This window comes from Podarcis gaigeae (genome assembly GCF_964106915.1).
Source record: "Podarcis gaigeae genome assembly, chromosome: 6".
Taxonomy (NCBI): domain Eukaryota; kingdom Metazoa; phylum Chordata; class Lepidosauria; order Squamata; family Lacertidae; genus Podarcis; species Podarcis gaigeae.
In genome coordinates, this window is record NC_139682.1 from 41,392,465 (window position 1) to 41,680,822 (window position 288,358).

At 42.3% G+C, this 288,358-nt stretch overlaps 1 protein-coding gene and 3 long non-coding RNA genes across 38 annotated transcripts; 3 read left to right on the forward strand and 1 right to left on the reverse strand.

The window, feature by feature from the left end:
* Positions 1–17,137: 17,137 nt before the first annotated feature.
* Positions 17,138–198,424, reverse strand: NFASC (neurofascin). Of its 33 annotated transcripts, none has more exons than XM_083745938.1 (33): positions 177,835–178,004; positions 141,751–141,818; positions 121,324–121,511; positions 115,825–115,842; positions 112,392–112,497; positions 111,608–111,807; positions 110,319–110,441; positions 109,171–109,341; positions 102,129–102,179; positions 93,378–93,489; positions 92,077–92,261; positions 84,815–84,946; positions 83,956–84,099; positions 83,418–83,529; positions 82,986–83,152; positions 80,965–81,112; positions 79,529–79,653; positions 76,976–77,011; positions 76,012–76,113; positions 75,649–75,846; positions 74,268–74,338; positions 73,228–73,456; positions 68,315–68,430; positions 66,052–66,256; positions 63,566–63,688; positions 62,665–62,838; positions 59,000–59,065; positions 43,542–43,766; positions 40,962–41,150; positions 39,049–39,189; positions 30,114–30,245; positions 27,002–27,071; positions 17,138–18,910 (listed from the first exon to the last, which is right to left on the reverse strand). In XM_083745938.1, the coding sequence occupies exons 3-33, from the start codon at positions 121,415–121,417 to the stop codon at positions 18,679–18,681; spliced, it is 4,197 nt and encodes a 1,398-aa protein (XP_083602064.1). In that variant the 5' UTR covers positions 121,418–121,511; positions 141,751–141,818; positions 177,835–178,004; the 3' UTR covers positions 17,138–18,678. The 33 variants fall into 33 exon arrangements, 30 of the variants coding, with proteins under 30 accessions (XP_083602064.1, XP_083602052.1, XP_083602065.1 ...); XM_083745920.1 differs by lacking the exons at positions 59,000–59,065; positions 102,129–102,179 and adding exons at positions 26,052–26,111; positions 55,719–55,733 and having other exon boundaries at positions 18,843–18,910; XM_083745926.1 differs by lacking the exons at positions 59,000–59,065; positions 102,129–102,179; positions 177,835–178,004 and adding exons at positions 55,719–55,733; positions 197,678–198,424.
* LOC310847738 lies at positions 171,968–175,582 on the forward strand. Of its 2 annotated transcripts, XR_014565982.1 has the most exons (4): positions 171,968–172,974; positions 173,452–173,917; positions 174,627–174,732; positions 175,338–175,582. It is a non-coding gene; the product is annotated as an uncharacterized lncRNA (long non-coding RNA). The 2 variants fall into 2 exon arrangements; XR_014565983.1 differs by lacking the exon at positions 171,968–172,974 and having other exon boundaries at positions 173,297–173,917.
* A 5,859-nt stretch (positions 198,425–204,283) lies between the features above and the next one.
* On the forward strand, positions 204,284–208,915 carry LOC310847823. 2 transcript variants are annotated; one of them, XR_014566039.1, is made up of 4 exons: positions 204,284–204,408; positions 204,595–205,085; positions 206,565–206,734; positions 207,951–208,915. It is a non-coding gene; the product is annotated as an uncharacterized lncRNA (long non-coding RNA). The 2 variants fall into 2 exon arrangements; XR_014566040.1 differs by lacking the exon at positions 206,565–206,734.
* A 36,463-nt stretch (positions 208,916–245,378) lies between these two features.
* Positions 245,379–249,570, forward strand: LOC310847824. The gene is made up of 3 exons (XR_014566041.1): positions 245,379–247,588; positions 248,719–248,885; positions 249,207–249,570. It is a non-coding gene; the product is annotated as an uncharacterized lncRNA (long non-coding RNA).
* Positions 249,571–288,358: the final 38,788 nt, after the last annotated feature.

A 288,358-nucleotide genomic window follows, 5' to 3' on the forward strand; every position in this document is an offset into this window, starting at 1 on the left:
CTGTAGCTATCTGTCTCAAGGTGGGCGATCCCACTGGGGATTGTCTCCCTGCTAACTTTATTGAGGACCCTGTTAACATGGCCCAGATAACCACATTCAGTGCTTAATACGGAACCCAGAATTCATGCTCAGAAATCTGTGCTTCCCAAAATAACAGGCTAGTTCTTTCTGAGATTGGGAAGTGTGATGGAGCATGTGCAGAGGGCAGCATTTCCTCACTGCTGCTGAGTCAGTCTGCTCAGCCCAGTCTGCTGCCATGCAGCTGCAGGGAAGAGAGTTCTTTCTAATAGGCAGCCAGATGTGCAAATGTGATTTGCCATGGCATGTAGTGAGCCTTGTGTATGGAGTATGTCCTATATGAACACTAAAACATTAGTTCTCAAACTACATAGTGAGGTAAAAAGAGCCTGGCCCCCTTGCCTTTAATGGCAGCCGTTTGGCTGATTCTTTTCAAAGGTATGGGGTGCTGGATGATTCGGTTAAAATCTGAGGGGAGGGGGAACTGAGGGGGGACAATGCAAAATAGGCATCAAATACAGAAATGGCGTGGAGGAAGAGAAATATGTTTATTGAACCCCAAAAGTTTCAAGTATCTTCTTTAGAGGCACTTTTTGGTGCAACCAACTGGATGCTTTAGGCTCCAGCTTTGTTAAAAAAGGTTATTGAGACCCAAGAGACAAACTGGTTGCACCTATAGTGTCCCTAAATAAGATATTCGATAAACATTAAATATGTTTAATAAAGTTTAATAAATGGGGTTTTCTGTGCATCTGGAGGCTCCCCCCCACTCTCACCCCCCAACATTTGGAGAAGTCAGAGATAAGGTTGCATAAATGCACTGTCTGGTAAACCAATGTATTTTGAAGCCTACAGTAGTGAGGTATCAGGCAATGCAACAGAGTAAATTCTTAATTTGCATTGCTTTGTGAGGCACAAACTGCAGTTCTATACACTTCTGTGTTTGCTGTGATGGAGGAAATTGCCACACAGATCTTCTTCCTTCTTTGTTCTTTTCTTGGTTTCTTTTTGCTCTGCTGTATGTGTTGTGCTGGGACCAGTCCTGACATTTGGACAGGGCTGACAAATTTATATATTACTTCCCACTACAAAAAATCCCAAAGCAATTTACAAGCAGAGTAAAAATGCAATTATTAAAAAAAATGTGTAAGCATGTTAAAAACATCATAAAATCTTCATCAGCGTGTTGAAAGCTACTTAAGCATGTTAAATGTTACACTTATTTCAACTTGCATTAAAATGCATAAGTGTTTGTTAAAGAGATTTCTCATCCCATAAACATTTTGTGCAGGACAGAAGACCTTTCCGTGAAGCAGCAATAAGCAAGCAGTTGCTTGGGGCTGTAGAATCAAGAGGAGTGAGGCAGAGGGGAGGGAGAGAGGGAGAGAGGGAGAGAGAGAGAGAGAGAGAGAGAGAGAGAGAGAGAGAGAGAGTTTAAATCTTACAAATGAGCTCCTGAAAAAGTGGGGGCAGTCATGTAGACTTTTTCTGAAATATGATCAAGTGAGGGTTGCGTGAGGCCGGTGCCACTAGTAGTGCACATAGTAGCAAGGAAATGTTGTTTCTTGTTGCCCTAGAGATCTGGTCTTTAGAGAATACTTGTCAACTCCCAGTAGACAGATGAACTGCAAGTGTTTTTTATGGCCAGCTTTCGAGTGATTCATATTGCTGTAATAATATCTCAAATATTAATGGGTTTACTTCCTATTATTCTGCAGAGGGAGATGCTGTATTGTCCTGCTGGAAGGAAAAGTAAGAAATAACTATATAGACACACACACACACACACACACACAGAGAGAGAGAGAGAGAGAGAGAGAGAGAGAGAGAAGGGGCTGCTGCCCCTGCTCGCTCTGCCCGTGAACCACGCTTACCCGCCAATCCCTTGCCAACCCTCTTTCACCACACCTGCCTAACCCCTCATCCCTTTACACCTGACCAAAGCCCCTGCCTTTACACCACACCCATTTCCTTGCCTATTCCCTCACAGCTTGCCCCAACCCCTTTTAAAGGAGGGTGGGAGGCACGTCAGAAAGTGGGCTGGCAAACTGCTCCCTGAAACACCTCTCCCCTTCTGAGAAAACTCACTCCAGCAGCATTTAATAGTGAGGGGCTGCCGTTTCAGAGTGACTTGGCAAAGTGCTTCCCTTTCCACCCCCTGTTAAACAGCTTACCTGGGCTGCCTGTCACCTGCATTGCTTGCTGGCTTTTCTGCCCACATGTCCTTTTGTTGTCACACTGGAGTTGGTGTGGCCACCTGCTGGTGACCACCTGAACTACAACATGACTTCAGCCTTACATTTTTCTGTCTATAGGAAGAAGTGCATGTATGTATTATGGTGTGCATGTATGTACATGTCTGTCTGTCTATCTATCTATCTATCTATCTATCTATCTATCTATCTATCTATCTATTTATCTATCTATCTATCTATCCATCCATCTATCTATCTATCTATCTATCTAGCTATACATGGACAGATACATGTCTACACAGAAGCAAGTCTCATTGTTTCCAGTGGCGTTTACTTCCAGGAAATTATGTATAGAATAGCAGTCTTCCAGTATAATTCTATGATTATCTAATCAGAAAGATGTCCCATTGAATTCCTTAGGGCTTACTCCCAGGTAAGTGGGTATATATATTTGCAGCCTTACATTGCAGTCCAAACTTAGTAGATCCCAGATTGACTAAGCCTCTCCCTGCCCCAGAATTCTTGGCATGTGGAATGGGGAGCTCTGCACAGGTGAGTGATGTTGAAGCCTAGCAGGGCTGGGCCAGGGGCAGTGCATCCCATTTCACTGCCTGAGGAGAACTGGGAAGGTATTACACCCCTGTCCCCAAAGCCTGAAAGCTCACTTACCTGGATTGTGTGGCAGCACCCCTGAAGATGCTGCTTCTTTGGGTTCTGCTGCCTGAGGCAGCTGCTTCAGCTTGTCTCATGGGTGGGCCAGATGTAGCCAGCTAAGTTTGGCTTCAACAAGCCTTTTTTCAGGCCACAGCTACAGTTCAGGTTTACTCTTGTCTGTTTTACAAATGTCTGTTTTGCATGCTCTTTCTAATGCTATTGTATTTGGTCTTTGTGTTGGGTCTTCAGTCAGTGGGATCGTTGTCTGATCACATTGAGTCTTCCGTCAGGATGCATTGCAGGGGATCAGACCCTTGGGTCTCTTTCAACTTCTATTATTCTATGTTTCACTTCCTTTATTGCAATCTTTCCAGATCTTCAGCTCACCCATTGGTTTTCTAGATCACGACAGAAAATTAAGTAGCTGCCATCTTGTTGACTGGGCCAAATCTGTGGAGTTATTTAGGGGTGGCGGCAATAGTGGGGAAATCAGCAAACTTTCTCGAAATGGGAGGAGCCCAAAATTCCCAAATGTTGGATTGGCAGGAGTTCTGCCCATGTACATTTTCGTGACATTGCAAGATGGGAAAGAGAAAAGTTTTCTGTATTCAGTTTCCAGTGCAGTAATAATGTGCCTGTGCTCTGCTTTTACATGTTATCAAAGTGCTCCAGACACTATAGGAAGGATACAGGTGCTGCAGACGGACAGTGTGATGTAGTGGTTAAAGGGCTGGACTAGATCTGGGGAGACCCTGGTTCAAGCCACTATGAATCTCATCTTCTGCCTGTTGTTGTCCCTCAAAGCACAACCCATTTTGCAAGGTTGTTGAAAGGGTAAAAGTGGTGGTGAAAAACTATGAGTTCTGTGGTGGAATGCAGGGATATGGATGTAAATAAATAAATAGATGCATGCATGGAAAGTGACTTGGCATGCCTTGGATCACAAAAAGTGTATTATTGGAAAACTTCCTTCTTTGCTGTTTTCATTGTGAACAGTTACTATAGGGGTTCTCCAAGGAACGTGCTGTTGGTTTCCTTTACATCTGAGACATCTGGAGATAGTAAATCAGCACATGCAATTTGTGTGGCTCCTCTTCCTGTAGGATCCTTTAGCTAGGGACAGCTGCAGGTGCCTTCTGTCCTGAGTTGTCGTATAACCTTGCTCTGGCAATTTCTCCATTCACTCTCCTGTGCTAATACAGTAATTCTGTTGCAGCAAATGGTATAGAAAGCAGTGAAATCTAATGCTGCTCCCAGAAGGATTCACCCTCCCTCTCTCTCTCCCTCTCCTCACACCATCTCTTGGAATGCTGCTCTCAGGATGATCTAGGAGAAGATGGATAGACCCATGTGTTTCTGTCAGGTGCCTCCTGCCAGACAGCTAATCAGACAGATGGAAACTTCAGGTAGCTTTCTCTGACCTGTGAGGACTGACCTGCAGCACAGAGTGGGAAGAAGGCGGCTTGAGAAGAGACCTCTCACCTTCCATTCCATCTGGCAGACCCCACCCTTTCACCATTGTCAGTTTCTTAATAACGTAATTGATCAATGGGCATGGGACTGTCGGCTTTGTAATGGCTGGCCATTTCAGAGGAGTAATTAATGCACTTGCATGACCCTGTATCAATGGCAGACACTTCAAAAGTACACAGTCCTTTTGCTTTGAGAGATTGTATTACATGAGAATGCCCCTGTGATGTCAGGGTTCACCTCCTATGTAGGATGGCAATGATAAATAGAGAAGTTTCTTCCATAGCTCATTTCCTATCCACCTGTTTCTTTATCGACTAGTCACTGAGATCAGTGGTACAGTTAGGTAATCTTAGACTGGACTAACAGCACAGAGTCAATGATCTTATGGAGACCCATTTCCTGTTTCATCAATAAAGGTTATTACTTCCTTCAAGAAGCTGTAAGACCTAAGTTATCCCTGTTTGGGGACTCTCCCACTCATTGTGTGCCCTGGAAATCTGCCCTGAAGTCTGGCTTTGACAGCACCACTGACTGTGTTATCTACTGACTCCTATATAAGCACACACACTACATTCATTTAAACACAAAGCTGCCTCTTTTCTTAAGTACCTGTCTCTTCTCTTTAGTGGCTTTCTCCCCCCCCCCCAATTTTTTGTCCATTCCCTTTAAAAAACAAACAAACATATTTCAATTCAGTCTGTCCATGTATAACTCTTGTTTACATTATGTGGTCACACAGCTTAGAATTATCCTGGACAGAATTAATCTGGAAGCGGGTGGTGCTGTGGTCTAAACCGCTGAGCCTCTTGGGCTTGCTGATCAGAAGGTTGACGGTTCGAATCTGCGCAACAGTGGTGAGCTCCTGTTGCTCTCTCCCAGCTTCTGCCAACCTAGAAATTCGAAAGCATGCCAATGCAAGTAGATAAATAGGTACTGCTGTGGTGGGAAGGTAAATGGTGTTTCTGTGCACTCTGGCTTCCATCACAGTGTCCTGTTGTGCCAGAAGTGGTTTAGTCATTCTGGCCACATGACTCGGAAAGCTGTCTGCGGACAAACGCTGGCTCCCTCAGCCTGTAGAGAGATGAGCGCCACACCCCATAGTCACCTTTGACTGGTCTTAACCGTCCAGGGGTCCTTTACCTGCAAAACATCCCCCTTCCTTGTGTGCAATAATTGGATATGCCCCCATCAAATATGAAAGGTGTTCTGAGTAAAGTATACTGCTGCTTTAAATTTAAGAACAACACATATAGCCCAATCTTATACATGTTTACTCAGAAACAAATCCTGCTGAGTTCCCCAGTAAGCATGCAGACAATTGCAGGTTTCGTTTTAGTGTATTGTGTGAGACACAAAGGGAGCAAGCAGGGGATGGATGGACATTCAGCTGAATATCTCTTGAGAATCTGACTGGTGAACGAAGGATGGTGGTAAATTGCCTGCTTACTTCTTTTGTGCCAGAAAGAGCAATCTGAAGGAGAATTGGAATCAATCCAAACTCCCACCGGAGTAGGCTGAGGTCAGAGGAGAACGTGGAAGGTTATTTTGCCTTAAAGAGTGGCTCAAGCTAATGCCCGCGAACATCTCTGCCGGCATCGATCATGAAGACGAGGCCAGTTCCATTCCCTGTTCAGTTGCCTCTACTAATAAATGTCTTCGGCTTCCTCCATAAAAGTTTCACACAGTGTTTGTGTGAGAGAAAGATTAGAGACCCAGCAGAGCAAATGCCCAGAAGTAATTTCTCTAGAACCAGAACAGACTCCATCCTTCCCCCTCCCCCTCATAATGGCTTGTCTGTGTACAAGAAAAACCTTGTCTGTTTTATTGGTATCTTTTAATTCCCTTCATTGCAGCTCCTTATGTTTCTGTCTGGCTGATTTGTGTTTATAGTAAGGTGGCTTCCCATGCATCACAAAAAAGAGGATGAAAGGTGACAAAAGAGGAGACAGATTGGCAAAGATTGATGTACATATATTGATGTGTATGGGGTGTTAGGGGAGGGGTAGTACCTGCCAGGCTTCTTCTGGGGTAATCTGTCCACCTTTGGTCCCCACCCTGCACTCAGCTCTCACCTGCGGCTCCTAGAAGCTGTCAGCATGTGACCATAGCCACACCCTGGGAAACAGCTTTAACTGGTCAGCTAAACCAGGTGAGAGTAGTCGATGTGTCTCAAACCCTCTGTGCATTAAGGACTTCCCCTTGCCTGTGAAGTCAGGCTCTGGTAGATGAGGCCAACAGATGAGGCCAACAGTGGGTCCAATGGTCAAGAAGGTGGTTTCTGCATGTGTTGTAGAGGGAAGTGAGGGGCAGATGGGGTTCATCAACCTGGGAAGGGAGCCATGTAAGAAAAGAAATACTCTGATCCCAGATCTCTGATGCCTTGCAGTTATTTGTCAAAAAGGCTTCAGGAGTAAACCCTGAGTTAAAGTCCATACCCGATGCCTTTGAGAGAAGAAAGGTCTAAGGAGTAAACCCTTCACAAATCCAGAGTGGAGCCTTTAAACAGTTGAATGGCGCCTTGTACACTTCCTTCTGACAACTCCTGGAGCCAAGCTGCTGCCAAACGTATTGCTCTGCTTTCCTTTGGACCACATCAACGAAGCCCATTGTCTTGTTGTCTGGGCAGCTGAGGACCTCCATACACACTGCCCAGGCTTGTGCCCTGGAGAGGTCACTTCGGTGCTGCTAACATAGCGAAAACAATGTGGGAGGCAGCAGTTATGAGTTGCTGGTCTCTGCAGCCATGGCAGGTGCTGTGATTCTCCAGTGGTTTGATTTCCCCCTTGGAGGTGCACTCCAGTGTATCTTGAGACAGACAGATGCCAAGTATGTATGTATGTATGTATGTATGTATGTATGTATGTATGTATGTATCAATCATCTATCTATATATCTCTCTATGTATCTATCTCTCTATCTATATCTATCTATCATCTATCTATCTATATCATCTGAAATATGTAATTAGTGGGGGAAACTGTGTGACCAGGTGATGTGCATTTTCTCAGTCTACTGTCCAGGTTCTAGCAGTTGATGGGCAACATCAAGACTCCTGTTCTTCCTTCATATGGGTCTTTGGGTGGCATTCAATGGAGCACCACAGGTTCCCATCCCATCCCATCCCATCCCATCCCATTCTAATCCATAGCCAAACTGCTATCTGGCACTTCCTGTGCATTTCCGCAGGGCAGCATCTTGGTGTAAAGAGATGGTGCCTGGAAGACCAGTAGGATGGAGACTAAAGGAGGCTGAATGTGCTTGTGGTTCAGGGTGGAGTTTGATGGGCAGATAGAGTGAACAAAGGAACCTTTTGAGCCAAATAGAAAGGAACTTGTCTGCTTATGCTAGCACTTCAATCTGATATTTTACTCCTCCCTGGAGAGCCTGAGGAGGCAGCTAAAACGCCATATCAAGCCCTGAGACCTGACAAGCTTGTTGAAAGAATCCTAGGCTGCTGGGATTTGTAAAAGAAACCAATTCCTTCCCAGAGCCTTGTTTTGCCTGGGCATCGCTGGAGCTGAACGGGGTGTGGGAGACTCTGATATCTTCATCCGATTAGTCAGATCTGAAGCAATTACAACTTCATTAGCTAAATAGGCTCTTCTGTTTCCCACCCTCACCACTTCAAGGCTTTGCCCTTGGGATCCTGCTGTTAAGAGCTGCACAGAGGAAGGCTAGAGTAGGAGGAGGAGGAGAGCTGCATGGTGCTGGCCAAGATAAGGGGAGAAGAAGCATTGCATACAGCTCATTTGTCAGGCCTGAAATGGAGAAGGGAGATCTGGGTTGAAAAGGAGCTATAAGAGACATCAATTTAACATGCTTTGATATTTCTCTTGCTTTCAGAGACTCATAGTATATGGAGGGACCTTCAAGATCATAAAACACTCCAGGGGCCAGCCTTAGGTAAAAAATGAGGGGACAAACTCAGGGGACAGAGGGTGGGAGGCAGTGGTGGCAGGCCATGAAGTGAAGAGTTTAAGCAATGAAAAAGGACAATATTATAAACAGTTTAAAACAAACTACAGTCATAAGAATAGGATGGGTCCATCTATCTGTCTCTCTGATGTGTCAAAGGGCAGAGTAAAGAGATACATCTTCAGGATTCATCATGCAAGTTGAGAGTTCCTTCTTCCATGTAATGAATTAGATTTGCACACATTTGCATAAGGGTAAAAACAGTACTGAAGCAAGAAGTGTACTCTTTGTTTTTATATGACACAAAAGTTTCATAGCAAAAATCATTCTAGAAGATCATTCTACATGTGTGAGGGAAGGCAAGATGCTTCTTTGAAAAGGTCACCTACAATTTTTATATTGTACTTGCATAGAGCTTTGAAGTTTTCAAAGTGCATCAGATGCATTATCTATTTGTAATCTTTACAAGCAACCCTGCAAGGTAAGTCAGGTTTCTTATGCTTCATTTTGCAGGGGCAGGGGCAGTGGCGGCGGCTTTCTTAAGGCCATACAGTTAGTTCACAGCAGAGGTGAGATTTGAGCTAGGGACCTCCAGATTCATTGTTTATCCTCTTAGCCACCACACCAGCTCTCATAAGCATTTGCATCAATAATATTTTTTCTATAGAATTAGGAATGGACACAGGTGGGGAGCCCCAGGCAGTCAATTAGTATAAGTCGCTCACAAATCACCAGAGAAAACTAAGGGTGGAATTCAGTGGGGTATGTGTGTGAGAAATGCAGTAGGACTTTCATCCCACAGACCTCCCCCAAACCTGTTCTGGGTTTTCCCCAACCCCCCAGAGTAGATATAGGGGGCTTGAGCAATGGAGACGGGATAAAAGTCCTGTTGCATGAACAGACCTCATTCCATGAATGCCAACTACTTAGCTGAATTCTGCCCACACATTGGGAATCTCCATTATCCAGTAGCATATCAATTTGAGACCTCTCCAGGGGTATCTAGGTGGTCAGTTAGAACAAGATTCTGGACTAGATGGGCCACTGGCTTAATTTAGTGGGGATCTTTGTATGTTCTTGTTAGACCCTCACTATATTCATAGTCAGAGATATAAAATAGTAGAAAATGAATCTGTATTCCTTGGTGTGATGGACACTGAGCAGTGTAATATTTTGGAATGAGAATTCTGGGATGGACAAAGTCCTTCTTTGTCTGAAGTCATGACCCAGTGTTCATTTGCCAAGCAGAGCTCAGCTCTTAGGTACAATGGGGCTGTTATCTAAGTGGATCCATGGGATGAGAAACCAAGGAGCAGGCAGAAGCTCACAGGAGCAATCAATATAAGGTCTATTTCGCAGGCTTTTACTTAGATTGTGCTATTCCTGAAATAGAGAGCAGCTGGGATCTAACTGGATTGCCTTGGGGAGTGAAATGATATTTAACTATTATGGTAACGCGACACCCCTTGAGTGGGTTGTCATCAGCATGGATTGAATGGGGACTGGGGAGGGAGACTGTGCCTTCGGAGTGCAGATGAGAACTCCTGCCTTTTTGAAAGCATTTTGCATTCTGAGTTCTTGACAGAAAAGGCCCTCCATTCTCCCCATCTTCTAATCATCCATTGCAAGCGATCTTTTTCACATCATTGAGCAGTTCTTCAAATGAAAAGGAAGCTGTGCAGCTACTGAACAGAGAGCAGCACTTGGGTGTGTGTGTAGGAAGAAACACCCATAACCATTTAACAGAGCACCAGGGTCTTCCAATCTCTGAGCTGCTCCATCTGTTAATATAATTTTCCATAAGGCAAGATTTCACTCAGACCTTCTCCGGCTCCTGTACATTTATTGACAGCTGGCTTTGCTCTTTCCTAAATGGACGCTTGCTTATGCATCACCTATATGATTTCCCCTTGCAGTCGTTTGTCAGGTAGCATATGCCATTTCGAAATGGCAGAAGGGCAGAGAGATGACCGAAGCAGTACAGATCGTTAGCTGCACCTCGGGAAGACAGCCTTTGAAAACCACTCTTGCAATGTTTTCAAGCATCAGGGTAGCTTTTGACTTTTTGTTTATCTCCCTTCTATCAAAAGGTGGTTTCACTCCATACTACCCCAGGGTGGCCAAGTGTCCTACTTTACAAGGCATTTAAAGGCAGTGCTCTAGTTGAAGGACTATCCAGTCCAAGTCCTGTTTAAAGTGAAAGAAGCATAAGAAGCAGTCTTGAAGTTGCCCATTGACACTTAACATCTGGAAAACAAACTGAGCAGGCACAAAGATCACCTGAGCACAGCTTTCCCAACAATGGTGAGCTGTACTGTATTTCTATTTAAGTTAGAGTTATCATTTTTTTAAATTTGTGCCTAAGCATAAAAATTAATGTATACAATTTTTATGCAACTATGTCCTCTTTTTTCCCTTTCCCTTTTGACTCTGTGTAAGTGGCCACACTATACCACCCAACGATGATGTGAGTTTCCTGGTTTGTGTACTTGCCACAGGAAACTGTAGCCCATCAGGACCTCCTTTTAGCATTCACCCATAATAATTGCTTGTTTGTAAGTGATGAATCTTACATTTTAGCGTGCACAATATCAGGCAATTTCTGATATGCCAACTTACCTTGAAGGGTTTTTGTAGGGATGTTCTGAGATAATGGGGATGAAGTATCTTGAACATTCCACGAATTATAAAAGTATATATATCATCACCATTAATATTACTAGCCAACTGACATCAAATATAAAGTTAACTTTAATTTCTTCCAACCTGGTGTTGATTTTGCCAACTGGGCTTAGTAAACCAGATGCTAAAAATAAATGCCGTATAACTTTTCAGAGCATTTCCATTAGAAGCCACAAAACACTACATATGGCAGAACTGTTTGATGCAGATGCATACATAGTTACAAGAAAGCTAATATTGAAAGTGTTCTGTTTTATCACTCACATTTGATTTAATAACTTTTTGGCTTCGAGCACTGCAGAAAACAGAAGAAAAAATAGTGAGCAAAACATACCAACATTTATGCCAGCACTGCTTTTTTTTTTTGCATGTGAAAGTCAGCCATTTTGCATGTGAAATTTGCTAAGAAAGCATTTGCCCGTGAAACCATCTCTGCCAGCTATTTATTTAGTCTTTGCTGCTCCTTTTCAAAAAGAAACGTCTTTGGCTATTTTCAGCAATGATAGCTACAGCCTGATCCTCAAGAGCCCTGTGTTCAGTGATATGAGCAAGGAACTGATCTATCTAACCATTTCAGATTCCAGCTACCAACCTAGCTGCGGGGCCATTCTTCCTCTCTTGCGTAGGAGACAAATGAATGTCGTACTTGGCATCTCTTCTGAACAATATTTTTATTATGTTTAGTGTTCTCTATACAAAAAGAAAATCAGTTTTCTTTACAGTGATTCAAAAACATTTCTGAATATTTTGGCCTTTTTCAAATCGCTCATGCAGTCCATATATTAAACATGTCTCCGTAGTCTGTAAAGCTACTCACTGTAAGTCATTCTTTACAGTCTCAGATATGCATTCATCTATTGGAAAGCAAATTAACACAGAATGTCCTTTTTTTATTTGTTTAAAAAGAAGGCAAATAATTACATAGAATGTATTGGAGCAATGGGGAGGACTTTAAAGAACAGGGTGTGTGTGTGAGTGTGGATATTTACAAATTAAAAACAAACAAAACAAACAGAAAGCAGTACAATAATTTGTTGGTGGTGTTTGAAACCTCCATAGTGCAAAGGGTGGTCTCTCCGCTTTCATCGGTTCAACACGAGGGGGTGGGGGCCCAAGACTGCCTTCTGACATCACGATCATACCATGAAATTTGCTTGAAAGGGACAGATCAAGAGAGAGGCACTCCTGGGTTACATGGAGAGCCACATGACATTCTGGATTTCTTACTATCAGAAAAGTCTTCTTCTTATTTAAGATGAGCTGCAATGCGTAAAAGAAAATGGATTTCACATTTTATTACTATCATTATTATTATTATTGCTTAGCTGAAGACTTTTGACGCTAGCATAGAATTAAGCCTGGTGCAAGGCATGCTTCCTTTATAGGTCAAAGTCAATATTCCACATTTCACATTCTCTACATTCCGGGAAGTGAAAGTAAGGTTTGTTTTCTTTCCTGCAGCTGCTATAGCTGAGATGAGGGGAAAGGCCGCAATAGGTCCTTATGAGTCAGGTGAAACACGTAAACAAGAAGCTGAGCCCTAATGGAAATCAATGACTGGCACTCTCCTCGGATATTCCTGACAGGTAACAGGGTTGTATCTTGTTTAGACACATGAATCCAGGTCATTATAGGCAGATCGATGGCAGGGGTCAGGACTCTGTTATGCTAGTTGACCTGTGGGTCACTTCTACAGGGTGGTAATTGAGTGGAAAGACAATGTCAGGATTGTCCAAGATCATGTTTCCTTTGCTGTAATTGTAGCATCACCAGCACACAAGGCAGAATATGTGTCTCCCCTACTCTAATGTTCCACAGAAGGTGAAGGTGTTCATTTAACTGCCAAACTGCCACACACAAAATAAGCTATGGAGATTGCCTCCTCTTTGAACTTGCTGGCTCAACTTAGCAACAGTGAAGGCAGGCAACAACATCTGGAACTGCCTGCAATTTCCCCAAAACATGAAGGATCTGCATAACAGACAAATGGGTCAGATCTTTATTTGTAAAGTTAAAAATGGAAATAAACCTATTATAGTTTTCAACAAAAGACATGAATGGTATAATGGGTTACTGAGTGGCATAGCTGATGTGGTTACATGAGCCAACATCTCAATAACCTCTGGAGTCAGGAACAGGAAACTGTTCAAAATGTCAGATGTTACTACACCTGCCTGGTATGCAGGATGAGCATAGGGGAACAGGTTCCATATCTGCTGTGATAAGTTTGCAGTGTGCTCTTTCACTAATCCTTACGATTGGAATAAGGATGGGGAATCTGTGATCATCCAGATGTTGGGCTCCAACTCCCATCGGCCCCAAGCAGTGTGCCCAATGGTGAGGGATGATGGAACTTGCTGTGGTCCATCATCTGAAGGGCCACAGGTTCCCTATCCCTGTATCTCAGCAGCCTTCGCAGTCGAGAAGACTATAGATGATGTTTCAACAATGGCTGCCTACTTCTCCGACTGTGTTGCTTGCACCACACTCAATTCTTAAAGTGGAACACGTCAGTGAAGATTTGTTCAGATTGTTAGTCTCTTGGATGGGGCTAAGAGGACTGCTAAAGGCAATTCCACAGGAAAATGCTTGTCTCCTAGCATAATGAATATTAAGTTGCAGAATTGGACCTGCTATCAGGTGTAAGACAGGAGGAAGAGCAGAATTCAAATTAGATAGATGGATCTCTCTCTCTCTTTAATTCACTCTCTCTTTAGCCTATGCAATCAGGTCTTCTTGAGGCAGTCAACTATCAAACTGGCCCCAAAGTCAGTGAGCACCCTATAGTATTTGAAACCTTGTGTCTTGCCCCTAGCTTAACAAAGCTTGCCACATCCCTCTCAAATATTTTATCCCATCCAAGTGCTAAGTAGGTCCAACACCCATTAGCTTCCAAGATCAAATGGCATCAGGTGTGTTCACAGTGGCATGGAAGTATGCCTCTGAAAACTTAACTAAAAGTAGTATCTACAACACAATATGCATTGTGCCTGGTTTCATAGCTGCATTTAACAATAGTCTTAGATGTTATTTTATTGTAAACGCATTGCTGTTGATGGAAGCGACCTCAAATACTGTGCATGAGACAGAGATATAAACCTTTTCAATAAAATACAATAAAGTCTACTTATGGCTGTCTGTTCTATAGCAGTGGTTAAAGAAGCCGTCAACGCATGCCACATTTTGTCCATTGTTTGGTTTCCCTCAATACTCAGCAACGGTAAGAGCCTTTCCAGCTGATCTCTTTTCATTTTGCATAAAAGCATTTGCTGCTCATTCAGACTCCCAGATGTTGTTGTTTTCAAGGTAGAACTCTGTATAGGAATGTTGCATATTCTCAGCACTCAAAACTGTATTTTAAAACTGGGAAATACAATCTTTCTCCTGGGTAGCATGCAATGTGCAATTCTTAGTGTTGTGTGGAATGTGGCTAGTCAGGACTGGCAGCTTGGCCTCACAACCATGGGAGCCTGGAACCATGGGTGCCATGTAGTGTGCATGGCCCTGGCACCTAAATTTGTGGGTGTCCAGTACCTTCATGGGGAATTTTGTGGGTGTCCAAGCACCCAGGACCCCAGGAAGTTGGCACCTATGTGGATAGTGGAAGCATCTACTGGGTAGAGGGAGACATTAGTGGGGACAGCCATCTCCTCACACTCACCAATTTGTGACATTTTCAAATTATGTCATTCTTCCAATGCTCTGGAGTCCTTTGGAAGCACAGGAATGTCCCCATAGTCCAAGGAGTGGGGAAACTTTGGCCCTCCAGATGCTCCCCAACTACAACTCCCATCAACCCTAACAAGCATGGCTCATTGCCAGGGGTTATGGGAGTTGTAGTTCAGCAGCATCTGACAGGCCCAAGGTTCTCTACGTCTGCAGTAGCCCCTTAAAGAAGGGCATACAGCAGCTGATGTCCCCCTCTGTAGTAATGCCCCAGCAGTTTGTGCTGTTTTCTTCTTTGAATGCAGTGTGCTCTTGCATTAGAGCCCATAGATTCCAAAGTTAAGAAAAAGCAGTGAGCACACACGTAACTCTCCCTTGCAGCTGAGGTCCCCTTCCCCATCCATTACTAGAGGATGGGGTAGCGTACTACTCATACTGGACTGGGGATAGGTTGAGTACCTTGCTGCAGGAAAAGTCCAGGCTTCTAATAATTCGGAAAGGCTTCCTTAGCTTGTCTAAACCCATCTCAATACGCATCCTTAAATGGCTCCAGGGCAGGGGTGAGCAATTTGCTCTCTACTGGGAAAACCATACCCACATTTATACAAGGGCGCCCACAGAGAATACAACAAGGAATGAGTTACTGGCAGTTCAATGACTTTTCAGGGAAGGAACCTATTTAGTTGATTCATTCCTTATGAGAGAATTCAAGCCTGATAAAGAAACATCTCACCAAGTGTTCTTGGCTTTTATTTCTGTTACGTTTATATAGGGCTTTAATAATAAGATATGTAGCTTCCGAACTCATCTCTCATCTCTTAAGCACAAATCCATTCCTGAGGTAAGTATACTGACTATAATGGCAAATGCTAACAATATTTTGTCAACTGTAAGTTAGACTTATTCTTCCTGCTGCAGTTAAAGGAAAGCAAATGGCCTGGTACTGGAGCAGGTTTTGCAAATAGCATTGCATGCAGAACCCTGTCAGATCTGGTTGCAGAACTGCCTTCTAAAAGAACACAGAGCCATTTAATGTTTTTGTTAAAATTCAATCTTTCCTCAGCTTTCATCAAACTCCTGCAAGGCATCTCTACATCCACTAAAAGTTAGCCCACCCGCTTAGCCACAATATTTTTCAAACAGATGGTATGAGGGAGGCTTGGGAGGAAAAAACACATGTGCACAGAATAGGATTGCAGGCACTGCTGGCTACGTACGATAGACTAAATTTGGTTGTTTTTAAAAGGTCTCATATAAAGCTGGCTACATATGCCTGGTTTTATCTTGTGACTTGTAGATAGGCCAAAGTTAGCCAGGTCCATCTATATAGGAATGCTGCCTTAGGTTTAGGGACAGTATACATAATGCTAGAAATTTGTAGTTTGTGGGCTGGATTGGAAAACATATGTGTAGCATTTTGGGAGGTGCCACTTTCAGTGGTGCCACTGTGCAAACAGTTCAAATGCATGCAAAGTGCATTTAGTTGTGTTGCAGTATGTTCTCAGTGGTAGTGCGTGTTTTCTTGCGAAAGGTCCCAAGTTGCGTCCCTGGCACCACCAGAGAGGGTGAACCTGTGGTTACCCATCCATTTGGTGCCATCTCCCATCCAACTCCAGCTAGCATGGCCAATGGTCAGGGGTGACAGGAGTTGTAGTCTGGCAACATCTAGAGACCACAGGCTCCCTATCTCAATGTTAGAATTAGGGGATCCTTTTAATTTGATCAAATTGAAGGGAAAAAATTGACAAATCCACCAGGGGAGTAATTAAGCATGCAAAACTATAGGGCCAGGAGATACATTTACTGTACCATTAACAGATTGTAGCCTGTTTAAGGAGTGGTTTGGACCAGTAACCCCAAGCCACAACCTTGCGTTGCCTGGCTTGACTCACAGCACAAGCTTCCCTGGGTTAGTGACAGTTTTCTTGCATTTGAGATTTCATTTAGCTGATTTCTTCTTAAGTCTCGACATCTCCCAGCCTCTTACTGAATACATTAAACCCCATTTCTGCATTTTATGCCCATAGGCGTAGCCATGATTTTTGTTTGGTGGGGGGAAGAACCGAGTTATCTGTGGCACAATTGGTCAGTTAAGTATTTTTATTTATTTACTTTTTGGAGAGGGGGCGGCTAGCTGCCCCTCTGCAGCTATGCCCATGTCTATGCCCATTCATTAGAAACACCCTTGTTAGCAAAGCTACCTTTCAGGCAAGCCAGTTTGAAAGTTCAACCATGTCACAACTATTTCCATTTCAGAATGATGCTGAAACATCTATTGAAGTTTTCCCTAAATGTTATTTTACAGCTGCGAAACTGTCGGAGACAGATCTCTCTCTTTAAATACTTTTGACTGTGAAAGTGCAGGGAGTGAAGAGAATACATACTGCATTCCATAAATACTGTATATTACGGGGCGGGTGGGCGGGGGACCTCTACCTTCTACGATGACCCATGCCTTCTCAACTGACCAAGCTGAAGCTTCCTTATTTGTACTGCATCAACAGATTACAGACCATCACACCAGGGGCTTAATCTACGGGTAAATATTCATAGTTTATTAAGCTTCAGGGAAAGCATGAAGCTGTTTAAGGCATATATGGAAGAACAGTGTCACAACAGAATCTGTATCTGAGGAAAACAGGTTTGCTGCGTGTTAGCAAGTTAGCTTGAGTGCCTTTGATGTGTAACTAACAAGATAGGGTGAGCTCCATGCTGCTGCTTATTTAGGTACTGGAAAAAGCCTCTTTTAGGCTAATTGAGGCCCCTGCATGTGTCAGAGTGGCTTTTACCTTGAAAGCCAAAAAAAATGTAACCCTGACTGATATGCAAATGATAGGAACAATGGAAAGATGAATCAGGGTGGATTCTGAGTGCCTTTGTACTTTTGCATCAAACATATAGGGAATGGAAATCCCTGAACTTTTCACAGAAGAGGCTGGCAGGTTTAATGCCAGGCTAGTTTATTCTTAGTAGGTACCATTCTTTTTTGGTTAGCGGTAGGAAAGCATAGACTGGTTGCTCTTCCCTGGTCACCCTTCCTCCCTTTCCTGCTACATGCAGATTCACGGAGTGGCTATTAGCACCACGTGTGAGCATAGGGAGGAATGACTACTTTCAGCAAGAATGGTCAACAACCCCCACCCCCAATAATTTATCCAGGAAAACAATAACCCAATTATGTTTTCCTACCCTGGATTAGCAGAAAGATGCAACTGTTTCCATTAAACTCTTTCTTTGGAGAAAGATGCTAAATAGCATGGGCAGAGGGATGAAAACCTTGCCTCGGCGGTACCTGCATCAGAACCAATACTTGTATAGCACTAACTGAGATCACAGACAGTTTGGGTCAATGCAACAAGTACCCCCCCACATGCGTATAGCTTCCACACTGAAGCCCAATATAGTACCGTTTCTTCTTATAGGAAGGAATATCCTACACCTTGCTCAGTGAGGATTATTAAGCCAGAGCCTGGCTGCAATGATCTCCGACAGAAATAAATTGCCATCAAGGTTCCTGTTTATAAAACAGCCTCGTTTTTAACCAGTAGCCGATTCTGCAATGTGGTTTCATGCTGCTTTTACCGGGGGATTATACTCTCATCTCCACCCCTCTCACTCCAGATTTCCCCCATGTTTGGGCATTTCTTTTTCTGAGAATAACTTTGAAGCCTTTTAAAAAACACAACAACCAAAAGAAAAATAAAATAATAATCAGCTGTGTACATTATTAATGAAAGGAGTTGCATTATCTCACAAATTAGACATAGGGGGTATAGAGGGGTGTTTATTTCAGTTCGAGTTCTGAAGCCTGGGGTGTAGAATCTGTGCATCCTGCTCTTCTACTGGTCTCTTGTGGGTCAGCTCAGATTTCAGCTGCAATAAGATTGCTTCGGCAGCCGGTGCATCTATGCCATTTGCTTTGTTTGCGAAAGAGATGATGGCCCTGGTGACCACCTGGTCGGGTTTTTGTTTGCTCTCTGTGGTCCTACCCTAGTTGCTTTCTGTTGATGGTGACTTTGCAGACCCACACGGGCTATAAGTCTTCTTGCTGCTGCTGCTGTTTCAGTGTATTGCGTTATGCCAAGGAATAGATAGCATTAACTGGTGATGTGGCTTCTGAACTCTCATTGCCTTCTGTCTCCTCTTTGTCCTTCTTGACTGTGTACTGGCCAATAAAGGAGCCATCCTCATTGAACTGCCCTTCGCCTCCTTCGCCATAGTCCACCAAGCTGTCATCACTTTCTTGTTGCTTTATCGTGCCATCTAAAGAGGTTTGACTGCCCTGCAGCGGCTTGTTGTCTTCATCACTAGCATCAAAAGGAAAAGAAGTGCCATCAGTAGTGGGAAGGAATGGCTTTAAAGGGACAGGATCACTGTAAACATATGAAACTGGTTTCGTCCAGGCGGTTGTACTTCAGAAGGCAAGCACAGTGCAGGAAGATCTGGGAAACACGGCTCCAAGCAGCTTTTTGCAAATTACCAATGAAATCTTTCCCAGTGCAAAGCTATTCAGGTGCAAAGGATAGTATTTTCCCGATAACCTAAATAAATCAGGAGGGAGTCTCTTCTTCAAAGGACTGTGATGGTGGAAGCCTAACCACAACTACAAAGTGAATAAACCATGTAGGAACTCTGAGCTTTCCAGTTGTATTAAGCCACAGTCCCATCAAATTCTAGTTTCTTGTATTAAAAAATAAAGTTTTCTGGTACACTAAAAGGTTAACAAATTTGTTATGGCATAAGCTTTCAAGGACAGTAGTCCACTTAAATCAGTTGCATGAAGTATTATCCTGAGTTTCAGGCATGCGTTGTATATAACACACACATGGTGGGGGGAGGGGGACTGTGAACAGTAAGAGAAGGAAACAAAATGCAGAAAAGTACAGGTGGTGATAATTATGTATTTAACAGTAATTATCACAAAATATGATTGAGTTGGTAACACACCCATCCTGTCACCGATAAGCTAAATAACACATGTGTGATGAAAAATCCATTGTACCCATTTAATCCACAAATTATAGCACTGAACTCCTGATTTATTGTGATTCAGTGGTTTTTATGGTTAGTTATAGAATGTTCTAGGGTCCCAATCACAATGGACTTTTAAGAATTACACTACATATTAATTGGCTTACCAATGACAGCATGGCAGGATATCAACTCAACTGGTTTTTGTGAGGCTGCTGTTAAGTAAATAATATTTACGTCTGGGTTTTTTCTGCATTTCATTTCCTTCTGATCTCACTGTGTATATCCCCACCCCACTCCATGTGTATCTTAGATTAAGACTTTGTGCATCTGATGAAGTGGGCTGTATTCCATGAAATTTACACTGTAATAAATATGTTAATGTTTAAGGTACCACAAATTTCTTCAAAGAGACTCTAGGCTGGCAAGAGTTGTGTTGAGGACCAGGCATGTAGAAGGCAGACGAGTGGCTCTAATTCAATCCAAATTGGACGTAATATATTTAAGTGCCATTTTGGCTATTTTTAATTTACTCTTAACTATGCAGCTTTTGAAAATGATGCAGAGACACTTTTAAAAATGGCACTTCTACACTTAGCGGGGGAGTTCCATGCTCTTTTTGTAAGGGGAATTTCTGACCTGCAAATATGCATATTTTATTACATTACAGAAAGTCCCACAAATAGTACTAGTTTCTGCTTTTGCAGTCTTGTTGTTGGCCCCAGGATGTTGGGGACTCAAGAACAACCTTCTGCAGAATTCATGAGGCTGGCTTAACAATACTGGAGCTTTTTAAAAAAAGGCTCAGGTAACTTCATAGAGAAAACGGTCCTATCATTGGTTGCTAGCCATAATAAACCTTGTATGTTTAGAGGCAGAACCTCTCTACCTGATGCAGAAAAAGAATCAGGGGACATTTATCTCCATTATGGCCTACTTGCATGCTTGCCAGGGAGGCGTGTGGCTAGTCAGTGTTAAACAAAATATTGTGCTGGAGCCGTTGGGACATTTTAAAAGGGATGTTTGTATACCCACATGTGCAGGAATTAATGTATTGGGCTCTGCCAAGAACAAAAGATTAAACTGCCAGGAACAGGAGACTCTGCAGATCAATGGGGGACTGTTTTAGGGATCTGACATCTTCATCATCTGCCAACCTCAGTCCAGCTGTACCTCCTTCTGCCCCTTCCCCTTGATGGAAAGAGTCTGGACTCTGGATCTTGTCATAAGTGCCAATAGTAAAGACAGCTATGTATATCCCCATATATACCTATTGTAACTGTACCATCATGTACATTTCAACTGCAGATTGTTTTGGGAGCCAATCCTGACTTAAAAGAAGGGTGCATAATAAATAAACAAATACCCAATTCATTGTCATATCTATGAGGCTCAACTTTTTAACCTAACACAGAAAGAGATCATTTAAGGTTTTGTGTTTTGCCATAAGAATCATCTGGTTTTGCCATAAGAATTATCTGGTTAGATAAAACATGTAGCCCACCATTCTGCCAGACAGTGGCCACTACAAGCATAAATAACAGAACAAGTGGTGTCATCATTCCTCCTGATCTTGCAAAACTGTCTAACAGAAGGTAGCCTCTGATAGCTCTCTAGGGCAGGCATAGGCAAACTCGGCCCTCCAGATGTTTTGGGACTACAACTCCCATCAATATAAGGCAATATAAGGAGGCAAAAAACAAGAATGAGAGACCCAGGGCTTTTCATCTAAAATCTTCATTTTTCAAATCAAAAGAGTATGCAGATAAAATATATCCTGCATCATAATGTCCCCTTTGAGTTGTCCTCCCCCACCCCCACTCCCTTCCCAATATACCAGGCCAATGAAGTTTCTAAGATATTCCCGGCTGGTTTTGACCTTCTAAAGGCTACAGTCCAGAGAACTATACAGCTAATTCTGTGGGCCCAGTGGGGCTTTTGAGTTCCTTCCTCGCTCCCCTCTCTTTAAAGAGCACTCCCTCACACAACAAGCCAAGTGGCTTCGCAGAGGGCTGCTGCTGAAAGGCAAAATGTCAAAAAAATCTCTTGTGCCTTATTTAACCTAGCTCTCTGAATTGTAGGCCAAAGAAGACTGTTAACTTGGTTGCCTTGTTAGTGTGTTAGATATATACAACTTTTAACACACAAACAACAGTTTACTTATTTGGTTAAATGGAAATATTGCAGCTTATTTAAAGTATTAAGGGAAGCCTGACTCAGGCTGGTTCAGGAGCATCATGGTCAAGAGTTGCATATGTCAGAATGAATATTTTCTGTGAACAAGATTTCTAGGGAATGTTCACTCTGAACTGATGCAAGGCCTCTGGTAGCTGCTGACTTTTTCTTCACCATGTTTCCATTGTTTTACTGCCCAACATGTGAAATCAGGCATTATCTTGCTTTTCAAACCTCAGAGGCACATAATGCAAGTAGCTTACCTGAGAATATGGGGGCTACTCAAATCTGCAGCCCAGAAGACCCCTTTTCTTGTGACTAATCTCCCTTTGAGTGCTGAACTAACCAATGGCTGTCATTGCCACAGCTGAATTAGTCACAGAAAAAGGAATGAAGCTTAGGCCACGCAAATTCAATTGGTTGTGTGTCGGCTCCAAATACGCAGGCAGAATGCAACTCATTGGACACACGGTGCCCGAAATTTCAAGGGAAGGAATAGTAAGTGAAACTTTAATGGTGTTAGATGAAGGTTGGTGGTGGAGAGGCAGGGAAAGGTGGTAGAGAATAAGGTGTGTTTCAGTGATGGAACTGCTGAAAGAAAAAGCTGTGTGCCAGACTTTGGGGCAGTCCACAGTCCTACCTTTCAAGAGACCTTCATGGTCCATGTAGAAAGACAAGGTGAAAAGGAGAAGAAAGAATGGGAATAAAACAGAGAGAGAAGCAGAAAGAGCCTGATCAGAGAGCAAAATGATGAAGTATGCATTTCAGGGGGAAGTGCTGGGGAGAAAAATCCACCTATCCCCCCACCCCCCAAAGGAGCTAGTTACTTTATTGTTGTGCATACAAAATAAATTAAAAATAAATAAATAAACCTGTTGTGCATCCACACCAAAATATGTATCTAATGGATTCCAAAAGCAAGTAATTTGCAAATAAATGAGATGTGCCCTCAAATCTGAGGCAGGGAGGGAGGGAGCACTAGTAGGGCAGAAGATACAACCCCACATGGCTTAATTAAATGTCGTCCTGAAAGGCAGCTGAGCAGCCACTAGCCTGTGGTCTGTCATGCTGTTCCAATGACGTAATGTGCTACAAGCCCCTCTCAGAAAAGGCTGCCTTCAGGAAAGAAAGGAGCATGGTATTCGCTTGACCTTGGTGGAAATCAGGCAGCTCTGCATATGAAGGGAGGGGGTGCTTCTAAGTTACATTTCTACTGTGCGGAGATTGTACCGGATGAGCAGATGGCAAGTGTCTTTTGGGAGGCAGGTATATATTGTGGTTTCAAAATGAGTGGACTGGAGGGGAAGGCACTCTTATTCCATATATTACAAAGGACACACAAGAGATTTGCCTATGCGTAGGGGTGGGGGTGGGGAATGAGTGAAACAGGAAAGAAACGCATTATGAAATGCATCTGCTCCTTTCTTGGTGGCTGTGTGCAATGACCTCTGGGGCCCTGGAAGAATACGGAATTGATTAAGGCTCTATCAAGATAGGAATTCTGACTGTCATGTAGTAGACACTGCCGATGTCAGAAAACTGGCCTAATATAGACCCACTTCCAAGTATCATGAAATTGCTATCTGGGTTCACATGAACCCACTTGCCAGCAGTCTGGGCTGTATGCAAGTGCTCCTAGTTTTTAACAGGCATTTGCCAATTCCTTGTACTCGCTATTGCTATATTTTACACAGGGACCTTTAGTTGGGGATGCATTGAAATCACCACTGCAACTGCAAATGCTTGACTGAGTAGAAAGCCCAGTAACGTTACCTGAAAATATATGGGGAGCAGGAAGGAGCAGCTTGGATGGGACCAGCAGGTCTGAAGTTTTAAAATTCTAGTTCTGATTTGCTTCTCTCTCTCTCTCAACCAAATCAGTTGGCCTAGTAAGGCATGGTTACTGGAACAGAATGCTATTTAAGGACATGGGCTTCCAAACATCTTAGCTCACAAGGAGACCATTATTCTGGCAGCAAAGTAGAAAGAAGTGACAGTATCTCTTTAATTACAGGCTGCTGTGATTGGAATGCAGCGTGCACAGGGCACTAAGGATGTGAAGGGCATGATGAAAGCATATTAGACATGCATCTATGAAGGTAGGAAGAGAACCAATAAAGAAAGCATGTCAGCACATATCCTGTCCACCTTTCAAGCGCTAATAGTAACTTTTCCCCTGGACTGCTCGATTCCTTGTGAATTTTAAGCAGCTAACCACTTTGCTTCTGACTCCTTATGGGAGGTGTCATTTTCTAACACCCTGCATTAACACTCTGGTTAATTGTAAAAAGAAGAAGAAGAAAAATCTGTGATTTTTATCTAGGGGGGAAGGGGACGACAGTTGTTAAAGCATTGTGCCTTCAAAGTGCCCAGCTTGCACATCATGAGTAATCACAGTTAATGGCTTACTGTGAATGCAAATATCACTCCTCTCCTCTAGAGGAGGGATGGGGAATTGGATCCAGACTGCCGGCCAGCTCTTTATTTTCCCCACTCTCCATGGACAAGGTTTAACAGGTAGATGAGGTCATGCAGTGCGTGCTGCATAGAAGCCTCTACTGTCAGCTGATGGAACTTCAAAGTACCATGCATGACTCTCTGTAAGCACTAACGACCAGCTGATTGTAAGGGCTTCAAAGTGTCACACACAGCGTCACAAATGTTGGGGCTTATTATGAGCCTCACTAGGCACTATGTACAGGGTTTTTCAGGTCCTGCTGACTGGGAGTATCGACAAAGCTGTTTTTGGCCCAGCAATGTCTTTACCTGCTCCACACCTGGTGCCATTTATGACTTCTGGTGAAGGGCAGCGAGGTATGGCTTGGTCAAAACAACCTTGCAGGTAAAATGAGGTTTCCCACCGCTGCTCTTGACAGTGGGAGCAACAAGCGACGATCTCTGTCTCAGCATTATGCCTGACTGGGAACTGTAGTTTGCTATGCTGAAACAAAACATGGTTGGTAAGACAAATCTTGGCTCAACACCCTGGTTTGTTTGGAAACAAACCACAATCCCTACTTCAGACATAACCTTAATACCTGGGTATTAAGGTTTGTTACGCCTGCTGGCTACAAGGGACGAGTGAAACGAAAGCCTTCTGTGCATTTGATGGTTTAATGGATTACTGTGGTGTGCAAATTCTGCCAATGTGTGTGCATGAGGAGCTTAATATCAAAGCTATGGCATGTAACACAGTGACTGCTTCTGCAGTTATAAAATCTAAGTTTTTGATGGGTTACTTCATTCATTCGTACTGTGCTGTTTTCTCCTGTCGCCATATTATTATTGTATTTGTCTCTTTATTTTCAATTTGTGTGTTAAGAAATTTTCTTTCAGATTTATGCAGAATTCTAGACTAAACTTTTATTCTCACAATGGTTTTCTTGGACAAGAATTGGTGATTCTCAAATTCTCCTGATATGCTTCATCAACACACTTTCATTTATTCAATAAAGTAAGTAATGCCTGATAGGATAGTCAATTAACTAGTGTTAATCATAGTTTTTCTTCTAGGTTCATTAGCTTGGAGAGTTCATAATCATCAATATAGTTTGGAATAATAAACTCACTAAGAGAACTTTAGAATAGAGGGCATGGGTTGGAAACCAACCCACTACTTACATGAACAAGACAGTGCTTAAAGTTTCATGGGGTGACAAATTGGAGTGTATCCTCTAAATGTCTAGTTATGTTTGCAAATGATCAGCCTTCAAATAATCCCTCCATTTTAGATTTGCTTATATGGTTTTATGCTGCAAGATGTATGCATGGTACTTCTTTCAAAGTTCTGCAGGGAACCGTTTAAGCAGCTTGTTATTCATGACACCAGTTCTTGCTCTTCATCATTTCAAATCAAGCCCTTTTGTATTTCTTTCAAATAATTCTGGAAACTCTGGAGGATTTCGTGGGAGCTCAGTTCAAAATTAATTATATCTGAGCAGAGGGTCTTACCATTAGGGAGGGTGAACCAGCCACCTCAGGCAGTAAATTTGGGGTGTCATGAAAGGGCAACAAAGTGTTCATTATTTAGTTTGTTATTATTGTATCTTTACTGCCAGGAAGCAGGGAGAATTGCTTGTGGGGTTTTCAGGTGCCAAAATAACTTGACTGGCCTCACGAACTATACACCTTGACTTGATGGTGGTATACCATTTGCTGTTCTGCCTCAGGCAGCAAAAGGTGTTGGGCTGGCTGAATCTGAGTAAATCATCCTGTTTGCTTAAAAGCACTAAGCAAGCAGAGATGTACAAAGAGCACGTTGGCTCTAAGTCACATAGATTAACAAAATGCTAGCAGTGTTACCTGTTTCAGTGCCTTGGAAGCAAGGGGGAAACAAATGTAAAACTTGAACGCAGGACCCATCTGTAAACAGCCAAAGAAAACACCTTGCTTTGGGAAGCTGAGATAAAAAGTGGCTGATGTCCTTAAAAGGTTGCCTTTGAGTTTCATAGAGGGGTGATTGTAGTGGCACATGGCCCCCACTACAACAGTCAAGAGAGGTGGGTTTGCTAGGTTATACAGAGACGATCAACAAAATGAGATTGTCTGAGATCCTATAGAAAAGGATGGAATATGGAGCCCATCACAGGCTTTTGGAGAAAATGTGTTTATTTTTCTCTGGATACAATCTGAGCAAGGTTTTCTGGGCAGTGAACGCACGAGCGTGAGGAGGGTAAGTTGCTGAAAAACCCTGAAGATGCCTCTCTGAATAATCTGGTGTGTGAGAGAGACCAAACACATTGCTTCCATCTCTCCCATAGCATCTAGCTTTCTATCTGCTGTGGTGATGCTAATGAGCATTCCATTATCTTTCTTGATCCATCATGTAGTGCAAATTTCCTGGGACTGTACCATTTCAGACTACACATGAAGCACTGCACATCTGAATGCCCCGTCCCCACTATCTGCACATACAATACTAGCACAAACATAAGCTAGGACCTCTGTTCCTCATGTGCTAAGTTTCCAGAGAAATTTTGATGTGAGTAAAAAACCATCTCTTATCTGCAGCCTGAAATGGTACAGATATAGGAATAGTATACCATGCAAGTTATCTGCATATGGAGATCAACACCTTTTTCTTTTGCAGAGATCTTTGAGACATAATGGGAGAACAAAGGGTGGTAGAAAATGCACATTTATGGGAATGTGATATCTTGATGACTATTGAACTGACAAAGTTGCTCTTTGTAATAGGTGGGGTAGAGAGCCGAAAACAAATGCCTGTCACACATGCCAAGCAGGAAACATACCTGTAATCAAACGACCCATTATCTACCTTCTGGTCGTCAGGGTCCAGGGGTACATCTTTATTTTCTCGCACTGTGAATAAATATTCAAATAAGCACACATTTTACTTTCATGTATTCAAGGCTGCGGTCCTAAACACACTTACGGGACTTGCTTCTGACTTGAGTGGGGACGGGTGAGCAATCCACCAAACTCTGATTCCAAAGGAGACTCTCACATTTTGATCTGGGCAAATCATGATTTCAGAATGAGGGCTGTGGGCCTGCTTCTGCTCTTTTGAAAGAGTTTCCTGATCTTTAAATTTGTAAAAATGGTTAATCCAGCCACCCTTGGCCGGAGCAGCTAGTGCTTTGAATGCAATAGAATGCAAGTCCCTCTGGGAGCGATGGGATTTGATGAAGCTCCATCATTCTCATGAAGAAATGTATGGGAAAAAACACTGCTGCCCCCCAAATTCACATGGACCCTTCACCTCTCTCAAACATTTTTTTTAATACCTTGCTGTTTGTGCATGGATATTTCATGTTTTTCTTTTTAAAAATATACACTGAAATGGGATGGGGGGACTTAAGTCTCATCCCCATGTAGAATTGGTTCAGATGTTTATGTGTCCATCCATTCCTAGGTCTGAGAAAACCTGTTTAGGATTGTGCTGCTAGCCTCCCAGCTTCTGCTGTCTTGTAGGTGGTCAGGAATTTAGACTGAAAATGGATGAGAAGCATCTGAAGAAATAACTGACATTGAGGTGGTTTTGCTGTTGGCAAATGTATGTGCAAAGTCATTTTTGATCACTTCCATGCTTTTAATCTCCAAAATATAATACACATAAATCCCAGGCTGAGCAAGATTCTGATTCAAGTTCTCTTTCAAATCTTGTCTCCTGCCATTGAAGTAATCATTATTATTTCCTGCATCACAAATGCCTGGCTCAAAACTGTCACGCTAGTTGCATGCTGAACAGAGCGCAACAAATAAATTGATGTTACTATATTGTGAATAGTAAGGGTAGCATTTCCTGTGCATATGGCGTTTAGAATTGTTGGGAAATTGTCCCATGAGCTTAAAGCAAGACAAAATACAAGCTCATGTGCCTTATTTTTAGAACTGCTGCTCTAGTATTATTTGGATGCAGTCCTGAAAAAGCCGACATTTGCCGACTACTATCATGCAGTGTGATATCCGGTAAATAATAAAACAGAAGAAAATAGTAGTAAAAGATTATGGCTTGGAAGTGTTTCCTAAACCACAGCTATTGTAACGTACAAAGAATATTTCTTGGACTCTTAATATGACCATACTCATCTTAACTGCATACCCTTGGGGCTAACTGAATACCCTTAACTGTGTTTTATAGAGATATTTAGCGCTCTGCTATCTTACTTTGAAACAAGGATCTCTAGACAGACCAAGCCAGGTATACTATTTAGCAACAAGTGTGCACATGTGCATGTGCGCACACACACACAAACATACACTGGTTTGCCCTTAATTGACTAGAATGTGGGATTGCTCCCTAAATACAGTGGCCGGATACACCAGACAACTTGGATTACAAGCCAACATGGCAAGCGTTTCAGTTCCATATGAGAACCTTCCTATTTATGCCAAGGCATTTTGGATTGTGTGGATGGCTTTTGGAACTGTATTCTATTTTTGCTTTTAGCTTCTTGAGTTTTTGTTCTCTCCTCTTGCATTTTGTCAAACTTATTTGTAGGTTTTAAATTGTATTTATACGTTGTGTGAATGAATTCTATTCACACTTTCGTACAGCACTTTGGAATCTTTTTGATCTACAGTGGTTAAGACATCTTTGGAATAAATTAAAAGCAACCAGTTTACTTCTTCCCAATATCACATAGACACTTTCTACTGGTGAATGTATTCTTAAATTACCACACTTCCTTTATGCTTGAAGAGACCCGTGAAAAAGTAAATAATTTTTGCAAGGGACAGTGGGACAAGTGAAAGAAACACAAGTACATCTATCAGCTGAAAAATGTGAGTACATTTCAAATACCTCTTCCAGCAAATAAAAAAAGGGGGGGGGGAGGGACTTATATCCTGTTATGTGATTGCCTCTCACCTCCAGATACAGCATAGTCAAAATCTGTATGGTACTTCTCTCCCCCTCCCCACTATGTTTAATAGTTCAGGTGGGATGGGGGTCAGGGATCAGTGCAATTGTGATATAGAAAACCGTACAGGAAGAAAAGATTAAGAACTCCCTGTCCTAATGCAGCTCCCTAATAAAAAACCCTCTTGCATATCTGCTCATAAATAATATGGTTTTTCTCTTTCCTTTAAGGAAACTGGTCATGGATGCCCCATGTTATGTCTCTTTTGGACCTTGGCATAATATACAAACAGCATGCCATGTATTTTAGGTAGGGCATTATTTCCCTTTGGACTAAGGAAACAGGTAATTGTTTCTGTATAACTGGCTTGTCATTCTTGTCATGCACTGCAGCTTGATGTTAGAAGCTGCCTGCCACAATCTTTGTGTGTACTTAAGGGTCTAGCAGAAAACCTTCTTGCACACAAGACCTTATCAGATCTTGGGAGAGAACAGAGTAGTCATCACACAACCATAGTATGCAGTCCAAGCAGGTTCTGAGAGAGGTGTTTTACCCCTAAGCCCTTCCTCCTCCTTTGAAAAAAAAAAGGTATCAATGCAATCCCCTCTAGAGAAAGTCCTTTTGCAAATGCAGAATGAGTAAAGACCCTTATCGTACGTGGGGTCAAATCCCAACAAAAGTCATGGGATGAGGCTTCACCTCCTACCTAGCTGGAAGTCCTCTTGCATTGCTTTTAATGAGATAAATTATTTTCAGTGCCACAGCTGCTAAAAAATGGTAGGACTAAATCCATCCACTGGGAAGCCTATGATCAGTGCTATTTTTCTAGAAAAAGAGGTGCTGGAATTCGCCATGAACATCTCCCTTGTTTTCTTATAATGGCAATGGCACCCACGTGAGAGATGCCAGAACTGACTTCCAGTGAGTTCTGGCTGAAAAAAGCCCTGGATGATTATGATCAGACCATCTATCTAGATTTGGGAATGAATACTTCAAACCCAACAACAATGCTACACCAGTTGATAGCTATTTCTCTTACCTGGATATTTCCCTCCTCTGCTTCTCTTAATGAAGCAAACTATCAGCAAAATAAGGACCAGGAGAGCGATGGCACACATCAGTCCAATAAACCAGCCCTGAGTTGCAATGTCCCCTTGGTTCTTGTTATAGGCTAGTAGGAGAAGTTGAAAGAAAAAACGTTAAGAAGAAATAGAATTGATACACATAGTGCTGAAAAATGAAAATAGCAAGCAAAAGCTATTAGATGCTTCCTGTCCCACCCATTCCCAAGCTTCACATTTGAGGACTGGAGTCTCTCAATGCCGGTCTTCCCAAATTGGCCTGGTTTGGAAGCCACATGAAACCACAGTTAAAATGGAATTATGGTTGATGTAAAAGAGCAGTATGCTAGTACATGCTGCTCTAAAGTGCCTGTTGGGACCGGGGAGGAAGCAAATCAAAGGGTGGTTATGTATATTATATGTGAACCAGCAGTTGTGATTTGTTTCTCTCCAAACCAAGCATGGAAGCTAAGGTTTGTTCTTTGCTTAATAATAATAATATTTATACCCACCCATCTGGCTGGGTTTCCCCAGCCACTCTGGGTGGCTCCCAACAGAGGACTAAAAACAGAATAAAACTTCAAACACTAAAAACTTCCCTGAACTTCAGATATTTTCTAAAAGTCAGGTAGTTATTTCCTTGACATCTGATGGGACATCTGATGGGAGGGTGTTCCACAGGGCGGGCGCCACTACCGAGAAGGCCCTCTGCCTGGTTCTGCTCATGGGCTGCATTCACATTGCAGTTTATTCTGTTTCCCTGTTTTTCTAACCGTTTATTTCCACATCACATTTGAGCTTTTACAACACCTAAAAGCTACTTCCAGAAATACACTAGAATATAGTGCAAGTTTAGTGCTTATTTTCATGTTATTTGCAAATGGATTTTTTTTGTAAACAAACAACATAGAAATGAGTGCTAAAGTTGTGCTATATTCTGATATATTTGTGGAAGTGGCTTTTATGTAACGTGAAAGCTCAAATATAATGTGGAAATGATCAGTTAGGGAGATACTGAGAAAATGGAATAAACTGTCATGTGACTGCAGCCATGGTTTCTTTGGGGGAAACAAACCATAAGCACTGGTTCACATAGAAGACAATGGCAGCCTCTGGTTTGTTTCCTCCTTGACACACCAAAGGAAGGAGCAAGGGGAAGAGTACAATAGGGATTTTTGAGCAGTATGCTCCAGCACACTGCTCATTCGCATAAAGCATTTGTTTAATTTTAACTATGGTTTAACATGTACAAACCAGGTCATTATCTGTGTGGGGATTTTTCAGATTTGAGACATCATATCGGGCCTTTCTATTTTTCCAAATGCATCACAACTCAAGTTCTAACAGTGACAATTCAGATCCAAGGATAGCAGTGAAGGCAAAGGAAAACACAGGTGGGTACAGCAGACTTGCGTAGAGAAATAAATATATGGTATTGCCTAACAAAGGAGGGTTATATAAAATGGGTGGGGGAAGCAGAAGAAGCTGGGTAACAGATTTGATTCATGGTAATGGGAAATATTGTAGGTGGTACCTCAAAAGAGGATGCAAAGTTCTCCAAGGAGCAACCAAGGATTCATATTTATCTGGTACCTAGCTAGAACAAACAAGTACAAAAGGCTTCCTAACACATTATTCAATGTCCTGAAAACCACAGAGAACATGAGAGACTGAGGCCTGCCCAGGCTTGTCCCAGCTTGTGTACAATGCATTAAGTAATGGTTTATAGCATGATGTGTTTTTGCAAAACATCACAAAGTTTTCCCAGGGAAAGTGGCAGGACTAAAAAAAAACAAAAAACAAAAAAAAGCCCACACAAAACCCTCTCAGAGCCCTGATTAGAAAGCATGGGACAAATGGAAGAAATCATGGGATGAGCCCTAAGTCAGGCTCATTAATTTCAATGCGTTTACTCTGAGTAAGACTTAGTTGAATACCACCCAAAGCTTGAAGCTTATGTGACTTACCAACTATGGTGGTAGTATATTTCTTCTACCGGTAAATTATTTTGCGAAAAAGGAAAACATACACATCTAACTGACCTAATTATTATAATATTGCACACAACCCATTACTCTGTTGGATTTTAAATAAATGTTATTAGTGACATATGACAAGTGAAACAGTGTCAAGTCTTAAATGAGCAGCAATTCAATGAAGTCAATTCTTAGCTTATATAGCACTTTATTTTCTTGGGCCAAGTTCATCCTGGATCACTAAAACATAGACATTTGAGAGTACCTAACGTAAAAACTTGTGCATTTCAAACTTCGCAAAAAAGCAGAGCTCATCAAGACTGTATGCACACTTCATTATAGGAATGATTCACTCAGAGAAACTGTGAAAGGGTTTAATGGTTGGCTTCATGACTTTAAAATCAATGGTAATTTTTCCTCCTTGTGAATCAAACTGGAATTGCGCTATTAAACCATAACCTAATGGCTTTATCAGAACGCCAGTAGGAAGTAACATGTATAAGCAGCTTTCAAGTTATTGACAATAAATTAAAAATATCCTGAATAGCACTAATGGAAGATTATCACAGCCACGCAGAGTTGAAGCTCTGCCAACAGTATAATGAAGATACACTCTATATTCGTAGCCAACAGACCTTTCTTAGACTCTCTCTGGGTCTTCTCACATTAAGTGCTCAATTCCGCAATACTTACTTACAACAAAAGTTTGATCACAGGAGGACATGCAAATGTATTAGAGGACACCCTCTCTTTTAATTCCACCCAAATAAGTGAATATATGTTATTTTGGTTCCCCAGCCACCCTAAAATCAGGTTGTCTTCAAAGCTGGGAATGGATTATAAAAAATGTGCATTTGGCGTCAGGATCTTTGGGGCAGAGGCCCAAACTCACACGATACCAGGGCCCATGAACATTTAGGCCCCAGAGCCATCTTTCTTACATATAAGTAGGTAAAAATGTTGCCATGCTGTAGTTTGCTTGGCCACAGATAGGGAGCACTGCAAAAAAAATGATGATGAGAGGCAGTGGATGGGAAGTCCAGGCAAGTCATAGAAGGGCAGTCAGAGCAGACTGCAGCCTTGCACCTCCCCCTCCACTGACTCCTCTGCTTGCCAGCCTCTGGGACCTTGCCCCTAGGATCCAGATCCCCAAGCCAGCTAGCCCTGTGCTAGCTACCTTCTTCCTCCCTGGCCAGCCTCAAAATCCACTGCTGTTTCCACCACCGTTTAGCATCAAGAGCAACGCAGGGGTGAGGAAGGCGCCCAGAAGTGCCAGCTAGCCTTGAGATCCAGAGCAATGGCATTGAAGTGGAAAGGAACAAGGCAGACACCCAGAAGTGGTAGCTGCCTGTCCTTGGAATCCATGGAAAGTGGAAGGTCTAAGCTGCCCCACCTTGGCCCTTTCATCCTCTGAAAGAAAAACAAACATGTCCAACTACTCTCCCTAACAAAGTCAGTACTTCTCAATTTGCCTCCCTCAGTGCAGCCTCTAGGACCTCTGTAGTCATCTTCCAGCATCTTTCGTCTGTCATGATCTGAACAATCGCCAGTGTTCCAGCTCCCTTAGAAAATCTTAAGGGCTTTTTTGCTTTTTACCTCCATTTCTTCAAGTGTCTCTCACAGCAGCTTTTTAATTACACTACTTTCCAGCTTGAGTTACACACAATGATTTTACTTCCCTCCCAACCTCTAGGCACCGGAAGAAAGGTAAACAGCGTTTCTGTGTGCTGCTCTGGCTCTCCAGAAGCGGCTTAGTCATGCTGGCCACATGACCCGGAAGCTGTCTGCGGACAAACGCCGGCTCCCATGGCCTATAGAGTGAGATGAGCGCCACAACCCCAGAGTCGGACACGACTGGACCTAATGGTCAGGGGTCCCTTTACCTTTACCTTTACCAACCTCTTAGCCCATCATTAGAAGTGTACTGTAGACTCCTGCTTAAAGTTTCTGGGTTTTCCCCTTAACTGTCATGTTCCAAGGCTGAACCTTTGATCGTCCTGTGCCAAACTTCCAGAACATTCCCTAGTACTTTTAACCTTTTTGTGAGTTTTTGAGCTTCTAAAGCAAAAGCTATTGTTGGACAAGTTTTAACAGGAAACGCAAACTCAAAATGTTTGAAAGGCCTATTCTCAGGGGCAAATACTGATTTCCTGTTACGTTCATATCATTTGAGGAATCTACCAATACATCATTATGATGTTTTTTCAAAAGGTATGAGCAATTTTAATTGACTCAAAAGTGCCAGGTGCCCCATTGGCCTTTGTGCTTTGACATTCTCCCTGTTCACTACTGGCAGCTGATTTACCATGCATCCCCTTTTCCTGTTAAAAGCACTACTGTGGGAAAAAAGTCCACTTTGAAGCTATTCTAATGGAAGGAGCAAGACACTAATTGCATGGACTTCAGAACTGCATTAGGCTAAATGAAACTACAGGGTTGACAAAGAGGGAATAGAATTATACTGGAGGCTTTTGGAACAAATGGTGATTCAATTAACGATGCTAACATATAAAAGCTTTCAATAGAATAGAAGGAAGATAGGAAAGGCAAATATCAGATCGCACGATATACAGAATGAAAGGGGGAAAAGTATAATATACAAGTATACTTTTGATACAATAATGATAAAAAAATCCTCCAACATATTCACAGAACCCTGTCCAAATCAAATAGGCAATGTCAAAATGATACAATGGCACACATCAAATGTAGTTGTTCTGTCCTCCTTAAACTTACATTTCATTTGCAAACAGCCTGATCCCGTTTTGCAAAGCCAAAATGCTTTCACCTGATCTCTTATAGCCATTGGCATGAGGCAACAGTTTCTAAACTTGATGTAGCCTTGCTTTGGCTATGTACAGGAGGAATAATAATCTTCCCATGCTTTTAGGGGGAAGTGTGACAGAGACCAAAAGAGGATGCCATAGGACAGAGCAGGGAATCTTTCTTTAGCTCAGTGGGCCAGATCCTTATCGGGACCAGTCTCGCGGGCCAAATTTGACAGGTGGGTGATACCATCTGCCAATTAAATGACATAAATATGATGTCACATGATTGACAGGTGGGTGCGGCCATGCACCTGTAAAAATCCCTACGGCAGTTTTGCAACTCTCCATCTACTCCCCATTTAAACCCCTAATTCCGGACGTTAGGGTGAGCATGGGGAGCTTTGCAAAGGCTTTAAAGCAACCCCTGTGTTCCTGCTTGAGTGTCAAAAAAATAGAAGACAGGCCTAAATGTACATTCCCAATATTGAATGTAATTTCACTGTACTTAAGGTGGTGTCAGGTGAATGTGACTTAGGCCCCAAAGTCCTTGTCAGATAACAGGAATCCACACCTACTTTGCAGTTGGCTGCAATTTTTATGGATTGGCCTTGTTGGCCTCCTTCTGGGCCCCACCTGTAGAGCAACATCAGTGATGAATTGCATTTTGCATATAATGGGTTGTCAAGACCTATTATAAGTGTCACACCCTTATGACATTTTACATGTATACTTACTGTATTTTTAACAGGGCAGTGGAAGTTAATATTATTTTTCCATCCAGGTATATTTGTGTAACATTAAATATCACTCACTGCACGGCAAAGTATTGTTCAAATTAACCAAAACTGAGCAAAAGAAATAATGTAGTAAAACTGCAGCTGTGGGGCTACTTGGCTAGTACAATTTCTACTTAGAAAAATAAGCTGCTGTCTCCAGAAGAGTGACTTTCAAAATAACCTAAAGAAAAAGGACAGCGCTTTCGTCTCACAGGTATTAATGAGGGAACATGATAGTAAGCTCTGATCTATCACATCAGAAGCAGCCAGCCTGGAAGAGAAAAGGAATGAAAATACAAGAGGCACTAAAAGAAAGCAAGGGAGGTCACTAAAATAGTGTAGCTTTGGCAGTCACCTGGGATGCATTAGAGGAAAAAAGCATAGAATTTGGAAATCTTCCATTACTGTATCTTGAGATACAGAAAAAGTACTCTTCTAAAGCACAAAATACATATGGAACACACATAAACATACAACAAAAAGCAAATCTATCAGCACTGATCCAATTTACCCAATTACGGCAAGGAGCAAGAACTGTGTTATTCCCATGTATTTTTTTGGGTTGATGTAGCTAGGAGGTTTGCCAAGCCAAAATAAACTAAAATATTTAGCCCAATATATGTTGCATTTTGGATTCTTATTTGTAAACCACAACACATTATGTGTAAATCAGGCTTCATCTGAAGCACCGCTCTCAATATCCAGTTTCCTGGGAAAAACACCACCAAATTTCAGTGAGATAGCACCACTAATGAACTATGTTAGGGTTACATTTTCAACATATCCATCCTCAGCTGGGAGGCATTTCATCTGCAACACAGAAGATGATCTCACTCTCTACACACATACGTAACTATGTACAAACTGATACTGGATTGCAAAAAAAATAAAGTTCCCCAAGATCAAATAGATGGTTCTCTCTGGTTCAGTCCATTAGCAGGAAGGATGTACTCCTCCAGTTGCTGGACTGCTAAAACTGTATGCCATCTGAGCAAATATTTTCAAATGCAGCAAAGGAACTGTTGCTCAAGCATTTATGTAAAAGCTACTAGTCGTCATGATGGCTATACAGAAGCTGCATATCCAGGGGCACCATGCCTCAGTGTACCAGTTTCTGGAGATCAACAGTTGGAGAAGGCTATTGCCTTCATGTCCTGCTTGTGAGCTTTCCAGTAGCATCTGGCTGAACACCTGGGAAGCAGGATGAGAACCTCTCCACTCACACCAGGGCAACTGTGAAGGTCAGCAGTGTTACAAAAGTTAATTGTTTCTGACGGAACAACCAAGTTGTTGAGGGGCTGGGGCAGGCAGGCAGAAATTGCTTGGGGGATGTATATGAACTGTGGGCCACTGGTTAGTTACCCGTGGTAGATTTAAAAATATGGCATTTTTCATTTGTTTTCACACATGTTCAGACTAGGTTAGCAATTTCTTTCCACCATTTGTCTATATGCCACCATAAACTTTATCATTTTAGAGTTAAAAGAGAAACCTTGCTTAAATTGTGTGGACATTTTGCTTATAGCTTTTGACACATTGCTTAAAGCTTTCTACTGAATGACCCTCCGATTCTTTCCACTCAGCATACATTTCAGCTATTTCTCACATGGAAACCACTTTTCTAATTACCTGCATTGACAAAAGGAGCTTTTATTATGGACACAGGAGGAAACCTGGGATATGATTATGTTTGATTAAGCTTCACTATGACTGAAGCTGATTATTTGACAGCTACCTAAAATTCTGAAACCAGAGGTCAGAAATGTGAATGCATAAACTAATATCTACTGAAGTCTGACTGGTTCCATGCTGCAGCCCTATAGCACTACCAGGCAGTACTGTAAATAGATCTAAAAGGAGGTTCCACACAGTATTTAATATTGTGTTATACCATCCAGGAATGTCTTTTACCATGGTCAATATCCATTATGTTTATTCACAGGCAAGTCCTGTTCAGCAAAGGCTCTTTTCAATGATAATTAAAAGCTTCCTGCTTAGGGTTGTAGCCATTTTATTGCTTCATATTCAGTGGTGCTGAAGGATTAGTGAATTGCCCCTTAATTTCCTCATCTGTAAGCTTCCTTTCATTTTTAAAAATAGTGAAATAGAAAAAAGGAAGCTTCGGGTAAAGATGAAGTAGCCCTGAAAGATGTCAATAGAAATTGTCTACATTAGACTGGCTGGCAATGCAATTGTGTTTTTATTGCCACTCCCCCAACTGAAAAAACCCTTTGGAAACAGAAAAAAGTTACTGAAATACATTGACCTAGAATCATAGAATCATAGAATAGAATCATAGAATCATAGAGTTGGAAGAGAACACAAGGGCCATCGAGTCCAACCCCCTGCCAAGCAGGAAACACCATCAGAACACTCCTGACATATGGTTGTCAAGCCTCTGCTTAAAGACCTCCAAAGAAGGAGACTCCACCACACTCCTTGGCAGCAAATTCCACTGTTGAACAGCTCTTACTGTCAGGAAGTTCTTCCTAATGTTTAGGTGGAATCTTCTTTCTTGTAGTTTGGATCCATTGCTCTGTGTCCGCTTCTCTGGAGCAGCAGAAAACAACCTTTCTCCCTCCTCTATGTGACATCCTTTTATATATTTGAACATGGCTATCATATCACCCCTTAACCTCCTCTTCTCCAGGCTAAACATGCCTAGCTCCCTTATCCTAATGATGTTCATTTGAATTCTTCATAAAACAGAGTGGCAACATAGAAGCAACCTATACAAGGCACTTTTGAGAAACACAAATAGGATATAAGGCAATATTCTGTAAAGGTAAATTGCTCCAATTCTCAGATTGTGACTTCATTTGAAATTATGAGTATGCCACATAGCTCTGCGGATGTCTTGCAGACAAATCCACCACATTATAATATCTAAAATCTTTTTCATGAATACCCAGACATAAAGCCAATCAGAAATTCACATGTGCTCATGCAACAGCTGGCAGCATGATAATGAGCAGTGCACACGCACACAAAGGGAAACATGAATGCGCAGACAGCAACACGTAGCCTATAGCATATTCCTTAACAATAGTGTTTATTATTAAGTCTAGATGGAAAACCATGGGTCTCTGCCCTTTTTATAGATATCTTCCAAAACCAAGCTTGTTTCATTAAAAGAAAAGTTATGCCAATATTTTTTCCTTTGTTTGTTTTAGCAGAACACAGTCTAAAGAACCTCATTAAGAGAGAATACATTTCACTTTGGTACTTGTATAATAAGGGCAGAGTGCACATCGTCAGTGAAGAGATGGATGACATTTTCTCCATGCATGGCATAATTCCTCCATCTGAAGCAGCAGCACGCAAAGGCAGTAAGGCTTGGAATGGAACGTGCCTCCAAAATGCAGCACATTGCGGGGCTGAACCCCATCTCACCTGGACTTGTCTGAAAGGTTACGTTCGAGCTGATAGTATCATTCCCTTTGAGAAAAACCCGCACTATGTACTTCTCCCCAGGAGTCAGGTCAACCAGCTCCAGAAAGCCTTTAGCAGGGGAAGATTTCACTGTTTTGTTACCTGAGAAACAGAAACTTCATATCAAAGGCAGCTAGCAGGAAATGCAGATTACTCTGTAGGCAAACATCTCTAATGCCAGGTCCAGCTACTGACTCGACACATGTCCCTGCCGATGACACCACTGACTAACACAGAGTGAACACCCAGAGTTTTTGGCACCATCAGTTCAAAGTTGAAGGGCTCGTTTACAGAAGCTCACTCCACTTGTATGTAGGAGAATTATATTTTCCAGACACCATTTAATCTAACGGAGCACCTGCTTTGGCATCGTAAGGCAGCCAGCAACCAGATGGAAGCTTATCACATTACTGGTTCAGCGATTTTGCATAAAACTAGAAGTGTGGGGGGGGACAACCAGAAAAAGAGGGAAGACTTTGTACAGCCATCTCTGGGAAATTCTTACTTGGAACAGAAAGCGACTGGCATAGGCTTTTTGCAACTCGCAAGTGCCAGATGTGCCGAATCAGTAATAACAGCAACTCTTTCTCTGGCAGCATGCTTCTGATGCACTAGAACTGCCTTTTCTGAATTAACCTCAACACATTTTGCAAAATATGTAGAAAAAGTCACTTCTAAACTCTTATTAAGAGCATGCACACAACGTCAAATTATATTAAAGGTACACTGCTAAAAGCATTCAAACATAAAGTGAATAAAAAAGAACCCTGTTTGCAAACTCCAATGTAGATACCCTATGAAACTGCAAGTATTCCAATACTTCAGGAGTTTTGGAAGTGCTTGGATGCTGTGTTAACTTAACCTTAGCAAATCATTAGGCATGGAAGTCCCTAATCGGCAATGTTACAGACGTGTATGAATCTACAAATATACTTTTGCTAGCAATGGCTAGGTTAATGAGAGCACCAGGCCTGAGAATTGAAATCACTGGAGTCCTTTAAAGAAAATCTAAGCAGCTGGTTTTGACAAACCTAATTTATCAAAGTACTACAAAACTGGAAGCATGAAAAGCTTCCCAAAGAAAAGAAGATTCCCTTTCCCACTCTGTGACAATGCAGCAGCCAGCTGAGGAATACACAGGAATCCTCCAAATATCCACACAATGGGTCTTACATTGACTGCTTACTATTTAATCATGCTAGATGCAAATTCCTAAAGGGCCAGTTCTTGATTACTTAATTTAAAAATCTAAACACAATACTGTATTGATAATTTTATGGAACCAACACCTAGAACAGGACTTGGCCCAGCAAACTAAAACCAAGGAAAGCAGGTTTAGGGCACATATATAACTTGCCCCCAAAGTTATAAGGTTGACAGTCAATGTTTAATTCTTTGACCAGCACATAACCACTTAAAAACTGCAGGTAGCATGCCAGCAGGAAGTAGAGTGAGGTATGAATGGCTTGAAAACAAAATTTATGTAGATAACTAATTATAAATCTCCAACTAAAACAAAATGTGAGCATTACTATTAACCCCCAAATTATTTGCTATAGAGGGGATCTATAGATTTTTGTATCTATTTCTGCTTCATTCTACGGCACTTACAGCCATCACAGATTCACTTAGGGCAGTGTTTTTTAAAAACAGGTCCTTTTTAGGATGTGTTATTCTGAATCCTCCACTGAAAGGAGTCGGCAGTTATTGTGTTTAAGAGAACAGCAACATAAAACACAGTGTCAATATAATCTGCAGGACAAGTTAAATGGCATGCCTTTGGTCCCCCCCCCCAAAAAAAAATCCTCCATGCACAAATTAAGCAGTACGATTAGTTACACTATAATGAACATTGCATGAAAGGTCCATTAAACCTCTGAGAGATGACAGAATCTCTGGTGACATTAAGGACCCTGCAGAATTCTCGAGCTCCCAATGCTTACTGTTGATATACTCAACCACAAACTCAGTTTCAGGATCAAATGTGTGGTTCCAGGTGATGTTTGCCCAGTTACTGTTAGGTGAAGCTTTTACATCCCAGATAGGCTGCTTTGCACCACCAGCTGGCGAACAGGTTAGAACAGAGGTTAGTAAACTGGATTATGAACAGAGAGATGCATTCTAACTGCATGCCCAGATTTAAATGAATTGTTTTCCTTAGAAGGAAATGCAGAACATCCTCCTCCTCCCCACCCCCCCAGGTATAGCACACAACAGACTGTGGATGCTTCAACATTACCTCACATAACACAAACAAAAAACATTGCAAAGCCATTTCAATTCATACGTCACTTTAGTAATGAAAAGAACTTTTTTGGGGGGTATATCTAAATATATCCTTTGCAACAGCAAGGTTTGCATATAAATTACATATTAAAATGTACACCTGGATATATGCCCATGCTAATACTCTCTTCAGCCATAGCCATTTTCTGGTGCAGCCTTGAACAACCTGGTGCCCCCTAGATGTTTTGAACTACTACCAAAGGTGATGGGAGTTGTAGTCCAAAACATCTAGAGGGCACCAGGTTGGTGAAGGTTGTCGTTGCACCAGCAAATTGAGAGGTACAGCATTTTCAAAATGGCCAACGATAGAGACATCAATCTTTCTGCCAAATTATCTTGGAAGAAAGATAATGGCCCTAGATGGACGTCATGTGTCCATACATCTATAAGAGAACAAATCACCTTAGGAATTTTAGTACCACAAACTAATGAGCCACTTGCCTGTCAAAAGCAACACTCTACAGGGCAGGGTCAACTCAGCTGCCTAATTCTTACGGTGCAGAAGGTTACGTTCCCAGCACTTATGCCAATTCCTACTTTGCAGGATTATAGAAATCCCACATAGCAGCTCCTGATGGTCTATGTAACTAGACAGGCAGAGATTTGTTAATGATGATCTGTTTCAACATTGCACCAAACCAAGGTGAAATTCATTGCCAATTCTCACTGTTTTAAAATTGAGAAAATACTGGAAAGCAAAATATTCTTGTCACTATTCTGGATAGTGGGTAACAGAATTAGCTGTTTTTAGGTCAAGTTAGTTTGTTTGTGACAACATCAGTTTAACTAGCTTCAATCCATTAGTTTAGAAACTGTGACTACTGCATTAGGCTTCAAGTCTATACATACTTACCTGGGAGTAAGTCCCACTGAATTCAGTTGGAGTAAGTCCCATTGAACTCAGTGGGACTTACTTCTGAATAGACACGCAGAGAATTGTTCTATTAGTTATTATAACATGATAAAGTGAAACCAATTCAATATATCTTTGACATGAGAGCACATTCTTCAACAATACAGCTACTTTATGACTTAGAAAATGACAGTTTCCTCCTCAGCTATACTTTTACATCTTTACAAAAAGCTATTTCTAACAATAACAGTTCAGTTTTAAAAATGTCTATAATTTCATATCTTGATCCATCAATTACCACTGCATGCTCATTCATGCAACATTTAGTTTTGAGCCACAGCTGAGAAATCCTTGCATCAATAAATTGCAAGCCAGGCACCAAGTTCATATGCCTGTGCTTAGAATATACATGAGCATTCCCATTGACTCCAATGAGACTCCATGCATGCAAGAAATTTGAAGCTGGGCTTAATCAGAACTACTTGAGTTTGCTTTAACTTCTCTTCAGGAGTATAAATTTACTGCAAACCATGAGATACTACATGATTGTGGTTTTTTTTTTTTTTTTAAAGTGGCTAAGCAAAATGAGGCATTGTGCCCCAGTGGTCAGTCAAAGACCTTTTTCTGGATGTGTTCCTATTTCAGATTGAGGTATTTATATGCAGTAGATGTGGACTTGGTTAAATATCTGTTCCAGTAAGTTTGACACATGTTGCATTTTTCATACAGGGCAACCAAATATTTGCATAGTGAACGTTTGGATGTGCACATCATTTGTTGGTAGGGACCTAGCATGATCTCTCTGCAGCAACTCTAAGAAGCAGTTCTCTTATGTAAAGATTTTTTTTAACACTGAAAAGCATCATATGGTATTTGCCAAGTCCCATAATGAAACAGATGAATTAATTAATGCAACCACTGCTTTTACTACATTGTAGGGATGACAGCCAATTTAGCCCACTATATTTTGTTATAGTGTATTTGCTGTAGCTGCTTATCCTAGCCTACAGAAAGCAAGGAAAACTCTTGTGTTATACATGTGCATAAACAAAGCTGACCTGTCTCTCTGAAGAGCAAATTAATCTAAAGTAACTTTATCACGACAACATACTGAGACCTTGAATGCACAACCCAGGGATTACTTTTCATTTGCTGCTAATCTTTTATCACAGCACTGAGTAACTCTACGTGTTGGATGGTTTTCAAAGCAACCATACCTTGATGTTAAGCCTGAATTACAGGCTTAAAAAACCCCTGACAAGATCCAGGTATGGATTGGACGACTAATAGAAAAGGAAAGATGAAAACACAGTACCAGAATCCTCTACTGGGATACCTATTGTGCTAGCAATAATTGTGGTGATGGCTGCTTCTGTGGTGGTTGGAGCTTCTGTGGTGGTTGGAGCTTCGGTAGTGGTTGGAGCTTCTGTGGTCGTGGTTGTGGTAGTAGCTTCTGTGGTGGTTGTGATAGTAGTAGCTTCTGTGGTGGTTGTGGTGGCCACAATGGTAGTAGGGCTGATGGTTGTTGGAGAGATTACAACTGGGAGAAGGAAGTGTAAAAACTACATTTTGAAAAGTATTTAGATTTTCCACTTCTTTGGCTTTGTCATTCCCTGAAGCTAGGCGCGCATGCAAGATATGGCAAAGTGGATCAAGTCACACACACACACAAACAAACAAACAAACAAACAAACAAACAAACACAAAACATACAATTGAGGGGCAAAAAGAACGAAGCCATCTGCAAAGAGGACAACAAAGCCTGAGTTTCACTTTCTTTCCTCGGCACACTTTTGACTAACAACAGTTAATGCAATTCAGCTGCAGAGTGGGCAGGTGTGGGAGAGTCCTGGAATCCGTCAAATAAAGGCGCATGCAAAACCTTCTGTAGGCAAGTGCACTGTAAACATATGGGCAAAGCAGCAGAAAGTGGGAGGCATTGGCTTAAAACAAATAGTTGCCCACAAACATGCTATTTGTTTTTAGGTTCCATTCACTGACTTGGTTGTGAGAGCATTAGGGCACTCCAGCCCCTGCGGACAGCAAATATAGGCTTAACTGGATTGAAAAGCAAGAAAATGCATACATATCTCTGTGAGAGAACATGAGAATGGGCCTGACTCCTCAAAATGAAGCAACTTGTATGATACAGCAAGTAAAGTTTTCCTCCCTCGACACTGAAATAGGAAACTTCAAGAAACAATGCAGAACAAGAAACTGTAATTCAGCCTTTTAACGTTAAGACATGTGGAAACCACAAACAATGAACTTAACTTCTAAGTGGTTTTCACCATTCTAAAGCTACTATGTTTAAAACATAGCTATTTTAAGACTCAGTAGGTTGCCAAATAATACATCTAAAGAAAATACATAATACAGTTTCACGTGTGAATGCACTTATAATGTGATCCTGTATATATCTGGGCCTTACTCCCAGGTAAACTGATCACAGCTTTAGCTCATGAACATGTGTTTGCTTTTCAAACATATGTAAGAATTAAATATAAATAGCCTTTATGTATGCCCCTGAATATTTCTGATATTTCCTATGGTGGCTTCCTGCTTCTGGAATACTCTCCCCAGGGAGTTCACCTGGAACCTTCGTTACCTATCTTTAGTGGCCAGGCAAAAACGTTCCTATTCACCCAAGTCTTTGGCTAATTAAACAATCTATGGCCTTTTAAAGTGTGTATGGGGTAGTTATTCTTTTTGTATGTATTTTCGTTTTTTTTATTGTGAACCACCCTGTGATCTTTGGATGAAGGACGGTATAGAAATTTTATAAATAAGAGCAATAAGAGTAAGAACTCTTATACAGGTGGGACTTAGCTCAGGGTTAAAATACTAAAGGGACGCGGGTGGCACTGTGGGTTAAACCACAGTGCCTAGGGCTTGCCAATCAGAAGGTCGGCAGTTTGAATCCCTGCGACGGGGTGAGCTCCCGTTGCTCGGTCCCTGTTCCTGCCAACCTAGCAGTTTGAAAGCACGAAGTGCAAGTAGATAAATAGGTACCGCTCCGGTATGATGGCATTTCCGTGCACTGCTCTGGTTCGCCAGAAGCGGGTTAGTCATGCTGGTCACATGACCCGGAAGCTCCCTCGGCCAATAAAGCGAGCTGAGCACCGCAACCCCAGAGTCGTCCGCGACTGGACCTAATGGTCAGTGGTCCCTTTACCTTTACTTAAAATACTAAAGTAGCGAAGGGAAGAAGATTGTCCCATTTCTGCCAAATCAAAAGGTTTTCCATATTCTTCAAAATCACTAGGTTTTGATAATTTTTTGGCAGGAAGCATATTGTGCTAAATGGGGCATTGGCAAGGTAAATCCTATTCTCTTAAAAATGACAGAATTTGGCCTTAAGCAGGCAAGTCACCTTTAAACAGACAATTAGATTTTAAAACTCTTAGCAAAATAGAATGATCCAATTTGTTGTGGACCAGGCAGAGCAAAAATTAAATTAACACTGCACACCCTGAACTGTAGCAAAGGCATTTCTCAGTTGACAGCTTTCTGACAATAGAATTTTGTGCAGATCATACATTTTCCCTACTTTTAAGCTCTGAAGCAACATGAAATACTTATCACAGATTCTCACACCTTGCAAATTTCAAATTATTTATTTTAAATGAGGTTGGACTTCAAATTGAAGCCCATTCCCACACTCCAATCCCCATATTGTGTCAGTTAAAAAACCCAACAACCCTAGTTTTTGTAGAATCACACACACATGCTGTAAAATATATATACCATAATTGTAATGTTAGTCTGTAGATAAGGAACAGTTTTAAGCTGATCTGCTTACTACAGCATCAGTGCTGTATACTTGCTCTGTCTGTTTAAGATTTTTGGCAGAGCAAGCTGAAAATGGAATTTAAGGCATTTTTAGTCTTCCCTGAATTCTCCCGGGGGGTCAGGACCTGAATCCCAAAAAGGATATGAATAGGAAGAGAAATAGTGCTTTTGGTTAATAACATTGTAAATGGACTCTTTGTTAGTGAATTCTAGATGAAATAAGATGGTCTGGGTTAAGACCAGAGGTCAGGCTACATTATGAAAATGGACCTTCCTAACTGCAGAAAGTCTTACTAGCCATTTTGGCTTTGTTATATTGCTCTCTCTGCAAAATGTCTCTGAAAACTCTTGGCTGGTTTGCTGTAATACAGATTGCTTCTGAAATTTAAACACATGGTAGAAAGTAGCTCAGCTACTGGGTACTGCTCTACCTATAAAACCTGCTGCACACTCTGATGGCTTTTGTTTGTTTTTGTAAAAATTAATATCAGAATATTTAATGCTGGAACTTTAAATATGGCCCACTTAGTGATCTAATCCTACAGAATACTAGGTTTTGTCACTCTCATAATGTGGAAAGATTACAGCTGCAAGCTTCAATCAACTAACCCAGGGATGTGAAATCAGCTAAAGCTTTAATGACAAACTAAAAATCTGCACAATTAATCAGCTGGGCCAACAAGAAACAGACATCTCACATGGGAAGTCGTGAATGCTTCAATAATGTGCAACATACCAGTTCTCTCCTCCCTTCACTAATTTGGACTAAACAGAATTTGTCCCCCCCCCCCCCATTCTCATTCCAGTTTCTATCTGGGAGGCAAACTATAGCTTCCAAGGAACAAACCGCTAACAGTGCTCAATTGAAATCAGTGGGCAGGATTCACCTAACCAACCCCATCAGCAGAAGCCCTGTGTAAGGGCTTCCACTTGCACAATGGGGCTTCCTTCCCCCTTCCAAGGTTCCCCCCCCAAAAAAAAAAAATTGGTTGGGGTTTTTACCTCAGAAGAAGCCCCAGAATAGTGCCTCGGGGGAGAAGACCAGGCAGGGGGAAGAGGGAGCCCGACTGCACATTGAATTCCACTCAGTATGTCTTTTAAACCTAGATCTTGCATAAAACTGATAGGCCGTGAACTTAAGGTTTTCCCCTAAGCCGTTTTGTTTCTGATGACTTGCTGCAATTGGGAAAATTCCATATTCTCAATTTCCTGTTTTTAAAAAATGAATGCCAAACTGGTGGGCTTTTAATTCTAAACGATGTAACGTAGCTTTCATTTGTTATACTTCCAAACTCTCCACACATGACTGAAAGTGTCCTTTTCCTTCACCCCAAGTCTGACTTCCCAGTCACAAGAAGCCAAGCAAGGCTTTAAATCTTGAGGATTTCATTGTTGTTAACAGTCTTGCCATCCCTCAAAGTTCACTATATATAATGAGTTGGCTTAAGTGCCCCTTTTATCATCTAGCTTTCGACCTCCTCTGGGTCCATGAGGGTCAGACACTTGATATTCTCCAACAGAGCGAGGGTTGGAGAATTACTCCAGCATTAAAACGAAAACACACGTTCTCATGAATTTCTATAACAAATGAGGTTTGGAGTGAAAGATTAATTAAATACACTTGAGATAATCACAAAAGCTGTCTGGACTACAAATGGCTCCCCTGCTGCAGAAGAACCAAGATATGCCCCCCCCCCCAAGCACTTGCAGGTTCACTGAGGTGGACACACATATGTTTTTTTGTCTTTGAAGGAGCTTGAACAAAAGATGCATGACACCAAAAGAGAACCAGTACATAAAATCAGAGACCAATGAAAATCATCACACTATACAGGTAATCTTCCTGCTGCTTTTGTCCAACAACATAATAGGTGTAAAAGAAATGAAGACACCAAGCAGCCAACAATACTATCTATATTGCAGGATCTTCATGATAAACTAAGTGTTCAATTCAACATCACAGCAGATGCCACAGCGATAGCATTTCATACCTTCATGCAAAAGCACAGCAAATGAAATAAAGTCACTTTAAAGTGTGTAAGATTTGTCAAACAACACTGAAGAAAAACCCAGAGAAAGTGCATTATATAACCAAGGAACTCAAGCTTAGGAAAACTAGCATGTATACTTTATAGAATATGACAGAGGGGAAGTGGAAGAGTCTGAGTTCTCTTAGGGCCTTTCTGCACTTACCATTATAGTGGTAGAGTTGTTAGGTTTGGGGCACTTTTTGGCTACACAACATTGGCATTATTCAGCTAGTATTCTGGAATAATGTACTAAAGAAGCTGCCTTTTCTTGTGCTGCCAAATAAATAAATAAATAAATAAATAAATAAATAAATAAATAAACACACACTGACTCAGGAAAGATCCAAAATGGATCTTTGTGTGACAAGCATCCTCCTATTTTCTGTGTGGAGGGTTGGTGGATGTTGTTTGGGAGGAATCTGTTTCCCAACACTTCCATCTGATGGGTGCAAGCAGCTCAGAGGAGAGCTTTGGCCAATGCAGAGTCCAAGTCAAAGTACTGTCCTGTCAGCAATCATTAGCTGCATGCAAAATTTCATTGCAGCAACTAGGTTTGCAGTAGCTCAGGCAAACACATAATTCCTCTTCTAGTCTCCTAGACAACCACAAAATTACAATTCTGGAATACTAGGCATTAAATACGCTGCCCTGAAAAAGAAATCCAGGAAAGGGCTACCCATGCCTAGAATGCCAACATTTTCTGGCTGAAGGAACACGAGGGTGTGACTACAGCCATAGCACAATTCTCACTTCGGTGCAACCTTTACTTTTTTGTGGAGAAAAGCAGCAGCCCTTAATCTTTATTAGGAATTAATTTGTTACTGAACTCCCTTCCTGAAGCTTCTGATTTCACTCACCATTTCAAACTGCATTCAGCTTTTCACCTGGCATGTTTCCTTAGATGTAAAAAAGTTATTTCCTGCAATTCCTAGAACTTTCTGTGGCCTAAGGTGCCATTATATATTGTTCACCGGAGCTAGTCTTCTTTAACTGGGTCTCCAACAGCAGTCACACAAAGTACTTAGTACAAAAAGCAGGTCCACCAAAATGATTATCTTGGGGCAGCACAATTGCATTGTATAGCATAACTACGGCAACCATTGCTGAATGTTTATTTTAAAAGAGGGTGGGGAATCAAGCCCTGCTGTCATAAAGATAAAGCTGCAAAAAAAATGTCCAATCTTTGGGCTTCATGTCTGGATGGATATGAAGTTAGATTAACAGATGCTGGCAGGTTCCCTGCTGTGGCAATAGGAAGAGAAAGAACTAAACTGGCCAGATGGAGGAAGATGGAAGCAAAGTGTAGCACTGGAGAGTGGTTGTGTGGATTTAGTCCTAATCCTAATAAAGGTATTCCTTCATTTGCTTCTGAATATTAAACACATGACAGAAAGAAGCTCAGCTGCTGGGTACTGAAGGGCGAAGGAGGGGACTGTCTTCTCATTTGAAATCCAACCCTTTAATGAGAGTGCACTGCGGGCTTAAAGATAAAGGGAGCCTTTGATCAGAAGCAGAGCCTTGCTGCATATGAGGAGTGACAAAGACATACTGTGAAGGGCAATGGACACTTGGGCAGCCATCTAAGGGAGTTGTGCAAGCACACAGTGTGTGGTGCTGGAAGCAGCATCTGAGCCATAACCCTCCTTGTGTCACAATGAGGACTTCAGGACTTTGAAGCCCTGTCCCTCTTCTAACGCACTTGGGTAACGTTACTGTTATCAGCCCACATGGGAGATGGAAACCTTGAAAACATACTAAAAGGAAAAATCTGATTTTAAGATAGATCCCACTAAGGTTACTATTTTGGCAGCAGAATGCTGCATAAAAGACAATGGCCATTCAGCCACGTTAAGGTCCCAACAGATAGTCATGGCCAAGGTATTTCAGCTGTTTTTTAAGGACATCAAATGTGGGTTTGGTTTTGAAGGTGCTGTCAGCTGAAACCGCTGGCTTGCTTGCCTTTGACTATCAAAACCTGACGTTTAATACATCCATCTGTCATTTGCTTAAACCTGCATTTTTAGCTGTATGGTAAAACTGTGTCAATGCTGGAATAACATTGAATTTCTGTCCATCAATCCTATTAAGGGTCCATAAATTGGCCTTGCTGAACCTGGTGGCCATCAGATTTATATATATGTTTACTACAATTCCCATCAGGTGCTGTCAGTACAGCATCAGGTTTAGGAAGGGTGTCATGGAGCAAGTTTGCTATCCAGTGCTCTAACCACTATTGGGCACAATTTACCCTTCAGCAAGGATTAACTTCGGAAAGGAGTGACAATTATTTGCTGGAACCGTGCACTTCCCTTGATGCGAGTGATGCAGATAAAACAAGTGCACTAGAGGCAGGCTTTTCTTACACAATTTATAGAACAGCATGTCTGGGCTTATTTCCTTGGTATGTTCCGTGAGACTGTGTTTAATTGCTATGGTGTAAGAGTCAGTGAAAGCAGGCTAAAACACACAGATGTGCAGCTTTCTAGCTGATTAGCTAAAAGTAAATGAAACCAAGAGACCCTCACTAAGTAATGATTTTCCCCAGAGTAAAGGGCTCCACTTATGTTCATAGTCTCAACCTCTATACCCAGATACAAATGCTGCCTGCTTTCATTAGCAGAGACGAGAACGCAGAATTTGAGGCTCTGCCTAATTAAATTGAGTGTATTATTACTGAGCCTGCTTCGACAAATATGCAGGCTGAATGGGGAAGGTGGGGAATCTGCATGCAGAAAGAGATACATATCTATATTTCACAGATATATATTGCATTCTTACTGATCACCGAAACTTCAATTTGATGCGAAGGAGGACAATGCTCATGTACCTAGAATAGCTGGAATGAAGAAGGAATTTTAACAGGTACAGGTCGTTAGGGAGGGGTAAGAAAAGCTGTAGCTGATGAGCCTCTTCAATACAAGTTATTTAATACAGGAGGCCTGACCTTTATATGTAGTCATTCTATCTGTGATGGATAAGAGGAAGGGAAAATCAAGACAACACGCTGAGGCTTAAAAGCTGCAGAAATGCAAGGAGCAAAGTCTGAGAGCAAGGTTGTTCTAGATAATTGGAGGATGACCTCTATTTGCCAGAACAGCAAGCAATAGGTACACAGAGCACAATTTCCTATGGTAGTGAGATAACCACATATATTCCTTATTTAAACCAATACACATGGTAATCAGTATGTTAATAACTTCTAATTCAGCAGGTTTTGTTTTGTTTTGTTGTCCAGTCCCCTTAACATTTTTTCTAAAATTAAATGTAGCACTTTAAAGGCTCAAGGTAGAAATGTTTCCCTACTAGCTGCTGAACATTTCCAGTTTTCAATGTTGAACAGGCATCCATTCATTTACTTTTATCCTACTAAACTGAAATAACTGCTAGAAAGGCATGGAACTCAGTTGAAATTCCTCCATCACTAATAGTGTAATCTCTATGTAAGTCTACTCAGAAGGGAGTTCAATGACACATGCTCCCTGGCAAATGTGTATAGTGCTGCATCTTTAAAAGTACACTTCTAGAGCCCTAGTACTGCCATGCACAAAGGAAACAACTAGACACACACATACTATTATTTAATTATTCAAAGAAGATTCTAATGGGCTGTTAACAAGAACTGCCTTCCCAGAGTGTGTGTATAGCACTTGTAGGCTTGGGAAGGCTGGATGAATATTTTATAAACACTGATGGGGAGCCAAACCTATTTCCAGGAGAGTTTTCCCTTGCTTTGGCAATGTGAGGAAATTGAAAGAGAAATAACCCATTAATTTGCTCCAAGTCTAACGACTGCAAAACAAACAAACAAATAAATAAATAAATATGCAGACATGTAGTCATTCAGTAAGTGATATAAGTGCCAAATTGAATGAACCACAAATGTGAGGACTGAAATATGGTTCTGCTGAAACGCTAATCATCTTAGGCTTGTAACAATATAGCACTAAGTAAGCATCCCTTCAGCGTAAGGATTTATGCTTGCGCAACAGGACTTTCTACCCCTCTGTACCTTCTCCAAATATGCTCCAGAGAGTGGGGGAACCAGTAGGAAAGATTTAGGAGCCATGCATGGAGAGGTGAGAGAAAGTCCTGTTGTTTGTGTAAATCCTTGTGCTGGCTGGATGGTTACTTAGCATGACATTGCATACAAGCCATTATCCTCATGTCAATCTCTACCCTTGATTTTGAAGCATTTATCTCCCATTTCTTAATATGGGGAAAGACTAGCAAATTCTTTATTTTCTACCACTTGACATCCAGTCTTTTTCTTCCTGACAAATAAATTTGTCAAGAGCTTGCTTTATAAACTTGGTGGAGTTTATAAAGGAACAGCCCAAATAACGTGCTACCCAGTCCTATTCCACAGAAACCAGTGGCTGATGCTTCTTAGGCAGAGAACCAAAAATTCTAAAACTTATTCTTTCAAGAGTCAGATCTTTCTGAGATTTTAGTTGTAACTTCTTACATATTAGCAAAACTGCCTCTCTGTAGCAGAAGAGCCAGAATCAATCACTTATGGACTAGTTGTACTGCATAACAAAAAACAAATTGATCCAGATTTATCCTGAAACTACAATCCTTTAAATCAGGGTTGCAGGAGAGCAAGGCAGACAATTCTAATAAGCCACTTTCTTTCATCAGAGCACACTGCTGGATTCCTAAGTGTACGTGAGGAACGTCAAATCCTTCCCTGTCCCTAATGTAAACCTTAGGTCTAGCTTATACAGTGGATAATATCACATCATAAAGAAAACATGGAACTAAGAGCCTTTTGCTCATAGTGCACATGTCAACATTCATAGGATCTTGGCAACCACACATGCATTTACTCTGTAGGAGCTGCAAAACACCACTCATAAGAGCTAATAATTTTAATGTATGCCGTGCTAGACTGGCATCCTTTTAAAACAAATTGGACAGGCCCTTTTTATGTAGGCCATGCAACTGTTTTCACACTGTGGTCCAGCAACCCCTGAAGTTTCAGTTCATCTAAATGTACAGCTTTGTTCTATTCAGTTTGTACATCAGTTCAAAATATGCTAGACTAAAGGGCAACTGTCAGCTTTAGAGTCTGAGTAAAAGGCTTTTTTTGTTTTGACATTGCACAGAATATTGCTCTGGTTCTATCAATTTTATGTCTCCAAAATTGTCAGACTTGGGTTTCTTGACACTTTCCAGTTTTGACTGTTAATATTACTAGATCTTATGATTCTAGTCTGAATTCCGCTACACAGTAGTTCTTCTGGAAAGCATAACAAAAACCTTACACTTCCCTTTCCAAGGTGGGATGTATCTGACTTCAAGCAGTAAAAATCTGTCTGCTATTTGCACAAACAAAACATGGGTCAGGGTGAAGCCAAAGCTGGCCTATATAATGCTACATTCATATATGCTCAAATAGAGCCTAGATTAGATTCAAGTATTATTGGTGCTGTTCAGCAATGAGTTTGGTTAACATCAGAGGTCCACAAATACAGTAATCACAGTTTACTAGCGGCAAATTTGAGGAGGGTTGTAGCTCACTTATTGAACATCTACCTTGCATTCAGAAGGTCCCTGGTTCAATACAAGATCTTTCCAGGTAGGGCTTTGGAAAATCCTTGCCTCAAACCCTGGAGAGCCATTGCCAATCAGTGCAGGCAGTACTGAGCTAGATGGACCAATGGTCTGACTCAGTATAAGGCAACTTCCTATGTTATCATTGGTTGCCAAGCTCCAGGACCAACTCAGCAATAGAGGCAAATGAGTCAACTCCATGGAGTTCAAGATCTCAAGAGTGCCAGCCTCAGCCATGTCTGAGAGAAAGAGACAGAGAGAAAGAGACAGACAGAGAGAGGTGCTGCCCATGTTTTAAAATGAGGTTCACAGTTGCAGCTTGCAGCTGGATTACATCCCCTGTATTTCAAGGTTCTTCTGAGCTCTATCAACTTTACAGGGCTTGATTATAATTATAATAGGGAGGAGTAATGAATGGAAAATTGTATTCTGATCCAAAAATGTATATTGATCCAATTTAAAAGCATGATCTGATACACATTTACTCACAAGGAAGCCCTGCCAAACCCAAACCAAAATGTGTGGGCACTTGGTTATCCTAGAGCAGAAATATAATTTTGGTTCTTTAATGATCAAAAGTAGATCAATCTGCTACCCTTTATATCGCTGGGAATAAAAATACAGTTAAAAAGGTAGGAGGGAGGATCTATACATAAGGAAAGTAAGTTTGCAAAGTAATATCAATTAAATAGTTACAACAAAATATGGCAGGGGAAAGTATCAGCAGGAAATACAGCCCAAACGCTACTAAAATATTCAAGTCCAATGCAAACAAAGACTTTAGATGGGGCAAGAAGGCTAGAGAGTGAATTATTTCTCTCTCATCCTGTGAATGTAGCAGCTTCTGTAAGCTCAACGGGAGGGTGAAGCCTTTTCTTGCCCAGGATTCAACTAATCCCAGAATACCAAGGGCACCAAAATGCATTCTCATTTCCCAGAGTTCTGTATTTGTGACTCCTGCCAACTGAGATTTCCCAAGCCAAAAGGGGACTGTTTTTATTATTGCGGTGAACAAACTTTGAGTGCTGGGGACACAAGGGTTCAGGGACACTCTTTGGTTCTCCACAAGCTGGGCTACAGAAAGCTCCTGGCACCTGCAATCTGATCAGCAGACAGTCTCTGGCATCTGCTGTCAAAAGAAATTTGGTGCTACCCTTTTGCCTATCAGCCAGACAACCCCGGAAAAGAAATGGGGGGGGGGTATTGCTTTGTGTCTGACTAACAGTCTCAGGAGAACAAAACAATTCCCACCTCCAGTTGTGACTAAAGGCAAATGTGGACCTTTCTGTGATGCAACTGAAAAATGGATGCTGTTCCAGAGAGACACATTTCCAAAACTAGGGCACTTTTAGACAATTTTTTATAGTGGAAAACAATAGCTGCTCTCAGGTTACATGTTCGGGTGCTATGATGAACACAACTTTGAAATGCAACCTGGTGAGGATCTTTTCTTCTTTTTAAAAACGCCTCTTCCCCATTATAGACTGTTGTTAACACTAGGATCTAGAGTAGGGAGAGGCAACCTGATGTCTTTTTTCCCTGGAAAAGCACCCTGGTCCACTCATGGAGCAACTCTCCTACGGATGGCTCAACTTCTGGTTGGTCACTGTAAGAACAGGATGCTGGACTAGATGGGTCCTTGGCCTGATCCAGCAAGCTTTTCTTATGCTCTTAACACATGTAGCTTGAGGGAATGGGGCAAGCAGAGGATGGGGCCTCTGGCCTGCATGTATGCAGAAGATTGAGCCTTTCATTCATCAGACAGCCTTCAGTTCTCCCCTTTGTGCATAAACACATGCAACTTCTCTGTATCTCAGTGTTGTTAAGTGGTAGCAACAGCAAAAAAATAAAAAATGCGGAAGCCTATCATGCATACATGCGCAGCAGCAGCAGCAGCAATAGCAGCTCAAACATTATGGTCAACCCTTTCAATGGACCCATTCCCTACATCAGAAAGAGGAGGCTATCTGCCAATGCATCTGTCTATACGTTTTCTACCCCATTGAAAGGGTTAACTTGGTGCATGCTTAAATAATGCCAGCGCTCCCAAGAGACAAGCCTTCAGCTCACACTGCCCCATCATGCCTGTGTAGTCTGCCAGCTTGGTACAGTACCTGAGGTTGGAAGAACTTCAGAGTGTGCAGCGCCAAACACAGGGAAGGGGAACATGAGGAAAGAAGGGAAAGAGAGAACACAGGAATATATAAAACCACAGCACAAACATGGTACATAAACATGGCAGGCTGAGGCTGTAATAAAGAGAAGGTGTGTTAGTCCTCCATATTCCACGGCTACCCCCAGCCAATCTTTACCATAAATGAACATCCAAACCAACACAGGGAGACACAGCTGATTTGCTTTCCTTCACTGTATCTTCATTTCTTGGGGCAAAAGTTCCGCAGTTTGTGGTTTTAAATTCAACCAAATGGGTCTTTCGCATCCTGTCAGCTTCCATTTGAGTCCCCTAAATGTCAGGACAAATTCTATTCTACTGCAACTTGGCTGCAAGCTCATTATCGATTCTTAGACACTTATGATGGATGAGACAATAGGCAATGCAAATAACCACAGGAATACTGTATTTCATTCGCATCCCCTGGCTCAAATAATGTCTGCGAGAAATGGAAGCTGTGGCTTGGATCTTTATTTCCATTTATAAATGCCTCCCCTGCATCGGTAGGAGAAAAGAAAATTGGCAAGGCTTCCTCTAGGCAACATGCTTTTGTGCAATTCCAAATGCTTAGCTGCGTATTGCGGAGTGTCTGATGGGCTTAAACGTTCTGCCTACGGAGACTGCTCAACATTCATTAATAATCTGAGTGGTACACATCTCCGCTTTTATTTGAAGATCCTGCAAAACCTCACTCATGAGATTCCACTGAGGGACAATTCCCTTGACCCACAAGATCACTACAGTATTTATAAAATCTTTGTTGCCACATACACTGAGGCAGTCTTGCATTACCGACACCACATGCAGAAGTCAATGGAGTTTGGGGTTTCGCACACTGCTTTGAACACTCACAAAGCAACAATATTCACAGTATGAAGAATCTTCTGCATCTGGTGGCAGTTGCACACAGTCACTTTAACACATGACAGCTATGGGTAGAATTCAGCATGAAAATGAAAGAGGACCTTGGCTACTAGAATGCTACCAGGAGGATGTTCTTCTTTTGCTTTTTTAAGCATAAGGCCATAGTTCACCATCTTTGTTGTTCAAACTGTTCAGTAAGTTCCATTAAATGTTGCAGGGCCTACAGAGCTCTGGCTCTCTGTGGCAAAGCAACTATTCTTGGGTATCTTGGAAAGATAAGCAAAGGTTTGGGAGAAAGAAAGAGTAGTTTTGAGTATATCAGACCTTTTCAGAATATCTTTATTTTATATGAATGTGTGTGTGTGTAGTTGTTTTAATGCAAAAGGCTGGGAGACACTGGACTCGATTACTGTGATGCAAACAGCATCGGCAATAGAGTAATTGCCTCAATTCAGACATAACAGCAATTCATGGTTTGTCATTATGAGAATTAGCCAAGTGTTAGGCTTGCTTGTTCCTCCTTCCCCTTCCTTTCTCCACTGAACACAAGGGGAGCAGATTTGAAGCTTTTACTTCAAATTTGTGCTAAACCATACATTTTCATTTCATCTAAATGTGGCAAGCTATGGTTTATGGAACCCATAATTTACAATAAAACTAGGCTCTCAAATGAGAATCTAGCTGTGGTTTGGTATCCCAACTTGATTGTAAACAACGGTTTGCATGCAACAGTTTGCCACATTCTGTTGAAATGACAAACCATGGTTTGCTGCAAATCAGAAGGAAAAATTTCTAATTCACCGCTCCCCAGATTTCTTCTACAGAAATTGTTACAAGAAAGCCTTTTTAGACTGCTATGATTGCTCTTGGGCTAATTCAAATTACCAGCAACATAAGAAATGCATAGATTCTATACAACAAATCCAGGAAAAATGTGTCTAGAAATAAGATTCTGAACCATTATTTAAATTCTCCACTCTTCCTCAAAGCAGTTTGCAAATTCTAAGAAAAATCCAAATTTAGTGTGGGAAGCACCTTCAGAGTTCAAAAGTTGCAGTGCATTCACTAGCTATTGTCAACCAGAACATTATCCCCTCCCCCCCTTAATACAGTATGGGAAGAAATATCTGATAACATTATCAGCAAGTGCTATATATAACATACCCGGAACTTGCCCACTTATAGAAATATGGGAAGCGATTCATTTTTAAAATGTGTATTCAGGGAAATACTTTTCCCACATATTGCCATTCAGGAGATAAAAAGCAACAGCTCATTAAGTAATGTGAGAGACTGAGCTGAATTTGAGGGTCTTTCTGGAAACGTTACAGAATATTAAGAGTCAGCTTTGTTTTGCACTCACTTCCCAGAGGGCTACTGAACTTTCACTTAGCTTGACGGATATTTCACAAAGAGTATTTTATCCTATTACAAGTCTGCAAGTTGTGGCATTTTCCTACGGAGGGTCGTTTGTTGATTACAGCAGTGATGAGAAAGGCTGTGCATCTCTAGCTCATTTCTTGGAGTTTTCAGGAGACTATTGGATGCATCTGTTTTATAAGTTTCTCTATCAATAAGAAGTATTTAAGCTTGATTAATAGTATATCAAGTTGCAGAGAAGTTCTTATGTTGTTCAAGCTGATCGCCTTACAGAAGAATGGATTATTATTACGAAAGCTAACAAAGGATATAAAATTTCAATTAAAAGTATTCACATTCTGTCTTCTTTCTTTCAAATGAATGCAACTGCTTAATTTTGTAACAAAGCACATTCCCATAACTCTCCAACAGTTGGGAGATTTTGTTGGTCTTCATTCCCTGGCATATTCAACCGTAAAGACTGTTACCATATACGAAACCTTTTCTCTAGAAAGCACTATTTCCTTAGCATAAATGAAAAGAAATAATTGTAGAATATATTGTAGATTATCCTCTAAAAACTTCTACATTATAGTCTTAATTGTACATTAATATCTCATTGCAAAAATACTTGTCTTCTGGGCAGTGCAGTTCTGTCCTGGGGAGGCAGGGAAGAGACTGCACAGCAGAGCAACTGTTGTATCCACAGCCCTGTCAGCATCTGCCTGAAGTCACTCAATGAGTTTTATTGCCAAGCCCTTATTGAAGTCAACAACTGGCAGCCTTGTCCAATACCCCTAAGAACTTTTGCTAGTCTTAATAAAAACTCTCTCTCTTTCTCTTTTCGCTTCCCTCAGAATGGATGGGTATTTTGATCAAGCAGCATCAATGGTTGAACAAAATGGTCCCCTCACCGCATTTATTCTGTAAGCAGTGCAACAGGAGAGGTGGTGTCTTCTGGACAGAGGGTCATGAAGGGCAGAAAAATAAGGGACTTACCCGAGGTAGCAAACAAAGCTCTTCCCAGCAGGCTGCTGGCAGCCATTTTCTTCTGCCAGAATCTATCTGGGAACGACAGTAGGTGATGACAAAGTGTCATTCCCACGAGACTTCTGGGATGAAAATGGCGACTGCTATACCAAAGTACTGCATTATCACGTAAGGTTGTTTTCATATGGGTTCTAGGATAAGAAAAGGTGATCTTCCAACCAGAAACCACTGGAAAAATTCTGTTCTACTGCTGTGAAACTGCCAAGGAAAAGCGGGCAAGCAAAGGGAAATGCCAGGGTGCTAGGGGTGTGCCTACCGACCCCAAGTGGCCTGGGTGTTTCCTAAAAGGCTAGAAAAGGTCAGGAAGGACATAAAACCTGCAAGGCTTCTTTTAGGGGCAAGGAACCTAGTTTGGGAGTGGGGTTAGTCTGGAACCTGGCTAGAAGCTAGCAGAGATAATGTGGGGTGCTGGTGGAGTCATAAGGGTTCTTTCCCCCTCTTGAGCTGTTGTTTTAAGCTAGCATCAGTCCAGCCTGCTCGCCCAAAAGCCAGTTCTTCTCTACTTGTTTAGTGCAAATCTGGTATACCCTAACCTGAAAAACATGTCAAGTTTCAAAAAAGGGAGAAAATTATACTTAATGGACCTGTGAGTGGGCAGATACATAGCGAGCCAATCAACACAATATACAAGAAGCTGGATGCTAATGTCAGTAAAATAAAAACTTGAGAGCTGCTTAAAATCTGAAATTATTATGGCAAGCAAGGTAGTGGTGGTGAAAATGATTGCCTATCAAGCAATTGTTTTCCTGATTTACAGTCTAGCTCTTATTGCATTGAAAGAATGGCAATCTATTACAAATAAGTACATTTAAAGGTAAAAATAAACCTCAAGTAAGTAAAGCAATCTACTTTGCAAAAGACCCAGCAGTGCCAGACACAAACAGTTACTGGCATGTTAGTCAACTTTGAAACCTGTTAATATTGGATAAAATTGTGTCACAAACATATATTTGAGAATCAGAAAGAGAGAGAGAGATGGAGACAGAGAGAATGAATTACTATTATTGCCTAAAAACATGAATGGGTTAAAAAATGATGATTAATTTTAAAATATAAAAACTTATATTATTATTATTTATTAAATTGGTATACCACCCCATACACAAAGGTATTTAGTTGAAAAATAACTAAATTATAAATACTAAGTTTCTCATAATCATCTAGTTGACATTAAGTAATGAGGCTATAGGCATGCTTGTCCACCCTTGAATTTATCAACTAGCCTGGTTGCTCTAGGCAACAAGGAATTCCATGCAGGCAAGTGAGTGGGATGGCTAATGGTGGAAGAACTACTGTACATCTCCTTTGCCAAACCCAAGGAGCCTATTGAGGTTTTCTCTCTTTTTTTTTTTTGCAAACTCATAATTTGGGGTGGTTTAGTTACAGTGGTGTGTTAACTCTACAGTCAATCTCTATCCGCATGTCTTCTACCCGATAAAGATGGCTTTTATATGTAAATGAAAAACCAAGCTGATCGTTTCTCACTAATGAAGATTTACACTCCACCTACCAAACATAGGCATTTTATCTTCACCAGATGAAAATAAACTGCTCTAGTCTGCACAGTAACAATGAGTCCTGCTTTGATCTATCAGCCATAAGCACTTCATTTTTGTTTGCTACTCTCCCCTCCCGTTGCCACGAAAGGGTGTGGCTGGGCCAAGTGAAGAAGAAGGAGCAATACTGGAAAGAAGAATTGAAGTCCACATTGTACGGGTGTGAAGGTTCCTACATTTCTATCCTTAGGATACAGCCATAAACACAGTTACTTGGAGAAAGCCCCTTTGAAGTCAAGGCTACTTGCTTCTAAGTAAACATGCAGGCTTGTGCTGTTAACCTTGCAAATCGTCATCTGCATAGATTCAGAAAGAATCTATACGGAAATATTTTAAAGAGATTCTTTCTATTGGTAAAGAAAAACATGGAAAATGCATATTGTTTGACTATGGGAGGCAAGGCCTGGTTGCAAAACTGAAACAATAGTATAATTAATACTCTGTTTCAGACACGGGGAAGTTCTTGTTCTACAAACATTGTTGGACTTCAGCTCTCATCAGCCCCAGCTGATATGGCCAATGGTCAGGGATGATGGGCACTGGAGTCTAACATCCAGAGGGGTACATTTCCCCTATTCTTGCTTTAACTAGTTGTAAATGAACATGGTCTACTGGTCAGATCTGCATCACACTTTAGGAAATATGAGATGAAATATAAATGGGAAACTTAATTCAATGACAGCCTTTTTCTTGCTTATTTAAATAATTTGAATCACCTTGGTTTAAACCAGTCGACCCTGTCTAAAATTAGCAAATGTATGCCAAGAGTGATGCTTAGCCATTGGTACCTTCAAACAACCTGCTGGATAAAGGTATCTTTTAGGCCCAAATGATGCAACCAACTATTTTGAAAAACAATGCAGGATATATATGTTACCCCTGAACTGCTTTTCTGCAGCACACTCATTATTTAAAAATAATACAACTAAATCCATCATTCTTGAATATAAATACTGAATTTAACACCAATAAAACACAATGGAAACGTTAATACATAAGACAGCACTGCTATTTAAAAATGTGGCTGGGTAAAAAGGAAACACATTCAAATCATTTGAATACATTTGATGAACAACAAAGGTTATTAAAAGCTCATTCTTCCAGTATTTGCACTGAAAAAGTACTTAATAGAAGCTTAAAGGAAAGCTGACTATAGAATAAAATCGAGAGGTTTTGCATAAAAGCTGCTTTGCAATTTCTGTTATCAGCTGTTCCTTTGAAACACACAATCCTTTTAAAATATCTTTTATAGTAGGGAAATCTGTATTCTCACATAGCAGGAGAAATAATTTATGGTAAATCATTTCACAAAGGAGAAGCAGTGGGAAATGACGTGGAATCTTTTATCAATGTTATCTTGCACCTTCTGAAAAAGAGAGTATGCCTACAGTGCAGGGACAGGCTAGGGTCTGGGGGAAGAAATGAAGACTTGAAATGTTTCACATGAGGCAGAGATGCAAAGGACAGGCAGCATGAGGCACTTGTACTTATTTATTTCATAAAATTTATACTTGACTTGATTGTTAAAAACTCCAGGTGGTTGTACGTCCTGTCACCCCCAGCATCAATGTCACTCCAAAAGCTGTTGTGTGGACATTCTAAATCATGTGACTAACGTCATGTGGAGATGTCTTCTGAATCCAGTGGAAAGCCCACATTTCTCAGATCTTCCCCTGATGTGTCGTCAGTACTGGCAGGGGAAGCAACAACTGGAGTGGAGCCAATGGGTGCTCTCCTACTCCACACAATGTTAATCGCACAATTTAGAACTCCCACACAGAGCTACATGGAACTTCACAAGTAGTTTTGATAAGGATTTTATATGGCAATGGGACATGATTAAGAGAGCTACTTTTGTGGGACAGGAAGGGGGCATATTTAAGAGGATGCAAATGATTCTTTCTCAATTTGCAGCAGGCCAAGACCTCACACATCAAAGGCTGATTTTTATATAGGCGTGTGTGGATTCTGAAATACTCGTGAATGCTGCTCCTATGTCCAGCTTGGCAGGGCACACCTCTCTCACCCCAGTTACACTGGCATCATGTTCTCACTTACCTTCATTCAGTGGAAGTGGTGACTCCCCCGTGGCAGGCTCACCTTCCCCAATCTGTGTCCTGCCACGCAGGTTGAATCTATAGCGTGATATGGGGTCCGTCCTCTGGAGTATAAACTTTGTCTGATTAGGAGAGAAGTTTTCCACCATTGTTCTGCCACTTTTGGATCCATTAACTGGAGAGAGAGGCAGGCTGTGTAGGCTTCAGTCTTATTTTGAGAAACATGCTATACTATGCATCTCACCACTTCTCAGTCTAGGATTACACCTGACAAAAGCACTGGCTGTGTTTAAAATGGGGCATGTTCATTTTAGAGGACTTTTAAGCAAAAACGGCTGGGGAATGTTATGCATTCAAGAAGGAAGAACTTTAATTAAGCTAATTAAACTTTTAGCTGCCATGTAGGCCAAAGATAAAACACCATGTTAGTTTTGCAGGGGCTTTCAAGTCAGGGATTTGTTATGGTGGAGAGCTTTTGCACTAATTATTTGAGCAAAAATTACATTGTTCATGCATTTCCTTAACAGTTTGGGGCAGGGGATTTTAGGAAGTTAGATGCATGCTTGTTCAAATTCTATCAAGGGGTGGGAAGGAGGTACATTTTCAGGTGCCACTGGCCATATTCTTGGAAATATCTTCTTATGTAAATATCATTTAACTAAAGAATCAAAATGATCAGTAAGAAAATTTGTCACATGTGTCTGGAAATTAGCCTGTTAGTGATTCCTATGAAATCCTCCTGCACTAAGATATGCAATTCAATTCCAAAGTAATTCTAATTCCTGAATTCCTGATTTCCCCTCCACTGATTTATTAGTATTGTTTTTTCTAATTCCAGATAAATTAGATTCTAAATCCTGATTAATAAAGAGACAACAAACAAAAACAAGCACAGGACATACAGGCTTGGTATCTAAGGGTGTATCCAATAAGAATGCCATTGGGGTGTTCAGGGTGTTCCCATTCCATAGTGATGGTTTCCAGGTTTGGTTGGCGGATTCGGAAATACCTTGGGGGACTGGGTGCTTCAGGGAAAGATGGGTCCGAGAGAGAAAAGGGAAGAGGAAAAAGACATATAAGGTAAGGTAACTTAGAAGGTTGACTGGTCAAGAGTATGCATATAGAAAAGTTTGAGTCTGGTGGCACGGAGAACTTGGTAGGAGCTGTACAAGATGCAGTTTCAGTGCAACACAATCATGCCTGCATATCCATTAACAGGAACCTATCCAACTGTTTCATAGTTGTGCAAATTTAGTCATTGGTGCACGTGCACTCCTATGAGCTTGTCTATTACCAAATGCAGTTTTCATATAATTAAAAACCTACAGTTCTTACCCTTGCCTGGAACTGTACAGATAACCTAATATGTGAGTGGATTTCACCATTCTATCTCTTTGGGATGGTGCCTTCTTGGCCCATTTGCTTTCATCACAGCTAAAGTCCCTCACCATAACCAGCTCCGTTTCCTATGCTCAAAGCACACAAAGCTTATCTGAGCACAAATCACAACACTCAACTTTGAGTAATAGGAGCCACATTTTATCCATGATGCTTCATGCAACCAAGGCCATCTAAGTCCTATTGATGTTGATGTGAGAGTCGAGCAGTGGGGACTCACAAGCAGGGTACTGCAGTATGTAGGAAGAGGATGCTGGGGAAAGACCCTCTCCTGCCATGCCCTTTACGGGCAGGTATGTGGTACAGAGAGTAAAAAAAGACAGCTTCACAAATGATGTCAAGAAAATTGCTTTTATAAAGGTAGTTTCCATCCATGCTTCTTAAAAAGACTGCTTGGAAGGAAATTTCCTTGATAAAGGAGATTTGCTCAAAATGCATTAGGAACTCAATCATTTGTGAAGCTGTTTCTTTGTGTGGGTGTTTGGTCTTTTCCTACAGATGTTTTTAATCCTCCTTTGCCTGCTGCCTGGATGAGATCCACATATGTGTGGAACTGCTGACTGACCCCAAGGGATGCAGGGCTCTCACCTCCCTGCATCACAATGAAATGGAATGGATTTTTTAAATGCCTTTCCAGTATGCAGCTGGTTAGAGTTTTATGCTGAAACTTCCAGGGCTTACCAGTATAATTCTATGCATAGCAAAAGAGCATTTAGCAAGTAGGTAAGTATGGGACACGGGTGGCGCTGTGGGTTAAACCACAGAGCCTAGGACTTGCCAATCGAAAGGTCGGCGGTTCGAATCCCTGTGACGGGGTGAGCTCCTGTTGCTCAGTCCCTGGTCCTGCCAATCTAGCAGTTTGAAAGCACGTCAAAGTGCAAGTAGATAAATAGGTACTGCTCCGGCGGTAAGGTAAACGGCATTTCCGTGCACAGCTCTGGTTCACCAGAAGCGGCTTAGTCATGCTGGCCACATGACCCAGAAGCTGTATGCCGGCTCCCTCGGCCAATAAAGTGAGATGAGCACTGCAACCCCAGAGTCGGCCACGATTGGACCTAATGGTCAGGGGTGCCTTTCAATCAAGTTACCAAAACCAGCAACAGCTGGGGGGGGACCCCAGGATTTCACTTTCTAAAAATTGCAACTGGAATGAATTCTTGGAAGAATCTTAAAGAACAAAGATATCTGTCTGGTGTGCAATTCTGTGGTTTTAAGTATCTCTAGAATCATAAAGGCGCTGGTGCTTATCAGTCAAAGCATGGTCCATTAGAGTGATATGAGATGGAAACTGTAAACATTAAAGAAGCTTTCACTGCTAGTTATGAGAACTGATGAAAAGCTATTGATCTAGCTGTGAAAGCAAATACAGGCAGTACTCTCAATTCTACCATAAAATCTATCCTTGAGTATGTTAAGAATCAGATGGAATTTGTAGAGTTAGGTAGTAATTGCAACATAAAACCCTTCCATAGATCATACTGCCACGTGCGGCAATGGATCTCATGACTGTTCCAATTTTACAGAATAAAGCTAAGAGAGACTTGTCTGAGAATACTTAAGAGGACAAACAGGAGAGCTACAAATAAAACCTGGTGTCAAAAGTCAGTGCATCGTGCTCTGCCTAACTCACCCATTTTCAGTTAGTTTCCTTGTGCATTCATTTGTCTATCATAATCTATTATGTATTATGAGTCTGAAGCTGGTGAAAAACAATCCCATGAATCAGAACAGTCTCAGTCCTTAGGGCTTCACTGTGTTGACTTTTGCCTTGCTCCACACTGCAGGAGCACACAGTAATCTGGCAGCTGAAGCCAGCCTAACTATTCATTTCAAGTGGAAAATCCTTTTTGAAGTCTTTATCAGGACTGATGACATAGAACCTAAGGAACTCTAAGGCTCTCAATAAGACCGTGTTCTGTTCTACTTTCTTATTTCACACATAAAAGGATGGGATTCTGCCAAGCTGGGCCAATATTATGCAGAGACCTACCTCCTTCAGGCATTGTGAACTCCAGAGTTTCACTTCGAGGCCCATCTCCTCTCCCGTTGACTACAACCATCTCCAGTTTGTAGTTGCTGTAAGGAAACAGTCGGGACACTATGCCCCGTGTCCGGTCTCCAGTAAAACCCATAGACTGCTTTTTCTTAGAGACCCATAGATTCTTCAGCAAACTACTTTCTCTCCAGAAGTAGGCCTTCAAGAAACATGCAAGGTGAGTGATGTTTTCCCCATTTGAGTGTTAACTGGATTTCAAGGACAAAGTCACTATGGATCTTCTTCCACACAAGGATTAGTTCGATCTCACCAACCATTCCACAGGAGAGGAGGAAGTCAATACTGTTTATTGCTCATTTTATAGATGGGGAGACTGAGACATATGGAAGCTGACTCTTGGTCAAGACCATTTAGGCAGATTATGCAGTGGCTATCAAAGAACTGCCCCCTCAGCAAAGACCAGGCTTCTAGGCTTCAAACTGCAGTCTTCCCTCATCTCTCACTGATTATTATTATTATTATTAGCAGTAGTAGTAGTAGTAGGATGAAATTTTAATTTGTCAAGAATCACTCATGGCCAGACTCCAGTACAGAGGCAGAAACAAAACAAAATATACCCTATGAATGAAAATTCTCAGAGCTGAGAAATGTGCAAATGCTTCAAATATATATTATTATTTATTAGATTTATTAGATTTATATCCCACCCCTTATCCAAAGATCCCAGGACAGTGATATAAATCAATTTTGAAAGAAAGTATTTCGCTGCTGATTTGTGTGAATTTTTGCTTGCTTTCTGTTTGGTAAGACAGAAAACAAAGAGAGAAAAAACATGAACTTGAGGACAGAACATGTTTGGCTTTCTGGAGACATTTTTTATTATCTCTGAGCACAATCCTTGAATTCTGACTAGGCCGAAACAGAACTTTAGTGTATTGATTAATGACATGCTAAATACACACTGGGGATGACACAGAAGTCAGGGGAAACTGCTCTAGGAGCTGATTTTCTTAACCACATTAAAAACAGTTTGTTGGTTTTGTTTTGTAAGCAGAAAGACCTCATAAGATAGCAGCTACTTGGAACTCTCTGTTTCTAACTGACTGAGCAATAACTGGATGTTCACAACTAGGGGTGCTTCCAGACAGGCTGCACATTCAGAAAAATATATATGTTATCTCACACTTTCTAGTACAATTACTCTGTTACTTTACTCACTGAAAAAGAAAAGTAATTGACAAGTTCTAGAAAGTATGGAGTAACAGCCACTATCCGGCAACCTTGTAGAACTTCCATACAAACATGTCAGCATGAATGTTCAATGAACACCTGGTCTAGAAGTTCCCTAGAGATGTCTAGAATGTATAGTGTGTACTTTGGATATGATTGGCTAGGAAGGTACCTGATGTGTTGCCCTATGCATGAGCAGAATGTTACATGGCTTCTAATGCTTATGGGAAGCACATTTTTGACTTCCAAATGGTAGAAAAATATCTCTGAGTAGCACAACTTTAGAACATGAAATAGAACAGGTTAAAAAAATGTGCCAGTCCATAAGAACGGAGAATCTAAATTGTAATAAACGCAAAGATCAAATTTATTTTTGCACATAATGTAAAGTCTTTGAAATGAAGACTTTTTTTGCTTTCAATTCAAGGCTAAATAGAAACTCATGATTTTGAATCAGGAAGAAGCCAATTAACATTCAAAAGATCAAAACAGGCTTTCTTCAAAATAGGGGATGAAGAATTGCTAAAATTGAACTTGGCTTGGATTCCCTATTGAAAAAGAGCAATTAAAAAAAATGCTTTGTCTCTCTGGTCTCCCTTCCTCATTCCCCCAGCCTTACACCCACCCCCCCCCAAGCAACCCTTCAAAACAAATCACAAAATTATTTTTTGGGTGGATTCTTGGAGGAAACCACAATTGGCACACTAATTTAAAACTGCTTAAATTTCAAGGAAAAGGCTAGTCTCCTTGTCTAAACTCTTTGAAGTGGGTGGAGAGGATATATACAACTGGTAATAATATTTTGGTTTCTGTATCTCAGCAATGCCCTTACATCTGTACTTTATCACCCGCCCACCAACACAACTGCAAATACTTATTGTCTACATAATAATAGTCTTCAATGCCATTTTAGCAATTTCTGGGTGTTTCATGTCATCTCCATTGTGTAAAAGACAATGTAACCATCAGTCATCATTAGTGTTGGGTGTTAGCCACATTAATGTGATTGGGTTTGGGTTTTGCTCACTCTGTATTCCTTAAGTTGTCCCTGGACGGTTTCCGGGTACACTCTACTCCATTGCAGGCTGATTGCTGTGCTGTTTACAACTTTGAGTCTAATATCAGTGGGAGCGGCCTTAGGATCTAAGTTGCCAAGAATAAAGCAAAGCAGATATTAAGCATACACAGAAATTTGAAGAAAATCCCCATTTCCCTCCCTAGATGCTGCAGTGGTTTACCCAAAGAAAATCATGTAAACAGGAGGCTGCTCTTAAACATTGCTGCCATCATGTGGAGATATAAAGCAATTTCAAGTGCACATTTTTGACATGCGTTTGCATGATGGCGGGATCCATTCTACTCTGGTGCCAGTTTCCTGTATTTCTCACATTTCTCTTTTCTGCCTACCTCACCAGTGCACTCACAATGCTACAGTGCCCTCATAGGTTTTCACAGTTCACCTGACAAACAGAAAACTGGCAACTCTAGAGATTTATACAAATGCCTTTTAAATTCAGAGGTGTTCGATTCACAACAAATCAAGTTCATGCTGTACCCATAAAATCATTTACAACTGAAAGTCCCCACAAGCAGTAGTAAGCAATTTCAGATGGAGAAATGCCCATTTAAGTGGAGAACACCTCACAGCACAGGCGAGCAGCAGGTCTTAAATTTCAGCTTCAGAACCGCTGAGGTAAATTTCTTTATCCAGCAGTTGTTAACCCAAAGAAAAGTTACTCCTGTTGCAGGGAATAAGTGCAGAAACATTTTGTCCATAGCTTTAAGGAGAGTTGGTGGCCTGACAGAGACATATTTGACTCCAGGTGTTGTTGAGCTGCAACTCTCTTTACCCTTGACCATTAAAAGCACTGAGATGGGCCGATGCACTTCAATAACACACCTGGAAGGTACCATGTCGGGTACCAGTGGTTTAGACACTTGCTGCTTCTCTCGGCACTTCTGTTCAAACAGATTTTACTGATTTTTGAAACAATCCCAAACCCCACCCTGGGAAAACCTGTTTATAAGATAGAATAGTGAGAAAGTATACATGCCATGAACAACCAAGCTTGTTTCATATCACTCAGCGCCATAAAAATAAACAAACCCCACACAACCACTCTGCCCTAAGTAAAAGGCGGTATGTGATTAAAGAGGTTTCCAGGGAAGCATTTGGCCTATTGACTGCTTAGTCATCTACAATTAGAATTTGAAAATGCCCGCATTGTACTACTCACAGGAGTTATAAAGTTCTTTACTTTATCTCATTGGTAAAATAGATTCTACTTGTTCAGTTACTGCATCCAGTGTAGCTTCTTATTGTTCAAAATGCCAATGCAGTTTATTGCCTTGCTTGTTATTCATTTCCTTTTTTTAAAAAGTGCTTTCCTCTTTAAACAGCAAGGAAGCTACCCCAGCAGGATGAGAGGCTTCCTGGTAAGCAGGCTGGCTGGGCTACAGAGCAGATGGGAGGAAAAACCTGCTTGTATTTTCCCATTCCCTGGGGACAGGATATGATGCTCAGGCCAATGAGGAGGGAAACAGCTGTTGCTGGAAAGTGTTTCCTGTGGCTGAACACCGTGTGGTGGGGGACAGCTGATTTGCTCTTACTGCCCCTTCCTCCAGGGCTGGGTAGAGCACAGATAATAGCAAAAAGCGTAGATAACAAAAGGCAAAACAAAATGAAAAAAGTCTACCAGGCAACTGACTGGATGCAAGTTTACATACAATGTATCTGGGTAGTTTGAGAACAGTACTTCAGTTTGCAGTGAACATAGGGCTGCCATATCCGGGAAATAGCATCCAGGCAGAATTTACAAAAATCAGAAAGTCAGGTATATGGCAACCCATTCTTTTTGGTGGTGAATTTAAAAATATTAAAAATAGCCCCAAAAGGTCAACTTTTTGGGGGAGATTTTGAAAAACAACAACAACTCAACAATTTTGCCCCCCCCCCCGGAGCTCAACAACTTTTGTGTCCGGATTTTCACTTTTTGAAATGTGACAACCCTAAGTGAACAGTTACATTTTAATTGGAAGAAAACCCAGACACCATGCTGTATTTCTTTCTGCAGACTACTAAGTTGAGGATGATGGCATTTCTTCATCTTCCCCCCTCCCTGCCTCCTTGTGAACTGCAGCCATGAAGGATATGCACAACTGAAAACATCATCAACAGCACCAGTTTACTCATTTTCTCACCTTCCCCACTGCAAATGGTTAATTAATTAACACAGCATTGATGTGTGAACTAGTTGTGATTTCTGGTGCAGCAAAATTTTACTATAGAATGGATTCCCCACTCCCATTTACACACTGTGACCTTACATACAACCTGGAAGGAAGGGTTGTTCTATTTATTAATAGGAATAGAAGTGAATTCTGTGATCTTTCAAGCTGATAAAGCTTTGATAAGCAAGCACTTTTTGAGAGGATGGTTACGCTGTCCTTGGTCCTGAAGTCATTCATAGTTGCATGCAACTGTTACTTAGCTTTATTTTGCAAAGCAAGAAAGGAGTGACCACAGTTCTTTTCTGCCACAGTCCTTTTCTCCCCATTGTATTGCAGCACTTTTTCTTTCTTACATCCCTCCTTTCCTACCTCATCTTCTCCCCTCCCCCACTTACTTTGCCTTTCTATTTCTTTGTTGTTGCAAGTTATTTTTTACGTTGTTAATCTGTATCTATACAAAATTACACAGAAAAAATTCATTTTAAGAAGAGCACGTGGAAGTGTATGACACCAGTATTTGCTTTGCTTTGCTAGAGCCTTCTGAACACAATCCACAAGGTGATTTTGACCAAGAAGGCCTGTAAGAACCTAGAGCAGGCTTCCTCAGCCTCGGCCCTCCAGATGTTTTGAGACTACGATTCCCATAATCCCTGACCACTGGTCCTGCTAGCTAGGGATCATGGGAGTTGTAGGCCAAAAACATCTGGTGGGCCAAGGTTGAGGAAGCCTGACCTAGAGTAAAGATGCTAACAAGATTGTGGCATGACACAGTAAAGAGGCAATCCCTAAAATCAACTGAGGTTTCTTCATAAACCAGGTTTGTACATATTGACTTGACAAGCAGGGCATTCTAGATTGATCCCTCTCTCTTTACACCCTGGTAGAACATAGTAGAATATACCTGACCTCCCTAGATACTCACCCAATTTTCAGGAGGCATTTGAACACCCTTTAACTTGGGTTGCCATTTAAAAAACAACCACTTCCTTCTGATTTTGATCACTAGATATCTACTTCTAAACCTTGTAACCTGACAGAGCTCTTGGCATGTATTACACTTCTAATTCAAATTGAACAATATATTTTTGAGAGTTGGCTTATTCAGCAATTCTTGAAGATGATTGCTGGAGAACCACAATGACCAAAACAAACATCACATATAGATTTAACTTCAATGCCTGGCAATCATTTTTGTGCCTTGTAGACCTATCTGGCAGCTGCTGAAGGGCATAATTCACTTGGTGACTATTGATTTTGTTTCGGGATATGATTTCAGAACAGGGGGAGAGGATCTATGGCCCTCCAGATGTTGTTGGACTCCAATTCCCATCAGCCCCAGCCAGCCAGCGTATGACCAATGTTGAAGGATTCAAGTTGTAGTCCAGCAACATTCTGAAGACCATATGTTCTCCACCTCTGCCACAGAACATAGCAGCAGAGGATATGATTCATGTGTCCCTTCTGAATTTTGTTATGGAATAATAAAAGGGGATTATAGTTTTGAGGACTCAGGTGAATTTCTTATGTTCCTGAGAACATTGGGAATAATTCCAGCATGAAACTTTAAGAATCATAAACTGTGGGAGCTAAAATCAGACAGAGAGCACCAGGCTGATGATCCAAGCACTGGAACACTGAGCTCACTGCATAGTTGTATCCTAGAGTCTTAGCATGTCTGGGACTGTCATACAGATAAACAGACACCTGTTTCCAAGCTGACTTTAGAAATGATGCTGGCCATTGACCAAGACTCCCGTGTAGGTTTGTTTGTGAATAAAACCGCTACCATATGGTGTGTTAACAGCCCCTATTCCCTCCACCAACAGCATGACTGCAAGGTACGAATGTTCAGAAGTCTCAGAATCATTTAAGTCTACATGATCGATGCATAGCAAAAGAATGAACCTCCTGTGAAGCAATAAAAATAGGAAGTGAATTGGAGTAAAAGTTATTGAAGATGGATGCCTTTTGAAGGTGGAATGAAGCACTTCTACATTCCAGTGATTGTAATGGAAAAGGTTTAAGCCTATGCTTAACTCTCCTGATGAAATCAGTGTAAAAGTGAATACGGATTTGAGCCCAAGTACCCACAAGTTACATCCAACACTCTCTTGTATTTATCCATGTAACTTTTTATTTATACCCCCATTCATATGAATGTTATTTACCTACTTACTTACCTTTGTTAGACAGACAATGAAGCTGGTGACTACAGCTGGTTCATATAACCTCTCTGAGTCTGTTCTAGACCCGTAAGATGGAATAATATCTTTTTCTAAGCTCAAAATGCTGAGGCAGCCTAGTAACTATATTGTCTGCTGCTGCTCTGCCTCTGATATAGTGTGTTATTCATGGTTGGCATGTTTTGTTCATTTTCATGTGTGCTGTTAGCTTGCCTTGAATATTCTATGAATGCTTTAAATAAAGAAGATATGTGTGTTTTAAATAAATAAGAGATGGAAATATAAATCTTCAAGAAAAATGAGTTAATTTGAAGTTCATGGGCATGCAAGCTAAATGGTCTGTTGGGGCACTCCAGAGACCTCTGAAGTTTCTACATGAGTGTTTCATTCTCCAGAGTGCCTGGCACTGGAATTCAATGCCTCCTGTTAACAGAGCCAATCACATTTAAGATCTTGGATTGCAAGACTGCCAGTGGTGGAGTCTTTTTTGGTACCCCAAACTCTTTACATCTATGAGAATACTCACAATCTTCCCCCGAGTAGCCAATGACGGTCTCAGGTTCCATAGCAACCCCATAGTCGTTTTTGGCCTGCACTTTGATCTCGTAGGGTGTATAGATGGGCGTCTGTGTGACAGTGAACTGGTTGGTGTCACCCTTTACCGTCCTGTTGTTCCAACTCTCCCGGGTGTCTCTTCTTCTCCATTTCACAATGTACTTGAGGTTGGGGCCGTAAACTTGGGTTGCATTTAGCGGCTTAAAGGATACACAAAAATTAAGAAATCCATTATTACTTTTGTTAATTTTGAACACCAGCTGCTATCCCTGCCACCTGAACAGTGTTTCTGTGACTCCAGAGGATACAGAATCATAGATGGATCTAAAAACAAACAGGACTAACAAGCCCATGGTGTCATAAGCTTTCATATGCTAGAATCTACTTTATCAGATGCATGAAATGTTGCCCTCTGTTGGCAGATTCTCCCTCCCTCCCTCTGTATGTGTGTTTTCGAGCTTTCCTCTTAGCCTTTGTGGACTCTAGCCCACAAAAGCTTATACCCAAATATGCAGCTTGAGTATTTACTGTGTCACAGGACACTCTGTTTTCACTGCAGCAGACTATTCTGTGAACTGCCCTGAGACCCCTGGGTATAGGGCAGTATATAAATTCTAATAATAATAATAATAATAATAATATCATCACTTTAGAGATAACAAATGCAAAAGGCATCCAGGTAACTGCACAGTTTCCAATTACATGAATTGCACCAGCAACAAATATACATATTGGAGAGTTATTCTCTTGGACTTGCTGCAGGAATATTTGGACTGTTTGGCTTTGAGATATTGGATTGTGCATGCCATTATTATTTTGGCATTGTAAATATCATTTAAGTATTAGAAGGTGTTGAATTTTTTTTTGTACATTACTGTCAATGAATTTTTGTAAACCACATGCAGAGTTATTTAGCTTGTGATAAAATTTATTGCAGCAAAGGCCATGGAATGCAAACCTTGTATACAAGAAAAGAATGTGCTATAAACAACAGCTCCCATGTTAACTCACCGTCCAGGATATCACCATGTTATTTTTGGCTGTTCCTGCTCCTTTAACTCCTGTGGGGTTAATTTCTGGACCTGAAATAAATTAACACATGAAATTTGTTTTAAAGCATTGAATGCTACAACACAGCTACCACAAGCTTTTCTATACCATGCAATATTGCTAAAGGAATAATCTCTTTTTTTCCCCACATAGGAATGCTAGAACACAAAGGGGAGACCCACATAAAGCCTCTGCCAAAAGGAAAGACCTATGCAGTTGCTATGGTACCACAAAAGCTATTTGCAAAGCAAACTTTTAAAGTTACTATGACACTGGTGATGTCAGTTGTTTAAAAAGCACTTGAAACAAAGATGGGGAAACTATGAAGGGACATTAATCCCCTCAAAAAAGTCAATCTGGAGCAGCGGCTGATGCTGGTAAGGCTAGAGAGAAAGTGGTTATGGTGTACAGCACTACAGACAATTCCCTTTATGTGTGCTACCCTTTCTCTCTCTCTCTCCTTCTGTGTTCCTATTAACACTGGCCTGAACTAATCAGTTGCAGAGGCTGCCTGGAATTTGGTCAAGGGCTGCTTATGGCCCATGAGGTCATGTTTCCCACCACATATTTAAACAAAGGGTTATGAGTAAATTAAGATGCACAAGAGCCTTGTCCTTAAAACAGAAACAAGCCTTCTTTGATGTTATGTACAAAAAAATCCAGCCCATCACTTCCCTAATTTGAGAAAAGTATTTATTTGTGAGGTTCCCCTTGCATTCCATGCACATCTACAGTCCAAAATCTTAAACTTAAAATTCCAAGCCAGTACATATCTGTTAGGATCTCTGACAAAAGCCCATTAGCATAAAGATACTTGGTCGACTCAGAAAAAGCTCAGGGCTGCTTTGTACATTACACCAGGGATGGGAATTCTGTGGCCCTCCAGATATTGTTGGACTTGACTCACATCCTCCCTAACTACTGGTGATGCTGGCTAGGGCTGATGGAGGTTGCAGCTTAGCAGCATCTGAAGGCTGCAGATTCCCTATCTCTGCATGACATGGATAAGATGCACCAAAAATGTTTTTATGTGCACGCATTAAATGTAATGTAATGGGACAACATGACAAAGAGGTGCATGCATATATTTCACAGGTATACTTTCCAGGGAACTGAGAATGGCCACTACTGCTTCAAGAGCACACATGGTGACAAATATGGGCTAGCTAAAAAGGTAACGCGTGACACAATCCACATTCTTAGTGTCTCTCTCTTTTATATGTCCTTGTTCTTGCGTACATTACAATTGCATAATTTTATGTAAGTGTTCTTTTCCTTTCAAATAGCACTTACGTGCCCCATTCAAGTCAAATTCAAGCACTTCAAGTCAAATAGCACTTACGTGCCCCATTCGTATGGTATCGCTCAGAAGGCAAGCTGGGGTAACTGCTTCCTACTTCGTTCACAGCTATTACTCGGAACTGATAGTTGACATAGGGTGCAAGGCGCAGGATGGCAGAGTTCACGCTTCCTGGGTAACGGGAATGGTTGTGCCAACTTCCAGGTTGGAATCTATCCTCTTCAAATTCCACAATGTAATCTAGAAGAGCAGAGTGTGAAGGCTTGCTAAAGTTGCAACATAATTGTCAGGGAAGAGTTAGACATTAATTATCGGCCAGCTGACTTTTAGAAAGGAAACCAAACCAAAGCAAAGCAACAACACTGTTCACCTGTAGGGTTTCAAAGTAGAGGAACAAGTGCTGACCTGTGATAGGGCTGTTGTTGTCGTCGCCAGGAATCCACGTCAACCGCACACTCCTTTCAGCGAGGTCAGTTAGTTCAAGATCACGAGGACGTTCAGGACGTGCTACAGGCAAAAGAATGCATGTAAGGTGCAGGTGTCCCTCATGGGCTAGTCCACTCAAAATATATTTGGGTATCATGACCACTGACTCTGGGACCTTGCAGCATGAAGCAGAGAGAACTCCACTAAGGCCATTTCCTCAGAGGAAGAATAGCCAGTATTGCATTTGGGGACCTCTTGGACACAGAACACAGCCCTGCCTCCATTGATGGACTCAGATTAGGAATCAGCCTTGCAGAAGGCTACAAGATCAGTAAAGGCCCTTTAACAACTCAGCCAGCTCCTCTACACAGGTGGAACCAACCATGCAACAGGTCTTACCAGCCTTCAGTTGGCTTCTGGCCTCTGCTGGGACATCTTCATAAAGCTACCTTGGTAGGACAGCACTTCAGACAACAGGGCTCACTTAGAACTATCCAAGGTTCTGTTTTTCTCTGCCCTCTTCGTAAAAGGGCCCTAACAGTTAATCCACATTCTTTGCAAAGACAGAGCTTTACAAAGAAGGAACATAAATACAATGAAAGGCAAAGGTCACCTTGCAAAAATAAAAAGGAGGGTAAGAAACACCTCCCATTACTTTTAGCATCAGCCCCCAAAATTCATCCATGCAGACTAATTAAAATATTCTTCCTTTGCGGTAGGGGGCAACATCAACAACAATTTGTGCAATAGAAATCAAGATCCCCTACCTCAATGAGGTCCAATCATCAGGGATATTTATCATGAGGTTTGGGCCAGCCAAAGTTACCCAACTTTCAGAGGCACTTAAATTTCATACTAAAGTCATTGCAATGGTCAAGCAACAGTGTAAGAGAATGTAAAAATTAATAATAATCAAAGTGGTAAATGGATCAGTAGAGATTACCTTTGGGTAGGGTCATACGGTTAACAGAAGAAGGAGCTGCAAAAATAGATATTAGCTATTTAGATAGTTAGTTCAATTCTTAAGCACAACTTGTTGCAGGGATACAATGTGCAGTGGCTGTGCCAGGTTTCAAGAAGCCCTGGGCAAGATGACTTCCAGACCCTCCTCCACCACTGAAACACTTTGTCTTCCTCTACCAGGCGGCTCTAGTTGCTTCCTATCTTCTAAATGGTGAGAAGGGAATAGACAGAACCCTAGTTATCTCTTTTGCTTGGAGGAGGGGAAAGAAAAGAACCTGTCTGTTACCTTCCTACAACCAGGAAAGTTTAAAAGGGCGTGAAAGAATGGATATCCTCCCACAAGTACAAAAATAAAAAAAAACACGGTTGCCAAGCCTTTAGGTATGTGGCCCTGAAAGCGAAGTTATGGCTTTGGCTTAAGCTTTGTTTCAGACCGGTAGGTTTGGCCCCCTTGATTCTGAGGGATAACTTTAAATCTCCATGGGAAGGGGAGATAGTGGAGGAAGTGCAGAAGTGCGGGTTGTCCTCCCTTTATATAGAGTCCATGACGTATAGCCACGCAAAGGCGGTGATCGCCCAAAGAGTAAGGGATATTGCGAGACAGGAGGACATAGCCCGTGTGAAACCAGGGCTGTTTCTGGGGGAACAGATGTACCGAGCTGCTCCAGCTTGCTACCTGTCGGATATCCACTACGTGGAATACCACAGACTATTTACCGCGGCTAGGCTGAATGTTCTTGACTCGGCGGTTCTGAAGGGAAGATATGGAGGAGTCCCATATGACCAGAGATTATGCCATTGTGTGTTGGGTGAGGTAGAATCCACAGAGCACATTTTACTGAGCTGTCCCTTCTACAACGATTTAAGACAGTATCTTATAACCCCATACTTACCCCAGCTTAGTCCCTGACAAAGAGGAAAGCAGACAGCATATCTGCTAAATAAGTCTTCTAGGAAAACAACTTTGTCAGTGGCTAAATTCCTTTTCCTGGCACTCAAGCGTCGGAAACGTACAATTGAATGCCTTGATGTGGGTTATCTGTGAGAAGTTTAGTGCTGTGGCCCTACCTTATTCATGTACCCCTATGATGTTTTAGTTCATAATTCTGTATTGTGTTTTATTTCTGTGTTTTATTTCTGACTATCGGTCAAATAAAGGAAATTGATTGAAAAATAAAAAGTAAAAAGGACTCATCCTCCCCATCCCTTAACAAGCAGCAGGAAAGCAAATTAAGTTCCTTTTCCTAGTCCTTTTTCAAAACCTTTTTATAGAGGCTGATGGATGCTTTGGCTCCAACATACCTGACAATCTCTAAAATAACATTTTGGGGAAAAAGTTTGCTTAGTGGTGGCACTTCCTCCCTCTTGGTGGTGGAAGCAGTCAACACGTAAAAAACACACACAAAAAACAAAACAAAACAGCAGAGCAAACAAGCTGCTGCATTCAGAGCAAAAACTGGATAGTTTTATCTTTCTTTTTAATTTCTCAGAGTGTTTATGAAGCCCACATGGAAACCAGAGGCACCTGGGTGGGTTCAACTGTCTAGAGCATTGCTCCAAAGGCAACTGTGCACCAAACCCTGCTGTAAGGGTTTCAAAAAAGAAGAGTCAGGGACTACCATGGTGGTGCCCTTTGGGAGCACACGGCACTTACCTTACCCTAAATCAGGCCATTGCTCAGTTATGTGTGCACTGACTCACAGTGGCTCTCCAGGGTTTCTGGCAAGAGTCACTCCCTGGAGATGCCAGGGACTGAACCTGGAAGCTTCTGCATGCAAAGCAGATGCTCTACCATTGAGCTACAGTCCCTCCTCTTGCAGTTGTGTCCCATGGTCCAGCCCTATCAGCACCACTCACCACAAGGACCAGAGTACCAGCCTTCACTGAATTTTCTTGGAAAACAGGCCCTGCTATGCACCTATATGTATTCCAGTTATCATCAGTGTTTCCCTAACTAGCTCACAGACAAGACCGAAACACAAAAGATGCAGAGTTGTTCAAAATGTTTGCTTAGGTGTCAGGGACTTCAACATCTGGACAAAACTCAAGTGTACTTCATTGACTTCAGATTAACCAAAGTCCTGTGGGCCCTGCCTGGTCACTTGCAACAAGGAATGGAAGGATCTGTCCATTTCATTTCTCTCAATTTCTCATCTTTCCAATTTTAAATTCAGTTTCCCACATTTCTGCAGCATTTTGTGACTTTTTTTTTTAATCCTCATGAAAATTAGCTACAGTTAGCAAGGTGCCCTGGTTAATCTTCAGATATCTGCTCAGAAAGACCACTGAAAGCTTTTTGAGTAAGCTTTTACTTTAAAGACAATACAGGGTGTTAGAAATTGTTAAGAATAACATTCCAAATTCAAAGGAATTTGTTATATGTTTCATGACCATTGCACATGGTACCCTGTATGTGTTACTCTACAACACAGGAGAACAGGTATTAAAATCTGTCAAAATAAGCTGTCAGTCCCCCCCCCCCCCCATGGACCTCGTCTCAAGCTCTGTAAACTTAAAAGGAATATCAAGTTACCCAGAACAGTGAGATGGGCTCTGGCAGTGTCTCGATCTAATTCAGTGCTGGCAACACAGGTGTAATATCCTTGATCTTTTTCAGCCACTCCATATATCGTCAGGCCATCTTCTTCTTTCTTCATCCTTTCACAAAAAGAAAACATCAGAAATAAATCTACACACAGTAAGAATAATCTGACCCCACAGCTTGCTTCAAGCAAAGGCAGGACCAGCTGTAACAGCTATCTTGTGTATGTTTATTCATTTTTATTTTATTTAGTATACTTTTATGCTGCCCTGCATCTTATAATCTAAGGGCAGGTTACAAACAAAATGTAAACATAAGAGATAAAATATAAAATGATCTAGTACAACAATTTTATGTTCTGTAACATGGCAGCGTAAGAAAACAGTCTCTGACCTCTGGTGACAAAATCTTTGGCTGCAATTGAAACCCCCTTTGCAATGCCCCTCCATGTAACTGGGTAAAGGTGTCCGTCCACTGGCGCAGAACTCTCAATGCACCCACTGAACATGCAGGAGATGTACAGGCAGTGGGATCCTCAACAGTGGTAGCCTTCAGAAAGCTCCAAAATATGGTGCTTTGGGGGTAGGCTGAGCTAGCCCTGGATCTGCTAGATCTCAAGCTGGCCCTCCTGCTATAATTTACCAGCACTGGGCCATATCCAGGCCAGTTCCAGGCTGACACAACAATTTCCAGCAGCTCCACCTCTCTATCACACCCTGCTGCTGTCGTCTAGACTTTAGATTCTCCTGCCAAGCTTTTAATTTCCAGTAAGAGGTAAGAAACACACCCACTGTTATTTTCACACAGTCTGCTACTTCTGTTGTATGTCAGAGTAAGCAATATTAACTGCTGCATAGAGACACCACCCCCAGGAACAATATGGGAACAATTGGCCATTCCAAGTTTATTTATACTGTAAGACACTAATTAACAAATTACATGGAAATAATATTATTCATTATGGTAGAAGAGTGATTCTGGCTGGCTTTGGCAACACAGCTACCTTATATAAAGTCAGACTATTTGTGCATCTACGGATGGGGGAACCTTTGGCCCTGCAGATGTTGTTGGATTCCAACTCCCATCAGCCCTAAGCAGCTTGGCCAATGATCAGGGATGATGGGAGTTATAGTCCAACAACATCCAGAAGCCCACAGCTTCCTCATCCCTGATCTAGGTCAATATTGTCTACTCTGGTTGGCAACAGCTCTCCAGGGTCCTATCACTTATCACTTGATAATTTTACCTGGAGATGCCAGGGGCAGAACCTGGGACCTTAAAACTACAGTCCCCCTCCCTGGAGAAAAGACAGCAGTACAGCTTACCAAGATAGCAAAAGGATTTATTCCTTCTTTGTGTCCTCTGGATACATAAAATGTTAACGTCTTGAGAAACATACAGCCTATGAAAACGAAGACAGCACAGACCTGCTTCCAAAGTACAGAGGGGAATCATCCTTGAGCCAGGTGACCGTAAGTCTCAGCGTGGGGTCATGCCTAACCCGACACATTAGATGAACTGTGGAACCCTTCTTTGGCACAGCATCCTTTGGCCCATCTATGATCCTCGTTAGATCTGTGAAGAGTTATACAGTTATAAATCGTAAGAATGTAATTTTGGGGACTGTGCGAGTAGTCAGTTTAGTGGAAAGTTTAGTGGAAAGAAACCACAGACACTTTGGGCAATTAGAAATAATTTAGTCAGATTGCAGAGTTCCTACAGATTTCTAGCTGCAATTCTTTTCCATACCCATAACTACCCGTTTTAGAGTGATAAATCCTGTAAATATTCTTTTATTCCATAGCAATGCCAACTTTGAATACACATGGTGGTGGTATCTGAGACATGTACTTTTGTGCTATGGAACGATTTGATAAATGGCTGTTTTAGAGAAGCAAGTTACCGTATTTTTCTGTGTATTGGAAAAATACACGGAAAAATCATGTCAAAAAACTGGGGTTGTCCAATACACGGATAGTGGCATGGGGGGGGGGAGAGATGTTGCATGCAGGGAGCTATCTGGGGGCACTGGCTGGTGGCGCGCAGCTTCCCCTGATGCTGCTGTGCATGGGAAGCACTCCCTGGATCATTTCCCATGCACAGCGGCATGGGGGAAGGTGCCCTCTAGCCAACTGGCTGGCTGGCTGGAGCACAACTTCCCTTGATGCTTTTGCACACAGGGAGTGTTTCCTGCCCACAGCTGCATGGGCAGAGAGGCTCAACAACTTTGGGCCATCTCCCCTCATTTTCTTAAAACTGAGTCCCCCCAAATAGGGGGGAGTCTTATATATGGGGGCATCTAATATACAGAAAATTACAGTATATCACAAATTCCAGTGACCTGGTTTGGATAAGCTGTTTTAAATATTTCAGGTTACAGATATGTACTTCTCCAATATATTCACTTGGGACGCGGGTGGTGCTGTGGGTAAAACCTCAGCGCCTAGGACTTGCCAATCGCATAGTCGGAGGTTCAAATCCCCACGGTGGGGTGCGCTCCCGTCGTTCGGTCCCAGCGCCTGCCAACCTAGCAGTTCGAAAGCACCTCCGGGTGCAAGTAGATAAATAGGGACCGCTTGCCAGCGGGAAGGTAAACGGCGTTCCGTGTGTGCTGGCTCGCCAGATGCAGCTTGTCACGCTGGCCACGTGACCCGGAAGTGTCTGCGGAGAGCGCTGGCTCCCGGCCTATAGAGTGAGATGAGCACACAACCCTAGAGTCTGGCAAGACTGGCCCGAATGGGCAGGGGTACCTTTACCTTTAATATATTCACTTACTCCCACTCTGAGGTCTCTTCAGAGTTCTCAGCATCTGCTTAGGGAGCCCCCAAAGGCAAGAGTGTGTGGCAGAGTGTGTCCCCTTTCAGCTGGCCGTCTCCATTCGAAGCTCTTCTTTTACTCTCCTTACTCTCTATAATCTTTATATTTCCACCTCCTTCTCCTTCATTTCTATCTTTCCTCCACTTAACATATGTTGCAAGCATCTACTGATTAGGTGGTGAAACAGGGTCAAATGACAGATCCCTCCTGTCACTGGAGTGTGGTGCATGGTGTTGGGAGTCCATAGCATTCCCATCTCTGTGGGCAAAGCTAGATAGCCTCTGTATCTTCTCATAATGGAACAGGTAAGCAGGATGGGAAATGAACCAACTCACAGGACTTTTGGAAATTGTTGCTTAGCGTTAGTTCGGAGGAGTCTATCAGCTACAACTCAACAAGTGACAGAGGCCCACAGTCCATTTATTTCAGGAACACTCAATCAGTCACATCATAGCATGTATTGCTGCTTTCCCTCCTGGTTATACTTGAAGGTACTTAAGACCCACTGAAGAGCACAGCTATTTAACCTTATGAGCATAAACCAAATATAGCATTCTTGTCATCAGAGGGTACCCAAGATCTACATTTTCTGGAGGATACTTGTTCTCTGCTTAAACAGAAGCCATCTTACCTTTTATTTCCAAACGAACCTGGTTCTGTGCTTTACCCAGAAGATTGGTGGCCACACAGGTGTAAGTTCCTTGGTCTTCTTTCCGAGCCCTGATTATTTCCAAAGTCCCATTCTCGTGAACTATATAGTTGCCACCATGCAGCGTGCTTCCCTGGCCATTCTTAAACCTCACAACAACACAAGATAATGCTTGTAAGAGAGGGAAGCAGAATAAAGGTGCAGATTGACTTCCAAGTGTGGGTACAGGATTGCAGAGAAAGGGAGCAATCCTCTGCTCAGTAGGCAGGCGGTTGAGATACATCCAAGATACATTCCTTTATGGCCATTTATCAATGAATTGAAACACATTTGATTCTAATAGAAATTCAATTGATTTCAAAAAAGATTATCTGTCCCAAACAGATGGTATGGCTTAATAATAAAAATCCTTACCATCGTAATGTGGGGATTGGGGATCCAAAGAATGGACAGTCAAGACGAGTCCGGTTGTTTAGAATTACTTTGATCAGCTGATTACGAGGGGCAAGGATCCGAGGAATAACATCTTTAAAAGAGATATATAGATAGATAGAAAGATAGATAGATAGATAAACAGATAGCCTGTAAAGGTAGTCAGAGATTTTCATTTGTTTTACAGAATATATATTATGTCTAGCTTTACATTTTTGTTTTTTTGGCTTTTGCTTATTGTTCTCATTGATGGATTTTTGTCCTCAATCCATTCTAGATGGGATGTGTGACACAATCATCTTTGGAAGGGAATAAATATATTCCTTTTGCCTATCAGTAACTGCCTACACATATAAGTAAACTCCTTTGCCTTTTGTGAGTTAGATCAGCTGGCGTTCAAGGATGTTATGGTTTGCTAGGGAAAGAGAAATAATGATTTCATGTTCACTTCAAAATGGTGCCTTCGGTGACCTCTATAATCTAAAGATGTCAAGAGCCCATTTGTCCATTCAATACTTACCCAGCACACTGACAAAGGCATTGGCCAGCAGGTACCCATGTTCGTTAGAAGCATTGCATTGGTATACAGCACTGCTGCCACTTTGGATGTCCCGAAACATAACAGTGTCTCCCGTTACTTCACGGCTTGGGTTGGGAGTGGAACCTTTGAGAAAGACATAAACATAAGTGATACATAGTTTTTAGCCTTGCCATTAATAGGGCTTGGCTAATTTGCCAATTTTGGTTTCTCTCGTTTTCTCATTTTCCTAAGTCTTCCATTTTCCACATCAGTTTGTGTCTTTTTTTAAGTCCTCGTGAAAATTCACCAGAATTTAAGTGTGAATTTATTTTAATATAGTATTGCATGTTTTTATGCAATTTTGCCCAATATACACATTTTTGCAAAGCTGAACATCTCAACATGGAAATGACTTCCTTTTCTGTGGTGCTTAAAGGCAGATCCCCATTATCATAATATAGTTCACTATGGGAATAAATGAATTTGTTCAGAATTCTGTCTTCCCTTTAAAAGATTACCATGGCTGATGCTATGCACTGGTGAAGGAAGAGCAGTGGGGGGGGGGGAATGCACCGCCCCCGGCAGCATGATCTCGGTGGGATGCCAACGCGGCTGCCCTCCTGCCCGCACTGGGCGCCACGCCCCGCAGGCAGTGTGCCATGCCTCCGGGATGCACGCCAGCCCCGCCCCGTCTGCTCTCCGCCCCCCGGTGCCGGAGCATGGAGCTCCGCCACTGATGCTATGTATGGTCATCAGTTAAGATCACAGTTACTTGAAATTACAGCATTTCCTTCTCCACACCCATGAAATCAAGATACACTATAAGCCATTATCTTCTGTTCATAACAGGTTTGCTTACTTTCTATAGGTTCTCCATTCACCAGCCACTGGATGGAAGGCTTGGGGTTACCATTGGCTCGGCAAACCAGTCTCCCATCCTCACCAGGAGCCAAAATAAGATTCTCTGGTTCATCCAACCAGTAAGGAGCAGCTTTAGAACAAGAGAGTGAGAGACACACACCAAAGTGTATTATAGCTATCTCAGCAAAGCTCCTTTTGTGTTCTTTCAGCATAGGCTATACTGATTAGTATATAAAAGTGACTGATAATCATCCTTCTGTACCATTTTTTTTAAAATGCACCATCTCAAGAACAGCTAACCATGACCAGCATAGACATATAACAGCAGACACGATAATCCTGTGTCAGTAACACTTAATAAAAATCCAGCAGCAGTAAGCAGCCATATTCATTTCCCACAAAGTATCAAAGCAATGTTTTCAGGCATTGTGGGAAACTTAAGTGGCTACAAAGCACTGCCACCACTCTGTCCTAGGAGGGGCTTACTAAAGGGCACTTTGGCCATGATCCCCTCAAACTTGGAGCTTGCCTTGGTAGATTGTAGCTTTATGGGAGGAAACCAGCACTTTGGTATAGGTTATAAAACATTTAAGGTCAAAATTGATGTCACTGCTGGAAATGTTTGGTTATTATTACCAAATGTTTTTTGTGGATATTACACCTCCAGTATAATATCCAGCTAGGGGTCTTCTTATATAACACAGGGAGGATTCACATTACTGGTAGCAAAAGAGTGCAGTGGTACCTTGGGTTACAAACACTTCAGGTTACAGACTCTACTAACCTGGAAGTAGTACCTCAGGTTAAGAATTTTGCCCCAGGATGAGAACAGAAATCGCATGGCAGTGGTGTGGTGGGGGGGGGGGGGAGGCCCCATTAGCTAAAGTGGTATCTCAGGTTAAGAACGGTCCTCCGGAACAAATTAAGTTTGTAACCAGAGGTACCACTGTACTGTTCTCATTCATGTAAATAAAAATTCTATTGTCTCTTTGCTGAAGACAGTCTTTTTTCGTATTGACAGGAACGGTAATGTTTTGGAGGCACAAATTAGATCAACCTGGGTTGAGGAAACATGCATCTCTCATAATGACAGAATGTTGCATAGGGGATGTATTCTCTCCCTAATGATATTAATGACTAAGTGTATTAAGTCTGAATGTTCATGTCAGGGAACTGCCATCGGAAAGACAGGAGGTGGAGGGGCTCTCAGAAGTCAGGAGAGACTCAGCAGCGGAGGAAGGCACCAGCAGGGGGAGAATGGGAGATCAGAGAGAGAGGGAGGCAAAGGAATGGCTCAGGGAGTCTTCTAGCGATAACAGCGGAGAAGTCTCAGGACCTCCCATAGGTACACCCACTCCTCGCCGGAAACTGTCGCGCCGAGAATCCAGACGACGCGTTTCCGTCAAGGAGCTTTTATGCTGGAGTAAATTCCGTAAACGCCCACTGTCGGATTCTGCCAGCGATTGAGGGAGCCATGCTTAAGGGCTCCGCTAAAGACAGAGCTTTGCTAAGCTGAGCAAACTCTGAGGGACTAAGCTTTTACGCACAAGCAGCTCATCATCCCATCACAGCAATCCGACAGTCTTTGAAAGCAGCTTGTGCAAGGAGAGGCATCATGAGCAACCCAGCCGGAGCCGGAGAAGCAGGAGGAGCTGGAGCGGGTCCAAGCCTGGAAGAAAGGTACAGGATGTTGGAGGTCCAGCTAGCGCTGCAAACGGCTAGGCTCGAGGAGAGGAGGGCTCAGGATGCAGAAAAGGGAAAAGCCACCCCACTCACAAGGAAGGTGCCAGGATTGGTGCAGAAATTTGGGGGTGATCCCAGGAACTATCAAGCCTTTAGGACAGAGATGCAATATGCCCTCAATCTGCAGTTTGATGACTTTCCTGATGAGGAATCGAGGGTAGCGTTTGTGATTGGCCATCTCGAAGGGGAGGCGAAAGACTGGGTGAGACCCCTGATGGCAGCTAATAATGACGCCCTAAAGGACTCAAGGAAGTTTTTTCGCGCCATGGATCTGATGTTTTCCAGCGAGATTGAGCAGGGTGTGGTGCGCAGACAGTTAATGGGGTGTAAACAAGGGAGCCGAAATGTCCGTGAGTACTGGACTGAGTTCACCATGTTGATCCATAAATTGGGTTGGGATTTGTCGGCGGAACCGATACAAATGCTGTTCGAAGAAGGACTATCTTCGGCAGTGAAGGACGAACCTTCCCGGGCACCCAGGGCGGAGTCTATGGACCAGCTGACTAAATCTGCGCTGGCCATAGGAGCACGCCAGGAGGCGAGAGCTTTGGAGAAGCGGGAAGGGAAGGGGGAACGTTGGAGGGATTTCCGCATTCCAGAGATTCCCGAGCAGCATTCCCTGTCAGCAGAGCCGATGGAAATTGGAACAGCGCGCGCGCGCGCAGTTTCAAACCCCAGTGAAGGATGGAAGAAGGAGGGAAAAGGCGCCAATAAATGTTTTCTCTGCCAACAGCCAGGTCACTTTGCCAGAGTCTGTCCGCAAAGAAAGGAATGGCAAGGGATGGCGGGAGCTGTTGGGGGGGAGGAGGAGGGAGTTAAGGAGCAAGTAAAAGCCAACGCCTGGCTGCCACCATCGGGGCACAGCAGCCAGGCCAAAGAGCAGTGAATGTGCCCACGCCGGAACCCCCAAGACCAGCGCTTGTAATAGAGGTGTCGCTAGAGCTGCCAAACGGACACCCACTAAAGATTAAGACGCTATTGGACTCAGGCAGCTCCTGTAATTTTATGAGTAAGGAGTTTGCAGCCGAACACCAGATACAGACTACCCCTTTAAGTAACCCTTTGCAGGTGACCACGATTGATGGGAGGGCGCTGTTGGGAGGAGAAGTTAACCAGCAGACTGTCCCAATGATAATGAGGGTGGCAAGGCACACAGAACTGATAGCGTTTAATGTGGCCACCTTGGGAGGAGCACCCATTATTTTGGGGATGAGCTGGCTAGCGCTGCATGATCCGCTAGTGGGATGGCACCAGAGAGTAGTCTTTGGGTCAGCGCATTGCCTGGCACACTGCAAGGAAAGGGAAGCCCAAGTAGGAACCCAGGCCACGCTAGCAGGGATGGAAATAACAGATAAAGGGAAGGTACCACGACAATACGCCGACCTGGTTAACGTCTTCAGCGAAAGAGAAGCAGATAAACTGCCCCCGCACAGACCCTTTGACTGTCAAATTAACTTACTCCCAGGAGCCCAATTGCCAGTGGGCAAGCTGTATGCAATGTCAGACAGGGAGATGCAGGAGTTAAGGGAGTCCATTGACAAGAATCTCAAGCGAGTTTTCATCAGAGAGTCACGAGCGGTGGGGGGCAGCCCAGTGTTCTTTGTGGACAAAAAAAATACTAATAAACCCAGATTGGTCGTGGACTTCAGGGCCCTAAATGCAGTGTCAGAACCAGTGACTTTCCCCATGCCCAGAATCGATGACATTTTGACCCGGGTGAGGAAAGGGAAAATTTTTACCAAGCTGGACCTAAGGGGGGCGTATAACCTGATACGTATGAGAAAGGGAGATGAGTGGAAAACCACTATGTTCACCCCCTTGGGGGCCTTTGAGTACCTCGTTATGCCCTTCGGTCTACAGGCGGGCTCGGCCTGTTTTCAATCGTTCATGAATCACGTCCTGGGACCATTGCTTTACAAGAACTGTGTAGCGTTCTTAGATGACGTCCTGGTGTACTCAGAGAATGAGGAGCAGCATGTGCGAGATGTAAGAGAGATACTGAGCAGACTGCAAGAAAACCAGCTGTGGGTGAAACTGGAGAAGTGTCAGTTTCATACCAGAGAGGTGGAATTCCTGGGGTACCAGTTGTCAGACAAGGGATTGGCCATGGATCCTGGCAAGGTTCAAGAGGTACTGGAATGGAAGACACCAAAAACTAAGAAGGACGTGCAAAGGTTCCTGGGTTTCGGAAACTTCTATCGGAAGTTCATCAAGAACTTTGCCCACTTAACGGCACCCATCACTGATTGTCTCAGCAGCAAGAAGAAATTTGTCTGGACGGAAGAGGCGCAGCGAGCATTCGAGAGATTAAAGAAGGCGTTTGCGTCGGAAGAACAACTTTTGCACGTGGATCTACAGCAACCAATGAGAGTGGAGACTGACGCATCAGACCGAGCGGTGGGGGCCGTGCTTCTACAGCCAGGAAAAGATACGTCGGAATGGAGACCGTGTGCCTTCTTCTCGCGGAAGTTGAACAAATCCGAGAGGAACTACACCGTATACGACCGAGAACTACTTGCCATTCATGAAGCGTTCCGGAGATGGCGACACTTGCTGATTGGGGCGCAGCACAAGGTCCAAGTGCGGACCGACCACAAAAATCTAGAATACTGGAGAACTGCCCGAGTACTGAACCAGAGACAAGTGAGATGGGCCCAGGAGTTCTCCAAATTCCATTTTGAAATTCGTTACGTACCAGGACCAGAGAACGTCAGGGCGGACGCTCTCTCCCGAAAACCTGAGTATTTAGAGGGGGAGGGAGCGCCTGAGGAAAGGCATATCATCCCCGAGGACCACTGGGTGTGTGGGGCGGCATTGGTGGGGCAAAGAGAACTGGTAGAGGGTACCGAGAACGATGAATACGCCCAAGAGAAACTCAGAGAACTCAGGGGGACAGGGGAGAATGCAGGGGGGTTTGAGGAAAAGAACGGGGTGTTGTATTACAAAGGGGCACTGTACATACCCGATGGGGAACTGAGGGGCAGAGTGCTCAAGCAGTTACACGACAGCCCCACAGCGGGGCACTTCGGGCAGCACAAAACCATGTGGTTGGTCACCAGGGAGTTTTGGTGGCCCAAGGTGAGGGAAGACGTACGGGAATATGTTAGGGGGTGCGACAGGTGCCAGCGAGCGAAAGGGGAGAGGCTGGCACCAGCGGGGCTATTGGAACCTTTACCCACACCAGAAAGGCCATGGGAGGCGGTATCCATAGATTTTATGACGGATCTGCCAAAATCCAAAGGGAAAACAGCTGTCATGGTGGTGGTAGACCTATTAACTAAGATGTGCCATTTTATTGTCTGTTCACACGCGGTCACAGTGGAAGAAACCGCCAAGTTGTTTGTAAAGCATCTTTTCAGGTTGCATGGCGCCCCCTTGAGGGTGGTCTCAGACAGAGGGAAACAATTTACTTCCAGGTTCTGGAGGAAGCTCATGAGCTTACTGCAAGTAGAAGTCAATTTTTCAACTGCCCGGCACCCAGAAACAAATGGGCAGGCGGAAAGGGCAAATGGGATTTTACAACAATACCTGAGGTGTTATGTAAATGACAGAGAAAATGACTGGGTAGATAAGTTGGCCCTGGCAGAATTTGCCTACAACAACACGGAGAATGTGTCCACAGGGATAAGTCCCTTCCTGGCAAATTATGGGTGTCATCCCAGGGCATTTCCAGGAGAAGGAGGGGAGAGGTGGAGTGTCCCGGCGGCGGAACACTTTGTTGAAGAGATGGAAGCGATCCACCGGAAACTCCAACTTAACTTAGAGAGGGCCAAGGAAGAATACAAGAAGCAAGCAGACAGAAGCAGAAGGGAAGGTGAAACCATAAGGGTGGGGGACCGGGTGTGGCTATCCACCCAAGGACTGCCGTTCAAGGGAGGGTGTAAGAAATTGAGACCCAAACGGCTGGGACCCTTTGAGGTCATACAACAGGTCAACCCGGTAGCATTCAAACTCAGATTGCCCAACCACATGAAACTGCACCCAGTATTTCACAGGTCCCTACTGTCACCGTACCGAGAGAGGCGAGAGTGGGGGGAACGTGAGAGGGAGGTTACTCAAACACCAGTCATAGAAGAAAGGGAATGCAACATGCATGTGGCAGAAATCATTGATTCCAGGTGGAAAGGGAATCAGGTGGAGTATTTGGTAGAATGGGAAGGGGAAGCGGAGTCAGAAAACACATGGGTACCGGCAGAGGAGGTCAATGACGAGGTTTTAATAGAAACGTTTCATCAACGGTTCCCAAGGAAACCTCAGCCCGTGGCACGGTTCAGGAGGGAACACTTCGGCACCACCGATGAGGAAGAGGAGTTTGAAGGGTTCCCAGAATCAGGGGTGGAAGAGGGAATAGACTCTGACGAGGAAGAGGACTCAGGGAGGAGAGACGGGAGGCAGTGGCGAGAAGTGTTTGAATCCTCTGATGATGAGGAGTGTTCCTTCCGGGGTTTTCCATCCTCACCGCCAGTAGGGGAGGGGGCAGGAGGGGGTGAAGGGGGCCCTGGAGGGGAGGTGGATGTCAGGGAACTGCCATCGGAAAGACAGGAGGTGGAGGGGCTCTCAGAAGTCAGGAGAGACTCAGCAGCGAAGGAAGGCACCAGCAGGGGGAGAATGGGAGATCAGAGAGAGAGGGAGGCAAAGGAATGGCTCAGGGAGTCTTCTAGCGATAACAGCTGAGAAGTCTCAGGACCTCCCATAGGTACACCCACTCCTCGCCGGAAACTGTCGCGCCGAGAATCCAGACGACGCGTTTCCGTCAAGGAGCTTTTATGCTGGAGTAAATTCCGTAAACGCCCACTGTCGGATTCTGCCAGCGATTGAGGGAGCCATGCTTAAGGGCTCCGCTAAAGACAGAGCTTTGCTAAGCTGAGCAAACTCTGAGGGACTAAGCTTTTACGCACAAGCAGCTCATCATCCCATCACAGTTCATCTATGGAATAAAAATTCCTAGGTACATATATCAAACATGTGAGAAATAAGAGTTATCTTGAATCCTTTTCCTTGACATCTAGTTTTCAGCATGCAGGTGTGTTTTTTTTTTAATGCAAGAACATTCCATCCTGAAATCTCCCACCTGCAGTCCAAAGTACCATAGTTTCAACCTATAACCTGTCGCTCATGTTAATCAGAGAATGCTGTTATTGGGTGGCATATAAATGTGGCAGATAGATAAATAGCTCTTATTTCAGCAACAGGCTTCATGCAGTTTAAGAAAAATACTTCCTGAACATTTCCCATAAAACCAAACCAGCAATGACAGGCTTATGTTCTCTTCTGCAAAGTACAAGGAAGATACATGAGCCACAAGCTTAGATGGCAGAGGATTTCAATAGTTTAGCTAGAAGGGTGTGTATGAACTAAATATTTCTTATCTTTGGTTGCTACAGAGGAAGATTTCCCAGGTTAGCCTGATCCCATCCATCTAGGGCAGAACACTCTGTTCTCCACAAATCCCTCCCAGGTGCCTTTTGATTTGCTAATTGGCAAAGGAATAAGAATGGTATAGTAAATATGACGTACCCTTCACTCTCACCGAGATTGTGTGGCGGCTAGTTCCCACTTTGTTGGAAGCTAAGCAGAAGTATTCCCCAGAATCTTCCTCAGAAACATTGGCAATATGAAGAGCCTTGTTGAAGTTCTCCAGCTTGGTCCTGCCTGCTGGGAGATCACCTCCTTTCTTGTGCCATACGATGTCTGGTGTTGGGCTACAGGAAAGAGGAGAATAGGGTTTGACATGAAGCCTCTCCCAACATGAAATGTACACTATAAAGGAATTCCCTGCAGCCCAGCTTCTTAATTTAAAGCTGGGGTTCTCACTTAGCATTCTCTCAAAATCCCAGACAAGCCCTGTCAAAGAGGTTGTGAGGATGTACCTTCACTGAAGAAAAACAATGATTTAATGCTTAAGTACATGCACGTACAAGATTCTGTGTTAACCCCCTGGTTTCTGTGGTAATAATATTTCAGGGAGCAGTTCAGGGAAAGACTTTGGTCTGAGAGAGCCTTGTAAGCCATTGACACTTGAGAATAGGCAATTATGGGTGGTATCCAACTAATGTGTGGTGTCAGTGCAAGGGTTTATGTTTGTACAACAAAATTTTCCCCTTCTCTCCTTCCCCACTGCATACTCCCCCCCACTCTGTTCTGGAGGGGGAATCCCTGGGACAGATGTGGGGTGGCATGGGGTAGGAGAAGGGGGAAGTGCCATTGCCCATCCTTGCATTGATGGCACCTGTTAGTTGTATAATAACTATTGAATCTGGCTTATGGGTCGTATAAATTGCTTGAATGAAGCTTCCTACTGATAAACACTATTTTGTAGGTACAGGAGTTAATGTTGGCAGTATAAACTGTGGTGATAACTGATCTCTACCGGTAGATCAATGGATGTCTGTGGTAGATCACTGGCTCCCCCCCAAAAAAGCTCAACAACATTGACCTGAACCCCCCAAAACAGGGCTTTCCTTCTTGCCAGTTTATAACTGAGTAGATCACAGTCTCTTGGGAGTTGGCCACCCCTGCCATATATTATCCCTGTACTGCTTTTGAAAAGCTCTCATAACCATAGATATTACTGTTGATGTTAACAACAGTCAAGCCACATCCCATAAAATGAATGAATTTTAGTTTCCCATTGGAGCCACGTTATTTCACATCCTTAAAGGAGACACTGTCTATTTGCTAACACTCCAATAAGGAGGAATCAACAGCCAGCTGTGATTTTACCCCCATGAAAATCTGCAGGAAACATAAGATCTAGACCAGGAGGATAGAGGCGTATGTGACACACCATGGTTCCCCTGATCCCAAGTGGTACGTACACTCCCGAGGCAATGCATTCCAGCAAGAGGTCCTCCCCTCTCAGCACCATCTGATTGCTTGAAGTCCCAATGGGGTACATGAAGCTGGGATGCCTTTCTGTGATACCTCGGGCTGAAATCAGGACATAAGGGGGGGAAATACACACTTGTAAATCCTTCTTCTCTACAGAGCTACGGGAAATGAAAGACAACCAACAGCAGGAGACAGGATGTAAACATATCAAGAGGCACAGAAAACCAGAGTCTTTCCAACCCCACAGACTTGATGGGGAAGTCTTTGTAGCGGTTGAGGCAGATGCTGAAATGATAAATTGAAATGGAAATAACAGACAAGGGCAGGAAGGAGCAGGGAATGGCAAGAAGGAATGGTGATGTTCCAGACAGATCACTTTATTCATAGCAAGAACACGTCAATTTAAGTAAGATTTTGCATTTAACAATGTACACGCTTTGACTCTGAAAAGCAGCTCTAGTAAAATTATAGATTTCCATTTTTCTTCAAAATAAATTATTTCACTGCAGTCAATGGGCCTTGACAAGGATAAATGTAGCTGGACTGTTGTTTCTACTTGAGAGTGGATACAGAATGATTGTCATTTCTACATTATCAATTTCAGCTTGGTGAATTTGCTAGTACTAATTAGGGATGTTCTGGGGGAAGAAAAAATAAATGTGACAAACACAGAGTTTAGATCTTATGCACTAAATTACTTCTATCCTCTATAATTACTTTCTGTGATTTACCACTCCTGTATCTCTCAAAAATAGATTTATTTTGTAATGGACTAGTTTGGGTTACAAATGACTCCCGTACAAAATACACAAATTTTCTCTTCTGAACATAATAGTGTTGCCTACTAAGAAAGAGCACATAAATTTCAGTTGGATAGGAATGAAAATAACATAGTAGTGAAATATTTCAATATCTACAGGGCCTCATAATCCAAGACCCTTCTTTGTGTGCCCCCTCCATGAGAGGTCTGGAGGGTGGCAATATGAGATATAATATTAAAATTAAAATTATTATTTGTTTTTAATACTACCCTTCATCTGTAGATTTCATGGCAGTTTGCAGCATAAAAATACAAGATAAAAACAACAAATACATAATAAAAACAAGAAAAGAACAAACCAGCACCCTCCCTAAAATAGATATAAATACAAGAAAGCTGCTCACATAGGATGTAAAAACACAGTACATAGACAGAGCTCTTTTCTGCACTAGGCAAACAATAGTGCAACATTTGCGCATTTAAATGAAAATTAACCCAGTAGCATGATGACATTACAATCTGTGTTAATGAATGGTGTCACAAGACATTATCACAATAATAATAATAACATAGTTATTCTGTGCTACTCAGTGTGGGGGCATCACTTTCAGGAACTGGAGATTTCCATAGATGATGACACACACAGCCTGCAAAGGAGGGGAGCAAACATTCAAGGCAAGATGACTGACAAGACAAGTATAAGAACCATGGAAGTGTTAAAACACATAAACCAAAAAAGTACATGGAAGACTGAAAAAAACCCACCACAACAGTTTTCCATAAATACATGAAAGAAGTCTGCAAAGGAAACAGACTAACCACATGAATAAAACATAGAAGTGGGCAAAGGAGACATGATAGGCTGGAAGCAACAGAGGCAACAATAACAAAAAAGCAGGTTATTTTCCAGCTTGATGAAGCCACGTTAACAGTGGTGTTAAATGAGGTAAATGTCTGGCATTAGCCAAGAGATATTCAAGGCTAAAAGAGGAAGCAAATTATGGACTGGAGCTACTGGACTAAGATAAATGGATGCTGCAATGTAAGACATGTACTGAATGAATTGGTTTAGACAAATATTTCTACTACACTGATGAAAACTCCATCCTGAACCAGCAGTTCAGCAAGAGGCTATGGTCTGTTTATGGGCATGGGTGCTGAAGATCTCTCATGTGTACAGGCAGGAAAGGAATGTAGGGTCAAGGATAAACGTCCGCAAAATTAAGTTCACCTGCAGGCTGAGCCTAAGGACTTCATTAGGAAAACCCGCAATTCAAACTTCCAGGCTTGTTCACAAGCCGCAGCAGCAACATATGATATGACTATATATATATATATATATATATATATATATATATGCATATATATATGCAAGCATGTAGTTAATTAATTATTGGGTTAGTAGCATATCACTACAAAGTAAATAACTGATAGCATTTACAAGACATATTTCAGATTGCTTCACTGAACACTTAGTTTGCATAGAGACGAGACTTGGTTCAATCCCTAGCACCTCCAGGGATCTCTGGGAAAGACCCCTCTCTAAAGCCCTGGAGAGCACAGGGTCAACCCAGGGAGTTCTAAGCTGGATGGACCAATTATCCACCTCAGTATAAGGGAGTTTCCTAGATTCCTATGCAATGGTTGCTATGCTTGGAATCTTTAATGTAAATCTCCAGTAACATGTCCTCTCACAAACCAAAGCTTACAAAAAAAAGAGGCACAGGTCACCAGGAACATCTCTGACATAAGCTTCTTTGAAACAAATGGGAATTTCACCAAGAATGAATGTTGCTGTTGTGCAACCCTTACTTATTTCCAAGGAGCCTGTGGAAGAGATGCTAACAGTTCATTATGCTGACCATCTTCAGATAGAACAGCTGCAGTGTGATCCTTGACGCAAACACATAGAATATAATTGTCATGTACATGCAGGATGTGTCTTGGACAACTGGGATAATTTACTCTTTTAATCCTTTGAATATTAACACACCATTAAAACACCACCACCACCAGGTTGAAGTGCTTTCCCTCAAATGCTTGTGAAAGAGCTTGCACCTGTGGTATAATAGGGAGGTAGGTTCTAGAGCAGTCCACATGCTTTTCTCCTTTTGCTAGAGGATGCACAAGTGGAACAGTATTTCACTTTTCTTGGGCAGCACTAGAATAAGACTCTCCTTCTATGAGCAGCATACACCTTCCCCATGAGGAAGGGCACCATTGGAGCTAACACCTTCTTCCAGATGTAATTCAAAGAATAAAACTGCACCACTGAGGCTGCTGAACCACTGCACAACTGAAGCTAGTTCTGTTTACCAACTGTGTCCCCCACCTCTTATTTTTTTATCCCAGTGCAGTTGAGCAACATCAAATCACAGTGGTGGTCAACAAATTACAGGTCAACGCAGCTCCATGGCCATCTTAAGACCAAGGCACAAAGTAAAATAGTATATCTGGCTCTAGGAAGAACTGCTCTGCTAGAAAATCCTGCCTCTGGCTTGTTTATGACCAGTGGTTACCATCATGATACAACACCAAGTTTACTGTAGGGTACTCATACTGCCACATAATCATAATATCTCTGCTCCAATCTCTTCTGCCCTGTGCACACAACACTTTTGTTTCTGTGAGCTCCCTGTGAATCTGTCCTGGTTGCTGAAACAGACCCTGCAACACTGAAATAATGGAGTTCAGCTGGGCACTAGCTTTGCATCTATCACACCATGCAGGAGGCGCAGAGTTGTGCATAATCCCCTTAATCGGATTTACAAATGTGTAATAGGAAAAGATTATACATTACTAAATTTCAAGCTTCCGTATTCTTAATATGCTCCTAGGAGTAAAATTATTTTAAGAAAGCTAGAAAAGTAAGGAATAGAGTATGAACAATATCAAAGAACAGAGCTCCTAATTTAATTTTATATATTACAATTTATTTTAATTAAAAAATACTTTTGATGAAGTGTAGCTCAAACATTTGATACTGGGTCAGCGTTTTTCTGGATTAAAATGGAAACACTTCACTCTTACACCCCAAGACACACACACACAGGCCGTGAGAGAGAGAGAGAGAGAGAGCACATTTCTCAATTAGTCCCCAGGTCAGTCAGCATGCATCCTTCTTGGAACTGTAGGATAGCGCAGTTATTATCATTCCCAATGGTCTCACCCTTCCCTAAGTCCAGTCACTCAGAGCTCAGGTATGGAACCATACTTTCTGGGAAACAGCAGTAATTAAGATCTCCTGTGTGACACTTCATAGGGTACATGAGGGAATCCTGGTGCATCCTTGGTCCCCCTTCAAATGATGGTACTGTCTAAATACTGGCACGGGGAAGGGAAAATCAGTACTACTGCATTGGGCCGGTACATTCCAATGAGCACTGAACAATAGAAGCATCGAACCAAGTGTCCTAACTTCAAGCTGCACCTTGGTTCAGTAGTGGCTGGTGGTGTGGTGTGAGCATGGCTGCATGACCTGGCATCCCAATGCTGCCTGTCACTGCTGGTTACAGAGAGGGAGGGGACAAAGCAGTGAGGAGCTTGGCGTAGGAATGTCAGATTGGTGCGGTGCAATCCCAACATCAGAGCCAATCTCCCCTCTCAATTGACAGAAACACATGGCATTGGGAAGCCAGACCAGTAATGCAGCCCCACTCACACTGCCCCACTATAGCTTTGGTCTCTCTCACTAGCATGTTATGCTACCTCCTCTGGGAATCACTGTTCCAGACATTTAGGTGTCTGCAAAAACATCCTCTATTGTGTCTCTCACCCACTTAGACTACAGTTCGATTCATACACACTGAGCTAATGTGAATTTCTTTTCCTCATATGAACCAGGCCTTGAGGAGTTCAGTGAATCACTGATGCAGTTGGGTGTAAAATTCTCTCTGTAGGAAAAAGCATCTCATGCCTAATTTTCAAACTTGAAGCTTGACCTGGACATTATCAGTGGCCCACAGTAGAGCTCAAAAAATGCACACACTTATGAGCTTAGGTGAGCCTTATTTAATATGAAAAAGAATGTTGACACAGCCATGAACAATGTTCAGATGCTATAGATGAGCTTTCAGGGTGTCACAGAGCCTGATAATTACCAGTCCATTTTCTAGCGCTACTTCCTGATCTATTTGCCAGACTGGTGCTGGTTTGACTTTCTCCAACATCCATGCAAAAAATCTGGCCCTTTATGGAATCCATGCTGCAAGATGAAGCAATGGTCACCAGCTTTGATAGCTTTGGAAGGTGATCTCGAAAAATTCATTGTAACTGAATACCAGTTGTTGGGGACTAAGAACATACAAACATGAACCTTGAAGGATCAGGCCAGAGGGAAGCATCCTGTTCTCAAAGTGGCCAACCAAATGCCTGTGGAAAGCACACAAGCAGGACCTGTATGCAACAGCCCTCGGTTCACCTGTGATTTCCAGCAACTGGTAATCGGAGGCATACTGCCTCTGACAGTGGAGGTGGAACATTAGGAGGGAGCTATAGCCTTAATGCCCTACTTACAGGTTTTCTGGAGGCATTTGCTTGGCTGCTTAGGAAACTGGGTGCTGGACTTTGGTCTGATCTAGCACAGATCTTATGTTCACATCAAAAATGTTCTTGGAAATTAAGCATGCTTTGTCAATTTTTCAGCCAGAGAGATTAAAGTAGGTCTGGCATAATAAAGATTTTCTATGCTAGGTGCACAACAACTAACCTTCTTTTAGTTTTGCTATGGGAACGCTCGAGTCTGCGTCATGTAACCATGACTATTCTTCAGTAAATTGTGGCTTCCTTTTCAACAGCTGTCCTCTATGGGCATCTCAAGGGCATCCCTGATTCTAATTAAAGGAACATTTCTTGTGACTCTTCCATTTACTTAGAACATACTGTGCTGCAGGCTCTTTGCAGGGAGGGGCGAGGGTTAAAAGAAGAAGTTCTAAACACAAATGATTGATTTCAGTTAAACTTGCTTCCAAACATGAGAAGCAAGCTTGCTAGAGTATTCCCACGGCAGTTTTTGCTATTACAAAACCAGCCTATCCATACTTTATATGGTAGCTATGTTCTTAAGACTTTTCACATTGTAGCATATTCTTCACTTCAAATCATCAGCCATGTTTTACGATACAAAATTTACATCCTTTATTCAGACACCATAGCATTACACTGTTTGATCTTTTAGATCTTGCTCTGGCCAGTCTATATCCAGACAGCCCAATTAGAAGCTAATGAAGGATTGCTAACAACCTTAATGGAAACAGTGTTCAAGTTTGGGCTATTCTTCACTATTTATCTACTATATTTGTATACTGATTTTCAACAAAAATGGCTCTCAAAGCAGTCCGAAACAATAGTTGATCTACAGGCAGATACTATTCTCAAAATATAATTTAGAGGACTATTAAAAACCAATCTGAACTATTTATTATTAGATTAAACTTTAATTCAGACAGGTGAGGTGGATTAAGGAAACAGGAAAAACCCTGTTGAGAAAGCTACACTTAACAAAATAACAAAGAAGAAGACTATAGCAGACACCTAGCAAATGTAGCAGATCTCTACCCTAAGCATAAGTATGGGCTCTGACTCTCAACTTGGACGAGTGGCACTGGAGGTAGAGATGCTTTAAACTGATCAGCATCATGACCAAGCCCAAGCCAGAAACTCTTGGATCAGGGGCCCTTCAATCAATCAGGATATATGGAGTTTTCAGCCCCCTGAGGAATTGACAGCCTCCATGTTAGGGGGCCTGTACACTCAAATTGGCCTGTCAATGTAAAAATGCAACACCAAAATCCAAAGGAAGAAGAAGAAAGAAAGGTGGGATATAAATGTAATACAAACCAACCAACCAACCAACCAACCAACCAGGAAGTAGGAAAATGCATGCTGCTCCATTTTAGAGTACTAAGTAAGAAGCATGCACCCATGTCCCCAAGAGATGGTTGGTGGTTCTAGCAACCTACAGAAATGGATTAATCTCAAGAGAATTTAAAAGGTAGGCTTGACTTGGAGTGGAAAATCTGTTCCACACAAAAGCAAGCGGCTGCTAAAGCCAAGTTTAGTAGGAGGATGGGGACAGGAAGATCCATGTTTTGCAACTCAGATTGCTTGATCAGAGAGGCAATCTGCCTCACTGCCTACAACAAAACAACTTCTTTCAAGCCTAATTTCAGAGAGGGGAGAGATGATGGTAGGGTACCCAATAGATAACAGGGTAAGCCTCTGAGGGCACACATGTGGCAACTGCGGAGCACACAGTCTCCAAACAATGAGAAAAGAAATCAAATGAAATGTACACAAAACACAAGTTGGATGGGTCAGAAATGTTAGAATTCCTGCTCCATGATTGCAGTCATTGGATTTTTGTCTATCACATGGTGGCATATGTTTTAACTCCACAAAGTGGAAAGTGACGGAAACAGGATGTTTGTGTTACTGTGTTCTGTGAAGTGGGACTATTGTCCTTTGTTCTTTTTCTCTTTGCTGTCTGATGCTACAGAGAGAGGGAGCCATGTTGCAGTGCTCCGTGTGTGTTTATATGTAAATAAAGTAGATTGGCCAAAATGCTGAGTTGCTGAGGTCTGTTATGCATGATGCGCAAACTCTGCGGATCCCTAAGTGTGCCGGCGTCGGTTGGCATTGGTCACTTTGATGTTTGGGCAGAAAAAAGCTTTTGAAGCTCCCGAACGAACGACCAGGAGGGAGAGAACATGCCAGTTGGGCATGTGTCTCTGCCAGGGTCCTACTCGAGTGTAGGCTGAGCTCCTGACAGAAATGTGCTCAGGTTCTGCTATGGGAAGCTGTGAGAACAGGATGTTGGACTACATGGGCCCTTGGCCTGATCCTGAAGGTTCTTATGGTCTTAGATTGGCTTATTGGAACCTCTTACTTTAAGAAAGGTAGCTAGATAGGCACTTCCAAACCAGAGAGATGCACAACTCTCAAATGTTTTTCTTTAAAACAAAAGTAAGTTCACAAACTGTTATTTGTAACTGAGATTATGCCTGTGTGCGCAATTTATTTCACTATAAACTAATACACTTCCATTTCTAATCTATTGCAAACAAAAAGTACTATGTTTCTATTTTCTGCAAATTCTCTTCCCCTTCCACTGAAGTTAATCCCCCTACAATTGTTTACATTATCACACCATTTGCACACAACTTTCAATATACGGCAGAAGAATGATTCAGGGGCCCCTGGGAGCCAAGTGATTGTATATCTAAAGCACAATTTATAATTCAGGCTTCTACTAGTATTACATTCTCCTGAGGAAGTATTCTTCACTTAGACAAAGAAGAAAGAACAAATAATCTTTGGAAGCATTAAAAAAATGCAACGTTACATACAAAATTACATAGATTATCAATCATGAAGGAAAAATCAAATGGTTTTTTATCATCGACTACTGACAATCATACCTATTATAGACATTTCTTTTAAATGGACTGAGGAAAAAGGTACATTATTTTTTATGTGTAAATCTCATCGTCTGTGTGTATTCAATAAAACTTTGTTGGAGAGCTGTTGTCTTCGCAGCTAAGTATTGATCCGTGCTACCTAAACAGCAAGGTTTAGATTAACAGAATTTGACTACCACATGTGATTTTTTAAAAGATCAGACTGGACAGGGTAATTTTTAAAAACATATATACAGTACAAAAGCAATCCATTTAACACCACATGAATAAAGTGCAACATCACATGGATGAACTGATTTGAAGACATTACCAGCATCATTGCCAACAGCTACCATTAAATGGAGACACATTTCAGGTGCTACAGACTAAACAAGTGCAATTTGTGGAGTCCGAGTACTCAAGATGGGAGACATGTAAAATATATAGGAAAAGTTTAATATGTCCATGAAAATGCCTTGTTTTCACTGACCGACCAAAAAGTGTTATTAACACAATAGTAAGTCAGGTTAGGTACAGAGGAGTTAGAACGTGAAGTTCTCCAGAAGTCAGTATTGACTCACCACTGTATATGTCAGTGTGATTTCGAAAGGACGTTTCATTATGGGGATGCTCTGTAATAAACAAAAGAACGTGAGCGTACCAAAGGCAACAAAGCATGCACTGAGTAACAAAAGACGAAATGGAGAGGAGGTGTACAAAAGGAAAAGAACACACACACATAACAGAAATTATAAAAAAGCAAAAAGCAAAATAAAAAAGAGGCAATGACATACACATAACATCCAAAAAAAAACTTCAACACAATTTGGAAAGAAACAAAGAACACAGCAACGGAAGGCAGCAATTGCAGAAGACTGCTTTTTTCTAGGAAATGCAAAATTATGAACTAAAAAAACCCAACACGCATTAACACAAAATCAAATATGTTCAGATGCGTTCCAAAAACAAGTGGATTTTTAAGTTTGACTTTTAAAATGCCAGGAAATAATCAAAACATTTTAATTATTATTATCAATAACTTTGTTAACATCCAGCTCTACTTTTGGGAAGAACAATTAGCTTGTCATCAGATTTGTAAAAAGAAAAAAATAAAGAATGCATTCCTGATATTTGTTCCAAGGGTACAAGATGGATTACTTTCAGCTTTAACAATGAAAAAACAAGTTATAAAAGTATAAGAAAAACAACTGGGGTTTTAAAAGATCATGGAAGCATTATTAGAATGTACTGCCTTTCATCTTTTAAAAATGCAAAGCGATAAGCACATTAGAAATAATCCAATGGCAACAGTAGGCTTGCAGATAAACCCACAAAAGTTACGGGACAGCATTTTTATTTTATTTTTAAAAAACTGGATTGCAAAGATGCTGCTGAGCACCAGCATCCCGCCAAGCATGGCTTGGTATATATTATCCTCAAAATGGACACTTAGATCTGCTGAAGCTCCCCAACTATTGTGTCCTCATTCACCTCTTACAAGGTGTGTGTGGGGGGGGAGACTACTTGTAAGTCTTCATTACTGTAACACTGAAAATGGCATAAATGCAGAGAAACTTTAATGTACCTCACCGATGTCGTTCTCCAAACCCAATACCACCCATTTCATGAAATTCCATGATTCCATTTAGGATTTACATAAGACATTACATAAGAAAAAAATGGCCATATATTTTAAACCACCTTTATTAGTCTAAGATTTGCTAAAATTGTCTAAGTCGGACAGCATACCACATCATACTAAAAGCCATGTAGGTAAATAAGGACCTAGGACACTTTGAGAAGCAAAGCGACCACTTACATTAGGAAAAAAATAGGGTTTTTTAAAAGGGGTAATCTGCTTTAATCTTAAACATTAAGGCTACATTCATGGGCTTTGTTTGCTCATCATGCTAACCATTAAACTAGGGGTGGCTAAATTGTTGTCCTCTAGATATTGTTAGACTACAACGTTCATCATCCCTGATGTCTCGACAAGCCGGCTGGGGATGAGAGTTAGAGTCTACAACGTCTGGAGAGCCACAGATTAGCAACCCCTTCCATAAACCATGTCTTACCATGGACAAACAGCACAATAACACACTCTGCCAGATCCTTCCCACTTCGTTCCACCTGTCAGGAGCAACAAACATGTCTCCTTGGAGTTAGTGTGCTGACAAAACCTATAATTGTGGCTTGTTTCCCCATAAGCAAACCACATCTAGAAACCAAGGTTCATTCTTGGCTTGCTGAGCATTGTGCATTCAGAGAGAAACAAGCCACAAACCTGATTTGGGCAACATGGTAAACCAAGGACTGTGGTTGTTCCTGCTCCTGCTAGGTGGTGGTGCAAAACAAAAATGATCTGGCAGTGTCCACGAGGACACTGTCTGTTCACAGTAAGCCATAGTTTATGGCTCACTGTGATGTGTGAAAAAGGGCACTAGCTTTTTAAGGATTAGGACAACCCAAGTCTATTTTGTCTAAACCAGGCTTGGTAAGAAGTGGAATGACTACTATTCTTTATTTCCAAAAGAAGATCAATGTTCTGATCCTCAATACATTTGGAAGTAAATACTACTGATTTCAAGTTAGTGTGTCTAGCATTACAGCCTCTTTGCTTCCCTTTCAGATGAGAAAATTAATCATCATACAAAGCAATAACTTTTGTGGATTGAGCACTTATACAAAACAAAATACTGAACAAGTATCCAGATTTGAAACAAAAACAGATCACCGAACAACATGCCACACAGAAAGGCAGTTCAGTTCCTTTGAACATAAGATGAAATCTATTTTACATACAGGAAGAAAGTGGTCCTCTATTGAAAGGGTCTCTAGGGACGAAATGTGCACACAGTTTCCAAGTGAATATGTAAGAACAAGATGGCTGGAGACATACAGTACTCTTATTGAGCCTTCCAAAGAGCCACTTGTAGCCTAGGGGTCACTAGGCAAAGGGCAAAGACAACCATAGCATACAAATTAAGGGTTACCCATTACATACAACTTAATGCAAACTCTATTTGTCTAAATTGTTTACTATTTACATTTCTTAAGTGGTATCATAAAAACAGAAACTTAGCAACAACGAAGTCCAGTCTCAGGGATTAGGGAAAGCAAGGGTGGAAGATGCATTGTACAAGACATCTGAAGCAACTGTTGGGCAAAAGGAAGGATACGCCGGAGGGCAGAAAATATCCAAGTGATAATTCTGTACGGTGTGGTGTTACAAGTAAACTTTTACCAGATGATCCACATGATCGTACAGGTCTTTTTAGGGACAGGCAGTCCTTCAGATAACCTAGTTCCAAGTTGTTCAAGTTTTTATGTGTTAGTAACAAGATCTTGATATTCCTCTAGTTCCTTTGTTTCAACATTCTTCCGTTAGACAGGAGAAAACCTGCCTGCAGGGCCATCAGTTAAGCATGGCTTCTAGCACAGAAGGCGGTGAGCTGTGTTCAGAAGCTGGAAGAGCAGCAGGGCTCCATCTACACTGCTGCATGGGTCACTTCTGGGTAGGTGGGGTCCATGCCACTTTTCAGTCACTTGACATCACTACGATGAAGTGACCCATTTTTCATTTGTAGTACAGCCAGTCTTGGGAAATGGCCAAATTGGGACCCATGCTGGGCCTAAATAGGCTTGCAGGCTGAATATTCCCCATGCATGCTATATAGCATTAACACCAAGGTCTTGTTTGCCAGTCATGGAAAGCCATAATTAAGGGCATGCCATGAGCTTTTCTCCCCTAGTGTGAGTGGACACAACAAGTTAAAATCCTCATTTTAATGTTATAGCTGAAACTGACATTGCACTTTGTTTTGCTCAAACAAATCTGGAAGCTAAGAACAAACCTTGACTTCAGATTGTGGTATGTTTGGGGCAAAACGAACCATGATCCCTGGTCTGGACATAATGCTAAGCCATGGCTCATATAGTTTATTGTTTCCATTCATGCTAGGGAAGTATCTCAGTGTAGAGCATCTGCTTTGCATGCAGACGGCCTACGTTCAAACCCTGGCAGCTCCATTTAGCAGATGACAGAAAAACCTCCTTCTCCCTGAGACCTTGAAGAGCTGCTGGCAGGTAGTAAACAATACTGATCTAGATGGACAAATAGATTGGATATAAAGTAGGTTCCTGTTATCTTTCTGTCTGCAGAGGAATCTACTTCAGTGACACCTCCCAGCTTACCAGGTTCTGTACTCATTTCCCTCCATGACTAGAGTGCCCAGCACTGGAGATATCCAGCTGCTGCTTGACAACCCTTGCAAGGACAGAATCCAAGACAAATGCATCAATTGCCTCATAGTCTATCCAGCCCTGAAGGGAGAGATCCAGAAAGTTCCAAGTGTTTGTAACCTCACAATCAACTGCTAGCACAAAAACACATCTCTTCTGCTAGGGTTTCACGGCAGCAGTTTCAAAAGTAACAGAGGTTAAGACTTAATGCCCTGAGAGAGAGGGAGAGAGGCCTAGGCAATGAAGAATCATCTGCTGGCCAAAAGAGCAATGTGGTTCTTAACTTCAACTGACATGTCTCTAGGAATTAAGTACAAAAGGCCATATCCTCATACAGCGCTGATACGACAGACTAAGGAGTATGCATGCCTTCCTAAATGCCACTTAAAAACTGGGCTGATTAGTACCAATTGGCTGTAGTGATGACTAATGACGGAAGGATCTGCAAACTTTGGTTTTCTCATTTTCCTATTCCTAAATTCAGTTCTCCAATTTTTTGCACCTATTGACAGATTTCTAGACGAAATCCTCACAAAAATTCCCCCGCATCCTAACACATTTTTGCAAGCAATTTCCCTAATATAATGCATTTCTCTATATTATTTTGATGAATATATTGATTCCACACCATTCCTAGTGATAGCTGAGGTCACTGAATTCAAACATCCCAATGAATATTTCAGTTCAATTATATATTTCTCTTGTTATATTTGTGTGTTTCGCAAGTCCATTAATCCTTGGTTTCCTTTTCTTAGAAACAAAGAAAACATTTGTCAAAGAAGCACACACCTCTTCTTTCTTACAGATGAATAGATTTAGTCCTTTATTATTATTCTATGTTATTTGGCATCTAGCTGTGTAGCCACATTGAGAGGCTACTTTTGTAGGCTGGAGCTTATAGTAATCTTCTCCTCTATGCTCTCAAGCCTGTAACACTTAATAGGGTCAGGAATGGCTCCAAACTTTCCTTCACTAAAGTAGTAAGTAAGTAAGTAAGTAAGTAAGTAAGTAAGTAAGTAAGTAAATATACTCTAAATAAAATGAATGAGAAGTGAGATGTACCCCACCAGCAAGCCAGTGTCTTTCAATCATTTAATATATTCCCTGTCCTAGAATTAGTATGCTGCCATCTCTCCTCCTTACTCCTTTAATATATATCAATTTCATGAGAGGCAATTCAAATGTTCCAAGTTTGATATGGTCTACTCAACTTGCAAGTGTTGCTGCGGCAGCAAAACGATGTAGCAGTCAGTAGAGGGTTAAGAAGAATGTTAGTTTGTAGCCTGCTGATCTCTACTTCCCCCTCGCTTATTAAAGTAGCAAGAATGAAATCTAATCATGCTCTTCCCTCCATCCTTAGAGAAGATGCTCTTTGATGGGTTGAAACTGAGGTCATCCTGAAAGTAGCCAGAAGATGCCAATGCAGCTGCTTCCGCTCTGCAGGACATTCTACCCATGGAGACTGTTAGAGAATGCTTATGATTATCAATAATTCAGGCCTCTTCTGTGTGTCTTTTGGGTCGACTGTGGATATGGCGCATGCTTCTGGCCTCCATGTTTTCATGTTCTCCCCACCCCATTTGGCATACAATGGTCTAAATAATTCAGATGTCATTGCAATCAGAGTGAAGCATGCCCTCAAAAGACATCCCCAGACCTAAGCAAGCAGTAATAAGAAGCTGGGCAAGAAGAAGAAAAGAAGAAGCAGGGAATTATTTCAATTTTAAGCTGGTGGACACACCTGACACTGGAATAGAAGAACATTCAAATCAGTGAGGATTCAAATATAATAAATGAGAAAGTAAGCAGCAAGTTCACTCTGCTCTCTCCTTACACAGTTCCAAGTGCGACCTGTTGACTTCTATGGGGAATAAATCCATAGTTGATGCCATGCAAAGTGGGCTGGCAGTGATGTTTGCTGGTGCGCCCAGCACCGCTTACCTCAAAGCATGCATCAGTGACATCCTGGGTGGATGCCCTGAGTGCCACTCATTGCACTAGAAGCAATAGGAGGAGTGATTGACAGCATGGCTTGGCTGAAGCTAAATACAATGCACACTGCTAATGCACATTTCCTTTATAAATTACTAAACATTCTGAGATGGTTAAAACTTTGGAAATACTGGACAAGGTTATATTGGCTCATTAAGGAGGGGGAATGTACACAGATCTTTTAAAACAAGAGAGTTTTTTTAAAAAAATACATCACCACCACCACACAAACTCCAATAAGAGGCCACAGCAGGATATCTAAAATGATCCAACATGCCATAGAACACTCCATTAGCACAATTGAGCTATACATCCTTTTGTGAGCATTGTGGAACACTGTTCATGCAAACAGGGAAGGATTAACTAAAAAAATCAAACAAGTCATATGAGCAACCTGATAAGTCTTTTAAAAAATGATCTCTTGAATTTACTTGCTGTTTGATCATAGATATCCAAGCATTTAGTCAATGACCCCTTTAAAATACTGGGTGACATTCAACTATGTTTTACTCACAGTAGACCCATTGAAATTAATCTTCATGACTAAATTAGATCCATTAATTGCAATAGATGTGCTCTTCAGTTGAAGCCAACCCAGTAACCAAACCAGAGAAGACAGCAGTATATCATTTAAAAAAGCACATACAAACAAGTCCTGCTGCCAGGATGCTTGCTATCTAAAATCTTAGATATTCAAACCCAAAGAATTATATCCAAACCACGTCACAAAATGGCTGATTCAGAAATCCAAACAGGTGGAGTTTGCCCACTTCCTTACTTGTTTGTGTTTTGCTGGTTGGCATCAACTACTTTGGGCAGGAGAGAGTTTCCCCCTTGTTTGGCTTTTGCTAATTGGCTGCAGCAGTTTTAGGCAGGAGGCATGGAGGGAGAAAGCATGGAATAGAAATGTTCCCATAAGAAAATAATGGAAATCATCAGCTTGTTATGCGAACACTCACCCAACAAACGATTTCTTGGGAACACATTGTATTCAGAAAGCAGGACCTGCGTGTATGTGAAAAATATGTGGACACATGCTAGAACCTGTTACGTTGATATGTCAGCTGATGTCTCTGATGTTTACATTCCTCACAGATAAATAAGGCACTATATGCCCAATAAGTAAAGCTGTCTTCAAAATGCATTTTGAACCTCCAAAATTCATGTAAGCTGTCTTGATCTTCTTGGAGGAAGGATGGCGCACCAATGTGTTAAATAAAGCATTAAATAAAACACCTCTAAGAACATGTAGTAAAAGACCCTCTCATAACTCAAGGAATCTTACAAAAAATGCCATGTTTGTAAGGAGATGGTTTCTCTGACTGTTGCCAGCACAGCAGGGATTGTGCTCATGAAGTGCCAGCCAAGCTGATCATAGTAAATACTTACTGGTCATGACTTTGAGGGTATAAGGGTTTTTCTGCTGGATGGTGTGGGTGAAGGCAAAGCGAGCATTACAGCTGTAGTCAGTCAGGGCATCCTCCTGCATGACATTGGAGAAATACAAGTCACCATTCTGTCCTTGGGAGACACGCTTGTCTTGGTGGATTGACTCCATGGCTGTAAGAAAGAACAATAAATCTTATTGGAACTCACTGCTCTGCACCTTTGTAATGGATAGAACTAGTGGCAATTATCTACTAGCCCCAGCAACCTGGAAAATACATAAATTGATTACTTCCAGCTAGCATTGGACAGCAGAACTCAATTCAAGACATTTCCGATAGTCTAAGCTAGGTACTTCAAATGCTTACTACGGGTGAAAAGCAACACAAAGAACCAATTTTGCTTACTTGCTAAGTTAACAGAACTGTTATGCCACCTGGCAATAGGACAGTTTTCCACGCAGTTCCCCAAAGGATAATAAAAACAATAAAATCATATCACAATATGAGTGTTCAGCAACACACATGAGAAAATCCACATAGCTCGCTGCTATAAAGACTAGTTACTTTGTAAATATGACTAGCCGACACAGTCAGTTTACCCCATGCATATGCAGTCCACATGGAAAAGGAAATATTTAGACTGAGAAGGTAGGTCTCAAATTTATTATGCAAACCAGCTCTTTCCAAGAGCTGCAGCCAGGGACATCCCAACAGCAGAGAAATAGGAGTGATAGCTTAGAACAGCATTTTTAAGGGCATTAAGGAAGCAGTGTGCAATATGAGAAGTGCATCTCAGAATCCTCTTCGATACTTAATGAGATCCTGGGGTGAGCTCTGGAGGAATATAACCCAGATGAGGTCGTGGGCTATCTCAGGCTGAAGCTCCATCTTCTTTTGTATATTAACAAGAAGCAGATATTGAATGTACCACAACCATTGTCATTTCAGTGTTGACAACACGAGAGTGTGGAAAGGCGGAAAAGGTCACTCCTTTGCCATAATACTACCGAGCCCCATGAATGGTCAGTATAGACAAGGGAAACAGTAGCATCACCGAGATCAGTCTAAACCATTGCACTCATGTCCTGTTAGGGAACCCTCTTCGTTTCCAAATACAGTTCTAGCCTGCTAGCCAGTGTGAAGACTTACAGCTGCTCATCCAGAAGATAGCTGGAGGCGGCAGTCCAGGAGGGGGATTGCATGCCAAGATAAGATGAGCACCTTCATGAACCTCTTGAATGTCTAAGTTTTCCTTTGGCCACAAGGGAGACTCTGCAAATAAAAATGTCACAAAAGAAATTACATGCATACATAAAGGTTGTTGTTGTTCAGTCGTTTAGTCGTGTCCGACTCTTCGTGACCCCATAGACCAGAGCACGGCAGGCACTCCTGTCCTCCACTGCCTCCCGCAGTTTAGTCAAACATACATAAAGGTACATGGTGCTAATTTTTGAAACTGCTCCATAGAGCAGTCACCATCCCATCGTGTTTTCCGCACTTTATCTGGCTCTGCCGTCTACAGAAGAGGTGGGGGACCTTTTCCATTCCATGTGCTGCATAACCTTCTGGGAGCTGCATGTCAATGGTGGATGGGACTAAAACCATAGTCACAACCCTTTCGCACACAGGGATACATATCTTCTTCCCAACACAAGATCCATCCACATTGTTTAATCCTCTTCCCCTTTTGTCAATACCAAAATTTATTCCAAATTTATACTAGCCTATAGTTTATACTGCTCTGGCTTACGCAATATTAATTGGTACCTAGCAGAGAGTCTCCTTCAGAATCTCACCCATGGATCACCCCTGAAAAATCCTAGTATAAAGGATGTGTTTGTTTTTTTAAAAAAGTCAACCTTTGAAGAAAGCAAGCGGAAACATTCCTCTTGACCAATAAGGCAATTTGTGAGTAACTTGGGAACAAGCAGGGAGGTAGTGACTTAGGTGTTATAAATAACAAATTACAGAACGGCAATGAAGATAAAGCACTGATTCTCTGAGTTGCTGTGATGGAAGGTGACTTCTGCAATTTTGTAAAGTGGAACCTCGGACCGTGAACATAATCCGTTCCGGAAGACCGTTTGACTTCTGAAACGATCTGAGTTCTGAGGTGTGGCTTCCTATTGGCTGACAGTTGGTTTTTGCACAGCAGAAGCCACGTCAGACATTCGTGTTCTGAGGAATGTTTGAAAACCGGAGCACTTACCTCCAGGTTTTCGGCATTCGAGAGCTGAAACATTCAAGAACAGAGTTGTTCGAGTTCATAGGTTCCACTGTATTAATTTTGAACACTTTTTAGCTAGACACTGGAACTAGACTCTAACAGACTACACATTAACATTTATCAAATACAAAAAGCCCTTGCAAACACAAATGACACAGTGTATAAGGTTCTAAAATAATAAGGTTTCTAATAGTGTAATAATTATACTCACTTGAAACCTGCAGAAAGATTTTGTTGGAGATGGCTGTCCCCAAATCATTCCGAGCAAAACACTGAAATTCCCCTTCATAATCTTCTGGCCTGCCACCACTACGGAAGTCAACATCCAGTGTACCTGATGACCAATGTCTCATGCTTACTCTTGGGTCCTTTGCAACATTGAAGAACTTTCCATTTCGCGTCCATAAAAATCTATAAAAATAGTTACATCAAAGAGACAATTACCTTCTTTGCCCAGAGAGATTTATCCAATACTGCATGGTTTACATGTTATTTTGGATCCATTAACCCTTAATGCATTCATGAGTTGTATTTCTCTATTCTACTTTCTAGGAGAAGCCTAATGCAAATATATTAGCATATTTTCCTTGTTGTCATCAGTATGGGAGAGGAAATAAAGTAGCCATCAGGTGGCATTTGCAAGTCATTTTTTGCAAGGCATCCAGTTACCAGGGCTATAACAGAACTTTTGTGATACAAACTCCTCTAAACTACTCCAGAGATAATTTGCTATAGGTATTCCTACAGTGGTCCAGTACATGCAATTTAATGAATGACATCTGAGCCATTCAACAAAACACCCTTGCATTCAAGAGACGGTGCATGCTTACACTCACCATGAAAGGCTGCCAGAATAGCAGTGCTATTCTGACCCACAGTCAGGTGTGGGCTTAGCCACTGCTTTGATTATAAGCACCTGTTTTGTTATACCACTTTGAGCTCCACAATGAATGGGTGGAATTCAAACCTAACAAATAAATTAGAACTGCACTCACGTGGGAGTGGGGTTCCCTTTTGCTTCACACTCAATGAAGATGTTGTCCCTCGGATCTACAATATAATCCTTCACAGACTGCTTTGTAATAGTAGGGGGTTGAGGCACTGTAAAGTATACGCAAGGGGGACAGAGAAAGAGAGAATAAATAGGGGGCAAAGGAAGACATTCTCAATTATTGCCATTTGAAACAGCAAATTAATAAGAGCAAGTGCTCTTTCCAACATTATCCATGCCTCTTGTTTTTTTTGTTTTGTTTCACAAACAAAGACCCTTTACAAATTGAAGTATGAACTCCACAGTCCATTTATTCCAAAGAAATACAAGGTTGTCGTATTTGCAGCACACCATCAGTTCTCTATGCACTGTTTTTGCCTTCCTGCTTGTGAAAGGCAAGGAGCACAATCCACCGATGTTTCTAGCCTGCAAGCCCTATCAAAATGAATATGAGCTGAGCAAAGGCGATCTTCTCAGTGGCTTGCACCCAAGGTCAGATTAAAATGGAAGCTGCTATTGTTATTATAATTATTCCTATCACACCATTCATCACAAGATACATGGCCAGGTACTGATCAACTGAACTACAAAAACAGACAAAGCACATTAAAAGCAGAAATCACAATTCAATAAAAAGCACATTCCATCTTTTCACACTACAGTACAGAGAAGATGCTTTAAATATTCAGAAAGCCCAGAGAAAGAGAAATAAACATTTCCAACAGGCACATAAGATGCACAATGGTGGTGCTGGCCACATCTCACGTGGAGGATGTTCTATAGCCACGATGTCATTGCCAAAATTAGCGGTCGGATAAGACATAGACCCATGAATTTCAGTAGATGATGGTATTACAAGAGAGGCCCCAGAAAATCTCAGAGTGTGGGCAGGTCATAGAGGGAGAGATGGTCCTGCAGGAAACCAGGTCCTAAGGCATTCAGAACTTTTTATGTCAACACCATAACCTCAAATTGGGCCTGGTAGTGAATAGACAGCCGGTACAGATCATTGTGATCCGATGCAATATAGTCTTGAGCAATCAAAACCCATGAGTGGCTGTGATTTCCATCAGCAGCAATCTCTGAACAGTCTCCAAGGGCATCCCTACATAGGACACATCAGAAACAGCTATAGTAGGTGAACTGGCCACAGTTGGATAAAGGCACTCCATGCCAATGAGACTATTTTGGTCTCTTGTGGCATGGAACAATCAAGAACCTCCTTCCTCGACTCAAATACTTCCCTAAGACAGTGGCTTGTACAGACTATATTTTCGAGCCTCTACCTTCCTTTGTAGGTGAAAGTATTTTTCCTGATGCAAAGCGACACATTCAAACTCCTCACAGTTTAAATTGGAACACCATTTCCTCTGCCTGACTGAATGGAGCTAGAGGTTCTAGGGGTTCTCCTAACCCTTTGGAGCTGATTTGGGGAGGCCATGAGTTGTGCACAGTGGGAGGGGTAAATGTTCAATTGTGCAAGCGTAAATCCTCCCACTGGTGTCCCACAACATTAGTTGGACACAGCCCAGAGTCTGGCAGCCTGACAGCATGGACTAACAGCATGGACATTTTACTCTTTTCCCCAGTATATGCATTTTTTAAAAAAACATTGTTTGGTTGGACAACTACATTGCAAAATTCAGAAAAACATGGATTTTGAAGGATAGCTGTGTTTCAGTTTGCATATTGTTTTGAAAGTGTGAAATTGATAGATTTGGCTTTATATGTGTAACTCCAATTTAAACCATAGTTTAATGAGACATATGAACTAGGCCAATGAGTGCCATTTCTGGCAAGCAACTTAAAGAGACTATTCCTCTTCTCTGTCCACATTTAAAGGCACGCACTTCTTCCTGCAAAATCCATCCAAGGCTACTTGGCTGGATAACTTTCAGCTGTAAACTGGGACAGAAGACTAGCAATCTGTTGCAGAAAATGAGTTCTAGAAAAGCATGAGATGACTAGTGGTTACAGTCAGATGTACCAATGTTGGTCTGCATTTACTGTTGATCCGCCTCTTCTCCTACAACCTGCTGAGTTGCAGCAACAATTTCCTTTCTGCACGCAGGCAAGTCTTTGCAAGATCAAGTGCAACAGAGGCTGCAGAAATCAGCAAAGAAATTTTTCAGTATCTAATATCAGTAAACAGGCACACTGATAGCAAAGTACTGCATTACAGACTTGCCATTATGACTAGGTTATGTTACCAGGCAAAGCCATACCTGGGCCTACAAACTCTATATGCCAATGCCCCACAATGTGGTGCTCCCAAATTGCTTGATCTTCACATAATTATCATCTGATAATTCAAGTATGGGAAGAGAAGAATCAGGACAGGAAAGAAACAACCACAGAAAACAGAAAAACAAGAACATGCAGATGGAGTCAAGGAGGTCATCCCAAGAGTACCATACACCCACATCTGAATCCACATGTCATCTGCAAATATATGTAAAACGCCACAAAGTAAGTTCATCCACTTAGTAGAGTAGAGCTCAATAAGAAGGTTTGGCTCCTGGAAAAGCTGTCACCAAAGCTACTATGATGCACCATCTCCATATGTATGCATATGACAGGAGAGAACTGAGATAGGTAAGCTGCAATGGAGTACAGCTGCTCTTACCAGTTGTGGTGTATTGGAGGGGGAACATGGGAATGCAGCTCAGTGATTCCCCCCCCCCCCCAAGTAAGAGTAATTATGTTATTGGCTTGGCTTGGTGTTAAGTCTAGCCTGCTGCCTTGGAACAAGCCACAGTATTCCATTTCTCCTGAGGTTTTCTCTCTCCAGTGACCATTATATAATATATTTTCAGACTGCCAATGGCTTTAATAAGCTTTCCTCCCTCACACACAATCCTCTACCTCACACTGAGTTCAAAAGGAAACCCAAACCACTCATAAGAATTGGGGGTGTTGGGGAAGAGGACTGTCTCTATAGTTAAGTCAATATAAAAGCTTCATTCAAACGGTTTTGTATCTTACCTGTATTTGATGTTAACGTAGCAAGTACCATATACTAAAATAACAAAGTTTCCTTAGTTTGGTTAGAACAGGCTTCCTCAAACTCAGCCCTCCAGATGTTTCTGGCCTACAACTCCCATGATCCCTAGCTAGCAGGACCAGTGGTCAGGGATGATGGAAATTGTAGTCTCATAACATTTGAAGGGCCAAGTTTGAGGAAGCCTGGGTTAGAATATGATACAGCTTTTCTATGTTACCATCCAAGTGCTGAATATCAAGCTTCAAAAAGTCAGACTCCAGTGTTTAGTGCTATTAACCATGCAAGCAATGCCCATCCTATGGCCCCATTTCACTTTGGGCTTCTTGGCTGTCTGCTGTGTACATGGTTACTGTGTTCTCTCTCCCTACCCCCCCCCCCCAAGAACTGGAGACAGCTGCTTTGGAGAAAAAACAAGTCAGTAAGTAAGACTTACATGTATCTTGAATACTTGCTGTTAGTTCCGAGGTGTAAGCGTATTTTTAAAAAAGAAAGAGAGAGGAAGGGTTAGTCTAACACATTTTAGATGTAGTATGTATATATAGCTATCTAAAAAAGTTAAATTGAAAACTAAGCGTTTTAAGGATGGCAATGATTAGCTTATGTCTAGTACTCCGAGCTCCTGTGAAAAGTTACATAAAACATCAACAAAAGTGTAAAGAGAAATTCAAAGGTTGCAGTTAATGCCTCAAGACCACAAAGGCAATTCAAGACTTTTAAGAGGTAGTTCTGTGCCACTCCAGATGGTTTTGGACCACTAGCCTCATCATCTCAGACCATTCATTGTACCACCTGTGGCTGATGGGAGATGAGCTAGACGGCCACAGGTTCCTCTTCTTGTTTTAAAGCACGGACAAAAGCCTCAAACAAGATCTACTTCCAGTTTATTGAGAGTGGCTTAAGCATGTGAAAGACCAGGCTGAGGGTTAGCCCACAGGTTCAAAAATTCTTTCCATACGATGTGGCCAACACCATCCTCAGTTACATGTATGCCTCTGGTCCCTTGGAGAATTTAAAGTATGGCCTGCTTGTCAGTAGCTATTTCTACAATCACTGTAACATATTTTTTTACACAACAATTAAAGTGGGAAGTTGTATATGGAAATACTAATGACACATATTCCATACAGATAGGGAGACTTCATGAGGAATCACTTTGGTCCATGCGAACCAGACCAGACAGCATTAGATATTTGAAGCTAGCCTACTTGTGAGGTTAAGCGTGCCATTTAGACTTCCACAAATCACTTAAAAACTCTAAACAGCAACCATGAAGTGGGGGGGGGGGGAATCAGGATTGGGGGCATGGAACCAACCCATTCCTTCCCTGCTATAGTCCCACTAAAAATAAAGAGTGTTTGCTCCCTCTCTCCCACTGAAACCAATTGCCAAAGAACCCCTTGGTTTATCTTTTGAGTGGTTTCCACTTCTTACCTACATGTGTATGGTAGAGATGTGAAGTGGTTCGCGCCTACTGTCCCTACAACGATGTTACTGGCCCCACCCTAAGATGTCCGAACATTAGCTGAAATTTATTAGTTATTCCTATTCTTATCCTCTTCTTTTTTTAATCAATTACCCATTCATGAGATTGGTAATTCTCTAATTCTATGGCTACTAAGTTTCCCTAGGAGTCTCCAGTTTCTGTAAGTATATCTGTTGGGTTCTCCCTCCATACATATTTGCCAACAGCTCCAAAATGCTAAAGATGGTGAAGCAAGGCTTTCTCGTGCAGACATCTATGTTTATCATCAGCCTCCTCTTAAGAATCCCTTTGTCTGAATGCAGACAATATTGCTCAAATTTGATTCAATATATTTTCAGCTGCCTCTCCAACATCATCAAGGGGAAGTTTGCTGGCTAAACAACTCAGAATTCAAATCTGATACCCTGGCTTCACTGGTGGACATTTGCTCTAACTCACCCCTGCACCTGTAGAAACCACTAATCTCTATGAAAGAGGGAGGGCTTGAAGGTTGGGTTCAAAGGGAAAAGAGAGCTCATTTGTGTGGAGAGTCATCAATTTGCAAACTTATCATAAACCCAGAGCAGCTGTAGCTATTTATGCACCACCTGCTCGATTTAGTAAAACCTGAAACCTTTCAAGTTCACAAATAGGAGTGATGAATTAATTAGCTGAGCCTCTGCCACAAACAATGGGCAGGCACCAGAGGGCTAAGGGAGACAGAGCACTTTGCTGTGTTCAATAAAAGGAAGATTAAAAATCCAATTCCCCAGCAGCTTAGAGAAGGAAAAAGGGACTCTAGAGCCTGATGCATGCAAAAGGGAAAGAAAACCTTTGAAATGGGCCCAGCTGGGTGAGGCAGATGTATTCCAGATCCCTTAATGTTTTCCTTTGATTTGGGGCAGCCCACTTTCCTGTATCATCCTGTTACAAGGTCCCGTGTTGAGCAACACTGCTTTGAAGTAGGCAATACTTCAAAACATTTGTCAAACCATCTCACCAAAAGGACATGCACTGCATCCACCCCAATATGTGCTGCCTAGTAGGATTGCTCAGCTGTCCAAAAAGCACAAGTTGAAATGAAGTGAAAGTCTAAGCATAATTACGCAGAGGATGTCCCAATGAGCTCTCTAGTAAACATACTTAAGACTGCAGTCTTTGAACTGAAAATGTTCCAGTTGATCACTTAGCTTTCTTTAGGGAAAGGGGTAGACTAGGGACACCACTTCATATACATTTTCAACACAGGCCAAGAGACGCCATGTGCGTGTTACATAAGAGGCACAGGAGGGTGGCATCTGAACATTGCTCCTTGTATGTGTGACACATATTTATCATGCAACAGCCCCAACACAGCAAATGGAAAGCCGTAAAACTGACATAAACGGCACATAAAACTGTACTGCAGCTACATAACCTCCAACAAAGAGCTAATCTTATACATCTCCTGCCCCAAGCGGACTATTATTGGAATTAAGTGATAATAGACGGAAGGTGCTTTAGAAATGCAAAAGTTTGTTTAAAAGCAAGCAAGCTTTAGAACAAGTACTGAGTGTGCCTTTTTTTCTCTTTTCTAAGGTCGTATTACACTCATTCTTCCATTCAAAAGGAGGGGGGAACCTGTGACCAGTAAGAAGTTCTCAATCTCTCTTTTTAGAAAGTACTTGTATTTGATTCGACTGCCCCTGTGTTCCTTTTCCGAGACTCGCCTATCGGAACAAGTATTGAGCTTTTTGATTAAGTGTAACCAGAAGCAATCAAAGCTTGTGCCCCAAATAAAATTATTAGCGCCCTCATCATGAAACTCAGTGTCAGTTAGGCCTGGGGAGCCTTAACCTTTGCCCTTCCCTATGTTGTTGGACTACAATGCCCACCATCCCTGACAATTAGCCATGCTGTCAGAGGCTAATGGGAGTTAGAGTTCAATTACATTTGGAGGGTCATGGGTTCCCCACCCCTGAGTTAGACAATGCCAAAGAGACCTTTCAACAAAATTTGCATTATATTAAACCAACAAGGGACTAGCAGTGCAATCTGATGCAAGTTTGCTGAGAAGAAAGTTCCACTGTGTTCTCTCATAGGGAGGTGATCATAGCTAAGATTGTAGCCTAAGTGTCTTCATTCAGTACCAGGTCCCAGTGACTACAATTGTGTGATTGACTCTGAAACAATAAAATTCTCCTTTGGGGTGTTTGCTTAGCTCTGTTTGAGCTGAGATACTTTCTCTGCTAATGCAACAGAGCTTTGCCTATTATTATTATTATTATTATTATTATTATTATTATTAAATATTTTCTTTGGTTACCAAAATACATACATTGTCTCAATTTTCATAAAGTCCTTTCTATAGATCAGACACATCCGATGTGAGACTTGAAAGTTGTATACAGTATAAGGTTGGGGAGAAGAGACATATGGAGAGAACTCCGTTTCTTTAAACCAGCTTCCTGCTAAAGCAGTTTTTGCTAATTCAGTTATCTTAAGCGTGGCCATGACACCCACTGCTAACTAATGCCAGGGTGGGTGCCCATGCTTAGAACTCTTCTTTTACATTTCCTGTGAAGAATAGGGAAGTACAACAGATGCTTCCAACCAGTTTAAAACAACATTAAACAAAACTTCTATCAGGCTGCTAGGGGGCGTGGCCTAAAGTCACATGATGCAGCAGGCTTGTTGAAATTTTGCTGAGCTTTGTGTTATTCATGCATAGTAAACAGAAGAAAGAAGATACTGAAATGAACAATCATTAAATGCACCCAGTCCTCATGAATGCAAATAGTATTGCTTAGACTCAGAAACCAAAAGGCAAATATGTGTTCTTTCAAAATGTTTAAACTATACATTTCCACTCAATATTTACAAAAACTCTGGTGATTCAGACCTCTTCAAATCTTTTTTCTTTTTATTTGTACTTTAAACATTAAAAATGTTTCAGTTAAAAAACTTAAACATTTCAATGTTTCAGGTACAAATAATAATAATAAAAGATTTGAGGAGATATGAATCACCAGAGTTTTCATGATTGTTGAAATTTCACAATAAGGATGCTGGGCAGGTGTAAATGTCTGTATACAATGTATACAGGAAATGTATACAAGGTCATATGTAAGAGGTCCTTATACCATCAGGTAAACTGGTAAAGCATACAGTACATATAGGCAAGCAAGCATATACTGTATATAAATTAGGGGAAATTCAGATCCCTTAGTCCAAATCTCAGGTAAAGGGTACTGACCACACCAGCTTTCCTGTTTCTGAGATGAGATTAAGGTGAGTTAGGAGCCTATTTGTATGCCAAGAATTCATGAGTCTCTACAAACCACCATATGACAGTAGGATTAATTCAGTGTGATTTGAACTCAGAAAGTAAACCACAGTTACCAGCTTCAGCTACAACAGGATGCTAGTTATCACATGGTAAGGGCCAGGTGTTCTTTTCGAATCATCCCCTTGAACCATAGGTCAGTAGTAAAACATGCAGATAGTCCCAGGTTGAGCCCTAGACATCTCCAGGGAGGGCTGAAACCTTAGATAAACCGCTGTGAGTTACTGCACCCAATACTGGGATAGATGGACCAATGATTTGATTCCATATAAGGCAGCTGTCTATGTTCCTAGTAGGAGTCAAGATTAGAACATAAAGCAATCCCAGAAAAGAGCTTCAAAGCTCCTGAGATCTACTTTTCTGGGTCAAATAATAAAAAGAAATAGAGGCTGCAGTATATTGGTCTGAAAATGGCTTTTCCATTCATATTGAAAGGAGCTTGGGTGTTTTTTTCTCTTTACTGGAATAGTTTGGTAGCCGTTCCACTAATAACCATTTAAACCAGCAGTAACCCCAGAGTTGGTCATGACTGGACATGTTACACCTGCTAGTACAAAAAGAGAGATGATCTATTTACATGACCAAGAAGACTACAACCGAACATTATGGCCAGGCACCCAGCTATTAGTTGCCTTTCTGGCTGGACAATCCTCCCAACACATAGAAAACAGATTGGGCCATGGAATGAAACCATCAGGCAATATGAACATCTAAAATGTTATTTGAATATGTCATGTGTTCGAGATCCATTTTACATTCTGTGAATTTGCCTTTATATCTTTTGTGTTACCTCCTTACCCCCAAGCAGCTGGATATATAGTCTAGTTCCAAGTTACAGATTCTGTTTTTTTTACCCAATTATGTGCTTCCAAAGACATTTGTCATGAAAGCTTGACTATCTTCGAAGATAGAACAAAAAAAGTCAGGGCAAACATACAGTCTTTCCTCTAACCAATGAAGTGAATAACTCCCCAGGGCAGCTTTCCTCAACCTATTATTGGGACTACATTATTGTGTGCCCAGTAGTCAGGGATGATGGGACTTGTAGTCCAGCAACATTTGAAGACCTCAGGTTGGGGACAGCTGTCCCAGAGATGGAACTGAGAAAGTAAATAAATAAATGAATAAACAATCAGTGGACTTACGATCCCGAGGGACTTCAATGGCTCTGATGAGGTGATGAAAGTATAAAGCGAGCACCACTCCCGTATAGGTTAGGAGATATCTTTGCATTACCATTTTGAATATTTGGCTAAGATCCTACGTCCCCAGTTTCCTCCAACAAGGCAAAGTGGTGTCTTACTACCGTAGTGCAGCAGGATAATATGATTTACTGTAAAAAGAAAAGAAAATGATTTAAAGACATGCAACTAAAATTCATACATACTGTATTCATCTTTCTTAAAAAAATATTTGGAGGAAGACTGCAAAAGGCAAGCAAATTCCACATTTCATTTAGCCTTTTGTACCCTGGTAACTAAGAAGAGGGTCACACAAAGGATTAAGCCACTTCCCCCCTGACTTTTTCCACAGAAAGTCTATTCATTTCTAATAGACTGGCTAAATTTCAGTATGAAACTCTTCATATTACTCTACTAGCTCTACATGACACCTTATTTAGAGGAAAAAATAAATACATAAAAAGTTAAAATTCAGAATTGTAAATGTAGTTTATGCCCCAGATTCTTAAGATTTGTTACTCAAGAATAGCCCTAGTGAGGTTTGTTGACTTGCGTTCAGGCACACATATTTTTCTCTTTCCTCTTTGCAACTAACACTCAACATTCTGTGGCTTCTGAGAATGCTCAGCCCTTTAAAAAACCAACATAAATATACTTTTTGTACTTCTACAACTCTTTTCCCCCAAACATGCTGATATCTTCCTTTTGTTCCTATTTCAGTTCTAGTCCTGTCAACAAAGCCCAGTGGTGATTGCATTGCTATTAGAGGGAGTGATAAAGAGGGCTGACACTCACACATACACCCACCCCCACCCCACAGTCTTACACACACAGTTAAAAGCATGCACCTCCTACCAATTGCGTCCTGTACCCTTGAGCTGGTTGACAGTATACTGTAATTATTAACAATAGTACTGACTTCAGCATTCTGCAAAAGCATATGCTACCAGGTCAATTGTCACTTTTGTATTTACTGAGAATATGATGCTCAGATGCAACTTCTCTTGGTGAGGAAGCTTTCCAATTTTTAACTCAACTTTCCAGATGGCCTGAGATAGGAAAGGTGAAAAGGATTGCCTAGAGTAGGGGAGGGAATAGGGAGTGTTCAGAAAGAGACACAGCATCACCTTTCTTCTGCTTAACCTTCAATTTGTGTAGCAGTTTTGTTCGTATGTTCTGTCTTATCTCACTGGTGGCAGGGGCATAGGAAAGGGGGGGCAGAGGGGCGGTCCGCCCCAGGTGCCATCATGGAGGGGGGTGACAAATTATCAAGGAACAATTACTGCCCCATTACGGTGGTTCATAAAAAAGCTTTTAAAAAAAAAAAATGCCTGCTCTGAAGGTCTTATCTTACTACATTATGGATTATATAGCTATATATGAAATTTCATGCATATCAGTTAATATATTTACCCTCCTCCACGAAAATAGCTGTTTACTTGGCTGTTTTCCTATGTTGTGAAGGCTGAAATTTCAATTCAGTGGAGCAGGGTCAAGATATTAAATGATATGCATGAAATGTCAGATATAGCTATTTAATCCCTAGTTTAGTAAGACCTTTGGAGCAGGCATTTTTTTTAAAAAAAGTTTTTTATGAAACACCCTATTGCCCTACCTCCACTGGGCTTCCTGGGTCCTGAAAAGTCGGCCTATGTGAAGAAAATGAGACTAGGCTGAGTAGATTAGGTCTTGCCTTGCCTTCGCCCTGCCCGCTGCACACAGCCAAGTTTTCTTGATTTTACTGCTCTGGTTTTTTTTGTTTTTTTGTTTTGGTAAACCACTTTGCAGGTTTTAAAAAATAAAATTTATTAAATAAATAAACAATAAATATAAATAAAATAACATAAGTCAAAACACAATCCATCCTGTAGATTTAAGTATCTCTCCATAGTCGCCTACTTATTATCAGAGGCCCAGAATCCACATTCCTTTGTAAGAAAATACGAAATAACGTAAAACCATTTTTGCAGGCAAAAATAAATAAATTTAAAAAATCAATGTTTTTTAATTTATTTATTTTTTTGCGGGGGGGGAATCAATGGGGGGGGTGACAAGAATTTTTCTGCACTGGGTACCACCTGACCTTCCTACACCTCTGACTGGCGGAACTGGCGGAAGTCAGCCATTGTCCACTTAGATCTTGGAAGTGACTTTTGTGCACACACAATGATACAGAACTTAGTGCTTTTTTAAATTCATGAAAATAACACCGCTTTTGTCAATGGGAAAGAGACTAAGGGAGAACAGCACAGACCAGTTTGTAAGACACAGACTGCATCTGTTCTACTGAAGTCTTATTCTGAAAGACTGAGATGCCCAGCCACCATCACTCTGGTGTTATATTGAACTTCCCAGTACCTCTGAGAAAAGAGAGGAATGCTATTACCATAATCATGAAAAATGTGCAAGAAACTAGTGATATTAAATAATAGTTTATAAATTCTTGCAGGGGTGCAGCTGTTACATGATTCAGAATGCTGCAGGTGGTGGTTTTTAAAAATGTTAAAACCTGCTTTCTTCTTGTCTCCTGAGAGCCAAATTTCAACAAGGATCCAACACATGGTTCTTGCATGCAATATCTTCTGCTCAAACAATAGTGCTTTAAGAGACTGAAGAAAAAAACAATAATAAAGAACTGGAAAATATTCCCTTGGTCAGTAAAGATATGTCTGCCTGACAGTTTGCCATGTTCTTCCTTATTGCTATAAGATCTGCTCAGGAATTGAGTAGGTGCCCTGGGAAATCTCAGGCATCCTTTATCCTATACTCAAGTATTATTTATACCCCTATACTCAAAGGAGAAAAGCTGTTTGCTGGTCTCCTGCAAAGCATGATCACAGAACTAGAAAAAACGAGCTGAAGCCCACTACGTGTGTGCACTGCACCAATTAGATATTCTGGAACACCACATTCATCTAATCCCCTAAATGAGGAATATAGGAAGCTGCCTTATACTGAGTCAGAGCTTTGGTCTATTTAGCTCATCATTGTTCACTGACTGACAATGGATCTCTGATGCAACAATAGCAAATTGGTGGGTTCAGTGGCAGGCAGCAAAGGAAGGAAATGAGTGCAGGTGGTGCTGTGGGTTAAACCACAGAGCCTAGGGCTTACCAATCAGAAGGTCGGTGGTTCGAATCCCTACAATGGGGTGAGCTCTCATTGCTCAGTCCCCGCTCCTGCCAACCTAGCAGTTCAAAAGCACGTCAAAGTGCAAGTAGATAGAGCTACCGCTCCGGCAGGAAGGTAAATGGCGTTTCTGTCCGCTGCTCTGGTTCGCCAGAAGCGGCTTAGTCATGCTGGCCACATGACCCGGAAGCTGTACGCCGGCTCCCTCAGTCAATAAAGTGAGATGAGTGCCGCAACCCCAGAGTCATCTGCTACTGGACCTAATGGTCAGGGGTCCCTTTACCTTACTACCTATTATCTCATCAGTATCATTGGAATGTTGATTGTTAGGAAGTCACAAGAGGGACATGCAACAATCTATTTCAGTGTGCAGTGGTCCTGTTCAGGAGTCTAGCCAACTAGTCCTGTCTTCTATTGGGCATTGCCAACATTCACACATTCATCCAATTTCGGAAATTCAAAGTAACATATACACAATCATGGATCTACCTTTGAAGTAAATAAAATCATACTTAATGAACATTAGAAATTATAAATAATTTCACCAGCTAATATAATTCATTGTGTTGTTATCAAATTAAGCACCAAGTGCTTACATGCGGGGGATTCTAGCCTTCATATGCTTTAAACTTACCTTTCAGTGCAAGATTGCTAATCTCTAGCACAATGACTGAGTGAAATAACCAAGATGGTTACAAAACAGACATCCCATGACAATTTCAGGCTGAGAAATATTCTGACAAGTCTTGACTTAACACGCACACCCGTCGCTCTGGTAATTTGAATTTAAAGGCAATACAAATGGGGATAAATCACTCAGTTTCAAAACACCAAAAACCTGCTTCACAAAACTACTACAATAACTCATCAGAGCTTGCCTCATCCCTGATTTACAGTTTATCATGAACAGAGCTATAAATATCTGGCTTCCATTTAGACATGCAGACACATTTGCTCATATCTAAAATAAAAACAAAACTGTGTGAGAAAGCATCCCCAGACTTGGGTCCTTGTCAGAATTTACAGATGTTGCACATGGACAATGGTGCAAGAGGAAACTATTGGTAAGGCAAGGAAACCCCAGTTTCATGAAAAATAAATAAGTAGCAGTGGTTTTGACTGTAGCTCATCAATGCAAATAGCAACCTGAATGGATATAAGAACATGAAGGCATTATTGCACTGGTAATAGTTCATTTAAATAGCAATTTTGTCAAGGATGTTTTAAGAACATATTGAGTAGTTTGGACTAAATTGGAGGAAACCCTTGAAGACTGCCACTCTTTTGTATATATCAGAGCTTATCTTGTACAACAGGGAAAAATATATTCTACAGCTGCAGAGAATGGCAGATGATCTTCTCTTTGCTTCTGCAATATGACCCATTGGTTAATTCACAATTATTCCCCACCACCTCTCCACAATATGCAGGGAAGGGACCAAGAAATGCCCTTATCAAATTTGGGTAATGATGTCTACATTCTCAGTCCTTCCCGTGTACAAAAGAAGAGGAATTTAGCAAGAGAGTAACACAGTTTTTTGGGGGTAGTAAAAATAGCACCAGCAGTTTACAAGCAGGATGATAGCCATGATTGCTGATTCATGGCCCTGTTGTATTTTAATTGAAGACTATAGCTAGACTAGGTGAAGAAAAAGCCTAGGTTCCTGGAGAATAAATGAGCAACTGTTTGCTGCTTACAACATAGCTGTCAACTTTTCCCGTTTCTTGTGAGGATTCCTATCCGGAATAAGGGAATTTCCCTTAAAAAAAGGAAAACGTTGACAGCTATGGCTTACAAACATAACCAGAGAAGAATATGGACTTCAACATCAACAAGCAATAAAATATAGCCAAATATATAAGCACATTAAATCATTCCCAAGCATGCCTCTTATTCTGCTTGTAAACCACTAAAGCCTGCAAGTTCATTATGGAAACAATTCATAACATTTCTAAGGCCTCATTAGATCACCTGGTTCAGGGGTCAGCAACCCGCGGCTCCGGAGCCGTGTGCGGCTCTTTTACACCTTTGCCGCGGCTCCAGGGCGGATACTAGCGAGGGGAGGAGGCGCATTGTGCGCCCCGACACTCCCCACTGTGGCGGGCACTGTACTGGCTGTGACATCGCATGGGGGCGGTGCGTGCATTAGTCACGCACCGTCCCGACGTCACCTTCCCGCCCGCTACATTGTAAGTACGCTGGTCACTGCATTGAAAGGGGGCATGTACGCTGGTCACTGTTTTGAAGGGGAGTGAAGAACACACACACACACACACACACAAAAAAAAGGTAACTTGTTAATTTAACATTTATTTCTATGATTAGGAGTAATTCTGAGGGGTCAAACAAAGAAATAATAATAAAAAGTGACAAAAAGGTTATTTTTATAATGACGAGTTTTGCGGCTCCCAGTTGTTTTTCTTTGGAAACGGGTCCAAGTGGCTCTTTTTGTCTTAAAGGTTGCAGACCCCTGATCTGGTTTAAAGACCATCTCACAACTGGAAGAATCCACCCCCATAACACATTAGTGACAGATTTTAGGCCCTCCCCCAGTTTCTTCCTTAGCAGCCTAAGGCTCTGTTGTATTGTCTCTCTTCATTTCTCTGTGTATTCTGGGAGACGGGAGGGGGGAGCGGAGCTGGTTGCAGCAGGAAGGGGAGACTCCCTGGATTCTCCAGCAGCCTGCCTCACCCGTCTCCTGGCCCTGCTCCTCTCCTGCCTCTGGGTCTGGACTGCTCTCTGCCCCATTCTCTTCCTGCTCACTAAACACTGTTGCCTCTTCGGTGTCTAACAACTCCTCCTCTCAGTCTGCTCCCTCTGACCAGGCATTGCCATCCCACCACCAATCCCCCGGCTCTGAGCCTTTTCCCCTTGAGGGATTCCCCAGCTAGTGCCTCCCACCACTTTTCTGCATGAAAACACACATTGCCGAAGGAATACGGGAACAGGGTGGGGCTGGCTGAACTGCCCCAATGGCTGTTACCAAGAGGGATATGTAACAATACTGTACCAGCAAATGTCTTTGTTATATGCAGGACTCTTAGATGATATATGGTAAAACTGGGAGGCTTCTATCAGCCTGCCTTGGGCATCAGAGGAGGAAACCACACCAGATGTTTACAAGGCAGCACTTCCATGCCAGTAATGTAGTCTCTATGGTCAGCAGCTGTGACCACCGAAGGGTCCCTGTGTGCTCCTACCGCCACCAGCGCCATAGTCAGATGTGTTGAATGGTACAGGCTGGCAGAGCTGAGGAGCACAGCAGCACCCCTCCCCTCCCTCCCCCTCCCTTCAGGTCCTGCTGCACCCCTGTGAGTGGCCAGGCTGCCTCCTCCTCCTGCCCCTGCTCCAGCCCCTCCCCACTCCCTTTCCCAATTGCAGAATTCAGGGCTCCGCATGACATAGTGAGAAGCCATGATGGCTTTTCATGACAGTCCCAGCATTTTCAAGACAGTTGGAGGTACTATATAAGCATCATGACTTGTAGTCACTGATGGCCTTATCTGCCACAAAACTTGTCATGTGTCAGGGGATTTGTACAACTGAACCCAGAGGCTCAAGGAAGCCAATGAGCTCCTATAGCAAGCTCCTCCATTACAGCTTAGGTTTCTGAGCTAGGTAATCTGAGGCAGTACTCTATATAAGCAGGACTGCAGATCACAACAGACAACTGCAATATACATTTTGACCACAATCCAGCAAAACTTTGTGTGTATGAGTGCAAGTCTCATTTGATGCCAAACTAGCACAGAATACCTCCACCACCACAAAAGGGCGTGCATTCTTCCCCCCCCCCTTACAAAGAGTGTTCTGCTTTTAAACAATTTTTCACAGCTCTTTGCGGAAAGTATGTTTAAAAACCTATTTCAAAAGTTATGGATCGGGGAAAAGGCTACATGCACAGAGGCAACTGAGCTAATGCTCTGTCCCCCAATCCAGCTGGGTACAGATAAGTGGTTGGGACAGGGCATGAAATGAATTCCAACACTTCTAATCCAAAATCAAAATTCATGAAAATTTGGCACAGTACTACTCAAAACTGGCCAAGCTTACTAGTTTTCAGACTCACAGAACTCATACAAGGAAGACAAGGCAAGACAAAGGCTCACAGCACTTATCTATGGTATGTGGCTTATGAATATATTTCCATGCAGCTTTTTTTCAGCCATGATCTACTCTTTGCAAAATGTACTGTTAGGGTCTGTTACGGATTAAGCAATGCCCTGCATATAATGCCTATCATTAAAATGCACTGGTAATTTACATAGGGAAGTTGGCATCTCTCTCTCTCTCTCTCTCTCTCTCTCTCTCTGTTCCTTCAATCAGTGATATGCTAAATTCAGCATCTTATTCTGGGAATCCAACACTGCGCGCGCGCACACACACCAGAAATCCTCTCTGTTTGCCCCAATTTCACCAGTCAGATTAGAGATTAAGAGGGGTGTGATTTTTTTTAGCTTGTGATTCCCCAACGGATGTTCTAAAGATGTTTTCCCAGCTGTCACCAAATATAAATATAACAAAAATAAAAACTTCATGACCATTACTCTCAGCTTCTAACACCTGATATACATGTTATCCAGTATTTCATTCTGTTGGACAGGTATGAAATGAGTCATTATTTGCAAAACAAATTTGGGAGAGCAGTAAATTTTCTAAACTAATCAGCAATTTGGAAAGTTGCTTGCCTGCGCTAGATCCCCTTGTGACCCCTCCACAATCCTAGCTCTGACTGCATTTTTTTTTAAAAAAAGTTGGGAGATAAATTCCTGGCATAATATAAAGTTTGGCGCACACTGACGGCGCAACATAGGACCAAAGGACTAATTGCACATTAACGCTAATGCATTCAATGAGGACCAGCAAATCAGCTTTCGGAGGGAGAAAATTAGAGCAGAGAAGTGGCAAAAAGGGAATCATAACCTATCCCCACCAGCTGTTTTCCCAAAGAAAAACCCCACATGGCTTTTTCAATTTGGAGTAAAAACACAGCTGGTAGTGAAAGGTTACATGGCCCTCCTCCTGGTCTTCCACTCTAAATGACTTTCTCAATTTCCAAAGCTACTTTAAAAATGGTGCCAGGTATTAGTAATACACTCAAAGAACCATCCAAAGTCCCTATTGCCACAGTTCTGAGGAGAGGTAAAGCCACCGCTGCACCTGCAGCTTGGCCATTCATGGTGGTAGGAGTGGAAGGTGCAGGGCAGATAGATAGATAGATTAGGCCTGATCGCTGCACAGGCTCCAGGCTTGCACAGCAACTAGGCCCAGATGGGATTCAACACTGGTAGGGTGTGACAGTGGCTTAGGAGGCAGTGGTTCTCAAGCCAGCTCAACCCTGCCCCACTTTTGGAACACCATGTTTCAGGGTTCCTGCTGGGCTCTGCTGAAAGGCATAGTGCTGGCAGATCGTCTACCTGCACTCATGTTCAGTGGGCTGAAGGGAAAAATCTGCACCAATGGAGTGACACTTGTATCACTCTGATGCTGCTGGCTGGCAGAACACACACACACACACGAGAGAGAGAGAGAGAGAGAGAGAGAGAGAGAGAGAGAGAGAGAGTAAAGGTGTGTGTGGATTGCAGCCTCAAACAGTTCCCAAGAGTCAACTTGATGGTGTCTTGTGAAAAGCTAAGTAACAAAGGAGATAGACCATGGTAATTGATATACTGCATGGGAATTAGGAACTACATTAAGAAGGCAAGTCAGTTTCAAAATGAATGGTATTCACTGTATGATAAAAATGAAAGACAGAAGCTGTCAACCTACAGGCAGTGCCATTCATATTTTTGCAGACATGTTAACAGAGTAAACAAGATCCAAATGCAATCTCTCCAAATGTAAGAAATCTCAGTGCCTGACAGCTCCACTGACATCTTTTTATGAGCGGGCAACTCACCGTTTTCCTAGAAGCAATTTGCTGCCATACTTGTGCAAGTGGGTGGTTTGCAGTCAGGAGACACACACAGTGCTGTTTGCCCACAGCTGTACATCAGATCAGAACACAGCCCACGCTGTCCCGACCTTTTCTGTCCCTGAGACTGAGATTCCACCCACACTCTTACTAATGCAAAAACGAAAGGGTTTAACAGAGAAATGCACAGAGATGCTGACAGTGATATAACTGTGATTTCTTAAATGCATGACTAATTCCCCCCCCCCAGGTTTATCAGTAACAAGAACTTTATTTGTTGTCACCAAGCTAGCTTTGTAGATAAAAAGAATTGCATGTGGGTTCCAGGTAACAGGTGTTATAGTGGAGTTCCACTAGATGCTGGCTTCAAATGAGGGTGAAAATATATAGCTGTTTTAAGAAGTGCATAAACATAATGGCATTTTCCACACATAACACTATGTTTAAACATCCACAATCAATCCAGGAGACTAGCCATAGTCTGTTTTCTGGCAGCAAACCACCAGTGTGAAGCCATGAGCTGCTGCTGGCTAATAAACCATGGCTGGTCTTAACTATGGTGTAGTTTTACATCCAAGCCGCATAAGTCTTACTTACAAAGCATGGTTTGTTTGCCCACCCTACCTCCGACGTTTGTCAAGTTACAGGTGCGTGAAGCAAGAGCAAGTGGAATAAAAACCAAGTGTGGGGAATCAAGCCGTGTTTTGCTTGCTTGTTTGCACTCATGGTTTGTTTAACAAACCACAATTTAAAGGCTACCTGGATATGGTATCTCTTTCAAAAATTCCACATCTTGTGATTCAGCACAGGTCAAAAAATACAAAAAGAAATTCACACAAAAAATAAGAGTAATGCCAAAATGGATAGTCTGTGCCGATGGGACAGCTGGGGAGGTCAAAGGAGGTCTGTTAATATGCTTCAGATCCAGCTTTCCCTATCTCTAGTATAGCTCTGCCTCCTTATTTTGAGTCTACAATATTATGTAGTGAGTGTGCTATTTTCTCAGGTTCTCTTGAATGTCTCAAGCCCTGACACTGCCCTTTTGCCATTTCAAAATGTCATATTTTTTTTTAATACTCTAATTATTCATGTTAATATATGCCATTTTAGTCAAGTTTTCAGAGTCAAGGTACATTGACCCCTTTTATTATCACTGTGTTAAGTGGCTGCCTTCAGGCTACCCCAAGAGAGTGTCAGGGAGAAAGAAAGACAGGGCGATTTCACACAGCAGGCCAGCAAGCTGCTAAAAGCAAGCATGATGGGTACAGGCCAAATGCAGAATCAAACAAACCCTGAACAGAAATTTCACTGTGTTGTTATATGCCTTGTGATGATGCATATTACATGCTTCTTTGCATTTAGATTGCATATTGCAGTGCTTAATAGTATGTAATGCTCCAGGATGAGAATTCAATCTTACATCTATGTCTGATTGAAAAGGGCAGATAAAGAAGGATTAAGTATTGCCAGTCAAAAGCATTGCCAAAATAAAAATCTCTAGAATCAAGACTGAGTGGTAAAAATATCTTTATCTAGACAGGGCTATTTACACACACACTTAACCATGTGTGTGCACTAGGGTGGGAGGAAGGGGGTAGTCTTCATTAACACATCTCAAAGTACACATTTTAATTTTTTCTTCTGGAATCACTTGTTTTGTACAGTGAAAGTTATAAATACTAAACGAAAAGGCAAATAAGAAACCCAAAGATCTGTTTGGCGGTGCCAATGTTATAAAGCGCAACCACTGATCTATATTGCAATACCATCAGATTTACTGGCAGAAAATCTCCCTGATCTCAGGCAAAGGCCTTTCTCATCTTCGCTAACAGTGATTAATTAGCTATGGTTGCCAGTGTTTGAACCTGCTCTAAATGCCCAGGGCAACTAACTTTTAAGCTGTCTACTCAAATGTTTTGTGGGAAGAAGCCCAAAAGAGCAATGCTATGCCGGCTGTAATTCCTAGTCATATATACATCATGAGGCATCCTTGTTATGTCACATTTTGTGGGTGAGGTTTGCTGTAGACAAAAATGATTCATGTCAACAGAGGGTTGACATAAGAACATAAGAACAAGAAGGGACATAAGAACAAATGAAAGAGTGGTATCCAGCTACGTAGAACCACTAGCAGAAGGACTTTTGGCTGTGAGAAGGAACTTTCCCTCACTCTCGTCTCCTCGTGTACCCCCTAAAACTGTTCTCAGATCACACTATTGGACCATTCAGTTCAGCATTTGTCCATGCTGGCTAGCAGCAGTGCTCCAGGTCTCTTCCCAAAGGGATCAAACACTATTACTATTGCTTGACTTTGATTTTAAGACTTATATATTCTTTGTATTACAATTTAATAACCCTTCCACTATCTGTATGCCGTGAGGCACTAAGTTGCCAAAGAATAGCTCAAAATTGGAATGTGTTGTTTATCACCAATATTTTCTGCTTAGAGAGTCCAGACATCCCCAGACTGAGTACTCCATCCTTTTTCCTTTTGTGTATATAATGTAATATTTTGCATCTCCACACACTTTAAGGCACACAGTTTATATTTAGTTTTAAATTAATTCCTTTCCGGTATCTGTGCGAATAACTACTCTGCTATGTAAATGGGAATCTAAAAGTAAACTTCACCCAAGTACTAATTATAGTCACAATGAAAAATCACACAGTACTAAACTGCACCAATGTACAAAAATAGCCACAATTATCATGCATTTAACAAACAGGAAGAATATGTGGCTTTTAAAATGCAGATGGTAAAATTGGGAAGCCCAGTTAATTTCCTTATTATCTATTTATGCAGAGCTTTCGCTTGTCACATAGTAGCCAACTAAATAAAGGCGTGATTTTGATCACCATTAATAGGCCATAAACTATGGTTAGGAAAATTAGAGCTGCATGCTGGTTTATGCAGTTCAGTCACTCTATATGTACTTCCTTCCTAGATGGGAGAAAGAAACTACAGAGCAGCTGACTTAGCATTATATGCAAACCAGCACATGGTTTGTTTCTTTCCAAACAAATCATGACCAGAAACCAAGGGCTGTTTTTGGCTTCCCTCTTGTGGTTTGTTTGGAGAGAAACAAACCATAAGTGCTGTTTTGCCTGTAATTCTTTGCCTTGTGGTTTTTGTCTCTGCTCTGGAAGGAGGGAAGGGATTGCTCACACATAGGCTGATTCCTCTATCTATGGTTATTGGGAACATGGTCATTGGGATTTTTAATTACCAAAGTTGTGGGAGAGCATTACTGTTCTTTATTATCACCACAGTGGGGCAGACATGGTAAATAGTGGCTCAAGTTCAACCGTGAAAATTATAGAAAAGGAGTAGCTAAGAAGTCTAGAGAACATTTATAAAAGTGAAAAAAGCACCAATGAAAAGCACAGAGGCGAAGATAAGAAGTGAGAGAGAAAATAATATTTCCTTGGCAAAATTAAAGAGATGAAATATCCCAAAACAGAGAACTGTTTTTAATCAGCCTTTCAGGAGTATCAGAGTACTTTTGGTAGCAATTAAGCATTTAAACTGTATTTACAATTTACAGAATGAACATTAAAATGCCAGTTGCTAATATCCCCAGGAAGACACTTTGTGATTCCTGCTTTATAGCTTTTAATCACATAATTACAAGTGATTCAGTAGTAAACTGTTCCTGTAGAGGTTTCTGCATCACATTTCAAAGAATACAGCAACTTGTTACTGGTTTATACAAGGTGAGGGATCAATTTAAAAGGATGTTAAAAATGTCATTTGTACGAAGAACATTTTAGGACCTACTTAGGATTACTTGTCATACAGCTTCCTTGCCTCATACATTTCCCCATAATACATGGACTGGATTTCCTGGTTTCCATCTTTATAAGGAATCTGTTTTTCACTTTCGGGTGTTGTCATACATTATAAAAACTATCACAAATCCAGAAGACAACTGTAGGGGCTCTGATTCTACGTCCTGTTCTGACAGTTCTCCTAATCTGTCCTGAATCACCTCAGTTTTATGACTGACTGGAACAAGCAGGATAACCAGGGCGGTTTCTTTTCCTTTATTTTTAAGTATGTATGAAACACAAAAGCTGGCTTTACTCTCTTACCTCTTTATGCCCTACACCATTCTTGAACATAAATGCCGGCAAAACAACCTTTATTCCAAAAGTCATTTACAGTATCCTCTACAACCCTTTGGCTCCAAATGAAGGAAGTTCTGTGCCACAGGGAGCCTAACACAATTTATTCCTTTCCATCAGATGTCCTTCTAGCACACCAGTCTCTTGGGATACATTATCAATTAACTGCTCATTAAAATTTCATGCCTCAACCCTCTCCTCCTCCCCCCTCGCTATTTCCCTTCTACCAACACACTGACCAAGCTAAAGGATCTAAAGCCCATCTCAAGGCCCATCTGCAAAATAGGAAGATTCCCAATCAATGACCATTTCACAGAACCTTTGCACACGGAGCCCCTGCATCTCCCACTGACAGCTTTTGTTTCCCCTCCTGCAAGGCTCTCCATCTGCCTCATTGTGGAAGCGCCTCCTACAGTAATCCATATGTTGTAGCTGTCCATCAAAGAACCTGACCAAATGAAGAGGTCAGAGGAAAACCCAGTTCAGGAAGTCACAGGTCAAACAAACAAAGGAAGTCTCATTTCCATTCACTTGCTTTTGGAAAGCGGAGAATATGGGACAATCTCTGCATGTTTGTCTATTACTGGGATTGACTTGGATGACAGAGAGATGCTGCTTCTGTTTAGATTCCTACTGGGATCACGGCAAAAAAGGTAAAGGACCGGTGGATGGTTAAGTCCAGTCAAAGGTGAATATGGAGTGCTGCTCTCATCTTGCTTTTCAGGCCGAGGGAGCCACTGTTTGTCCACAGACAGCTTTCCAGGTCATGTGGCCAGCATGACTAAAGCACTTCTGGAGCAATGGAACATGACAGAAGCCAGAGCACACGGAAACACATGAAAATGCTGGTGGCGCTGTGGTCTAAACCACTGAGCCTCTTGGGTTTGCTGATCGGAAGGTCAGCGGTTCAAATCTGCCTGATGGTGGTGAGCGCCTGTTGTTCTGTCCCAGCTTCTGCCAACCAGTGCAAGTAGATAAGTACCGCTGTGGCAGGAAGATAAACAGCATTTCCATGCACTCTGGCACTCATCAAGGTGTCCCACTGTGCCAGAAGCAGTTTAGTCATATTGGCCACATGACCCAGAAAGCTATCTGTGGACAAATGCTAGCTACCTCAGCCTGAAAAACAAGATGAGTGCCACACCCCACAGTCGCCTTTGACTGGACTTAGCCGCCCAGGGGTCCTTTACCTTTTTTACCTTACTGGGATTACACAAAGAATAAATCAGGGATGGAGAGCCTGTGGCCTGTGGCCCTCAAATGCTGTTGAACTCAACTCTCATCAACCCTAAACCAGCATGGCCAATGATCAGAGATGACGAGAGTTGAAGACCAGAAACATCAGGAAGGCCACAGGTTCTCCATCCCAGCCATAATCTTGAGTATAAACTACCTTCTCATTTATATTAAGAAGAATGCTTCATGGTAGGTATGATATCTTTGTGATAAATGGACAATATTGAACATAAAAGACATTTTATATCAGGTTGTTGTTGTTTGCCAAAGTTGCAGAATAAATGACTGATAGCTGAAATCTGAAATTTATTTGATTATTTATTTGTTTAGCTTCAGGATATAATATATAATCTCCCTCTTTTGTTACTTGCAAACAAGATGAGAGCCATGAACAAAATGCCTACAGTTTGAAAGCTCTTCTGTTTACCAAGATCCTTATCCTTAGTAAAAACAGCTAATGGTTTTCTGTTAGGGCCTAGACTTTATTTATTTTATAAAATTTATACACCACTTGTTTGCTAAACAAACAACAACAAAGCCCCTACTCCAAGTGGTTTTCAAAGAGAATAAAACAATAAAATTATCAACAAAAACAATTATTTAATTATTTTTTTAAAATCAGCAATACACTAGAAGCAGATTAAAACATATATCAACATTTTTCATATCTGGGTAGGTTTGTCGAAACAAAAGATGAAAAGCATCAGAGCCCTAAGGTCACTATTAATTCAATCAGCAATCTAAATCACCATTAGAAAAAGAAGAAGCAGATGGATGAAAACACTCATAGAATTTGAAAATAAATTTATGGAAGAGAAGGAATTTATTTGGGACTGGCACAGTGTGGTAGGCTAATGCGTAGGTATCAACGCTGGAGAGCTAAAAAAACTACACATAAAATCTGAGCTACTGTTTGAGCAGTACTATATGTAAATATTATATGCTGAGATACCCAGATGTTTATGGACAGACTGTACAACAATATATGGACCTCCTGCATTTGTCATTGTGTGATTGTGTTGATTTAGTCTCATAAAACACTGAATTAAACTCTGTTCTGTTTATTATATAAACCATTAGTTGCAACATATCATGACAGCTTCTCTGGTACAACTCAAACACACTTCATCAAAAGTTAATTGCACATTCCAGAAGAGTTCAAGAGCCAGAAAGGAAGACAATAATACTTTCATTTAAATGCATAACTAAAAGTTGGGGTCTTTTTTTGTTTTTGTCAGACCTTTTCTTTTAACTACTCAACACCCATTAAGGACCATTTTCAAGGGGGAAACATATATTTCTCACAGTCATTGATTCCAATCACCACAGCAACTTTCACAGTACACTGCACCCACCCCTCCTACTCTTTCTCTCCATCTTGCCTGATATGTCACGGATGAATATCCACTGGGAGGATCTTTTGAGTAATTCACAGCCCTCAGGCTGTATGAATAAAATGCTGGTACTAAAATGGATGTTACAAAAAAGCATTATTATTAGATGGCTGGTTCTAAAACTGCACACAGACCAAACAATGAGATGTAAAAGGAACAAGCTATATATTAGGAGATTTGGAAAGGTGGCATGAGCTGGCCAGCTCCCAAACATCACCATTGAGCATTGCAAATTGATAAAATTATTGTGTGGGTTGTTGTAGTATTTTTTTTATTTTTATTTTAAAAAACCACCCAGAGACTGTGTGGACAAAATGATTCTTCCCAAGCCATTTCACTCCACCCTTTAAGAATAAGCACATGCCACAGCATATAAAATATAAACCACTTTGTGTTGCTATAGCAAAAGGCCAGAAGAGCAACAGCTGGCGTTGGAGCTCATCACTCTAGAATCCAACAGTGCTAATAAACCAGGCATAGGCAAACTCAGCCCTCCAGATGTTTTGGGACTACAACTCCCATCATCCCTAGCTAACAGGACCAGTAGTCAGAGATGATGGGAGTTGTAGTCCCAAAACATCTGGAGGGCTAAGTTTGCCTATGCTTGTAATAAACACTATAGAGATGGTATGTACAGAAAGAGCCAGTGTGATGCAGTGGTTAGAGTTTTGGACTAAGACTGGGAAGACTCAGTCTCCCCTAAGCCCCTGGGTCATTATCTCTCATGCCTAGCGCACATTTGATGTTGTAATAGTTAGCATGGCCACAATGGCTGGGGCTGATGGGAGTTATAGTCCACAATACCTGGAGGGCAACAGGTTGATGAAGGCTATTGTGGTGTGCTATGAAGCTTCACAATTATAATGAGAGCCTCCAACACAACAAATTATGTTCTTGGCAGCTACTGGGGGTGACAAGGAGATTTGCAATGTGATGTAAGACATCTGCGCAGTAAGTCCTTTTGTCCTCTGGACTAGATTGAGTACATGCAGCAACTGGTAGTGGTTCTAAAACAAAACCTGTGACCTTCCACATGTTTTTGAACTCTAACTTCCATCAGCCCAGCCAACATAGTCAACAGTCAGGTAAAAAGCAGATTGGGCTATGGGAAGGGATTTCAAATTTTGGTCCTTGGGAAATATTTATTTATTTATTAACTGCAACATTCATCTCTCTCTCTCTCTCTCTCTCTCTCTCTCTCTCTCTCTCTCTCCTATCCCATGGGCTTCTCCAACAGTGCTTTCAAATGATGCCGTTCCGTAGAATAAAGAGATTCACCTCACTGCATGAAAAGGAAATCCCCACTATGCTGCCCAAGCTCCCCTTAGCCCTGCAAATAGTCAATTCAAATCAAGGAAGTGAACTGCACAGGAAGATAGACTATACATATGAGGTTGCTAACATGTGTGGAAACACCCTTCATCACCTCTCCCTAAAGGCAGCAGCATCTGTCATTTTAAAATTAGCCGATTACTAATCTATAAATTCACATTTGGAATCGCTGCAGCAAGGTCTGGGTTTCTCTCTCCCAATCACATGTTATTTGGCTTCCATCTGTTCTACAGTTTCTCTTTCAAGGAAGGCACACAGGGGGCATTGGGATTTTGGTTGCTGATTTTTCACTTCTCCACCATGCAATTTACAAACTAGCGTCCAAGGAACCAGGGCATGGTACTTGCACACATAGAAACACATTTTGTGACACTTGCACATGCAAAACAGCCACAAGTTTTGCCTGCATGTTTCCCAACTGTATCTCAGAATCTTAGAAGACTTTCCCAAATACTACAAAAAGGTAGCAAATGTCCATACTTTGGTGGCCTGTCTGGGCTACTGTAATGCACTGTATGTGGGGTTGTCCTTGAAGACAGTCTAGAAACTGAAGCTAGTATAGAGTGAAGTGGCTAACCTGCTAATGGGGAAGCCTAATGGTGTCACCGGTTCTGAAAGTACTGCACTGGCTGCCAGTGAGATACAGAGCCAAATTCAAGGAGTTGGTACTAGCATATAAAGACCTAAATGGCTTGGGACCAAAGTACTGCTCCTGGCAAACCTGATTATCACTGCTTGCAAATGTTTTATCCAGTCTTAGGTTGAATTCAGGACTATGGGTCAAAGAGCTCAAGCAACCATTGCATGTCCAAGGAGAAAGATGGGCCAACTTTCAGAGTCTTGCTCACTTGCTCTACTGCTTGGTCTGTGAATAGACTGTGTCACCTTAAGTTCCCATGCATTACAAACAAAATTATAAAGCTGATCTCTTTCACTCATGAGACAATGAACATACAGTGGTACCTCGGGTTACATACGCTTCAGGTTACAGACTCTGCTAACCCAGAAATAGTACCCCGGGTTAAGAACTTTGCTTCACGATGAGAACAGAAATTGTGCTCCAGCGGCGCGGCGGCAGCAGGAGGCCCCATTAGCTAAAGTGGTGTTTCAAGTTAAGAACAGTTTCAGGTTAAGAACGGACCTCTGGAACAAATTAAGTACTTAACCCGAGGTACCACTGTATGAGGAAATGTGTGGTATAAAGGATATAGTATCCTAAGGGATTTCACCCAAGGGTCTGCACATGTCTGACACATTGCATATGGGACAATTTCTATGCCTTTTACAGTTCTTTAGAAATGAAAGTTTCAGCAGATGTAGTTTCTCACATCATAAGGCACCCAGGGCTGGAAGAAGCTGCAAGTGCAGAAATTCTCCCTTTGATACTCCCACCCCCGTTAACCAGAGCCTTGTGCTGTAAGCAATCTGACACGACCATCTTCTATTTAAATTCTAACTCACAAACAGCTTGAATAATGATTTCCGAATTGCTAATATAGTGCTTCCTCTCAAATCCTGCTTTCTGTACTGCTTGGCTATCCTTCCTGGCTCATCTGCTTAAAGATGCTGAGCACATGGAACCGTGGCTAAGGTTAACATATGCAAACAAAGCACTGTCCTGAAAGGATGCAGATGGAATGCACTGAAGTATCCATTTGGCTGAATCCACCAAAGTAACTGGGCCAGTCTTCTCCTTTCTGCTCATTGTTTGTGATGCTAAATAATGGTGACCAGAGCATGGGTTACATTTCAATTTGTGTCTCGGTGGTGGCAGCAGCAGCAGCAGGAGGAGGAGGGGAAGAGCAAAACCAAGGTTGAATAGCTGTGAACTAATTCAGCCTCTCAGAGGCTGTGGCTCATGTGGCTGTCTGCAACAAATCCCTACAGCCAAAGATGCTCAGAGGCGGCAGAGGACAGAATCGCACAAAGCCCCCTAACCTTTCTCTGCATCCAATTAGAAATCAGAAAGATTAGAAAGCTGGCTGCACGGATCGTGCAGCATGTCAAGAAGAGACTGGTGAAGGATAAGGATATTTAAGGACATGAACTGTCCTCATTTATTAAACCCAGAAGAAAAACCCACAATTTGTAATCAATGTGGGGGAGGGAGGGGGAAAATATTCTACTGAGCCACCTCATGCTTACTGCCCTTGAAATTCAAAGCATGAAACATCTCCTTCTGCCAAGTCTACTCCAGCATTGGAAGGAACTTTCAGAATTGGGAACAGTGTTGAATAATAACACAAGAAAAGCCATGCTTCATCAGTCCAAAGGCTGATCTAGTGCAGTATTCTGTTCTCATAGTGTCCAAACAGATGACCACTAGTAGGACATTAGTACAACACCTTCTCTCCTACTAGGATGTATTTCCAGCAACTGGCAGTCAGTGGCATGATGCATTTGACACTGCAGGTAGTGCATAGTTATCGTGACTAGTATCCATTATAGGTGTTAAGTTGGCAGCCATCACTGCATCTTGCAGTATCAAATTTCATAGTTCATGCACTGTGTGAAGAAGTACTTCCATCTGGCTGCTCTTGAATCTCCCACCATTCAGCATCAATGAAGGACTCACTGATGCTTCTAATATTCTGACGGGGGGGGGGGACTTTTCTTTGCCCACCTGCTCCACATCACCCACAATTTTATATACCTCTGTCATGTCCCATATATTCCCATTCAGTTATTGAATATTCTGAACTTTTCTCATTGCTGATTATCATGCAATCATCATGAGGATAGTATCCACTATTTTCCAAATCTACTGATGTAAGGATGCATATATGATTTACAAAGCTAGTCAAATTAGAGAGATCAAGGTTTAATTTTCTGCTCTGATCCATTCCCCTCACAGAGAAATAAAGCTGTTTGCACTTCTCTGGCTTATAGCAGTGTTCTGAGAATAAATTCATCAAAGTTATGACCTGTGAAACAGGCATTAGATTAATTTGACACCTTAAAATGTTACACAGACATCTCTGGCTCTTCCAAACATATCAGCTAACATAAGCTGGCATCAGGGATGAACAAACAAAAGTTATGATGCAGAGGTTCAACTTAAATAAGCAGGAGGTCTCCTTTAGGTCCAATGCCACCTTCTCCAACCTGGTGGCTTTTAGATATTATTGGATTACAACTCCCATCATCCCTTACTATTGGCTATGCCTCTGGAGATGGCTTGTCTAATGGTTCTAACATACCACAGGCCTTGTAGGGAGGGGGAATTCTCAGAATTATCTTAATAAAGTAGAATGTCTTACCTTAATACTGTGGTTCCGGGTGTTTGTTTAAATACTCTTGTCTTAGTCCCGGGTTAATACTGAACAGTCTATAGAACAAGAAAGAAATAACAAAACTGAATACCCAGCTTGTGAACTGATAACAAAAAAACTCTCATTCTGTCCATTAATGAAATAAGACAACGATCCACCACATCCACTGCCATACCTGCAGGTGTAAAGATGTAAAGTATTGCTGACAATGTATTCCAAACCTCTGGCTAATCCCACTCAGTGATTTCATGTATATGTTAAACAGCATGCAGGATAAAATCAGACTCTGAGGAACCCCACATTGAAGGCTCCAAAGTGCCGAAGAGCAGTCCCCAAGCATCACTCACTAGAAATGACCTTCCAAGTAGGACTGGGACCACCGCAAAGCAGTGCCACCTGACTCGGACAACCACTCCAGAATGATACCATGGTCAATGGTATCAAAAGCCATTGAGAAGTCAAGGAGAATTAACAAAGACATATTTCTCCTGTCTCTCTCCTGACAGAATATAGGGCAACCAAAGCAGTTTCTCTGCAAAAACTAGGCCTAAACGCAAATTGAAATGTATCCAGAAAATCAGTTTCCTCCAAGAGCACCTGGATCTGGTCTTCAACCACCTGCTCAAGAACCTTGCCCAAGAAGAGTTGATTGACCCTTAAGGTCTTCTCTTGGTGGTCACAAAGCCTCTGAGCTCACTTTCCTTTTGGTCATGAGGTGGTGAGGATGGTTACTTTGTTCTCCCTTGAAAGAGTGCATAGAACAGAAAGAGGAAGTTGGAAGAATGACACCCTTTCCTACTGTGTCTTTCAGCTCTATGTGCTTCAATGGTCAAATTAATTCTACTAGATTTGACTTTTACACAGATCCCTTGGAAAAGGGAAGTGTGTGTGCATGCATGTGCTTTCTTTCTTTCTGTCTGTCTCTAAGGAGGAAGAGCTGATCAGGGTTGAGGTGCAGGGAAGAGATAAGTGATGAAAGGAGTAGCAACGAAAGCACTCACTCAAAAATGCAGATGTGCCTAAGGGCCTAAATGTGTTGGCAACCTGTTATCTAAATCATGCAAAATGCCCAGTAGTAATGAACCCACGTAGCTTTCTTGTGAGGATCAGTTATATGGCTATTTAATAAAACAAAGTTAAGAAGGAACCAACTTATAGGGGTCACCTTGTATCTACAATACTTATAGGAAGAAGCCTCCTGTCTAAGACCCTTCTGGCCTGAGTGTGAACTTTTTCTTCACTCAGCAGCTCTAGGGAGATTAATAATAATAATAAAATAGTCCCAAGTAATGCCTGAAATGCTCTGGTCCATGGGGTCACGAAGAGTCGGACACGACTAAATGACTAAACAACAACAACAACAACAGCAATGCAAATTCTCATTTCCACTTCTATGAGGGGATTCATTGTCACTGCCTGTGCGAACTATTAGCTGTCAACTTTCATAATTATTAATTTATACATGCTAGCCACTTCATTTGACATCTGTGAGGGAAGCAATTCCATACAACAGCAAAGCCTTTAACCTGTGACTACACAATGCAAATGTCTCCTTTAGGCAGATTTGATTTCACATATATACACAGCAACATTTTGTTTCTAAAATCATTAAAGGATTGAATTCTTTGGGGTCCTCATAATTTCTCATTCTGTGTCTGAATAATTAACTACAGGCAGGATCTCATATCACTTTTTTTGCTATCCAATAAAAGCTAACTAAATTCACACATTTTAGCTCAGTATATCAGCACAGTTTTCTTAAAATAACATAAAAAAACAATGGAAGAAGTAACGGTCTAGACACATACGGTTAAACATTGTTAAACACTTAAGCCATTCTTTACAAAACTGATTTCCATGTTCTAGCAATGCACAAAACTGAAATGCACATAAAATACCCATGTGGAGTGTTAGGGGAAGGGTAGTACCTCCGGTGTGGGATTTATTGTGCTCCTTTGGTCCCCACCCTGCACTTAGCTCCCACCTGTAGCTCCTAGAAGTTGCCAGTAGGCAACAGCAGCCACATCCTAGAAACGGGTTCAACTGGCCGGCTAAACCAGGTAAAGGTAGCTGATGGGTCTCAGATCCTCAGTGAGTTAGGGGTGTCCCTGCATGTGAAGGTAGGCTCTGACAGAGACCAATAGTTGGTCCAATGGTCAAGAATGTGGTGACTGCACATGCTGTAGAGCAGCCTTTCTCAACCTGTGAGTCCCCAGATGTTGTTGAACTACAACTCCCATCACCCCGAGCTAGCAAGGCCAGAGCTCAGGGATGATGGGAGTTGTAGTCCAACAACATCTGGGGACCCACAGGTTGAGAACCACTGCTGTAGAGGGAAGTGAGGGGCAAATGGGGCTCATCAAGGTGGAAAGGTAGCCCATCTAGCAGGAAAACGTTGATCCTAAACCTCCACTGCCTTGCAGCTATCCTCATTCAGGAGTAAATCCCAAGGAAAGGCTTCAGGAGTAAAAAGGCTTCAGGAATAAATCCCAAGGAAAAGTATGTACCCGCTGCCTTGCTGCACATCTTCAGGAGAAGAAAAGGCTAATGAGTAAACCCTACAAAAACCCAGACTGGAGTTTCTAAGACAGTTGGATGGCACTTTTTACAGCTCCTTCTGGCAACTCCTGGAGTCAAGCTGGTGCCAAATGTATTGCTCTGCTTTCCTTTGGACCACATCAGCGAGGCCGAGAGAAGGGTCTGGGCATCCAAGGATGCTCCATTATCTCAAGCTAGGGTAGAATATGCTTACACCCCTCAGCTAAAGATGGAAATGAGAAAATACAAGGTCAACAACTCTAATCTCAATATGTTTTCAGGATGCAAGTCCCACAGACTGCACTGGAAGCAAGTTTTACTATGAAGATAGTGGGTTGTCCTAAACATGCCTAAATTATTCTGAGTCAGAAATGATGTCCTATCCAAGAAAATAAACAAATTCTGCGAAAGAGAAAAACAAGCAAACAGCATACTCATTTTTTTGAGCCTTAGGCAATAACAACATCTGTTTCTTATGTCAATTTAGACATGCAAAGCTTGGCTATATCTCTGTTCCATAGCAGATATGAGGCCTTGCCAATAGATGGGAGTTTGAAATTAAAGACTTTCAGCCCTTGCATGACCTGCTTTGTGAAGACCCCCTAGGTATAACTATATTCTGTGAAATCTGTCTCTCCTCAGATTTCAGTGTCAGAAGTTTCCCAAGCAGCAGATCTAGTAAATTTACAACATTAACAGTGTAAAAATACAGTTGTCATACTTCAAGCAATATTGTTCTTCCACCAATTTTTCAGAAATGCAAAATATTTTGTGTGAATAATAATCTATACTTAAAAACAAGGAAGTCTTTTCACAGAAGAGTAAAGTCACTGCAATGATTACATGGCAATATGGTTACAAATGTCTGGTCATTCACTCCAGGAAGCTGTACTTATTTCAGGAAAAAGCAAAGTATTTGAGTCTAGTCCAGACGTACTATAGAATCTTCGCCAAGTTCAATATGGTTATTAGAGTTCTCTAGACATGTCTCAGTGCCACCCAGCACTGTGCACCCTTTTGAACAGGAAGATTAAATACACATTTAAGTTGCCCTCCTCTTCCCGATGTCCATTTTCCCAAAGCACATCTGGTTTCCATGTGCTGCAAAAATGCCTTTGACATTTCTTTAAAAACCCCAGGCCCTTCAAACAGCTGTGACAGACTAAAGGAGCACTGAATCTGACATTCTATCCTTCAGCTATCTGACGTGCAACCTTTAGATAACATTGCAAAGCGCAAACATGGGTGTGGGGGAAATGAAACAATTAAGCGAAAACTCAGGGAGACAGGCAGAAGTGGTGAGAAAGCTAAAAGAACTGGATCATCTACCTGGTTATTTTAAGAGCACAAGACTGCCTAGCAGCCTAATGCCAATTCCAATTCCCCCTGCTTTTCTTCTCAGGACTGCCTTCAGATGTCACATGGGAGAGAAATACTAAAATAATCTCTGAACTTTTTTGTCCATCCTATTTGTCCATCCTATTGGTTCAAACACCTTCTAAACTGTGAGGAACAACTGTGATGGCATGCCCCCTCACTCCCAAAGGCAATACGCTAATACAGTGGTACCTTGAGTTACAAACGCTTCAGGTTACAAACTCCGCTAACGTGGAAGAGTTACCTCGAGCTGAGAACTCTGCTCCAGGATGAGAACATAAATCGCGTGCTGGCGGCCCAGTGGCAGCAAGAGGCCCCATTAGCGAAAGCATGCCTCTAGTTAAGAACAGTTTCAGGTTAAGAATGGACCTCCGGAACAAATTAAGTTCGTAACTAGAGGTACCACTGTACATCAAAACAAGAAAATGGAGAAGCAGCCTGTGATGAGATATATGCTGCCTAGTCCCTTCATGATTCAGCATATTGTGAAGGCGACTTTCGTTTAATCCATAGCCAACCATACTTTCCCCTTCCTTTCAATATTCAAAAACCAACATAGACTCAGTGGCGTCACTGTTTGGACCTTTGTTTCTGTAAATGCCACTTCTTCTGATTAGCTTCAGTCTTCTAATAAACTTACTGCTAGTGTACAGAAAACTCTATATGATTCTGGACTAGGGTATCTTAGAAGTCACATGTGCCCCTGCATCACACCCTGGACTCTTAGATCTGTGAATGAAAATCTGTTGATGGTACCACATGTCCCTGTGATAAAGGATGCTGTGATTCGAACAAACCAGTTCTCTGGAATCCTCTTCCCTTAGAAGTGTAGAAAGTCCTAACATTGTTATGTTCCAACATTTGTTGAAAACTTTTCTTTCCAGACAAGGTAGTCTATTTTATTTCTCTGATTTAATACAATGTTATGTTCTCTATTTTGTTTAATATCTATCTCTGTAAACCACTTGGGGATTCTCTGAATGCTGAGTGGTTTATAAATCCCAAAATAAGAAAAATAAAAAACAGTATTTTCTGTTAACACTTTTTCACTTTTAACTGCTATCTTTTGAAATCTCATATAATCAGGCTCACCAGCTTCTGTATACAGTAGTACCTCGGGTTACAGACACTTCAGGTTACAGACTCTGCTAACCCAAAAATAGTACATCGGGTTAAGAACTTTGCTTCAGGGTGAGAACAGAAATCACAGGGTGGCATCAGGAGGCCCCTGAGCTAAAGTGGTACCTCAGGTTAAGAACAGTTTCAGGTTAAGAACGGACCTCTAGAACGAATTTCCGGTAAGTTCTTAACCCGAGGTACCACTGTATCATCAAATAGTTTCTTTGGGATTGGATATACAACACTTTTTCATTTAGAGTTGCTTCCCTAAAATATATGTCCCCCCCCCCCCCCACAAATAAAATGCACATTCTTGTGGGCATTTCTTGAACCAAAGCTGCTTTGCAAAATATGAAAAGATATGTGATCTATCTGCATTCTGATCCACGTCCAGGACTGGTGAATTAGGTTGGTTCAGTTTGAAATACAGCCCAAAGCAATTTCTCTTCCATCCCTAGTATGCTCATCTGATGGTGAAACCAACTTCAAGCATATACTGTTTGGGACATTAAAACAATTGTCTTTTGATATAGACATGTGCTGTTCCACAATCTCCATCCCTCCCATCTTGCTTGAGAGTGCCACTGCTTACACTCCCTCCTCAAATATATTTAAATAGTAGCTTGAACAGAATGAATCATTGAGCTCACGGGGCGGGGACATACACACACTGGACTGTTTGTTTACTTGAATGTTTAATTCATGGGTGTTTGTGTTGCTTCATTCTTTAAAAATTGTGAAACAGTTTTGCAAAGATTCAGGTTGGTGACTTAGCAGATCTCTCTCATAATCATGTGTGTGTGTGTGTTAACTTTTGTGATTTAAAGGTGGACTCTTGATCCAAAGTTATGGTAAGAAAGAGATACTCAGATGCTTCTGAACACTAAGAAAGTAGAGAATAAACTCTGGTCTTTGTTTATGCATACCACTCCTCTCCCAGAGTTTCCTTTACCAAGGCTCAATTTCAACGTTATTTACACCACACAGACTTCTGGGAAGAGAAATGCATACCAGCATCCCTTATCTATTCCACTTTCTCCTAATATCATTCCTTACTTAGCATCATAAAACAGTTAATCTTCCTCACTGCCAAATAGCAGGTTGTTTTCTTCAAAGTCTCTGACTTTTGGGAACTGAATATTTTCTCACTATTTATTTGCATCCTGGTAACACAGAAAGGGTTTCCAACACATCCCATCCTACCCCATCTGGTTTTTGAATCCCATCCAACCAGTTTAATTACCGTTAATTGGCTCAAGCGATTGGCATTAGCTTAACGAAGTAGGCACAAGTGGCTTTTCTCTCCTGTGGGATCAAACGACTGTAGTGTTGAACTAATATATCTTGCCACAACATATAAATACAGGGATAAGTTTACTGGATGGATTTCAGGCCCATTGATCTCTGTATCTTCTCTCTGATGGTGGAAAATGCTTCAGAGAAGGCCCAACAGATCAACCAAAGATGGCACTCTCATGTTTTGCCCAGCAACCATGAGTGGTTTAATATGCTTTTCAAGGTACCTGAAGAAAGGGAGAGGCCAAAAACTGAAATGGTTTTCTTGGAAGAGCCAAGTATTTCAACATACAAAAGAGTAAAAAAAATAATTCATTGCTATGCATAGATTCTCTCATTTAAATGTTGCCTTGCAATCTGAAGAGAACATTTGGTGGCAAGGCAGCTCCCGGGTCCACTCAGCACATCTGCCATCATTATCATCAAATATGACAAATGCTTCAGAGAAATTCTGTAGCACGTATAAGTGTGAAAATGGTAGCAAAAACAACTGGCTTGTGCAGCAAAAGGGGAGACAGCGGGGGTGCTGGCTGGAAACAATAATCAAGTCTCACCAACATGGTTCCTGCAGGCACCAGCATGCCCACCAGTTACTCCTATGTCACTCACAAAATGTCTCAGTACATATCTCCTTAAGAATCTAACACATGAGTGACTGTTTGCTCTTCCTGTTCAGTTCCAGTTTGCACTGGCTCAGCCTCTCCTGTATTAATCAAAAACACTTCCTTAAACATGCCCACATGTAATTGGATACCAGGATTAGACATCCACCCTCCCATCCATTCTGAAGAGATGCAAAGAGCTTCTATTTGTGAGGGAGCACGATGATGGCTGATATAGCTGTGTTTCCCCCCACTGATGGTGGTGGGTGATGAGATGCCCATGCCATTGTGAGACCCTGACTCTTTCCTTGCGCTTTCAGGTATGGCAGCCTTTTTATGACTTGCCACCCAGCTCCCAACAGCAACCATTTTTGTGACTGGCTTCTATAGCACTTTCTCAAAATTCTAAATGAGTCCTCTGGCCTAAAAAGGCATCTCAGGTTGCACTGTGGGATGAGTTTGCTGCTGCCAGGGAAAGGATGCTGATGCCCTGGTGGGGTGCTACCTGACAAGGCTGGCTTATCTAATAAAAACATGGGGTGGGGCAGGATCACTTACATAAACCATAAGGACTGGCTGGTTGGCCCTTGCAGAAACCGGACTACTGACTCAGGCAGCATTCCACCTGGTTGTGGGGGCCCTCCCTCTTTTTGCTAATAGAGTTCACCCAGGGACTTCCAGCACATAAAACACACACTGTTCCACGAGACCAGACCCTCCTGCAGCCCCAGTACTTCTGGCATCTTTTACTGGATCCCGAAACTGAAAGTGTGGAGACATGTATACCCCATGATGTGTCTGAAGCCTATCTGTTGCTGCGGTTAAGAGGTTAGGAACTGTTCTGTGACACTTACAGCGTGGGTTTGAGTTCTGGAAGCTGTGTCTGCTGTCCGCAGCATAATATGTGGATTGGGGGGTTGGGATTGGTAAGGTATGCAAAAGATGAGCAGGAGCATTTGTTTCTATTATTCTGGTGGCCTTCCTATCAACTCCTCAGGTGGGTCACAAACACTTATCCCAAGAGCGACAACTGTATTTTCTGTAGACATCTTGCCATGGAAGCTACATGAGTTGCATAGGCTCTCCCCACTCCTGCTTTTCTTTCTTCACCCCCCTTAAGGAGATTTGAACCCCTGTCAACAAGAATACCAGGGCCTGGCTGAACAGTGTTCCTGTCGGCTGGGCCACTGGGTCTGATTGAGTAGCAGCTCTCTGGCATGGTTTTATGCAGTATTACTGGGTGGGTGTGTCCCCATCACTGTGGCTAGTCAACATCGCCAGCACTGTCCCAGATTGGTTGCCACTAGCAAGCTTTGTTTCCATGGATTCAGTGAGCAACTCTACAATCCTATGATTAAATAAAATAATCATTATTTATTTTCTGATTGTGTGTTTTCCCCTTCCGCTCCTGTTCTGGCAACATGCACAGGACAAGGTGGACTTTCCACCAGCACAGTGCCAGCGTTATCGCATCCCTCCCCAGCATAATTAGAGAATAGGTTTGCCCTGCCCTTTACTAACAGCATGTTCTCCTGCATGCCAAGTTTTTTCCTGTTAATCTGCCCAGAAATTGGAGCTTCCAAGTGACACACTTGGGGAAAGGAGAACGAGAAACCTGACCTTTATGGTAGTGCCAACATGGAAACGGAGTTCTTTCGAATGAAAAACTTTCTTAAGCATTAAACTTTAAAAGTCATTGTAAGCACCACATTCCTTAAATATGAGAAACCATTTTTTCCAAGCATGCAAAGTTATACCTTGTTGCCATCTCCTGTTTATGGTATGTTTAGTAATTCTCAGACCAGTCACTGATCGATTCCCATTTAATTTGTTACAGTTTCATAACCAAAAAGAGACTGAACTTTTGCATCAGTCCTACTAACAAAGCTTTTTTATTAGCAAATAAATGACAGACCAACTCTGCTTGCTTGAGAGCTAGGGTTGAATTGTTGCTGGCTGTGACTCCTCATTTAATACATGTTCTTCCATATATGCTGCAAGTCAAACATGCACCCTGGTACCAACTACCTAATGTCAGGATTTTTAATGGCCATTCTGTTCAGTTTATGCAAGGTAATACGGTGTGCCATAAAACCACCAATTCTTTTAGCTAATGTATCAAGGGGTCTTTAACCAATAGATGTATTAATGCAAATGATGTTCAAACAATATGGGCTTTTTCCTAGGAGTACTTCACACAGACTAATTATTGCTTAATTACTTTTAACCACACCTGGGCCCAAACCAAGCTACTTAGAGGAGTAGAATGAGATGCATATCAGTTATTTAAAATTATAACTATAAAATTATAAATTAAACCAGAATAAATTAATATTTTGAAATTATACAAAATATAGGGAATTTTAAAAATGGTAATCATCAACAGCTTCTACAAAAGCTTAAAGCAGATGTGGAGAGCCTGTAGACTCCAGCTTTTGTTGGACTAGAACTCCCATAATCCTTGACCAGGGGTCAGCAAACCTTTCCAGCAGGGGACTGGTCCACTGTCCCTCAGACCTTGTAGCGAGGCGGACTATATTTTGAGGGGAAAATGAACTGCTTCCTATGCCCCACAAATATCCCAGAGATGCATTTTTTAAAAAAGCACACATTCTACTCATGTAAAAACACCAGGCAGCCCCCACAAATAACCCAGAGATACATTTTAAATAAAAGGAGACATTCTACTCATATAAAAACATGCTGAATCCCAGACCGTCCGCAGGCCGGATTGAGAAGGCGATTGGGCTGGATCAGGCCCCCGGGCCTTAGTCTGCTTACCCATGTCCTTGACCATTGACCATGCTGGCCGAAACTGAGGGCAGTTGCAATCAATATAACTTCTCGTTTCACTGGTGCCAGTTTCTTGCTGAAAAGTTCCTTGGCTGTTATTTGCCCCCAGATGTGCTTTTCAATGCAAATTGATTTTTCAGGGGCCATTAGCAGCTGGCGGGGAGTATTTTTGTCAGGAAAACAGCATAAAGCTCCAATCCAGATCAACAGCACACTCTGGGCAGCCCTGGCTGTTTTTTATCCAAAACAAAAATGGTGAGTTTGTCTGCTTTTTAAAAGGCATATTTATCACACCGTGCAATCTGGCCCTTAACAAGCGCTGCTAATTGTGGAAAAAGTGATGAAATTCAGTTGTTACTATAGAATATTATATCATTCTGCTTTAGAAAATGTGTCTGGCATTATTGTGTGGCATTATTTAGTGGATTATAAACAAATTATATGTTTGTTACTGGAGGCCAACATTTATTTATTTTTTGCCTTATCTACATAAACATTTCCATACTTTGTGGAAGATATATAAAGTTTCCATTTGGCTAAAACCAATTATTGGAGGGCAGGTGGGTGGGAACTCAAGAATTTTCTATTGAGCGTTTTAAGTGGGGTGTCACGTGACAGCTGGATGCCAAACAGTTGCACAGACTCCTTCATTCTCAAACATGCATAAAATTCTAATAATATCTGCAGACAAGTGGAGCTAGGCAGAATGAAAAGTCAAAGAACAATTCATGTATTCATACCACAGCTCTTTTTGCTTTAATCTTTTTCTGCTGGGAGAAATGTGCTATATTCCTTAGAAACATGGTTCTCAAATCTTTTGCTCCCTTATTGTCTCAGTGTTTAATGGAAAAGGAGCCCCACTGAAATCAATTGAATAATTTATTTTCTAATATATACAAAGAACTGCAACCTTAGTCAGTGTATCACAAATGATGATATAACCCCACACCCTTAAGGTCCCAGAAGTCAAATGTGTGTCCAACACAGCTCAAATGGCTCTCTTCCGATCCACTCTATATTTTCAAAGCCAAATGGAATCTTAGACACTGCAGCTTACAAATCATTTCTTTCATCGCAGCAGAGCTTTAGTGCAGGAACCTGATAGAAATATATAATTTTTAAAGAGATCACTATCTACCGTGTAAAATAAGAATGAACCTTAAGAGTTCAAGTCCTTTGAAAGTTACCTGTCCTGATAAGATGAAATAGACTTTCCCTTAGAAAGGGAAATACGACTGATTTGAACGATTTGCCATGGACGTCTCCAGGAAAAAGAACATTACTGTACTCCTGTCACGCTTGTGGACTTCCCCTAACTAGCTAGTTGGAGAACAGCATGATGAACTATATGGGTCATTGGTCAGCTCTCAATGATGAGCCACCATCATGTGGTACTTTTTAAAGCAACCTCCCTCTAATACTGGAGTGCACGTCAACTCTCAATTTTTGTTTTAAAGAAGCAAACAGAGGCATTTGTTAGTATTCATTTTATTTTTATCCCACCCATCCCCCAAGATGCTCAGTATACATGGATTTTCTCCATTTTATTCTCATGACAAACCTGTAAATTATGCTGAAAGTGTGTGTGCATATAGCGTAATGTCTGGGTGAGCATCATGGTTCAGCAAGGATCTGAACTTAGATCTTCTGGGTCTAAGTACAACACATTAGACCACACTTGCTCACTATGACAATTGCCTTACAGGCAAATTTCTGCCCCACCGCTGGCCTCCTAATAACCAATCATTACATTCGGACTGAATATCACCCAGATTTCTTTTAATATAGACTTGTCTGTCCTTTCAATAAAGACTAAATTGTGGCTGGCACATACTCTGAATCCTTGTCTGGGTAACCTACGAGCAAACAAGGGACCGTGGCCAAGAAAGGGAAAGGCTGGGAGTTAATTTCAGTTTACCAGATTAGTGCGGTTAAATCCACCGGCATATTCCTCTTGACCTGCTTTCACCTTGAATTGTGATATAGGTCATCATGCCTATTTAAAACCATTTGCATCCCTTGAGGGGATGGCCTAAAGACCTAATAAATGTCCTGAAGCAGAGCCTGCCACAGAAAAAACAGTGAGTTCAGCTCATCTTTCAAGGCCAGCAAATAAATGCTCCTTCTGGGCATATGGGGGATGACAAAGAAAGGGCTGATGCTAATCTTGTTTGTAGTTGCGCACACTGGTACAGCTCCTTCTCCCAATGGAGGAGTCCTCCTTACTTACACTACCAATTACAGTCATATGCTGGCTATCAAACATGATGATGCTTAATGTCCCAGGTTCAATTCCTGGCTTTTCCAAGTTGAGCTGAGAAAGACATGTCTGAGACGCTGGATAGCTACTGCCATTCACTGTGTAGACAATAATGAACCAGGTGAACCAATAATTTGACAAGGCACTTTCTATATTCTTGTTCCAAATAGGGAAATGTTAGGCTCTCTAAAAGTACATCTTTTTGCATACTGAGCTTCATAGTTATTCTGAGAAATCAATCCTCATATCTGGTCAGACAGTAATGCAAATGACTAAACAAAACCTTCAATATGCTATATTATTGTTAAACTTGGACATTTCAGTTTTAGTTCAGTCAGCTAGATAGTAATCCCAAGAAATCACCTACAGCGAAACGTTGAGTGCACCAGAGGAAGGAACAATTCATGTATTTGAGTCAGCAATGTGGCTTCTTGGACATAGTTTTGTTTTCAGTCAATACTCAAAAGTCAAATGGAAATCCAAAATACTAATCAAACGCACTCCCTACAATTGTATATGATCCATCCCTGATTTGGAAAGCTTTCATTCATTCATTCAAAATACCTATGCTCTACTTTATTGCCCCTAGAGCAGCCATGACCAAACTTGGCCCTCCAGATGTTTTGGGACTACAACTCCTATCATCCCTAGCTAAAAGGACCAGTGGTCAGGGATGATAGGAATTGTAGTCCCAAAACATCTGGAGAGCCAAGTTTGGCCATGCCTGCTCTAGAGGCTCTCAAAGTGATTTACAAAAGATCTCTGCAATATAATAAAATCAATGTAGTATCAGAAACAGAAATATTGTTGGTGTCCATATTATGCCAGGATCGTGCCCACTACCCAATAGGCAAACCCATTGAGCTCTTCTGAGGCAAGGGAATGGGGCCAAGCAGCTGAAACTTGCTCAGCCCATGATGGAGGCAAATATTATCTCAAGTGCCAAATCACAGTCTGAACTTCTGACAGATAAACTATAAGCTGCTAACTGAGGATATTAGTTAGGGAATAGTATTTTAAAGCAACACTGCTATAGTCATAGTTACAAGGCAAACCGCTAGATCAGAGGACTTATTACATTATCAACATTTCAGTAGAAATACTTTTTATTGTAACTAAAGAATGCCCTAAAACCCCTGAAAACCCATCACTTTGAACATTTAAATAGTTTTTTTTAATGAACCTTTTATGAGGCTATCGTGATTTTTATTCTTTTGGGATTGGCAAAAGACTCCCATCGCCAATGAATCAGATCATGCTTTGCAAAAATAAAAATAATAAAAATTACACAGTCCTCCATAATAGCAACACAATCCATTTGTTACAATCCATGGGGAGCAAGGCAGTTTCTTGTATCCATAACAACCTGCATTTATGCACAGGGATCCCCTAGTGAATTGAATGATCAAAAATTATTCATGAAAAGTATGTGTGATTTTTGCCTCTGGTAATGCATAGAAATTGCCAAGCAGGGCTTCCGTCTCCCCCTCTTCCACCCACATCACACAGAGTGTTGCCTTCTTCAATCGTAGCAGCCCCCTCCTCCTAGCTAAATAGAGATATTTATTCCTTGCATTCAAGTAACAGGAAAGCCAGATCTGAAACTGTAGGCATGGCTCATGTCTTGCGTTGTTTGACAGCCACTGCTTCAAAATCCAGCCTCTCACTTGGAAGAGAGCAACAAGCCAAAATGCAATCCTAGGGAGTAATAACCAGCTTAACCTCACTTAATAACTACTGCAATCACTGCTTACTAGAGGTCACACTTTATCTTCCTGGTTCAGATTGGACTGCTGATCATAAAACACTCTGAACTACTAGCTTGCTCCTTGCTCTACTGAGCACAGAAATATATTATCTTTAGAGACTCAGCCTCAGGTATGGAGAGACATTTCAGGAAACCAAATAGTATAACTGGGCTACTATGACTGAGATATTAATAGGGACTCTGAGTTCCGTGCACATTTTCAAGTAGATCTCATTATGCTCTTTCGCAAGCTTTAATCAAGCTTAATGCTTTCATTTTCATGGAGATTAGGGCTATGGAGTTTCATTTACTAAGAGAAAGTAAACAATAGACTCCCTGAGGTATAGAAGCACAGACTGGCAGAAAAAAGAGAGGACCCAACTCATCACTTCAGCCCCTTCAGCATTAGGGTACTTTTCATGACTTTCATGTCCACCAACATTAAGGTTCTCATAGCCAATGTTTTAGGACATTAGAAAAACCATTAAAGCAGGAAGAGGGTGAATACGTGGGGTCTTTGGCAAATCATTGTCCTAAGTGTTGCTCTTGGTCTAAGTAAGGGTATGAACTGTGATGCACTGTGCGGTGAACACAACTGAGCATACAATTAAGCAGACCTCAATATGGGGATCCTTTCCCAGGCATACGGCCAAGTTTCCTTCAAATCAATGTCAGCCATATAACTACTAACTGCTTGATACATTTTACATGAGATATTCAACTCAGTTCAAGAATAGAAGACTGACAGGTGTCCTTGCTAAAAGTTAATATTTAAATTCACATTTTAAGTCCCCAGATGCCCTGGGTGTAACCAGCTATTTCTCATCTCTAGCAGAGATAGTGCAATTGTTTAAAACTTAATTTAATCTTTTCTAGGTCAGGAATTGTTATTGATGCCAGCCAAGCTAGTGTTTTGTATTCTTAAAATTGAATTATGTGGCATCTGCATGGTAAATCAAAGTTGACCTTCTACTTTTAGTAGAAAGCAGTGGATAGACAAACATTTGAAAGAAATGCAACATGAATGTGGCATTCTCTTTGCACAGGCATCCTCTTTTCAGAGATCAAATTAACAAGACCATACACAATGACTTTAGCTACAATTAAACCCATGCCTTCAAAATGATTGCTCTTGGTCTTTGTCATCATACACACTGCTTAATATTTATTGTATTTACAATGAACAATTTGTAAGGTTATAATCTATAAATCTATAACATAAGAATAGACATCTTGCAGTACTTGATATAGCGGGAATAAACTCTTTTCATCAGCAAGAATAAAATTACTCTTTTCTCAAGGAGACCTGAAGCTGAGCAAAAATTCAGGTTCTGACAGAGTTTTCAAACAGCAACTTGTCAAACTTACCTTGCTATGGGGAGCAAAACAGTAAACTCTGCTATCATGCAGCTTCTGTTAAGTTTCACTGATTTCAATAGGGGGCTCACAAAAAGGTAGCAAAAGTACATGGCAGCAGTGCTTGGTGGACTGGGCATTTAACTATCCTGTCCTCCTGACCTGGTCAATATTACTTGCTCCTCAATCGGATATGGGGGTGGGTTAAATGTTTCCAGGAAGGGGTTACCCTTTGTTGAGGCCAAGGCAGCCCAAACCAGAATGCTCTTCCCAGGGAAGTCCCAGGGAAGCACCAATGTTTCAGTGCTAGGTAAAGACCTATTTGTTTTCCGGGCCATTTGGAAAACAGTGATGATATACTGTACTATATTGTTACATTTGTTTTTAATATGTATTTGTTGTTTTTTTAATGGATGTTAATTGCTATAGGACTTTTTATATTGGGAAGCAACATGCAGATTTAATAAACTGCATTAACTAAACTAATTGCCACTGACTTTGGTGACTCCATCAAGTACCTTTCCTGAGAAGAGCCCACCTTCCATCAGGTCACCTGTCTGAGGAAAGAACTGCATCACAGAAGCAACTCTAACCTCATGGTCCTGACACTGCTATCTGCCATGCCCCAGACATTGTCACCAGTTCCGCACCCAGATCTGATTGAGAGCAGTTACACTCCCACACAGGCAGAGCTATATAACTGTAGGACTACATGCCTGTGTTATAACAGATATAACTAGATGAACTAGTGCCCAAGCTTATAGAATCTTAAGAGTTGGAAGGGATCCGAGGGCCATCGAGTCCAACCCACTACGATGCAAGAATTTCAGCTAAAGCATCCAATGACAGATGGCTTGTTTTTTCTCCCCTCTCCTCCCCACCTATCCCCTTTTCATTTTGTGTCATGTCTTTGTGGATTCTAAGCCTGAGAACAGGGACAGCCTTACTACTGTTTTTCATATGCCATCCTGGAAGCATGTTTGACTGAAGAGTGGGTTATAAATGCGTCAAATAAATATTCCAAGCTCACAACTACAAGTGATATCTAAAGCTTGTAAAGGTCAAAATCTAGTTCTAATTAATCAGAATATGCACAACATATGAAAGAACAGCTGCTCTTTAGGAGGACAGATCTGTATTAAATAAGCACAATATCCTCTCTCTTCAAATGGTAACACGTTTAAGACACAATATTCTTTTCAAATTCTTGAATACACTTTTATCCTTATTTTGCCTGATCTACAGTTACTTTGAATTTTGGACAACTCTGCTATTCAGGCAAAAAACAACCCCTTCACTGAAGATATAAATTCAGACAGACAATGGCTGTGTACACTTTACCGGCTTAAAATGAAGCAAGGTTGTTTTTTCTCACTGCATTTCCAGTCAAATTTGCTTGTTGCTGTACATATCAGCATGGGTTCATGTGCACTGAAGTCACCCATACCAATGGGTAGAGACTGGGTGGTGGTGTCCTCACCTGATGGTACTGTCTGGTTGGTTTCCCTGCCCTGCCTCTGCCCCCAGAAATCCAGATGGAAAGGAAGTCTTCACAAATGGACACACCTAGGATTCCATGTAACTTGAATAAGGAAACCATGCTCACATTGGATTGAAGGAAACCACATAAAAACACGGTATTGTACAAGAAACTACAGTATAACTCTGGATCTTAGGTAATATGTGTACATGAATTCAAAAACAAGCAGTGGAAATGTACTGTAGCCAGAGTAAACAGTAATGTGTACACAGCCAATAACTTCCTTTTCTAAACACAGATTCATGATGACATTGTTTCAATAAACAGGTCTGTGATGCTGAGAAAAGACTGGAGGGGAAAGAATTAAGGCAACAATATTTCCAAGTGTTCTTCCTTCTGTCTGCAACTTGCCCACACTGGTTTGGCTGGGAAAGAAAACATGCAGAGGAAAGAATCAGGCAATGCTGCCTAATTCGTAATTGAACCTTAATTAGATGAGGCATATGTGACTTAATGCTTCTCTCCATGCACAAAAATTTCCTGCACGTAGAAAACTGAGCTGTCAGTAAGGCTCTAGTTGCACTTTCTCCCAGAAATACTAGTTTTCCATATGCAAGAATGTTCAGCTAGGTAACCCCTGTGGTAATGCATAGATAACAGCCATTAGAGAATGAATGAGGGTTTACCACACAAAGTTTGAAAGACTGAAGGCCTTTTCATCCCTGCTCCAATTAACAAACACAGTTCCTTATAGGGGGGGCGGGGGGCTTCAGGTTCACATGGCTTGAAAATACAGAATAAACATGATTCCATGCCATGTGCCTTGATAAGCTTCATTTATCTTGCTGCAAACTGCAATGTGCACCATTGCCACTAAATCCATCATGGATTATGTCTAACAATGATATTTAGCCAAAACAATTAGGAATGAGAGATTCTTGCTCAGACTCAAAAGTACAACAAAGAACGGACATCAACACCATGTCTCACTCTTGAGTATTAAAAGGTACCTGGCTGTCCAACATCAAAAACTGAAAGTTGGCAGCTGGACTAGATGGATCTTGGTCTCATTCTTTAAAGCCATGTGTACCCTGCTCTTTAGCCAGAAGGGTTCCCAGAACAGCTTACAAAGATCAGAAGTAAGACATGTCCAATGTATAGCAAGACATGTAAAGCATGCTAGGCCATACCTAATTATCTTCTATCTTCTAAGCCTGAAGGCAAAGTAGTGTACTGCTTTTAATGTACTAACATTCACTGCTCTTCAATCCTAGGAAACAGGTCCATTGTTGGGGGAGCAGTGAGGGGAACAGAGTCCTGAGTCCTTTGTTCTGGACCCTCATTCTCCAGTCCCTTCTCCTGTTTAAAAAATAGATCATTTTTTAAAACTTTGGGTGGGTTTCACCTAACCAGCCATGTCAGAAGAAGCCCCATGCAAGGAATTCCACATATGCAATGGGGCTTTCCCCTCTCTCTTCACCCAGCGTGTCCCCTGAAATTAGCTATAGGGATGTTGGGAGAACCCCCAGAACAGTGTGCTGGGGAGGAAAGGAATATCCTTTCATCTGGCAATCTGGAATGTTTGTGCAGATGGAATGATGGGAACAGTGTGACACTGAATCCCACACTTTCTTTACAGGGTGACTGAGAACATTACAAAACACAGTGCGGTTGAGATCCCAGTCACTATGTGCTCAGAGGCACCTGTGGTGTGGTGTGGTGTGGTGTGGTGGAGGGCCCAATCCACATACAGTGTACAGAGCCCAGAATATCCTGTTGGCACCCCATAGCTCAGAGTAAGACTTGATAGCCAGAGTGCCCTGGCTTTTTCCGTGGTTAAGTAACATGCCTGCCAGGAAACCTCCATGTGCTTCATTACCCCTATGACTGGGCCCACATGTTCACACCTGGCTCCTTGGCTCTTGAATACCAGAAAGGCTCCTGCAGACCATGCAAAGAGGCCAAGTAAAGACACTGAAAGAAACCTTCCTCCCAATGTCAACAGATACAAGTGCTCCAATGGAGCATTGCTGGATGGATCCAAGCCTTAGCTTAGAAGCTTCAGTTATGTCCTGGCACTAGGACCTAGAACACGATCCTTGAGTTGCTGTGCTTGGAGCTATAGCTAACAGGGCAGGCAGTAAGACACAAGCACTGAATGGCTTGAAGAATAATTACCACCCAAGCTCTTTTGTGCTATTTTATAGAATGTGCTCACAGCACCTCTGATCCCAGTGGTCCAATCAGCACTTCTTATTAACACCTTCTGAAAATCCCATTTCCTTTCCTTCTGCACTTGCAGAAGTTACACATGAATGGTTCATTAATGAAATGGGCAAGGGAAACTGCCACGTACTTCACCTACTCCCCCACACCATATCTAACTCCTTTCGCTTAAGGTATGATTAGTAGTTCATATTGCCTTTGCTCCAATCGGAGACATGAAACTAAAGTATAATTGAAGACCGCTTTCAAAACAATGGCATTGTGACATGCAATTATTATTTGGAGAATGCGTTGGATGGCAGTGAATCTCAATGCAAAGTGAAGTTTGTTACTTGCACAGGTAAAAAAAATAAATCAGACCAAAATGCAGCAACTTTCAAATTGTTTTGTCCAGTTAGTGTCTCAGTTTGGGGCAGCATGCCTCAATCCTTTTAGGAAGATTTAATATTTATTTCTAAAACTTTCTATACACTGAGCAACTCAGTTCTATGAACTGCTTTTACTTGTTGGTTTATTGGTGTAGAGAGACAGTCAAGGTGACTTACAGCCTGCATCAAACACAAAATATAAAACAATAAAATATAATTAAAATAGAGAATAGAGATAGCAGGTAGAAAAAGTAACCCTAACTGTTTAACAAGAACCTACAAGTATAGGGGCTGATTTAGAGCTTTCCCACTTCAGCAATCAGCTGACAGGACAAGTTACTCCATGAATGTTTCATCCATGTCAAACTCAGAATGTTCTGCCAATGTCTTCAGTTTCCCTTTTGCAAGTTTGTTATGATATAGCAGAGCATTTAGGTATGTTGTTTCCCATCTACATTCTGAAGGGTTGGGGTAGCCCATCCCATTTCACCATCTGAGGCAAAATGGAAATTGCCACTTCCTGGCCCAGCCCACCACCACCCACTTCCACTGCTAAGCTCCAGCACTTGCCCAACTTGGCAGAAGCTGGAGCACTCCTCAAGGTGTTGGCACTCGCTTGGCTTCTCTGCCTGGGGGTGGGGGGGGGGATGAGCAGCAATGTCACACAACAGAACGCCTCCCACTTGGTGGCAGAAGCAAGTATGGTGGGCAGGCACTTCACCCTGTGTCATGGGAGGGCCGGCTCTGCTGAAGTGGTAACAAACCTAGGAGGGCTGGGTATACTGAGTTTCTGAACTAACCCTTACCAACCCTAAGAATTGAGAAACCTAAAATCCGTTCTCCTAGCTGTAGGAGCAGTCAACACCCATTACAATTCACTGGCACTAGTAGCTCTTGCTTGGCACAGTCATGACATACATTATGAAAGAAAGAACGGCATGCAAGAACCCATTTTCAGGAGGCATCAAATTAAGATATTCAACATTTGACTAGTTTTTCTGGAGGAAATGGGACCCGTTGTATTCAATGCACAGCTGTTGCTAGAACAGTTCTAGCTAGGCTTGCCAGATGTCCTAGGGCTCAGATCCTGAGACACAGGGAGCAAAGCCTGGGAGCTAAGGGGTGGCACCTGTCAGAACAGATGGCAAAACCCAGAGGCAATTGCTGATTAAGAGATTTCATGTCCCCCCTTTGGCTGATCTCTATCTAGCGCGAAATGAATTGCCCTATTCCCTATGTGTTTTCAAGATAGATTTGTTATGCCTCTCAGTCACTCGCTCCCCAAAGAGAAAAGTCCCATGTTTCTCATGTGTGTATGTTTTATTGTGATGCATCATCATCACCTTTCTTTGTTTCTTTTTCTTTCTTTCTTTCTCTCTTTCTTTGCCACCCATCTCACTGGGTTGCCCCAGCCACTCTGGGTGGCTGCCAACAAATTAAAACACAGTAAGACATCAAAACTAAAAACTTCCATATACAGAGCTGCCTTTTTTTTCATCCCCACCCCTCCATTTATACCCAACCAACAGGCTGATAATAGGTAAACAAACAAAAATGTTTTTGCCTGGGGTCTAAAAGAAAGAAGGATGGGCTCCAAGAGTGTAAAACAAAAACACAGAAAGGCCCTTTCTCTTGCTGCTACTTACTTCTCCTCTGGTAAGGATGACATTGGGAAAGACTTCAGCAAATGACCTAAAGGCATGGGCAGATTGCTATGGGAAAGGCACTTCTTAAGGCAGAATAAAAGATAGTAGCTAGATTCTACCTGCTGGGATAGATACAACTATTTTAAAATGTACTGCACAACTGCATGTTCATCAGTAGCATCTATTTATTAAGTAGGGAGAAGTTAATAATACACCTGCCCTAGGAAGAGTAAAAAAAACACCCATGTGCTAACCAGCTTACCTTCCATTATACTCCTGTTTTCTTACATATGGATCATCATATCAAGTAACCAACAGACAGTGAGCGGTCTGAGGTAAACCCAAGTTAGACTTCCTGTATAGTTTTCAATCACACAGAATCTGATCCATATAGTTTGGAAGAAAGACTTGGCACAAAGCTTCCTACTCATTTCCATGACCCCTTGCCTCAAAACTGCTTTGATCCTATCCAGTGATGTGGGTTTTCTGAGAAGTTTTGAATCCGAGAAAATTATGAAGACGTTTCTGCTGTCTTAAATTTATTGGGCTTCTGCTGGACTAAAATTGATTGGGGTCTGCTTTAACAGACTTACCTTAAAAAGAAAAAAGGGGGGAAAGTATGATGTATATGTCTCAAATTTTATTTTATGTTTTGGCAATAACATATAATTGAAGTATTACATGGGGTAATCCATAAAATGCACTTACTTGTGTGATTTAAATATAGTCAATAAGTGCATAGCTTCCTTTAGAAAGTATTTTATTAGAATACTTAAATATGACATGATAAGCTTACATTTCTTTACATTTTTTTTAAAATATGAAGGCAACAAAAATGTTAAGGCACTTATTTGAGCCCACCCAAAGAACTACACTTATTTACACAGGCAAGCATGCTCTCCTAAGAACAGTCACCTGAATAAGTTAATTACAACTTTGAAGCTGCCTACTTTGACTGCTATTGTACCCATTCATTACATTACTTATTCATTTTATGAAACCACACATTTTTAGAAATGGGAAATTTCCTGCCTCTCATTACTGATCACCTCTATTGTTGTTACAAAGCAGAAGGATGCCAACGTGTTCGATTTTTTGAAGAAACCTGCCATCATTCAGAAATATTTATCCACTCAAAACATTTATAGCCTGCCTTTTCTTTTAAAAGCTCAGGGAAGCTTATAATACAGTAAAAAAAGGCCAAAGTTACAAGAATAGAAGAGCAACAGAATACAAAAAGGCAAGCAGACTATAAGATGCTAGGGACTCCCATCGGCTCTGAGTGTTTTTTAATTAGGGGGTGGGGGTGGGGAGAGCCCAGGCTGCATATCTTTTTTATAGGAAGGGTAACATATTCAGAGTTTAGGAAAATCTTCCTTTTTAAAGCAAAATATTCAGGTATAGAGGAGGAAAGTGGACATTCCCCTGCCACCATACCTCATCTTGCATTGTATTCTAAAAATGTAGCTGGGGGGGGGGGGGGATCTATAAGTGTTCTAGCTCTGAGGTTTGCATCTGTGTTCCCTTAAATCGGTATTTTAACCACTGTACCTCTAAAGATATATTGCCATTTCTACCATGAGTGGAAAATCAAAGTCACACAACAATCAAATTATTTCTGCTTTCCCCATCAGATAACAAAAGCCCAATGCATTTCTCCCCTATCTGCCAACAGAATAGGTGCATGTGAAGACACGCAATAAATCAACGAGAGATTCAAGGACAAGAACACGAGGGAGGGAGAGGGACACATATGGATTAATTTTATTGACAGTGCTAGAGCACAGTGCAAAGCTAGCAACCACAGAAAAAGCAAAGGAGCTAAAATGAAACTATTGCCGCAAAACAAAATCAGAAATCATGTTGTCATTGGATTTCCTCAAGCAATGCTAAAGACACAGCTGCATTAGAAAACTCCAGCTCTAATCTTTTGTTTAGACTGGATGAGAGGCCACAACCCAATATTTCAGTGCTCCCTTCTAGAGGATGCTGGCATAGAGGTACTGGACCAACCAACTGCTCACTTACTCTTCTACACCATTTCAGCTTATAGCACCTGTTCAAATCTAATCTACATCTCCAAGAATTTGGTATCAAATCAGCAGACCAGCCTACCTTTGTCACCTTTCACAATTAAGCCATTTCTCCTTCTCTTTCTCTGTCCCCTGCCAGGGCTATTCAATTGTCTCTCAGTCACTTTTATCCCAAAAGTGATGGTCCTCCAGGCGAGGCAAGGAATAATTCAGTCATGATTGCTAAGACGACCAAGGAAACCTCCAAGCTGCTCAGGTGGGTGAAAAATGCTGCTCCTTACTGTTTCCAAGGAAGCAGACCTCTGGCCTTCAGATGCTGTGAAAACCGAGCAGACCTTTTCCAGGGTCAAATATAGATGTAATGCAACTGCTGCTGGGAAGGAAAAAAAATCACTCTCTGCTCACCATCCCTCCTCCTCTGTGGCTTACATAGAGGCTCATTATCTCAAGCCCACCAAACCTTCAAGTGCCACAGCAAATGAGAGAGCACACCAGGCCACGTATTAACAGCTATTGCACACTCTCCTTGTTTACTCCTCCCCTCCCTCTCTGTGGATTTCCCTCGTGAATAATGCAGGAGTTGTATTCCAAGACACTGCCCACTCTATGCTTCTCTCAGAGTCAGCTGAAAACAGGCCCAAGTGCCAGCTAGGGCCAGTCCCCATGTTCTGCACAGTGCAAGCCAGAGATCCTTGTACGGCAGCCTATTTTCTCTTGTTCCAAAAGATGCCATCTCCTTTTTGTACCAGCTCTGTTTATGAAGCTAAGGAATCATAGAGGACAGAAAACATGATGCAGAAGTTAAACTATGAGGAGAGGGTGGAAGGTCTCATTTTCATAGACCTCGGGGAGGCCTCTCAAAAGTAAGCAGAGCTGTGCCGTAAAACAAGGCCCTTTGATCATCACTGAGCCCCCACCCAGGAGAATATATGAGAGGCTCACTAGACTAGTTCTCGAGACATTTTTGTCTTCTCTGCTCTTCCAGAAGAGGGAGCTGTACTGCCGTCCCCGTTTCAAGAAAATAAATTACTGGATTGGCCATAAACTCTTCTATTGGTCTTAATTCATCCAGAGATGCTCATCTTGAGTGGTTCTTCCCTCAGTGATTTGAACCTGTGACCACACTGGAAGTTTTTACCATGGAGAGGCAGCCACACACAAATGCCAAACTGGCCACCATTTTGTTGCTGCTGGGTTTCTGTTATGGAACCACTGCAATTTTTGTAGCAGCAGGCAACAGAGGAGGCTGAGTTTTCTCCTAGTCTCCACTACCAGATGCTGGCAAGCTACAGTACTAAGTACATCATCTATGGACATGCAAATCAAAATCTACATACAGATTGTTTCATGCTCTTCCTTTCAGAAAGCTGTTCTGGAGAGCCTTTACAAGATTAGTTTACACTGGCAGAGAACACACACTGCTTTTACTATAATATATTCACAATTAGAGCTCAGTTGGTTAGAGCAGTGTTTCCCAACCTTGTGCCTCCAGATGTTTTTGGCCTACAACTCCCATCATCCCTGACCACTGGTCTTGCTAGCTAGGGATGATGGGAGTTGTAGGCCAAAAACATCTGGAGGCACAAGGTTGGGAAACACTGGGTTAGAGTGTGGTGCTGATAACGCCATGGTTGCAAGGTTGCAGGTTTGATCAAGGTTGCAACTATGGGACAGCTGTATATTCTTGCATTGCAGGGCATGGGACTAGGTGATCCTCTTGTTCCCTTCCAACTCTTCAATTCTATGATTCTATGATATAGCTTGTGCAGGTTGTCTGGGGTACAGAGGCTATAAAAGCAGCAAATGTTGCTTCTAAAGTATCATGAGCTCCCTAAAACCTTAATGCAGCTTTTGGCAACAAAATCTAAGCTGCTTGCACTCAGCTGATGGATTTTCTAGCTCCCAACCCATGCAGGTAGGTGTGACTCATATTCCAGACAAAAGTGTACAGCTTCCCATCACAACATGCATTACTACTTATCACTGACTCTCAGACAATTAGAACTTTTAAAGAGTTACTGTTATAGAATTGACTGCAACATTATAGTGGCCCTTTAACTCCTTTAAAGAGTCCACTATCTTGCTCAGTTGATTGGGGAAAGGCCTGTGCCTAAGTTTCCCAATAGGGTTTGAAACAAAAAAAGTGTAAATGTAAGCACTAACCGACTGATGCTGTGCATGCTTATTTCAAAGTCAGCCCACTGAGTTCAATAGGGCTTAGGCACAATTAAAACGTGAAAGGCTGCTGACTAAAACTGCAAGCAAATGCAAACATGCTGGGGTCCAAGAGATCCTGGGCATGGACACATAGGAAAAGACTCATCCAATTCCTTGCAGTACTTCTCTGCACTGGAGCTGTTCTGCTGAATCACTTACTGCATTGCTGGCAAAGCTGATAGGGGAATATTCTGAGAGCATTGCAGTGCTCCAGCCCTAGGACACTCTGCACAGCCAAGCTGGCTAAGTGTTTTAAGTCATACAGCATTGCAAAACAGTGGAGGCTTTAAGAGACAATGAAAGGATAATTGCTTCACAGCAGGAGCAAATATAGCCCAAACAGGACTGCCCCTCTGTTATAGTTGGCAGCTTTTCAAACACTTAAATGTTTGTGCACTGACCCAGGACCAACTGCCAAAATAAAAAAGGAAACCTTTCCCCTGGCACTGAGGTCAGCATACTGAGCAAGTGCAGTAATAGCAATAGCCACTCACCTCGATTTGGAATGGGTTAGGTCTCTCCAAGTCTCTCTTTTAGAATTCTTGGGGAAAGCACAGGCTTTTCCCGAGGATTTCCCTAAACTCAGGAAAGCCCAGCATGGCAGACTTCATCCAAAATTGCCACCCATCTTGTTCATCAGTTTCCCTCCTGTGCTACCTTTTCTACACTGACGTGGTGACCAGGGGTGGGGTGGGGACAGGACTGGCAGCTAAGAGGGTTTTTACAAGCAAAGGGTACTCTTTAAGTATCCAGTGCTGTAATTAAGGTTTCTATGCATGTACCTCTACTGTGAACATGATTTCTTAAATTGCCATTATCTATTCTGGTCAGCCCCGAGTGCTCACTGGAAGGACAGATCGTGAAGCTGAGGCTCCAATACTCTGGCCACCTCATGAGAAGAGAAAACATCCTTGAAAAGATCTTTATGTTGGGAAAGATGGAGGGCACAAGGAGAAGAGGACGACAGAGGACGAGATGGTTGGACAGTGTTCTCAAAGCTACCAGCATGAGTTTGACCAAACTGCAGGAGGTAGTGGAAGACAGGAGTGCCTGGCGTGCTCTGGTCCACAGGGTCACGAAGAGTCGGACACGACTAAACGACTAAACAACAACAGCAACATTCTGGTCAGTATGTCAAGAAGATTCTCACCCCCTTAAAAAAATGGTATGCTGCTTATGTATGGAGACAAATTCCAGAAATAAGTGTGGGGGGGGATGGAAACAGGTGCATGTGAGGGACATGAAGATGCAAAGTTGAAAGGATCTTTGACCCCCACCACCACCACCACACACAGACTCCAATCCAGAATCTGCAGTGCAGGATGCAACTATAGAACCCATCAGAGATGACCACCCATAGAATTAAAATCATTTTGAAGTGGGGTTGGGGAAAGGACCAGAACTCTGCAGGCACTTCACTCTACCACACCCACCAAACTCGATGGGCTGCATGTGTGTCTGTGTCTGCATGTAAGCCAGTTGCTAAGATCACATAACACTTTTGTACTATCACAAAACTGAAACCCATCCCCAAACAAGAAGCTGAATTATTAAGTGGTGCTATCATGAGTAGGAAACGGGTTTAAACACCTCCACACACACTTCAGTGATGTCCCAAAGTAAACCACTTCATATATAAAACATGGGACATCTTTTCCTTCACTTTCAAACCCCAGGTTTGGCAGGAGGGGAGGCTATTCCTCCTCAGTCATTTCAAAATATAGCTCATATGTATTTATGCGTATGTATTTATATCCTGCTAATAACAAAAGTTGTATGGTAATGTATGTGTGGGAACATTATTTACCTCCTTCTTGGGATCAAGAGGTCTCTGTCTTTTTCAGTTTGGGATAACAGGGTGAAGGGCATGGTTTGGAATAACAGACTTTGCCACGACTCTTTATATACCCGAGGCAATGGTCTCAGTGATGGATGAGATAGTTGAGGATGAGTGGAAGAAGAATGATAACCCCACTCCTTCTCACCATCACCTCTATGCAGAGAGCCCAGCTTGTCTGTTTGGGGAATGGATGAGAGGGATAGTTGTGAGCAGGATAAGGAAAGGACTGGACTTCTCCATCCCTCCTTCCTTCTTGAAACTTCATCTCGTTAGTTCTACAGCTTACACTGAAAATTACACACTAAAAGTCTTCTCCTTCCTTTTTTACACTGGATTCCATTTGGTGTAAGCATGCTGCATGGTTTTTGTGTACATACCACAACACACCACGCAACAAGCAAAAGAGCTGTGCTTACATGTGGCAGGAAGCCATGTCCCAACAAGTGTACCTTCTGCATGCACATGTAGTAGACAACACAGGGGTGAATTTGCCACATAGCTTGGGTAAAGTTTTTCCCAACAAAGAATGAAAAAATAGACTTGTATGCAGCAGCCCTTAGGGGTATTCTCTATATTCTTCAACAAATCAATATATATTAATTGCATGCAAAGATTAAAGCTTGGAACTAGAGAGATAGTCTGGGGTTCTTCTCCATAGGCTTCTTAGAGGTTGATAGAACACTCAACATGGTGAGCATGGCAACAGAATTGTGGGTTCCATACATTAATGGTATAGCTGGAATGTAACAGAGGTAACCGACTGTGCCATTACAATTCTAACACAATTTTGTAACAGGAGTCATTATCAAGGTGACAGCACTATAGGAGTTACAACTGTGCCCTACCACTGTATCCAAACCACATAGTGACACCAGATGTCAGTCCAAAAGTTTCTGTAGCAAACAAGCAAGGGCAGATTTAGCTAGTGCTTTTGTCCTGGATGAATCTGAAGGAAAATCAAAATAAGCATGATACAGATGGGGGGTGGCGGTGGTGGAGGGAACTCAGACAGCAAAGTAAGCATATTCCCTAATAAGGAAGTCCAGGAGCAAAAGGTTACAATGGGGTCAACACAGACAATGAGAACCTGTCACTTCCCATCTGTATCTATGGAAACCAGCAAGAGGCTAGAAACAGAGCTGACAAAATTATTGATTGTGCAAAATTACATTCAGCCACATGTGACATTTAAACCTTGGTGCTTAGGTGCCCAATACAAGCAAAGTAAGAAAGCCTCTTTTAAATGCTTCCAGTCTGTATTTATATATAGGCAGTCAATGGTTAGCACATACTTATTGCAGGGATTTTTTTAAGATCAGGCAAAGTTCTGGGGAGGAAGGGAGCACACATGTAATCTTGCCTGCTTTGAATATTGTCAAAAGGAAAATATGTGTATTTCAACCAGAATGCAGTTACCACGGTTCCTCTGTACTGTAAGTAACAATTATGTGAGAGGGACAAAAGCAAAAGCAAAGCAAGTAAGCAATAAAGAATTCAGTGTCAATCAAAGCTGTGGGGGTGGAAAAATGTGTTGAACTCCCAAGTGTCACCTTAAACATGTTGGTAATCAGCATCTAATTATCAGATGCATAGGGCTAAACATTTTTCATAAGCATCAGCATCACATTTCTATGTGCAGATGGCTTTGATCTCAACTGAGCAATTCACACAGACATGGTAATGGACCTCTTCAGGATACAAATTTCAAAGTTAAGGGGCAGACTTCTAACATCCCTGTGCTGCTCATCACTGCAGAGAAGGCTATTTCAAAAGTACAGGCTGGGCTGATTGCAATGACTGTGACATTTTAGAGGCTCCTGAAATTTAATTAAGGCAGCTGACAGGGCCTGAGTGGGCCCTCAATTTGGTAGTAGTAATGGGCCTGCGGGTGCCAACCTGGGCCGCATCCAGAATTGCCACTGTGAAGTTGTCTGGAGCCCTGCCTAGCACTGCTTCACCCAGCCCCACACCTCAAATATCCTAACCCTGGAGGGTGATGTTGGCAGCACTTCTGGAAACCAAGCACTGGCTTAGCTCTGATCCATTGCAGCTAGCCACAATTTGAAATTACCCCAAATAAAATGCTTGACATCAATGTTAAACACTGCATTTTGAGAAATTTTAGACTGGTCCAGAAGTGCCACCCTTCAGGGGAGCAAGTGCAGCATTGTGCCCCAATGCAATGGTGAGTGTTAGCAGCAGTGTCAGGTGAGCAGCAGTGTCAGGTAGGGGCCCCACGGCAGAAGGAAGTAATGTCAAACTCAGTAGGCCTTGCCAGCATGTCTGGGGTATGACTGTTGTCCAAATATGCCAAGTCCTGCAGCTGTGCCTGATTTTAATGGATGAAGGTTTCAATACTTCAAAAAAGCCATTCTGACCTAGTAGACTTGCATAGTTTTGAACTGTTAGCACTTACAGAATAGATTTACTGCTTATAATATACTGTAGATACAAAATACACTTACAAAATAGATTTAACAGCCCAACACAAACAAAAAAGGTTAAACTAGAATAACTAATATAACATGGAAAGAAGAAAAGGGTAGGCTGAAATATAAAGGTAGGTTTTAAGGAATACATAATACAAAGGAGGTTAGAAAGAAGAGAATGTGTGTGTGTGTTCAATATATTTTCATTGAAAGTTTTCAACATAAGAAACAATAAAAACCAATCTAACCTAAAAAAAGGAAAAGGATAAAGAAGAGCGAAAATAAGAGAGAATAAAAAAGAAATTAAAAGGGGGTATAAATAAAAATATAAATATACGGTTCAGTCTCAACTGCTTTGTTAATGTATCCAAATGGACTAGATCATTTTCAAATCTCTTGTGAAGAGTGAAAATAAAGAGATTTTCAGGTTTGCATTAGCTTCTCATCTTTGCTGAACCCACGCTGCACAAGTCTGCAAGTTTATTATAGTCTTAATTATTTGAAGTCAGGATTACTTGATGTCCTGGAACTTTCTCAGACTGGGGGGGGGGGGATAGTACTTCCCTTTATGTACTGGGATGTGGTGGAGGGACTGGAAGAATGAAGTGTCGTGCAAGGCAACACATTTGCCTGACATTTTGAAGCATCTGTTCAGAATCAGTAGGAAGCACATGCCTCATGCACATACCAGCTTACACCAAATCAGACCCATCAGTTCAGTAGACAGTTCCCACAGGTGCAAAGTTACCTCCCTAGCAACCTATAAAATGTTGCCAAAAAAAAAAAGTGGGCTAAGGTTATAGGGCAGAAAACCTCAACATTGTACAACGCTTAGAAAGGACTCTCATTTAGGCTACAGAATTGTCCCAAGTTCAGGTATGGCAGAACCAATTTGGAAAGCAGCAGAAACCAAGGTGAAAGTCAAACACACCACCCTAATCTCAGAAGGTAAAGAGCACCCAAGTTATTCAAGAAACTGGCACACAATTAACAGGAAACCAATATAGCACCTTAAATGAGACATAAGAATTTATGATTTGTATAATTCTCAGTGTGTTTAGGTGCTCTAAGCTGCCTTGTAGAAAGGCAGGGGATTAATTTTAATTTTTAAAAGTTCTCCAAGGTAGATATTCACATTTATAAGGCATCAAAAGAAAGAACCAATGGCAAAGTACAAAGATATCCATGTTCATTTTTTTAAATGGAGGAAGAAGCACATGTCTTCTTTTTCCAAGCATCTCCTCCAAGATGGATCACAGGAATAGAAAGAATTTTTAGCATGCTCCTTCATACTTGTCCCAACCAGGGTTTCTCCAGATGAATAGGGGCACTTAGTTCCTATTCCAGATTAGGAATAGAGTGCCAGAGGTGCCAGGTATGCAACTGTACCCATTGTTACTTTTGAAGGCCAGAATTTCAGCAAAACTAGAAAAGAAGGTCAACAGTTTTGGAAATCTGGTTCTATTATGCTATGCTTTTTTCTGCCTGAACAACAAATAGCTTCAATACTGGCATCAATAGCCAGCTCTTCTGCAGACCTCTGGACACAGCAATTTCACACGGAATGCAGAGTGATCAAAGTCATTCTTTCAGAATGTATTACATAATAGAGAAAGACTCAGAGGTAGCAATACTGTGATAGGTGTGGTGGATGGAAAATGTGCTGCTACATCCATGGAAATTGTTGCTGGCTGTATCATTGAAAGTCTCAAATTCATGCTTAGGTTTCTTTACAATATCATAAGCATGAGGCTGAGAACAAATGTTTGGTGGCTGTTTTCATGCAGGGGAACAAGCAGTGCTCTGCAGAAGAGTCAAAGAGCACAAGCCTATGAATGTTTATTCAGAAGTAAGTGCCATTGTGTTCAATGGGGCCTACTTCCAGGTAAGGATCCACAGGGCTGCACTTGACTTTCCAATTAACACCCACTTGAGATGTACTTATTCCAAATCCTGAAAGATCAAGTCCCAAAGTATCACTCATATGGATTAGGATGTAGCATCCAACAGAATGAAGGGAGATAAAGACCAATTCTCTGGACTTAAAAGTAATTACTGGAATCTTTTACTTTCAAGACATCTGCTTGTTGGCTTTGATAGTGTGTAATCTCTTTCATTGTTAGTATGCTGAATGCATCAATTAAGTCCTATGGTTTCTTACTAGGCCAATGTAAGGCTTAGTACAGCATCCTGACCCTGTAGTTCTTTCAAAGCAACAGTAGATGTTCCATTTTATAGAAGCCAGTGGTTAAACTAGTGTGATATTGAAGTTTGAGAGCTTAATCTGCTCCTCCAGAAACTTGTTCTTTCACCCCTCCAAGGTTTTGGCAGTAGCAACAATTCTTTTTCTTTTCTTTTTTAGCAATAGACACATTGCTGGGATGGATAGAGGCACTTCCTGGGATATCAGTCATTTGATGAGTGGAGATGGGGAATAAGCTCTCTCCTCAGCTGATCTGCACAGATTCTAATGATTCTCAAAAGCCAGCCAAAGAGCCCCTTCAAAATGCCCAGGTTTTAGCAAGTCTCCAAAGGATGTTAGATTATAATTGGCTACCCTCTGCTTACTCTAGAAAGGAATGACTTTCTGCTCTTTGATGACTCTGAAGAATGGGTCCCATAGGTCTTCAACACTTCATAGAGGTATTGCAAAAGAAATATTAAAAACACAAGTGAAGTGGATTCCAGTAACATTGAAATGTTGACCTTTATCCAGACATTCATTAGTGCATAAAGTCAGATCTTACAAAGCATCACCGGCTGACCATCTAAGAGACCTCAACAGTCACCACCACCACCATGGCTTTTGTCTATGAAGTAACTAAAAGGTGAGTGTGGCCACCGATTTTTCTCTATTCTTGTTTTATAACTTACTGAATCACTTCTAATTCCACCTTTCATTTGCATTCCTATTGGTTGACCTTTATACACTAGAATGTACAGAGGTTTTCTGCCTCATCCATTCAGCTTCTTAGCATATGTCAACACAATGACAAAGCAATCTAAAATATTGTGACATCACAAAAATGATTTCAGCTAAGGTCAAAACACAGGCAGAATGATCACAAGCAGGAAGGGTCATTTAGCCTGCAGAAGAGTGTTCACCTAGCCTTAATCCTCATGATTAGAAAAAGTATGAATAGAGACTTGCAAGTGAAACCACTGAACCAGTTCTTCAAGAGGTTCAAAGCTATCACCTGTGGACTGAATGGAGACAAAGGATTTTTATCGTGCTACATGAGTCAATTGGCTTATCACTGCAGGGAAGTCTGTGCTATCACCAACTGTCTTTCTATGTGTGAATGCCATTGTTAGTAACATTAATTATCTACATCTGTCCTTTTCTGCATGTAATTTCCCCCTTCCAAACCACACACAAACGCACACAAGTGCATGCACCACACATATATACTATACACCTGTAGCTCAGATTCACACTTCAAACACCTAGACTGCAGACCATGAATGCTTGGGCCACAAAAATAGGCTTCATCTTTAAGGCGTTCATCTTGTTATTTTCAAAATAATGTTTTGCAGATCTTGCACACCTCTCTCAGAGCATCTTTTACACCCAAAGTGACATAGAAAAGAGACATTGTATCCAAACAGGAGAGCCTTTGTTGAACTACGGGCGGAAATCCAGGTATTTGGCAGAGAAAGTACATTTTCTTGTTTACTGAACAAAACATCCAAGTCTTTCCATTACCAGTTAAGAAAGACCTTCTAAATGGTACTACCATCCCTTCCTTTCTTTAGTGCAAAGTAAAAGAATGGCACTGTCTGCCTCAGCCGGTCTGAGCATTGCCATCCATGACACAGCACTTCTGGCACTGTCACAATACATTTGCAGGTGGCCTTAGGGAGAAATGGTGCACCCTTCATTTCACAATTAGCACGGGGAGAAACTAAACTGACCCTCTGCAATTTATAGATCTTAATACTGTTCTATATGTTAGCAAGAGTATCTCCCCAAACCAAGGCTGCTACATCCCCCACCCACATTGCAAGTCCCTCCCACCCACGGTGTCCCTTGGCTGCAACAGATGCAAGTAGATCTGTTACACAGAGTGCTGAGCTGAGGGCGTATAAAATTGAGAAGATCCATCATTAAGAAGATCCATTTCGGGATGCTAAATTTTGGCCTCACACAGGATGCCATAATATGAAAGATTACCAAAGACTGCCACTGGCTGCATCTGCCTAAAGCCATCCTAGCCTCCACTCAAGGAAATCAACCATCTCTTACAGGATAAGCAACAGGAACTTCCCTCTTCAGAAGCAGTATGACTCTAAATACCAGGTGCTGGGGACAAACAGCAGAGAATGCAGTTGCCCTTGTGAGCTTCCCAGAGGCACCTCAATGGGCATGACCATGAAACAGGAAGCTGCTCTAGACTGGGACAAGTGACTTGTCGAAGACCACGAGCTGAGTACAAGGCAGAGGTGGAACCTGATGCTCAATAAAGCCCACAAATAATCCCCTCTACCCAAAATTCTTCTCTCCTCAAAAATTCATTGGCCATCAGATTCCTCCAAGTTAAATTGCTGCAACATGTTATATGTGGGCTGCCTCTGAAGATGGTTCAGAAACGTCAGTTGGTGTAGAATTCAGTGGCTAGGTTGCTCACTGGGGCAAGATGGTTTGAGCATATAATACCAATTCTGGCCCAACCTCAAGGATTGCCTTTCCCCATATGAACTGATCTGCACCCTGAGATCACCATCTGCGGTCCTTCTTCATGTGCCTCCTCCACGAGGTCTGGAAGGTAGCAACATAAAAATGGACCTTTTCTGCAAAGGCTCCCAACTTGTGGAATGCCCTCTGCAGGGAGGCTCTCCATCTATATATCTTTAGGCACCAGGCAAAAACATTCCTCTTTGGCCTTTGGCTCATTAAACAATCTGTGGCCTTTTGAACTGTGGAGTTATTGTCTTTGTTTGTTACTATATTCTGAATTTTTTATATATATATTGTAAGCTGGTCTGTGATTCCTGGATGAAGGATTGTATACAATTTATTTAATTAATTAATTGATTAATAATATTAATAATCCCCTCTAAATCAATTCCTCTTTAATTTCCACAAAATATTCCTTTCCCCTCTGCCTTCCCAGTTTCCCCTCATCTCATTCATGAGTAGCTAGAGCTCTCCTTCAGTGCAACCCAACCACGTGCAACAATAGTCTGATCTCAGTTGCCCAGCTTCCATCTGAAAGGCATAGGATCTGATAGCAAGCGAAGCGTGAAACTTCAATAGAATAGCCACTGACCAATCAGCAGCCAGCCAACATGCCACTTAGTTCAGTCAGCCTCCCTTTCAGAACACCTCTACCTAGCAACCCCAAAGATGGTAATCTTTCACTGCAGGGATAGAAGGAAGGTGAACCTTAAGAATCACTTTCTGTGCTCCTTTGCTGGACCATCAGATTCTAAAATACAAAGCAAAAGGACCAAACAAGGGCAAGGGAAGATGGTGATTTGGCATGGTATTGTCAAGTTTCAGCCCTCCCCAGACCAAGGCAACAGGACCCCACTCCCTCAGCAGATCTCTACTGCCAATAACCCTGAAGATCTGTTAGATCTGCATATCCCTGCCTAAGGGCTGGAGGTCCCTGCCTCAGGCCCCTGGGATTCTGACTGGCTCCCAAACCCTCTTCCATCTACCCCAGACTCACAGAAGCAAAGGAGATGGTGAGCCAGGCAGAAGCTTCAGATACACCGCTGGCTTGCTGCATGTGAGGCTTCTCAGGACAAGAGGGGAGTGCTTGGAAGCATTTGCCTGGATCAGGGCCAGGAATGGGCAGATCCTCCAGCTCTTCTGTAAGCTTCCAAGCTGAGCAGATTCATTGCTAAAGTGTCAGCCTTCCTGACCTGAGGAATATAGATGGGGGGGGGGCTTGCTGGCAAGGGCATGTTAACTTGCTGGAAACCACAGGAAGGGAGAGTGCTCCTGTGCGCGTGTTCTGCTCCCTAGTTTCCCACAGGCATGTCTGGTTGGCCACTGTGAGAACAGAATGCTGGATGAGCCATTGGCCTGATCCAACAGACTGTTCTTACATTCTTAACTGCTCCATGTGGCAAGGTTTTCCCCCCACACACGGTGACTCTCCTTACTCTGCTGTCATAATTTGCCATGAAGATCCTCTGCCTCCTGTGGAGAGGTTCCATATCAACAACAGAAGATTTTGCAGGTGATAAATTAGCTCTCTCTCTGACCAACAGAATCCATATGGTGAGCTGCACTATGACGGGGCAAAGGGAAGGAGCACATGTAAGCAGCTTTCTATGTGCAGACCAATCCTTGATCTACTAAATCAGATATAAGAACTTCTGTTTTGTTTTGGTAATACTAACACTCAAAATGGTGGTTCAGGGCGGGGGACTCCTCATAATTCACCAAAGGTATGGGGAGGATCAGAACTGCTTACATTTCGTTCATCTCCTGTCCATATATACTAACCACTCTTCTCTATGTTAATGAGGGCCCCACACCTGCACTGTATACACAGAGGGGCTCCTCAGTAAATATATGACCACTGAGACATATCCAGCATCTGAGGATGTGCTCCCACTTCCCCATGTAGTCAGTAGATGTATGCAGGCAGAACATCTGAACAGTCCAAAGGTCTTAGGACAATAAGTTGCTTGTCTATAGGTAGTTTCACAGCTCTAATGCCAAACCAAGGATTTTTCAAACTTGAGGATGGTGGAGTTAGAGAAGACAGAGCCATAATGTGCCTCTTACCTTATCAAAATGGGTTGCTCACGTGTTGGGTGACCAGAAGAACTGGCAGGAAGCCACAGAGCCCATCTTCCATGGCTTCTGACCCAATTCCAGTCAGCAGAGCTCAGAAGGCACTTGGGGAATGTTACTGTTTGATAGTTTGTGGCCAATAACTTGGTGAGCTCAGCCTAGTGATGGTCAACATCACTACATCATAAAATGTGTTGTCACAATTGATGCTGTGGTTAGTGCTCTCAGAGGCCCAGAATTCAGAAAGATTCCAGTTAAACTATCATTTACACAAAGGGGAAAAGTCACCTTTAGTTATGGAAATAGTCTAGGCTTCCCATGTCATGTTTACTTAATAGAGCTGGTGGAGGTGGGGTGGGGTCATTGCAAAGAAGGCAAGGTGGTTTAAATCTCATCTAAGCTGTGCACTCATTTGATAGAACAGTGGCTTGCTTAAGTCTACTACATTCTTCTCCTCTCTGCAGTACTAACTTACCTTACAGGATTGTTGTTATGAATAATGTAAAGGATTCCTGGATGGTTAAGTCCAGTCAAAGGCAACTATGGGGTGCAGAGCTCATCTCGCTTCAGGCTGAGGGAGCTGGCATTTGTGCACAGACATCTTTCTGGGTCATGTGGCCAGCATGACTAAACCACTTCTGGTGCAATGGGACACCGTGATGGAAGCCAGAGCACACGGAAACAGTGTTTACTTTCCTGCCGCAGTGGTACCTATTTATCTACTTGTACTGGCATGCTTTCCAACTGCTAGGTTGGCAGAAGCTGGGACAGAGCAATGGGACCTCACTCCATTGCACGGATTCGAACTGCCGACCTTCTAATCGGCAAGCCCAAGAGACTCAGTGGTTTAGACCACAACGCCACTCGCATTCATACACGGATAATGTACATACATTGAGCTATCTAACCTTTTTATCACATGCTATTACCATTGTGTGTGTGTTTAGTCATATATGTGAGAATATATGAAGAAAGACCAAACAGACTTTTGCTGAAGGTTAATTGCTGTAATTGCTGAGGGTTAATTGCCAAAGAAGGCAGGAGAGAGATAAAAGACTCAAGGATTGGAGGTGCAATGCCTCTGAATACCAGTTACTTGAGAATATGAGTGGGCCTTTATGCTCATGTCATGCTTATGGACTTTTCATGTACATCTGGCTGGCAACTGTAAGAACAGAGTTCTGGGCTAGATAAACTTCTGTTCTGATCCAACAGGACTATTCTTCTGTTCTTACATAGTATAGAGAAGTTTTAAATGTTTGATGTTTTACTGTGTTTGATGTTTTAATTCACTGGAACCTGCCCAGAGTGGTGGAGCAACCCAGTCAGATGGGTGGCACATATAAATTATTATTATTATGACCTTAATTTCAAGATATGTTAGCCTATCCATGCTATTTATTGAGTCTTGTCTGGGAAAAAGGCAGGGTATAATATAAATATAAAATCTAATAATTTATCCAACCCATATTAACCACAGTACCTGAGGAGCTTGGTATGTCTTTCCTCAACTGAGGCACAGAAAGACTATGTAATTTGCTGTGGGAATTTATCAAGTAGGGTATTTAGCTGAGCCCGCAAAGCCCTAGGCCTTAAAATGTCTGACTCACCTTTCTCAATGAACAAGATGGACTAGATTGTTCCACTGCAGTGAGACAGGATACTTATGCTAATTTTCAAACATCCCCAATGGGGTGAAAAATGAAAGGGATCAGGAAAAAGATAGTTTGTCTGAAAGACAAAGCATTATAGAACCTCAAGACTAGTCACCACTTATTAAGTATTGAACATTATCTTCCATGGCATACTCCTAGATTTAACAAAGAAAGTGGAATGGATTATTACTTTCCTTCACTCCCCCATCCTAGACCTTTGAGTGCAACCTAAATTTAAAGCAACACTCAAGAAAGTTACATTCTCATAGGGCACAACAATCCTAAGTTATTTGTGACCATGTGTTAAGTGGGGTGATGCAAAAGATTTTCAGATATGGAGCACAATAAGCATTTGGTCTGTCAAAGAAAGAGTTTGCAATTTGCTCTATTATGTAACCCACTGTACTTCCTCTAAGAACACTGAAGTCTTTACATTTGAGGTGAAATCAAATGGCAAACATCCTTTCAAACTACCAAAACGATTACACAATGCTTCAACATCCCCAAGAAAAACACAATTGCTATTTAAGTCCATGCAGCTAGCTACATTAAGGCTCAGCTACCAAATGTGATCTGACAGGGTGATATTTGCAATGCAATTAACTGCCTTCAAGAATACCATGCACCTTTTTGTTAATTATATGTTTGTGAAATACTACAGTCTTACTTAAAGACTATCTTTCACTTTGGCTTTGTTGGCTGATTCCTTCAGCAAGTCGCTGTTCTGAGCATCACCGCTCATCACAATAGCTTTGAAATTCAGAAGATAGATAGATAGATATACTTTATTTGCGTAGCCGACAGGCCATAGCATCAAAGGACAAACACCAACAAAAATACATTACGAATATAGTTACCATAACATCTTATGACCTATTAAAACCCTAGGTAGAAGCTGGATTATCATTCCTCCATGACCCTCTGTCCCATGGGCGACGGCCTTTTCTCTGGTAGATTGTTCCAGGTCGGTTAAGTGAATAGACCAGCCAAATTGAAAGATTATAAATATAACCTCGGCTGGATGGTCAGGACAGGGAGAAAGATAATAATAACCAGATGCAGATAAATTAATAATCTCAGTACTTAAAACTTGGCAGAGGTAATAAAATAATAATAATAAAACGTAAAGATAATAATAATAAGATCCTAGGCGAGGAATCCGGGTGATGACACTAATGTCATTCAGATAGCAGCTCTCAGTCTCATTGCTCTCTCAGATAGGAGCGGCGTGATGGTCTCGTCCTTGTGATCTTTATATAGGGAGCAAGACAAGAGAACGTGTGACACAGTCTCTACGTAGCCAGCTCCACAGGGGCAGAGCCGGTTCTCGAATGAAATTTTTTGATATCTACCTTCAAGAACAGCTGAGGGTAACATATTTAGTCTGGCCAGTGTAAAAGCCCATCTGAGTTTTGGAATGGTTAAGGTAGACAAATAAGGTGCCCGAAAATCAAAGTGGGAGGGAGGCAGATAAGCATACCAAGCACTAAATTTCTTAATATAGGCCAGATTATTCTGCTGCTCAATATCCTTCATGCGCTGGTCAATAAGGGTTTTTGCCTTGGGGAGACCCATTTTCAGGAGATGCTGTGCTTGGAGGCCACATGTAAGTAGTTTTTGATGCACTACTTTGGACCACCGACTTCTATGAGCATCTCATGCTACTAGAGGTAGTAGTCCGGATGGGTTTAAATTTAAGCAAAGCCAATAGTTGAATGTTCTTAACCAGGTCCGGGTTTTGACGGAGAGGAGGCCAGTCTCCAGCCGTAGGGCTGCATTTGGTGTGCATGGTGGAATGGCTAGGATCGGTCTTAAAAATTTAGACTGGACCGTTTCAAGTGTGCGGCAATGATTTCCCATCCAGATTTGGGCCCCGTAGAGTAATTGCACCAAGGGTTTTGCTTGAAAGACCTCCAGAGCTGCTGGGATATGTCTGCCCCCCTTTGTAAAGTAAAAGCGAGACAGTATTTTGGTGCTTTGAGATGCTTTTTCCCTAGCATATTTATGATGGGCCTCCCAGGCCCCTGTTGACTGGAAAACTACTCCAAGGTATTTGAAGTACTATATGCTTCACGGCTTTACAGTAACAACAACATTTTACTTCTATAATATATGTAATCCAACTGGGCAAAGATAACAAGAATTTTAATAATAATAATAAATAATAATAATAATAAATTGTCTAGTAGCACTTTATAGACCAACTAAATTTGTTCTAGTAGAAGTGTGCATGCAGACGAAAGCTTATACCAGAACAAACTTAGTTGGTCTATAAGGTGCTACTGGACAATTTTATTTTATTTTTTTATTTCGACTGTGTCAGGCCAACACAGCTACCTACCTGAATCAAGGATTTTAAGAGACCAGAACAGACTAGTCAATGTATCATTTCTACCCTCTTGGGGGTGGGGGGGACTCACCAGACATCTTTGCTTCAAGCCTAGAAGTCTGCTAGAAGGAGGAGAAAGAAATTAGCCAAACTGCCTTCCCATAAACAAGTTAAGAGAGCCCAAAACATTCAGAGTCAGGTATTGTACTATTTATGTAGTGCCATGCACATAAATTACAATACGTCCTGGAACATTTCCCCCCCCCCCCATAACATCTATAATACACAATACATGTTTTGTTCTTTAATAGGCCTCCTGAAATATTGCCTCTGGTGTTTGGGGGTTTTTTAGAGCAAACATAAGGAGATAAGAAACAAGGTTGTTCTCAAAGCAGAAGGGTGATTCATACCTTTGTGAAAAGTGAATGAATGGCCCTGCTTGACAATTCCAGGAGAAAAGCTAAAGCGCCATCCAGGACTACAGTGCTGAAATCTTTGTAGCAGCACTTCATAAAGGACCGTAGTAGCAGAACAACTGTGGGGCATGCTCCTGCTATGTACTTAACCAGAGCCATTTAAATGAGAGAACTTCAGGGACTTCACGGGCACAATCATAGGTAGACAGGAAGCTGCCTTATACCAGATCAGATTATTTGCTCGGCTAGCCCAGTATTGCTATCACTGGCAGCAGTTATCTAAGGTCTTAGGTAGAGGTCTTTGCCAATACCAGCTACCTAAGAGTTTCTGAGGTTTGAACCCAAGACCTCCTGCCCAGAAAGTATGTGCTCTACCACTGAGTTATGACCCTTCCCCCATGGGTGACTATTACAAAGGCCCATTTCTCTGCCTGCTATAGACATCTGCGTGTATGTCACAAGAACTTGAGTACAAAAGCCAATGAGCTCACAACAAGCACACTTGTTACTGGGCCTGTTGCAAATCTGAAAGCAAGACAATTTAAGCAATGGCATGAGAGTACAGTTCAGCATACAGACTGATCTTTATCATAGCAGAGCCATGCTGCACCACTGAGAACATTAGCAGCTCTCATGACTTTTCACAAAGAGAGTAGTGTAATTACAACATTAGGTGCTGGTGGTACCATATATAACAGAGAGGTACAGCCTGACTAAGCGCCAGTCATCTCTGTTACTATCAGTAGAATGAAGTCAACACTATTAACGCACTACATTAATGTCTGCTACACAATAAAATCTAGTAGAGCACATTGCCAGCTTATGCAGGTTGTACCTACAGATTTTTTTAAAGCTAAGCCAGCATCAACACTGATGTTTATTCAAAAGTGGGCCTATGTTCTAGCTATGCAAATATGGAAAGGTAGAAGATGTGCCTAATATGCTGCTGCCTGTGCTCCGAATGACAGGTTACTTAGAATATTTTAATTACACTTGAATGGCACAGGCTCTTGGAAATGAAACTAGAAAGAAGCACTCTCAAAGGATTCAGCACCCTGGACAGTTAATAAGACTAGTGTTGCCCTTTCCCAAGAGCCCTAATATTTCAAGGTAAAAAGGTGGCTTTAGATAATATGCATTTCTCACATGGCAAGGCTATTTTCCACATCAGCATAGGGATCTCCCATTCCACTCAAATGCACAGAGGGTCACACATCTGTGTCGTCATACTTCTGCACAACAATGCCAGTCAGAGGGGCAATGTTTATTGCTTGCACTGCAAAATTGTCTTAACCCTCTTCATAAAAATCTAGGAGGATTTAAGGGTATAACTGCAAGATTCTTGAAAGCAGTACCATCTGAAAGTTACTGTTATGTTTTCAAAAGACATTTCCCTTTGGAGAAAGCTCGGGAAAGATGTTTTCCCCTGGAAAGCTTTGAAACATCAATTCACTATATATGTTGAGAATCATGTTAAATCCCTTAACATCCAGAGCTTATCTTCTCTTCATTATGGCTCTTGTCCAAATGAAATCCAAAGCATCCTTTCTGTGTCAAGTCATGGGGTCTTTTCATTCAGAACAGCAAGCAGAGGATCAGCTTTCTCTAAAACCAAAACCAGCATATTTGTGTTGCTGAATATGCAGCAGCTACATTGCCTTTGGTAGCACTTGGCTATGTATCAATTCTCTATGCATACATTGCTGCCCAGAGTGTTCTGAAAGATGGGTGGGATATAAAATGATGAAATACATAAGATTGTCTCCAGGCTATATTTAGATAGATAGATAGATAGATTCTTTATTGTCATTACACAAGTGCAACATTGCACAAGTGCAACGAAATTGGATGCCATCCCTTAAAAACAACAAAAGCAACACAACAACAACAACCAAACAAACCACATTCCAGCCACACCCACACCCACACCCATCAAACTCCCAGGTCACACTATCGAGTTACTGCATTTAAGAAGGCCACAGCTCTTGGATAGAAACTATTTTTCAGTCTATTTGTCCTTGACTTGATGTTTCTGTATCTCCTGCCAGAAGGCAGTAGTACAAACAGACTGTGTCCCGGGTGAGATGCATCCTGCAGGATATTGTTTGCTTTCCTAAGACAGCGGGAACCGTACAGTTCTTCCAAAGATGGGAGGGGATGACCAATAATCCTTTGGGCTGTGGTTATGACCTTCTGGAGCACCTTCCTCTTCCTAGCTGTACAGCTGGAGAACCAGGCACAAATACAGTATGTGAGAATGCTCTCTATGGAGCCTCGGTAGAAGGACACCAGCAGTCTCTCACTCAGATTGTTCTTCTTTAAAAGTCTGAGGAAATAAATTCTCTGCTGGGCCTTCTTCACCAGAGCAGTAGTATTTGCGCTCCAAGTCATGCCCTGATCGATAGTCACTCCCAAAAACCTGAATTCCGCCACCCTCTCCACCCGTTCCCCGTTGATATACAAGGGCTGAATGTCCGCCTTTTTTTTCCTGTAATCCACCACCAATTCCTTGGTCTTAGTCGTATTAAGAGCCAGATTGTTCTCTCCACACCAAGCACAAAGCCGCTCCACCTCGTCCCGATAGGTGGACTCATCCCCTCCTGAAATGAGCCCCACCACCGTAGTGTCATCAGCAAACTTGATGATTTTGTTGCTGGAATAAATGGCTGTACAATCATACGTATAGAGAGTATAGAGCAGGGGACTCAACACACAACCCTGTGGTGAGCCGGTGTTAAGGCTAAGGGCTGTGGACATATGTGACCCTACTCTAACCCTCTGAGAACGTTCTGACAAAAAGTCCAAAACCCAGAGACAGGTGGAGTTGGAGAGTCCAATCGCCTCTAGCTTGGACACCAGTCTATGGGGGAGGATAGTGTTAAAAGCAGAGCTAAAATCCACAAACAGCAGCCTCACATAACTCCCCGGCTGCTCCAGATGGAACAGAGCAGCATGGAGAGTGGTAGTGATAGCGTCTTCCGTGGATCTATTTGCCCTGTATGCAAATTTGAGCTCTATTCAAATCACAACATGATACTGAAGGTGTCACAGACACAGGAATTGGCCTAGTTGAACCAACACTTGATTAGAGAGAAGTGATACAATGCATATTAAGTGGTATGATTCTATAACTCAGACTAGCTGTCTGCATAAATATAATCAAGATGGTAGCATTTGACTAATGGGGTGGGGAGGGATAGGGAAGAATCCTCCAGGTGCAAAAAGCTGTGCTTATTGAGTCCAATGTATTCTGATTACAATACATTCTTCAAGGGCACTCTTAAGCAAAACCAACTTGAGTCTGTGGTCCCCAACTCTATTGCAAATGATTGGAAAATAATTGAGCTCAGAGCATTTATTTCATCCACTTCTCCATTATTTGGTACCTTTGCATTTTTCTTTTATTTGATGCAACACCAAGCAAGCAAATGTCTGCATTTGTCTATATTCTTGGACCCTCTCCCCACATATAAATCTCCTAGTTTAAGATCTGCTTTGAGGCTTGCAGAAGATTACATGGGTGGTGACTGGACATGTGACTGGAATTGTATGGAGCACCTTCGCAGGCAAATCAATAAAGCACCAACATTCTTAAAGGAAGACAGTTTTCATCTTTCAAAAAATTTCGTAAGATTTTAAAGGATGATGTGTGGTTTTGTTGCTTTTATCTTGTTGATCATATAGGAGGTTTTTAAACTGCTCTGTTGACTCCGATACCTGCTGCTGCTTTGGCTCTGTTGATTTCATTTGTTTTATTATTTGGGTAGCTTCTATTGTAGGCAGCTCTGAATATTTTTAACAGAGAAAAGTGACACATTAATAATTCTGAATTAAATTAATTGGGATATATGGGGTGTTAGGAGAGGGGTAGTACCTCTGGTGGGGGACATGTAGTGCTCCTTCTGGGGTAGTTTGTTCACCTTTGGTCCCCACCCTGCATTCAGCAATCACCTAGAAGTGATTGCGACAGCAGCCACACCACAGAACCAACTTCAACTGGCTGGCTAAACCAGGTGAGGGTAGCTGATAGGTCTCAAATCATCCATGAGTTAAGGACCTCCCCTGCATATGAAGACAGGCTCTGGCAGACTGGGCAACAGATGAGAACAACAGTCAAGAAGGCAGTTTCTGCATGTTCAGTAGAGAGGACAGATAGGGCTTGTCAACCTGGGAAGGTATCCCATCCAGGAGAAGGAAAACACTGACCCTAAATCTCCACTGCCTTGCAGAATATCTTTGGGAGAAGAAAAGGCCAAGGAGTAAACTCTACACAAATCCAGAGTTGAGTCCCTAAAACAGTTGGATGGTGCCTTGTATGCCTCCTTCTGGCAACTCCTGCAGCCAAGCTGGCGCTAATCATATTGCTCTGATTTCCTTTGGACCACATCAGTGAGGCTGAGAAGGCAGGGTCTTATCATCTGGGCACCCCAGAATCTCCATACACACAGCCCTGGGCTTGCACCCCAGGGGAGATCACTTCAGTGCCACTAACACAGTGATTTGACTTCACCTCCAGAGGTGCACTCCACTGCCTCTCGAGACAGATGCCAACAACAGATGCATTTCAATATACCCAATGGACTTCTCTGAATTCCCTCTGTTACAATTATAGAAATAAGGTGGGTCCTAAAATATGGAACTTAAGTGTCAAAAGTCAGGGCAAAAAGGTGTAACACAGATCTGTATGCATAGGAGAGCTGCAGACTGGTACTTTATAATGTGTCGTGTTTATAAATGGTGTTTTGGAGACTTCTGGCATGTTGTTTGCATTTGTTACCTAGATTAAAGCATTTAACAAGCAGCACATGCTTCTGAATGCGTTAGTGCACACTTCTACTGGCTTTAACTTCATATAATGTATAATTGTGTTTCCTTAAGCAACAATGGGAACTGTAGTTTTATAGAGGCACTGATAATTCTGTTGCGAGAGTCCTCCTAGATTTCAAGAGTAGGTTGGGGGCGCTATTACAACTGTACATGGCAGTCGCACCCTAGGTACACCAAGCATGTTTATAGTATAGTTTACTGAATGTTAAAATGAATGATACATGGGATAGATTGGGGGTGGAAATCTTTGATTGAACTGGCATGGGATATGCTTGCAGTTCAGGAAGGCACTGAAATAGCTTTAAAACATACAAGCAAACTGAGGCCCTTACCTTAAATGCCGGTACAGGGCATTCAAAGCACAGCAGATGCCGATTGACAGTAAGTCAGAGAAAATGCCTGCAAAAGTTGAGATAAGGGAGAAGGAGGATAGAGAAGCATCAACCCTTCAATTTTGAATATATAGTTGGTAGCTGTTTTACATGGGCCATTTCTTACTACACATGTGAAAATGAATGTGGGGAGAGGAAGCAAAAACCCTGGTATCTATTTTGACAGGTATGAACACATGTAGAGCTGATGGCAAAAGATGTACAGTCCCCTGCCATCACCCATGTTCACTCCCCTACCTCCCCATTCCACTTGCTGTTTAATTACACACACATACCTCTCAAAGCTCATATACAAAGCTTACTCAAAGAGTAAGCATACCAGAATTACTGTGCATTTTCCTGCTTCCTGTTCCTCCCTTGCCTCCTGAGATCTTTCAATAAGAAGGGAATTAAAAAATGCAACATCTTGTACAGCACTTAATACAATTCAATGTGCTTAATAAGCTCATATTAAAAGGTAATAAAGGAATAACTGCCCCGCAGTGTGCTACCCTAGTAGCTTGTTGCAATCCCTACATCTGTTCTCCAATCTCACTCATTCCACACCTGCAAGCAACAAGAAAACCTTTTGCTTGAGTTAGTCACTTTCTAGCATTACTATTTACAGGATTTCAGGAAGCAATACATGCAGCTACTGAATAGTGAGGCCACTGTGGTTCAGGAAGAGGTTGATTTAGGAGGCTTCTATGCTTTTAGCCTTTTCATTTCAGCCTTTAGCCTAAACAAGAGGAGGCAGAGAACTCAAAACATGATAGTCTAGTTATGCTTTCTTGTAAAATTGATGCCAATATTAAAGTCAAGCTATTTTGCATTATAAACACTGCTTGATGTATATGCTTCCATCACACACATTTCTTAAAGTTTAAATACCGTATTTTTGGCTCTATAAGACTCACTTTTTCCCTCCTAAAAAGTAAGGGGAAATGTGTGTGCGTCTTATGGAGCGAATGCAGGCTGCGCAGCTATCCCAGAAGCCAGAACAGCAAGAGGGATTGCTGCTTTCACTGCGCAGCGATCCCTCTTGCTGTTCTGGCTTCTGAGATTCAGATTTTTTTTTTCTTGTTTTCCTCCTCCAAAAACTAGATGCGTCTTGTGGTCTGGTGCGTCTTATAGAGGGAAAGTTATGGTATTTCATTTACACAGAAATGTTCCTTCACTTACTTGGGAGAGAGCCTTTTAATAAATACGGGGAACTACACAGAAGCCCACATCTCTGGGATTCAGTTTTTGAGATGAAATCATACACCCAAGACTATAGTTCTACAATTCAGTTGTGAATTCCAGGACCAAAGCTGCTTCTCATGAATCACCTTTAAAAATATTCACCTGAATCATTCATCCCATGGTATTCCTATTCATAAGGCTTTTAATCTCCTTATTATTATCATCTTAACTATGCACAGTAATCCCTATAAGAGGACTGCTACTGTAAAAGCCTCATTTTTATTTAACCCATTCCTTCATAACATTTGATTCCTTCAATCTCAATAAAAATATTCAATTAGCATAGCAATGACAGCAAATAAGCCCACTCTGAAAGTGCTTCCAGGAGGGCTCATGCAACCATCCCAAATGATTGAGAGAAAGAACTGGAAACAGGTAAAAGGATGCAATTAAATATTTATAGTTTTACAGTTAAGTTCTATATGATTCTTGTTAAATAAAAAAATTAATTGACAGTTACACATGAGTTACTAGGGAAATGAGCAAACTTATAGCCCTTGATGGTTCGCTTTAAATACTATTACTAATCACACTATTTCCAACATGATAAATAAAGGAACTAATGAGCTTTGATAAGATACTGTCTCACTGACTGCTTTCATATTGCAGTGCTTTTATGTTCTTGTTTTAATTTATTTTATTGCAATTTAAACTTTTTGGAAGCTGCTCTGGAAACATGTTGAAGGGTTGCAGGTGGGGAAGGAATGGTCTACCTGTGGGTTCTGACAGGCTGCTTTAGTGGGAATTAACATGGGGGGTGGCAGATCTTAATAAAGTACAATACCCAAGGAAATTTAGGGAACAGGAAAGGCTGTGTACACACTATACCTTTAAAACACATTATGTTGCTCAAAGAATTCTGGGCACTGTAGTTTACCCCTCACAGGGTTACAATTCCCAGCAACCCTTACAGTGCCCAGAATTATTCAAGCAAAATGTGTTTTGAATGTGCTTTAAACAGTGTGCAAACGGCCTAAGCATCCATGCCCAAAGGACAAGACAAAGATAAGACCTGCTAGTTTTTTGTTTTCATTCTGATAAACAGATTGTTTTGATGAAGTCTGTAATCCTAAAAACACATACCTGAGAGTACATCCCTTTGTATTCAGTGGGGCTTGCTTCCAAGCAGACACACACAGGCTTGCACTCTAATTCTGGCAGCAAGAACAGCCAACTAGGTGCTTTTTTGATATGGCACTGGCACTGTAGAACTTTGTTTGTGCGTTAGGAAGCCTCCCCTTTGCACAGAAGCAGAACAAATCAAGATTAGCCCAGCTTAAAAGAAAACCCCAACTAAGTGCAAAACAAAAGATAACAGGTGGATATGACAGACAGACAGGCGGAGTAGGAGACAATGCCCATCAGAACACTAGGCAATGATCTCAGCACTGCAGCTGCCTAACTGCTGTCAAGTGAACAGATCCGCTGTAGGGGACCTGTTAAGCAAGGATGGATGTGAAACTCTCTAATTAAAACCCAGACCATGCAATTTGATCTGCCCAGTTATCCTGTTTGTGAATATGCAAACACAGAAATACACACACTCCACATACAAACCACAGTGGTTGCAGCAGGTATTGTGAACAAGAGAACGGATTAGTCGTTAAAATCACAGAACGGTAGGAGCCCCCCTGCGACTAAATTTTTTAAAAATTAAAATATAATCAGTTCTGACTCTTTAAAAGAAGTCTTATGGAGCCAAGGTCTAAAAACCACAGAGTTCAGTGAAACAAATTAGATGTGCGCCTTGGTTAACGGATATTAAAACACACATTAGCTTCTGCAGAGAGAGCATGAGCTGCTCACCAGGCAAAGGACACAGCTGAGTCAGTGAAAATGAGAATGTGTGGCACGGAGAATGAGCCAGTTCATCAAGTCAGTTGCATGATGCCAGCCTGCAGCGATGAAATATAGCACAGAATAACCAGGCAGCACCTCTGTGAATATATCAAATTGCTGCTATCATGTTTTTAAAGATCCATAAAGGTGCAAACGTTGAATATTAGTTTAGAGATAGCTGCCTGAAAGAGCAATTGGGCTTTTAGTCTCCTTCTACACCTTCTAGCAGGGCTTTAATTATTGCATGGCAGATAGAAATACTAACAGATGCAGCTTTCCTACATCTCAATCTTAGGAAAGTCTACACACTCTAAATTCCTTCTAAATTTCATTACTACAAAAGAGGTGCCCTTCCTGGTAGGAATGGTGGCATCTGGAACTTTTCTAGACCTACCTCAAGTTTCTTCTGTAGAGATAAGTGTAAAAGCAATGTAACATACACAGTCACAGACCCTCCAAGTGTCCCTATTTTCCAGGAATGTCCCTGATTTAGTGAAGCCTTCCTGGTTCCTGATTTGATCCTGAAATGTCCCACTTTTCCTTAGGATGTCCCTATTTTCACTGGAGAAATGTTGTGGGGTATGGAGTTATACGATTCCCAAGCCATCTGAAGGCAATCCTGTACAGGGAAGCTTTTTTAAAATGTTTAATGATTTATTATGTTTTTATATATGTTGATAGCTGCCCTGAGTGGCTGGGTCAACCCAGTAAGATGTGTGGGGTATAAATGGTAAAATAATCATTATGGACTACTTAATTGGAGAAATGTTGGAGGTTATGCAGTCAGTGTAGCCACTGATATAAGTTAAAAAAAAGGGATCCTTTTCCCTTATGGGGTATCCAATAGCCCATATAGAGTCCTTTTGTAGGAGAAAATATAGAGTCCTTTTGTAGGAGAAAATAATAGAGACCAACCAGAGAATACTGAGAAGCAAAGCAGCTAGTAAGCCTGTTCTTTATTGACTCTTGCAACAGGGTGCTCCCCCACATGCAGGAGAGAGGAGAAAGACCTCAATCAATGGCGCACAAGGCCTTATATATCCATTTTGCAATTCCCTGCCCTGGAGCTCAAGACCGCCCCTCCATACATCATACATACATCACAGAAAAGGCGGTCTACAACAGAAATTTGAATGTTGTTGTTTTTCCTGTCTGCCAGGTTATATGATAATGCCTTCTCTAAGTGCCTTTTCTGGTAGTCTGGCCATTCCTTTGAGATGGTAATTACTTAATTCTTGAGACAATGGGAAGGTTTTTTTCATTTCCTCCCTCCTTGCAGAGAAACATTTGGTCAGTTTGGGAGTTAAAATGGTTTCAGGACTGCCCTCCTGTGCTGCCTCAGACATGTGGTCCATATATCTATGTCCCTGTTTGCTTGGTACATCCATGAACATTTATTATACATCTAAGACCTTAAAATTCTTATAACACCATTCAGCTGGGGGGTGTCAGAAAGTTGCTTCCTCACACTCCACACACTTGCTTCCTATAGAGCAGGGATGTCCAACTCCCAAAAGACTGCGAACTACTCACAGAATAAAAAACTGGCAGTGATCTACCCCTTTTGGGGGGTTCAGGTCAAAGTTGTTGAGCTTCTTTAGGTAAGAAAGTCACATTTTTCAGACGAAAATGTCAAAATTGAGTAAAGGGAAAGGGGAAAAGCCGCTCACCAAAAGTTCGCTAACGAAACAATCTACCTAACAGCAAAAACTCCCTCTTCCGTTCCAACGTTTATGCGAAAAAGAAGGACGGGGCGAGCAGGCGGGGTCAGATGCTCTTATGCCACCGCAAAGGAAAAGGAGACCACGATCAACCAGAACCTTCCGGGGATCGGTCAGTCGATCCCGATTGACCTGTTGGACATCCCTGCTATAGAGGAACTTACACATTTAACTCATACATTATAGACAAGTTTTCCATACACAGATTGAAGAAAGCAGAACCACATAATGATTCTTCCAGATAATAAACCTTGGCTTGTTTCAATAAACTACTTATTTCAATAAACTGCTGTTAAGATCAACCACAGTTTAGAATTTGGATGCAACACTAAAACTGTGATTGACTGAAAAAGGAAACGAAAGTTTTCAATCTCTTCCTCATGCCCATGTTGAAGGATGGGATGGGAGGGTGAGTAGCCACACGGACCCAAAGCTCATGGAGATCACAATGAACAGTATGCAGTTACATCCATAACAGGCCTCAAGCTGGTAAGCTGAAGCTCTTACTACACATGTCTACTAGTCCATCTGAGGTGATGCAGGGGATGATATATGGTAATTCACACCATATATGTCTACATATATCTCTATGCACATATATCTCTATGCACACTGCTCTACAAATACAGTGGTCATTTAGGTTCAGATTATAATAATAATTGTGATCAGATCAGAATTGTGATCTCCTGTATTGTTAAAAGGGAAAAGAGAAGGGCAAAAGTTCAGACATCCAAGCAACCCCTCTCTCAGGCAGTCCTTGTAGCAAATCCTCTTACATTAATACCAATTAAATAGTTTACCTAAATGGAAGTAGAGTGAGAACAATGAGGTGGTATACATTTGAGGACTGTAGGGACACCTCTGTTTATGTGTAGAGCAACTTGCTTCATAAGAACATAGGGTGATCTTATACCAGGTCTGCCTGTTGGTCCAGCTGACCTAACAATGACTCCTCTGACCAGCATCAGCTCTCCAGGGTTTCTGATGTCCTATCTCTTGCTTTCTGATCCTTTCTAACTTGAGATGCCAAGAATTATGACCTAGGACCCAGTGGCGTAGCGTGGGGGGTGCAGGGGGGGCGGCCGCACCGGGCGCAACATCTGGGGGTTAGGGTTAGGGGGCACAAATCCACTGGTTTTAGGGGGCGCAAATTACTTGCCTTGCCCCGGGTGCTGACAACCCACCGCTACGCCACTGCTAGGACCTTCTGCGCACAAAGCATGTTCTCTACCATTGAGCTGTGGCTTCTCTCTTCATATTGTCCTGTAGAGTTTGAAGATGCTTTCAAAGAGAATGGGTCTTTCTGTTCAGCACAAACACAAACATGCATGGGGAGGCTATCTTGGAGTCAAGCAGCTCCAAATGGGATCCCCAGCCATGCTCAAAATGCAAGAATAATATATCCTTAAAGGTAAAGGTAAAGGTAAAGGTACCCCTGCCCGTACGGGCCAGTCTTGACAGACTCTGGGGTTGTGCGCCCATCTCACTCAAGAGGCCAGGGGCCAGCGCTGTCTGGAGACACTTCCGGGTCACGTGGCCAGCGTGACATCGCTGCTCTGGCGAGCCAGAGCCGCACACGGAAACGCCGTTTACCTGTCCGCTGGTAAGCGGTCCCTATTTATCTACTTGCACCCGGAGGTATATCCTTACTTTATATTTAAAGGCTGTGAGACATTCTGAAACAACAGAATATGCAATCTGAAGCAGCTACCAAAATGCACTGTGTTTTCTCCCTAAAGTCACCCTATATAATTTTCAGGCACGCTCAACAACCTGAATTTCTGCTTAGCCAAATGTTCTTGTTCCCCAGGCCATGTGTATTTTAAAAAGAAAGAAAAAGAGGCTGTCCTGTACTGTTCTATAATGGAGCACTATATACTGCAATTACTTTAGATAAATATAGGACGACAGAGTCCCACATTCTAGAATCTAGAGCATGAAAAAGCCTTAAGATAAATAAAATGGATTTCCTGCCATAGTGCCCCTGCTATCACATTCTATCAGTCCCAGGGAACACCAAACACAACAGGCAAATCAGGCTTCTTAAACTTTAGGAGGTGCTCTGTCTCCGTTGATTATTAGAGTCAGAAGCCATTTCTTTCTATTGCCAGTACATGCTTTCTTTAGTGCACTTCATTTTCATGGGAACATGAAGAGACGGCAGTTGGTATTTATTTATTTAGAAAGGATTAGCTATGGTAAGTTTGATTAGCACCAAAACATTCTGAGGAAACAGAGCAATCATGCTGGCAATCAATTTAGCTGTCTGCTTAATGGATAGGTATTTTAGGGTAACATGGTTAAGAAAAAAAATAAAGAGAAGCGCTGGCTTCTCAATCAAGAGATTTTTATTTTGTCTTCTTGCCAGGAGCCCATAGGAAACAGAATCCTTGCTGGTTTTGCCCTAAAAGAGCCAAAAGGTACCCAAAGAAGTGAGCAAGCTTCTATTCCTCTTATGCATCATCTTGATATAGTTCTTCTCCCAAGAAAGAGAGAGAAAAATCATGTCAGCCCAAAGCAAAAGGCACAGTCTATCAAAAGTTAAGCAGAAAGTTAGCCCTTGCATACTTCAGTTACAGGCTTGTCCTCATCACAACCTTTAAGATCAACTGTCAGGGCCTTTTTTTACTATTACCCACGTTTCAAGTTCAAATAACAAGGTGTTTGAAAAAGATTCTTGGAGACTGCTGAATAACTGCAATAGTCACATAAAGGTCCAAGTCTGAGCTGGAAGGATTACCTCCGAGATGAAGAATAAGTCTTTTAGTGTGGTGTATTTACTGCGAGAATAATGGATCACTGGCTGCTAGCAGCATATTGCAGGTGTAAGTTGTAGGCATAAGCAAGTCTGCAAAACATCTGGAAGATGCACTCTCATACAGCCAAAATGGAGCAGGCAAATCTCCCAAAGTCCATGAGACTACTTGTGAGTAAATTCACAGAGTTGAATTATATATATACACACACACACACACACACACACACACATATACACAGTATATATTTATAGGAATAAAACACATTCCAAAAGGAAAAAAAAAATCTGCTACACAGGTTTCATCACCAATGGCCTTATGGCCTTATTTTCACAGACATCATGTTTGCCATTGCAAACATCCTTTTAAAATGTGAGCACAACCTCTTAGATAATTCTACCCACGTGAAGACTTAGGATGATTGCGAGATATTGTTCTTTCATATGGATTCTGTCTAGGTCCCCAAATCCAATTTCTGTATGGAGGTAGAGACCCAGGAAAAAAAATAGTCAGTGTGTTGGTCTAAACATACATTCATCCTGGATCTTCATATGCATAAAGTTGGCCAAAAGGTTGGGGAGTTATTGATGTACTATTTTCAGAGTCGCACCCTAAAAAGGGTAGTTTTAGTTTCTAGGTAACAAATATTTTAATTGAACGTGCCATTTCATACTTGGGGCTATAAACACTGAAATAAATGCATTTCAGTGGGAGAGTTAAACATGTGTTTAACTGTCTCCCATAAAAAATCAATGGGGACTTTAAAATGTTCGATGTTAACACATAGCTGTAATGAATAGCAGCACTGGGTATTGATCAGTGTTCAGTAAGACACAAGAAGCACCTATCCCTAAACCTCAAATGTGACTGAATCAGTGGGGAAGACCCTTTCATTTTGCAAAGTAAAAAATACATAAATATCAAAATAATCCTCTCTCAACTACTGGCAGTATTTTCCAAGCATACGTTTTAGCTAATATTGTAAGCACACTTCCTGTGTCATAAACGTTATTAAGACATTGAGAGGAGCAGCTAAATCAAAAGAAGAACAATCTAAAGTCACACGTAGATGAAGTTAAGAGCTGCCTATTGGGGTCCAAAGGATTCCCACACCATGCCAGTACTGGTTAAAGTGAAAGAAGATGCTGAAGGCTGATAATTCAGCAACTAGATCTTGCACTTCCTGAAGACGATAATGGGACTGAAGAGCCTAACATGCTGGGAGAAGAAAAAGTACAAATGATTCAGCACTTTCACCTCCTTGATCAATACCAACTAGGCTGACTCAAATTGCCTATGCAAAGCTCACTTCTTTTAAAATAGGTCCACAACTCTGATCCTCACAGCTCATGATGAACATGGCTTTTAATACACAGCATATATTTGCCTCACCCCACCCCAGAAAATATTGTTGTAGCTGCCACACCAGAGCAAATCTCTGTATTCTAGCATCCTATTCCTATCAGAAATGAGTACCAGATGCTCCAGAAAGATGTTCTGCCCTCCCATTTTTAAAGCCAAGTGACAGGCAAAGGGATAGCTTTCCATAAATTCCCAGTGGCCCCTTTAGGTCCGGAATTATGGGGCTCGAGGTACTTGCTTGTTTTCCAACTGTGCAGGCGAGATCTCTCAAGCAACCAACACATAAACACATCACTGCTATCTGTACCACACCTGAGCCTGTAGATACATAGGCAAAATTGAAAAGAAAGAAATTGCATCAAACACTGGCCTTGATGCTTCTGAGTAGGTAGGAAAGGGGGGGGGTGCTAGTTCAGAGTTCTAGACTGAGCATCTATAAGCTGTCATGTATCCAACACATTGTAGTCAGTTCTCCTTTTTTGTTGTTTTAAATCAAAGTGAACCGAAAGACCCGAGACAGAACAAAAAGAGGAAGAATGGCCATTCAATGCATCTGCAGCTTTGTCCTGAAAGGGGGGCATCTGCATCTGTATTCCAAGGGTCTTCCTACCTGGAAAAGTCACAGCATCAAGGCCTACTGAGGACCAGACAACAATTCTTCATATATGACAGGAAGCTGAATTGCACAGAGCTTCCTCACGTCTGAGGGTTTGGGGATGTCTCTTCCCAGCCTCCTTGCCAGCAAAAAATAAATAAATCAGCCAGAAATGTCAAACATCTCCCCCACCCAATAGAAAGCAGGCCAAATTTCAAGAGGCTGGGTCACATCATTCTCTCCTTTACCCGCAGTAGCGGGATACTGGAGCTTGTAGCCACCTCAAGAGTATAACCCCCCCCCCTCCAAAGCAACTCCAGATGCCCTGCTGAGGGACAAGGGGGCTCATGTGGAGCAGAAACTGCTTGGCAAAGTGCACAGCCAATGCATGACAGGCAAGACACGGGTCTGCAGCAAGACCAGCAACGGAGGCCAAGAAGAGCCTTTGGGTTCTGCAGTGGGGCGAGGTGTGTGTTTGGGGGGGGGGGGAATGAGCTGGTGGAGCCAGGACAGGAGATCAGGACGTTTGGTAGGGTGAAGGTGGAAGCTGCATCCCTTTCCTGGCTCTCTCCCTGCTTGCTTCGCTGCTGCATGACCGGAGCCGCCACCTCCTGATGCCCTAAGCCGGGGATGCGAAAGATGCCTCCATCGATCTCCCCGTCTGGGGCCGCAGCTGCCCGATGCAGCCACCTCCGTGGAGAAAGCGCGGCCGCCTTACCTGGCCAGCCGCCGCCGCCGCCCGGGCTGAGTCCCCTGCCTGTTTCCCTGCCGGCAAGGCCAGGCTCACAGCTGCCTCATCGCCGCCCAGATACTCTTCGCTGCTGCTCCGCACCCGCCGCCGGGCTACAAGACCTCGCCGCCGGTGCCCCCGCCGCCGCCTCCTCCCCGCACAGCTCCCATCCTTCTGCAGCGCCTTCTCGCTCAGACTCCCGCATTAGGGCAGAGACCATCGGGCGCGCGGCCGGGGGACCACGTGCGCGCCCCCGGGAGGAGCGGTGGCGGGAGTGCGCGCCAGGGCCCAGGAGCGCGCCTCCTCCTCGTTGTCTGCCGCCGCCGCCGCTGCTTCCACCTCCTGCAAACAGTCAAAGCAGGCAGGCGACGCGCCACGCGGAGATTCCCCTTACTGGTCCCTCGCTCTCTTTCTTCCTTTCTTCCTCCTCCAGCAATTAAAGGAGTGGCGTGTCGGTCGATAAGAGGCGCGAGGCAGGGAGGAGGCGGGTGCTAATTAAGAGGGAGGAGGTGATGGATTACGCGACTGAGGAGGCAAGAGGAGAAAGTGAGAGAAGTCATTAGCCAGGGGTCTTGAGTGGGGACGATGGGTTAATAGAGGAATAGGGAAGGAGGAATGATCAAAAGCAAATGGCACCAGGTAAAGCCTCTAATAAATAATGTCGCCTCTTGGTTGCAGCAGGGGAAGCCGACAAACAGCCTTGGGACACCTGAAAGGCATTTTTATTCTAGCATATGCTTTCCTGGACTGAGCCACTCAAGTCCACAAAAGCTGATGCCATAATAAGATGCATTAGTCCTTGAGGTACCCCAGATTCTGTGTTGTAATAAAGAAGGAGGAACTAATGTAAAGCAGGGGAGAATTACACGTGGGACTGGCACAAAAAGGAAGTATTTTCCAAAGGTGGGGTTATGTTACTTGGATGCCACAAAGGCAACGAAGAGTTTTGTGGCAGCTTAAATTTATTATAGCATAATTTTTCATGGACGGAAAGAGAGCTTGTCGGGTAGTGTGTTGAATGGGTGGGACAATGGTCAAATTCACTTACCACCATCATTGTCTGATAATGCACATACACCCGTGACATTACAAGTACCTCTAAGCCTCTTTTGCACTATTCAAAGGGTTGTTGATGCAGGATAGAAAGTGGACATTAATAGCTGCTTTTAAGAGAATGGACACTCCAGCTCACAGAAGCTTTACCATCGAATAACAGATGTTGAAAGTGATGGGAAGGGGCAGGAGGAACCAACAATGTGAACATCATTCATTGTATAGAAAGGGTGGGGGACCTTTTCAATATGTGGTGGACATGTAAAAAGGTAAAAGAATATTGGGAAATTATTTATAATGAGTTGAAAAAAATGTTTAAAATTACCTTCTCCAAAAGACCAGAGTCCTTTTTATTGGGAATAACCCAGACAGAAATTCCTAGGGGTCAGAGAAGCTTTTTTATATATGCAACAACAGCGTCCTGTGTTTCGTTAGCCCAAAAATGGAAAATGAGTGAGAGACTAAGAGGATTGGCAACTTAAGATGTTAGAATATGCAGAACTTGCAGGTTTAACACATAGAATAAGAGAGCCAGAAGAACATATATTTAAAGAAGAAGTGGAAACATTTATTGAATATATGGGAAATAATTGGACACAACTGAAAATGCTGGCAGCTTTAAGATAAATTTAAAAGTGTAATTAATGTTTGAATGGTGTAAAAATGGAAAACTAACTTGAATGGTTATAGTAAAATATGCAGGGATGGAAGATATATAAAATGAACCATGGAAAGAGAAGGGAAGACATTGAATATCAGTAAGTTTGTAAAATGTTTAATTGAAAAATAATTTAAAAGTTATACATGTAAAACAACGTTAACGTCACTTATGAATAAATTGGGGTTGCTTACTGCTCCATATTCCAAGCTGCAGCTCCACAAAATGGGCTCTTCCCACTTTTCTTCCATGTGCTTGTATCGAATTGGTACATTTCATTGATCATTTTGACTTGCAATCCAAATTGGCAGAGCAATCCAAACCCTCCATTGTGTTGGGTTGAGTGGGTATGGATTGAGCTCAGGTGTTCCTCTGCCCAGTTTTATGGGTCTCTACCACCTTCCCCCTACAGAGTAACACCAGCAACACTCTGCTGGCATAGACCTCCCACTTCCACCTGCCAAGCAGATGGGTGGAAATGGTGGTGGTTAGTCCCCTGCTGGCAGTAGCCAGCAGAAAGTCTCTAGGCTAGTACAGTAATCTGCCTGGAAAATAATGTGCAGTCTGTGACCCGAAATACTGCCACACTAATCACTCCTGGAAACAGGCTGTCCCTGGAATTATAGTAGTCAAACTTGCCCAGAAATGCCACTGGAGAGACATCAAAGGGCTACCATGTGGGGAATTAGGTCTCGTGGTGATAAAGAATGACCTGCGGACCATCCGTTAAGTGTCCAAGAAGTTGTGAGGCAAAAGTATTTTTTAAAGTAGTACTCACATTATATGTGATGCTAACACACCCTCTTTCAGGAACACAAAAGGAGAAGGTCTGGAGGTGCCACAAACAGTAGTCCATCTGTAGCTGTGACAGCTGAATAATTTCTGGAACATGCTGGTCATGATTTGGCTATGTTGCTAGCGTGTTACTGTAATCAAATGAGAAAAATGGCAGAATAAAATGCAGATTTTTGAAATGTAGAAGAATGTAAAACCAATTTAAGAAAGCTTTTGGACTGAGCATTGTGGATACTAAGTAATAGAAATGCTGTTCGATGTAAGATATTTTTTAAACACTTCCACTATTCTGAGTGTGATGGTGTATTATTTAAAGAATATGAGTAGGTGGGGCAAATCCCAACTAAGGTACCAGGAAAAGGAGGATAAACCTTGTTACTGCTTGATGGTTTTCCTGCTTTGTGATGTTAATGATAAATTATTTTGACAATGTAATGTACCATTACTTCATTTTAATATGAACGCCTCACTGCCCGGGGACCTTCCAGTGTAATGTTGATCACAGTAGTTCTAAATAAATAAATGAAAGTTATAAATAGATATCTATAGAAGTCTCTGTAAGAGTTTAGTATTCCAGAATGTTTGAAACCAGTTCTTAGGATGATCTGGTCTAGAAGTATCAGCAAAGGTACTTTTTCTATGCACAAAACGTGCCCTTGTATGGTGAAATCTGAGACTTTGCATGTCCTCAATTATTATCCAAAAGGCATTCAAACACAGCTCCTGTTATATGGGAATATATTCAAGAGAATATTCACCATGCAGAAATTTTAGGAGAAACAATAAATTTGTCACATCAAATTAAGTACCAAATTGAGTGAGATTCAGTTAAAGAAATTAATCAATCAATGAAAGGAAAAGTTGACTTTTAAAAGAAAATTCAAAAAGGAGTCAGAGATGGAAAAGCTGGTTAATAAACCCATTTGTATTCCAGTAGCTCCTAGCCTCCTACATAAAACAGCATACATACTTACGATTCAGAATTACAGATCAGGCTATAATCTAATCAAGTAAAAGAAGATGGATTTAGTTACATTGATCTCAGTGGGACTAAATCATCTTAAATTCAAGTATTTCACTGTATCTTAGATGAAGTTTGCATAGTTTGCCAGAAAATATTTTGAAAATTACATATAGGAGCCTCAGGGAGCAATTTTGAGCTCAGAATCACAGGGATAAGCAATTTTGGATTCAGTGAATCTCTGGCTCAGCTGGCTGGTTATCAGTTCAGCTGAGCTACACCACCATAACTACCCCATCCCAGCTCAGCTGGGGTACACGCATGCTGAGTGTGTGTGTAGCAACTTCCCGTGCTTAGGATTTTTGTCAATCATCAGCTGCTTGGTCTCAGATAAATTTATTTGTAAGCAAGTTCCACTGTCTTCAATGGACTTTACTTTCTAGTAAAGCATTAAGGACTGTAGTCTCAGCAGTCTAATGTTTAGGATTCATTCAAGCTAAGGATGTGTTTAGTTACCCTCCCAAATATTTATTGTTTACAGCTTCACAGCACCAGTCTGCAAAGCAGACTTAAGGGCTTGGTTTTATCAAACCCTCACAACCTATTAACAAGCCTACAACCCATTGTTATTGCTTGCTATATATCAAATAATGTTAATAAATATGGGATATGATTCTAAGGTTGGCTTGGAAAGTTTGAGTCAACTAACATAATAATTTACATGGTTTTCTTCATGACTGCCCAAGTGTATTGGACTTCATAAATCCTGTTAGTGAGCAGATTTTAGTAGAGAACCAAATTATTTGAAGACTGCAACTGCTTGTACTATATTTGACAAGGCAAGTACAGTGTGGTTTTTTTTGTGTCCCTTTCAACTATGTCCCATCTGTGACCTTTCATTTACAACGAAAGCCAAAACTCAACTGAAAGAAAGGCACACTTAAGCTTTCTAATTTCATTGGTCTTAAGTCCATCATTGGATTGTAGCCAAGGTGCTTGGGCCAAGATTTTTGTTACACCAGAAATTCAACAACCGTCAAACGAATTCTACAGTGATTGCTGGGAAATAAGAAGCTGGGATTGCTGGGAAATAAGAAGCAAAGAAATCAACTGAATTACTAAATAAACATTCCATTTCATATATCTTATATATTCAAATATCTTAACAACTTCACAGAGATGGACCCCTAGAATAATGCTAAAATTATACAAATAACGTCCCCACCCCCGGATACTTGACTGGTGAGTGCTGCAAAAACAATAAAGGGCAATCAACATGATATTTTCTAGATGTTGTTCAACCACAAGTCCAATCAGCCCCAACCATCATGGCCAAAGGCCAGGGATGATGGGAACTGTGGTCCAACCATCTGGCTTACCCTGATATAATTGATCACTTTGGACCAGTGCTAATAACATTTTGTATCCAATGAGAATGGCTTCTGGGGTTATTCACGCAGTTTCATCTGGTTAAATCCATAGAAAGGTTTTTGTCAATACAGATCTTCAAAAGACTGACTCTTGACAAGCCAAAGATCCACTTCTAAAACATAAGACAAGCCTGCTGGATCATCTAGTCCAGCATCCTGTTTTTACAACAGCTGAGGAGATGCCTATGGGAAGCCTGTAAACTGGACATGAGAGCAACAGCAAAAGATGATGTTCAAATGAACATCTCCAGAGATATTTTGAACTATTTTGACAAAAATGTTAGAACTTGTATTCTGACAAATATATGATACTGAATCCCATGAATTAAAATGTTACAACTAGATGTATATTAGGCGCAGAAGAGGACACTTTCACCAGATAAGGTTTTTATAATGTTCTTGTGGGGCACAAATTAGTCTTCTTTTGGTGGAATTTGCTCACCTGGCTTCACTTGTTTGATGAAGAAAATGCTGTCCATATCCCATAAGAATCACTCTTGTCAGTCACAGGCACATTATTTGTACACTGCTTTTTGTATACAGTATATTCAAAACAGTTCACAACAAACAAAGACAAAAGCTGCAAACAAAATATTGTAAACACATTAATTAGCTCTCCACAAAAGACAATTTAAAAGAGTTTAATAATATACAGTATACACAATTTTCAAAACCATATAAACAGCAAAATACTGAGGATTATATTTTCTCCTCAAGATCGGGAAAACATTGCCCTCAGCTTGGGGGGGGGAGCCAAATTCAAATCCCCACTTGGCCATGAAACTCACCAGGTCACTTAGACCATTCACTCTCTTTCAGCCTCGTCTACCTCACTTTGTCATGAGGATAAAATGGCCACGAGGCAGGGAGAACCAAGTACCCCCTGTGTTTATTGGAAGAAAGGCAAGATAAAAATGTAATAAATAAAATGTCAAAGCAAATCATTCACAGTTCTTTACTAACATAAAGAGTGATACTCTCTGACTTAGGCATCATGCTGGCTTCTACTCCTTAGGAGTCACGGTAAACAAGCTGTCATGTTATCACACTATTCTCTTCACAGTAATAAAAGTGATTTGTTACACACAATATATTTGGAGATCATAATCTGATGTAGTAGGCAGTCACTGGTAGAGAGTCTAAATCCATGCCAAGGATGTGGTGATGGCACTATGACCCATAAACTAGTTGCAGATTTCCAGGAATGGAGCCCAACACAACTTCCGTCATGTTAGCTGCTATTTGACCCTGGCAACAAGGAGAGCCAGGTTTTGGTGTCTAGCTGTTCTCACAGAAGAATCAATCACAAGCCTGGCTGGCTGTTTCAAAACAATGTTTTGGTTTAAATGTGGGCGTTTGTATTGGAGGGGAAACAAAACAATGATACACAGGGCTAAACGACAGCCCCGTAGTCTCTCCCAAATTCTCCATAGTTACATTAGGGATCCGGGCTTCAAAATGCCCACCTTTTTCTGGAACCTCCTGTTGTCCCTGCAGGGCCAGCCATTTCTGGTGAACCCGGGGGCAATGCTTGTTTGATTTTTAGAGAATGAGCTTTTATTTGAGGTATTTTGTGTCCCTAAAATGTTATTGGCAGACACAACGCTGGGCTTCACTTGTGTTCTTGATTAGGCATAATGTTCCAACCTGGGCCTACTAAACTAGTTTTCTCTTCCTGTAAAAGATAAGGTGGGGGGACGGATCTCACTGCTGCCCCTTCTTACCATGAGGGTCTGGTTAGGCAGAGGTGACATTGTGGTGGCCAGGTCTGCAATGGTGGCTTTTGCTTTTTGCTGGGTTGAAGGACATGATTGAGTACAAAGTGAGTGATGAGTCTCAATGGACTGTGAGTGAAAAATGTGGGGCAGTGTAAAGTGGTAGCACAAGTATTTTGGAACATTATCCTACTGCTTTCTGCTACCCTTCAGAGTTTTCCCTGGAGTCATCCAGGCCCACTTTTCCTAGCCTAAACTGGAATTAATATGTTATCTCTCTCCTCTACTTGTAGATGCTAGCCTCCTTGGGCCTGTCATTTCTTGAAGGGTTACAGAAACACCAGCCTCAAAAGAAACAACAAAATTTGAGGCAGTTGAAGCAAAAATAATTCTGGAGTTCAGACAGGCAGGCATTCAAGACTCAGGATAAAAACAGGCAAGAAAGAGTCCCAAGAGATACAACAGCAAGGAAAGAAAAACCAGGCCGGTAAAGCCAGCAGACCACCACCCAAATGCAAGCTTGAATATGAATGTCAGCTGACTGGGGGGGGGGGGAATGATGTATCTGTATTATTCTTTGCTTTTGTCCAGTTGCCAGAAAAAGAACAATACTGCTTACCCCCCTCCCTCCCCGTTTTGTTTTTATTTTGAAACAAGACGCCTTAGTTGATCAACATTTGTGCTTGATTCTCCAGGTTTAGACACACCCCAAACTGCTGCGATCTAGACTGAATCTACCCCTGCACTGAAAAGGACACCAACCCAAGGCCCAGGCCTCAGACAGGTACCAGTTTCCTATATAAACAAAACAACAACAAAAAACAAGGAGCTGACAGTGCTGCTTCTAACTAAAAGCACCCTAGATTTCCCAGGATGTTGAAAACAACCCTGTCTCACATACGTAGTTTTAATCATATATTCCAGGGACCGGGGCAGTCCTACCGAACATACTACACTGGAATAAGAGATTTTAAAATTGCAGTCTGCTTAGACGTATTCAGTAAGACTGTTTGTTCAAAGGAAACGTTTTTAATAGGGCATGGCCTAGTGATACTGAAACACAAGCAAGAGATAATAGGGTCAACACTAAATACAGTAACTGCTATAGAAACCTATTGCATGTAATAACCACATTTTAAAAAAAGAATATTTCCAATACCTGACTCAAACTGATGAATTTTAAGTCTAAACTGGAAATAAAAGGGGAAAGCCAAACATGGAATTGGATTTACTGTCATGATGCATTAAGTTAAATAAAGAGCAGAAGGAGCAGTATCTTAAGTATGTGAGTCTTACCCATTTAATCCCCCATCATTGGATTAGAACACTCTACAAATAATAATCCGATAAAAATATGTCTTTTTATGAGGGTTTTTATGATACCAAAGTATTAATATTTTCAAAGAAAATGAAAAGGGGGAAAGGCTAATTGGTTTTCGCCTTTCGTGATGTTAACCATCTATATCAGGCTGACTTTCTTTGACCCTTGGCCAACCCTCCAATGACCACATGCCAGCAGTCGGTGTGTCCAAAAGTGGGTGAGGACACCATTTCTCCATAAGCTCTTCACTGTCAAATATGACTATTGTTGCATGTTACCTGTCAAATGCTTAATACCATTGTGTACTCTTATTATGTATTATTATTTATGGTGTTCATATCCTGCTCTTCTTCTGTAGGAGCCCATTGTCATATACTGCAAAATAGCAAATATTTTTTCAGGTATAAAATATTGAAAACAAATACACTCCTTGAAAGTTTGGTTAATATTTAACTACCCAGATATTACCTGAAGAATATTTAACTTCACAAAGAATAATTTTGAGAAGAATGTCAAGGAGCAAATATATTTCAGTTCTAGTCTATTGGATCAATAAAAAAGTGAAAGTGATTCTGGGATATGCTATAAATGTTGCTTTTTAAAAAGCAGCTGATGAATAAGTAGATATGTTTTAACAGCTGTTAAAATATTACATCACCAAAAGACTTGGAATTATTTTTTTTTAAAAAAAGGAAAAATTAAATGTTCCTCTCCTAAGAACTCCTCAGGGTGATTTATATACAGTACAAGAAATACAGTAGCCATCTTTCACAATGTGCTTGATACAGGGCCATGCATCTGTTAAATGATCATTGCTCCATTTTTAAAGATTATTAGCATGTTCTGTTTATATTCAATTTAGATTGTGTTCCCAATACTATGTTCAAAAACAAAACGAAATTACAATTTTTAAAGCCATTCTGATTGTCACTATTTTGATAGATGCCTCTTGAAAATTAAACTTCATATGAACAAGGAGTTGCTGTTCTTCAGCTTTCAGCCACGTACCCACCAGGCATCTAAAAATTGGACTATGGTGGCTGCAGCTCGACTAGAACACACATATGTAACTACATGTACATCACTATAGTTCACAGTCATTTAATGATTAAGTATAATAACAGTACTGGTAAATTACATTTTTTCCCTAGTTATCTTTCACCAAAATAACACAATCATTAATGTTTAATTAAATTAAGCCATTAAACTACAATTCTTATGTTACACCACCTAAATGAAAATTGTTACATTGCATTCCTCATTGAACATAATCCAATTTAAAACAAAAAACTTTCCTACTGCGGTTCCCCCTGAGAAGGGCACTGCCTGCTGGAGCAGAGGTGCTACAGCAGCTGACAGACCCAGCCAGTGTAGCGACTAAAAACCCACCCTGTCAATTTCCCCAGTGCTCCTGATTATGATCAGCAGCAGATGTCCCCACTTGGATTCAGGTTTCAAATCCCTATGGAAAAGTCCAAATTAGGGGTAAGAGGATCAGAGACTGGGCAATTCATTATTTTACACCCGGGTGGCATTAAAATGTGTGGGTGTAGTATTGTTAGCAGAAGAGTTTGACAGGTGTGAGAATTTGATAGCCTACCTACTGAAAACAGCACCCCATTGCATCTCCCAGTACGGTTCCGAGCACAATTCAAAGTGTTGGTGCTGACCTTTAAAGCCCTAAACGGCCTCGGCCCAGTACACCTGAAGGAGCGTCTCCATCCTCATCATTCAGCCCAGACACTGAGGTCCAGCTCCGAGAACCTTCTGGCGGTAACCTCCCTGCGAGAAGTGAAGCTTCAGAAAATTAGGCAGATCCTTCTCAGTAGTGGCGCCTGCCCTGTGGAATGCCCTCCCATCAGATGTCAAGGAAATAAACAACTATCTGACTTTTAGAAGACATCTGAAGGCAGCCCTGTTTAGAGAAGTTTTTAATGTTTGATGTTTTATCGCTTTATTTATTATTATTATTAATAATAATAATATTCTGTTGGGAACCACCCAGAGTGGCTGGGGAAACCCAGCCAGATGGGTGGGGTATGAATTATTATTATTATTATTGCTACTATTATTACTATTATTATTATTATTATTATTATTATTATTATTTGGACACCCACCTGTGTCTTCAGCCAAGAGATCTGATGGACTTGATTTTAAAATGGTGATTTTTTAAAAAAAGTTAAAATAATATGTGAAATAGCATTGTCATCAGAAAAACCTATAGGAAGGAAAATCTGATAAAGTAAGTTTTTATGTGGGCTTCATGGAGCCAGGAACCCCAATCCAACTGACAGAATCCATTGTGTGTGACTGTGTCACTTGCAGGGTCAGTAATGGGGGTGAAACTGGATCCACAGGCACTTCCAAGTGTGGTTACAGTCTATACCACACCATATTGTTCCACCATCATTGCAGTGTGGCATCTCCTCCCCTGCAAAAAGAAGAAAAAATGCACAGAGGGTTTTGTTTATTTAAATTAAAAACATATAAACTGTACGTTCGTGGAAAAATAATAAGGTGGTGTACAGCATGAGAATATAATGCTATAATAAAAACATCAGTACAAGCATAGCAGATCAGTAAAATTATTTGGTTAAGAAAATGAACATTTATTGGATTGAGATGTACAGCACCCATACTTCAAGGTGCATTTGAATTACACTCTTCAAAGAAGGAATAATACACATGTAGATGTCTGGTTTCTCTCACAGATTTTCTTAGTTGAATAACAAAAAGTTGAAGTTTATGCCTCGCACTTCTCTCGGGGCAGCTCCTAGCCAGAGGGATTTATGGATAGATCCTGAAGAGAGTTCTGAAAGCCAGAGAGAGAGAGAGGAAGTAAGTAATTATTTTGGAGGCAAGACCGATGACAAGAGTAATAGGAAGAAAGAGCCAATATCTTAAGATCAGTGGTTGATAAATAAAACATGTTGTTCTCCAACTGGATCACTGTTGTCTCCTATTCCAGACTGAGCTGCTGGAGTAGGCCACAAAGCTACATAATGCTTGTCTCTGAGAGTGTGATCAGAACGTAGCAAGCAGTGGATAAAATGACTGACGAGATCAACAATGGGTGTCTTGTAAGAAACTTCCTCACACCGAGTCAGACCAGTGGCCCACCTAGCTCACTACTGACTGAACACTGACTGTCAGCACCTCTCCAGAGTTCCAGACAGGGAAGCCTTCCCAGCCCTAACTGCAGATGCCAGGAATTAAAGCCGAGACCTTTTCTCTGCAAAGCACCAACGTTCAGTATAAGAAAGTTGGGGAGGGAGGGGAAGAAGGAAAACAGATTTTTCTCCTGCTCCAAGATATGTTTTTCCCCAGGTGTTTCCACATAAGGGGGCAGATCTACAAGTCTTATCTAATTCTGTGGTTATTTATTTATTTATGTGTTTATATTTAAAAAAAACCTTTACAAATTTGTGCAGCTGCCAGTGCTGCAAGCTGAAGGGGAAGATTGGCATGGGGAGGGAGGCTCCTCTTTAAAATGGCATGAGGGGAGAAGATTAAGAATTGCTTCTACTCTCCACATCAGCCGTCTACTTCATACTGCAGCGTCGAATTGAACAACACCCATATATAAGTCACAGAAGTATGAAGTTGCACTCTCAATATTTTAAATCCAGAGGAACGTGTTCTATTTAATGCATAAAAAAACCACCTTGCAAATTAGGAGTAAAATATGCAATTTTTCTTCGGCAGGACACAAGTTCTGCAGTTATTTTTTCTATTAAAAATAGAGCCAATTAGATACAAGTCCTTGCATTTTTAAGTAAAGCCCCTGTATTTTAAGGAAAATTCAGTAGCATTTCAAACATGTGACTAGCAGAGCAAGGGTACAGTTAGCCAAAGTAGTTGCAATTTAATCAGGTGTTCACGTTATTTGCTGAATTACTGACAAAGGCTTAGTTGACTGAACCAAGCTTATGGCTTTGAAGAGTTCATTCTCATGGCACAGCCTTTGAATTATTTTTTCCGTCCATGTGACCTTTTGCTTCATCAATATTCATGCATTCACTTGTTATCTTAGAGGAGAAAATGTCATTTTAGGAAATAAAATCCAAGAAGCACAGAGTACCAATAGGTCAACAGCATGCTTATGCCTAATGAACCGCAGACAGTGCTGCAGATGTAAAAATTAAGAATCTCTCACAAATGGTTTTCAAGACAATGTGCTGAAGCCTTGGCAGCAATGCAAGGACTGTGTCCAGAGCCTCAGCTATGAATCTGGTTCAGATCTGGACTGAGTAAGATGGGAATTTTTATTTCCACCATGGGAGCCTAATTAACCCAAAGGCCCAAAAGCACAGCCACCTGCTACAAGGCAGGATCCGCTACCCACTATCCAGGAGATCAAGCCTGACAAAGAAGAGAACATGAGCTCTACAGAAAGGTACTGATAGAACAAATAGCCCCTGCTAAATCAACCCAGCCCCAAATCACATTCCAGATTTTCTGGCAGAAAACTCCTTCCTCAGCTCATGCAAACTCCAAGAATCTCTAATTTAATTTAAGAAGGAAAGCAGGATTCTGGTCCTCAAGATGGCATATATTTGAAATATTGAGCCAGGAGAGTGCTAGATACACAAGCCGTGTCCCCTGAACCTTTGACCTTTTGCAAACACATTCCAGACATGGAATCATAGAATTGGAAGTGACCCTGAGGATCATCTAGTCCAGCAGTTCTCAACCTGTGGGTCCCCAGATGTTGTTGGACTACAACTCCCATTATCCCTGAGCTCTGGCCTTGCTAGCTAGGGGTGATGGGAGTTGTAGTTCAACAACATCTGGGGACCAAATGTTGAGAAAGGCTGATCTAGTCCAACCCTCCAGTGCAGGAATATGCAGCCATCCCATACAAGGATCGAACCTGTAGCTTTGGCGTTATCAGCACCATACTCTAACCAACTGAGCTAGACATGGGTCAGTCCAACGGTCCATCCAGTATCCTCTTCTTACACTGGCCAACCAGCTGCATGTGGGAATCCAGCAAACATTTGTGATTCCCAGCAACTGGTATATGATTGTGAAGGTAGAACAAGACTATTATTGATCTCCCATAGGCATCTGGTTGGACCCTGTGAGAACAGAATGCCAGATTAAATGGACTTTTGGCCTGATCTAGCAGGGTTCTTATTATGTGCTTATTTTCTTAGATATATGTGCCTGAAACGTGTTTGCAAAATGTCAGTGGTTCAGAGGACAAAGTTAGTGCATCCTGCAATCTCTTGACTCAGTATTAAATATTCCTCTAGGCATTCATTTTTTACTTTCCCTTCTTTATCCATATACAGTGGTACCTCGGGTTAAGAACTTAATTCGTTCTGGAGGTCTGTTTTTAACCTGAAACTGTTCTTAACCTGAAGTACCACTTTAGCTAATGGGGCCTCCTGCTGCCACTGCACCGCCGCTGCGCGATTTCTGCTCTCATCCTGAAGCAAAGTTCTTAGCCTGAGGTAATATTTCTGTGTTAGCGGAGTCTGTAACCTGAAGCGTCTGTAACCTGAAGCATCTGTAACCTGAAGTATATGTAACCTGAAGCGTATGTAACCTGAAGTGTATGTAACCCGAGGTACCACTGTAATGTTCACATTAATGTACAGATATCAGGTATATGACATACAATTTAAGCTTGCCAGGATTTTTCTGAAAGCAGAAGAACCCCTGAGGCTCTGAAGTCCCTTGGGATCCATAGTGGGAGGACGGAAGCACTCTCACTAATTAATTTCTTTGCCCATTGTTACAAGCCAGATGGATACAGAGCCTCATGTTTATCTCAGAAAATGCTGTTTGTGAGTCGAGGCTCCACTCCGCGCTTTGCGATGAAATAAGACACATGGACAGAAATATTTTAGGTTAATGGGCTAAAAAAGGCCACAACTTTATTGGTTACAGAATGTGAGTGATATTGGCTTAGGCAATGGATCCAAACAGACTATACTTGACTCCTGCCCACTCTGCAGGGAGTCACACAAGGGTTAACAACCTGTAGGGGGAGCTTGTTGATGCAAATCAACTGGAAGCTTTCCCCTAGATTCACCGAGGGGGGTCTCGTGCCATGGCCCTAGCCACCATCTGGGCAGGCACCACGACCACCGGATTCCTTTAACAGAATACCCTTCGGGGGGGGGGGGTAGGTGATGGCCACAACCTCCCCTCCAACACGCAACACATTTTCCAATGCCTAACTGCCAAACCTTACAAAGTTGTGACGATTTGCTACAAGGTAGGTGAAAAACCAATTGGCTGGTGCCAATCTGCCAAGTGGGAAAAAAATCCTACCAGGCCCCTTGAATAGGCAACCAACTGAGGTCCATAGCAAGGTCAAGTACTGAAGCAAAATCTAGAGGGAGGGCAGGCGGGTGATCCAAGGAAGCAGGAACAAAACAAGGAAAAGCTCGTGGGCCCACGGCCATTTAAATGCGGCTAAACTACGGCCCTCACCTAGTCAGATTGGCTGGCTGGGGGGGGGGGCATGACGTGGGCCCAGGACTCCAGTGACGCAGTGGCCTGGCCACGCCCCCCTGTGAGTGTGGGAAGCAATTCCTGCTCACAACCCCTCCCCTTGGGGAAGAGGAGAGGCTATACTATAAGGCTTATAGTGGGATCTAACTAATATGATTCAGTGGATACCCCTTCCTCGCTGGTTTATTTCCTGTTGCATTCCAAGACCTCATTCAACTGTGCATCTATCATTTGTGAGACTGAAAGGTGGTGCTTTTGCTGAATTCCTTAATATAGGAGGCCATAGGATGCAATGCATGCATGGCAGGAGCATGGCATGATATATATGAGCTAGTGTGGTCAGAGTGTCGGACCAGGACCTGGGGCACCAGAGTTCAAATCTCCACTCAACCATGAAACGCACTGAGGGACCTTGGACCAGTCACTGCCTCTCAGCCTAACCTACTTCACAGGGCTGTTGTGGGGAATAAATGAGGAGGGAGAGAACCATGTAAGATATATTGAGCTCCTTGGAGAAAAGGGGGGCTATAAAAGGGGGGCTATAAATACAATCCATCAACTAACTAACTAACTAACTAACTAACTATAGTGAACAGAACCAGAGGCTTTCATTAAGATCTGTCTCCCTATACCCCAATGGCTTCCTCTCCACACCCAAGTGAATCAAAAATCTAGGAACCTCAGGGGTTTTTCTCATAAGAAAGGCATGCCTAGTCTAGCATCTGGTTCTCACAGTGGCCAGCTAGATCATTCCTGTCTCCTGTACCATGACGTCACTTCCCGTCTTGCCCATTTTTGTTGTTTATCAAAACAAGGAAGGAAGGAAATTCCCCGTAGGAATTAGTGGACTTTATTAGCCAGGCAGGCGGGCCCTGGAGGATAGGAGGATGAGACAATCCCTCCTTTACTGGAAGTGATTGGCAATGAAAACATTTCATGGGGAAGATAGAGCCGCTTGCTTCTCTGAGAGATCAATTAAGTACATATAAATAATGTCATTGATAAGCATTGCTGTGTGCCCCAATGGAGCAATAGTTTCCTTCAGTCAGCTAGGGACCATCCATACATTATGTCATGCATCAGTGTTTGGAAATGTAGGATGCTGTCTTGCTCAGTCTGGACTAGTCTCACAGGCAGAAACTCTCTAGGGTTTCATTTATTTTTTTAAAAAATAATTTTTATTAACCGACCAATCAAATCAAATCACATCACATAAATTCCGAATTACAAAGCCGAATTTTAAATTTTCTTGAGGGGACCCATATTTCAAGATCCGAAGGGGGATTCTGATCATCTTCTTGCTACTGCGTTAATGTCTGAATCAGTCCAAACAAACTTCATAATTCTATCCAGTCTTATCTTGCTGTTTCCACATCTCATCTTGTTCGTATATTTTCTCTTTTTTCTTTATGATCTCTTCTGATAATCTCCTTAAACTGATAAACACCAATAATAATCCTGTGTGAATTTTCCGTTCATCCAATCCTCAAATCGAGATGGTTTCTATATATCATCGCATTCATAGATAACATCGCTCTTTCCATCATTAATCACAGAACTGTCATTCTTAAGTCCCTCTGAGAAGTTTCACCCACAATATAAAAACAGCTCTATTTCTCTATTTCTCCTCTCAGACTTAAGTCCTCCGACAGAACTTCCCAATATGGCGACGGTATTTTTAACTGCGTCAGAAACTCTCTAGGGTTTCAAAGGAGGAGTTTTTCTTAGCCCTACCTGGCAGTGCCAGAGGACTCTGCATGCAAAACCTGTGTCCTCCCACTGAACTATAGCCCCACCTGCGTTGCAAAGGCGGTAGCAATGTTGCTGTGCCAAAAACAAGGCTTGGGTAATGGTTAAAACTGCAAGCCCCCACACCTAGCTTGTTTGATATCCCCCAAAAGGATTTCTCAAAATGAGGAAAGGCCAACAATGCAGTTCAACAGAAAGTGGGACATTTTAGGACAAAACCTCTAACTTCACATATACAATGCTGGAATCTAAATTGTCTATGACTTTGCAGGAAATTGACGTTGGAATTTAAGTGGAAAATCAGATGTAAACATTGCACCAAAAGTAAAGGAAATCCTTGTACCATTATACAGATCTGTGCTTTGGTCACATTTATAATGTTCTAGTTGTTGGAAAAGGTGCAGAAAATGGCTGGTCAAGGGTAGCAGCTCTTTCCCAGTGAGGAATATCTAAAATGTTTGCTAAGGACAGAAAAATGCAAATAAAGGAGAGATATTATAGATATTTATAAAGTTATAAAGAGTATGGAGAGAGAGGGCAGCTGCAAATACGCTCCTATTGTTTATTCCATTTGTTGTACTCTGTTGCCATCTGTTGTCAGACTCTTGATATAGTATATTTTCCTTCTGTGTGTATATTTCCCCCTTTACTTTTTTACCTCCACTATGTTTCACTGGAGTGCCAAAATAAGCGCTCGCTGCAGTGAAGTTCATAAAACTGCTTCATCCCTGGAGAAGGGCACTAAAGTAAATAAACTGGGCTGTTTTACTGTTCCACCAACCTCCAAGACACTCTTTTAAATAAATGGTCCCCTACAATAAATTGCTATATAAATGAGCACAGGAAGCTGTGTTATACTGAGTCAGACACCACTGGTCCATCTTATTCAATATTGTCTACTCAGACTGGCAGCAGATCTCTAAGATTTCAGGAAGGAGTGTCTCCAAACCCTGTGTGGAGATGTCAATGGTGATGGAACCAGGAACTTTCTGCTTGCAAGACAGATGCTCTACCACTGAGTTATGGCCTTTCAGGTGATTTTTTAAAACAAAAATACCATCTTCTGATTCAGAAGGGCAATGAGCACTCCCTCATGGGACGTCTTTAAGCAAAAGTTGGATAACCATCAATTAGGGATGCTATTTGTCTGAATTCTTTGCACCAAACATAGTTTGAACTATATGGCTTATCTTGCAATGCTCCCTCTTCCAACTCAATGATTCTATTAACTTTCTATTATTTTTATCTAGCATGTGCTGAACCCTTCCAATAATATTTTGTTATTTTATAAAATACTGCTGCACAGCCCAAAGCTTCTCCTATGACTCATTTTTGACTGGACATGTTATCTAAAATTTTAATGGCAGTCTAAAAGATCAAAAACGGAAAACGTTTAAAAATAAACTTGCAACTTCAACTTGAAGATCAGTGTTACAGTATGTGTGAATGCTAGTACCTTGGGAAAAGCTTCACTAGTTCTCTGCTACATGATAGGAGAATACTTTGCTGGTGTCTTGATACCGTTGTGGAAAATGATAATGTTTCACTTAAAACATCCCACATCACTTCAGCCCTCTCAGGGAGGGAGCAGTTCAGAGGTTAGAGGAAGCATGAATGTGCTTCAAATCTAGTACACTGTACAGTACTAGCAAACCTAGTACAATGAATCTGGCTTGCTTGCTATGGCTACTGCCATTTTATTGCTTGAACTACCGGTACATTTGGAAAGCCAAAAAACCTCCACAAATTCAGTCATGTTGCTATTTATGTACACTTCATGTTAACAAAATGGTGAAGAAAGGCATCTGTCTATATCAGGAATGGGGAATCTGTAGTCCTCTAGATGTTGTCGAGCAATTATCATCCCCAGCCAAAAGTCAGGGATGATGGAAGATATAGCCCAACAACATCTGCAGGGCCACAAGTTCCTCATCCCTTCCTTAAGTCATCCTTTGCCTTACTATATTTTGTTTCATCATTCTATTTAATACATCCACATTTTATGCCAGGCATTGCCTCCATTGTTAAATGCTTTCTTGATATAGGCTCGCTATTGAGGGTTGTCTATTTCCCTGATATAATTAAGTATAGCTTGAAGGCAGCAATTAAGACATGTTCCTTCTTATCAAGTTAAGACAATGTAAAGGATACCGGTGCAAATTCAACAGGGGGAAAGTTTGAAGCTGGTAAAGAAGAGAGTTTAAAAGACCCATTATATTTGCACTTTTATCTCAGTTTCCTTTGTGACAGAGGCAATCTGTATATCCTGGACTCCTGGATAATGTTAGGGATCCCAAAGAATCAAACCATGCCCCAAACCCAATCTGAGAACGAGAAATTCTGCAGGTTACCAAGAAGAAAAAGTAATCAACACTTGACTGTACTGTTTTCTGCCCCAAAAGACAACAAGTGCACTTTCTTGTAGGTAAAGAAGTGATTATTTATTATCGCAGACTCAGCATTGTGGGAAGAGAAGAATATAGTCCAGATGTTTTTACATGGTAAAGGGGAAGTCATAAAGAGACCAATTCAGAATCAAGGTCAAGTTTCAGATGCCCAAGTTCAGTAAACAGGTTTCAAGACTACATGTGAGCTGTGAAGTTGCGCAAATGAATTTCTCTACCTTCCTGCTAAGCTTTGAAGCAGAAGTGGAGAATGCCCAGCTACTCGGCATTGCAGGAATTCATGGCCTGAGGGAAGGCACTCTGCCCAGGGAGAGTCTGCCACTCCCTGGGAGACACTGCCAGATCCACCTTCTCATTCTCATTCTCTGGCAAGGATACAACCACCAAATTCTCAAATGGCCCCCTCTCTTCTGTGGGTGTTTTGTTGTTGTTGTTGTTGTTGTTGTTGTTGTTGTTGTTGTTGTTTCTGCCTTATAAAAAGCACCAGTGGAACCTCTGTAATACCTGCTTATTTAGAGATATTGAAAGTTATTGGAAGTCATTCGTACACCTCTATTTATTTCAACTACTACAAATCAATGGGATGCAGTGATTGGTCTGGGAGCACAAATCCTGTAACAGTTATAAGGCTTCTGATGTGTGGATGTGATCAGTACTTGGATGGGAAGCTGCTAGGAGCCCACATAAACCATTCTGGGCTTCCTAAAGGATACACGTAAATCAGGGAAGAGCAACTTGTCGCCCTCCAGATGTTAGACTCCAACTCCCATCAGCCCCAGCTAGCATAGCCAAGATGATGGCAATTGTAGTCTAGGAACATCTGGAGGGCCACAGGTTCCTAACCCTTGATATACATCATCACCACCATCCATAGTACACTGACTCATCTTCCGAATACAACAGCCGAAGAACCTACTTTCTATTTTGTAGTTGATGTTATTGGATGATGTGATAGGTTGTAGCCACTAGGTAGCAGTAGAACATCAGTGTTGAATATAATGCAACTTTAATTTACTCTGAAATATGGGGGAAAGTGGTGGAAAAGGGGGAATGGGAAATGTGTTGGATGCAAGAATCAATAGAATTATTCCTTTCGAGATGTCTACTCCATGGTTACCACAGGCATCTTTGACCTTGTTTGGGTGTCATTGTACTAGGCATATTTCTAGGTGTGGAACAAGGTATTTTAAAATCGAAGTTTTATATTCAAGGCCAGGTTGGCAATCTAGACTTGGTAGTGATGTGGCAAAGCCAATATCAGTTGTCATATTTTGTGCACACTCTGCCATGGTTTCCTATGCTTGTGCCAGGATGTGGAAGGCTGTGGTCTTGACAAATAGTGGAGCATTGACATGTTTGGCCACCATGTCAATCAATCAATCAATCAATCAATCAATCAATCATGGCTTAATCATGGACCACACCAACATTGAAGGTAAAAGTTTATTATGACATTCATGCTATGTCTGCAGACATCTAATTCCCTCAGCATTGTGGTCCTCTTTTGAAATGAGTATTCCCCTCTAAACATCCCTTCTACTGATGATGCCAAAATCATTACAGTTGCATAATATTTTTGTCAAAGTACATTCTTGGTTCAACTGTGTTGCTATTGAATACTTCAATCATGCATTGACTTATTGACATTTAAAAGGAATTTGCTCGAGCCAAATGAAACTTGCAAATTTGGGGAAATGAGCATGATTCTGTGTGCATGCTGTAAAAATATCTTCACCACAGAAAGAATTTTTATTCCTCTAATATGTGCATAATTATTGTCTACACTAGATAGTAAGAAGTAAGGTTTCTGTGGTTTTCACAAGTTATCTGTTTACCTTCTCTCATCGTATATTGTACTGATGGATATTTTTATTATTTCTATCTATAGTCGTGGTTTTCAGCCTTTTGGAGTCCACGGGTCCTTTGACCAAATACATTCTTTATGTGGCACCCCTGTGGGGCTCAGGAGCACCAGTTATGTCACCCCTTGCCTGCAGAGCAGGCAGCCTCTCCCCCTTTTTTGAGCATGCTCCCTTTGTGGTGTGTTCCCTCAGCTTCCTCTCCTCTTCTCTCTCCTTGGGAGTCCTCCAAGCAGCTGTTGCTGCCACCCGTGGTCTCTGAACTGCCCAGCCCTGCCCCAAAGAGAGGTGCCTCCTCACACTGCCCCACAGGGACCTGGGTTGGTGGACTGGCTGGCTGGGCTCCTTCACCTGCTTGCTTGCTTGCTTACTCCAAGGCTGCCTCAGCTCCTGGCAACCAGCACACCCTGGCCAGCCCCAGAGGCACCATTTGCCTGGGGTGCTTGTAGCCAGGGCTCCTGCAACAACCAGCTGTGCAAGCCTTTGGGAGGCATAGACACAAGAGGGCATCAGAGGAGGGAAGGAAGGAAAGGGGGACAGAGGGGAGTGTTGCCCACGGCACCCCTGACCATCATTCAAGGCATCCCAGGGTGCCACGGGACACTGGTTGAAAACCACTGCTGAAAACGTTGGCAGCATTAAGATAAATTCAACAGTGTTTATAAGTTTTGATGGATGTAATAATGGAATACTGAATGCTTTAGTTTATGTAAAATATGCAGGGATTTATGTTATGCAAAATGAACCATGGAAAGAGAAGAAGGGAAGTCATTGATATTTTAAGGTTGTTTAATGAATATTCGAAATTGTAAAACGGGGGGGGGGATTCTCCCTCTTGATACTAGTAGTAAGGTAAAGGTAAAGGGATCCCTGACCATTAGGTCCAGTCGTGACCGACTCTGGGGTTGCGGCGCTCATCTTGCTTTATTGGCCGAGGGAGCCGGCATACAGCTTCCGGGTCATGTGACCAGCGAATCAGAGCAGCACATGGGAAATGCCGTTTACCTTCCCGCTGGAGCGGTACCTATTTATCTACTTGCACTTTGACGTGCTTTCAAAATGCTAGGTTGGCAGGAGCAGGGACCGAGCAACAGGAGCTCACCCCGTCGTGGGGATTTGAACTGCCGACCTTCTGATTGGCAAGTCCTAGGCTCTGTGGTTTTAACTCATAGCACCACCCGCGTCCCTTATTACTGGTAGTAGGGGACAGCTAATAAAGTGTTGGAAATTCCAAGACAGATAAAAGAAAATACTTTTTCACATAGTGCATAGTTTAAATAGGGAATTTGCTCCTACAAGATGTAGTGTTGGTCATCAACCTGGATAGTTTTAAAAGAGGACAAGGCTATCAATGGCAACTAGCCACAAAGGCTATGGGAGAGTAGAAGGGCCAAGGATAGGAAGGCTGGCACTGTGCAAAGTCTCATCTGCTGCTGTTCACACCTTTTTTTTGCTTCATAGAACTCCAGGTGTGCACATAGAGTTTCCAGGTGAGTCTTCTATCTGGGCATTGATCAGATCCAAACCTTATTAGCTGCAGCAAGGTTGCTGCCTCATGTGCCTTCAGATCATGTCCTGAATAGATTAACTGTCTGGCTTTCAATTGATTCCATCAATTAATTAATCACTTACAGACACAGGTTTTTCCTCCCCCCCCCCCCAAACTGCAATAAGATAGTTGGAAGCAGGTTGCAAGCCACTTCTGTTAATGATTTTGTGACATAGAATGCTCTTGGCATTAAAGTCCAGGTGGCAAAGTGGTCAGTTATGCCTTCCAGAAGGCCACAAATCTAAGTTTGTGGAAGAAGCAGATTTCAAAGCAAACAAATAAAAATCACATCTTGCTATATCTAGAAACTAAGTTGCTACCACATACATATTTTGAAAAGTCAGGCTTCTGCAATTGCTTTTCCCTGGAAACGTTATTGATTGTGGTCTGTAGGTGGCAGAAACATTCTGCAATAAATGTGCTCCGATTTCTTTGACAGAAAAGCACTGTTGGTTACCATTTTGATAACACTAGCTCTATAGAAAGGAACACTGACCCCAAGATTTCCATGGGAGCCAGCTGACACAAATATATTCCGGGAAATAGCAGGAGAGTACATAACAGGATTCTGCCTCCCCCCTCCCTGACTGCCTGACAATACAACTCCCAAAGCATCAAGGAATCAAAAGCGGCAAGAAATCCAAGCCTCAGTCAGCTCATGATGATTTTTGACATCTTCACCAGAGGCTTCTTGGAGGCTATGAAAACAAGCTGCTACTTCACCAGATCTTAACCCTTTTGACCCTCACATGTAAAAATACAGAGGGTGGCAAGAAGCCAAACCCCAAGAGCTTTGCTAGTTTCTTAAAAGACATGGTGCACAGACCTATGGCGTAGATTAACATAAAATTTGCATGTACTTATTTAAATGTAGGAATTTAATTTTAGGAGGCTTGTTTAATTTTAGGTGAGCCAGTGTGGTGTAGGTGGTTAAGAGCAGTAGTCTCGTAATCTGGGGAACCGGGTTCGCGTCTCCGCTCCTCCACATGCAGCTGCTGGGTGACCTTGGGCCAGTCACACTTCTTTGAAGTCTCTCAGCCCCACTCACCTCACAAAGTGTTTGTTGTGGGGGAGGAAGGGAAAGGAGAATGTTAGCCGCTTTGAGACTCCTTAAAGGGAGTGAAAGGCGGGATATCAAAACCAAACTCTTCTTCTTCTTCTTGTTAGGTTCCAGATGTCCCCTACAATATGTAGAGATGCAAATTTAGATGAATCTCATAGAGCAGAAAACCAAGACCGTCTGTCTGGCCTTAATCTGAGCTCATCTTTTGGCAGGAACTTGTGAATATATTGAAAGTAAAACAAGTGCCTCTGGTCAAATTAAGATGGCAGTATGTCTGTAGACTCTCACTGGCCCTGCATTTTAAAGTGCACCTAGTCAAAGCAAAGAATAATTTGAATAGTTTTAATGGGGGAAGGAGCAGGAGATCTTGGACTCAGCACAAAGGACCCATGGCTTGGCAACAAACACCTTAGCCAACTTGATAATGGGTCCCAAGGTCCCAATCAGGTCATGCTGATCTCTTGCATCTTCAGGAAGGCCTACTGGGAGGGTATGCAATGGCAGACAAGTTGCTATTTCATCAGACCTCAGGCTTTTGAAATAAAATGTGTAGGTTTTATGACCGTTGTGTTTCAGCTTCATTTGGATCATTTAACCCTGAACTTGTACACCAAAAGTTTATTCTGTTATCTTGGTCCTCAAGAGGCAAATGCTACACTGTGATCCCTGTGTGCAGCGGTTAAACGGGTATTCAAGCATCCAGTGGAGAATTCTATCATAAATATACATAGCAAGCCTCACTGAGTTTAAAAGGAAATGCCCTTCTTTTCTTCCTGGGCTCATAAAACATTGGTGCAGGAGCTGGGGTTTGACCTTCAAATGGAGAATTTGTCAACTCATGAGCTGGAAATTGAAAGAGGAAGCAGCTGGACATTTAAAATCCAAGGCCATGTTTTAAAATAAGACATAATAACCACTCAGAATGCCATGTGACACCCTAAAAAGCTGGCACACAGACAGTGAATTTGGAAGAGGTGGGGGAAGCTCACAAGAAGGCACGAAGGGAAAGGGAAACAAATAAGTATTAGGGTTCATCCACACTTTCGCCTGCCCCGTATTTTGATCATATTGTGAACTGATTAAATCCTCCAAATCCAATAGCTTTTCCTTTCCATGGCTAAGCCTTATGAAAATCTGACCTTTCCCACTGAATTGAAGCTTGGTTAAGCAACATCTGGCTTTGGATTTTCCGCACATCTGGTAAGATCAGATTGTGCAGGTAAAATGGGATTTTCACAATGAGACCCAGGGGAATTAATTGGTACATATTACGGGTGGTGCTGTGGTCTAAACCACAGAGTCTAGGGCTTGCCGATTGGAAGGTTGGCAGTTCGAATCCCCGCGTTGGGGTGAGCGCCGGTTGTTTGGTCCCAGCTGCTGCCAACCTAGCAGTTCAAAAGCACGTCAAGTGCAAGTAGATAAATAGGTACCGCTCCGGGGGTAAGGTAAACGGTGTTTCCGTGCGCTGCTCTGGTTCGCCAGAAGCGGCTTAGTCATGCTGGCCACATGAACCGGAAGCTGTCTGCAGACAAACATCGGCTTCCTTGAGCGAGATGAGCGCGCAACCCCAGAGTCATCCGCGGCTGGACCTAATGGTCAGGGGTACCTTTAGCTTTACGATCAAAACATGGGTCAAGTGAAAGTGTGGTTCAGTCCTGAGTAGCAAAGAGAATGTGATCAAGCTGAAAGACAAAGGACCCCTAGTTAGGAGGAAGTAACTATTCTTTCGCAGTCCTTTATTCAAAGTGGTCATACCCTTCCAACTATGGAGCCTCTTTCCTTAATGCTGGGACAGAACCTTAGTAGTAGTCAAAATGCTCCTCTCTCTGGCTGGTGCCCGTTCCAGGGCTCTGTTTCTTTTTAACAATCCATGATGTTCAAATTGAACAGGTCTAGAAAAGGCAGCAGATTTGGCTGGGGGATAACACGGAAAGCAACGAGGTGGAGAGGTTGGGATTGAAGAAAGCTCTTCTTGTAACAAAATGTTGCTGCTGTTTCAAAGCCTGTACTTTATTTTTCTATCTTGTAAAATCCGCGTTCTTAAGGAGAAGTGGCAGCAGGCTGGAAATTGCAGAATCAAATAGTTTTCGCTGTGTGCATGAGTGTGTCGGAGTGCACACACAAAGGAGGCCTCTTTATGTTCTGAATGGGAATGCTAGAACATAATTTCACATAAGTATGTGCAAGCATAGGGCTACTTCATGCCACTGGTATGCACATGGCCTGTGCGTGCATTGTTGGTGGGACAAGACTAGCCAATGTGACCCTGCAATCTCGTAATTCATGTTTCCAAGGAATGTGTAAATCCTTCTAATACTTGCTCTCTGCTATAAAAGGGATAGCTACAGGGTTAGTTCTAGAACTGGCAACCCCATCTGACTCCATGCAACTATCCATAACACAAGCCAATCATGGGTCATCCAGGCCAAATTAGCCCACACCTTCATTATGACCAAAACTCCTCATAACGTTTTCAGGGTACTGTTAGAGTTGGTACTAACATACCAAATTGGAAATGGGGAGAGATTGTAGGGTTGCGAAGAACATAATCCTTATGGCCACATGCCAGGACTGAAGGATGTAATACCAGAATTTAAAAAAAATAAAGGCTGTGCTGTTGGCATTATTTGCTCATTCAGGGATGTTCAAATGCACACTGTGCTTAACTTGATTTTCTTTCTGAACTGTTCCCTGTCAGGTGAGAAAGGCTTTTGCTTATGCTCAGATGCACTCAGCCCCAAACCAAAAATTGGTGTGGAGGCAGAGCCACATATAAAGGTGCTTGAAATCTGAACGCTCAGATTAGCGTTCTCAAACCTATGGAGGTTTACTCAGAAGTAAGCCCCACTAGGAGTGTCACATGCTAGACTGAAGACTGAAGGCACTTGAGTGTGATAGCACTGGGTTGAGGAACTCTGTTTCACTGATAACCAGGCAGGTGTTTTCCACTTGATGCTTTAGATATTTACATAATACTTTTACTCAGGCTTGTGTCAGCTGAATTATTACTAATTTTGCCGGTAACTGACATTGAATATAATGAAGACATTTTAGATGCTGTTTTAATATTGTTTTGATGTATTTGTTATGTATTGTGTGTATTTTATTCACTGCTTGAATATTCTTTATGAACAAAACAGTTATACATTCTTATATAAATTAGAAGTAAATAAGTATGCACATGATTGTTTTTAAGTAGAGCAGACTAATACAGTTACTAAACTGGAAATCAAACAAAAGTAATCTCTCTCTCTCTCTTTATACACACACAGCAGAAGCCTACCAATTTGTTCTCAGACAGCTGGGAGGGAAACTTATTTTCCCCAAACCACAAAACCAGAACAAAGTTTTTAAAAATACCAAGCAAAAAACCAATTTATTTTATCAAATAAAATGCTGCCCTTTCCAATTGTTCTGAAATTACATAGAAAGTGAGGGAGAGGGAAACTCTTTTAAAAGCTGGGGGAAATCGGGAGGAAATTAATACAAAGGAAGGAACCCTGGTGGGATGGAAGAACAGGAGCAACTTTAGGTGATATCCGGGGCTGTATAAAACACATTCTGGGCCTCATGTAGCTTTGTGGATACTTAACACAATCCCCTCTCGCAACTTACTGGCCTGAAGTTTGGCAAACATCATCCCTAAGGTATTATGTCTGCAAATTTCACCCAGTTCTACCCCCCCCCCCATCACACATAGCAATTTCTGTTTTTAAAAACCAATGTGACCCTGCAATCTCGTAATTAGAAGGCTCGTCTGCACCATTTTTGTCTCAGATGTGGCAGTCTTCATTGTCTCAAAAGGGGCTGCTATCCATGCAAATTTCACCCAATTCTGCACATACACACAGAGAAAGATATAGATATATAGCTATCTGTTGAGTTCTCCAAAGCAACTATCTACTTCAGACTTGAGCCAAACAGGAATTGCCCAAAGTGGTCTGAAACAAAGCAACCCACAATCTGAAGTGCCAGATCAAATATTTTTATGTACATACAGTTAGAAGCAGTCCTCGCCTTGATATATGGTGGAGCTTATTGGACATAATTTTCCCACACCAGTTCAGACAATTTGGCATAGGCTACACAGGACAGGGCTTTAAGTGGGGTAAGATGCAATGGGGATGCCATTCCACTTCTTTTCAGGTGGACAAACCTGAGTCTGGCCTAGCCATCCTGCTTCCTCCCCCTCCCCCCTTTGGGCACTGACCTGTGGTATGCATGGTTGCACTGAATCAGCACACCATACTCCAATACAACCTTTATCATCCCCAGCCCTGGCACTCATGGCCTCTGAGCTGATTAAAAGCGGCAGGCCGATTGTCTCTGGGCAAAGAGTACCATTTCCTTTCTCCTCGCACAAATAGGCGCTTTCACACCTCATTGAATTAGTGGCTGTTGTTTGATGGCAGAGCTCCGGAGCCTGAAGAGGCCTTGATGGATTAGATGCTGCCAGAGACAATGCTGACAATCAGGTCCCGGGCTTTATTTTATTCCTTATATTCTCTCTTCTTTATTTTATTCCTTACTTTTAATGACTAATGTGGCCCTTAACACTTTCCAAATTCCAGATTGCGCAAGGTGTGTTAAACTGCCCGTGCTTCCATTATTGCTGTTTATTATTCACGGCAGAACAAGGCCCAGACAGCAAATTGCTTTGTTGATCCTGTGAAGAGAATCGATTCTCATACTCTTAGTATACTTGACATATTTATCACTGGACTGGGGTAATGGAGAACATCACACTTGAACTGTTAGTAATAGTGGCCCGTGTAGGGAACCCACTTGGGTTCAGGCTTCTATTTTTTGGCACAGAGGCTCCCAAAATATATCTTTCCAAGTTTAGATATAATCAAAAGAGAGGCAATCATCTTGTCCAAGGAAAGATGGAAGAACTGCAGCACAATAATTCTATGTTACACGCTTTCCTGCTGAGCATCAGTACCCAATAAAACTTTGCTTGGATTAACTTGCACTTGAAAAACCCCCAGAATACTTTTATGATTATGAATACTTGTGTGAATTGCTAAGAGCCAACAGCTGTCTTAGGAAGGATCACCCATTAGGTTCAGTTAGCATTGGGCCACCAAGAAACAATCTTGTCATGTTGTCATGCGCTGGAGAGAGAAAGAGAGAGGTTTTTTAAAACCTGCATTCTTGCTATACAGAGAAGACTGTTGACACTCACAAAGCCCAGTATGTTAACAGTGTACTGGAAAAAAATTCAGGGCAGCTGGCATCACTCTTGGTGACCTGTATTCCTGAGTTCATGGTTAAGCAGACATACTGGTGTGCACACTTTTCTTTTAAAGTTCTGGTAGCTTTTCAATTCAGCCCCCTGTTTTGGAGCAGCGCCTTTTCAAATGACCAAAGGCTTTGTGGCATTTATGGAAGAACTTCTGAACACATGTCAAAGAGTCAGAGAGATTGGGGGCGGGGGACAACCCTACCAGCACACTTTTATCCCACTGTTTTCTGTGAGAGAAACTTATGCACATTTCTAGGTCATCAATGTGCTAGACAATACACAGACCAAAAAAAGAAGTGTCTCCATGTCCATTCAGAAGACCTCCAGCTTACATTAGATGACCAAGCAAAGTATGTGGGTAGAGTACTGGGTTGTCAGACAGTAGGAGAGGATCAGGTGAGTTGAAACAAGGGTGACTCAGATCTAAAATGTCAATGCATTGATATTCCAAAGGACCTAAGCCTTGATTTAGAGTTACCAGTCCATGGTCAATTCTGATTGACACAAGTGCTTCTAAGTTTTCAACTGGATGCTCAAAGGCCTTGTCTTTACACCCAGCAAAAATGTCACCAAGCCCACTAGAAAATCAGCAGCATTCCATGGCAACAACCCACAAAACAGAGGCATTCTAAAAATTGCAGCTAAGGCAAAGCTTAATGCATTTCAGGTTATGATGCAGCCCTTCCTCTGCTGACAGGTTTAGACAAAGGTCAATATTTTATTAAGCAGGAAGATAAGAGCCGTAGACACCTTCCTCTTGTCTCCCTGATTCCTGTCACTGCTTTTGCCACTAGAGAGCTCAAAGCACCCAGCGAGCAGGAGAAAATAAGAAGAGGAAAGAAATGTAAAGGAAAACCAGTTTGGAAAGGAGGCGATGCTCTGTTAATGGATCGGACTGTGTGCTGGCAACATGGCCGTCCCAGCACTACAAATCAGCCAGTGTAACCCACCCACTGGGAACTTCTGCTACAAACTCTTAATGAAACATTACAGAGAATAACAGATCATAAAGCTGTGGTGTGCACACAGATCATTAATGCATAAGGGCAGCTGATGCATACACAAGGAGACAAGCAACAAACAGAGTCTGAGGATGGACTAACTTGCTTGGGCAAGCCTCACCTCTCTCTCTCTCCCTCCTCTCTCCTTCGTTATTATTATGAGTGGAAATAGCAGTTGCAAAACAGTAATCAATCATGTATAACTGGAAGCTAAGTGTTACTACTAAAGAATTAATTCACGGAGTGTGTATTCGAGCATCTTTTTTCAACCCTTGCAGTTGTGAAGTCATCAGCCAGAGATTTGCAGTCCTGAATCCCCAGGAACATCCGAGGCAGCAGATTATCTAAACCAGCACTGCAAACACTTGATCACGTGAGTACCGGTATTGTAAAACTGGTGCTTGTGACAACTGAAACCACAATGCACAGTTTGCGCTCCAGATAGATTCTGCTGGTCCTGGGCAGATTTGATCACACAAAGGCTGCCTTTAGTTATTAAATCACACACCGGTGACTGGACAACAAGCTGTTGTCTGGGTGGGTAACAGCCACAAAGAAGTGAAGAATAACTAGGCAAGCAATTAGCAGATGACAAAATATGGAAGGCTGACAGGAAAAGCTAATCTAGAGGCAGCTGGTAACCATGGAATTGAAGCAACGTGGCACAGTGTCTTATTTATTTATCTGTTTATACCTGCATTTGCTAAGCACCATAAAGAAATCAAAATAAGATACATGAGCCCTGCCACCAGGCATTCGAAGGAAGGAGAGTTGAGGGCAAAGGGAGAGAAGTGACAGTACCAGATTATTATTATTTTTAAGGGATTGAGTTATTTATAGCATTTATATCTGTTTGAGGCCAGGCTGGTCTCTTGCTGGTGGCGATCTTGTTAGGATGGACATATGGAGGTAGAACAACAACCTAGGGCTCGTCCACACTTTGGCTTGTCCTGTGCATAGAAAACATGGATCCAAGTGGTTTTCTGCTTCTCCCGCACTTTCTAGGCATGGGTCTGAGCTATTTTGCCTTTGCCCCACTGCTTTCCCCCAGAAAACCCACTCTTCAGCACTAAAGCAGAACAAATGGCAACTCGTAGAAAACTCAATTGCCATTTGTTCCGTCTGATTCAGTGCTAAACTGTGGGTTTTCTTGGGGAAAAGCAGCGGGGCAAATGGAAGTGTGTCCCTCATGGCCCTTAGACCTTGGGCTCATGCCAGGAGCCAGAGTGCCCTTCCCCCTTCCCCCTGCAGTCAGAGGCAAACTGACAATTAGAACACAGTCCTGGCAGAAACGGAATGCAAGTTTCTTGCCGCTGGCTGCATATCAAATTATCCTTCATAATTTATTTGGTAAATTTATATTCCTCTTTTCAGTTAGGAGTCTTCAAAGCAGCTAACAAAGATTTATAAAATCAAAAGGGATACACCAATAACCACAAGCTCACAGAACAAGCAGTCCCACAAAGGCAGCAGCCAGCTTCAGGTGTTCATTTCCACCGGGCAGATGGTGTCACTTGGCCATGTGGTGAGGAGGGGACCATCCAACTGGAGATGGCCCTGATATTGTCGTTGTCCCCCTACCTCATTTTTTGAGTATCTAATTATATCTGAATCGATATTGCTGTCCTATAACTGGTTTCCCAAAACAAATGCAAGATCCAGTGTGGTGTAGTGGTTAGAGTGCTGGGCTGGGACCTAAGCGACCAGGGTTTGAATCCCCACTTGACCATGAAGGCTCAGTGGGTGACCTTGGGCCAGTCACTGCCTTTCAGCCTAGCCAACCTCACAGGGCTGTTGTGAGGAGATGAATGTATGCCGCCCTGAGCTCCTCAGAGATAAGGTGGTCTATAAATTTAATAAATAAATAAAAAAGAAAGAAAAAACTATTTTTTAAAAACTGCAAACACAGTTAAGTCACAGATTCATATACTGACATACGATCTGAACCTAATCACTAACCACTCGACAACACTCCTATCCATACAGTCAAGATCCTGCCATTCATGAGCATGGCAGATCAGCTTATTTGCTTTCAAATAATAGCAAGGTAATTGCACGCACAAGGCAGGAGCTGCCGGCTCCATTGGATTTTCTGTGTCACTCATTACAAGACAGTTTAAAATAATGTGGCTTGGTGGCTGGGTCCAGAAATGCATGGAATCCATTACAGGAGATTTTTATTTTATTTTACTTTATTTCACCCAATACCTTGGGGGTTTAGAGCTTCATCTGTGTGTTACTTCCTCCAAATGGAAAAACAGAATAAATGCATATTTGAAGTAATAAAAGCCCTTTCGTACCCCAACCGAGTACAAATTAACAATTACTAGTGCTGTCTAATGCCTTTCTGCCCGAACATTTTCATTTAACAGCCGTTCTTTTATCTTCAATGCTCCAGTTATTTTCCCCCTCCAAGATATTTATTGTTAGGCTGCTGCTGTTTTGTTTTATTTTCCTTTTTTTCCAATTTAGCAGCAGGAGGAAAAGATTTCATCCTGCTTGTTGTGCAGGGAGAGAGAAAGAGGGAGAGAGGAGAAACCAATTTTATCCTCATGTACAGGTTACATTGCCCTGCAACTATAAAGAGGAAGATGTTCTGGAGCTAAGGTCCATGAACTGTTTGGTGGCCCTTCAGAACTGGGCAATCTCTGGCTGAATTAGCAGTCAGGTTGCAAGCTTTTGAGTTCTATAGTTCTGGTCCCAGAAAGTGGGTAGCTAGACAGCAGAGCCCTTTAGCCTCTGGCAGCTGGGGATGAAGATGCTATACATGGAAGTAAGCATGAGAGGAACCCCTGTTGCTCTGACTCCTCCATCTCCATTCTCCTCTCTAAAATGAAAGGTTGGTACAATAGCTGCAGACCAGAAAAAAGAAAAGAAATAAAGAAATGGAGGCATCAGAGCAACAAGGATTGCTGTCATGCTCACCTGCTGCTGCTTCTCTTGCTTACGCAACACTACACTGGAGCTGTGGTTGTGATGGGTGTATAAATTGTATACTGGAGTGCTGACTCCTCCTCTAGATGTCTACCAGAGACCTGAATCAGCTGGATCATAGCTGGAAGACAGACAAGTTGGCCATGCATTTGCAAAACAGCAAAGAGAAAATGCTGAGAGTCTCTGAGCGTTGGACAATTCCCAAATGGATTCAGAAAGAAAGCATGATAGGGCTATAAACACAATGCATTAATGGCCCTCAGGCCGCCTCAACTTTGAGGTTGTGTTCAGCACCTCTCCCCTTTGCCACTAGGTGGTGACATGAGGTAAGGGACAAATCTTGATCTTTTCAGCACATCTGGACCAACAGTTAATTAATTTGGCAAAAACTGTGTTTAGCTTTTATCCGTTTTAAAAGCTGAGAAGAAGATACATCTCACAAACTTGAGCAGGGAGGCACAGGATAAGAATATCTATAGTGGTACCTCGGGTTAAGTACTTAATTTGTTCCGGAGGTCCATTCTTAACCCGAAACTGTTCTTAACCTGAAGCACCACTTTAGCTAATGGGGCCTCCTGCTGCTGCGCCACCGCCGCTGAACAATTTCTGTACTCATCCTGAAGCAAAGTTCTTAACCTGAAGCAATATTTCTGGGTTAGCGGAGTCTGTAACCTGAAGCGTATGTAACCATACTTCCTCCTTGTTTAGAATTAGCATGCTGGTGCAGTACGCACCTATGCCATGATTTCCTGGTATACAGTGGTACCTCAGGTTAAGTACTTAATTCGTTCCGGAGGTCCGTACTTAACCTGAAACTGTTCTTAACCTGAAGCACCACTTTAGCTAATGGGGCCTCCCACTGCTGCCACGCCACCAGAGCACGATTTCTGTTCTTATCCTGAAGCAAAGTTCTTAACCTGAAGCACTATTTCTGGGTTAGCGGAGTCTGTAACCTGAAGCGTATGTAACCCGAGGTACCATTGTACACAGGAATCAGCAACCCACCTTGTGAGCAAAAAGCCGCACCTAACCTCATACTCAAAACATTTTTTGACATGCCCAGGTGAAGGGATGTAGCTCAGTGACAGAGCATCTGCTTTGCATGCAGGAGGTCTCCCGTTCAATCCCTGACATCTTCAAATAGGACCAGAAGAGATCCCTGCCTGAAACCCTGGAGAGATGCTGCTAGTTAATGTAGACAGTGTTGAGCTAGTGATTTGAATCAGTATAAGTCAGCTTCACATGTCCCTCTGTTATATTTAAACCAAGCACGATAGTTGGTCCCGTCTGTTTGAGAATGACCCTTGTAGCTGTCCTCTAGCTATGCTAATGAGGAATTATAGGCTCTTTTCAGCCTTTGTGGACAATGCCACAAAGATTTTTTTTTAGAAGTGCTTTTTTAAAAGTTGAGACTATCTGTTATGGTTAGTGTGCTGCTGCCTTCACAAAAGGGCAGAACCGAGAGCTCCAATAGCAGGGGCTGAATTGTACAAAGACATCTTACTGTTTATCTGGGTAAGCTATTCAGCTTTCCCATTAGGGATGGCATTGAAAACCATATATGAATGAGTACTGCTGCCCCTTGGACTACAGATGTCTCTGCATGAAACATCAACAGCAAATGGCTTTGTGAATATCCTCAAACTGAGCATTCACTCCCATCAGGAACAGCAAACAGTTGCTGGGCTGCAAATCCATTCGGATCTTGCAGTGAAAGGAAGCTATTCTTCGGCGTGAAAGAAGGGGGTCAGGGAAGAAGGGAATGTCAATATTAGCCTTTCTTTTATGAAAAGAATCTTCCTATGCAAATGTCAGGCGTATGCTTCAACCTGCCAAAGTCCTAGCACAGCACAATGGCCTTTATAGCTTGGGAGCCCATCCAAGAGACCTGCCTGCTGCAGTGGCAAGGGAACCCTGGAAATGAGGCGGCCATAGCATTTCCCTCACAGTTGTGTGTGTCACTGGCTTTGTGAAGATGAATGGGACTAAGGAGACGTGTGGAGGAAAATGAGGGGTGTAGGACTTGTAAGCGCACACGACAAGAATGAATTAGCGAGATCAAAATGTAATGGATCAGGAGGCCTGGAGTTGGTCCTTGATGGATGTAATTATCATGGATGTAATTGTCCATGATTAAAAACCTCCCTAATGAGAGGCATACATTTTTTTAAAAAAAACCCGCGGTTAAGACTAGGGGGGATGGTGCAGAATGCCTCAGATTTGACAGCCTGTGGTGTCTTTGGCTGTCTTGCAGAATTCACGTTTGAAATGGGTAGGAAGCCAAGCCTCTCTTGGCAAGCTACATCTCAGGTTCTCCTAAACCTGTAGTGCCAGAGGGACTACAGTATTTACAACACAGCTTGTCAATGGAAAAGAAACCCAACATGAAGTGAGGGAAGAGAGACTTTGTGCTGGCCATCGTGCAATGGCTTTTTCCACCTTCCTAGCTCCACTCTCCAGCCTTAGGAGCCTTCATAAAGGAGCTGTTTCCAGAGGAAGAACTGTAAGGGGAGAGAGACTTTGTCATCATGGCATCATTGTGCTGCCCCACCTCCAGCCCAAGGAACCTTCAGAAGGGAGTTACTGCCATGGACATTATGTGTTTGTGTGCCTTTTAATGAACTGGATAAAGTGAAATATTGTGAGTCATGGGGGCGGGGAGAGTGCTGTATGAATGTGGCAGTGCTTGATTTATTTTTTGGTTGCTATTTTCTTAATGTTGTTGGCGTTGCTTTATAGTTTATGAATGCTGCAGTACTCTGTGAATCCTATAACATGACATGTGCTGCAATTGTGCTGTTTAGCTTATTTTGTTATATGTTTTGTGAGGGTGCTTTATGGGTTGCCATTGCTTTACCAATGATTTGTGCTGTATTTGTGATGTTCTACTTTGCTCTACTTATTGTTTGTAAGCTGCTTTGTGATTCGTTTGAATGAAAAGCAGCATAGAAATATAATAAATCAAATCAACCCAGGTAGGCAGAATGCATCTGTTGTCTACTATTAGCCATTATGGCTGTACTCTGCATCTATGGCTTGAGGTGACAATGCTTTTGAATACCACTTGCTGGAAACCACAGGAGGGCAGAGTGCTCTTGTGCTTGAATCCTGCTTGTTGTTTCCCATAGGCAGAAATTGTGAGAACACGATTCTGGACTAGATGAGCCATTGACCTGATCCAGCAGGAACTTCCTATGTATCTCAGGGTCGTGGATTTGAGCACCATGTGGTTGAAATATTCCTGCATAGCAGGGAGTTGGGCTAGAATGATCCTCGTGGTCCCTTCCAGCTCTACAATTCTATGATTCTCAGGATAGGTTTTGCAGGAAATGTGGTCACATGGAAAAGCCTTAGGCTTCAGGATGTGACACTAATAGATGCCTATATTCTTGAACATTACTGATGAAGTGGTTGCTTAGCAGAATAAAATGCTTAGGATCAGATGATTTACAAGACCCTGTATTTTATCTCAGTAGGAAATACCTAATTCAGGGATGGGCTCTCCAGATGTTGTTGGACTCCACCAGCCAATGGTCAGGGATGGATGGGAGTTGTGGGCCAGCAACATCTGGAGGACCACAGGTTCCCCGTCCCTGACCTACTGGTAATTGATCACAGGTGTTGTTTGTTGTTAGAGAAGAGTTGAGATACTTAAATGAATAACCTAGCATTTTCCGGCAGCAGCAGCATTGTCTGCGCTCAAGGCATGAAAGCACACAGCAGACAACTGATCCCACAGTGATGTGTGGCCACTGTTTAGGAACAAATAGATAATAAACAATAAAGGGAGCAGACATCCTAGCATTTTCCTCTTTTGGCTTATCAGTGTATTTGTTAACAGTTTTCACTGCTCACCGAATTGGATAAACTTGTAACAATCTCCTGAAACTAATTAAGAAACAGCTTAACCAAATTCAGAGTATTTTAATGGGCTTTCTACTGCATGCATGTGTTTCCAACTTCAAGCTCAGTGCAGGATATTCCAATGAAGATGAAATATTGTGCAGCTATAACTAGCAGACCCCAAGTTTAGCACATTGTTTTTCAGAGCAGGGAGAGGGAGAGAATGACAGCTCAGATCAGTCTTGCCTGCCAGCCCTCTTTGTGGGCAAAAGCCTTGGGTGAAAGCTGATGATGTCCATCCCCAGTGATGTTACTGAAATAACTGAGTGGCATATATTCAGGAGTTAACTTGCAACCACTGAAAAAGAAATTCTGTCTCTAACGTCTGGTGAGATAGGCCTAAAATAAATCTTCAAATACAAAGAAAAGAAGCCACCCTATTTGCATGTTTTTGCATAATTTTGCTGGAGATGCTCACAGAGTACACTTTCCTCTCGCAGTAGGAGCAGTATCCAGGTTCTCTTTGATCAGAGTCTTCAGATTGTCAATAAAGCACAGCATCAAGGCACAAGTGCCAAGGGACTTGTGGCACAGAGGAACACCCGCCCTTGAATAAATCTTGCTTCCCAGATCCCCTGCAAAGAGCTCACAGCTGCAATTTGGTGGAAAAATATGTTGCACCACCTGTTTTTCCATAGCCTGCACCTGCCACAAACAGCATGCATTGCACCAGACATTAAAGACCATGGTTGTAAGCTTCTGACCTTCCCAATAATTCAGTCCTCACATCCCCTCCAGCTTTCAACTGAGGAGAATAAACTAGTCTTACACTGTGGGAACAAGGAGGCGGGGTTTGACTGTGATAATGAAAAAGCCAAATGCAACTTCTAAAGGAGCTGGTGGCAGGCTGCACTTCAAAATGTGTTTCCTTACCCTCCAAGAAGCATAAGCAATACATGAGCATATTTCCATTGCACACAGCTTCTTATTCCCCCAATGCTTGTTGTTTTCAGATTTTACTGTTTAATTTTTTATTAAAATTTCTTCAACCTACAACTTCAAGACGATCCTTTAATCCCTACTCCCCTTAACACATATATGCATATAGTCTTTCATATCTTGCACATAAAATCACATGCACATATTTAACAACAATCTGTCAGCTATAATTCCAGTGGCAATTCAGTGACTGCACATTCGAGGGTTCATGTCTCACGTTATTTTAGGTGCATGAGCAGTGCTCTTTTTTTTCTTAAAAAAGAGGTGCCAGAACTCACTATTTACACCTCCCTTATTCTCTTATAATGGCAATGGCACCCACCTGAGACGTGCCAGAACCGAGTTCCAGTGAGTTCCAGCTGGAAAAGGTCCCTCTGCATGAGGCAGGGAAGAAGCACCCACCCACTGACATCTCCATCTACCTCAGAAGTTGTCTTTCTGCCCAGTTATCAGGGTTTTCTGGGGTCCCATGCACCTCCTAACTGTTAGGGGGAAGGACCAGTGGAAAGTAGTACACAGTCCCAGTCAGGCAGAAATCAAGATCTGGAGCAGCAAGCAAAGATCAGAGGAGCTAGAGGCAGGTAAGTACCGGTAAGTTACCTCACACAGAATTGTTGTGGGGATAAAGTGGGGGGCATGCATGTGGCCCCGAGCCCTTTGGAGAAAAGATGTGACAAGATAGGTCAGGGTGGCTAAACCTTACGATATTCCAGATGTTAATAATAATATTATAATACATTTTTATTTATACCTCGCCCTTCCCGGTTCAGGAAACCGGGCTCAGGGCAGCTAACAACAAATTAAAAACACTTAATTGATGCTACAAAAAAAAGAAGCAGCATAAAATACAATATAAAACGTAAATAACAATAAAATCAAAAATCAATTTAGGGGAAAATCCATCCAATAAACATTAGATGATCACCAGGGCTAGCTGGCTAATTTAGTGCCACTTGGGCCAGTGAGGAGATCAGGGGAGAACCAGCTGTGGGATCCCAGAGTGGGCAATCTTCACAAAAAGGGGAGGGGGGAAGGAAGGGGAACAAAAGATCAGGCCAGGTTCAAATTGAAAGCCAGACGAAATAGTTCTGTCTTACAGGCCCTGTGGAAGGAAGTTAAATCCTGCAGGGCCCTGGTCTCATGGGACAGAGCATTTCACCAGGTCGGAGCCAACACTGAGAAGGCCCTGGCCCTGGTAGAGTATAATCTAACTTCCTTAGGGCCCGGGACCTCTAATCTATGATTATTCATGGACCTTATTCATTATGGGAGAGGCGGTCCCATAATGATGGACTCCATCTCACATCAACTCCAGTCAGCTTGGCCAGCTGTCAGGGATGATATGAGCTGTAGCCCAGCAACTTTTGGTGGGCCACAGGTTGGCTACCCTTGGCTCTTACAATAATAAACTTTCAATTGTGAAGAGAAAGCACAGTTGAGAGATGGCTCAGAATCCACACAAAGTGCAAGGTTATTATGGCTAGTTATGTTAATGGTGTGGTTCTAAGTAGACCCTCATGAGCATTTTTACAGTAACCTCGCTCCTCTCCCTGGGGGACATTTTATTCCCTCAGAAGTGCCACATTGCAGGCTTGGAGATTTAATGCTGTGCAATCAATGGCAGGACTGGGAGCAAATGGATTCCGTTGAGAAAGCAGGAGATGTTGTCTCAGTTAATAAGATAACAATTTAACATCTTTTCCTCCCTGCTTTTTCCTTACTCCCCACTTTAAACAGACTACCAAATATTCAGAGTTGCCTTTAAGTAATTTAGTGGAAAGGCTGCTATGATTTCAAATTCCCATCTGCCCTGCTTCCCATACAGCGATGTTTCTTGTCACCAGCTAACAGCATTTAAAATATTTACAGCCCTGCCTTTGCCCTGGGGAAGGATCCAAATAAATCATGTTTGCCGGCCATAAATCAAAAATTAATCTCCCGAAAGCGCGATGCCTGTCCGATCCCTCAAATAACAAGCAGCAGAATTTATCAAGTAAATTGGTGCTGGTGTCTCACTGGTGCCACTGTGGGGTGTAATGGATGGGGCGAAAGGGCAGGCGGCACAGCCAAACCAAGGTGCTTAGTCGGTAAGAGAAAAATGGACAGGCATGGAAATTAGCATCATTAAAATGCCACCTTACATCTTTGCCAGCGTAACCTTCATTCATCTCCCTCCTTTCAGGGAGTCATTTTTCACCATTCTCCATTCCCATTCCCATTCCCGATCCTTCCTCTTTGAAATATTTGTCTTTACTTTGGTTTAAAGGACAGCAGCTCAGCAAACAAAAAAAATATCTCTCTGCCCCGTATGTTAACGACCATTTTCAATATGCATTGTCGAGAAGGGGAGAAATTACGCCAGCTCAGTGGAATATGTTTCTTAATTCTTTCAGTCAGGCCAATCTCAGTGCATTGTGGGACTTGTAGTTCCAGCCTCGTTTCCTTCTCCTAAGTCTTCTCCTAAACCAGTTCCTGGGATGTAATGTGTCAACTCAGCAAGTGTGCCCAAGTTGAAAAGGTGTGTGTGTGTGTGTGTGTGTGATATATAAAATTAAAATAGTTCCTGATACAACATGCCCACTTAAAACTACTCTTCTCCACAGAAAGTGTGGAATGTGTTGTGATTATTTTCCCACTGGATATGGACATCCAACATGTTGATGACTGGAAATCACATATATAAATATCAGACTTCATCAGCTTTGTGTTTCCTTTTACTACAATTTCCATCAGCCCCACCCAGCATGTCCAATGGCCAGGGATGGTGGGAAATGTAGTCCAAAAATCTCAGGGCACCAGGTTGCCAAAACCATACCAGACCTGCTTAGCTTTGCAAATGTGCTTGTAGTTTTATTGCTGCACAACTAGGAGCTTAGGCTGCTCTGGCTAACCTTTCTGCCAATTTTGATGTTCAGGCTAGAAATGTTGATTTGAAAGCCATATGCAGAATACAGGAGGGGTGGGGACTTTACTTTGCAGTCTGTCTGTAATGAGCCTATATGTTTCCAGATACAGCCTCTGTCCCAGGTGGACCATGAGGCAGCCTGATGCACTAACAGGTACTTAGTGATAATAGCTCCTGTGATATTAAGGTCATCAGCCATTACGATCCATGCAACTGGCCCCATATACAACGCAGGGCTAACCAGAGGGAGACATCTGCCAGATTTTTGCGGCAAGTTGTCATTTAGGTGGTCCCCAATAAAAATCTGCATCCAGTCACTCCGGAGTTAGCATAAGACTCTGAGTCCGCCTCTGCATGCTGCTTATTGGAATGGGTGATGAAGCACAGGAGAGGTGGAGGCATGGGCAGTTCTTTTACAGTACTTGACCTAACGATAATCACTGCCTTGAACTAGGATTATTAGTCTTTCACTTCGCTGAGTGTCTTGATAGACTCACACAGAGCAACTCTTGACAGTACGACCCTGCTCTGTCAGTCAGCATAGGCCGGTTTATAAGCCTGATGAAGCCATTTGATTGAGCCAGCTAGCATTTCCCTTTACTCATTCTGCCTTGGGTACTATTAGTAAAAAGAAAGTAAAAAGTCCAGATTTAAAGGACTTTAAAGTTCACTAATAGGGTGGGTTTGTGTTCTACTTTAAGAAGTTCTCTTTTGGAAGTGCTGCCAGAAAACAATCCTCCATGTGAAGGAGTCCTCTTTCTGAAAGGCTACCTGGTCCAAGTTTTGGTTTAAAGAAAGAAAATCAACCCATAACACATGCCTGCAGGCTTGTTTTTATACAAACTGAAATGCAAATAACTAAATTAGTTATAATTCATATCTTTAATTTGTCTGAGGGTGGTTTGTGTGTGAACATACTTATTGCAGATTAAGGGCATCCTGTTTTGATTTAGCTTAATAGTCTGAAAGCATTGGCTATAATTAACATAAAAGGGAGTTTTCATTGAAGCTGCTGGGTTCTGGCAGTCTTTGCCGTTCTTTCTGGCTATACAGCTCTCAAAATGTTAAGATCTGTCAATATCCGAATAAAGAGTCCCTTTCAGGCTGGATGGCACTGTGGGTCAATTTGTTTGCATACATGTGGAGCCGAACCATATACCCCCATTTTTGCAGCGAGAAAAATCCCAATTCTGCACAATTTAGGCAAATTTGCAGAAATGAGTTAACAGTTTATCCTAGTTGCTATGTGTAGGGTGTTTGCAATGTTAAATAAGTTGGCATTGATCCTGGGAACAAAAGGAAGGGAAGAATGAAAAAAAAAAATCATGTTGAGAGCTCATGTATACATAAGAAACAGGCAGAAAGACCAGAGATGTGGGAAACTAGAGAGCAGGGATTTCCAGTTTGTGTGCCAGCACACATTACTGTGTCATCATGACAGATTGTGCTTTCAAAATGAAGCTGGATACATTACCACCCTCTATCCATTGGAGTGAAAGGCATTGTGGATCACTGGCTACCCCTTCCCTCCATTTTATAACTAGTCATTACTTCCAGGAGGGAGCAGGGATATCATGGGATCCCACAGTGCACCCTATACTACATTTGAGAAGTTGAGTAGAGGAACTTCAAAATTTCCCTTCAAACAGGGCCAACTTTGTGGACCAACTTTGACAGGTGACATCATCTGACATCATTAGGACACCATCAGCTGCAAAGGGGCTCACTCCCACCACTGATCGGTTGACCCCAGGTAGCAGAAGCTTTAGGTACACTGGAAGCAGTAAGTAGCAGAGCAGAAAGGGGATGCAAGGGAATGCTCTTTAAGAACCAGAATGGTGATGGCAACTGTCAGAGCACTAGGGTAATTGATGGGCCCTACTCCTGTGGCAAGTGAAATAATTGGTAGTGTTATGGGTTTGCAGGGGGCAAGGATCCCCTAAAATTCCTGGGTGCCAGGTTCTCCCCATAATTTCTGAAATTAGTAAATGTAGGTTTTGAAGTCAAGTCAGCTTCCTCAGGAGTAAGTGCCTGGAACTCCTGAAATCTCACACCACTTGGAGACTGGAGTGGCATGCAACAATATTAATGTGGAGGAAAGATGAGGCCAGCTGACTATTCTATGACTGTTAGCTGATCCCAATAAATTTGGTATTAAGCTATGTACTTATACATAGTATAAAGGTAAAGGGACCCCTGACCATTAGGTCCAGCCGCGGACAACTCTGGGGTTGCAGTGCTCATCTCACTTTATTGGCTGAGGGAGCCGGCATACAGCTTCCGGGTCATGTGGCCAGCATGACTAAGCTGCTTCTGGTGAACCAGAGCAGCGCACAGAAACACCTTCCTGCTGGAGAAGTACCTATTTATCTACTTGCACTTTGTGCTTTCCAACTGCTAGGTTGTCAGGAGCAGAGACCAAGCAACGGGAGCTCACCCCGTCACGGGGATTCAAACCGAAGACCTTCCGATCAGCAAGCCCTAGGCTCTGTGGTTTAACCCACAGTGCCACCCGTGTCCCTACACATAGTATAGTATTTACAAATATAAACATAAAGAGCTTATACTGAATTGGATCACTGATCCATATAACCAGAATAGGATTGTCTACTCTGAGAGGCTGTGGATCTCCAAAGTCTTAGGCAACAGTCCCTTTTGAGCTCTGCTACCCAACATCATTTTGACTGGAGAAGCCAGGGATTGAACCTGGGTGCAAATAAAAACAAGTGCTCTACCAATGAGCTACACAGCTAATTGGAATTCCCTTCCAAGTCATATGGTACATGGAGCATATCATATTTAATTACTTCCTGTATGGCATATTGAGCCACCATTATGTTTCCACAGAGAAATGACTCAGATATCCATTTTTAGCAGACTGAACTAGATGGAGGTGGCCTTTTGCAATGACACTGAGCAGAACTTTGCCCTATGACTTTCAGAGACATACTTACTGTAATGAAGGCAAACAATGACAATAAATTGTTCACTTTAGATAAAGAAAAGCTTGTACATAAACAAAACCTATGCTTAATAGCAGCATGAAGTGCAGTGATGCAGGGAAATGGAACAACAATATTATTGTAATGAGCCTATTTTTAAATTCTTCAAATCTTCAACCTGCAGAGTTTTTCCTTCGATTCTAGTCTCATTCTAATACCAACTCTGGGAAATGCCAATGTCTTCTTGGGTAATGTTGCTTAGGAGCTGATTTCCCAAAGAAAGTATGACCCGAGGAAGGAGAAGCAAGAAAAATGGATGAAATGGGTTTGCAATTCCTGAGTTTGTCAGAAAGCAAAGAGCTAAAATTGGTGCCTGCTGCCTGACATGCAGAAAGGATCCCGAGGCTGCAGCACAATTACTCTTCAAAATACATTGATGTTTATCCTGTAGCAATCTTCTATAATTACTCTGACAGTACCTGACAGCCGCATGCCATCAGCTGAAGGAACAAAGTCAGAGCCAGCTGATGTGTTGATGTTGCTGGATTGCTGCTGTCTGCTTGATTCTGGGTCCCCCCCCCATCTAAAAGTATCTTTCTACAAATTTCTAATTTGTTTACTACTTCTTTTTTGGTGGTGAGTCTGAGCCGAGATTTTGATTTTATTTCTTTTGGCATGTGGATTTGGAGTTTGAATAAGGAACTAGATGTCAGTATCACATACAAGGGTGGGGTATTTCTGCTTTCACTTTGCTCATATGCTATGGAATATAATTATCACGCAGACCTGGGGAGATCTTGTTCCAGTTGAATTTCCACTTTGCCAAGTGCCCAGCGCTTCCTGATGTGTGAAATGTACAGGAGCATTCATATCCTTGTCATCTGCGAGAATTTTGCAGCAATCCAAGTTTTTAGTGTGTTGAGAACATGGTGCATGTTCAGAGCAATAATTCCAGTGTGAAGTAGCAGACAGACTTCTGTATTGACTGGGGACTTTTCAAGAGACCTTGTTCAACTCCCCACTCCATGACATTAAGAAAGTGTCCTTGCCCATGTTGCTATATTTCAGCCTAAGCTACATCACAGGGCTGTTATGAGCATTAAGGGGATAGCCTATCCTTGGAAGAAAGGTGGAATGCAAATGTGTTGGGTTTTTTGTTTGTTTTTAAGTATTGACATATTTTATTTCCAAGAATTTGACCCTACATTATGTAGTGAACTGCCAATTGTTTTTCAAACTACACATCGAAACTTGGTTAACTGCTGGAAGAACTGATCGTGCACATTTTGAACAGTGGCTTTTTGAATCCAGATTCAGGCTTGAATTCTGAATCTGTATACATTATGGGGCCACTCTGGTGAAGTCCAGCTTCCACAGCCAAAGCTGGTGTCTATCGGCTCAGCTCCAGTGAAGTTTACAAATCTAGGTCAGTAAAAATCAGCTAAGCATCAGTCCCTCTTTCTCCCTCCTCTTGCAATTTTAAATGCATCGAATCTGTGCATGTGAACCATGCTGTGCAATGACATGACTGCTTGCTATGCTTGTCAAATGTCACCTACACTATTTTTTAAAAAAACAAAACAAAACCTATCCATACTCTATATTCAATGACACTAACAAATCTGCTGAAAGGAAACAGGTGGGATGAATTGTTAGAGTTGTATGCAGGGCAGGTACACCAGGTAAGTGCAGGGTAGGCAAAGATGCATCTCCCTTCATTTGGTTGACATTCATTTCCACCTCTTTCTCGCACATAGGGGCTAAAGTGCAAATGTATCACCTGCCCCAGCCTCAGGTTTCCCTTCTGTATCCAAGGAGATGTGAGGAGTGTGATATTTTCAATTTTCTTCTTTGTTCTCCAAAGCTCCCTTCCTTTGCTGAGTGGAGTTGATGTCAGTTTCCTTTGCTTCCTTTTGTCACCTTCGTCTTCTTCATCTTCCTCACTTACCATTGCCCTTTCCCTTCTCCAAATAACTTTGTATTGCTTTCATGGTGCCAGCTGGATGCTCCATCACTTTAGATAACCCTGGCTTACGGGCAATTTTAACTTTGTACAGGAGGCTGGTTTCTACTCACATCCACACAGCCCTCTCTATCCTCTACCCAGGCAAGCAAAATGCAATAGGAGAGTTCAAGGACACATTCCAGCCAGGCAAAATCACCCGAGGATGGTGCAAAACAGGGCTGGTGAAGGGGCTGGACTGGGAAGAGAGGATGGCAGGTGGTCTGGGAAGGGGAACAAGTAAATAGACTTGGATGGCTGCCTTTCCCCCCCGGTTCCAAGGTTCCCCACTGCTGCTCCATTGTTTCGTCAGTGTCCATGCTGAGCAGGAGGCTGGGGCTGGACAGGGTACCAGTGAAGTCAGGCTGAGCAGCTGCACGGTCAGAGCCAGCCCAACACTCCCACCTGTGCACTCATGCTATTCTAACCTCATTAGCATCCCAGGCCCATCCAGGTAAGCTGCAGCAACACTGATGTTGAGAAGGCAGCTCTGTGGCCCCCACCCCACAGGACACTATTTCATATATATACTATCTTATTGCCTATTCATATATTTTCAATATCTGTCACCTTTCCATAATTGAGTGTGATTTAGGGGCTTGCATGCATGAGCCATATTGAGGGTTGTCCCTACTATCAGGCAGGACAGCTATCTGTTGCAGGACAGAAATGTGTTTGCATGTCCTGCACCCACTAAACTAGCCTGCTGCCTGCTGGTGCCCTGCAGAACATTTTCCCATTGCCAGTGTTCAGCTGCCAGTCTAGTCAGCTTTTGTATGTGGAATGGAGGTGGGGGGGATCTTATTATTTTTCTCAGACAGCAAAATATCCCGGGCTGACCCTGGTCATATTTTTATTTAGGGGTGGGGTAGAAGTTGCCGTATATATTTTGAAAACCCAACTACCTGATGTTGCATGCTCTCTCATGTCTCATTTGGTGGGTTAAGTTTTCTGAAAGAGCAGTTTGCCACAATTTGTCCTGTCAGCCTTCAGGGGGAATAGCAGTAGCTAATTTCAAGCAGCCCTGAGGGTTTCTCAGCAAAGAAGGTAGAGGCCCTGGGACTCATCTATACAGCAAAATGAATTCAAATGAAGTGCAAATGTGAATTTAAAACTTAAGTAAATGCCTGCATGTTAAAACTTTAATCTCTGAATAATAATATTTGTCTTCTGGGGAGCAGAGTTAAGAAGGCAACAGAAAGAGACACTTGATTTCACTTGTGTGAGCCCAGAGAGATTTCGTCTGGGTTGTGAAATTGGGTTAAATTGACATGGAACATCTCGCTATACAGGCAGACAATTCTTCCTTCATTCTCACAGGACGTACTGGACATAGGCCTTAGGTGGTTTACTTTCCACATGCAGTATGACAACTCAAGCTGCTTTGAGTGTCTCATGTGATGTTTGTGGGTACAGAAGAATGTTGCTAATGTGGGACAGAAAGCAGAAGTGAACCATTCTGTAATCAGATCTACATTTTAGCTAATGTAGGGCTTGCCTGCATTCACATTATAGAAATAAGGAAAGCATACCCCCCAACTGTCCCATTTTAAATGGGACATCCAGAAACACTGAAGCCAATCCCAGCTTCGGTTTGCATCCTAGAATGTCCCAGTTTTCGGTCCAGCGCTCTGGCGCTCCAGACCAAAAGAAGCTCACTCTGGTGTGAGTCAGCACTGGAGCGCCAGACCAAAAGGTGTTCTAGTACGGCCCTGCTGAATTATCAGCAGAGCCCCTTCCGTTCCAGTGCTGTGACACTTGTCAGCAGGGCATGCCAAAGTGCCGAGGGTCCAGGGCTCTGGCCAACCCTGCAGGGTTTGAAGAAAAGCAAATATGAATTGGCCCCACCCCATAGTTTGACCAATCACACCTAGGAGTGGCTAAGAGCTAGATGGATTCATAGATCTTTTTTAAAAAATGTAGACTCACAGACACTGGTCAGCTTCCATTTTGACTTTAAATGTTCATTTTTGGATTCTAAGAAGTACATAGAGGCAAGAAATGGACAGGGGGAGTGCCAGCCCATAATGGTGCCCAGCTGAGAGGTGTTGGAACTGTGCTTCTGCACACTCTACCTGAAAAAAGTACTGCTGATATTATTATTTTTTAAATCAAAACAATCTCTCTAAACTTGCAGTTAATTTTGGCCCAGTAAGGCATATTGTCTTGTTTGCTTTGACTGCTGGAGATGAAAGTGGGATTGGAGCTATGGGACTTTGAGTTTCATGTACTCTAGATACAAAGGAATACAGAGATGTTGACAGATACTCTCCCTGGCAAGTGGGTCTTGTGGTGTTGCAGGATATAAAGCAATCAACTGTACAAGATGTAATGGGGTCCTCACCAGCCAAAGAAGCCCAGCAGCTTTTATATTAGCTATTCCATCAATTGTTCCAAGTTTGGCGCTTGCTTCTTTGCCGAAGAAAGGGGAGAGATAAAATGCAAACTGAAGGGACAATGTCTGACGGTCTCAACACCTACAGTGAAAGTTAGCAAGTGAGCTCAGTCCCAAGATAAAACTGGCAATTGGCTTAAGGCTATTGCACGCCTCTTTGATACACAGCACATTTCTCACACTAAGCAGGGCCAGATCTTGTCAGTGCTAGTCAGAGAAACCTAGAGTGATGGAGCAAGTAGCTGTGGGTTTAATCACCAGCGGAGGTTGTTCCTGCCGGGCTGGGACTGAGCCTACTGCTACCTTCCAGAGGTATAGTAAGGAAAGACACCGGTAGTGCAAGGAATCTTTGGCGAAAGTAATGTGTCGCACTCACCCAAAACCTGTTATTAATACAGCACTGTTTTATCAGCTAAACCCTTGAGCATGTGGTACCTCATGCCAAACACTACCCAACCACTTTGCTAGTTTGGAGGTTTATTAATAGTAAGTGAAGATGCTGCTTTGGTTGCAGTACAGCCTTCACAGAATCAGGTGTCTGGCTGACAATAAGCTGTTCTGCACCTACTTTTTTGTGCTGTCAGGTTACTGTCTTGGGCATAACTAAAATAACACAGCAAACTATTCTTTGATCTGTGCTCTTCTTCTACAAAGACAAGAGAGCACAGAACACTGCACATTGGGTACAATCTAGAAGCACCCAGGAGCGCAAGAAATGTGATAGAGCCCATGCGCTCTCATAATACTAGAACTTCAGAGCATTCCGTGAAGCTGAATGTTGGAAGATTCACAACAGACAAAAGAAAGTACTTCTTCACACAGCACCTACTAAACTTGGAATCCACTCCCATGAGAGTAGCAATGGCCACCAACTTGGATGGCTTTAAAACATTTAGACCAGTTCATGGAAAATGATGGCTATTAACCACAGTAGCTATGCTCTCTTGTCATTGTTGGAGACAATGTGCCTCTGAATTCCAGTCATCAGGAACTGAAGGAGGGGAAGCATCTGTTGCACTCAGGTTCTTTATCTGCTACTCTTATCTGCTATTCTAGGGTTGCCATATCTTGAAGAGCAAAAAAGAGGACAGCCACAGCCGCTGCCATCCCAAGCCGAGGGAAGAGGGGTGTGTGCCTCTTTTCCAAGCTTGGGCTGGCAGCAGTTGTGGTGTGCAGAGCAGCCTGAGCCTGAGACCAAACCCAAAAAACCCAGACATTTCTTTTAAAATATAAAAATATGCCCAGATTGGCATGTTGGCTCCCCAAAAGAGGACATGTCCTGGTTTTCCTGGGGATATGGCAATCCTAGCTATTCTTTATCTGCTTGTCTAACAATATACCAGTAATCTGACTATTACAAATCCTTCCCACATCCCAGCCTACAGCCTTCTTAGAATGTTCTTTTTGCAGTTGTGTAAGGACGTGGTATTTCTAGGAATGAATTGAATTTATCACGGCGAAACCATGTGAGTAATACGGTCCATGTGTGTATTGTGGAGCAGACCTTGTATGCTGCTTTGTGTGCGTGGCTGGCGAAGGCCTCTGAGATTACGCATGCATATTTGACACATCCTTCTGTTTTGCAAAGCTGTGAGATAGCTATGTGAATCCCACTCTTCAGAGCTCCAACCCACAAAGAAAGAAACAGCACGCTAAACCAGCAAATATGATAAATGTTGTGTACTACTATCATCACACCTTATAGATGCTGCTCGTGGTTGGAGAATTAACAGAACAACTCTGGTTTTATGCAGCGTTGCATTGCCAGTGTGCGTAATTAAGCTTCTTGACAGGCAACCCCCCCTGGTTCAGTAAGTGGAATGCTTATTTCACAGCACTGCTTTTGGAGCTGCTGTGAACTTTCAGGCAAAGAAAACCATTGTGAAGGAAATGCAGCTGTTTTAACAGTAGGTGCAGGAAGTGTGCCTGGGGGTTGGCAATGCAATGTTGTGTAGAGATAACGCTGGCTCAAAGAAGCTCTTCTACCAATGGCAGCATGCAAAAGCTGCTGTAAAATGCCTGTAATGCACAATAACTGGAGAGCAAGACAACATTTTCTAGCTTCACTTGCAATTTGACTGTTGTGGCTATGAGAAATAATCTCTGATGGCTAGAATGGTTAAAAATGGGGGTAGGGTGGGGAGAGAGATTGTCAGTATACTTATATTCCAAAGGGATATTCAGATGACATAGAAACAGAGGAAGCTGCCTTCCTAGTTCATCTAGCTCAGTTTTATCTATATTGGCTGACAGTGGCTCTCAAGGGTCTCAGGCAACGGGTATCATCCACACCTATGTGGAGATGCGAGGGATTAAAACTGGGGCCTTCTACATGCAAGACAGGGCTCTACCACTAACCTACAGCCCTTCCTTCTGGCAGCTTCCTTCTTAGCTGGATGCCGCAGCACACAACCAGCAATGTGGTATGTATCCTGTGGAAAATATTGGCTTGAATACCAAATAATAATAACATTGGGACATATCTGCCTCTTCTAAAAGCAGCAGGCCAACCATCTAGTTGATGTGATCTGCTGTCACCCCACCCTGTTGTCCATCAGGTCAGACTGGGCTGGAGCATCCTGTCTACTGGAAGGACTGGAGGTACAAAAGTTCATTCCTTGCCACCACTAGTTTAGGCATGCATATTCATCAGTAAGGTAAAGGTAAGGGGACCCCTGACCATTAGGTCCAGTCGTGGCTGACTCTGGGGTTGCGGTACTCATCTCACTTTACTGGCCGAGGGAGCTGGCGTGCAGCTTCCAGGTCATGTGGCCAGCATGACTAAGCCGCTTCTGGCGAACCAGAGCAGCACACGGAAACACCATTTACCTTCCCGCCGGAGTAGTACCTATTTATCTACTTGTACTTTGACGTGCTTTCGAACTGCTAGGTTGGCAGGAGCAGGGACCAAGCAACGGGAGCTCACCCCGTTGCGGGGATTCGAACCGCCGACCTTCTGATCAGCAAGTCCTAGGCTCTGTGGTTTAACCCACAGTGCCATCCGTGTCCCTATATTCATCAGTGGTTAACTGCAATTTCAAGGAATTGCTTTTTTCAATGCACAAATGGGGCCATCACAGATAAAACACCACAGAAGGAACTTCTGTATTACATAACATCACCTCAAAAGCAATGATTTGTCAGTGGAGTCGATTCACATATACAGCAGCCAGCCAGCCATCAAGTGTTGGGTATTCATGTCTTAACCAGACCCCCCAGAAAGGCTCTGCTCTTTGATCTTCTGTCTCCAATTCCATTCCTGTCCCTACTTATAAAGAGCCAGATTTGGAGAAATTAAGTGTGGTCAGGCTATGCATTCCAATGAAAGAAACGGGCTGTCTCTATGGAAGTGTATGATGCCTTATTAAATATCAGGCCTTCGGAATGGAGATGAACATTTATTACTTTGGGGGCAAATAAATACAACCAATTCAGATTAATACAAATGAAACAGTAGCCTTCCCTGGAGCGTTAACATGATGGGCTTGTTTTTATTACTAGTCCTTTTATTCCCTTCCCCAGCAGCCTCTAAAAGCAGGGAGGGGGTGACACTTTGAAGGAAAAAAGCTGTTCCTGCATTTTCTGCCTGGCGACATGGCTATTTCTGCATTGTCACAAAAAACAAGCACTTGGATTGAAAAAAATGGGTGGTGGGGGGAGAAGGGGAGAATGCCGAATGATTAGTTACTGTTAATTAAGGAATTAAAAGGCTTTGCTGTTGCATTTTTCAGACATGGATAAGACAAGGCATACATCTGTTGCATCTGACTGTAACAGGGGGAGCAGGAAAATAAGGGAGAAGATAAAGCTATATAATGCAAATGGTATAAGGAAAGCCATTCTCACGCTGGATTTGCATATCATGCCTGGAAATCTGATGAATAGCCACAAAATGGTGGTATGTGCTTAACCCTTCCCTCCCTTGGAGTTCCCTTCCCCGGCTGCTTTTCCTCATGAAGAATAGTAAAACAAAAATAAAAATAGCAGCTTGGGTGGTGGGTGAGAAGAAGTGGTTGCAGAGGGGAAGTGCTGGGTGGGGGGACATTAAATGTTCAGCAAAGCCTCACACCCAACACCTGTCTGTTTCAAATGCGGTATACCTTTTCCCTTCTACTTTGCAGCTGCTTGGTTGAGACCCCAGTTCCCATAACTGAGGTTGCAATAAGGCAGCACTTTGTCCCATCTTTTCTTTCTTTACCTAATATTTTTTACCTTTTAGACATAAAGCTACTTTTGGAAATCTAGTGGAATCTAGTGGCAGTTTTGTGCTATTCTCCCTGTTTATTGTTTGCAGAAAATAAACTATTTGCAACCTTTGTAACTCAGAAAAACATTGGAGTTTTTGCACTGCAATTTCACAACATGAAATTTGGGTCACTATCCTGGCATACCCATTCATAACGAAATCAGCCCTGAGTGATCACTGGAAGGACAGATCCTGAAGCTGAGGCTCCAATTCTTTGACCACCTCATGAGAAGAGAAGACTCCCCGGAAAAGACCCTTATGTTGGGAAAGATTGAGGGCACAAGGAGAAGGGGACGACAGAGGACGAGATGGTTGGATAGCGTTCTTGAAGCTACCAGCATGAGTTTGATCAAACTGCGGGAGGCAGTGGAAGACAATTCTCTACTCACAGGTAGTTGCTTTAGGATCAAATTGCCAACAGGAAAAAGTCAGCGCTCTCCGGCAACGGCTATGCGGCTTCACTCCGTGGAAGAAGCAGTCGATTCAAAGCACCGCACCGCTCACCCCACTTCGCTCCGGATCCCCGAAACTGGGTTTCCCCGCGAGTAGGGGAGGCGCAAAAGGTGCCTGCCGAATCCCATGTTCACAGGCTTCACCCGCCTGTGATTTTTGAAGGGTCTCCGCCTTCGCCGCGGTGGCCAGACCCGATTTCCACAGAGCAAATTCCTCCCGATCAGAGGAATTCCGCCATTAGCAAAGGCGCTAACCCGGAAGTCGCCTGGCGTGCTCTAGTCCATGGGGTCACGAAGAGTCGAACACAACTAAACGACTAAACAACAACAACAACAACAATCCTGGCATACAGTTCTTTCTCACCATTTAAAATTTAGCACAGCATGGCAGCATATTGATCAAAAACCACAGTTCCATAAGACAACAGGTACTTCAGTGTTAAAGGAATATTAGAAATAAGGACAGAAGTCCTAGCATTATAAGCAGTAAAACAAACACAATAAACCCCATGTCTGAAGGCAGCCTGAGTCCCAGCCAGTCATACAATTCTGCTCTCACATTGGACATAATTGGGCCAATGGCACTCATTATGTCACAGTACATTAGCAAAATCCAAATGGAGATGTGAATTCTTTCTAAATCAAAGGGACCCAAACAAATCGGATGTTTCTAGCTTTCTGGGGAGCATTGTTCATTCTTCCATACCAAGTGTGAGGAATCATTTGCTGAACTACAACTCCCATCAGCCCCAGCAAACATGGCCAATGGCCAGGGATAATGGGTCTTGTAGTTCAGCAACATCTGACGGGCCAAAGATTCCCCACACCTGTTCTAGAGCTAGATAATCTAAACAACCTGCCACAGGACAGATTTAAAATGCAATGCCTCTGGTCCTTTTCGTTTCTGTTGGTTAAAGCACTGAATAATCCATAAGTTTAATTTATTCCTTTCTACTTTTAATGGAACTCTCTTGCATAGGTTTTCAGTTGTTTTGAAAAGCCACAGAATCCAGCCTTGCACTGCCAGAAGAGTTTCAGCTTTTGAGAGCAGTGGGTCATATCTTCTTCTGTTGCCACCAACCAGCATTGTTTCCTTGAGGCCAGTGATTTTACACCAGCCAATCATCTGGTCCAAAATCCCTCTAGTGTAGTTCAGAGAAATGGACTTCATAGTCTTGATAGCTCTATGTCTCCCTTAGTCAGGCGCTGAGAGATATGTGAAAGGTACACAGTTTCTTAGAACTTTGATGGAATAACACAGTTACTAGTAATTGGTATTCATAAAGGATAGGCTGCTGTATTCCCAGGTCAACAGCTGAGAAACTGATTTAAGTCAGGTACATAGCAACTGTGTATTCTTCTGCTTATTATTTCTAACAATCCAAGTTTATTCCACCCTCAATCTGTTATGTAAAATAACTTCAGTAGCAGTCTTTCAGTGAGCAAAGGAGGTGGGGGAAAGGCTTTTATCAAGAGTAAAAATGCTAAGTTTAAATTGTAGTTTTTGTCCTAGGAACTTACACTCTTAACTATCAGGTGGGGTCCTGCACCCTTCTGTGGTTCATGGTGAAGACAGTCCAATTTTTTGGGTGTGGAAATGAGGTGCCCATACTCTTGATGTCAGAGGTGTTAATGCCACACAAAATGGCTGCTATGGGCAGAAAAAAAGAGGTGCTGATACTCTATACCAGTGAATATATTCACAAAAAAGCACTGCCAATGTCATATTGTAATTTGGAAACTGAAGGACTTACATGCGGGTGACGCATATACAACTTCCATATATTAACATATGAACAAAGTAGACACATTGGTTCTGACTGAACTCTAGTAATGTGCAACTAATCAGGCACAGCAACCAACAAGTCCTGGACAGAGATGTGCATCCCCATCTACATCGAAAGACTTATCCAACCAGTTCGGAGAGACCCAGATGAGCATGCAACGCATAGATCCAGATGTGCATCTGTGCAGATTCCTGCTTCTGAGTACGGCATTCCCTCGGTCCTCTATCTTTAATATTTATGTTTAAAAATGGGGTAGGGTGAGGTTCCCTTGCTGAAGTTACCCTTCTCTGCACAACAGTTAAAGGCAGACCAGCCTTGTCCCATTCTGCAGCCCTAGAAGTACCTGAATTATTTGTTCTGTACGTAGGAAAAAGCCTAATACCAAATCAGCCAGTTGGTCCACCTAGGTCAGTATTGCCTACATTAACTGGCAGCAGCTATCCAGGAATTCAGGACAGAGTCTTTCTCAGCACTCCTAGGAGGTGCCAGAAACAAAACCTTTGACCTTTTGCATGCAAACTAGGGACCCTGATAGTGCTTTTTCTGGGGGGGGACACGGGGGTACACATATCCCTAAACATTTTGTGAATCAAAGTTTGGCCTCATTGAGGGGCAGTATTTCAGTATCAGTAGGAAAACGAGAGTACCTCTAAAGATTTTTTATAAAGAAAAAAAGCACCGCTGCTACTGAAATATGGTCTTTCCCCCACATGATTGATAAGCTGCAGCCTAATCATATTTGTTGCCTCCAGAGAGCTGTCCATGCATTACTGTGCCAGGTTCAAGGTTCTTGCATTAATTTACAAAGCCCTTAACAACATGGGTCCAGATAATTTTAAGACTCACCTGATCCCTTATATCCTAGCCTGAGTTATCTGGAGGAGCCTTTGATGGTGGCTCCCCATGACTCAGACACATGGCTCCTAACTGCATTCCATGCATTTGTTCCAAACCTGTGGAACACCCTCCCAAGTGAGATTAAACAGTCACCCTTCTTGCTGAACTTCAGGTGCACGGCTAAGGCTTTCTCGTTCTGGCAGGCATTGTAAGGCTGTGTTCAGTTTGATGGTAATTTTGTTGTTGTCTCATTTTCTGTAGATTTTTTTTTTTATTTTGCGGATGAAGCAGTATATACCATGTTTGTTTGTTTGTTTGTTTTAAAATTAAACTATTTTCTGTTCCTGTTTGCTGGGTGACTTGGTTTGTGCTGTATAAGACATACCTCTTTCACTTTTAATGCATTATATAGATCAGTCACGTCCAACAGGTAGATTGTGATCTACCAGTAGATCACTGGACGTCTGTGATAGATCACTAGTAGATCAGTGGCTCCCCCAAAGAAGCTCAACAACTTGGGCTCTCCTAAAAAAGCTCAAGAACTTTGACCTGAACCCCCGCAAAATGGGATAGATCACTGCCAGTTTTTAACTCTGTGAGTATATTGCAGTCTCTTGGGAGTTGGCCGCCCCTGATATATATGATGCAATTCTGGTCATAGGCAGTTGGGAAAGATGTACTTGTCAAAAATTCCACTTTTATACAATTATTAAAGCTCCAGGAGCCCTGGTCACTACTGAATCTGCTCTCTCACACATACACACTGATAGTACCTTGCTCCTTTCCCTGGTGTCTGTTACTTCAGGAGATGGAAATGTACTAGGTTTATGAGCCGCAGAATAAATTCATTGCCACATCCCTTATATTTCTCGATGCCGCTTGGCGCACACACAGCCCTTAAGCTTTCTTCTCCCCAGTGAAGGTGTCTGTGTCCATTTCATTAATAATACTCTGCACTCACAGTTCACTGCATATTTATTGTCAGTGAGTGCAAGCTTGAGCTAATTAGCAAAGTTAATTAGTGCTGTACTGCAAAGCCCAGAATATGTAGGAAAGGACGTGTGTCTGAGAGAGAGAATAAGAGACAGGGAGAGTGAAAGATAAAAGGCCTATAAAAATAGGAGCTGGCTTGTTCTCCCTTATTTATGTGTGACATGGAATTGAATATCAGCAGCTAGAGACAGGCTCCCCACCTGGGGATCTGACGCAGACCTTCAGGGGAAACATCTATTACACAGACAAATCCTTTCACTCTCTTCTCTCTCCATCAAAGGAGTGAGCATTCCTGCTGGGAGCCCAGAAGAATACTTCATTCTACTCCACATTAACCAGGCTATACCCAAACAGAATGCTCTTTTCCAGGACTAATTGCTAAAAATGTGTGTTCGGGCTCAAGGTAGACTGGAAGACATACCCTTTGGAATCCAGTCTTCTGTTCACAATCTATATCTTTGTGTGTACACATGAATGTTCACATACATGCATGTGCAAATTACTATGATATTTCATCAGTGAGGTAAAGTTGTTTTGCATTGCTCAGAAGAAGCATGATGTTACTTATTATTATAGCACATACTGCTGGTCCAGTGGGCTCTAGCACTGATCTAAGTTAAGGATCAAGTCCCTGGCAAATTCTCTTTCCTTAACAACACCCTCCCCTTTTCTCTTTTCCACTTTCCACCAATACTATGTATATAACCATGAGAAATTCACATGGCAGAGAAAGGTGTTGCAAATGAATGGAGGTATTAATCAAAAGAACAACAACAAAAAATAATAATATACTCAGCACCTAATGATGACTGCTCTTGATAGATGCACGAGACCTTCAGAATATGTATTTGCTGTTACTGGACACAGGTGGCAATCCTAAGCACACTCACCAGAGGGTAAGTACCATTAGAGACTGTGGGTTTTGCTTCTGAGTAAACATTCATAGGGTTGCTCTGTGAGCAATTTTGGTACATGCATATTATCATGTTGAGCAGCAAGAACTGTACCACAACAGGAGTGCTACATCAGCCCCAGCAAAGCTCATGTGCCTTTAGCAGATGTATGACTGAGCAGGGAAACATTTTGCCAACATGAAGGTGCAGAGAAGAAGGGAAACCACACCTGTTGAATTTCTGCCTGTCAGGTAGCTGTTGAGGGTACCTAGAAGTAGGTGGCTGGTGAGCCCATTTAATAGCTCCTAACTCAAAGAAGGCACCTATGCTTGATGGTCAGGTGTGTGCGCGTGTTGACAAACCCATATTCTTTAGTTACATTTGTACAGTAGTAAGAGAAGCTGCACTGCCAGGAGGTAAGCCAGGTCACTTTGCAATGTGAAGCAAGGGTTTGGGAGGATTACCACACAGGCTATTGGCCAGGCCTTCGATTTCAAGTGCATCACTGTAGTGAATCAGCTATGCAAGTGGCTTGACTTCACAAAATCAATGAATCCACAATACTTTTTGACAGATCACGAAGGGATTAACTCTCACAGTGTTGCTATGGATGGGAATAGGCTTGTGAGTCCCCAAACAATCTTACTTGGTGGCACTGGTCTTGTGTTACATGCTCCTTGATCCTGACAGAAAATTGCAGTCCTGAGCATGTGAAGAAGAGGAGGAGGAGGAGGAGTAGTTTGGATTTGATATCCCGCCTTTCACTCCCTTTAAGGAGTCTCAAAGCAGCTAACAATCTCCTTTCCCTTCCTACCCAACAACAAACACTGTAAGGTGATTGAGGCAGAGAGACTTCAGAGAAGTGTGACTAGCCCAAGGTCACCCAGCAGCTGCATGTGGAGGAGCGGAGACGTGAACCCGGTTCCCCAGATTACGAGTCCACTGCTCTTAACCACTACACCACACTACCATCATTTCAGCATATGGAACAGACCTGCAAGGCAGTGAGCTGGTCCCACGAACACAATGTAACAGGATAGCTTTGCATGCAAAGGGAGGAGATACGTCTAAACATACAGCATCTCAATGTTTGCAAGCTTTCCTGGTGGAGAATTGCAACTCTCCCACCCAGCACTTGAATTTTAAATACTGTACTCACAAGCAATACTGTACTTAGAAAAGACTGAGATGGTTTGTGAGCCAAGCAAGCAGCAGCTCACCTCTTCCTAATTACAGTTTACCAAGGTTCGTATTCCAAACCAAAGAATCATGAAGCTTGGCAACATTTTCCAAAATAGACACACCTTCTGAAATCGCTATAAATACAGTGTAGCTAGACTATACTTAGCAGTAGATTAGAATCAGCTACAGTGATGGGTCCGTAAACTTCATTAGAGCTGCCAAAAGCTGTATGTAAGAAGTACACTACATTGTTGCTGCATCTGTTATTTTCTAGTTATAGTATCCCCTAAACAAGAGTATGGTAATCTATGGGCCTCTGGATGTGTCTGGCTACAACTTCTATCATTCCTGAGCATGGGCCAAGTTGGCTGGGGCTGATAGGAACTGGAGTTCAGCAACACATGAAGAGCCACAGGTCCCCCATTCCTGCCTAAAACATTTCGGATTAGGCAAACTGAGAATTCTGGAGAGTGTGTGAAAGAGAGTGATCTTAAAACCATTCCCTAATAAAGACTGCAATAGTTAGAGCAGTTCCTGGCTCACAAACACACTTTCCCTCCCCTAGGGAAAAGCCATTTGCCTTTAGCTTGGTGCAGAGTACACTATTTAAGAAGGTCTTTAATTCCCCCTCCTTCCAGGAGATCAAACATATATTTTGCCTCAGGCCTATGCCTCATCTGTAGGAAGTTTGCCTTATTCCCCTCCCTAGGCATTGCTAACTTAAAGGATTCCTGCAATGTTTTCTAGCCAGAGTTTGACAGGTTTTCTTAAGGTGGGAAACAGCAAGGCTAATGCACTGGTTTTGGGTTGAGACTCTCTCCAAAGTGGGGCCCTCAGGCAGGCAATGCACGGCCATCTTGTGTTTTTTAAAGAAGAGTTTTGATCTTAAATGACACAGTATTTATCTCTTGCTCCCTTTCCTTGGCTTGCCGCTCTCCCAAAAAGCTCCATCAGCAGATGCCTCTGAATAGAACGAAGCTTTTGCTAGTTTCTTGTGGCAGCATTTCTGCAAATAAGCATTGAAAATACAGAGCTGGGCTGGGAACCTGCCAAGCCTGAGATTCTGGCCATTTTAATTTCAGGAGAATTGTCTGCTTCCTCCTCTTGCTTTTAGAGCCTTTATATGTTGTTTAAAGAACACCCCTTTGGCAAACGGAAAGAAGCATGGCAGCTTCAGGCTGTAAATGAAAGATAAGCAGGAGCACTAATACATCTTTGGAGAGAGGGTGGTTTCTTTGCTGTAAACTGGCATAGCTCCCCAGACCAAGTCAATACAGTACAGTGGAGATGATTTGATCTGGGGGTAGATTCGGCCCTTGCTGTATTACGAATTGCTTCCTGGCCTTCATGACTACACTGTTTGTGCAATTCATGCCTTGCTTGCTTAGTCCTCCCTAACCAAATACTAGCCTAGATGTGTGAGTACATAGAGCCAGAATTCTATGGAACTTTGAGCCTGTGGAACACACTGGACGAGCTTCTTGCACATATAGATTGAATTGCTTTGCAGACCAATCTAGAGTATTGGTCAAATATATACTATGGAAGTTACAGTCATCAAAAATCAAAGAGTATGGGAAAGGGAAAACCAACTCCATTTTAGAGATGAGTAACTTGGGTGCAGGCAGATTAAAGCTCATGTTTTTAACCCCCTCAGAGCTAAAGAAGAGACACTGGGAAATATGTGGCAGGATTTCCCGCTTTCTGTAATGAACTGGCAGGATGACAGAGAGGAGGAAGAGGATCCCGGCAAAGGGTGTAGCTGAGACTGGGACACAATGGGGCAAGCTGGGAAGGGGGAAGTAAGTACTCACTGGGTGATGGAGGATGGTGTGGGGATGAGGGTCAGTACACAAGAACCAGAGCAGCAGGACCCATCACCGGAGCCAGAGGGACCCCTGTCTCCACCAACACAACAGACTCTGAGGCCTAGGGAGCAGCGGGAGAAGTGCTCTAGTAGTCTGAGGCAGGCAAGGGTTCATAGCCCAGTTCTCTAGTTGGCCAGGTGGGGCTTGCTAACTCTGGGATGAGGGGTGTGATTCCTCAGCTGGAGTAGGCTTGGAGCAGGTGAGGGTCACTTGCCTCATCAAGCCCAGATGCAGGAAAAGTACAAAAGGGAAGCAGAGCTGAGGTGTTTTATCTGCTCAACTGCCCATGTTGATGGGCCTTGGCTTCTCCTGGACCTCTATGGGACTATGCTTTGGGCTGTATCCTGGCTGGCCCTGGACTGTGTTTCCTGATCTTTGGACTTTAGATTTTGGACTTTGATTGTGTAGATGGGCCCCTGGACTTTGGACTTGACATACTGACTTGCTGCCAGGTAGGCAAGGGGTTCCAGACTTACTTACTTTCTTTCTTTCTTTCTTTCTTTCTTTCTTTCTTTCTTTCTTTCTTTCTTTCTTTCTTTCTTTCTCTTTCTTTCTTTCTTTCTTTCTTTCTCTTTCTTTCTTTCTTTCTTTTTCTTTCTTTCTTTCTTTCTTTCTTTTTCTTTCTTTCTTTCTTCTTTCTTTTTCTTTCTTTTTCTTTCTTTCTTTCTCTTTCTCTCTTTCTTTCTTTCTTTCTTTCTCTTTCTTTCTTTCTTTCTTGTTCAAATCAATTAACAAGTATGTACATTGAAAAGGGCAGCGATGGTGAAAAACTGGGTGTTTGTTTGACCCTTTCCACCAGACCATTTTACCAATCTAAATCGCCTCCCTCCCCCCAAACTGGTGTTCCACAGGAGAAAATAGAAATGCATCATACGAAAACCAGTAAGTTTTCCACAGGGTGCAGATAGGTGGTTTGGAAAATGTGTGAATTAGATCAGGAAAAAACAGTGCAGGGGAGAAGCTTAAATACCAACCACCAGAGTGGCCTTCTTCCCTGACTTTATTTGTGCACCCCTTCCCCCAGCTGCTTTAAACAATAACAAATAACAGCAGTACCCATGGGAGATCCAGTTATGGATCTCTTAGCCACTCATCACATTTGACCCTCAAATCTCATGTAAACACCCAAATATTTGTGTACAGTGGTACCTTGGGTTAAGGACTTAATTCGTTCCGGAGGTCTGTTCTTAACCTGCAACTGTTCTTAACCTGAAGCACCACTTTAGCTAATGGGGCCTCCTGCTGCTGCCATGCCGCCGGAGCATGATTTCTGTTCTCATCCTGAAGCAAAGTTCTTAACCCGAGGTAGTATTTCTGGGTTAGTGGAGTCTGTAACCTGAAGCGTACATAACCTGAAGCATATGTAACCCAAGGTACCACTGTATCAGGAGCTCAGCACAGTTGGGCAATAGGACATATTTTAAAATGCCACAAAGTAATTGTTGATACTTACATACCTGTGGAAGCATCAAAACTAAAATGAAAGGCAAGTCAAAAGCCAAAGCAATGGCCTATCTGAAAGGTCACAATTTCCCCACAAATGTCAAGAGAGCCCATTTTTGGAGAACATGTGAGGTGCTGAAGCCCATGCTTGAACAAGTCCCCAAACCAAATACTAGTCTTGGCACATAACTGCATTGAACTAGATTCCCATAAAATGTGGAGGCTGTGGCTAGGTACCATGACCTCTATCCAGAAGCTGGGCTGTGCAGAGGATAGTGGTTACTGGGACAAAAGCAATTGTTCCATTTAATACAGGCTTTTTGTGAGTCACAGTCAACTCGACCTGATCCTCACGGTTTTTTGCAGGGTGGGGAGGGGAACATGTTATCTATTATCTACAGAAAAACAGTTCCCCAGTGCAAGGAGACTTCCGTTCATCACTCCTAGAATAATTAAAATTCTCCTTAGCACCAAACCCTATTGATTAGCCAAAGGGCTTCTGATGGAAGTGGAAGAACCCAGTGTGAAGCAATCCTACTGCCCGCTGTGCTGATCTCTGCCAGACGTGCATCTGATGCCTTTTCATTATTGTTTGCCAATGATTTGTTTTCCCCCACAAAGCTACAGCTCCCTTCAGAAGTGTCTGGCGATATTGCAGGGCCCTGGGAACTTCTCAGGGGCATTTTGGGGAAGGTGAAACTAGGAATAGAAGAGAATTTCATTTGGTCTGTATTTTAAAGTGAACTAAATCTCCTGGGCTAGTTCATGAATTATGACATTGCCATCCAGATTTCGCACTTTTTGGAATTTTACAGTGCAGTTCTTGGCTCAAGAAGCGATCTCTATTTTAGGATAAAATGCATTCAAAATGCATACATGGGTATATAATACATATTTAAATACATATCTTGTGATTAAGTATTTAAATGTATATGTAAATATGGATTTAGAAAAAGCTGCACAGGCTCAGCATTTGGAGTACAACTGGTCTAAATTTAACTCCTGGGGCAACAAGGACAGCCATCCAGCACAGACCACTGCAAGCTTTAACCAGTTCTTTCCACCTTCCACCAAAACTCTTGCTTCCCAGTAACCAGGCATGGCTATAGAGGGGAGTGAAAAAGTCTGGAGCTGTGAAATGGCTTCTTGACATTATCTAGAAACGGAATGCATCGGCATTTCACCAAATTTCTCTGGGGGAAGGAGAAGTTCTCCAACACATTCTCAAGGGCAGAGCTCACCATGAACCAGCAGCTCAGTAGCTCGGCTTCTTTCTTTTTACCTACAGTTGTGGGTTTTGTTTTGTTTTGCTGCTGCTGTAAACGGCAACAGCAGCAACTATCTTGGCAGCTTGGCCTCCATTTCGCATCTTCCACAATATCCCAGACCTAGTGTCATAATACAGTATTGTAGGTGGGGGGGGGGGAGAGAGAGAAATGTTCTCTCCCTGTTTGTTTCTCACTACTCCTGCCATAGGGATGTGGGTGGCACTGTGGGTTAAACCACAGAGCCTAGGACTTGCCAATCAGAAGGTCGGCGGTTTGAATCCCTGTGACAGGGTGAGTTCCCGTTGCTCAGTCCCTGCTCCTGCCAACCTAGCAGTTCGAAAGCACATCAAAGTGCAAGTAGATAAATAGGTACCGCTCCGGTGGGAAGGTAAACGGCGTTTCTGTGTGCTGCTTTGGTTCGCCAGAAGCAGCTTAGTCATGCTGGCCACATGACCTAGAAGCTGTTCGCCGGCTCCCTCGGCCAATAAAGTGAGATGAGCGCGCAACCCCAGAGTCGGTCATGACTGGACCTAATGGTCAGGGGTCCTTTACCTTACTCCTGCAACACACGGAGGGCCACTGGTTCCCCACCCCCATTTAGCTACATGGGACAGTCTAGCATCCCATAGTTGAAGAGTCAAATCATTTCCAGTTTGGCTAATAATTCTGTCTTCCTTTTTGCAACCATGCATCCTTTTACTTTTTTTGTCATCTTCTTAAAGGCAGCAGTGCTAATGACAATCAAAAAACTTCCTTAGCAGTTGTGTGTAGCTCTGCAGAGGACTCTTATCTGAAGCAAGCGAGTCCCATGTTTGACTGTCTCCCTTTGCCCAGCTTGAAATTTCAGGCTAGGTGAAGATCCTTTGGCTGTTCTCTTCAGAGGATGTGTTTAAAAGCATCCCTGCAGACATGCATTTCCCTGCCCTGACTGGAGCAGACTAACCCAGCTTTCTCCTACTGGAACAAACAGTTCACTCAGTGAAAATTACAAAGTGCTCCAATTTCATATATGGTTACTGACCTGGAAATTGATTGTTCCCCTACGAATGAGAATTTCTCATGTAGGTGGTATCACTGACAAGTCCCAAAAACCTGGACCACTGCAGAGAGAGGAGGGAGGGAAAATATTTGCCCAGAGTATGCTGTAAGGGTCATTGATGAGAAACTCAATTTGGTTCCCATCTTAATCAAGAGTAATAAATATTAATACAAAATGCTTACAAGGCTCCATTAGCCTCCAAAGCACTTTACCATGCTGATTGTGCTGATTAGTCCTCAGCACTTACAAGGCAAGTGAATAGCATAAAACTTTGATCTCTCTTTTGCAGACAAAGAACTGGAAGTGTCAGAGTTTAAAGACACCACCATCCTGGTTGGCTAGTTTGTACACATGAAAGGCTCTGCTCTGCTCCCCCCCCCCAATAGGGTGGCCAGGTGGAAAAGAGAACAGGGGGCCTGCAGGTTTAATATCTGTGGTGAATGAGAATTTCACCTATTGAAATTCCCTCTTCCTACACAAGCATTAAAGCTGCAGGAGTCCTGTCTTGTTTTAAATCCATTTACCCTTCCTCAAAGGGACGCGGGTGGTGCTGTGGTCTAAACCACTGAGCCACTTGGGCTTGCTGATCAGAAGGTTGGCGGTTTGAATCTCCGCGACGGGGTGAGCTCCTGTTGCTCGGTCCCTGTTCCTGCCAACCTAGCAGTTCAAAAGCATGTCAAAGTGCAAGTAGATAAATAGGTACTGCTCCAGCAGGAAGGTAAACGGCATTTCCGTGCACAGCTCTGGTTCACCAGAAGCGGCTTAGTCATGCTGGCCACATGACCCGGAAGCTGTACGCCGGCTCCCTCGGCCAGTAAAGCGAGATGAGCGCCGCAACCCCAGAGTCGTCTGCAACGGGACCTAACGGCCAGGGGTCCCTTTACCTTTTTACCCTTCCTCAAAACATATCAGGAGTTGACCCAAGTATTGAGTCCCTAGGCTGCCTGAATTCCTCTTTATGCAAACAGCTGCTTCCTTCTGAAAATGTTCCACACCCCCAGCATATGTTAGAGGGAATGAACACACACACACACTGCACCTAGGGATAGATAAATATTTCAAGTTCAGTTTCTCTTGGTTTCCTGTTTTTCTAACTTTCACTTCAGTTGGCCACATTTCTACATCCGTTTCCAGATTTTTTCATATAAAGTCCTAAAAACACACACCCACACTAGCATTTTAGTGTCCCTTTCTCCTAATATACATGTTTGTAGGCAATTATGCTTTTCATAGGCATCTCTCTCAGTATCAGTCCTGCCTTGAGATGCTAGGAACTGATCCTGGGACTATCTACATGTGCTCTACCACTGTGCTATGGCAGAAAAGGTAATGTGCAAACCAGACAGTAGTTGCTGCCATTGTATCCAGCTGCTGCAGACTGCAACGAAACCTAGAGATAGAGACGCCTCTCCAATTTGCATGTTACAATAGCAACAGTAGATGCAACAATATTAACTTTGACGTGAATTTCCCTACAATGCACAAATCATGTCAGCATATTTTTCAAACTCATTATAACTAGCCAAGTGACGAGAGCTAATTGCCAAGTAGGGCAGACTGTATTTTGTCGAACAGCTACACCTTGGCACACCAGGAGAACATAAGTCTTGTTTCTAATTGATGTATATAGAGGGGCTCTGATGAGCATTAGGGGTTCATTTCAAAAATGTACTAAAAGAAGACGACTATTTGAGATCTCAACCCTGTAGAAAACTTTCTCTGAAATTCTGGTCCCTCTGACTGCTGGGGGTTTTTATGCTTGAGTTTTCCTGTTTCTGTAACTAAAGTGGCTCCATTGCATATGATGGAGTGACATTGCTTGACACTGGCTGGGGCTTTGGCCAAAATCGGTCATTTTGCTAAAGGAGCCTTTGCTGTCTTGTATAATTGCTATATATGACTCCATGAATTAGGAAACATGCTGTTTAGGACAGCTTTATACTTCAACAGTGTATGTGTCCCTAGCAGAGAATTCATATTTAAATACAAGAGAAGCCACTGTTTGGCTTTCAATATATTGCCTTCATTTTAGGAACACTGATGAATAAAGCTTGGGATGGAGGAGAAATTTGATTTAGTTCATATTTCAAGGTGAAGCCACCTAATTCACACTTTCTGAACCAAAACAAAGCCATTATTCAAAACCTACACCTCTACAAATTTTGCACTGCAGCTCCCTAGCCTATGTGTTTAAAATGTATATACCAGCACAAAATTTGCACTGAAATGCATGCATTAATGAAGATAACACACATAATGCATTAAGTTAGGGAAATTTGCTTTGCAGAAATCTGCATATCAGGCAAGTTTGCATACAAACATGTGTATATTAGGGGGAATTCACACTAAAATGCTGGTGAATTTTTTCCTTAAAATAAAATTAAACTTATGTGAAGAACTGAACATTTGAAAAATAAGAAACAGAGAAACCAGAATTGCCAGCAAGTAATGCAACCAGCTAGGAGGATGGTTATAAGAAAGGATGTCCACAGAACCCAGTTGTCATGCTTTGTTTGTACCTCCTTTCATTTGTTGTCCAGTTCTTCCCCTCTTCTATTGCTTCCCTCCCACTCCAAAACCCCTGTGTGTTTTGGAGCCTTGCACAGGTGCAAAGCTAGCAGAGTCATTATTGTCCCTTGGCACCACAATGTGAAATAGCTTTTATTTAAGATTTTCTTGAATTACAAAAGAATGTGCAATGTCTCTCCCAAATACGTACACTTATTAGGGAATAAGCTCCATTGAGCATGGTGGGACTTCAATCTGAGCAATCTTGCATGGGATTCTGCTGTGTCCTCTTTCACATGGGCTGTTGAGAACTGGAGTCTGAACGCGACAACACTTACATTCAATCCTTTCCTATCGTGCTACATTCTGAGTTGGTACACTCAGAATAGCTGCAATCTTTTGCCACAGCAACCATCTCTGTTGCACCACTGGCTCAGAGACTGGTGGGCAAGACCTCCAGCAGGTGCAGCATTCTTCTACTGTTTTGGGAGCAAGGAGGTGGAAGATGCACATGTTCTGTGAGGGGAAGCCACTGAATTTATATTGGAAACCACTGGCACCAACTGTTTCAACTAATGTGACTTGACAACATGTCCGCCAATAGCCCAGCTTCAGTAAAACTGGATAGGGTTCAATTTGGCTGGGATTAAAACTTCACATTGACACTTCTTTAGAGGAGCTGTGCAGGGAGCTGGACTGAAGAAGGTCCTAAAGATTGAAAGAGTATGGGAACTCAATGGAAGGGCAGCTGGGAAGAAAGAGACAGATGCTTGTGTGAGAGGTTTACTGGATTTTTGCAGTGGATTCCAAACTTGCATTGGTGCCTCCTTGTCTCTAATACCAGGTTCTAGAGATGATTTTAGAATGATCTGGGGTGGAATTCAGAAGCATACCCACTCATAAAACTAGGTGGGCGTTTTGTGGTTTTATGAGAGAAATTTTGAAAGTTCCTTTTAGAGCGGAGAAGCAGCATATAGAACAACTGGTGAAATGGTTGGAAGAATAAATATTTTTAACAGGGCTGTGGCCACATAATAAAGGATTAATTGATTGATAAATAACTTGTGGGATAGGATCAACAGGAAAATCATTTCCCCCATTTGGGCTATTGGAAAATAGTGTTAGCATATTGCCCCAGGGGCACAGCTATTGCCACAGGTGCCAGCGCCCTGGGTGCCCAAGCACCCACACAATTCCCCATGAAGTCCCACAGTTGTGGGGCCAAGTTGACACTCCTGGCTATTGTACAAGTTCCCTGGCATGGTGGATTCAGTATTTGAACTGGGACAAGATTAGCACCAATGGAGCCTATGTCTGTGGAAATCACTTCCAGGAGTGGGGTGCAGACAGAGCACTGTTGCTCTCCCGTCTTCCCAACTTTGAGCTTTGCTACTGGTTACCAAGGGTTAGAGAGGCTGGTGTGCGGAACTCAGTGTGGGTGGGCTTGGCAGCAAGAGCATCAGATTGGCTGTACAGGCATCTTGCAGACCTTCCTGCTCTTTGCCTCTCCCCTCTTGGTAACCAGCAGCGACGCTCAGCATTGGGAATCCAGGTTAGCAGTGCAGTCCATTCAACCGGTGCTGCCCTCTTCCCTTAGAAGTGAAACAAACCGCAATGTTGCAATGCTTTGACATGCATTGAAAACTTTTCTCCCAAGCCTCCCCAAATCAGCCTATTTTATTTCTGCCTTTTTCACTCCTGTTGGTTTGTGTTTTTTTATACTGTTTTATGGCCCACATTATGTTTTATAGTCCATTCTTGTACTTCACTTTTTATGATGGTTTATATTGTTCAGCTGTATTGTATTTTGTGTATTTGATTGCCAGGTGTAGCTGACTTTTATCAGAGATTGTAAGCAGCTTTATAGAGGACCTTTCTCAAAAGGTAGGGGTATAATTTTCTATGGAGAACTATTTGTTTCATCATGAATATGGTATGAAACAGTTTCCTAAGGTAACTATGCTTTGTTTTGCCATGTGACCAAAAGCAACCTTGCCTTTGGACAAACCTGAAGGTGCATTGTTAAACTATGGAACTCAATCCCTCAGGAAGCAATGATGGCCTCAGACAGCCTCAAAAATGGATTAGACAAATAATAAGGCTGTTGATGGCTACCAGCCATAATGGCTATACTCTATAGTTGGAGGCAGTAATGCAGGCACCCCCAAACTCAGCCCTCCAGATGTTTTGGGACTACAATTCCCAACATCCCTGATGACTGGTCCTGTTACCTAGGGATGATGGGAGTTGTAGTCCTGAAACATCTGGAGGGTCAAGTTTGGGGATGTCTGCAGTAATGCTTCTGAATACCAGTTGCTGGAAGCTTCAGGAGGGGAGAAGGCTCTTGTGCTTGGGTTTTGTGTGTAGGTTTCTCACAGGCATCTAGTTGACCACTGTGAAAACAGGACACTGGACTGCATGAGCCATTGGCCTAACCAGGCAGGATCTTGTTATATCCTTACAATAATGCCTTTTCTCCCAGAGCTTGCTTCCCCTTCAGGTGTTCTCTTGAACCCCCACTGGAGGTCATATCAGCATCCTAATGTTTGTATACTGGCCAGTTGCTCTGTATGGGATGCAGTCTGCCTCATCTCCAAGCTGACAGCTGCAGTATCTAAAGGAGGTAATGCTCTTCTGTACTTGCTTGGTTTTCTCTTTCCCACCTCTGCCTATCATCCTGCGTTATCCGATCAATACATCCTTGCAGCCGGAAATGGCTGATTAGCACTAAAAGTAGAGGCAGCAAGCAGAAATCCTCCCTAGAGAAATTACCAAGAGTGGCAAAGATAAGGTCTAAGGACCCTTGGTTCATTGAGATAATGTCTTTTTCTTCTTCCATTGGGCATGTGTATAGGACCTGATTGATGCAGGTACATAATGTTTTTCCAGAGGAAATGGGGGTTGAGAGGAAGGCAAGTTACAGCCATCATGTATAAAAATTCTGAGTCCCCCTCTCCCCTCCCCTCTTCTGCCAACTCCATAGACATTACCTGGGTTTAACTTTGTAAAAAAACAACTTCAATTTTTTTTAAAAAAACAACAACAATCAAGCAGTGTATAAATGTTATGAAATTTGATTCAGGTCTCAGCTCAGAACCTGTTCACAAGAGCTCATCTCTGGACCATGTAAAGAAAGCCAAAGAGAAAAAGTCTATCTGGGCATATGCAGAGTGCATTTCTCCCTCCACTTGAGCAACCACTGACTGGTCCATGTGTCTGAGATTGCATGGCAATTCTAGATCAGAGATACTGGATTCTAGGTAGGTTGCAGTCCATCCCCTTGGCATCTCTCTTTTTAGACATCAGCTTTTGTGTCATCTACCCCTTAAGAATACACTGAAAAATGTAAAGTGTGAATGCAAATAGCATTTTTTAAAAAAACCAAAACAGAACACACAAGCTCAACGGAAAGCCCAGAGATTTGGCAGGTCCTTCTTGAATGTTGGTAACAAACTTGGGTTTATTGCTGTGTGAAGCAGCCTTAAGTGAGTCCTGGGTGCAGCAGAACTCCTCATCACCCAAAGCAGTGCCGTTCTCGTCTCCCAGGCAACCAGTTTATAATTCTTTCTCTGAGCAGTTGCAAAGGAGGAAGATAAGATACGGCTCATGTTCAGTGGCAATCAGATGGCGTCCAGCTACCTATCGGCCGTAACTGGATGTTTCTGCTATTAATTTTAAACTGAGAAATGGGGAGGGACAATTTGTTTCTTCAGAGGGTTTATGAAATGGCAGCTTCATAAGTCTAAAAGTTAACAAGGTTCCACTCTCCAAGTGCACGTCTCTTATGCCTGTCCTTGGTAAGCGGTTCATTTCTCAGTGTCTGGGTGCTCATGCGCACAAGCTGGATTATACATTATATAAGGACTATCCAATTATCTATGACCAATGGGTTGTGAGTGGCTTAGCAAAGAAAATCCCCATGTACCACAGAGTAGGTGTCAGTCAGTTCTGAAGATGCCAAATATCTCATGACATTGGCGCCTTGGTTAAAGGGTTTTTCTTGAATGAGCTGATCCTTGCAAGTTCACATCAAAGGGCATGTGAGCTCTGTGTTGAATTACATCCAGGTTACCTGCCCTTCTTGTCCATTAAACAGGCTCTCTGTTCTGTCAGTGTTCATATCAATGGGCTGGATGCAACTAACTATCTCTCTCTCTCTTCCTCCACCCCCGTCCAGTAAAGACATAGTTGCACAATGCTCTGCTTATTTGTTGTTTGAGGTGCAGATGTCTTCTCTCAATATATTGCTTCTGTTGTGAAGAAATCTCATTTTATGACAGTGGGGCCAATCATTCTTAAGCCAACTGAAGCTAATACAACAGAGCCATGATTGTTACACATGGTATACATGCATACTTATTCTCGTTTTCCTTGTCTCTGGTCCAGCACATTCAGCAGGTTTTTGAAGTACTACAAATACTTGCAAAAAATATAATGGGGAAGAAAAAAGTATAATGAGAAATAATGGCTCAACACTCTGGAAAACAACAAAAGCAGACTAAAAAGCCAATGTTTCTCACTGAGGCTGTTCAAAGTGTACTGTGTTGGAAAATGCAATTCTTCCCCAAGATTGTGATGGCATTGTCTTGTGGAATAGGTTCTGCAAGTGGTACCTATTTGGTATTGCTTAAACCAGCCATTAACAACCTGGTGTTCTCCAGATGTTTTAGACTACAACTCCCATCAGCCCCATGGCCATGCTGGATAAGGCTGATGAGAATTATACTTCCTCCCTCACAGAGATGAGAAATTGTGACCTAGCTGAGTCCAGGAACAGACCTCCTTGGTCTTAACCCTTTTATGAGCTAACTAGCACTTATGCATACTTATGTTTGACTGCAATTCCCCCCCCCCACATCACTTAATACACTGCCAGTTTGAACACACCTTTGCTCAATGTACACCTAGCCGCATTCTGAGAACCTTGTGATTGCCCATTATATGTTGCTGTTGATATATTTGGCAGTAAACACTATATTCTGTTCCTGATACAGGCAAATCTACCAGTATTCTAACTGGAAACTGGCCCACTGTTCTCGTGTTTTGTGCTGTAGGAGTAGACATAATGTTCTAAATTAATCTAAGCAATTTAAATGTTGCAAGACCCTAGTACCAAAGATCATGCTTTCGAAGCAATCCTAATTGCACCACAAAAGCATTTCCATTTGACCTTAGTTTGCTGTTTGCCTAGCATAATGGTTCATTCAGCCTTGGATGTTAGACTCCACTGGCCTGCGGTTTGGCACAGATACAGCATCACATCTACCAAGTTAAAGACCAGTCAGGAGCCTATATTTTCATAGCTAGCTTCCACCTATTTGATGCCATGTATGGGGAGGATCAGTCAAAGGCACCAGAGTTATATAGTAAAAGGAAAGTTATAACACAGAGAAGAGAGACTCCTGCAATTATTGACACACAATGGAGAATGTGTTTCCAACCCAGCCACCCTGCCAGGGTCCCTATTTACTATATATAGCTCATCCTCTTTGTTTATAATGTGAAGCATCTGAAGACCCAAATGCAACTTATCAAAGAGTCGGCGTGCTTGAGTATTCCAAATGGGTTCTGCCTGGCCACACATAAATTGTCAGGGTAGAACTGTTACTGATAAAACACTCAGCATAGCTATAATTTGTGGGTTGCTAAGAGCAGGAGCCTTTTTATTCAGAGATGATGGCTGTGCTGTCTGTCAGAGGGAAAGTTCATTTTCCCCAGATTAGTAAATAAAGCCATTAAGAGCAAGACAGATCATGAGTTTTATTCTGGGTTAGATCCTTAGCCAATATAAATCAGAGTGACAGTGCTGAAATCTATGGAGATGTACTTATGCTAGCACATAATGAGGATCCAGCTTTGATCATTTCTATGCAGGCTTGACTTTTGCCCAAGTCACTAGACCCAGCAAACAAACTCTAGCTTGCCCTTTACAGTAATGATGGTGGGTAATGAAGGGACAACAACAATTAGCAATCAATTATTTAACCAACATAAAAGCCAGGCAAGTAAAACAGTTCCATTTTGCAAGTGTTATAGGTAATGCGGGTGTTGGGGAGAAACCAAACCCGTCCAATTTAGTTTATAGTTGTGCTGGAATCCAATTAGTAAATGAATGCAATCAGTTGAACCTTCTGAAAAATGCCACTAATTAATAGTGTCATTGGGTCACGCATTGAGGTCAAGGAGGCAGCACAGCAATTGCACTGGTCAGTCACATGCATAAAAGCAATGAATCCAATGAGGCATTTAAGAGGATGACCTTTGTTCAAAATAAAGGATAAGTCACCACCTGTTGTCAAACAGGAGACTGAATAAGAGTGAGTGCTCCATTGGACTGTGGCCTTAAATACGTGAGAGTCAGAGGGGTGTAACAGATAGAATGTTAAACTCTGATTTAGGAGAGCTGGGTGCAAAATCCTGCTCAATCATGGAACAGACATACTAAGGACTTGGGCAGCCACCACTTCTTGGTGCATCCTGAGCTCTTTGGGGGACAGGCAAGATGCAAATGCAAATCAGAGGATTTCCAGTTTGCGTTCATAAATTGTCACTGGTATTCATAGTTTGTCCCATTCACATATAAGGTGGAGTAGGATAGAAGTCTTGCTTTAAGAGTAAAAGTAGCATACTTGAGAGGGACAAGGCAATGACACTTTATGTTTTTCTCTTCCAAATTTTTTTATGAGAAACAGCACGATGAACAAATAAAGGCTGCTCTGGGGAATCGTGTTCAGAGTAAACCCCAGGAGGAGTACTATGAAACTGCTTTTTTCTTTCTTTTTTAAGTATTGATTCAAATGCTGGTCTTTTGGGAAAGAATATTTGAATTTGTGCTTGTGCAGCAGGTTTGAAATATTGTGGTGTTTGGATATCTAGTTCATCAGAAAGATTAATTTATTCAGAGCTCCAGGGTTTAGAACAGGGGTGGGCAGCCTCAGGGCCAGAGATGGCCCTCCATGCAATTTAATGTGACCCTCTGTCTAATTTCATGTGGGTGGCAAGGAGGAGGGGAAAAGGAGACAGAAAGAGAGGGAGGAAAGTGAAGAAAGACAGAGGGATGAAAGAAAAACAGAAATATAGAGCAGGGAACAATTTTCAGCCCACGGACCGAGATCTCTTTTGAGCAAGTTTCCAAGGGTTACGTGGCAGTGGTGGGTGTGGCTAGGGGCAAAAGTGGGTGTTGCAATGAATTAAAATTTATCTTTGTACAGTAGGCTAGTTACCACCCACAGCATTATATCAAAGAGGAATTATCAGAGCTCAAGGGCATATTCTTTTCCAGGCAAAAATGCTTGGGGTGCAAAAATGCAGGATCAATGAGGTGTGACCTGTGGAGAGGGTCCGTGGCCTGGGAAGAGTTCCAAGGGCCAGGCAGAGAGGCCCAGAGGGCCACATTGGGGCCTGAGACTCCCCGCCCATACCTCAAGAGACTGACAGTTCTAGGACACTGAGGATGGAATAGTCAGAGGTATAGCATTTCTTAGGTGAGTGATGTCAGGTAATAGTATTGTCTGAGCTGAGCTCATGTGGTGTTAGCATCAAGTTTATAGACCCAGATGTTTCCAATGCTCTTGGGTCAGACAGCCATCTCTGTTACAACAACTGATAAATCAGAGACACTGTGGTTCAAATTGAAGTGCTTTGCAATTAGTTTTTCCATTTTTCCAAACAAGGTTGTGGACTTATGGTTCCTAAAAAGTGTGCGTTGATCAGTTGTTGTTTTACCCATGAACTGAGTTTGGCATTTGGGGCATTTGCACTCATTGAAATAAACTACATTGCAAAGCCCACAAGTGATGTTTTGTTTGATATAATAAATTATGACAATCATAGTGCTTTTGAAGGTAACTGTCTGCGTGAGATAAACACAGGCAAAACAGTGTTTTGAGTCATGAGGATGTGATCTAGGATTGCTGATTGGTGGCTTCAGTAGAACTTTCCCTAATAGTCTCCATAGATTGGAGACTGGCAGAATGCTATAACAGGAGGCTTGCTGATTGCTAGAGCAAGATGTTCTGAATTTGCTAGTAATAGGTAGCTTTCTCTGATTGCCAGGTGATACCTAGGAGATGTTGGATAGAAATCTACTAAACACAGAATAAGGTGGTTGTTGTTGACTGATACATCACTTTCATGGAGAACATGTTTTCAGGTAAAATGCTTTCCTGGTAGATGTTGTATTAACATGTAGAGCAGTGTTTCCCAACCTTGTGCCTCCAGATGTTTTTGGCCTACAACTCCCATCATCCCTGACCACTGGTCTTGCTAGCTAGGGATGATGGGAGTTGTAGGCCAAAAACATCTGGAGGCACAAGGTTGGGAAACACTGATGTAGAGGATATCCTCTGTGCAGATGGTGTTCTTCAGGTTAACTGGTTCTTTGATCGTTTTCTTTGTTGTTGCAGATGACTTTGATTCGAGCTGTGGATAATGCTTCTCTTCATATGTCTGGAATGCCTGTATTTCCACTCTAGATAGCTGTGGGCATCAGTGCATTTGTTGTTGTGATCAGTGACTTTTTTTTGTTGTTTCTGGTGGTAGGGCTTAAGGAAAGGGATGGATGGCTTATCGGTGATGTTACCAAACGCAAACTTGAAAGAGGGATATATACAGTTGGTGATATCACAAAGTCATCAGCAACATACCACTGCCATATAAGTGGTTTACAAATAGGCTCTTTCAGGATGCCTTGTTCAAGTTTCCCCACAAACAGCTTTGCATAAAATGGAGTCAAGCAGGTGCCCACAGACAGCTGTATCCTGTATTCGTGGGCAGTGTTGTCCATTGAATGTAAAGTTATTACAAGCAGGGATCTAGTGTAGCTAAAGTGATGATAACCTGTGTTCTGATGTTTATTTTAAAGACTGAATCCCATCATCATGTATATTGGGGTAAAGCAATCTGACAGACCATTTCCTTATCAGTCTTGCTCCTGGAGGGTTTTATATGTTACCAAGTGCACAAAGCCAGCCACCCTAGACACAACCATTCTTCTGGAAACAATACAACAACTGAAAGGATCTCTCTTGCTGTCTCTGTATTAAAATTACAAAATATGGTACAAAATCTCCCACTACATATTAAGGGCACTAATTGTTTATCAGAATCAAGTCTTTGAATAAACAGTTTGACAACAATATTATACTTACATTGGCTGGCATGTTGCTTTACACCAGGGATGGGAAACCTCAAGTCTGCGTGTGTGTGTGCAAATTCAGCCCTCCATTCTGGGTCAAAGTGAATGTCAGCAGAATGTGCCTAAGCCCAGCCTGCCCTATTCCACCCCACCATTCTGCCCCCATTCCTCCCTCTCCCAGGTCCAAAAAGGACCCACACATCAGCAGCTGTATGTCACTTGGATGTGCCAAAAATGGTTGCTGCTTGTATGTGTAGAAACAAGTCATTGGAAAGGTAATTTAACATGTGTTGCTCTGCCTACATTTGCTTCTGGCCCGTGGCCCCTGGGAGGCTGTTGAAAATGGAATGCAGCCTTCTGGTTGAACAGGGTCCCTATCCAGCTGTACATTACTGTATTTCAGTGGGCTAATGTCATAAGCACATATTGTCTACGTGCAATTCTCAGAGTGGCAGCAATTTCCTGGTAGATCAGAATCCTAATTACACATGTGATTGTTGCACAGAATGAGCAAATGATAAGTAACTAAGTTGTGGATCCATTAGTTGTCATGGAAAGAACGTGTTAGTTTTGGTTATTATTTGGTAATAATAAAAGATTTCCTTGAATGCCTAGATCTAGATTTGGGGCAAGTACTCCCTGATAACAGAGTCCCAGCAGAGATTTAAAATCACAAAACATGTAAGAAATTAAAGAAGCATCGAACTATAGACTGTTAGACTATCCCATTTTAAGTCACTTCCAATGCTTCCCCTTTAGCTTAGAAAGGACCACAGAGTTTGGCAAGTTAAAAATGGTTTACTTGCAACCTCTTCAAAGGTCAGGTTCATGTGCTTTTCCATACAGCAGCAAACAAACAGGCAGTAACACCTAGTTTCAAAATTTGGTGAAATGTTTCTAAACACATGGTCTAGGCTTGGCGTGATCAGTCCAAATGTCCTTTCTGGTCAGATTCACATGGTGGAAGAGAGTGAACAGAGAGCTTTGCTTGACCTTTCATCCCAAGGTGAGAAGGCATGACCAAGCTGATTTTGGCAAATTAGCTTACTCTATGGTCTTAACCCCTTTGTGCATTAACTAGAGCTAAACATGCTGGTTATTTGAGGCTGATATCCCATCCGAGTAATAGTAAACACATCTAGAATATAGAAGAAGCCTTGCTGTTGAGAAAGAACACTTCAGAGAAGTTCAAATATCACACAGTATGAATCTTTTCTGTAAAACGCATGCACTGATGCTTGTATTGCTTTTATTTTGATTTCCGCTTTTTCTGGGTATTTTAAAAAATCATTTAAATACGGTGTTTCAGTTCTTCACTCCTAATTAAAATTAAGACTGCTTCAGTGTTGGAAATAACTCAAGTCTTCTTTGAGCTAAATTTTTCTCTTATGTTCAATTTTTATTTTATTTTTGAAATTTGAACACAAAATTGGTAAGTTAATTTGGTATTAACTTTTTTGCTGACACTTTTGGGCTGCTAGGTTAGGAACAATAAAGGGATGATTTGGTTGTAGCAGAATCCTTAAGAAAAATATAAGATGAAAGAGCAGACCATCACACCTCTTTTTGCAGTTTATTTCCTAGCAGTAAGTAAGGTATGACAAACATATCATGCATACTATTTATACACAGTATAAAGTATCTTATTCATTCTAGCAGGCGGGCAGTAACTGCAGCTGATCCCAAGCTGCCAGGATCCTGTTTCAGTGGTAACTGTTTATAGCACAGGATATGCAATAGCTCATTAAAACCTATTAATGTATAGCCAATATATATTTATATGGACTGTATAATATATTTAATGATGTTTTAACCAGGATTTATCTGACTGACTGAACCCAAATGGACCTTGAATCTCATCACCCCATTTGCAGGCAGCAAAGTTTGGGACAGCATTGCTCTGCCTTTTCAATGGAGGTGCAAAATTCCAGGGCTGTGCACAACACCCTCTCTGCCCCTGATTCAGAGTCCTGGATTGTCCATGACCTGAGGAACATCCAGCCTGGCAGGGATAACGTTTAATGCATATGGTGAGGAGAGGAACAGTGGAAGGAGAAGCTGCATCTGATCTCACCCTCCAGACCCAGAGTAGGAAGGATCAGTCTCTGTGGGGAAGGCCGTTGAGAAGGAACATCCTACAGCCCACAGGACCGAATGCTCTACTCACCAGCAGCCTTCCTGCTTGATGTCTCACCCTGCCAGTCCTAGATAGCTCCAGGTGGTCCAACCTGACCCAGGGTGATCCAGGGCTGTCTCAACCTGACTTGGCCCAAACTTGGATCCTTGGCCCCCAACTGAACCAATTCAGTTCAGGCTTTGGTTGAATCCAGTGCACATCCCTACAAAATTCAGAATCGGAATCAGGGGGTGATTCACCATTAGCACTGCAGTCATCGTAGGTGTCTTTTGGCTTCAGCTATAGGCAGCACCAAAGTTCTTCTTTCATTGGCCCAGCTGCCATTTTGTTTCTGCCAACTTTATTTGTGTATATACAGCATAGATTATAGGCTGCCCAATAACACGGTTCTCCGGACAACTCACAACCAATTTAGATGCTTTAGAAAGGGATTAGACAAATGAATGAAGGAGAAGTCTATTGATGGCTACTAGCTATTATGGCTATGCTCTGCTTCCATGCAGTTGTGCTTCTGAATGCTGGTTGATGGAAACTGCAGGAGGGCAGAGTGCTCTTGTGCCCAGGTCCAGCTGAGTTGAATGAGGCCAAGATCCTCTCACTCCATCATTCTTTGTAAAAATCAAAACCAACAGGCACTAGAAATGTGTTACTGACTGGGCCAACGGCAGAGCACGACCTACGCTCTTTGCCTTCCTCATATATTATATATAGTAAAATTTATTTATTCATTTAAAACTTTTATTAGCTGCTTGCACTTCAGCCAAAGCTCTCAGAGCAACATTAAGAATAAAATGACTAACAGTAAAACACATTAGAACACAGCAGCAATCAACTTCCAGGGTAATATAAAACTCAGCAAATTAAAAGACCTGGCCAAATAAAAAGGTTTTCACCTGGCAGCAACCGAAAAATAGACAAACCTCATTGAGAAGGGCATTCCAAAGGTGATACCTGAGAAGACCTGGTTTCTTGTTCTTATTTTGAATGGAGGAGAAGGACACTCAGAGCAGGGGAAGTATCAGAGCATCTTCTTTGCATTCACAAGGTTCCAGGTTCATTCCCTGGCATCTCCTGGTAGGGCCTGGAGAGCCATTGCCAGTGAGTGTGGACAATACTGACCTAGATGGACCAGTAATAATCTGGTACAAGGCAGCTTCTTATGTTCCTATACATACAAGCAAATTGTGGCTGTCATTTGGGGACCTCTGGGCAAATTTCCATGGAACATGACTGGTTCTCACAAGCACTGTGCCCAGCCACCCTAAAAGCAAAGTTGTTGTTGCCTTAAAAAATTAAGTTTATGAGGTCCAGCACACACACACACCCCGAAGTCCCCTGGGCCAACCCTTACCAGTGCTCCTAACTGGCAACATGTGACTACCATGGCATGCATTTCTTTGCTTTAAAATAAGGGTTGTGGGGTTCACATGTAACACTAAACCAAGGTTTGGCATTATGAGGATCAGCCATTCAAACACCCTTCTCCTCCAGGGTGGCTGTGAAGAAGGTATTGGAAGCTTCTGCTTCCGTTTTATAATAACCACAGTTTAGTGTTGTGATCAAAGCTGAACTGTGGTTTATCTTAACTGTGATTTGCTCAAACGATCTAGATTCTTACAACACAGTTGAAAGTTTGGCTTGTTTCAGCAAACCATTGGCAAGATCAGCCACAGTTTCTTGGGTCAGATGACATGGCAAGTTAATTTAAAAAAATTAAGGAAAAGGTTCAAAAATCCCCATGGCTGCACTTTGCCTAGATTCATTCTTACAATGCTAAACTGTTTCAGCATTGCATCTGAACTTATTATTATTTTGAGGAAGAAGCTCTGCATCTCATCACAACAAATGTTATCTGACTATACTTTTAACTTTTGCAATTTAATCTTGTTTGGGAATTTCAAATTTGCTGAGGTTCACTCCCTGCCACGCCTCACACACCCCTAAAATCTGTGACTTTTGACGACATCTTACATTGGAGAGGGAGGGGATGGAGTGTGTGTGTGTGTGTTCATGCTGGATATTAGAAACAGTGGTGATATACTTCAGTGTTATAACTACTGTCAAAAATGGTCATGTCTATGAAGCCACAGGGACATTGCTTTTCACAGTTCTAATGGTTTTGCCTGCAAAGGTCCTATAATCATAAAGGGGCTATGTAAGTAGCAGGGGTCAAGATTAAAGGAATAGCAGCATTAATGGAGAAAACACCAGGACAGGCACTAACTAAATATTATAGGCACCTTCTGAGGAATTACTAGGGGTGCTCAACCTTGTGATTTCTGCCACTTACTTGCCGAAAGCGCAGCCCTTCCGACGCCACCCGTCAGCTGTCACGCCTTGCGGCGTTTGTCAGCTCATGTCACCAGTAGCAGCAGCTGCCGGACGACATTTTTCCCTTGCTTTCTTTCCTGCTTCGAACTCTAGCCACTGAAAGAGACAAAATTTACATTTCCAATTCACGGGCAATCCAGTCCATTAGGTTTAACAAGTGAATGAACTTCATATGTAACCTACAGCAAGCATCAGCTCGGTGGCTATTCATTTTAACTGATTGCCTCGTTCGCTACATCCAGGAGCCCCTGGCGTGGCCATGGCAACTGGTTTTGCTTAAATGCAGCTGAACAGTGGAGTTAATTTTAGATTAGATGAGGAGGAGGCTGGGAAGCTAAGGGGAAGCTACAGCAATGGCTTTCCCTCCTTCAAGGAGTGGATTCTCTGTCTGCCGGCTTTTTTGCAGATGGTTGTACACCGGTACTGTGATCTGAAGCTGGAGACATGCATTCATACTGCCATATTACAGATCACAGCTATATTGCAGGCACATGTTCTTGCAATGCACACTCCTGCAGGGTTATACAACCACCAATATCTGGGCATTATAGAAGTGAAACAGACTCAGATCCAGAGAGAGCGACAGGCGAAAGTGTCAGTTTCAGTTTCTCATTTTTCCAGCCTTACCTTTTGTTCACCACATCAGTTTTGCTCCCCACCCCCAAAGTCCTCCTGAAAATTCATCAGCATTCTGTAATGTGATTTTCACCTAATACAGTGGTACCTCGGGTTACAGACACTTCAGGTTACAGACTCCGCTAACCCAGAAATAGTACCTCAGGTTAAGAACTTTCTTTAGGATGAGAATAGAAATCGCACGGCGGCAGTGGCAAGCCCCATTAGCTAAAGTGGTGCCTTAGGTTAAGAACGGTTTCAGGTTAAGAACAAACCTCCAGAATGAATTAAGTACTTAACCCGAGGTACCTCTGTACACATGTTTTTGTATGCAGTTTTGCCTGATATTAACCTTTTGCAAATATAATCCATGTTTATATGTGGTTTCCACCAATGTATGCATTTTATGCACATGCTGTTTTGTGTTCAAACCTTGGTTAGATAGCTACACTGAAAAATATGAAGTGCCATTTTTGAAGGATGTCTGTCTTGTGATCCACAAATTGTTACACGAAGTATGAACTAGGTAGTTTCACTAACTGAAGTTCTGCCCCACCCTTATCCAGTGGCCCCATATACATGAGCACAAAATCACAGGCTGAAAGTTGGGTAACAGTTTGGGCAGATGAGAATTGTGGCAATCTGTGTTATTAATCCACCCAGCAAATTACTCAGATTGAGGAACACACCTCGGAGCAAGAATTGTATAGCCAGGCCCCCATTGGTTCAACAAGTCACATGATCCTGACCAGTCTGGGAAGCTGCACCCATGGGGGTGGCACTGCAGCATAGCAGAGATTCGGCTGGTTAATTCCTCTGTCTCTCAAATCTGACTCCATGGTAAAGAGAAAGTAAAGTGGGCTTTGCAAGTTGAGTCCCTGATTTGGGCCCCTGGGCTCCCCTCCACCCTCGTTGACTTTCTAAAAGGAAAACATAATGGAACCAACCAAGCAGACTTTTTGCTAGCTGTGCAAACACACAGTTCTCATTCTCCAGGGCCCTCCAAGTAGGCGTTGTCCCAGAACGTGCAGCAATACTGTTTTACTGTTCTGTTTCTCAGAACTGTTCAATACTCCATAATCACCACCAATTGTATTTTTAATAGATTTTAATTAAAAAAGAAAAAAGAAAGCAATGACAAAACAGGCAATAATAACAACCAATATTTCTTCTACATTCCATAGTATCAAAAAATCAAAGATCACTAAAGTTTACAGTTGAAGAGTGATTTTTCTTTGGGGGTTTTTCTCTCCGTCTCTTTAACATTAAACAATAAATATTGATTTAGATGCACTTGTCTTCTATGTATTATTTTTGCTGAGCTAACAATACATGGAAACAATTTTTCTAGAAAGAGCAGGTCATATGCCTCTTTCTGAAATTTCATCCATTACTAAAGGTTCCCACATTTTATCATGCCAACCTGTAAAAGGCAGCAAATGAAGGTCTTTTCATCTAGTCGCAATTCAGCATCTGTTGTTGTTGTTGTTCACACAGTTTCTATATCTAAACATCGTAGCAACACTGTAGATTCTACAGTGTAACCACTAAATGAATAAAAGATAACTGTGGGATACTTAGAAGGGCTTCCCACATGTCTAATAGGATGCAATAGCTCACAACTGAGTCAATAAACTGGTGTATCCAGGTTCAGAATCTTCTGATTTGGGGACATAACCAACCAAGCTGACAATATGTCCACCCAACCATGGTTGGAACATTGTTCATTAATATTTTGCAACTTTGCTGGAGTGCGCTCCTTGTTGTTACCACAGGGGAGATTTCTCTTTAAAAAAATTTTGAGGAAGATTCAAGTTGTGTTGAAGACTGTGATGGACCATACCTGCCTCTATTTCTCCTCTGGGGAAAAGACCTGGAACCATTTGACAGCATAAGAGATGGTTGTGGTGGGATTTATTTATTTTTTGCCGCACTTGAGGCCCCAGTAAGTTGCAGAATATTGATGTGCCCCCTTCTGACTGAGTCACTTAGTGATCTGATTTTTAACGCAGCCAGATTCCAATTAGTTTTGCACAAATGCTAGTCTTGAATCAAATTACTCCATTGTAGGTATTGGTACCAAGGGACCACTTCTCTCTCAATTCTAGTTAGACTTTGAGGAAAAACCTACAGTCCTTCATTACATCTTTAAATCTCAGTGCCTTACTCTTGCTCTATAACTTAAAATAGTTTTATGTACAACTGGAATTTAATTGAACGCATTGTGAGAGAAACTTTGAGGTAGAAAGAGTATGAGGGCAATGAGGTAATGTGAGGGGGTTATACTAGCCTGGATAAGCTGTGGGAGTCAAAGAAACTGGGCCACCAAATGTCTTGAAACCTGGGCTGAGGTAAATTGTGTGGTAGGATTGTTTGAGATGAACTATATCTTATTACACCACAGGCAGGTTATATAAGCCCAAGTCATGATACTGCCCCCAATTCCTTAATATAGAGCTGTCTCTGTTAACAGTGAACTGCCCCACTGAACATGACTCTTATTCCAAAGATGTAGCCAACAGATGTTGTTTGGCTCCAACTCCTATCAGCCCCGGGACACGGGTGGCGCTGTGGGTAAAAGCCTCAGCGCCTAGGGCTTGCCGATCGAAAGGTCGGCAGTTCGAATCCCCGCGGCGGGGTGCGCTCCCGTTGCTCGGTCCCAGCGCCTGCCAACCTAGCAGTTCGAAAGCACCCTTGGGTGCAAGTAGATAAATAGGGACCGCTTTCTAGCGGGAAGGTAAACGGCGTTTCCGTGTGCAGCTCTGGCTCGCCAGAGCAGCGATGTCACACTGGCCACATGACCCGGAAGTGTCTTCGGACAGCGCTGGCCCCTGGCCTCTTGAGTGAGATGGGCGCACAACCCCAGAGTCTGGCAAGACTGGCCCGTACGGGCAGGGGTACCTTTACCTTTACCTTTACCTATCAGCCCCAGCCAGCACAGTCAGTGCATGGGGATTCTGGGAGTTGTAGTAATCCCCACAATGTTTGGCAGGAAGGGTCACCACTGCAACTTGACCTCCTGCAACGTGACCTCCTACCAGAAGGGTGGGAGGGAGGGAGGATGTTGGTGTTGTGTGGGTGCACTGGTGGGAGTATCAGATTGGCTCCACAAGGGTTCCTGCACAGCACTGACATCCTTGCTGCCTCACCTTTCACCCTTCCAGTAACTGGAAGTGACAATGCTGCTGGCAATTCAGGTGTACAGCATTGCTGTTCTATGCTGGGCACTGTAATTCAGCAATATTTGGAGGGCCAAGGATTCCTCATGCCTGTGGTAAGGGATCTCCCTCAGACCCCTTTTCTGCCATTTCTTGAACAAGGTGGTGGGGGAATGGAGAGAGAGAGAGAGAGAGAGAGAGAGAGAGAGAAGAGCTCAATATTCATGTAAGTCCAGAGTTGAAGGTATTGACTTTAGACAAGCATACCAGTGCATTGAAGCTCCCTGAGGCAGCTCTGCTGAAATAGCTCATTTGTTAACTCCAGCTCCAGAGCCATGAATGCCTTTGCTGTTTTAGTGTTCTCAAATGTCAAAATCTGTGGTATCAGAAGTGCTCACCTGCTATGCCACTTCTACACAGAGCCACCAGTTCACTTTCATCCTGACCTCCTGAGATTCTAGTTCTGAGGAGTTCACCTTGCCACCTCCCCATTCTACCATTTCTTCGGATTCTGCACATGCAAATCTCTAACAGATGTCTCCAACTGGCACTTGAGTTTTGAATTTTGCCCAGCATTTCCAGAGGCAGGGGTCTCTGCAAACCAAGACGGCAGTGTGGTGTAATGGTTAGGGTGTTGAACTAGAATTGGAGACACCCAGATCCAAATCTCCATTCAACCTTGAAGCTCAGAGGGTAACTTTGGTCTATTATCTCTCAGCTGAACCTACCTCACAGGGTTGTTGTGAGGATAAATGAAGGGGAGAGGAAGGGATAAATGTAATATTTAAACAAATGTAAACAGGGGGCAAAAGTACTCAGGTAGGGATCACAGGAGGGACAGTGAGGGATGTGACCTGGGGGATTGTGGTATGCAGCCTATGAGTGCAAGGCTCTCCACATCTGCTTTTATAGGCTAGTAAGTGTCTTTCACTGCCATCTGCTCTTCTTAAAGAATTCAGAATTTGAAGAGGAAAAGTTGGAGGTTTTTAAAAGACCCCCGCTAAACCTATGAAATGTGCTGTAGAGACAAATCTGTACTGTCAAAAGAGTGAGTTATATCCCCCTTGCAAACACAAATACATTCCCATTTTTGTTGAATCAAGGATTTATTAGATGTTTGCTGATCCTTTATCCTGTGCCACATGATTATTGGAGGGGGCCTGCCCTTAGAAATTGCTTAGGAAACTACTAGCTGCCTGTGAAATGCTTTGTGCTGGAGAAGATTTGATGGACTGGTGGCCCCTTTAAACTCTGGGTTAATACAGAACAGGGACTTGTGGTGTTAGATTTTTCCGTGTACTCTGGTCAACATTTTGTACTCTTATTTTCAGCGTTAGCTTGGAAACAGACTGTGCTCAGTTGCTGCAAGTAAACATCTTCCAGACTGTACTATCTGGATAAGAACTGACATTAGACAGGGTTGGGGAGCTTGAACTTATTGTCGTTTTCCCTTGTTTCTCAATATGTGTTCTGTAATTATAAGGATTTTATTTTTTTTAAGTAAGTATCCTCTAAATCTCAGGTGGTCAATTTGTGGCCCTCCAGGTATTGTTGGACTACAACTCCCATAAGCCCTGACCATCTGCCATGCTGACAGGAACTGATGGGATTGGTAGTCCAACAACATCTTGAGGGAACCATGTTGGCTACCCAGTCTCTGCCACAGCCTAATTTTCAGGAAAAGCCCTGTTTCCATTTGTAATCAATCAAGGGAAGTTCTTGAAAAAAGTTTTGCCTCTTTCTTCAGCAGGTCCCACTGAGTTCATTGGGGCAATGTTGGGGTGCTTCTCCACAGCCTGCTGTGACGCCATGTTTCTTCATCAACCATGTGACAACCATCAAAATAGGGCCAAAGAACCGGTGGAGGGTGCAGATGAATGGCTTTGTGATAGGTTGATCTCTGGTCAGTTTCAGCAACACAAAAGCAGTCAAGTCTGCTTGAGAAAGATAAACTGAGCTCATCTGCCCCACCCCCGACTCCAGATTCCTCCTTGCTTTTGCTTTCCTATGCACTGCCCCTTGCCCAATTATTTTCACTCTGCTCTCCCCCCAACCACCTTTCTGTCTCTTCTTTCCTCATATCCACCTCTATGCCTGCCTGCATAAGAACTTCAAAACAGATAAAAGTCATCAGCATCCTCTCCAGCAATTACTGCTGAAGATGCTTAGAAAGCTCCACCCCCCACCCTGAATTCCAGTGACTACAGGCTCTCTTAGATGGAGTTTTCTTTTCTTTTTAATGGATGCAGTGAAACCTATTGAGATTGATTAGCCAACATTGTGATTTGTAATTTTGCTTAATGCTATTAAAGGAAGGCATTGACCGCTCGTGCAAGAGAGCTTGGGTGGATGCCAGGATTTTGCATAATGAATTCAGAGGATTAATCTCATTAGTTTTCCTCCTCCTCCCCCTCTTGTTGCTACCCTTCTGAAGGCAAAGCACAGACTCAAACCAACAAAACAGCCTGATGCTGACTGGATTGCATCTGATATCTCAGAGGCCCGTCCTTCCTGCACTGTCAGATAACAGTATGACTCAGTGCACAGTGATAAGTGAAGAGAACAATGGCAAGACTATTTGAGAGTCTGGGTGTGCAATTCAAAAGCCTCCAGCAGCTGAAACGTTCAGAACAAAAGAAAATCATGCTCTTATATAGATCTGTTACCTACAAATGGGTATGCAGGCATGTAGGTAGATACAAGTGCATAAATTGGGGCCACACAGCAGCAACACTGACAAGCACAAGTGGTCATTAGGTGATCCCTTATAATAAAAAGAAGGTTATGACAATACGGGAAATGGCTTTGTAATCATCACAGCTCCAAGTGTGGGTGGCTCCAGGATGTTGGAGACCAATGTTTATTACGGATGGATGTCATCCTACCCTGTGAGTCATGCTCATATGGTTGAAGTTCAAGTGAAAGAACAGGCTGCTATACAAAAATGATACTGTGACCATCCATTGTTTAATGGGGATGGCCAAGGCTGAAGAAGTAGCTGTAACTTCTTAGAGACTTGTGTGAGGGAGGTCAGTTTGGGCTTGAGACTCTTTTCGTATCTGGACCAAACCAATAACAATAACAATGCAAAGAGCTCAGAGACATTATACAAAAGAGAAAGATTTAAGGCTGGGAGAGTAGCTCTCTCTATGCAGCAGTCTCCCTAAATCCTGTATTTCTCCAGTATGAGATTATGGAGTTCAGAATGCACATTGAAGGTAAATATTCAGTGCAACCTTATAGATGTCTGCTCACAAGTAAGTCCCATTCAATGAGGCTTTCTCTCAGGTAGGGATGGGGGGTTAAATTTTGTTCCACTTACATTTTAATGCAAACCCACTTCATTCACACTGCTGAAAACAATATGTGAACCAAAACACAGCTACCTTTCAGAATTCACACTTTTCTGAATGCTGCAGTGCTGTTCTCTAACCAAAACAAGTGTTCAAAATGCATATATTAGGGGGAAATGTAGATAAGAATGCATAAATGAAGAGAACATAACATAACAAAATGCAGATGAATTTCTATGGGGACTCTCTTTTTAAAAATCACAAACTGGTGCAGGAATAGGATGAACTGAACTTAAAACTGGAAATAATGAGAAATGGAATGGAGGGCTGGAAATCACAGATTTATTAACTGCTGCTTCTGTGTAAGTGGGTATAAGATTGTACCCAGCCTTAGATTACAACTTCCAGAATTGTAGAGTTGAAAGTGACCACAGGGATCAACTTGTCCAACCCCTTGAAATGCAGGAATCTTTTGCCCAACATGGGACTCAAACTAATGACTCTGAGATTTAGAGTCTCATGATCTACCAACTGAGCTATCCCCCAGTTCATGCTGCTGAAACCGTATTGGATGCCTGACTGGAGCCTTGGGAGCTGGATGAGAGCTGTGTGTGATAATGAGCTCCTGAAACCCAACCAAGCTGAAGCGTGGACATGCCCGTGAAACACAGACAGGTTCTCTGGTCTGTATTTGTTGAGCTGGTCAGAGGACAGTGCACTCTCACAGCGGGGACTTTGGGAGTGCTGTAGCTAAGGTCATGCCTCTGTGGTTAGCTGACAAAGCCCAGCCAAGTCACAGTCTTCCGTGGCATATGCTTGCACAGTTTCCTCCCTGCCACTATATGAACAGTTTGGAGGATGCTCATGAGGCTGGATTTCCCTGGGTGCCCAAGGGGCAGGCTGGCGCTTGCAGGCATGGGTGAGAACAAGCTGAAGCTGCATGGAAGGTTTCCCTTGCACTGAGACAATGTGACAGCCTTGTCCCATTAGTGGCACTTCATTCAGCTGTTACAGTGTCATATCCCATTAGTATTTGTTGTCGTCTGTGGGAGGAGAGAGTGACTAATGCAAAATGGCTCTGGGAACATTTGAGTGAGAAAACAGAGGAGACTGATACTAGCAAGAGTCTCTCCTGCTAGAAAATTGCTGCCTGGATAGTTAAACCTGTTTCACTAGTTATCAGGAGAAAGGAACAGTTCAGTAATGGCAAATTCAGGCTAGTCCACATTTTTTCCAGATGCCTTTAAAAGTCTTACAATTGAAGAAAATGTGGCTGTATATTGGCTCCCAGTACATTTCCAAGTGTTGGTGCTGACCTTTAAAGCCCTAAACTGCCTTTGCCCAGTATACCTGAAGAAGCGTCTCCACCCCCATCATTCTGCCCAGACACTGAGGTCCAGCTCTGAGAGCCTTCTGGCAGTTACCTTACTTTGAGAAGCAAAGTTCCAGGGAACCAGGCAGAGGGCCTTCTCAGTAGTGGTGCCTGCCCTGTGGAACGCCCTCCCATCAGATGTCAAGGAAATAAAATACTATCTGACATATAGAAGACATCTGAAGTCAGCCCTGTTTAGGGAAGTTTTTAATGTTTGATGTTTTATCATGTTTTTAATATTCTATTGGGAGCGGCCCAGAGTGGCTGGGAAAACCCAGCCAGATGGGCGGGGTATAAATAATAATAACTTCTTCTTCTTCTTCTTCTTCTTCTTCTTCTTCTTCTTCTTCTTCTTCTTCTTCTTCTTCTTCTTCTTCTTCATTTAGCTGCTAATGTGGTTTGCCCAAGATGCCCCCATCTCCGGTGTTGCTACAGATTTCCTGGAGGGGGGTGGAGCAGGGCAAAGCCACTCCCGAACTACGGAGGGGGGGTTGCGGGCTCACGCCCCCCAGCCACATTCTCGCGGGGCTGGCGCCAGCCCCACGAGACTCACGGATCCCCATTAGTTATTCATAGCCAGGGGGGCTGGACTTCCTGAGGGCACTTAAGGTCGGGGCAACCCGGGCTCGCCCCTTTTCCTTCTCCGCAGCCGCCGCAAGGGGGCTGGTAGGAGTTTTTCCATTTGGCTAATTGGCTGAATTTGGAAGCCACTTGGTTTTTTTGCCTACCTCGTAGCAAACGTCACAACTCCTTGGTTTTGGCGGTTAGGCATTGGTCGGGGTATTGTTATGCAAATGAGGTTGGGGGGGAGGATCGCCATCACCTCCCCCAATGCTTGGAGGGTAGTTCGTTAAAGGACTCCGGGGAGCGTCGCCTCGTCCGAAACCTACGGAGGCTAGGGCCTAAAGCACGCTCCCGAGCGGTAACCCCTTGGGATGTGCATCTTGGGGGCTCCCCCTGTTGGTGCTTAACCCTCCCCAGTTAGACCGGATAGACTGTTAGGGCCAGTGCCTAAGGCCAATACTGCTCTTACCTGTAATCAATAAAGTTGTGGCCATTTTTCGCCCATCAACCTAAATTCTGGTGTCCAGTGTCTTTATTTATTCCATCTGTGGGAGGGGGCGGGTATCGCCACGCAATGGATTTCCTCTCCCATTTTGTAATTGCAAAATAGCACTACTAAAGAACCTTAATATGGAAGCAACCTCCATTCTTCTTACAACTGTGTTAGGATGACCTGTACTTGAATCTAGTCCTGGAGCATGTGTTCTCCAACCTGAGACCCAGAAGTATAACAGGATCCTTCTGGACATACCCTGCTGATCACACTAGGTCATAAAACAATGCTCCTAATGCTTATACCAGACCTGGCCAACCCAGAGACTTCATATTGACTGCCAGTTACAGGGGCTAGTTTTGCACACTCCTGCATTCTTCTAAAGCCTAAACATAAATACTCTTGGGTACCTTACTAAGCATGGTCTCATCTTCAGGCCATGCAATTCCTGGTGAAAGGCCTGGAGTCCCAGACAGAAGTGATAGACTTCCATGTGACAGGAGCTTTTTGTCTCCAGATAAGCTATTTAAATAATTGCTATATGGCATCAGATATACACACTATCCAACCAACACAATACTTTGCAATCTCTGTCATAAATGTTGCATTGGCAAGATTGGGAAAGTCTGAATTTTATAAGTGCACAAAATCGAAGTAGCTTCTTTAAGGAGAAAGACCAAGGAAAGTGAATCCACATTTCCTAAGTTCCCACCAGACAGCAAAATCAAAGGATGGCGTTGTGACTGCCTGTTTTGCACTCAACGAGATAGGTGAACACTGTGAAGGGGTTGGTTTGAGCTGCCCAGGTCCCCATTGTTTATGTTTTAGGAAAGAGCTTCTGTTTCTCTAGCTGTTCAGAGAGCATAACTATCAGACAGTTCTCCTTCTGCCGCATGCCATTCAATCATGTCCTTTGGCAAAGCATCTCAACCTACACATGCCACCTGCAGACAGCATCATGTTACTTTCACATAATTACATGTGACAAACTTCAGCGTTACATCCTATAAATATTTATAAAGCCAAGACACAGTGAAGACAAACAAGAAAATGCTTCATGCTGAAAATGGAAACAGAGGAGGGGCATTAGCAAAGGACAGATCTTTCCGTATGGAGATATAGGCAAGTGCCAGGAGAAACATGAGGTCACTTCTGGTCCCTCTCAGATGTCATATCAAGCTTAATGAGACCAGAAGGCTTCCTTTACTTTCAGCTATATCTCAGTCAGTATACCTTGCATTGATATTCAGCTTCTTTTGATTGATATTTCTCTGTGGGTTTCTGGACCTTCCACTGATATGGACTGAAAAATATGTTTTATTTCATGTATGCCTATGAAGGCAGCCCTATATTGGGAAGTTTTAATGTCTGATGTTTTATTGTGTTTTTATATTTTTTGCTGGAAACCACCAAGAGTGGCTGCAGCAAGCCAGTCAGATGCAGTAGTAGTAGTAGTAGTAGTAGTAGTAGTAGTAGTAGTAGTAGTAGTAATATACTCCTTTTCTATAGATCTGCCTCTCCCATAGCTTAGGGTTGGCGTTGCCAACCTTTTGGGGCCAGTGGGCACATTTGAAACAGCAAAAGCTATATTGAGTAGCAAGATGGGCAACCAATTCCCTATTCCCCAAATACATTCAGAAAAATATTGCAAAAATTAAGCATTTGAACTTACACTATTTTTTTGTACAGCACATAAAGTAGGCCTGACTGATGAGCAATCCATCACTTAGCCACAAGTACATCTGGTATTTTGTGG

Bases quoted from the DNA above. Each gene is read 5' to 3' on its own strand.
- NFASC (XM_083745938.1), bottom strand. From the start codon at position 121,417: ATGGTAATGCAAAGATATCTCCTAACCTATACGGGAGTGGTGCTCGCT. The intron at 102,180-109,170 runs GTAAGTATTTAC...TGTTTATTACAG, and splicing joins TACCCTCAAAGTCATGACCA to AGCATCCCCATAATGAAACG. The intron at 18,911-27,001 runs GTATGTTTCCTG...TTTTGATGCTAG, and splicing joins AATGGGTCGTTTGATTACAG to TGATGAAGACAACAAGCCGC.